This window comes from Thamnophis elegans, chromosome 4 (assembly GCF_009769535.1).
Source record: "Thamnophis elegans isolate rThaEle1 chromosome 4, rThaEle1.pri, whole genome shotgun sequence".
NCBI lineage: Eukaryota > Metazoa > Chordata > Lepidosauria > Squamata > Colubridae > Thamnophis > Thamnophis elegans.
In genome coordinates, this window is record NC_045544.1 from 74784181 (window position 1) to 75046279 (window position 262099).

General features: G+C 37.8%; 8 protein-coding genes across 15 annotated transcripts; 3 read left to right on the forward strand and 5 right to left on the reverse strand.

The window, feature by feature from the left end:
• The first annotated feature begins 1665 nt into the window (after window positions 1-1665).
• VIT (vitrin) lies at window positions 1666-34048 on the forward strand. Its single transcript, XM_032216047.1, has 15 exons — window positions 1666-1699; window positions 1996-2061; window positions 4102-4258; window positions 5514-5647; window positions 9831-9905; window positions 14164-14385; window positions 17713-17769; window positions 18266-18304; window positions 19168-19215; window positions 22488-22550; window positions 27434-27581; window positions 28976-29079; window positions 29861-30087; window positions 32846-33359; window positions 33870-34048. The coding sequence occupies exons 1-15, from the start codon at window positions 1666-1668 to the stop codon at window positions 34046-34048; spliced, it is 2067 nt and encodes a 688-aa protein (XP_032071938.1).
• Window positions 34049-37168: 3120 nt separating this feature from the next.
• STRN (striatin) lies at window positions 37169-77686 on the reverse strand. Of its 3 annotated transcripts, none has more exons than XM_032215175.1 (19): window positions 77399-77686; window positions 70386-70489; window positions 67396-67469; window positions 66373-66451; window positions 65310-65477; window positions 60877-61012; window positions 60055-60190; window positions 55789-55899; window positions 52271-52357; window positions 51618-51761; window positions 49739-49872; window positions 47648-47823; window positions 46349-46396; window positions 45695-45816; window positions 45062-45229; window positions 43956-44096; window positions 42562-42669; window positions 41462-41548; window positions 37169-41379 (listed from the first exon to the last, which is right to left on the reverse strand). In XM_032215175.1, exons 1-19 carry the CDS (start codon window positions 77684-77686, stop codon window positions 41210-41212), a joined length of 2481 nt encoding a protein of 826 aa, XP_032071066.1. In that variant the 3' UTR covers window positions 37169-41209. The 3 variants fall into 3 exon arrangements, with proteins under 3 accessions (XP_032071066.1, XP_032071065.1, XP_032071067.1); XM_032215174.1 differs by having other exon boundaries at window positions 49739-49875; XM_032215176.1 differs by lacking the exon at window positions 52271-52357 and having other exon boundaries at window positions 49739-49875.
• Window positions 77687-81105: 3419 nt separating this feature from the next.
• Window positions 81106-130431, reverse strand: HEATR5B (HEAT repeat containing 5B). The gene is given in 61 exon segments (XM_032215097.1): window positions 81106-84366; window positions 85349-85534; window positions 85537-85561; window positions 86455-86474; window positions 86477-86567; window positions 86569-86606; window positions 87212-87436; window positions 88531-88723; window positions 88726-88794; window positions 89043-89047; window positions 89767-89923; window positions 90630-90757; window positions 91446-91474; window positions 91476-91603; window positions 91605-91651; window positions 91654-91695; window positions 93453-93624; window positions 93626-93694; window positions 97108-97287; window positions 97861-97929; window positions 99942-100123; window positions 101788-102039; window positions 103417-103644; window positions 103647-103655; window positions 104483-104627; window positions 105841-105934; window positions 105936-106008; window positions 108026-108215; window positions 109320-109458; window positions 109460-109477; window positions 111680-111851; window positions 111854-111869; window positions 112261-112346; window positions 112349-112365; window positions 113480-113564; window positions 113567-113599; window positions 113602-113650; window positions 115848-115876; window positions 115879-116010; window positions 116420-116529; window positions 116972-117071; window positions 117392-117393; window positions 117892-118042; window positions 118590-118701; window positions 119489-119583; window positions 119586-119701; window positions 119703-119736; window positions 120628-120783; window positions 121360-121464; window positions 121467-121608; window positions 122454-122602; window positions 122605-122610; window positions 122879-123050; window positions 123567-123589; window positions 123592-123715; window positions 124974-125064; window positions 125066-125080; window positions 125657-125849; window positions 125852-125867; window positions 127385-127551; window positions 130311-130431. Coding segments are annotated over 60 exon segments (6165 nt in total). The 5' UTR covers window positions 127511-127551; window positions 130311-130431; the 3' UTR covers window positions 81106-84061.
• A 2-nt stretch (window positions 130432-130433) lies between these two features.
• GPATCH11 (G-patch domain containing 11) lies at window positions 130434-143473 on the forward strand. Its single transcript, XM_032215096.1, is given in 10 exon segments — window positions 130434-130530; window positions 130920-131004; window positions 131870-132000; window positions 132003-132095; window positions 132837-132878; window positions 132962-133082; window positions 133501-133591; window positions 135156-135263; window positions 137539-137620; window positions 141463-143473. Coding segments are annotated over 9 exon segments (774 nt in total). The 5' UTR covers window positions 130434-130530; window positions 130920-130954; the 3' UTR covers window positions 141519-143473.
• Window positions 143474-144854: 1381 nt separating this feature from the next.
• Window positions 144855-173415, reverse strand: EIF2AK2 (eukaryotic translation initiation factor 2 alpha kinase 2). Its single transcript, XM_032216777.1, is given in 22 exon segments — window positions 144855-145855; window positions 145951-146013; window positions 147188-147249; window positions 147252-147285; window positions 147967-148101; window positions 149701-149795; window positions 149798-149835; window positions 149837-149878; window positions 150734-150859; window positions 152369-152488; window positions 155116-155186; window positions 155309-155347; window positions 157739-157838; window positions 159739-159800; window positions 159802-159825; window positions 161868-161885; window positions 161887-161995; window positions 162762-162786; window positions 162789-162945; window positions 168554-168674; window positions 169911-170031; window positions 173232-173415. Coding segments are annotated over 21 exon segments (1662 nt in total). The 5' UTR covers window positions 170024-170031; window positions 173232-173415; the 3' UTR covers window positions 144855-145747.
• A 776-nt stretch (window positions 173416-174191) lies between these two features.
• Window positions 174192-227681, forward strand: NANP (N-acetylneuraminic acid phosphatase). Of its 3 annotated transcripts, none has more exons than XM_032216776.1 (3): window positions 174192-174259; window positions 225275-225601; window positions 226927-227681. In XM_032216776.1, the coding sequence occupies exons 2-3, from the start codon at window positions 225449-225451 to the stop codon at window positions 227557-227559; spliced, it is 786 nt and encodes a 261-aa protein (XP_032072667.1). In that variant the 5' UTR covers window positions 174192-174259; window positions 225275-225448; the 3' UTR covers window positions 227560-227681. The 3 variants fall into 3 exon arrangements, with proteins under 3 accessions (XP_032072667.1, XP_032072665.1, XP_032072666.1); XM_032216774.1 differs by lacking the exon at window positions 174192-174259 and adding an exon at window positions 224680-224968; XM_032216775.1 differs by lacking the exon at window positions 174192-174259 and adding an exon at window positions 224975-225177.
• On the reverse strand, window positions 182689-194190 carry LOC116508230 (sulfotransferase 6B1-like). Its single transcript, XM_032216768.1, has 7 exons — window positions 193798-194190; window positions 190630-190748; window positions 190069-190158; window positions 187413-187539; window positions 185632-185726; window positions 183704-183860; window positions 182689-183122 (listed from the first exon to the last, which is right to left on the reverse strand). Exons 1-7 carry the CDS (start codon window positions 193997-193999, stop codon window positions 182992-182994), a joined length of 921 nt encoding a protein of 306 aa, XP_032072659.1. The 5' UTR covers window positions 194000-194190; the 3' UTR covers window positions 182689-182991.
• Window positions 204429-224626, reverse strand: LOC116508231 (probable E3 SUMO-protein ligase RNF212). 4 transcript variants are annotated; one of them, XM_032216771.1, is made up of 11 exons: window positions 224264-224330; window positions 222502-222552; window positions 221500-221561; window positions 219886-219960; window positions 215385-215441; window positions 215037-215104; window positions 213108-213153; window positions 211048-211111; window positions 209723-209792; window positions 209020-209225; window positions 204435-205214 (listed from the first exon to the last, which is right to left on the reverse strand). In XM_032216771.1, the coding sequence occupies exons 2-11, from the start codon at window positions 222506-222508 to the stop codon at window positions 205177-205179; spliced, it is 693 nt and encodes a 230-aa protein (XP_032072662.1). In that variant the 5' UTR covers window positions 222509-222552; window positions 224264-224330; the 3' UTR covers window positions 204435-205176. The 4 variants fall into 4 exon arrangements, with proteins under 4 accessions (XP_032072664.1, XP_032072662.1, XP_032072663.1 ...); XM_032216772.1 differs by lacking the exons at window positions 222502-222552; window positions 224264-224330 and adding an exon at window positions 224562-224626; XM_032216769.1 differs by lacking the exon at window positions 222502-222552 and having other exon boundaries at window positions 204439-205214; window positions 224264-224555.
• Window positions 227682-262099: the final 34418 nt, after the last annotated feature.

Sequence of the window (262099 nt, forward strand, 5' to 3'; positions counted from 1 at the left end):
CTCTCTTCATCCCATCATGGTATAACTAGTGGCTACGTTTGCATGTCACACAGTCATAATCTAGACTGCAAAAGTCAGGCAAATCACTAGTTGCTGAAAACACTCTTGGCCAACATCTTGTGATCCCCCAGGTTTCATTGGGTCATATACGGTAGCCGTAATCTAATCTGATTTGTTTGACTTTGGCTTGGTGTTTGTACACATCCCATCAGTTGTAACTTGTTCTGCTAATCCAGATGCTTTCTTTTCCAAATACCATCATCTGGCATGCATATCTGGTCCTTGGCATAAAGGAATGTCATGTTTTCAAAAGCAAAGTGGAAAATAAGAGCAAAGCCAACGAGATGGAGAGAAATTCTGTTCAAAGCAGGCATAGGATCTAGGTAGAGACCAGTTAGCTGATTAACATTCCAGACGTTTTTTCCCAGCCTATAAAATATTCAGCTGACTTTATTCTACACTCATATCTGTTTCTTCTTCCTGGCCTGATTTTTATTAAATCTCCCTCCCCCTTTTCTCTTCTATCTCTATTTTTTTCTCCTGCCTCTCTTTTTATCAGCTTTCCCCCAATTGTCTTCTTGTCCTTCCTTTATTTTCTGGTCTCTTAACCCACCTTTTTGGAAAACATAAACTTCAGAAAGAAGTTTCCACATCATTGTCTGGCTTTGGCCATTAAATATATGCTTTTTTCCTTGTCTTTCTCTCGCTTCTTACTTCTGTATCCTGCAGAGCACTGGGTAAGTACAGTCGGTTCCATTGAAAAGTATTCTGATCCAAAGGCTTGCTTGTAATACATAGACTAGCAAAAAGTAAATCTAAATGCTTGAAACTTGTCTACTTCATTGGATTATTGGGACCAATGGGTGACATGGTGTTTCCAAAATCTCATTGTGATAAGCAAGTACATGTGAACAAGTCTGGCTGAAAATGGTGTGGAAATGAGGTCCAATTAATTTAAATGACATTAGTTGGGTCAGGAAATTATAGGAATTAAAAGGCAAACTGCTTTTTTAAAAAGTATAATTATGAGGGTAGTGGACAAGGACCTCAAAGAGCCCATTCTTAGCCCTGTAAGCCACTGAGTAACTCCTCAGATCAATCAGTTGTTGAGGGAAATTGAAGGACAGAACATTGTGTACACTGGCTTGAGAACATAATATATATTGGCTTTGGTTGTACAGGAAAGGTGGGATAAAACTTGGCCAAAACTCCTGAGGACCCTGGCAATAGCAGGTTATCTAGACATGTTTCAGTCAAGGTTCAGACTGGGATTCACTATGGGATTAGTGGTTCTGGGTGCCGTCCATTAAGTAGTGTCATTTTACAGGATCTAGGAAGTATGTCTTCTTAATGATGGTTCATGTCTGTGGAATGATTTGAAGCGTTTCCATCCTTTCGACTTTTTACAAACTGCCTAAGATCTCATTAGTCTTCTAGGTTCTGAACCAGGCTGGGCATTGGCTGCGTGGCTTTGTTTTCTAATCAACTGCCTTCTTTTTCTCCTCAATATTTTGTCGAATCTGTAAACCCCTCCCCCCTGATGTGCTGTGCAATTGGGTAACTTCAAAACTGAAGCAAGCAAATAAATAAATAAAATTCTTTTTAAAATTGATTTCTGTTTTACAGTGAATTCTATTAGAATTCTAAGGCCCAGTTTCTCTCAGCATGAAGAGAATAACAGCAGTTGCAGTAGTCTTTGGTAAGTGCATCGTATTTTTTAATCTCGGCTTTATTTGTTACCCCATAATTTTAGGTAAAATTAAATCAGGCAGATAAATCAGAGAGTCTCTGAAAATTTGTAATTAAAGTAGTAACATCAGAAAATGTGAAAATCAAACATTAAAAAACCTGAGACAATGACAACATTACTAGAAAATCTTATTATTTCACTTAGAGAATTGAAAGAGAGCTATAAATAATCCCAGAATATCATTCAGCCCATGAATTTTTAATAGGTATTGTACATTTTTTTTATACTTATCTATTTTGTCTTAGTTTTGCTGCTGATTTGTGTGTATGCTACTAAGGAAACTACAAAGAGGAACAGGAAATCCAAACAATGTAAGTAAACAAAACGATGTAAATGTACTGTATAATCTCAGTTTAGACTCTCCATTATGTCTTTTGTGAAGATATTGGAACACTGTCTCCAAGAATACACATTCTGTAGAAATGATGTAGTTTCCAATATCTTCCATTAACAGTAATCATAATTCTCACTTAAGCTATTCCCACTTAAACTGTTTCCCACCCCAGTCCAGATTTTGATTTTGTTTCTAATGCATCATTTATTCTGAAACTCTTTTCGTGTGCCAGATGCTTCTTGTTGCTCCCTTCAGAGTAAATAATATTATTTTGCGTTCAGGAAAGATGTAATAATTATGAGCAAAATAAAGACAAATGACAGTATGAGGCTGGGCAAGGGATGGGAGAAGAAATTTTATCTTCAAATTTAAAGTACAACAGCACCATTCACTAAAGGTAATCTTCAACATATGATGACAATTGGGACCAGAATCTTGGTCACTAAGCAATTCAATTGTTAAATTAGTCATCATGTGACTGAACCCAATTTTACAACCAGTTGTTAAGCAAATGCTGTGGTCATTAAGTGAATCACATGGTTTTTAAACATATCCGACTTCCCTAATTGAGTTTGCTTGGAAAATGTATTGGAACCACAAAGGTTTTACTTACCATTGGTAGAATAAAGCCATTACTGATGCAGTGAATATTCAAGGGCCCATCTATTAACAATGATGCATATAGAAAATTTCAGTTTGTAATGAGAGTTGTACATGGCAAAAAGCATGAATTAATGTATAAAATGAAAGAAGACAAATGGCTGCTAAGAAAAGGAAGAAGGATGTAATATAAAGTGGCCTGATCTTGTGCATGGAGTCAATACACATATGCATAGAACTGGTGGTTTAATTATGAAGCAATGCTAGGCTGGAAGTAATGCCAAATGTAGGAAATGGAATGTTATTTCTGGCAACTCCTAAACTGTCAGCACATCTGAAAGAGGAAAGGGTAAAAATCATCTCAACTTTTCTTATCTATATAAGTATCAACATTAGAAAGACTATAAATCACATAGGCCCTAATCTATGTGCCAAACTAATTAGTCTACAGGCAGTTATTCAACATTATATTTGGAAAGATAAAAATAGAACATCTTCTGCATGTAGTGATGCAGTCATAATTTAATGGCAGAACATATGATTTGCATCTCAAAGATCTCATGTTCAATCTCAACATCCCTAGCTAGATTGGAAAAACCATTGCCAGAAATCATGGAACCAGGGTTTAACATTTTCAGGTGCTGAATTGTGCAGTGGTATAGGCTTAAAATCATCATCAGCAGCAACATTCCTGAACTCTGGCAAGTTTGCTAAATCTTTCAAAATTCCATCAATTGAGTATCTTTGCTAGAGAGGAGTTAGAGAAGTTACAGAGAACTGGTAAAGAGAAGTTGGGTTCCAACACCAATCCAAACACTTGGAAAACTAAACTGATCCAGCTTGGATCCTGAATATCTTCTGCCCATTAGTGTTTTCACTTGAAAATTTGAAAAATTGTTTATATGAAGACTTTGCTCATATTTCTGTAATAATCTAGAGCATAGAATCTTCCAGATATGCTTGGATGACAATTCTTTTGAATTTCTAAGCTAATAGCATGAAATTTTGGGAGTTGAAATCCCAATGTATCTGAAAAGCTAAAAGATCTGAATAATTTATACCAAATTGCTAGATTACAGCAATTATATATGGAATTAAATGCATAATTCAAATATTATTGTTTTGATGTGAAATCAATAATATGGATATGATTATTACTTTATTCCAATGAATAGTAGGCAATTTGGAACTGGGGTGTGAAAGAGTAAACTCCTTGGAGATATCCAGCAGTTGGCAGTTTTATTTATTTATTTTTTCATTTTTAAAGATTAAGGATTCAGTGCTGAATATGTGAATATTTTAAAACTGGCATAAAAGCACATGAATAATAGACCCAATTGCTAGCACTTCTTTGTTTTCTGCAAAGCTTTTGTGTCAGATTATACTAAAGCATAACATTTAACTTTTATCTTCACAGCTGTTCCACAGATTGAGTGTGCCATCAAAGCTGCAAAGATCATCAACCCAGAATTTATTGCTAAGTGTCCCTTGGGATGTCAGGATGTTAAATATCGGGTTTATGGCACTGATATCTATGCCTCTTTTTCCAGTGTTTGTGCTGCTGCTATTCACAGGTTAGCAGAATTGATCTTTAATTCAAAATAGCATCCAAAATCAAAAAGAAAAATATCAGCATGCTCAACACTAGCAATAAATGTAAGAGTCAAAACAGGATGTGTTTCTTTTTTCCTCACCAAAAATTTTGTATAACTCCCAAAAGATAGGAAAAATAAGATTAGGAAATAAAAGGTAGCCTATAGTCAAATCTATAAAAACAATGATTGTGAGTAGGGTTCAGGTTTGTGTATCCTAATGTATATTTAGAAGATGGGAAATAGGTCTTCTTTAATTCAACTTAATGAGCAAAAGGGCAACTTTTGCAAAATGTTTTAAAGGGTATGGATTTATGAGGGAAATAATTGTAGATCTGAGAAAATTGCAGAGATAAGAATAGATCAATGATATTTCCCCATGTTTATACTGGGAAATGATAATAGACCCTTCCCTCTGGGATAGGATCAACCAGAACTTTTTGGAAATGCCAGGATAGAAGATATCTTTTAGAAAACCACAGAATCATCTTTTTATACATTAGGCTTAACTTATCTAAATGTCTACTAATACGTAGAACAGAGAGTTTCATTTTGATATATTCTGACTGTAGAATTATTCTTAGGCTTAGAATTATCAAGTACTTTGTCATATGGATTCAGGTTTGAACAATGGAGTTAATAAGCAATTCGGTGCACTTGAAAGAAGGACAAACCCAGTTCAAAAAAAACAATCTTAGAATCATGTGGAGGCTGTCTGAAAAATCATATGTGCCATAGCAATCTAGAACACCATGATGTCACTCCCTGATTTCAATGAAGACCTACAGAAGCTTTTGAAGATGATGTAATAATGTTCCACACAGTGGTGAGTTCCTACCGGTTTGGACCAGTTCGGCCGAACCAGTAAAAGTTTGGCGGCCTGGGTTGCTGAAACTGACAGCAACCCAGGCCTGCTACGCTCCCAAACCAATTCTCCCAGTGGCACTTATGATGCCGCCATCTTGTTTTTGCTTCTGCGCATGCGCAGAGCAATTTTTATTGTACTGCGCATGCGTACACAGCGTACATGAAGCACGTGTGTCCGCACGGCACTTCCCTGAATGAACCGGCAGTAGTGGCTGCCAGAACCCACAACTGGTTCCACATAAAGGAAAGGGCTGGAAACAGGTCTTCCAAGTGGACTGAATTTATATGTATTGAGCTTGTAATTCAATGATCACTTTGAGCTCTGGTAAGTTAACAATGTACTCATGTCATTAATATGTTATTTTGACAGTGGAATTATTGACAACTCTGGAGGAAAAGTCTTAGTTCAAAAAGTTGCTGGTCAATCTGGGTACAAGGGTAGTTTTTCCAATGGAATCCGTTCACTTTCATTACCACGATGGAGGGAATCTTTCATACTTTCAGGTAAATTTCTTCCTTCCTTTCCCCTTCCTCTTTCTATATGTCATTTCTCAATATTTAAAAAACATAAGAAACTCTGAGAAACTCTGATGTGAAAGGTAGCAATTAAATGCTACACAGTAATCACTCAAGAATGAATGTAATTGTTTTTCCCTTTTATGACATTTTAGAAAGATTAGGGCCATGAGATTCATTTTTAAACCTCTTTTCAATTCACCTCTAACCACTACTAACAACAGGATAGGGTATTCTTGTTTTAAGGATTGCAGTATATCTGTATTCATATCCCTAATCAAATGTTTCCAGCAAAGAGATGGAGTGCTGAAGTTGGGAAGGTGGAGAAGACAGAGAATATTCTTTTTTTCACTGTGGAGAAAGGGAATAGTTATGTAGATATCTCAGGGATGCCTGCTTGGTTCTCATTATAATTTATAGTTATAAATTATAGTTATAATAGTAAAAGCAAATACAAAGTGGAAAAATATAGAATAAAAAGAAATAGCAGAAGGTGCAGAAAAGAGGAAAAAAGAAAAAAGAGAAAAGAAAGGAAATAGCAATATAGTAAAGAATCTATATATGATTTTTCAACTTTTTCACACAAATATAAATAATTTTAGTAACTTATCATCTTTTCTTAAACTAGAATAAACAATTTTTTCTTTTATTATTCCATCTCTTATCTATAAACAAATCTACAAATCACCATTATTTCAGTCCAAAAGCCCATTAAGGGTTATCAGAGGGTTACCAAAGATAACAAAATATCTATTTTAACCTTGATAAAATAAACCAACTTTATATTCATTCCCTTTGTTTCTAATCTTCATTCAAATAATTTCATAGAACATAATTTCTTTTTCTTTTTTCTTATTCCTTCTAATCAGAGTCTGAAAAATTTTAACAACCCTCTTTGTAAATCCATTGTGGAAAAAAAACCCAAGGTTGTTCTCTTGGCTTGTTTTTAACTAATTAATTAATTGACTCTTTTAATTATTAAAGTATTAGCTGGTTTCTTTGCTTCATTTGTATAACATCTTTTTCCATGCCATTTAAAAATCCACTTTCAATTCAGTCCCAATCTTATCAGGTAGCACTTGTTCTTCTTCCATAACAACTTTTGAACATAGTCTATTTATAGAGGCAGACACTATTATAACTAACTTCTGAGTATATTATTCAAAACACCCTTCAATATGTCCAACGTTAGAATATTTTGTTTCATAATTGTAAATCTAGTTTAAATATACTTCTCCTTTAATTGAAATCTTTAGTTTCTTCTAACACCAATAGTGTCCAATTTTTAAAATCTGTTTTTTTTAAATCAAAACAAAAGCATTTTCCCACAGAAAAATAATCTTTGTAATTAATTCCAAAATCTTATTTCTAATTTATCTAGATCCTAGTTCATTTTTATCTTTCTAAAATCAGACTTTTAGTCACACTTTTACTTGAGCGATTTTCCTTTTATTTGGAAAAAAGATAAATTTGTAGTAGAAATGTGTTCCACTAAGGATTGAAGGAAATACCTATTTAGGTTTATGTTAGACCCTGGATTTGGGTTTGAATATGCCAGATCATAGTAAAGATAAAATAACTTATAATAAGCTATGATGATAAATCATAGCATTGGCATAGCATATCATCCACATCAAATCTGTGGCTGAGCTTTCTTAAACACACAAATTGGGAGTTAAATTAAGACTGTCTGAGCTCAGTATTCAAGACAAAACATTTCCAAATATTAAGCCTAACTTTGGAGATGATGAGTGCCTTCCAGATGAGTTTAGAAAATTGAAACAAGCATGTGACTATTTTTAGTTTCCATATTAAAAAAAAGCAAAACAAAAAAAATATAGTGCAGTGGGCACACTTTTCTTAGCAGCTTCTTTAGTAAACTGTCTCCAGCAAATTGACTTTTATTTTTGGCTCTCTCGTGATAATAACAGATGGCTAAAAGAATATAAAAACATTACGTAACCACCACTTTAGAAAATGAGAAAGTCAATAAAACAGCTTCCATTCAAATATACCGATAGGATCTCGTCAAGAGGTAGGGGGCAGCAAATCAGTGTGGTTGATGAATATTTAGTAGGTCCATAGATCTATATTATCTATGATGATGATGAAGATATATGATGATTATGTTATCCAATGTGTGTGTGTGTCTGTTTCTGTGTCTGTGTGTCTGTGTCTATGTGTAGACATACAGTAGATATAGACCACATTTAATTAATATCTATCAAGATCTATAGCTATACATAATATATATGATCAAAATGAGAGAATTGAAGAAAATAATGCAAAGAAACCAATTGAAACAGCTGAAAAAGTAGGATGTTAAAGCCTTTGCTTTTAGTCATTAAATTCCGTAAAGCTACATTTATTGAGGGAGAACCAGAAAACCAAATGAAAATGCACAAGAAAAGTCACATTAATATTCCTAAAATAGTTCCCCCATTGTTATTTAAGTTAATAGAAAGTTATTAATATAAAGTTATTAATTTGTGGAAATATGGGAGATCCAAGGGACCATGTGTTTTTATAGAGGTTTTATTCTGATTGGGGGAGGGGTTAATATTTTGTGGGAACCCCAGGTTTGTGTTAGAATTAGGACTGCTTTGTAGGTCTTTTAAAATAAATAAATAAAAATATATAATTCAATAACAAATATCACAATATGGGACCGATTGAGAATTTTCATTTTGTGATTTTTTTAAAAGGCACTTGAAAACAAATTCAGTGACTAAAAGCTTTCCATTCTAAATACTCTAACTTTGCAACTTTAAGCCTGGAGGACTTCAACTTCTAGAATTCCCCAGCCAGCAAAGCTGGCAAAGCCAGGTTTTGATACCCTTCTGGAAGGCCAAAAAGGAGGGGAAATTTCTCACCTCCAGTGGTAGAATGTTCCACAGGAATGGGGCCACAGTAGAAAAAGCTCTTCTCCTTGACCTTGCTTACTTCAATTCCTTAGGGCTATGATCTCAGGAATCATGGTGTCCATGAGGAAAGTCAGGTGGAATAACTGCCCCCTTGTGTAAATGGTGCCTGTGGTGTAATTGGTGTCAACCAGACTGTAAGTCCATAATTATAGCAATAGCCCATTATAGCAATAGCACTTAGACTTATACCGTATATACTCGAGTATAGGCCGACCCGAATATAAGCCGAGGCACCTAATTTTACCACAAAAAACTGGAAAAGTTATTGACTCGAGTATAAGCCTAGGGTGGGAAATGCAGCAGCTACCGGTAAATTTCAAAAATAAAAATAGATACCAATAATGTTTTTGAATATTTATTTCAAAGAAAAACAGTAAACTAGCGGTGTATTCAATGAAATACTTCACTCACCTCATGATGCTGATGTCCCGCTGTGATGATGATGTCCCGTGCAGCCGCGGGAGCGATGTCCCGCCTCCTATGACACACGGCACAGTGATTCCTATTATTGGATCACTGTACCAGAGGAGGTGGGACATCGCTATGTGGCTGCTTGCCATAACAAGGAGGAGGTGGGACATCGTTGCAGAGCGGCAGGAGGGGGAGGAAGGGGAATCGTAAGACAGCCCTGCATTATATTAGAACGTGAGGAGGGGGGATGGTGCGGTGTGCGCTGCGCGGCAAACTGACACAGAGGGAGGGGAAACTCACGGGCGCCGGGCCATTCACGAGCGTCACCCAGCGGCATGGCCCCGCCCCTTTTTCTCCTCCATTTCGGGCAAATTTTTCACTGACTCGAGTATAAGCCGAGGCGGCTTTTTTCAGCCCAAAAAGTGGGCTGAAAAACTCGGCTTATACTTGAGTATATACGGTATACCGTTTTACAACCTCCCTAAGTGGTTTTCAGAGTCAGCATGTTGCCCCAACAATTTGGGTCCTCATTTTACCCACCTCAGAAGGATGGAAGGCTGAGTCAACCTTAAGCCTGGTAAGATTTGAACTGCCAAATTGAGGGCAGGCAGCAGGCAGCAGAAGTAGCCTGCAGTACTGCACTCTAACCATATCGCTACCGTGGCTATGACATAATCATATGTGACATCATTGAATACAAGTGTCCAGTCCTTGATATACCATGCATAGGTGATGCAGCCCTCAATTTCCTACCTGCTGGCTTAAAATTGTAGGTGCTTTTATGATCATATGATAAATTATTCATTGACTGAAGCTTTCGGATTTTTTTTTTTTAGAAGGCAAACCCAAAAGAGGTGTGCAGTACCCATCAACTCTGACCTATTCGTCTTCTGAAAGCACAGTCACTAAAGGCAAGTGATGGATTTTCTGCTAGAGGTTGTATTATTGTTTTTGAGCAGGATCAATTTGTAACCATGCTAATTTATACAACTATAATATTATGTTTCTTTAATGCCCTTTTCTGTATTCATCACTTAACATGGCTTAAGAAAGTTTTTTTTAAAAAAAAAATTGTGCAATGAATAACTGATTAGAATTTATGCCCTGAGAAATAAAATTCAAGGATTTATGTTGCTCTGCCTCTCCTCATACCTTACAACTGCAAATGTAGGGTCAGCATCTTACTCTCAACATCAAGGCCTGGACCCTACTCATGTGGCAAAGATACAAGATCTCGTTTCTAGGAATGTGCTTTTAATAATTTTGTGGCTTCAAGGATACCCTATGTCAATGATGATTAACCTTTTTGTCATCATGTGCGCTACCTGCCTGTGTGCCCCCCCATGCATGTATGACCCCCATGCTTCCCGGCACCCCACGCATGCATTCTGCCTGCCCCTCTCCCATTTTTGGCTTCCAGGTTGGGGCAGGAGACTTTCCAGACCCCAAACAAGATGCAAGACCCCAAAATGCAATGTGAGGGCTCCCCCATGCATGTGTCCCATCCCCCACACATGCACACATGTTTATCTTGCACGTGTCATGCCCCCTGCGCACGCACGGCACAGATCTGAAGACCAGCTGGCCAGCGGGAGGCATGCACACTGGAGCTGGGCTGGGGCAACAGCTGCCATGACCTCAGAGAGGACTCTGTGTGCCACCAGTGGCACGTGTGCCATAGGTTCGCCATCAAAGCCTTATGTTAACCTTTTGGATTTATTTTTTTCGTTATCAAATATAATGCAATCCATTTTGCATTTGGAATCTTCTGCTAGCATATCTGTATGTTCCAACTATTTGTGATCAGTATTTTGTACATGTCATTTTGTGGTTCTTGATCTTTGGATGTTGGAATGCTAGAGACCAGGGATTTGTTATATCATTTTAGCTTTGGAGCTAATACTGTTAAATTATTGTTTGGATCCTTTCCAATGGCTTCTGCTTTTAAGGTGAGTTTTCTATGATGCTTTGAAGTAAAATTTAATGCATGGTCTTCAGGCACCAACAATCTTCATTGTGATGATACTATTCTCATTTATATCTGCAGTGCAAGTGTTTGAGATACTGTATTTTTGACACTGTTATACAACTTTTCTGGGCTGCCTTTTTTCATCCAAGTGAATTTTTTTTCAAAAGACCTTTTTTGACAATTTATCCAACTAATGTCTATGACATCAATTGGATAAAGATCAAGGCTTCTTATAAATAAAAACTGAAGCATTTTAAATTTTGTATTAAAAACCTACATTTCAGCACTTTTTTGAAACCCCACCAAGCTTGGCCAATAATTCCAGAATTCACATTTATTAAAAGTAATGACAAGCTCCTAATAACTGCACTGGGGAAATGTGCCCCTTCTGACATTATTATGATTAGTTGTCAGCCAGACATTTAGACTGGATTTGGCATGTTTAGCCACATGTATATCCACTATGGAGTTTTCCCAAGGACCTGAAATAGACAAACATACTTTTTTTTTATTGTGTTAAGGGTATCAATGATATAAGTTGTTCTAAGTAAAACCGTTTCTTGCAATTGACTGGTAGTGATTTTGTCAATGCCAATTGTATTCAAATGATGCTCCAGATGTTTTGGAATTGCAACTAAGGTGCCTACTACTATTGATACCATATTTGCTTTCTTTTGCCATAGTCATTCTAGTTCTTGCGATGATGATGATGATGATGATGATGATGATGATGATTATGTTCTAATTCCTACTTCAGTCCGCCATATAATAAACTTAAAGCTTCTTTCACATAATAACTGCATTGAATGACTGCACCTTTGTGAAACCGCAAGATTCTATTTTTAAGTAATATGTGCTGCTAATCAAAAATTGATTTTATCACTGCTCTGAGATTTTCAGTTCAGTTCAGAGTGTCTGCCCTTTTGCGGTACTGTAGAATAATGTTACTCCATTTCTAATTCTTTTTTTGCCAGAGGCTGACACACAATTCGTTCAATGTCATAACAACTTTTAAATGAAGGGTTTGGGTATAAAATAAAAGATACTTTTCCAGCCTATTTTAAAAGAAATAAGTACATTTTTGTCAGAGATAGAGAACCAGTTTAAGAAAGTGATAAGGTATCAGGGTAGAAACCAGGAGACTGTAAGTTTTATTCCCACTCTAGGTGCAACGCCAACTGGGTGACCTTGAGCCTGTCACATTATCTCAGCCCTAGGAAACAGGCAATGGCAAATCACTTCTGAAAAACTTGCTGTGAAAACTGCAGGGACTTGTCCAGGCAATCTCTGAGAATTGAATATTTTTCAATTTTTCAAAGGAATTTTAAAAACTCAGATGCATCTAGTATTTTAACTAACTCAGATATTGTACATTTGCCTGGATTAATATGATTTTTTCTACCCTGTTTCCTCCAAAATAAGACCTCCCTGGATAATAAGCCCAATCGGGCTTTGGAGTGCATGTGCTAAAATAAGCCCTCCCCCCAAAAAATAAGCCTACCTGGAATATATTACAACACAGCAGCAGCCATGAGGTGACCACGCTCACCTCCTCCTGCACCTCAAAAATAATAAGACCTCCCCGAAAATAAGGCCAAGTGCTTATTTCATGGGTCAAAAGAAAATAAGACCCTGTCTTATTTTGGGGAAAACACAGTAGTACAAGTGGATCCCTGTAAGCCTGCTACATCAGATTCCTCAAATGTTCTCCCCAGCTGCACTGATGATCAAGAGGTGTTTGGGGAAGAATATCAGTGGTTGAAATGGGGATCTACGTATCTAACTCACATTAGTATTATTTCTTTAATCAAACAGCTTGAAATATTCCATATTCCACTAAGGATCTACTTGTCATGTAGAGTAGGCAAATTTTGGCTTTTCTTGGGTCTTTCTGGTTTTGATGCTGCATTTCATGAACATTTATTTGGAGGAGATATGACAAGACAAGTGACCTACCAACCTAAATACTAGAAATACATAAAGTTACCTTTGCTATAGTGGCGAATATCTGTAGCTCAGGGTAGGATGAGGGTAAAGGTTTGTTCTCCGAGCTTGTGGGTTGGAGCGAAAGTGGTGCAGTGGTTAGAGTGCAGTACTGCAGGCTACTACAGCTGACTGCTAGCTGCAGTTCAACAGTTCAAATCTCACTGGCTCAAGGTTGACTCTGCCTTCCATCTTTCCGAGGTGGATAAAATGAGGACCCAGATTGTTGAGGGCAATATGCCGACTCTGTAAACCCCTTAGAGGGGGCTGTGAAGGCACTATGAAGTGGTATATATGTCTAAGTGCTATTGCTATTTCCAAACATTTCATAACCGGCTAGGTAATATCTCAGCAGAGTTTAGAGCAGGAGTCTCCAACCTTAGCAACTTGAAGCCTGGCAGACTTCAACTCTCAGAAATCCCCAACCAGCTGGCTGAGAAATTCTGGGAGTTGAAGCTTTCTAGGCTTCAAGTTGCCAAGGTTGGAGATCCCTGGTTTAGAGGATGTCAATGGCAGTGTTCTGTTTATAAGGGCTTAGATGTGGGTTTGTCAATTGAGGGTCTTGTGACAAGTCTTGTGATGAGTCATCTGTGAATCATCTCTGAGTCTCGTGACTCATGGCATGTCACAAGACCCTCACTTGACACACCCACACCTAAGCTCTTATAAACAGAATACTGACACTCCCTAAACTCCACTGAAGATGTTACCTAGCCTGGTAATGAAATGTTCAGAAATCAACCCACAAGCTTGGAGAATGCACCTTTACTCTCAAAATTATCTTCATTACATTAATTTATTTCTAAATTATTTCTAAATTATTTTACATTTTACTTATTTCTATTCGGGGCCCAATTTGACTATATATACACAAATCTATATACATATAGTCAGTACTTTTGTTCATTGTATTGTTTTCACTAAAAAGGGCAAATACTTTGAAAGCAAAACTATTTGTTGCAAATGAAGGTGCTGGTTCACTGCTGGACTGCTGAGCACAACATCTTTCTCATGAGTTTGGCAGGGCTTATGAGGAATTGCTGACCTTCTCTTAATTCTAGCTGTTTTTATGTAGATCACATTGTATCTTCATCTACTGCCATCCCCAAACTATAACGGAAATTCAACCTAATTATGTTAGCTGGCACATATGGAGGGCAAAACTATTAAAGGAAGTGCTTTTTTCAGTGAGTTGCTATATTTCAACCTTAATATAGGAAATTCATTACGGAAAGGATCTCAGACATCTTCTGCTCCATTACCAGCCACACATGGTGCCGCTCACACATTCAAATCCTTTACCACCGCAACCGAATTTGTCAGCACAACTCCAAAGACAACCACCACTTCAACCACCATTGCACCAACGACCTTCACCAAAGTGACAACGGTTACAGTGGCAAAGCCTCTCATTGCAGTGCACAGAGTCAGGGATTTGGGTGAGTGGAATGAGAAGAGCTTCACAATCTAGCTTTTAATTCGATGGAGACATGATGGCGAACTTATGGCATGAGTGTCAGAGGTGGTATGTAGATCCCTCTTTGAGAGCATGCATGCCATCGCCAGCTGGTCTTCACAGGTTCTGGAGCACTGAAAAACAGCCTAAAAGCGCCCCCACGAATGCCCCAAAAACACTCATGCGCACACCATGCAGCTGGTCTTCGGGTTTTAAATGCTCTGACACCCGTGAAGACCAGCTGCATGCCGGAAACTCAAAGAACATCTGGCCAGCATGCACATGCACTCTGGCCAGCTGGTCTTTGAGTTTCCGGCACTCTGGCGCGCATTCACACGCATTCTGGTTTGGGCAGTTGTTGCCAAAAAGGTTCGCCGTCACTACGATAAGGCAATGGAACAAATTTTCTAGATCTGCCTTCTCACCACCATGCTTATCTCATCTCATCTCATCTCAAATGTAAAGTGGTGGTCTTCTGATGACTCCACAGAAGATTGTTCAGAATCATGCAAGCCTGATGGTGCTGCACCTCCTCCTACTTCTTATAGTTCAGTGAAGTAGAGAAATGCCTGAGTCTCTTCCAAATGTTACCTCACTGTGGATTTAAAAAAATGTTTCAACCCTACACAATTCTTCTCATTCAGAAATACTCATAGCTCTCTGTGCATGCACTGCATGTTTCAGACCTCCAAACAGAAACTGTGAAGGGCATACCGAAACTTTTATCCTTCTTTTATATAGATACAGCCACTTCTTTCCCCATTGTTTGCTCATTTTCTAAACTTTGGGACACACTGAAATATGCTATTTGATCAGAGGGCTTAAACATTTTAGATTCAACTGTACTTCCAGTTCATTATTAGGATGTCTAATAATCTTTATCTTCTTTAGATTCAGTCTCAGCTCCTTCATTCATATGCACTCTTCTGCACTTTGCCCAAAAATCTTTTCATAATCTAGGCCAGTGTTTCTCAACCTTGGTGACTTTAAGTCCTGTGGACTTCAACTCCCAGAATCCCCCAGCCAGCATAGCTGGCTGGGGAATCCTGGGAGTTGAAGTCCACAGGTCTTAAAGTCACCAAGGTTGAGAAACACCGATCTAGGCTCTACATGTTTTATCTGAAAAATCTCTTCCAGGGATGTGAATAGTTTGAATCTACTCCTGGTTTATTATATGTAGCCATAAGCCAAGTTCAAACAAAACAAGGTATAAAGCAATCAAGTTAATTTTCATAGAATTGATAACACTTTTTTCTTTATAAATTCTGTTTTAATTTATTTTTTTATATTCCATTTATTCTAGTGAAACAATATTAATGAGAAGTACAGTGTAGCCTTTCTTATGGCACAACTACAGGTAGTCCTCAACTTACAAAAGTCACTTAGTGACCATTGAAATTACAACAGCACTGAAAAAAGTGACTTAAGGCCATTTTTCGCACTTACAGAGTTACAGTATCCCCATAGTTACATCAAAATTCAGATGCTTGGTAACTGACTCATATTTACAATGGTTGCAGTACCCTTGAATTACATGATCACCTTCTGTAACCTTCTGGCAAGAAAAGACAATTGTGGTTAGAATGGTTGTAAAGTTCACTTTACAACTGTCTTGCTTAGCAACAGAAATTTTGGGCTCAATTGTGATTGTAAGTCGAGGACTACCTATACAGCAACTGAGACTTTCATGAATGTGGTGGTAGGTCTTCCAGAGACAGTCATTTAGACTTTTTCATAAATCTTTCTCTTACTAGCAAAACAATGCTTTCTACAGCCCAGCCTTTTCCCCCATATCAGCCTCATAAAATAGTCCTTTTAATTTTTCATAAATATGAATTAACAGTTTTTCCTAAGAATTGGCAATGTGTGACCTTTCAGATGTTAAATGAAGATTTTAATCATCATGACCACAATCCTGTAACATCTAAACAGCCATATGTTGTCCATCTGTTTTAAAAGTTTTTGAAAGAGAGGCTAATATTCTTAATGATTCGCATTCAATATAGACAGAGTTGGTTTCACAAAATAAAATTCAGCATGTACTTTTGCTCTCAGCTTTTTACCTGAATACCTCAGAATGTTCTGTCTCTGCTTTGGAAAAAGATTTTTTCAGAGGCAGAACTTTCTGAGGTAGGACATCTCCCTCTTCCTCCTTCTGAGAACAGGGCTGAAAAAAGTTCTGGCACAGCTTCCTGTGAGAGTAGGTCAATCTTTTCCCAGCTGTGACCTTGCCCTCTGCTGGAGAACATGCAGGCTCTGTCAATGATCTGAGACCAGACTTATTCAGTCTCAATCTTCTATTTCCAAATTATTTTCCTTCTTTTTTTTTCCACCTCTCTTACTTAGTTTTCATTTGGAATTTCACATGGATGCCATTGGCATCAAGCTCACTCCCAAACAATGTGCTCTCCATGGACTCTCAAACAACAACCCCAAGAGCAAGAGTTGAGTGGAGATCTCCCTTAGCAAAACAATGTCTTATTTCACTTCGCCATTTCTTTCCCCATAGGGAGCAACCATCCCAGGGGTGGGTTCCTGCCAGTTCTAACCTCTTCTAGGTTCCACAAATCTACAGGGCCGTTTAGAACCGGTTCCAGCTTCCTCCCACCACCCGACCGCACATCGTCAAGATGAAGAGCGAGAGGAAGAATTCTGGGAGTTGAAGTCCACAAGTCTTAAAGCTGTCAAGTTTGAACACCCCTGGGGTTTTTTTCTAAAGGGTTGGGGTGCAAGGGTCTTGTAACTTGACAGCTTTAAGACTTGCACACTTCAATGGCAGAGTTCCTGAGCCAACATGACTGGAGGAGGAATTCTGGGAGTTAAAGTCCACAAGTCTTAAAGCTGTCAATTTTAAACACCTCTGGGGGTTTTTTCTAAAGGGTTAGGGGTGCACGTGTCTTGTAACTTGACAGTTTTAAGACTTGTGTGCTTCAAATGCCAGAGTTTCTGAGCCAACATTTTGGTTGCTAAGCAAGAGCATTGTTAAGTGAGTTTCATCACACTTTACAAGTAAGCCACGTCCACCCAGTCACATGGCTGGCAACCCACTCCCACCCAGTCATATGGCCAACAAGCCACTCCCACAAAGCAGGTCACACCTACAGAAAAGGTTCTAAAAATTTTGAAACCCACCACTGAACCATCCCTTCTGTATTGTTGCTAAATAAAATTGCAATGATTGAGTTCATGAAGTCACCAAGAAGTGAAAAATATATCCAAGACTAAAACATCTAGGCTGATTTTTATGCTTTAACTATTTCCCCTCCCCCATCAGCTTGTTTCATACAGATATTTTCTTATTCATTCTTAGGCTCTAGCAATGTCCATCCAGTTTATTCAGCAGTGGCGGCGGCAGCAGCAGCATCAAGTACGTACCAGGACAGGGTATAGCTTTATTGAAACCACATCCCTCTCAGATGTTCCTGAAAGCAAATATCAATAAACCAATTACTTACTTTAAATCAATTTCATTCAGTAGAGAAGACAGTACTGAAATTTCAATTATATCAATAATGTATCAATTGCACTTATATACTGCTTCATAGTGCTTTATAGCCCTCTCTAAGTGGCTTACAGAGTCAACTCATTTTCCACAACAATTTGGGTCCTCATTTTACCGACCTCGGAAGGATGCAAAGCTGAGTCAATCTTGAACGAGTCAGGATTGAACTCCTGGCAGTTGGCAGAATTAGCCTGCAATATTGCATTCTAACCACTGTGCCATCACAGCTTTAGTTTAAAGGATTAACACAATCATTTTCAACTTTCAAAGTACTAAAATCAATCCTTTTTAAAAAAAATAAAACTTTTTATAAAGTTTGCAAAATTTCAAATAAAATATTCTATTTCAATTCCCATTTTAGGACAAGTTCAAGCTGCACAAGGAAGAACTCAGAATCAAGGTATGTCCTAATTCAATGGATTTTCTAATTAAGAGAATGCTAAAGTTTATTAATTAACTGATCAATAAAATATTTTAAGACTTGCCACTGCACACGTAACAGAACTATTATTCATCCTGAAATAGATAACGCTTTTATTATTTTAATTTTTTTCTTAGAAAAAACTCATATTCCTAAAAAGTAAATCTATCTCAATATAATTGCTTTTGAATAAGTTCCTTGCTATTACCTTGTAGTAAATTTTCAAAATTGTTTAATATGATTGAACCAAAATTTAATAGCTTTATCTTAGTTGCTCTATATTAATATAGACTATTAAGTACCCTCCGAAGTAATAATTGAAAACCTTATACTAATTAAACCTTAGTTTGGTTTGAACAGGAACCTGTAATCAATTATATCAACCATAATAGATTGATAAGCCAGAAAATCAACTCCATAGGAAAGCAAAAATGTGAATGAAGACAAAACCACAAAATTTAGCAAACAAGCACTGAAAAGAAATAAGACATCCCTCTGTTTCTCTCTACAATTTTAATCTACTGCTTCAAATTTTCCAAAGGTTTGGGGGCAAATATCTCTAAAATTTGATACTTACAAAAGAGAAGAAGACCCTCTACTACAGGAAAGCCACAAACTGTCTCTCCAAGTTTATGTTAACAACTCCAAGGATTTTTGTGACAACCAGAAATGCCTCTCAAAATAAACTTAAAGCAGGGTTTGTTTTAGTGGTACATGCTCTGCTATTTTCATTATTTCAACAGTTGATCTCATGTATTTCTTAAGATATAATATTTTTCCATTAGCTTAAGATTAAATAGTGAACTTGAATAATAATTATGTTTGTCTTTTGTCCATAACAGCTACTGAAACAGATGTGTGGAGGTCTGGATCAAGCCTTTTGGACCCAGGTAAAAATCTTTCCACAAAGTTTATTAAGCAGCAACAATGTACAAGTGTGCATATATCATGTTTGCAGGAAACTCAAGCATTTTTGTTTTGTTTTGGTAAAGCTCCTTACCTAGGATGATGAGATAAGATTTTTTTGAGTCTTGTGTCCCACTCAGTTCATAAAAATATATGCAAATTAAGGCACATAAGCAAATATGTCAGATAACGTGAAATAGTAAATTGAAGTGCTTTAAGTTAGATTTATATTACACACTCTTGATCAGCTGATCAGTTTTCATTTAGGGATCCCCACTGAAAAAGAACTTTCAGGGTTCATGTGCACTCAGGCTGACTTCATCCAGTGCATAAGATCAAATGAAATCATTCTAGGTTTTCAGAGGTAGTTTCACATTACAAATTACTGCCTAGTGTTGGAAATACACGTAGGGAATATGCAAGCAAACAAAATTCTTGAATTTGTGTTTGTGGTTTTTTGTTGGTTTTGTTTCTTTATTTTGGCCAAAACATCCATTGATGTTCAGACCATTTTAGAAGATTGCCAGTGTTAGATTAATAAATTGTACAAGCTGACAGATAGTTCATGATGGATAGAAAGTGATTCATTGCAAAAGAATTTCCATCAGATAGAGGGAGCTACCAAGATGGAGGATTTCCAAGAGGCCAGAATGCAATACAAAGTTGGCCCAGTGATTGTTTGAGGCGTGCCAATTATCATTTCAAAGAGAATTATTTTTAGTTGGTATGAGACAACTGTTGCCTGAATAGAGATTTAATGAGCCCAGACAGCTGTGACGATCTGGTGGTGAAAAAGCTTAATTAGCTTGCCGCAAAGTTCCACGTCAATGAGCTGAGATTCTCAGGACCTGACAATGCCATTTTAAAGCAAGCCTGGGAACTTGCAGGCCTCCCTGGAAACAGAAACCCTTTCAATCCGCTCTGAGAAATGCACGTTGGATGGCCTTCCTGTTCTGAGGTTGCTGGTGACATAGCCGGCTTTCAAGGCCACATTGGAAGCCCTGTCCGTGATTTCGTGAAGATGATAGAAGTTGCTGAGATGGCCAGATTGACCTTTTGATTAGAGAAAAGACAATAGCTGTGTTTAGTGCTGACTTGTGGAGTTGTTTTCCCCCAATAAAACAGGAAAAATAAACTAATGGTTTTGACAATTAGACACGATAGATTATAGAAAGAAGAAAGTCATGTTATAGCTTTAAAGAAAGGGTGGATCTGTCATTTTAGTCATAACTGCTGTAAAGAAGATAAGAAGCCATTTCTTTATATGTTTTTCCTTTCTTTTCTATTTTTCGTCTACTTTTTTTCTTTCCTTTTTTTGCACTTTAGTTTTCTCTTTTATTTTCTCCCCCCTCCTCCTTCTCACTCTATTTTAGTTTGAATGGATTTCCATAAAATTACACTTTAAAAAAGAGAGCGGTGTTTAAGTAACCTGCATCTCCAAGATGTGCTGTGTTATCTGGGATTTAAAAAAAAAGAATTGAGTATCCCAACTTGCAATAGCAAAGTGTATGTCCCCCTCCTCCATGATAGTCTTTCAAGCTCTGGGGGTCTTCAGGCTTTTAGGGGTAAAGACAGCACTGTAAAGGGAACTCAAGCAAACAGGCAGGCAAGTGGTGCAGCATTTAAGGATTGGTATTGCGAGATACCCTCAGGCTGACCCACTTGGTGGGGTTCTATGTCCACTTGTGTTGCCAGTGTGTCTCTGCCTAATTCAGCAGGTGAAGAATCGAGAACTCCTCATTTGGCCCTGCACATTCAGCAATGCCTGTATTGTAGGGCTGATTCTCAGCTAGGGGGTAAACATGCCAGAGGTGCCTTCTAGAAGCAGTGTGCTCAGGTTACATCTGACATCGTTGAAATTTTAGCTTAAGTTTCTAACATTTCACTTGTATGTAAAAATGTAATGCGGCTAGCCCACGACTTGTGATTTAGTTGTGTAACAGCAGTTCAAAGTTGCAACACCGTCAGAAAAAGTGATGTACGACCTATCCTCAAAGTTACAACCATTGCATCATCCCCATGTGACTGCATTTTACGATGGTTCTGGTGACTTATGGTCATGTGATCCTAATTTTTAACCTGCCCAGCTGGCTTTCAATAAGCAAAGTCAATGGTGGAAGCTGGAGTCCATTACCAACCACATGATTCACTTAAGAACTGCAGCAGAGGTGGGTTGCCAATTTTTTTACTACCAGTTCAGGTGCGCTCCCGCACATGCGTAACACTTCTGTGCATGCAGAGAACCAACCAGGCTGGTGGGCACAGCCTGCCACCGCCACTACTATCGATTCACCCGGTCCAGACCAAATTGGGAGCAACCCATCTCTGAACTGTAGGTAATCACTTAATCGTGGCATGACAAAACCGCGGTCCACTAAAGCGCGCCCGATTAAAGCGCGTACCTGACGTCATCAGCAGCGCGACAAATACGACCGTGGAGAAAAAAGGGCACTTTAAAAAGCGCTTTTAAAGCAAGCTGATTCACATAAAGGTAAGGGTTAGGTTTAGGGTTAGGGTTAGGGTTAGGTTAAGGGTTAGGTTTAGGTTTAGGGTTACATTAAGCGTTAGGGTTAGGTTTAGGGTTAGGTTAAGGGTTAGCGTTAGGTTTAGGGTTAGGTTAAGGGTTAGGTTTAGGGTTAGGTTTAGGGTTAGGTTAAGGGTTAGGTTTAGGGTTAGGTTTGGGGGGGTTAGAGTAAGGTTTTTGCGTTAATTTTAACTTTACCGCTCACAGCGTGATGTTTTCGTCGTGCTGTGATGACGTCAGGTACGTGCTTTCGTCGAGCGCGCTTTAGTCTACTGCAGTTTTGTGGTGGAACCCACTTAATAACTATGGTAAAATGGTTGTAAAATTGGGTCCAATCATATGATAATTCACTTAACATCCCCATTGCTTAGCAACTGAAAGTCCAATCCAAATTGTGATTGTAAGGCAAGGACTACCTCCACAGATGACTTCTTGTTTCTATCTTGTTGAAGCCCAGTTTCTTTGAAAGTGAATGATGGGACTGAATATAAAATAGGTTGAAAACACTGGACTGTAAAGCTTTCTGAGCTCTCCAAGGGAGTTGTACCACCACACAACTGGACCTATGCTTTACAATCCAATTCTTACAACTTATTTGGATACTGATAGGAGTTCACTCTTATCTAAACTATTTTCCCTTTCTGTGCTGAATCTAGCAGACTGATATTTGATGTGAATGTCTCCTCTTTCCTGATCTTCAAATTTAATAATATATAACACTGATCATTCTAGGTTTCAGCTCCAAGGAAGACATAGTCCCAAAGCCTTTGAAGCCAGTTTCCCAGGGAAATCCAAGTATGTGAATCAGAAATGTATTTGGGTCCTTTCATGATCATCTATTTTTAGTAGACAAAGAGAAGAACATTTTATTGGCTTGGCATTTCATGAATGAAATCTGCTTCTTGGTGGGGGGCAATGGGGTCATAGAAAAATCTAGCAGAACTACTAACGGGGACAAATTAATTTCCATTCAGGTTTATTCAAATGTTGAATGTTTATTAATACATGCAGTTTTTTCTCACTAGCTTGCAATGATAACAACAAATGATAAAGTTACTATCTGATAATAATCAATTTGGTTACTGTAAAAAGAGAGAAAAAGGAACAATGTTTTTTATCGAGTTATATTACCCAATATAATAAGATGAGGGTAAATACATGTATTTAAGATTTATTTATTTATTTATTTATTTATTTATTTATTTATTTATTTATTTATTTATTTATTGTTCAAGTGGCAAGTTGTGACCCATGGACCATAGCACACCAGTCCCAGCCCCTGTCTTCCACTGTCTCCCAGAGTTTGCCCCATTTGTTTTCATTGCATCAGTGACACTATCTAACCATCTCATCCTCTGACGTCCCCTTCTCCTTTTGCCTTCAACCTTTCCCACCATCAGGGTATTTTCCAATGAGTCCTCTCTTCTCATATTTCATACTTCTTCACTTCCATCTCTCTTAAAGAAAGGCTTTGGGTGATGTATGCAGCAATAAAACTGTTTTACACAGCTAAGCTAAATGGGCTAAACTTCATTCTGTTCCTGGGTGATCTGAATGGCATGAACAAATAATCTCCATCATTAGAAAGTGAGAAGAAAGTAAGAAAAAAATGATAGCATTCTTCCTATTGTGATAAATTAGTAGATGTAAAGCATAGAGAGTTTAAAATCTCACCCACAGTCTATGTGACTGGATGCAGATTAAATTGTCCAATGAATAGAAAAAAACTTACTTTGTAGAAGGAGCTTGATCCAACAAAGGCAATATTGATCAGTTTCTCCTTTCCCCTGCAATCTTTGTTCTACTTCCCATGTTATCTGAAAATTCAGAAGAACCTTCAGAGTCCATATGGGACCAAGAACGAAGAAATTAGCTTCCCCTTTTTTCCCCCTCTTCTTCTTAATCTTTTATATTTTATTCAATTTTCAATTTTCACATTCCATTTGCAATCATTTATACACAGGGTATTTACTATAAGAAAAGAAGAAAAAAAAAAAGGGAAAAAAGGAATAAAACGAACAGATAAAAAGGAAACACAACTCATCATTCCCAACCCCACCTAACCCTTGCATCCTCCATACACCCCATCTACCCCCTCCAACTTTCCTTTCTCCCTCTAACACTCCCCTCCTACTTCCCTTTCCCCTCAAACCTTCCTTCTCCCCTTACTCCCCAGACACCCTCCTTACATACTCCTTACATTCCCCTTACTCCTTCCTTACTCCTCCCTCTTCCTTCCCTCTACCTCCCTCCTTGGTGTATGCCTTTATTCGAGTGTTGTTTGATCTAATAAATGTAAAATGAACCAAGGAAAAAAAAAAGAAGATAATAATAATAATAAAAAAAAAAGGAACCACCGTATATAAATACATTCTTGTTCTTATTAAGATTATGTTAACCCCCCCCCACCCCACCCCCCACAATCCCCATCCCTAATCCTCCCGGCTTCCCAGGGCCCACACCTGGCACTACCTTCTATCTAAAATATATGGATTAAAAAATAAAAGTAATATATAAAAAAGAAAAAAAAAACCACTCTTTGTGTTGATCTCAGCCCCCCATCTTTATCTATGCTTAAATAGTATAAATCATTCTATCTATATTTTATTCTCGTCTCTTACTTCTTTGCTATTTACCCCGATCTTCTGTAGACTCTCCCGTTCCCTTCCTAAACCTCATGATCCCTTCCAATAAGATTTAGGCAGCATAGTTCCTGCCATATATTCAAATATAACTTTACAGACAAGTAATCAAACTTTCCCTTCTAGTAAAATTTAAACAACGTGAATGATCTTTCTTTACCCCTTTTTCAAACCGTAATTCAAAATAATCTAACCAGATTTCCCCTTCTTAGTAAAGTTAAGCAACATAGATCAGATATTACTTTACACAGGAATCAATTTCTATCTTAAGATAATTCCAACCGACTTCCCCTTCTAGTAGAATTTAAATAACTTAGTTCATTCCACATGCATTTTACTCTCATCCCCCACTTGTCTGATATTTACCACTATCAAATTTATGCTAACATTTGTTTAAAATATAGCTCAGAGCGATTTGTAGCATGAATCATTCCACATATTCCAGTAATACTTTCAACAAGAGTCAGTTAACCTTCTATTTTAAGGTAGTCGCTTCTAACAAAGTTTAAACAACATAAATCATTCCGCATTCTTTTTACAGTTATCTTAAGATAATCCCAAGCGGCTTCCTGTTCTAATAAGCTTTAAACAACGTAAATTTTGCCCTCTTCCCTTGCTTGTCTGGTATTTACCACAAATAACATAATTCATTCCACATACATTTTACCCTCATCTCTTGCTTGTCTAATATTTACCACTATCAAATTTATACTAGCGTTTATTTAAAAAGTAACTATAACAACCAACTTTCCCTTCAAATAAAAGTTAAATAGCATGGATCATTTTCAAATAATACTTTCAGCAAGAGTCAGTTAACCTTCTATTTTAAAATAGTCCCATCTAACAAAGTTTAAACAACATAAATCATTCCGCATTCTTTTAACCACTATCAAATTTGTGCTAACGTTACTTTAGAATCTAGCTCAAAGTAGTTTCATCCAGCTTTCCCTTCTGATAAAAATTAGTCCACTTTTTCTACCGGAGAGAGGTCTCAAACCCCCATTCAGTCCTCAACTTTAGGAAGTCTTTTGAAGTATCTAAATTCTCGATCTGCGTTCTTCTGCTTCTCCGAGAGAGGAGGGGCTACCCCCTCCATCTTGCAGCCGCATGGCCAGCCGTTTGCTTTCTCCTTCCGCTTGTCTCTCCTCTCTTCCGAGCGCGTCAGGAAGTCCCGCCTTCAGAATCCTACAATAGAAATCTTGAGCCTCCGAAATAGAGTTAAGACGAAATCTTTGATTCTCAAATGTAACCGTGATGCCGGCAGGGGCCTCCCATCTGTATCGAATCTGTTGACTCCTAAGCTCTTTAGTTAAAAAGGCGTAGTCCCTTCTTGCTCTCAATATCTGGAAAGGAATCTCTTTGAAGACAATCAGGTCCTGGTCATCAATTCGGAGCCTATTATTATAAAAATTTTGCACAATCGCGTTTCTAGATTCTTTTGTAGAGAAATATATAATTATGTCCCTCGGGAGCTGTCGCTGTTCCGCTATCAATGAGTTCTGGCGATAGATTTTCCGAATCTGCCAATCAAAGTTAAGTCCCGGGCTTCCCAGCGCGTGGCTGAAGGCTTCAGCAAAGGTCTGTTTTAAATTCTCTTGCTTCTTTTCACGGAATCCTCTGACTCTAATTGCAAATGCCTTCCTATTAAAATTTAGTATCATAAGCTGTTCTTCGTTATTTCTAATTTTTTCTTGTAAAATTTGAATATTGGTAGTCAAATTAAAATTAGCCTTCTCCAGACTTTCCAATTTGTTTTCTATTTCAGCAGAGTAATCTGACAGGGCAGACACAGCTGCAAAAGTATTCGCCTTCATTTGATTAACTTTAGATTGTAAATCATCAAATAATTCCAATACAAATTCCCTGATTTCTTTCTTAAAAGCGTTAAGCATTTTAAGGAGATATTCCTGTGTTAAAAGTTCCTCAACAGAAGACATAGGAGACAAAGGCTGTGTTTCCAATGAAAATTCTTTAAATTCTTTTGTAGCAAGACGCTTCTTTGATTTGGATGGCATAATAAATAAGCAAGTAAGCAGAGCTTCGCTCCCCTCTATTTCCAAAAAAGAAAAATTTATTTTCTTAAGGAGCAGTCTGCAGGAAGATAACACCGGCTAAGTATATCAATCATCCACGGAGAGAAATCGCCATTTTGAGGTCTAATTAGACAAAGAAGTCTCTAAGACGAATGGTGCTGGTATTTACGATAGTACTAAAAACATAAATCTCACAGGGGTGGGACCCGCCCGTATCAATTCTAGCTTGAAAAAAAAACTTTGTCTTGTCCTGGGGGGGGGCTAGCCTGTCTGGGGCTGCCAAAAAAAAGGCAGCTGAGAAGAAATGGCTGGAGATAAGAGCTCCGCTTCGGCCGGAACTAATCTCTTTCCACAGCCAAAAAAAGAAAAAAGGCTGTGGTTTACGATTAGATCCTAACCTACGGGGCTATTCTCCCTGCCCCTTTCTTAGCCAGAAAGGGGTGCTATCTATGATCTTATTTAGATATACAGACCAGATCTCTGAGGAGCTCGGTGGAGCCCTCCTCGGCAACAGGCCACGCCCCCCGGAAGTCTTTTCCCCCTCTTCTTCAAGAGACTGGATCCAACACTCAATCATTTGTTTCTGAATAAGCATTGATTACTTAAATGCCTGTGACTACTCCTAGTGTCCTCAAAAGATCTAGAACTCACCTGAAGCTTTTGTATGCACCTACAATTTGGCTGTTGGTTAAAAAAAAAAACCACCAGGGTGCTGCAGATTAGAACAAATGCTGTGAAAAAATTATTTGGATGGCTGTTTATTGCTCTAATGTATCCTATGATATTATGGACTGCAAGTGCTACTTTGCGCAATCTTGGTTACCCTGCACCTTCTGCTTTCTGTGAACACTTGCAAACATGATTATAACCACCATTATAATGATTGGCGGAGTATTTGAGAGACAAATGAGGTGTTATGATCTTAACATAGAATATACAATAGAAGCAGCCACAAACTCTTCTAATATATTTGTAATGCATTTAATTTAATTTATTTTCCTAGATTGCAAAGTTGATTTAGCCTTCTTGATAGATGGGAGCTGGAGCATTGGCAGGCGGCGTTTTCAGATCCAGAAACAATTCCTCAAAGATGTATCTCAAGCTTTGGATGTTGGCCCAATAGGGCCTCTCATGGGCATTGTTCAGTATGGGTAATAGTGCATTGTTTTTATAAAATCCATGTATTTAAGAAGATAATATAGATTTTAGAATGTGTATCATACACACACACACATACAAACAACCGTACAGACATTTACATATACACACAAGCACCTACAAAAAATATCAATAAACTCGAAAGATATGTTAACTCCTTTTCTAACTCCTATTTCATGAATTTTTATGGATTTAGGAGAGTATCTGACTTTAGATTTGCTAACAGATCATAACAGAGCATTGGTCAATAATCGAATGAGGTGGGCACTCATTTCCTCTATTGTGTATTAAATATTGTACTCTAAAAGTAGATGTAACGCTTTGGGAAGGCCAAAGTAAAAAAAAGTTTCATAAATTAATGTTCTGCCTTTGGCAGTAACCAAATATATCCTAGTAGAATGCCATGAAAGATATAGCAGAAAGGGCAAATTATACATACTCAGTATTTTTTTTTCTTTGAATATTGCTGATTTGGGATAGCTTATTTTCAATTTGCTCATTTTATTTATATTTAATTTTATTTATATTACGAGCGTATTGCAATAATAAATGTGAATCATGTGAGGAGGGGGGAGGGCGTATGTATGTATACCACCCAGTTTTAAAATAGCTGCGGTATCAGAATAGATTTTAAAAAATAGATATAAAATTAAAAAGATCAGTCCCCAATTCTAGCTATTCAAAATTTAACTTCCATTTGATCTTTATATAGTATTATATTTTCCTGGATACATTTCAGAGATATAAGAGTTCTAAGCTGTGGGGAAGAGAGAAGGGAAGCACATCTGTGCACTCAGACACACCAATCTCTTAGGGACGAAATATGGGATAGGCCATGTTTTTGTCTCAGGTGATAATGGGCTCATAAAGTTTAATTAGATGCCTTGAGGAAGGGCTGTCTCAAGTTCCAACATGAAAAACAAAACAAAACAATAGACTACTAATAAACTTATGCAAAATTAAGTAGGTATGCCTTTATTAAACCAAAGGAGCTGATCTCCTGTTATTTGAAAGGCTGAACAAGATGGAATTAACAGATGGAAGCAAATAGTAAATTAATAATTCAATATGAATTATTAAACAATTTGAACAATTGGCTATTAATAATTTACCATCGCTATTAATTATTACTATTAATAATTCATAGCAAATTATTTCTGCTTTTAAAAAATCATCTCTACAAATTACCCATGAAAATCTAATTGTTTACAAGTAACATTTGTGACAAATAAAAGCATAAACTTCAGCATTCAGGAACTATTTGTGCATATAATTCTTTGCTTGGAGAAAATTACGGTACCTGAAAATTGACTTTATTTACTTTCATTAATGGGCTGCTGTTAATACTGGGTTTTACATGTTTTTCTTCTCTTTGTTTTACAATCAGCGATAACCCTTCTACTGAATTTAACTTGAAGGCCTATGCAAATAGCAAGGACTTAAAAAATGCCATTGAGAAAATATCACAAAAAGGAGGCTTATCAAATGTTGGTAGGTAGCTGATATGTCATACCAAATTTGCTTAAGAATCAGATGCCAAGATTTGAAGTTATTGTTTCATCACCTGCTTCATTTATTCTAGACTGTCTTTTCTGATTTTGGGAGAAGAAATCCCCCAATCAACAGTGTTGAATTCTGAAATATGGAGTCAATGTAAAGTTACATTCTATTCCATTGTATGTTTTGGCATCACCATTTGTTGCCCTAGGATTTCAAACAATAAGATGCTAGAATTGTACTACTATTTTCCAGCTTCTAAAATTTATCATGCAGATACTTTATCATCTTGCCACAAATCCAAATAGTTTCTGTAGGAACAGAACGGATTAAGATTATTAGATATGTATGTGAAGTTGATTTACATCTGCAGCCTCAGACACATTTGGTTGAGAAAGTTATTTGCATCATATGTTTTTAATGGCTATGAATATTTCCATCATAATGTAGGCAGAAGGTTTATTTCAGCTGTTGTTTCAGGATGAATGCTATTTCTATTCACATTTCAACAGGAGCATGTATTCCTATTCCTATTCCTAAAACCACAGTGCAGATAATTGCTTTACATCTAATTGAGCCTGACAATAAGAAGCTTCCTACTGATCTGCTGCACCTTGATATTGGCTTTGGGTTTTTATTTATTAGGGTTTGCTTCTGTCTTTTATCATTTTTAGTCTTAATAACATGCAATACCAAATAAATAAATAGAAACTAGCTTTTTAAAGATTTATTAAACAACGAACAACTCTTTTCCCTCTATTACCCACTCACATAGGAAAAGCTTTGTCTTTTGTTAACAAAAACTACTTTGAAGATGCCAATGGCAACCGAGGAGGTGCCCCCAATGTGGCTGTAGTGTTGGTGGATGGATGGCCCACTGATAAGATAGAAGAAGCCTCCAGGCTGGCACGGGAGTCTGGCATTAACATTTTCTTTGTCACCATTGAAGGACCCGATGAAAATGAAAAGAAAAATGTCATTGAGACAAACTTTGTGGACAAGGTAAGAAGAAAGTGGCAGATTTTGCAGTGCGTGTGTATTATTCTGGGAAAATACAAAGTCTGATCTCTTTACCACATATGGCATAATCAGACAAGAACAGATCATAGTTGTTTTTTCCAAAGTAATTACTTCACAGTCCTGGACTCAGTTCTGCCAAGCATGGTGATATAATGCAATGTACATTAAGTTACCATACTTTTTTAAATTTAAAAACAAAGCTGATGAAAACTCTTCTTGGACAGTGGGTAAAGATAGTCCTTGACTTGCAACTGCAATTGGCCTCAAAATTTCTATTGCTAAGCAAGACAACTGTTAAATGATTCCCCCCCCCCATTTTAGACCCTTTCTTGCCACAGCTGTTAAGTGTATCACTGCAGTTGTTAGTAACAAGATTGTTATGTGAATCTGGCTTCCCCATTGACTTTGCTTGTGGAAAAAAATGATCACATGACAGCAGAGCACTGCAAACATCATAAATACATGCCAGTTCCCAAACAGCTACATTTTAATCATGTGACCAGGGAATGCTGTAACAGTCGTAAGTGTGACAAATGGTTATAAGTAACTTTTTTCAGTGTCATTGTAATGGTCATTAATGAATGCTTGTAAGTCGGGAACTATCTGTATTTAAAAGGAAGTTAATTAAAAATTGGACAACCCAACAATGTGAAGGGGCTTTTATCCTTTGCCTCTGCAACAGTTCTAACTGGATTCACTATCACCATACTATATATCAGTGTTTCTCAACCTTGGCAACTTGAAGATGTCTGGACTTCAACTCCCAGAATTCCCCAGCCAGCATTTGCTGGCTGGGGAATTCTGGGAGTTGGAGTCCAGACATCTTCAAGTTGCCAAGGTTGAGAAACACTGCTATATGTAGCCATTATTCACAACATAGGAAAGTTTCCATTGGAATCAGAATTTTTTTCCTCTCTTATTGCAAAACAAACAAAACTAGATATGGTGAAGTTCTGGTATTGTGCTCATTTTGACTGTCAACTTGGGTATAACGAAATGAAGAATGCAACAGTCCAGAGAGCAAAAGAGGGAAATTGTACAATTCCAGCAGCAACACACACTTTGCAATTGAAAACCCGGAGTTTCAGATTTTGCTTTGTGGACACTTTGTGGACCATTTCCTCTAGGTGGATTTATTTATGAATTTATTGCAGTACACATGACAGTTCTGGAGGTACCTTAGTTAGAACTTGTCCTCATAAGCTCTAGAGTTCAGACTAGATGCATTTTACAGAATGCCTTTTCAATTAAGTAGCATTTTTATGAACTGGAATTCTTCCCGAAGGCTTGGCAAAGGAAGTCTCCTTCAGAAAGCAAAGTTGACATTGGGAAATGGCAAAAATAACTTTTTCTTTCTGATCATTTCATGCACTTTCCCTCATAGGTTTGCCATGAAACATTTATTCTGAACTTTGAAGTGCTTCATATCTTAAAGCTGGGCAGGCTCCAGCTGACTAATGACTAATTTTGATTTTATTTAAGTTTGGTAGGGCAGAGCTACAATGAGACCTTCTGAGACATGAATGCAGCACAAATTTGTATGCACTAATTTATGGTAGTTGCATTTTACAGAGTGAAGAACGGCATGGGTGTACAATCTATTCATATTATAGAACAAAGTTATATATCTATGTATTTATTTAATCAATTTATAAAGTCACCCACCTCAATGAATAACAACATTCTGATTTTGCAGTACTAAAACTGATCTTGTGTTTAAAAAAAAAAATCCAAAGACCTTCCGATGTATTGGACTTCAATCCTCATAATTTCCCACCCAATAAGTACACTAGTCATGCTGACTAGAAATTGTGTGAAAGAATTCCAAGAGAGTTCAAGAGAGTAGAAACAGCAGTAGCACTTACACTTATATACTGCTCTGTTGTATTTTACAGCACTTACATACTGTACCACTCCATAGTACTTTACAACATTTTTGAGATGCTTACAAATGTAGCATATTGCCCAGGGGTGAAATTCAGCAGGTTCTGACAGGTTCTGGAGAATCAATAGTGGAAATTTTGAGTAGTTCAGAGAACCAGCAAATACCACCTCTGGCTGGCCCCAGAGTGGGGAGGGAATGGGGATTTCACAGCATCTTTCCCCTGGAGTGGGGAGGGAATGGAGATTTTGCAGTATCCTTCCCGTGCCATGCCCACCAAACCTACAGAACCAGTAGTAAAAAAAAAAAAAAGAATTTCACCACTGATATTGCCCCCCAAATCTGGGTCCTCTTGCTTGCAGAAAGCTATTTTAAAACTGTAATGATAAGCTTTCAGATTCTAGAACACTGATGGAAAGCAGCTGCAAACAGGAATAACTCCAGATCAGTGCTATTACAAGATTAGACCTAAAAATGTATAAATGGATAAATTTATTTTCTGGCAAATATACTCATGAGCAAAACCATGTAAACAGAGGAAAATCAGGATGTCTACTACAGTAATTTTTGAAGATTTCATGTGACCTGATTACGGTATAAAGCCGATCTGGCTCTCCCAGCAGGCCTGGGGATAGGCTTCCAATTCACCCGCCCGAGTGTTTGATTGTTGAATGAAAGTTGTGTTTTACTATCTTTCTTTGTTCACATATTGTTTTGTTTTTGACCTTGCACCCCCCCTCCCTCCCCCCTGTGGTTGTAAGCCGCCCTGAGTCCCCTCAGGGAAAAGGGCGGCATATAAATCCCAATAAACTGAAACTGAAACTGAAACTGATATATATATATAATTCTATCATTTAGGCTGTATGCCGGACCAATGGATACTATTCTATTCATGTCACCAGTTGGTTTACCTTGTACAAAGTAGCGCAGCCTTTAGTGAAACGAGTCTGTGATGTTGACCGTCTGGCTTGCAGCAAAACCTGTCTAAATTCAGCCGACATTGGGTTTGTCATTGATGGATCTAGCAGCGTTGGCACAGGTAACTTCCGCACCATTCTGCAATTTGTAGCCAATATTAGCAAGGAGTTTGAGATTTCTGATACAGATACCCGGATCGGAGCTGTGCAGTACACTTATGAACAAAGGCTGGAATTTGACTTTAACAAGCACAGCACTAAGCAGGAGGTGCTGAACGCTATCAAAAGAATCAACTATTGGAGTGGAGGAACCAGCACTGGAGCGGCTATCAACTTCGCCTTTGAGCATCTCTTCAGCAAATCCAAACCCAACAAGCGGAAAATCATGATTTTGATTACGGATGGCAGATCGTACGATGATGTCAGGGGACCAGCTTTAGCAGCACACCAAAATGGTAATCACGTGCTGTTATATTTTTGTTTCAAAAAGGTTTAGCCAGATTTAGGGCTGTTGATCTGAAGATTAGGTCTCCCAGAAATCCAAGTCAAGTTTAGTATTCCCAATTCCCCTCAGACACAATTGACAGACCATTCTTGGATTGTATGAGGACCAAGTATAATTGAGTTAGGTAGAATTGTTGAAGACTTTGGTCCTTTAGGCCTGGAATATTTTGTGCTGTGTATAGTATATGTATTGTCACCTCCTTAAAGAAACTGCTGGCATAGTAGCTGCACAATCATAGGAGTGTCCTTTCACCGGTTTCTCAATTGGGGGGAAATTCAGCATGTGTTCCTGTGTACTTGAAAACCATTAAAAAAAAATTAATTGGGACCTACATTGCTCCTTTTGAACAGGCACAGGTCTTTTCTTTTTCATATTCTATCTGGATTATTATGAAGGTGTATATGAATGCAGCATCCATAAAAAAGCATTGATCCATTATGATCTATTTCTCCCCCTGCAGGTGTAATAGCCTACTCAATAGGCATCGCATGGGCTGCCCAAGATGAACTGGAAGCTGTGGCAACTGACCCTGATAAGGAACATTCATTCTTTGTGGATGAATTTGATAGACTGTATAGATTTGTTCCTAAGATTGTTCAGAATATTTGTACAGAATTTAATTCACAGCCACGGAACTGATTGCATCCAGCTACAAGGGTTGCATTGCTGAAATTGCATCCGATAAATCAGGCAATGCCAGATGAGAAATTTTACCTAAAGGATAATTTCAGATCTGCTCTCCAAGCATAACCATAGTGGAAGCTGTAGAATGATGCTTCTTGCACCGCCCCTTACTGGGTTCCAAACTGATCTAACAAATTGGCCAATAGCTTTTGATTTGTTTAAAATTATCAGTTGGAGTCAATGAATTTAACTTCTCAGTGTATCAGGCATGGAATATTTCTGAGGACTTCAAAGCCACATTTATGTTAATGATAGCATTTCTTTCCCAGGGTGGTGGTGAAGGCACGAAACAGGCTGACATATCACTTTCAAATATTGTAAAATAGTTTGGATTCTAACCTTTAATTAAACGTGTTGGCAGTTATGTAATGATGAGCAGCAAACAAAACATTGATTAAATATCAGTGTGATAAGTGCGATGAAAAAAAAACACGTATATGTGGCCTGCTAACCACATACTGGAGAAATAGTTTTCAGTACATTGTATTTTGCCTTTACTTACATTTCATGTGCTTCAACTGTATACCAGTCTGTAACAAGAGCCCAAATTGTGAGGCAGATAGATAGATATAAATAAGTTCACCACTGTTCTCCTTATTACATTCATGAAGACAGCATAGCCAGAATTTTCCACTTATTGTCATATAAGTAAGGAAAGCAGCTTGCTAACTAATCTTGACAACTGTTACAAACATGGTACATCCAATCGATCATAAGTCTCCTTGGGAATAATGTTTTCCTTGAAAAAATAAAAGCCCCAGTAAATGACTATTAGCATTTGAATTCTAAAACACAATAATATTTATAATAGATCTTTCACCCTTAGTAGACTAAATAGTAAAGGTTGAGCTCTAATAGCGGTTTCCTGTTGCTTATCTAGCATTTCCATATAAAGAAAGAAGTCTACAAAAGTAGCTTGAAAGTGAAAGTTCTCTACATACATAGAGCATTTCGGTTGAACCATTCTAATCCACGTTTCTTGACATTGCAAATAGTGAGACATACAAAACTACACTGATTCTGTTTCAGGACAGACTCTATATACTTATATTCATATATTTTTTTCCTATTTACAAAAAGACATTAGTTGTACTTTTATAAGTATTTCCTAAGAATTTTTTAAAAAGATAACTGGCTACTTTCTAGAACCGCATACAAAGAGGAATTACTATGCTAGGTTAGTTTTGGTGGGAAAAACAACAATTTCATAAGTGTACAATGGAGGGTCATTTGAGCACTTCTTAATATTTAATGGTCAGTAATTGTTATGTCAGCTTTCATTACTTCATTTGTCTTCTAAAATGTTGTTTTAGCCTATTATCTTTGCTTTACTTCTCTTAGTGAAGGCAGGTGCAAAGAATACGTTCAGCTGAGTATTGAAGAAACTTTGTACTGAATTTGTGAATCTCAATTCCATGCCTTCCCCCTATACACTTGTATATCCAAAAGGGTGCAAAGCTCTATCTTCTGTCTTATAGTAGCTTTTTGTAAGCTGTGGTACTTTTTCCAATAAAAATTACACAAATAGTGTTACTTTTTTTTCTTAATGAAAAAGCAAAATTCTTAAGGTTTAATATGTAAGAAACTTCAGGAGTATTCAGAAGAGGCTGTCATATGCATACTCTGCCTTGTTCATTTTCCCCAAGAGGAGACAAACAAAAAAAATGTTTCCTTGCATGCTTGAACACAGGCTTCTTATGAAATACACTTATATTGCATGAGATTATTAGTCCATGAGGTTTTCAGTATGGAAACCATATGAATTATGCATGCCCTATAGATGAACATTTTACTGGCTAATTCTTAAATGGGTATCACTATTGTTCTGATGAATTCTGAATAATCAGAATTCTGTTTTAGGCTAACAAGCCAAATGTGGGATGAGATTAGTAATAAATCAAATAAATACTGCACTGTATGACAACTGCATATTCTCAAGAATGCTACAATTCAATTGCAGCATATTTTTATGATTATCCTTTTAAGTATAACAGGTGAATATTATAACATCTCAAACATATCTAAAGTGGCTCTAACCAGTCATTATCAAATTATATCATGTATAGGTCTACCACACAACAGATTAGAAGAAATGCTTCTACATCAAAGGGAGAAGAAATGCTTCTACATCAAAGGGTTTGTTTTAAAAGGCTTCGCCAATCAGAAGTCGTCAGGTCCTAATCAAGCTCTGCTCAGTTGCCTATGCCCTGTGTAGAAGTCCAAAATGTATTTTAAAATGAATGCCAAGCCATAGCTGTTGGTGAAAAGTCAGGAAATCTGTTGCGGTCACTAAACCCTGAAACTCAACATGCCAAGCACATATCTTCCATGAAAATCTACATCAGTATATTATTGAATTCAATTGAATTGAGCTGAACAAAACTTTATTTGGCCAAATTTATTTTGACACACAGGGAATTTGTCACCAGTACAGAAGCGCTCAGTGTACATGTGCATTGATCATCATGTTGCTTTTCCTAGATTTCATGTACTATGTATTCTTGAAATTATAGACTCCAGCTAACTTGGACGTACATCACTGAAGACAGAAGCTTAGCATTTCTGTATAGGAACTCAAGAGTTTTCATCAGTATGGGCCATTGGCTATATATTACACATAGAAATACTATGCAGGAGCTAATAGGTCAGTCATTCCCAGTCCATGATTGGAAAACTCAAAAATATCTATATAACAATCTACACTGGACCAGAGTGGCAGTGTACCATTTTTCAACCTCAGCAAGTTTAAGATGTGTGGATTTCAGCTCCCAGAATTGGCTGGGCTTAAAACATATATCTATCTTTCCAATCCTTGTTTTGCTTAATAATAATCTAACATAATAAATTTGGGAGATAGTTTAATTCTTTCAAACACTGACCCCTATTGAGTTTTTTTTTTTAATTCAGTAGCAGCAATCAAAGATTATTATAAGCAAAATACACTGTATTTCTATGGAGCAAAAACCAGTTTATAAAGAATCTTTTTATCTTTCTAAGCCTCACATTCAGTGGTTTCTCCAACCTGTAACAACCATACATGCGTGTATCTGTGTCAAATGCAAAGATACGAAGGTGTTGAAAAATAGTATTTATTAGCACCCAATTTACATAAATATATATTACAAAGGACATTTATTTGTTGCTGCAATGTTTAGTAAAGCTGTTCTGTATAGTGTTACTACAGAAAGGTCCATAAGATTTTATTCAACAGAGAATGCAAGTACTGTACAAAACATTCACACTTTATTAGCAACTACCCAGAGTTACTACCTTCATTACCACATCACTTTTACCTCATATTTAATTGCAATAACAGAAGATTACAAGAAAATTTTCTTGGTAGACAGAATTACTCAAGATGCTTCACAAAGTTTGTGCCATTTGCTTTTTAAAAATTTATTTTTAAAATTGCTATACTAATTCTCAATTGGCATGTTCCACTTTTTGCATCTTTAGCTAATGTTAACCAAATGACAAACTATATTGAAAACTTTAAAGTGCATATTTATAACAGTTATGAATAACTCCTGGACTAAAACTGACAGATATTGAGTAATATTCAGTGAAGAATTCATTGTTATAAATATCCCTAAAATCTAGCATCATCACCGTTTTCTTTGTTGATGCAAAATCTGCATCAATATGATGAAACTGAAACCTAAATGGTTTTAATCAAAATTTAGGCAAACTGGTATTACAAAGCACTATTAAAACTATTTCCAGTATAATAAAAATATTGTAAATTCTATGTATGTTTCCCTGGGAGTAAATCCTGTTGATCATAGAGGATCTACTTCTAAGTAAACATATATAAGAAAATAGAGGGAATTATAAAAGCTATTTTTGCAAAGAAAAAACAAACGTCAAATGTCAAAGAGTAGTTTGAGAGGTTCATGATCATTATTGCCCATACTTCATTACTTCTATTAATCCAAGCCAATATTACAGTTTGTATCCATGATAAATACAGTGATCACATGAACTATGTAGATCCTTGTACATATTTATTGAAGCAGTCTATGGCAGTTACTGTTACCATGCTAAATGCAGGAGGATTTCTACTCTTTTTCGGGAATTTCATTTATATTTTGGGGAGGGATTTCATTTCAGTTTAGCTGTAGTATAAAACATAAGAAACGAACCACAGTTTTCTAATGAAGAATGAAAATCACTTCTAGTACTACCAAGATTATTTACCAGTTATCTCAAAGTAAGAGATTTAAATCCAAATACTCAAAGAATTCAAATTAACCATAATATTAAGAGATTTCTCTAGATTCTCTGAAATAAAATATGGCAAAAAGAACCTAAGCTTTGGCCTTCTGTTAATGCTTAACAAAAAGTCACGTACTAAAATATAACTTTATGTATGCACAAAAATTGTTCTGTACATGCACAATCCAAATCTGTCTATTGTCCAGGAGGGCAGTTAGTGAAATGCCAAGTAATATACTAGAAGAAATAAAATATATTCATCCAACTACAACCAAGCTGCATTTTGTACTTTTCAAGCACTTTAAATGATTGGTTTAATAAGACAACCAACAGGATAAATATATACTGGCACCTGTAAATCACATATATTACTATGAAACATGGTTACCACTGTGTGTTTTCAGTTTGTTGATTTACAGTACAGGGTTTCAGCATGCAGTTAAGGTATCTTTTTTTTTTTTTTGCTTCAAACAACAAATGGAGGTTTAAATTTTCTCCCTCTGGTTTGAAAAGGAAAGATAACTAGGGGAAAAGAATGTGCTCTTGAAATAAATTATGGAGGATCTAAGGGCAGCACTAGTTCACACATTTCTTCCTGTTCTTCACGAATCAATAGCTACAGTTTCAGATGTCAAGCATATGCTCAGCATTTTCTCCCTGGTTAGCTGCATGAGCAAAACATTTAAATAATTAGACATAATTTCAACTACAGTATGTTAAGTGAAGGCAGTTGATGTGATGAACTTAATTTGAATAGCATAAAGAAAAGACACACTCTGAATATTAATCAAACTAATTAAAAATGAGTATGAATTCATAGCAAAAGTGCAATCCAAGATTGCAAGATAAATGAAACCGCTTATTAATTTAAAAGAATATTTTTCAACTGCAATAGAATATATCTGTATTTAGTACAATGCAGATTGTAATATGCAATCTAAAAGACAAACACAAAATCTGCAACAGAGCAGATGCTCAATGGCACCTCAAAATTCTGGCTATTCACCTGCTTTAAAAGTCATTCTCTTGGATCAAAAATTCACTAAGCAGGATGGCACATCCTTTTATCAATATTTGAACAGGAACATTTGTTACATTCATAATTGAATCAAACATGCTGATTTATTAGTGATATGTACAGCAATTTAAACATCAGCAATTTTGTATTATGTTGTTTTAAGCAAAAAGCACAATACTATTTATGTTTTATCTTTGTATTAAGCCTCAAGAACTTTCATTACTAAAACATTGAAATTATCCATAGAATCTTCCCTTACTTATAATATATAATTACAATCTCTGTCATATATTTATATATATATATATATAAAGATATATATATATATATACACACACACACACACATACACAAAATATACACAGCTTAACATCTGTAATATCCTTTAAAAAATAAGGATATCAAGCTAGTAAAGGGAAATACACAACAGTCACACATAGATTAATGTGTTTTGTGCAGTTAGATTTTCTATTTTGACACAAAATCACAAAAATAATGAATGTGTAACAGTGTTTCTTATTTAATCAGTTTTTGTAACAAAGGAAACAACTATAACAGGTTTGGGTTTTTTGTAGCAAACCTACAAAAAATAACTGTTAATGGTACCATAACATAATAGCCAAAGATGGCCAATCTTTTTAAGTTTCAAGTACTTTCAAAAACCAAATCCAGTCACATATTCCCAACACTTCAAGGCCTGCTATATAAAACCATGACAATTGTGGGCAGCAGGCAAGGGGAGAGAATAATGCATATAGAAGACCACCATCTACCTTTGGACACTTGCAGCTTGCATTGGCATAAACCCTCCCAGTTTCGGCAAACATTATGGAATCACTGGAAGGGGGCAGGAGAGCATTGTTATTTCATATGGGTTTTGTCCATGGTAAATAGAAGTCAATCACTTCACATATCCCAAACAGTACTGCTCTTGTGTGATTTATTAGGCTCCGATGCAGTATAGTTTAGAATGCAGGAGAACAGCATACATATGTTTTCCAAACCAATAAGCACCCCAGTGAGAAAATTTAGAAATTGCATTTGTTGGGTAGTTGGAAAGATACGTAATATTCCTTAGCTCTACAATGAATAGTCATTAGCATCTGAAACTAATCAGATCCTTATTGTAAACATATGCCCCATCATCTTAGAAGAAGTTACATTAAGGGCTATACTGTGGTTCCAGCCACCCGTTAACATTCATTTCCAACAGTTTCAATAGAATTTACATTTATAAGCCTTTTACATATCTTCTTTTAACATCATTTTAGAAAATGTTATCGCATTCATATTTTTAAATAGTCAATACTTTGAATCCAACCTGTCTATTGTAAGATTCTATAGGCTGAGATTCTGTGACTCATTTAACCATTCAGTGCTAGAAAAGGAGACAACGAATTAACTGTCTCAAGGATATGAATTGCATGAATTTCCAATAGGGGGAACATTCTAACTTAAGATCTGTTTGCTACGTCCTCCAACTTGTTGTCCTGTAAAAATGCTGGCTGGAAGCTCTTAAGAGTTGCAGCCTTAACACTTTTGCAGCACACCAGGTTGGGAGAAGCTTATCCATTAATACCCAAGCAAGATGTTAGCCTTTGTGTTGCATAAATTGATGCAGCATCTCATTTTGCCCAAGGCCAGCCTAGACAAAAAAGGACACTTTCAAAATTAAAATGGTTCTTCCATAGATTGCTTGAAATAGGGAGTTTCCAAGCTGTCAGGACTGAGATCATATAATCAGAAGCAATTTCTAACATTCATGGAATTGAAGGTTACAAGAAGATTCTTGCTCTTATCTTTTGTACAGCTTATTTTATAGATATAGACATATATATTTATAGATATGTACAAGGCAGCTACTAGGACAGGGAAGTGTTGCATCATACAAAGACTTTGGCAAGTGCGTCTGCTCCTGCACTGGCAATGTAACATTTGGTGGGATGGAATGCCACGTCATGAATGGATTCATCGTGCTTTTTGCGATGAGCCGTAAATTCCTGGATGCAGGTTTTGCTTTCAAGGTTCCATAAGCGTATAGAACAATCGTGGCCTAAAGAATAAGAAAAAAATCTTACTTTTGTGACCAATCCTGTTGTTAGCAAGACACTTTTAAAAACACAAAATGTACTTACTGCCGGACATCAAATACAAGCCATTTGGATCGACAGCTAAACTTGTGACTGCATCCAAGTGGGCTACCATAGAGTGGATCAGTTTCCCTTTGCAGTTGAACATAGAAATATATTAGAACTTGTAATAAGTTTAAGATATTAAAGAAAGTTAGGAATGTAAAATGACATGTACTCATACTGAACATCTATACTCTGTCATGTATTAGCACAAAGCAGAATATCTTATTCTTAACGTACTCTAGTCTCTTTGCTGAATAATCACCTAATTATGTACTTTTCTTGTCAGTGTCACCTTCACTGTATAATATGCTTCTCTAAACTGATACTTGGGTCACTGCATCTTTATTAGTACCCAAAGGAAGAGCTATGCATCACCTTTACAGTTCTCCCCTGCACTTCTCAAAAGTAGAAGATGTAACTTCACAAAGCCTGAACTCTTACATAGCTTTGAAGGAAGAACTGTAAACACATTTGCAATATGTTGCTCTGTTGCTTGCCCAAACTCTTAATCAGCTTCTTTGCCAAGCTAAACGGTTAATTCTTCAACAGAAATGTATTCAGTAAAACTGAGTCCTGATTGCACTACATGTTTCTTCCTTTGAGCATATACCATAAGAATTATAAACAAGCATTTTAAGGAATATAATTTACAAATTTACTTTCATTATGTTATGAGCAAAACAGGTTATAAGCAAAAACAGTCCAAAAATCTTTTCTGGAAGAGTTTCACAAGTTTATACAAAGAACAAAAATCCTCCACAGATTTTAACAGCAATCTCATTTTGCACTATGTAGAAAACACATTAATATAATTTTTTTTCTCCAGGTCTCTTTTTTAAAACTATGAACAGATCATACCAGCGACAAGTATCAGAGATTTCTACCATAAAGACAATGCATTACCCACTTAATTCTATAGGCTGCATTGCTCAGCCAACAAGCCTTTATTCTAACAATAGTTTTTGTTTTGTTTGTTTGTGGTTATAATTGGATACTGATTTGGAAATATTTACCATTTAATAAAGTTATTTTCAAATTGTAGGTGATCCCATATTATTTTGGGTTTTTTGATATGTTACATAGAGGAACAGGCTACTTACCTGTGTTATTGTCATAGAATTTAATGTGCCTGTCCTCATGGGCTGTTATGCTTATTGGAAGAGTTGGGTGGCTGATTACTTTGTTTATTTGGCAAGAAGTGTTAACTGCTGTTGACAGAAAGCACACATGCAAACAAAATCAACTACAAAAAATTTTCAAGTCATATAAAATTCTGAAACAGACTCATCTAGTAGGCCATTATGATGAAAGAACATTGTCAGGACCCAAACAATTATATTCTCATTATTTAAACCAGCTTTATGTTATTAGGCTCTCTAAACATAGTGGATTCCTATATAAAGCACACAAAAGAAGAACAAATGAAATACCGTATGATTAAATGGACTAGGAACTTTGGACATAATATAATGATGGAACAATAGGAACTTATGTGGTGAAAAATATTCAAATTTACACTATGTTATAACATAAAAGACAAAATTTGATAAAATTATGTAGCGTTGATATTTGACTATAGAAAAATTGTCAAGAATATATAAAGACACTTCAAATTTATATTGAAAATGTGGACAACGTAAAGGGTCATTTTATCATTTCTGGTGGACTTGTAAAAAAGCTAGAAATTTCTGAGTTCAAAAGCATACAAACAATTTTAAATATCAACATTCATCTGAAACCAGAAATTTTCTTGCTGGAATTAATGGGCAGTCAAGTAGCAAAGAGCTATGGAAGATTTTTTTAATATATAGTTACTGCTGTGAGACTATTATTTGCATAAAAATGGAAAGTTTCTAAAATATCCACAACAGAGGAATGGTTAATGAAAATGACAGAACTAGCAAAGATAGCAAAATTAACTTATTTGATTAGAGAATGATCAACAAGTACATTTGTCAGTAACTGGAAACCCTTTATGGAATTTTTGCTGAAAAATTAGAAAATTTTTCTAACGTGCTTTATGGATTTGAAGATTAGAAAGCGTTGCTTGTAGAAAGAAGGAATTTATGGTGTAATCTTAGACAGAAAGGATAAAATATAAATACATTTATAATTGCTGTCAAAAAAGATCAGAAGCTGCTTCTTTATTAATTTTCTTTCTGTTTCTTTCTTCTTCTTTTTTTGGTGGCAATTTTTGTTAAGGACTCTTTAAGAAGTTCCCTTTAAACGGTTTTTGGAAAGCTTAATCAATTTCACAGGCCTTCCTTCTGTGCCTCCAAAGCAAAAGAAATTATCTTCTTAATTCATTCAATTTGGTTTTTAACACTTCACTACCATTTTCTCCATTATGCTTAGATAATTAGACAGACCTATAGACACACTACATCAATCTTTTTGGAAGATTTTTCAACAAATTAAAATATCCTAAAATAATGATACTGATCCTACAAATATCCTGTCCCCACCAACTCTTGTTGCAGTATTTAATACATACTAGTATCTATATTGGAATCCAAGGTAAGAATGTGTTGATTTGTTTCCATGTTAAAAATGCTTGTATATCCAGTGTTAAATGATGCTACCATAAGGTTTGGGTCACTGCTCACTAGATCCACAGATGATGGAATTCCCATTTCTACAAAAAGAATGTCCAGAGTACAAAACAAGTTTAAAAGTTACTTTGAAGTTATAACCTAAAATGCCTATATTTATGTTAGCATGAGTATTCAAGTAACAATAATGTAAACATTACTTGAGAAGATGACATACACAAGAGATATGTTTTTTTAATTACATAATAAACAATTTTTGAAGTGTTGGGATAGGAGACAACTATCTCAACCGTGAAATCACCAAAATTTTAAATAAACATATATCTACCTACTGTATCATTTATTCAAGATTTACCCAACCAGAGTAACATCAGAACAAAAAAGCATAAAAAACACTCAGTGAAACATTAGGTGGAATCAGCATACAAATAAATCTAGCTATGCCACTCTTTCTACAAGAAGAATCCCACCAACAGCTAAAATGAAAACACAGTTATAGGAAGATGTTTTATGTTATAGGAAGATATTTTATGTTGCACAAAATTGGATAAAAATATACTATTGGAAAATTTGGAATAACCAGAGCAATATTTCTTTAAAATGAATAAACACTACTATTTGATATGAAGATTCCAATGATGAAGCCATCTATGAGATTCTCAAATTATAATATTTATTCCACAGAATGATAGAACTATCTTTAGGCAAGCATTTGAATAAAGCTCATTAAAGTATCAATAATTTCTTTTTCCAGCAATGACTACATTACTTTGCCATACAACACAGTGTTTCTCCAGTTTGGAGTTTTATTCCATATTTGATAGGAATATATTATCATCAAATACAAGGTTTCCTCTTGTTTTCCTGTGATCAAACCTGTGTAGAAAGTTTCTTTTTCTTTCTTCACAATGTCCTTTATACTTAACAAGTATAAAGAAGAAATGAAATACAATAAAACTATACTATATACTATAATACTATGTATGTATGTATGTATGTATGTAAAGCAAATACAATGCATTCTAAGACACAGAAGATTGTACAGTACCTTGATTATCATTAATTATATTTAAAGCAGGAGAGATCTCCAAAGCCTTCCATAAACGTATGGTGCCATCTGCTGAACAGGAGAGCAAACGCTGGTGTGTTCCACTATAAACCAAATCCCAGACTGCATCTGAGTGGCCTACAAATGCACCTCTTAAGATGGAAGGATCTGAGAACAAAAACATATATTTCAAAATGATAGTTCTTAGAGTTTGGAGGCTTTATTACACTAAAATATCCCTGCCTTTTTAAAAGAAGTACCTTATTTTTTATAACACCAATTGGTCTTTCTAATCAAGAGATTATGGGTTTATTCTAAATCTTCAAATTTATATAGCATTATTTTATAACTAATTGAGGGTTGCTCCTGAGATGTCCTCTACCTCACAACCCATTTCCTAGATTTTCATATCATCGGGTTCTTATAAATACATAAGATTAATTAATTAATATATTAATATTAAGCTACTTCTATACAGTGTGTGTGTATACACACACACGTTTTATTTATATATAAAATGTAACACTATATATAAAATAGAGTATTTTTTCTTGATTTCATGTTGAAATCTAGTGAATGGAATATGTTTCATAATATGCAAAAATAAAAGGCAACAAAAGAAGAATCACTAACCATATGAATCATAAGGATCAATATTCGGATTTGTAATATTCCAACTCTGGATGAGGCCATCAGTGCCACCACTGTAACACTGCTCACCATTGTTGCTCATCACTACACAAAGCACTGGACTGCTGTAAGGGAATGACACCACTGATTAGAGATTTTTTTCCTTAATGACAGATAGTCATCCAATACTAATATGTCTAATTTACAGTAGAAATAATAGATGTCCAGATATTTTTTGTCTTGGAAATGAAGAGCTAATGTGCAGCATTCCACATTAAACACAAATAAATCTCCTAAGTGTGCTCCCCAAATCAATTTCTGTATCACTTGTGGGAGAAAGCTTTAAAACCTAAGAATTACCTCTGTATTCTGCATAGTCCACAGAGATAACAGCAATAGCAGCAAGAGAAACCAATGCAATAATTCAGCCAACTGTACCACCAGTACACTGTAAGAATTTCTTAGTTACCACAAGCATACAAGGTATGTTTAGAAACATTCAATGTGTGGTGAGTTCAGCTTCAACCACAAAATGAAGCAAATGCTCACCACTAATTCATGGTTTACATAATCCCTCAGTTTTCTTTTAAGAGAAGCTGCAGGGTTACATCTGCAGCAACCAAATCACATTCTATCTTTTTGTCCACATTTACTTACTTATGTGCCCTGAAAGTATATATAGGTTCAACATCAAGTGAAGTGCTCCTAAACAAAAAGGAAAAGTAAGTTATCATTTAAGTTATTGCAAAAACAATCTTGCAGAATCAGGTCAACAACCCGCTGCGCCTGGCATTTTGTTTCTCACAATAACCAACCTGATGCAACTGGAATGTTTGCAAGCAAGAGGCAGAGAGATGCTCCTCCCCCACGATTGTTTTTGAGCTATTGGCATTCAAAGATATAATGAGTTTTTAAGAACAGTAACCCTTAAGATACTGTTCTCCATGAGTTCATCCAATTCCTTTTTAAAGCCACTCAAGTTAATAGCTAACATCGTTTTATGAAGTAATAATTCTTCAATTATTAAAAATGTGCTGCCTGGAATGGTTTGACATTTACATTTTCATTGGATGGCCCTTACTTTCACCAAGAGATAAAACTATTTATGTGTCCATTTTTTCATATTATGCAGATTTATACATCTTGATAATGCCTCCAATTGGTTCCCTTTCTCCAGGCTATAGTCCCAAATATTCGAGCCTTTTCTCATAGAGAAAGCATTTGAGCATCTTCATTTTAGTTTCTTTCTTCTGAACTTATTTTAGTTCTATTATATCCTTTTATAAATGCAAAAACTAGGACTGTGTACAGCACTTCAGATGTAGACATATCATAAAGTTATAATGTTGGCATTTTCATTTTTAGTTCTTCTCCTAGTGATTTGCATAGCATAGAATCTGCATTCTTCTTTTGCTGCAAAAATGAATTTTTGTCTTCACTAGGCCCAGATTTTTTATTTCTGGTTAGTCATGGTCAGACCCATCAGTATATAAATGAACCTAGTATTTTTTGCCCAAATGAGCTTGATTGTACACTAATTTAAATGTATATAATACAGCCACTGCAAAGATGGCTGCAAGAGAAACTGTAAAATAGTACTATTCTATCCTCTTTCTCCAATAGTAAACTTTCTCTATTTCCCAGTTATTTTTGTGAATGCGAGGAGCCATCTATTTGCACACAAACAACATTGCAAATGTCTATGGAGATTCTCAGTCATCCAGGTCATGGGTGTCCCCAAAGCTGAAGAAGCTTCTTGGATGAGAAGTGAAACACCTTCAAAGAAAAACAAGAAAGTCCAGTTTCCTCTTGAAAAAGCACCTTTGGGACAAACAGCATTGTACCTAACATCATCTAAATTACTCTCACGGAAGATAAATCGGATATAAAACATCATTTTTGCAATTATATTTTTTCAACCCTACAGGACTGTATGTATTTCAACCATCAACTTACTTTTTTGCTGGAGAGGTTTTTTGCAAATTCCACATTTTTAATGTATGGTCTTCTGAAGCAGTAATTAACACTGGTTCAATTGGATGGAAAGCCAGGCTTCTTATTCCATCAAAATGGCTCCTTAAAGTAAACTTGGGATTCCAAGTCTTCCTCAGAGCATCTTTATTGTTTGCTATCTATTGTAACAAGAACAAAAACTAGGCAAGCCAATGGGAATATACTAATTCAAATTATATTAATCACTTGACAGAGGATGTACTTTACTATAATGTTATCTCAGTAAAGACTAGCAAAATGTTAGAAGTTAAAATGTTACTGTTTTTTCAACTTAGGTATGAATCTCTGTATTAAAGTTACACATTAAACACATTTCAATAGCCAATCAGAAATGTATACTGTAATCTACAAAACAGCACTGATATAACCTGCAAAGAAATGTTTCCTCTCTTTCTTTCTCTCTCTCTCACTCTAATTCTCATCTTTTCATTGACTCTTCCTTCACAGCCATTTCTTGGTTTTAAATTCACGTACTGAATTCTCACACTACGGCAGACCTTAAAATAAATGTTTTGGAAAATCAGAATTTATTACCACTATTGAGTAATACATCAAATGTTTGCAGACGATTTCAGCAGGTCTCAACAAACACAATGGGTTTTTAACACATGAGTACTGTTAACTGTTTGTAATCTGTCCCACATGCAATACAACACAATAGCAGTGTTGGAAGGGACCTTGGAGGTTCTTCTACTCCAACCCCCTGCCTAGGCAGGAAACCTTATACCGTTTCAGACAAATGGCTATCCAACATCTTCTTAAAGACTTCCAGTGTTGGGGCATTCACAACTTCTGGAGGCAAACTATTCCACTGATTCTAACTGTCTAACTGTCAGGAAATTTCTCCTCAGTTCTAAGTTGCTTCTCTCCTTGATTAGTTTCCACCCATTGCTTCTTGTTCTACCTCAGATGCCTTGGAGAATAGTTTGACTCCCTCTTCTTTGTGGCAACTCCTGAGATATTGCAACACTGCTATCATGTCTCCCCTAATCCTTCTTTCTATTAAACTAGACATACCCAGTTCCTGCAACCATTCTTCGTGTTTTAGTCCCCAGTCCCCTAATCATCTTTGTTGCTCTTCTCTGCACTCTTTCTAGAGTCTCCACATCCTTTCTACATCGTGGTGACCACAACTGAATGCAGTATTCCAAGTGTGGCCTTACCAAGGCATTATAAAGTGGTATTAACACTTCATGTGATCTTGATTCTATCCCTCTGTTTATGCAGCTTAGAACTGTGTTGGCTTTTTCGGCAGCTGCTGTACACTGCTGACTCATATTTAAATGGTTGTCCACTAAGACTCCAATATCCCTCTCACAGTTACTACTATTGAGCAAGGTACCACCTATATTGTACCAGTACATTTCGTTTTTCTTGCCTAAATGTAGAACCTTACTCTTTTCACCATTGAATTTCATTTTATTTGATAGTGCCCAATGTTCAAGTTTATCAAGATCCTTCAGTATCTTAAGCCTGTTTTCTGGAGTATTGCCTATTCCTGCCAGCTTGGTGTCATCTGCAAATTTGATGAGTTCCCCATTTATTCTCTCATCCAAATCATTGATGAAGATGTTGAAGAGTACTGGGCCTAAAACAGAGCCTTGGGGTATTCCACTGCATACTTCCCTCCATGTAGATGCAGTTCCATTGAGGACTACACGTCGAGTGCGGTTGGTCAGCCAGTTATGAATCCATCTGGTGGTGATGCTGTCTAACCCACATTCTTCTACTTCATCTAGTAGTAGGTTATGGTCTACCTTATCAAATGCCTTACTGAAGTCAGTAAGGCAACCTAAATCTGCATAAGCAATCTATTTTTCCCTTTTCTGTCTCACTCTAATTTAAAATCTATGTTGGTCTAGTCATTTATTCATCTGATGAATTGAGTTGCAGCTCAAGAAATATACCTTTTAATAACATTTGGAAACAGTGCAGCCATTCTTCTTTTCTAATTAAATGCTTCTCAGTGTCATTAAAGAGTTTTACCACTATTCAAAACCAAAATAACTGTAATATTAAGAGATTAACACTTACATCATATGTTAGTGAATCTGCTTCATTGGCTACTGTAAGGCCTGCCAATTCCCCAAGGCCAAGTTCACTCTCAAGGGCCTCATCTGTTCCCATAATGAAAGATTTCCCAGAAGAAGGAGGGAATGTTAAAGCTTCTACTGAAAGACAGAACACACATGAATCCATAACATGTAATGCATTGCATGAAGACAACTTCAATTATTAATACCATTTCAAAAACAAAAAAACTGTGACTTCTGAGGAAGAAATGGCAACCTGAAGACGGCTCTGCCACAGTGAAATAAAGAGCTGTTGAGCAGACCATCTTTTTGTAATTCCTCTCCAGACACAGAAAGGGTTGAGATAATCCACAAGTGCTCCCTATGGTTGTTCCTGCTGGAAAGTGCAAACCAATGATCTCCATCAGGTTTAGAACTCTGGAACACAAGGGAATAACCATCTTGCTCAAACTACAGTCACCAGCACTTTGAACTATATCTTTATGCTTTTTTTTACTTGATTCTTTCATTTACATTACCACAAGATTAACTGGCAAGATACAGTTCATTTCATAATTTTCTTAATTTCTCATTTGCTTAATTTTATCACAGTAATATTGGCCCAGAAAGTATTTAATGATATATTGATATCTAATAAATATAGTATTGGAGATGTTTGTTTTAATAATTCTTATCAAGCCATTTATGTTCAGTATTTTTCTAGCAACTCAGAATAGATTTCATAAATTATAAGCAGCTCTCATTAGCAAAAACTCTTCAAGAATCCAACATAACTATATGCAAATCTTCCTATTCAAAATATGCAATTGCTCAACTTTCCCTAATTCATTATTTTAGTCTAGTAACCATAGATTTTTAGATTCATAGAGGACACCAAAATGGCAAGGTTCATTAGCTGGCATTATTTTTATACTATCTTTTAATTGTTAGTTTGATGAGTTTTAGCATAATATTATCAATATACTGCTGCTTCAAAATATTTACAAAATTCCTGTTTGATTATTTTGCTTGTAGCTTTCAATTTGTTTGTAGTTTCCATTACAAATGCCCAGTTCAAATTTAAAAGCCATTTTGGTAATGACTGTTAATTGAAAAATGGGATAGAAAGTGCTACCAAATTAATGACTTGTTTTTGAAAACCCAGCTTTATTTTATTTATTTAAAATAGTTATATATCCACCCATCTTATATCAAACACTGGATGGGCACCAATCAATAATTAATATATATCTTATAAAACGATAAACATTGTAAAACCTAGCAGCAATTCTAGTTTCATTAAACTCGAGTCTAATTTAACAACTGACCTAATCAATTACCAGGAACTGCTAGAAAAATATTTTTTTAAATAATGCAATAGGTATCACAGGAACATTTTACTATGGAACTATGTTATGAGTTCCCCCCTAAAAATTAGTCATGTAAGGTAGATAGAAAACAAACAGATTAACAGAGTTGGAAGAGACTTTGTACTATATGTCATCTCATCTGACAAATGGCAATCCACTTGTAAAAGTACTATAAATGATATTAAAGTTTTTATAAACCTAGTTATAAATTTTGATCAATTACTTGGTTAGATTTTTTAAAAATGATCTAATTAACTAAAATTAATCTTTTGACTTGTTAATACTGAAATATATTAAAATAGGGGGGGACCCCCAAGCATATATTTATTTACTTCAATAAATAAAAATTGCAGGCTTATACTAAGGCCACTTTAAACAACTTTTATTACTTAATACAACATTAATTTTTAAAGCAATAGTTTTACCAAGATAAAACGTTAATACTTACAAATATTAAGACTGTCTTGGAAGTTAAACCTAATCTAAGCCTAGACCTATATTTTATGTATACTATATCCCCATACTTCTTACCTTCATCTGTTCGATTTATCTCTTGCTCAATAAGCCGCGAAGTACTGGGTCTCGTGGGTGGCACAACAGAAGGCTGTAACGCAGCGAGATCATCAACATCTCTCAAATTAGCAAGCATATCTTGCAGTTTTGACCTGTTGGGTCCTGGCCAAAAAAAGTGCAAAGGTTGGATTAGCATTAACATTGTCAAAGTTGTTCTGGCACTAATGGCAATGGGTGCTACCTTGGGCAAAGAAAAACATGAATGTGATTCAAATAGAGACGACTAGCTTCAGCAACAACTAAGATAAAAGCATGGAATGAGGTGCTGAGAAGAGATAATAATGAAAACAAAGGTGTGCATACGTACATTCACACTTTTATTCACTTTATGAACTTGCAAAATGTAAAATAAAACCAAGTGAAAGCAAATGATAAAACACAAAGTTTTCTGAACATTAAAATACTTGTGAATTGTATTTTTTTGCACAAGTTTTGAAAATTTTCCCCAAATGGGTAGGGTTGCAGCTTTATCAGTTGTGCCATAATCTTTAAAAAAGTGATTAGCTTTAAAAAAAAGAGGGAAAAACCAAACAAAATCAAGCAAGAATAACTTTTTTTGCTCTTCCTCAAACTACATGTGGTGAAGACCCCATGCCTTTCTCAACACTTACCTGTGTTTTGCTCCATCATTTTCCCACATCCCTGTTTTGATTGTTTTATAAAGGACTGAGGCTGAAACATATCTTCGGTAGTTTTTCCTGTTGTAAGTTTAATTAAGAATGGGAAAATATCTTACCCACAGTCCATAACTGTTTTTCCTATTCTAGTAAATACAGCTATTGTTAGTAGCTAAAAGCATTCCAACACAAATCTGAATGTACTGTTGCTCACAAGGCCTTGCTACAATAGCCTTGCCAATCTTGGAAATATTCTCATACCAGTAATTTGACCCATTCTTATTGATGAAACTCTTAAATGGTAACAGCACTATGAATATTTGCTTTGATTGTACATCAATGTAATTCAAGTTTAAAAACTGGAAATATATAGTATACAAAATTTGACAATTATCATTGACCAGATCAAAATTAGATCAAGTTTTATATTTGAACACTCAGATCCCTCCAACTCAGATTTCTACATTTAAATTTTCATTGGTCTGATAAAAGAACTTCATTAGTTTTAAGTTAATGTAGCTTATAAAAAATTAATTTCCTTTTCCGTAGCCTTTTGTCCTGAACAGATGCTGTACAATTTCTGTCATGGCAAAAAGCTACTTGACTTCACACCTTTTTTATCAGCCAAATTTTGTTTGGAAGAGATTGAGGGAGCCATCCATTTTGCCCATTGTTACCTCTAAAGTTTAAAAAGAGAGATGCTGTGAGTTTCATAAATGATTGGGTTCCACAGAGTTTACCAAATTTCTAATCAAATAATTTCTAGTCAAATCCCCCCAACTCTTCACCTCACACATGGACTACACATTATTAATCTGCATATTAATTTGCACACCAAATCTTTTTGTCAAGTGTGCCAAACAATAAAACCTGAAAAATACCTTCCTATTTATCAAACTTAACATGATTCATCTGCTAGGTGACAGAAGCTGCAATACTGGTGAGGTGACAGAGCATAAAACTAGATATCTGTATCTATGACTGAATAGCAGAAGCCAGCACAAAGAGCATGTTTATGTATTTGGGGATTCATTTTGTCAACTAAGATGCCTATCCTGCATTTCTAAGGGATATAACTCACACTGTTCAAGAAGTGTTCTTCAAAACTCTGATGAGAGAGTTTTCACAAAAATAAGGATGGGAAAAATATATAAGTTGCAAGTGCTGCCTTCCACTTGTGAAATCAGTATTGGCAATTAATCTTGAAAAGTAACATTTAGAAAGCTACAATATATGTTAACAATAACAAGATGAATTAACTAAGCCATATTATATTTGAAAACTGATGGAACTCCGGCAGTCTATGCTACTTGAAATATGATATTTAAAAGCCTGATACTCTCATTGTGTGTATTTTCAATTCACATTAATTATTCATCTTATTCCAATTCCCAAATTATGGAATACTGTACAAGAATAGGTAGACTCAAAGTGGCAAAAGTTCCAAAATCTAATATGAAGGAAGCTAGCAAACAATTTTCACTGTGAAATCCATTAACTTAGCTAACAATGGAATCAGAATTGACCACACATATTAAAGTAGGTACTATTTAGATTTTTAGTTGATTGGCTCAGACCAGTTGCTTTAAGCTTCCATAGTTAAATCAAAAAAGATATGAAAGTCTGAGAAGTTGGCCAGACTTCCAATTTCTGCTAATAATGTTGTGTACACAATGTTTTGACAGAATGACATGGTAGGGGATAGGACTGCTATAGATGCTACAAATTAGTTATGTGCAATCTCAAATTAGTGAGCTGGCCTTATTTATCGTTCCTGTTAAATTCAAATGGAGGAATATAAGGAATTGACTAGATGATGAGCATATTCTCTCATAAGTCTCTATGAAATACATGTTTCTCCTCTTAACAAATGCCTCCCAATGACTTCTGAGGCAAATATACACCACTTGCTATTCATCATATCTGAGAGACTTCATTCGTCCTTCATGAGTCACCTTATTCATTGGTTTGTGGATATGAATAAGTATGCACAGCAAACTACAAGTATTTTTCATAAAATTCCATTGTCCAGTGTGCCTTTTGTCATTATATTTGTTATTTTTAGTACCAAATATTTTTGCACTGCTTCACATTAAGAGTAATCTAATTAAAATATTGGCTATTCTTTTTAATTCCATGATAGTAAGAGAGATAACACTATAAACTACTTTAGAAAAAAATGCTAAAAATTAGCAATTAATACAAAATAATGTACCTAACAATTGGCAATAAGCTAATTCATTAAATCAGTGTTGCAAACATATCAATAATTTAAATTAACCATCTTGTAAATGTCAACCTCAATGGTACCCTTCAATTATTATCTAAGCTTTTGTATTATTCTATATTCATTTACAAATACAATATCTGTATATAGAATTTAAATCTATGACTTGTATATTTGGTAAATGTCTGCATGATGATTTTTATTTTGAAAAATGGAAAACATAATGATACACAGGGCTAGAAATTAAATTTTGAAAACTGATCCAATTGTTTGCCTGGTTTATGTCATTCAACTTAATTCAGTTATTATATCAACACTAATCTTAATAATTAATATATTTTTCCATTTCGAGCCCTGCATTCAAGTTATGAGAACAGCATGATCTACATGAAGCAAACATTAAAATATAAACAAGGGCAGAAATTAATTTATTAACTCTCATTCTTGTTAAGGATATGTCCAGACCAAAATTCTCTACTCTAATTCTTTATATACTGATTTTATTACTTAAATACTAAGTTCCTTTTCTCATTGCAATATTCCCAGCACTATAGAAGTTTCTGTTTTGAAACATGCCATTAAATTCAGACACTCTACACCCAACTATGTATACATACTTAAAATACTAGTATGCGTAAAAGGCAAGAAAAACAGGGAAAGCAAGAAATGTCTTTTTATAACATCCATTAAACTTATTGACTTTATGTAAAGAGAATTACCCCTAAGCTGTCATAAATACAATAAATCTGTGAAAAAAATCTGCACTTTCAACAGGCTGCCTTCAGGTTAATCAACAACCTGTGTATTAAAAACTGCTCTACAGAAAAATGTGAAGTCCAAGTCATCTGTAACACACAGAAATACAGAATGGCTCTTTGGGACTTGGTCGTAATATAGGCAAAAATAAATCAGGTGATATATATGGAGAAAAGATTAATTATTGCAGTATTATCTTTGACTTCAAAATCCCAGAAATGCAGGAGCATTTCACGATGCTATTTATACTACAAAAAGTTCTCTCACATAAATATTGCCTGGTTTGGACAAAACTTAGCAAGACGTACAACATACATTATGTTGTCAACGTACACAATATTAGTATTACCAACACATTTAGATTTTACGTGGCATTAATTTCCACCCCTGGTAACTGTAAATTGGAAAGCATTCAGGAGCAGCAAAGAAAAAGAGTAAGTAGTTTGAGGAAAACATTGAAATAAAGATAGCACTGGTGAAGTGAAAGAGGCAGGATTTGTGAATCTATGGTGCAATGTTTTCCACTTACTCTTCACCCCCTTTTTCCCCTTGCGCTCCTTTTTGTACTGTTCCTTCAGTTTGGTTATTACTCCCTGGTCCACATTCCAGGCTTCAGGCATGAGACACTGGTCTTCCTTTTCTAGACAAATTAAAACAAACGAAACATCCTTTTTGTGTTATTTGGTTTCTTACAAATGCTTTATTTGTGGAGTATTGGCAGCAGCTGGTGATCAGTGAAATTTTGATACCAATGATGTTGTATTTATCCGCTCAATTTATATGGCTGCTCATCTCAAATACATGACTCTGGGTGGCTAGTGGTACAAATCAATATTCTAAAAGTGTATAATAACCTTATAAACAACATGGATAGCAGCTGAGAAAAACAATAAAACAATCAACATAATTGCAATACAGGCTCAGCTACACGTCCAGAAGGCTAGGCTCAACGACAAAACCAAGTTTTAAGGCTTTAGGAAAGCTCAGCAGAGAGGATGAACCTGAGCTTGAAAGGAATGATGTTCCAGAGGGCAGGCACCACAACATAAACTCTCTTCTTGGATCCCCTCAGATGACACTGCATAACAGAACTTGGAACATTCTTCTCCTGCCAGTTCTTAGTGAGTGGTCAGAAAGAAATGACCTTGCAAGTGACCACTGGTCACAACCCATGTAGGACTTTAAAGGTATCTACCAGTACCTTCAATTTAAATCTGGAAGCATATAGGCAACCAATGCAACTCATGGACTAGAGACTTCACATATTTTTGAACAACAGGCATCCTTAATTGCCCATACCACTACATTTTGCACCAGCAGAAGTTTCCAAATTCAACTAAAGTATAGCCACATGTAGAGCACATTCCATCAGTTCAATTAGGAAGTAACCAAGGTATTGGTGACCATTAATAGGGCCTCACAATTCAGGAACAGGGCAACTGACACATAATATGCTGCCACTAAAGGTTAAATTAAATTTGATGGTCTTGTATTTCTTCTCATATTCAATCTTGTTCACCAAGAAAGTATTATAACTCAAACCCAGTCTGTCATCATCTCTTTGTTAATAATAGTTATAATATCATCTTTGATTTAATCCATATTATTCTAATTGTTAAGACATTTTTAGAACAACAAATATGTAGCTGGTGCTAATTTTTATTCAAGTCAGAATAGAAAATATTTAATTGTAATAATTTCAAGCATGTATTTTAAGTTCTGCTTGTGCATCTGAATATCTTGTCAAATTTCTCTTCTACTGTACAAATCTTCACAAAAGAAAGAAAGCTAAAATTTAAAGTGGAAAAAAGTGCACGGTTGCATCAACGATATTAACAGCAAATCTAAGCACTTTTTTCTTGAATCAATTAAGAAATATATTTCATATTTAGTTTACATGTTACAAGATATAACACAAGAAACATGCCACACAACTGCTTTCTGAAATTGCTCTGAATTATACATTAATGAGTCCTAAAGATGATTTTTTTCTTCCAATTTTTTCTATTTATTTATTTTAGTCCAAGATAAAATTATTGCATTATAATTTTCCATGGTATATGGTATACCTAAGCTTCAAGTTGTATGTAATAGAAATTTCTTTGAACAGCTACATTGCTAAAACAAATTGCCTGAAAGACCTTTAACTAAGAACTGTATTACATAGTGGTAAGAAATACATTTGAATACGTGAACTAAAGCCACAAGGCCTGGAGATTTGCTAAAATATGTTTCTGCAAACATATTTGCAAACGTATCCCAAGTGATACAGGCAATCCTCACTTAGTGACCAGAATAGGTCTGGTAACTTGGTTGTTAAGTGAAGTCATCACTACATGGGAAATGTGACCACAATAGTTCTTATGATCTTTCTTCAGTTTTCCTTTGTTTTACAGAGTTGTGAAGGTTGTAAATGCAGGTATTGGTCACAATGTTAATTTTTAACATTGTAGCAATGTTATTTTTTAATCACTGTCCTAACTGTAAACAGTTGCTATCTGAGGCAGTCGCTAGTGAAGGCTACTTGTAAAACAAGTTTCTTGAAACTGTTTTTCAACTTCAGTAGGGCTATTTGGCTATTTTGTGACATATGACCTGCTTATACAAGCTTGACCTAGAAACAAGGAAACCAGATTGAGGTGAATTACAGCTATCTTTACTCCTAGTGTGAAGGATTTTCTAATAAGAAAATGAAAATGATACAGATTTAAGGGGTTCTATATTCCTAAAACCAACAAGCTGATTAGGTATATCTGGTGAACAGTACTGCTACTACATTGGCAGATACTATGTATGGTTTACTTCCCAATGGCACTTTTTGGGAGAATCTGAATAAGACGTAAATTGCCAAACCTCCAAAGAAATTGGGGAAGGATAGTAGATGAAGGACGTGGTACTCTTGATTTGTGTTCTTAACTCATTTTCATCTTTGTACATCACATAGAGATATGAACTTAAACAACCTCTTGAAAAATAAACTTATTCTGTTTTAAAAGAAAACTGTTTTATGAAAAGAAGGTGCTCCATTAACCCATACCTGTAAGAACTCTTTCATTAGACAGTTATATATTTCTCTCTAATGTTTGTCCATTGTAATCTTACCTAATAGTCAAAGTGAATTTGGTGAGATTTACCTTAAAGAAAATATGTGTGTGATGGTTCTGTTAGTCACACCTTCAAACCATACTACTTAAATGACACACGGGAATAAAAACCATAGAGGGCAAATGGGAAATTTACCAAGATGATGGCAACAAATCCAAATGCAGAAAAATAGTAAAAGGTCAGAATTAGGAAGGGACAAGGTAGACAGATAAGCAAAAGTAGCTTTCTATGTAATAAAGCAAGAGAAACTACAAGAATTAACCAAGCCTGTCTATATAGCAACTTCAAGAAAATGGTCAATTTCTATTATATGTATGAAGGATACAGTGGAGAAATAGGCCAAAGAAAAGAGAGGCACGTGGAGAGCTATAAAATCTGCAGCAAATGACTTAGTAATGATGAACACTAGATATTAACAGGGTAGCCACATTTTTTTAAAATTCCATTTCAAATTTTCTCCCCTGAAAGAGCAAAAAGAAAAGCATAAAACATTGTAGAGGAGATCTTGTTTCAAGATAATGTACATTAAAGATTGGGTTCACATAACACATTAAAAACTGAATGTGGGTTAACATAATTGCTATGTTTTTATTATCACTCCCATGCAAGTAGTGTTGGTTAGATCAAGGGTGATGATATAATGGACCTTGTCAGATTTTTGAGTTGCCAACAAACCTCAGTTTGGAGAAGTAAATAGACAATAAATTCCACAACAAGCAAGATGTCTATGAACAAGAAGGAGATTGACCATTCACAATCTAAAGTCTCAATTATACTTTCCTGGAACATGCATTGGATTTCTTTTTCTGCCTACTGGTGGATATTGTTGGGATCTGAAATTATGGCATAGATTCTTAACTTATGATCACTGGCGAACCAAATTCAAACAATTCACCATTCCAGAAATGTTCTAAACTCAAATCAGCACTGAATATTGCACGGTAACCTCCCAACCACCAAAAACAGAATTAAGAACCAATTTTAGGGAATTATACAGTTTAATACAATCTAGTGCAGTTGTAATATAGATTTGCTTAAAGTACTATTAAGTGAAACACAGAAGAATTCAGAGCTCTCTATCAACAAGGGAAAGGAAAATAAACAGGAAGACTTCACAAAACTGGGTTTAGGCAGGGTGTCTGGCATGCTCAGTTTTAAAATCATAATCTCATCTGATTCCTTTGCTGTTATGCAGGCTAATCTTCAAAACTAATTTTCTCGATTTCTTCACTCAAAACTATGTACATGAAATTAAGAAATGGACTCTGCTGCAAAGGCTTTAAAGAAGGCTTTTAAGAAAAAGCAGGATTTGCCAATATACTTGTCTAATGAGATGAATAGATTTAGGGCTAGTCTCGGGGTCTAGAACAATGGGCTTGGAACCCCCCTTCCTGGAAATGATCAACTTAAAGGGGAAGTTTAAATTTGAAAAGGCAAAGTGGAAGGACTGTTAAAACTTGCCTGGACTTTGTTTACTTGTTTTGCTTGCATAAGCCCCATTGGCAATTGCCATACAATTGCAATGAATTCAAACTATAAAAAATAGGTAATAATAACTTCAATATTTTAGATATTTGTAAAATTAAGAAACAGTTCAAAAGTTGAATCTCCAGAATTAACATTTCCCCTACGATCTTTCTCCAGTTCCAGGTAAATGATTGCATTTAGGCTATTTTCTTTCTTTTCTTACCCCAATCTGTACCGTCTCCTGAACTTCTGGATTCCCCATCTCCTTCATCAGATGTGGCTAGGAAATCAAATTCCTTCAGGGCCTCTTCGGTATCTCTGTCTTCATTATTGTCAGGCAGGATTTTTTTTCTCACAATCTATAAGAGACATTTTTTTTCTGTCATTATGTGCTGTTTTTCTTATGTTTGTACCCTTTAGACCCATAATCTTATATATAAGCAGGAAGATAATGTATTTTGTTACCAGCTAGTAAAATTTAAAATTAATTAGACAATACTTGATCAAATGTTTATACCATACTTTGAATAGTTTCATCAATATTATAATATAATAAACTCGCCAGTGTTCCTTCTAACTGGTCATTTTACTAAATATCCATTTATTTATCAAATTTGGAGATGGGTCATCTCACTCAGATTTGGCGAGCAGTTAAGCCTCTCATAACAACTATTTTGTGTGAGTACACAAAACAGACCCTTAAAAAGAATTCTTTTGTTGAAACCCCTAATATAAATGTAGACCTCAAAACTTATAAAACCAGTTAGGTTTCTAACTCTCATATAAAATTCAATATAACTGCATATCTTTTCTTTTCTTTTCCCTCTTGGGATATTTCTCCACATATCTATCCCCCAAACACTCATTAAACAACCTATTTAGACTAGAAAGCCCATTATTGAAGGGATATTTGGACTGCTATATGCAAGCGTTTCACTTATCAGTTTCCAAATGTTTTACAATTAAAGTTTTTAATATGTGTGTTTTAAATGATCAAGTGCCCTTTTGTTACAATCTTCATTATACTAAATTGTTTTCAGCCCACCGTTGATGTATCTATGATTGTTCGCTCTCTTCCATCAATATCATCATCTTCCTCTTCATCGCTAAATTCTGCAGCAGCATTTTCAAGGAATTTAAATGTTTCTAGCAGAGAGGCAGAATCTGTCAAATCTGGTTTTCTGGATAAAAATTAAAACAGCAAGACAAATCAATCTACCTGAATGCTTCTTTTCATTAAGCTTTATAAAGTCGGACGACATACATCACAAGTTTCAATTTTATTAGATCTATATATTTGAAAGTAGAAAACATAGATCAAGATAATATTATATAAGTTTAGAACTTACTTTTGGTAACATCCAAATATTTTTTATTTTACAATTTCATTACCAAGTGAAACTAAAACCAAGGAAGGGAAGACTATTTTTGCTAATTTTCTCCTTTACCTTAAAATCCAGTACAAGCAGCCAAAAGGACTAGGAAAACCCATTATTATTTTCTTTCCTGTACCACCATTCATATTTAGATCCTTTTTTAAAACCGGTATTTATTTATTTTATAAAATTTATATGTCACCGATTTTGCCAAGAGGCAATTCTAGGCACATAATAATCAGATAAAAACAATAATCTGATAACAATTTTGAAACTGAAGAGAGCATGAAAAAGAAAATACACAGGTTGCTAATGACAGCACTTTTGAAAATGAACATATATGAAATTGTAACAGTGCTTCTATCACTAAACAGGAATCTCAAAATGTTTGTTTTTTTTAACTTTGTTTTGTATCTTTTTATCTTAAGATTAATCATAATAATTTTGATTGCTGTTTAAAGCTATAGATATTTCTAGACTATTTAAGATTGTTTAAAGATAGAAATAACTGTGCAACTTCTTTTGTTGACACAATGACAAGCAATTGCGGGTAAGAAGAAAATAACTAAAGCTATAACAACAATTGTCCCAATAATTAAATGTACAGAAAAATAAATTTCAATATTTGACACTGTTTAAAAAAAAATAAGAGAATAAATTTAAAACAATTACTAAAATAAATCTCTCCAAACATGCTTTATTTTCACACTTGGGTCCTATAACCTGTATGTCACAATTAGTTCTTCTTTAAAAAAAGCACATGCTACACAATTAATTGAAATAAGAGTTTTTAAAGAAGAGATTGGACAGCCATTTGTCTAAAATGGTATAATGTCTCCTGCTTGAGCAGGGGGTGGGAATATAAGGCCTCCAAGGTCCCTTCCAATTCTATTATTCTGTTACATCAAAGAAAAGTCATTTTGAAATACTTTTTAGAAACATAAGCAAATCTATCATTTCTAAACATTTTATGTTTGTAAATGATAATATCAAGATAATAACAAGACTTAAATACAGAACATGTTTACTCATAAGTAGGTCTCAGCAAATTCAGAGTAACTTACTCATAAGTAAATATTGTATATTATAAAATATATGGTTTATGTTAACACAGTTTCATAACACAGTTATAAAAATTGATTAAATGGTACCATGTTGTGCAAACATCAGGAAATGTAGGCCAATCCCACTTTTCCCAACCCGATTCCTTCCCAATGCCTCGAGACTACAGTTCTCAAAACACACAGTCATGATGAACAGATTCTAAATTATTTTATATAGTATAAGTAGCCCAGGAAAAAATTAAAAATATTTGCATAATTATCTTTAAACGCAGTTGCCAGCCAAAGTAATCATAAGTATAATATACACTGAATGAAGCAATAAAAAATCAATACAGTACAACAGAGGTTTCCAAACTTCCTTAATTGATGGCACTCATAACATATCTGTAATTTTTTAATGGCACCCCCTAGCACAAGTTGTGATCTACCGTACCTTGGGTACTTTCACAATGTCTGAGAGACATAAAGAACTGCTGTATTTCCCTCCAAAATTTAAAATATCCTGTGCCCTCCCTGTGAATTCACTTGGAGCATCAAGTTTGGGGACCACAGCAGAAAATATCAAATTTAAAATAAATAACCATATAATACACATATTTTGTGAAAAATAACTACTTATATCTTTCACAAAACAAAGATTTATTGCCTATTTTCAGTAGAGCTTTTGTGAATTAATTTCAGGTAAAAGTTACATTTCAATTCTATGATAATTACGATATCTATTCTCTATGAATCATTGGTTGTATCAAGTTTTGAAGATGGAAGAAAGACAAGAAGCAAAAGAACCTAATCCTAAATTAACCTTTCTCTACTAAACCTTTCCAGATGTGTTAAATGGTTCTTCTCATACTTGAACCAACCTTGATTTTATGATGACTGCTCTATACTTTTAGGAAATGCAAAAAGGAGGAAATATTTAAAATTAAATATTTTTGTTTACCACAATGAAAATCAATTATTTTGTTACAGCTAGTACTTCAGTATAAATGCTTATAACATATAACATATTCCTATAGATTTCTAGTTTGAGGTTTTAAAAAAATTTCTTATACATTTAAACTGTATTGAATCAATTTTAGGGCATTTGTTTCAATGGTGTAACATGTTTTAGCATATTTCTGAAACTGCTTTCATGATGCTATCAAATGTGTTGTCATAAAAGGCCAATAGCCTGAGGCAAAGAATGGCGGAAATTATAACCCCAGGAACAAGATATATTGGAAATATGGAAGAAGGATTTGAATTTTAAGAACACTAAATAGTGTTTTCATTGCAGAAAGTGCATTTCCACTTTCTCCTTCCTGTAAAGCTTCTGTATCTGTTTCTGAGCATGAAGAGATCTTTTATAACATTTGATGCAATGCAGAAGGCTGAAGATGTAGGCAGATGATCAGTGAAAATCCAAGTCTCTTCTTTGGATTAGTGCAAATTTATTCTGTTCAGGCAAGCCACAGGCTGCGAACAGTAAGAAGTAACAAGAAAGAAGACATGTTGGGATGAACTGGTCTGTTATTCAGAAGCAAAGTTCCATTTAGCATAGCAAATGCAAGTTTTAAAAAATGTTTCTAAGTTCTTCCCAAGTCTTTATATCAGCTCATCTGTACATGAAAACATTTGTAGCGATATAAATTATGAACCTATTAATATTTTACAATATAAGACATATTTCTATTTTTCAATTTTAACTAAATAAAAAGATATTAAATGAAAGTAAATTTTAGGTCAATATTGCCTAACAAAAAACAGATATACAATGATACCCCTTATTAGTCAATCTTAAAAATCAAAATGTTTGACAAGTTTTGGATTTTATTATATATTATATATCCAGTATTAAAATAATGCATACTAAATATTGGTTACTCAATTTGCAAAAATAAAAACCATCCAACAAGATTAAAATAAAGAAGCAGAGATTAAATGAAAACTATCTGGTATACCATGCAAGGCTATACCAAAAAATATGGCATTTTACTGATTTGTTCTTTTATCAAAAAATGTTAATGTCAAGATGCACCCTTCATATTCACAGCAATCACTGGAATGCTAGATATTAATATCAGTTAATTGTTTAGTATTCCTGTGGGCTTCATGCTGACATATAGTACTTATCTTTCATAAAAGTAGTCTGCTGATCTGAAGAAGTGCAACATTTGTTTCATTAAACATTATGAAACATGTGTGAGTAGTATTATATCTGTCAAACTATCAAAATAATGCTTCCATGGATGGGCTTGAAATCTTCCAGGTTGCATTTGAATTCATACGATGCTCTTGAGTGTATAAGTTTCACTGGGATCTGTACATTAGCAAATATATTGGCTTGCATAAAAATACCATGGAGAGAATAATTATTTTTTCCTTAAGGAAGCACTAGGTCAACTTTAAATTACTTTGAGGAATAGTAAATACAAAATTTGCTCTTAAAAGAGATTTCCTTGTCCTGAGTCTGCTTCATTTACCGATTTATAACTATTCTGGTAACAATAAAAAAGTACATTCCCACCAATTTCATTTCCTAGAGAAGTAAAGACCTCAAAAAATGCACAGTCCACGAATGAAGTCTTTCTACAAACAATTTATATTTCATTTTCATCCAATTTCCATCCATGGCAAGTTCTAAATTATTCAACAGAAGCTAATTACACCTTACACTATACCAATATGCTAAATTACTGAAATGCCATAGGGAAAGTAAACAGTGATGATCACTGGGTCTTTTGATTTTTCTCTCACAAGAGACTATGCTAGTGTTGAGAATATGACATACCATAGTATGTCTTTCAAGACTAGCGCAGTATTAGAGAAAGAAGTAAAAAAATGCAGTGGGCTTTTTGTTCCATTCAATATAATAACTACGTAGCTTACAAAAAGAGAAATGGAGAGAAAGAGAAAAATTGCTGCTTTAAAAACAGCATATACATTCTACTACACATACAGTTTATACATAAATATATACATGTAACAAATAATACTTCATTTTTAACACAGAGATTTTTAAAGTACAATTTCTACCATTTCTTATTAACAATACTTACCCAATCATCACTTTCTGTTTAATCTCAACATCAGTGCCGTTCACCATTGATTCTTGGTTTTTGTCAGTTTCCCTCTCTGGACCATCACCTGAGAGACCCAGCAACGTTCGTACTCGTTTGGACTTCACATCCAGGATTGTATCAGTATATCCCACCTCTTGCAGGTATCTGTATGGACAATTACATGGCAGTTATGCATTGAACATTTGATACCCTCTACCCAGAACTGATCAACAATTTAAGTAGTAAGAGGAATAATGTGGCTTTGCCTGACACAGCAGGCTTACAAATCAACTTGTACCAGCTGCAGAGGGGATGTCTCCTGCAGTACCAGCCTCTACAACTCCCATGAAAAGTAGAGAGCTTTTCTATCCATCCATACACAATTATTCATTATGTTAGTCAAGAAGAAAAATCCTCACACATCTTCAGCTATATTCTTTTATAAAGGGGAGTTGGCTCCTCTTTTCATCTTTCCCCCAGTAAAAACTTGGGAGGAGTTACTGAATCCAAAGCAGTGAGTTTTATAATCCAAACATTACAAGAAATAAAATCAAAGTAAGTTATAAAAACTGTCAATTTTACCACAGTGAAATAGCTTTTGCAAGTTAAGGAAAAGATGAACTAATGGCACCAGAGGTGGTATTCAGCAGGATCTCACCAGTTCTGGAGAACTGGTAGCGGAAATCTTGAGTAGTTTGGAGAACCAGTAAATACCACCTCTGACTGGTCCCACTCCCATCTATTCTCTGCCTCCCAAATCCCAGCTGATCGGGAAGAAATGGGGATTTTGCAGTAACCTTCCCCTGGAGTGGGGAGGGAATGGAGATTTTACAGTATCCTTCCCCTGCCACGCCCACCAACAAGCCATGCCCACCAAGCCACGCCACACCCACCAAGCCACACTACAGAGCTGGTAGTAAAAAAATTTGAATCCCACTCTGCACCCCATTACTTTTAATCATCATAGCTACCAAGGCTGGAAAAAAGAGATACTAATAATTTGCTTATTCCCACCATATTATGAAGTCATTACTCTGATTATTATTCTTAGACAACTTACTGTCTGAGTAACTGTCGCCCTTGTTTCCATATTAATTGACTATTGGGTTGTGACTGAACTTCCGTTTCATTTCCTTCATCTGAAAAACAAAGACTAAAATTAGTATAACAACAATGTTAGAAGAAGAGTCATTTTTATGCAAATTTATCTTCTAGCACTGATTAAATATTCCCACCCTATTTAAAAAAACAGTGCAACAAAATAAAAAAGATATCGTATGAAATTTTAAATAACTATAATATACATTGGATATTATTCTATGGTTACTCCCAAAAATATATTTCTGCAGAAATATACACTATACAGCATGTTTAAAGGCAATGAAAAAAATTACACCAACCTAATTATGTACATAGAATATACACTGAATTCCTAGAGCTTCAAACAGAAAATAACACTGAAAAGACAATGTATTATTATCATTACCTACAATGGTTTTCTATTCTAAAATAACTTTATAAGAAGTAAAGTCAGTGTCAATTTGAGTTTGAACCCAAGAAATCCATACATTTCAATTATCAATCACCAATACAGTTAATGTGAATCCCATATTGTTTATATTGCTTTTAATATCTGCTTTCTCAGTTATTAAATGTTAATTAGCCAAAATGTATTGTACAAATTCTATGTAAAAGGTTCATGCATAGGTTTTTGTCTAGTTGTTAATTGTAACTGTTATTTTTCTGACTAACCACAACAAAAAGTGAAAAGATGCCTATGAAGTAATTTAACCATATGATCACTCATTATTATTGTAATGCTGTAAAATACAGGCACGCTGGAGATAAATTGGTATCAAAGTTTGAAAACTTAACTTATAGGACTGTCTGTGTGGCAGATTAAGCTTCACTTTAAACAAGCATAGGAGGAAGAACCACACATGAAAAAGGAACAGCCATTGTTCTCTTATGAGCCCTAAACACTGTTTCATGCTAAACTATTCCAGACCCTCATTCTTTACAAAATGACAGCTTTGTCTTTTCTTCAGTCTTAACTGTCTTCTTCTGTAAAATTAATTCTTACCAGAATCATAATTTGGTGGCTTCATATCTCCCTGGTTCAGCTCTGTACCATATTTTAATTTGTGATATTTAGCTCTATAAAGGAAAGAGGAATCAATTAGGGTAGAAAATTGTCACTGTCCCCTTTCTCTTTCATATCTACATATTCCCACAAGCATAGATGCATTCAGAATGTTCTCTATTTTTTAAAAAAATATCAATGCTTTATGCATAAAAATATATAAATTACAAATGTGGGTAAATTAATTTCATGCATTTTTTATTATTGGTTTGACAAGTTACAATCACAAATCCAATTCAGCTATGCTTAACAAATCACAAATATTTTTGTTCAGAAAAACTAAGAATTGTTGTTAAACTGAGAGACATAAACATAAAGCTGCTAAGAAAAATATCACAACACAATCTACAAGAAAACTCTAATCTTAAAATAACCACATTAGAATCTCTTCAAGGTTTGAGTTTAACTTTTGCTGATGTTATGGATAATAAAACAGATTATAAGTCAAAATAATTTCATATAAATAAAAACAATGGAATCTTGAGGTATGTTAAACATCAGAAATTTATTATCATGTACTGTACCTTTTGTGGAAATCAAGGGTTTAATTGAAAAAAACTTATATAAATCATATTGCTTAGGATCATGTTTAAAAGATAGAAGAATGTCAATTAAGTTTATTAGGATACTTTTATTTCTTAGGAAAAAACTCCTTGATATTAGCATAAAAAGAAAACATGCAGTTTGATGGATTTTAAAATAAATTTAGAACCAACTACTTTAAGATTTTTATTCAAACATTCTTGTCTTGGCTTTTTTCTATATGTGATCTGATTTATTTATAACACTAAATTAGAACACATTTAAAAAAAATATTTTTGGGTTTTATTTAGCATTATTAACGTATACAATTAACAAAGCAATCTTTGAACAATGGCAAACAAACAAAAATGCAACTAAGAAGGAAAAGGAAAAAAAAATCTATTGTATATTTTATACTTATCAATAGTCATTGGTTTATTAATAAATATATAACTGTAATATTATGAGCACAAAATATTATTGTAAAGATCTCTGCCATAGTAACAGATATTGCTGCACCCCTTGATTGATAGAAAATATTGCCTTTTCCAAAACAGATAGATCAAACAAATCCAACAACCTTTGTTTAATATTTGGAATAATATCATATTTCCAATTTCTCAATAATGTCTATTCTACGAATATTGTTTGGGATCAGGGGTGGGTTCTAGCAGGCACTACTGCCAGTTCGCTCGTTTACGTGCTGCATGCGCGTACATGCACAGTACAATTAAAATTATTCTGCGTATGCAAAGAAGTGAAAAACAAGATGGTGCTGCCGATGGTGCTGACTGGGGAACCAGTTCAGGGGTGTGGTAAGCCTGGGTCGGTGTTGGTTCCAGCAATCCAGGCCGCCAAACCACTGTTTCGGCTGAACCAGTCGAACCGGTAGGAACCCACCACTGTTTGGCACAGAAAATGAGATCTTTGCAAGGTTCCCACTGGTACTTTATTTTCATTTGCACTCTGTATTTATAAATGGACTGCTCATCTGTTTTATCTCAAAATCTCTTATCTCACTTGATCAGTTTTCGGAATGCAATAAATTATCACCAAGCTTATCTCAAATTAAGAAAACTAGTAAATCAAACTGAAACAATTCTGTTTTGACAACTGATGCACCATTTAAACAGTAGCAAAAGGATATATCTTTTGTGTGACAAGTTGTGTGATAAGATGTCACAGGATGCAAAGAAAAGAGGAGGATTGAGTTTACTTGATTTGAAAGTGTATATTGCTGCTTAAGGTTTGGTTTGAATGAAAGAATGGGTATTGCTAAGTGAAGGCTTTTAGGACTTGAGATTTGGGTGGCATGTTAGGCTGCTTAAGGTTTGGTTTGAATGAAAGAATGGGTATTGCTAAGTGAAGGCTTTTAGGACTTGAGATTTGGGTGGCATGTTAGGCTGCTTAAGGTTTGGTTTGAATGAAAGAATGGGTATTGCTAAGTGAAGGCTTTTAGGACTTGAGATTTGGGTGGCATGTTAGGCATGCCATACTGAGACTATGGAATAGACACAAATTGCACCCCAAAACACCTTTGTAGCTCTCAGCACAAGGAACATTTTACAGACAATAAATAATAGGCAAACAAAAATGGTTAACTTATCATGAGATATTAGAATTATGTCAAGGAAAACACAAAATAAAATCAAGAGAAAAACTAATGATATAGTTGCCAAAGTTTTCTTATTTACAATTATTAGAAAAATTTGAACAAAAGAGTTTATAGTTTTGAACACTCTCAGGATTAGTTTGAAATGAAATTATGTACAAATGATAAACATTTAATTGCTAAACATAAATCAGTTGAAATTTGAAACAGAAGGGAAAAAAACAAAAGAATATGATAAAGTGAGCTAAAAATTTTGATTATAATATACAGAAGGAACAGTGGGAAAACATACGTTTGAAATTATTTAAATGTATATTGTTATAATCTTAGAGAATTTTATAAAATGATGTAGCATTGGTATATGACATCAAAGACATTGTTTAGAATATATAAAGGCACTTGAAATTCATATTGGAAATGTGAACATCAAGAAGGAACATTTTATTATGCTTGGTGGACATATAAGAAATTCAAATTTCTTACATGTTCCCCTTTAGCTCTCTTTCCTTTTTCTTTATAGTAGTTTGTGTTAGTTTTAAACCTTACTTTTTAAATTTTTAATAAAATTATAAAAAAACATGATCAAGAGTGGCTAGGGTTTTTTTACAAACAGTTTCTATTATACGTAGATTACTAGGTATAATAGGGGTAGTTATAAATTATTTCATGACATTTTATTTTGTACTGGAAAGAATAGGGAAAAGACAGTCAATATTGACTTTGATATAAAATAGTAAAGAGGTCTTGCGTTTAACAGTTAACAGCTCATAAGATATCTACAACTTAAGCACCATACCGTTCTTGTTTAAGAGCATATTCTAACATTTTTATTCTTCGCACTAAATCCTTCTTCAAATTCTCTTGACCTTTTCTTTCTCCTTGAAGGAAGGCAATTTGAGCCTAAAATAAATAATTTCAAATAGAAAGATTAATAGAAAACCAAGCTGTTTTCTTACAATTGTTCCATGACAAAGTATTTGAAAAGTATTATTCTTAATAACTAAATCCCCAGGCAAAAATTTTTGAGGCAAAGTATTGCTGAAATATACAGTATATGATTATTCAATATCCTGGTCTGTTCATTTAATAACAGTATTAATCAAATAACAGTACTCTGACAAAAATCACAATAATTGATTTGTCCATCTGACTGTAGCATACACCTACTCATGCTAATAGGAGATTCTCTAAACACATCATTATATCATGGTATATTAGGGAGTTATCATTACATCAAGGTATATTAGGAAAGGGATATGCTTGGGCCACCAGAAGTTGTTAACTTGCAATTTCAAACATCCTATGGGATGTCAGCTTGAGCAGCCTGGCATTGAATATCAGCAATAAATGTGAAAGGAGCAGTAGGGAGGGCACATATTATCCACTTTGTAGGAACAGGAAAATATTGTAAAGAGAAGATTAATACCTCTGACATAGTAGGATCTATTATTTTAATAAATAAGAAATGAACTGCTATTCAATGAGACAATAAGAATAATAATATTAATATACATACATGAATGCATGTTTTCTAATCTTTTAATACATTAATAAAGAGCAACAAATCTAAGCAGATATTGTAGATTTATTTATCACAAAGACAATAATATAATACTCAGCAATATAACAAAAGTAATCTAATAAAAAAGATATTGTTTAGCTATAAAACAACAAATGCAACTGTGATCATTTCAATGCTTCAAAGAATTTCAAAAAGGGAAAAGATTACAGCTAGAGGAACTGTAGAGAATATGCTTTTGTGTTTGATAAAAGCACATTCTCTACAGTTCCTCTAGCCCAATTGAATTCAAAAGTCCCAAAAAACAAAATCCACCTCACCGATACTAGTTGCATTTTTGTTGTTTTCTGCACTCGATTTCAGCATCTTTTGTGGCTCTTTTGAGTGAGTCCCTCAAAATACTGAGGAGCCTCTATAGGATAGTAAAGCGGATATAACTGGAAGAAATTGATGACTTCGGAATCTTTGCTGAATTTCACTTTGTTCCACATGCAAAAAAAAAGTCTGACATCTGTAGAACAGCAAGCCAGTACTTGCATTTATTTCAGTTTATTTTTATCATGCCATAATAAACAGACTCTCAGGATCTTCAAGTAAACACAACAGAATAATGATAAAAAATCTATGTTGAACCTATTAACATAAATGGCAATAAATGTAACAGAATGAAATAAAAAGTAGTGCAATAAATTAAGAAAATTGCAACAATGCTCTACAGAGTAATAGATTCAAATAGCTTTTTAAAGGCTGGTGGAGGAGGAGGCTGATCTCCAATAGGAACCTTGGATTCCCTCACATTCCGAAAATGTGGAATCACTAGCAATTGTTCCTTTCAAATTCTATTAGGTTGAGCTAACGTAATTGGGAGAAAGTGATCTTGTAACCAAATGATTGCGAGAATGGAACCAGCTCTCATGGTGTTCAGAAACCCCATTCTCCAAATCATGCAATTGTGAGAATGGGATCCCCTCACATTCCAAAAATGTGGAATCACTAGCAATTGTTCCTTTCAAATTCTATTAGGCTGAGCTAATGTAATTGGGAGAAAGTGATCTTGTAACCAAATGATTGCGAGAATGGAACCAGCCCTCGTGGTGTTCAGAAACCTCATTCTCCAAATCATGCAATTGTGAGAATGGTGCTTACTTGGAAAATGGTGACAGGCAGATTTAGTAAGCTGAGTATGCCCGTCAGTAGCTGCAGAAAAACCCTAAAGATAAGTATTATGCACATGCTGGTAGGCTCTATAATCAGATGAGGCTTCCTGGGCCTTATGGGATGGGTGGTAAGTTGATGTCTCCCAAGTCTAATTGGGCAGTGAATAGGCTGAAGTGTCCTGGGCCACAGCAGCTTTGAACATGCTGGTGGGCCAGATGGACAGCTGAGGTGAGATGAGAGGCAGGTAGGGATAGTTGCAATACCCCTGCAGTTATAAATGCGAGCCAAGCACTTGAATTTTCATTATGAGATCACAGGAGTGCCGAAGCAAACATAACTTCAGGCACGGATTGCAAGCCCCTTTGCTCAGCACTGTCATAATTTCCAATGGTCACTGAAAACATGGTTAGTGAGGAGTCCATGTACACCTACTTTGTTGGTTTCATACCCATGTTAATAGATCCATGCCAGGCCAGATTGCAAAGCTATGTTCTCAGGCCCTTCCAGAAGGCGACCAAGATCAGGGCCAATCTGACCTCAGGGGGAATGATGTTCTAAAAGGCAAGTGCCACTGAAGAAAAAGATATCCTCCTAAGTCCCATCAGATGCAACATCCTCTCTACTGCTCCATCTCACTGTACATAGATGCAATTAGGAAGAAGTGGTCACTCAAATAACCACTTTCAAGCATGTGTGGCTTTACAGCACTTTGAAATGAACTTGGAAGCAAACTTGAACTTAGTAGTGTGGAACAGAAATCTATGGTAGATCCACTATAGCTATTATTCCAACATCTTTTTTCATAAGTACTGTTATCATGGAAGTTAATCTCCCATTTTTACATGTATTTTTAATTGTTTCCAAAGAACAATTTTGTACTTGTGTCTTTAAAATTTCACTGTATTATTTTCAGCCCATTTTTCTAAAATAGAAGACAGCAAAATGATGTAAAAATAAGACATTAGCTATCCCACCCAAATTTCTAGCATCTGGAAATCTGATAAGCATTTCCACTACTACAGCCAATTAATTCATGAAAATAATGAAAACCTGATAAATGTTTAATTTGTAGCATCTCACTTGAAACCTGTAACTTATGAAGAAGTACTTCTGATAATACTTTTCATTTTAGTGCAGACCAACTACGCACCTATTGTCATGTCATCCAGACCATACTCAGAGTGCTTGCTAATCTGTACATTATAAAGGTAAGGCATGTTGCCAAATGCTTTGTTGAAGCCTGATATCAATTAAATAAGTTGCCTAATCAAAAAGTGAGATAAGAGGGAGGATTTGTTCTTGATGAATGCACACCTGATAAATTATCCTAGCAATTACATTGTTTTCAAAATGCCTACAAATCAATTATCTGCTCTAGAATCTTTCCAGGTATTAATATCAAATGAGTGGTTTGCAGTTCATAAAAACTTCATTCTTTTCCTTTTTGAAGATAGACATTTGCTCTGCTCTAGTCATCTGATAGTTCTCTTACATGCCTCAAATACAACGCATAGATATGGCAAGATTCTTATGTGTTTTACTATCCATAGATATAATTCATCACCTCCTAGATATAGAATTCAAAGTAATGAAGCACTTACTGACTATATTCTTATCAAACTCAAGCTTCAACCCTACCTTTTCACATAGCTTTCCACAATTTCTTAATATAACACACAAAGGTTGCTTTTTAAGAAGACTGCCCAAAGCCATTGGTTGAGAGATCTGCTTTTCTGTATCTGTTACCAGTTTTGTCTCCTTCTTTGAGCAGCTCTATGCTGCTGCTATTTTCTTTGTACTGTGAGCCTAATTACTGAAACCAGTTTTGTTCTCATCTTAATGCTCTGTGCTTTCACTTTCCTGACACCAGCTCTACACTTCAAAGTTATATGCCGGTACTCTTCCTTTGTTACCTGGCCCTCTTTCTATTCCTTTTATGCATCCTTCTGTTTTTTCAAATATTCACTAGGTTTTTTTGTATAGACATTTATTTTGCTGTTTTTCTCATTTGCAACTATACTATTATTTTTGCCTTCTATAGGGAATCTTGTCCATCTTAAGCTCCTTTCCCAATTAGCTTCTCCTGAAGTGAAAAAGTAATTCATCATTACTTTAATAATGGCATTTAAATCTCTTGTTGACAGAGAATAGACGAATACCAGCCGCCCTTTAAATATAATCTTTCAATATGCAAAGATAATTAGTGGCACTGGAAGCCCCCTCACAATTATGGTGCTTCACTGGAAAAATATTTTCCTGACACTGGTTTTTTTAATGTTACAATTTTTTTGAGTTACAACTAATTTTTAGACTTAAGCCACACCTCAACAATATTTCAAGCATAATTTGGCATTATGTTTATTATTCATAAGTTATCACTGAATTGTTTATTTGAGGACTGGTGTATAATTCCTTGCACAGGTTAGTCTCTGTTCTCTGGAATAAATAATGATTACTTGATTCAACATAGGAATATCCTAAAGAGGAATACATTTTGCTCTACAAATGAGCTTCTGTGGCACAAATTGGACTAACATTCATTCTCCAAGAACTGAAAAAGATCAGTTATTAAGAATCTGGAAAAGTGAGGCTAGACAAAAATTGCTATTTATTTGTGGCCAGACTGTCAAACCTGTTCGAATTTTCAATTACTTTTATCACATTTCCCACTCCTGCAGACAATGGGACAAGAGGTTTTTTTGCATTAGTACACCATCTGCCTACTTCCACAGTTTGCCTAACTCCTGAGAAACATAACCCACAGTATGCAATCAGCATTGAAGAAGTCTTTCTTTTGTGTGCCGGACATATAGTCCTTGGAAACTGAAAATATCTTTAACAGGAGCCTTTCTGCTGATGTTTCAGTATGGAAAAGTTTATATTAAGAAAAACCCTGGGTCTCTTAGAGAAATACCTAAGGCCCTTTAATGAAATACCTCCCATTCTTCTGGGTAGAAAATAAAATATTAAAAATGGCAGAGTGACAGAATCTAGGCAAATGAAAATAACCAGCTGTTAAAAAAAGTGAAGGGTATCCAAACTTGTATCCAGAATTTCAGAATGTGTGAATCAATATTTCAATATTGATAGTGAATACCACTTTAATACCACCTAAGAAGAGTTTTATTTCCTACTCAAACATTCTTCAAAATATTTGTGCACTAGCAAAGGAAAAAATCCTAACTGCTATTAGATATATACATCTAAAGGCAAGTGATGTATACATCTAAAGGCAAGTGATATATACATCTAAAGGCAAGTGAGTGATCTTTGTGTATCTAGCATGTTAGCAGCTAGTCACCACTGCATGTTCATTGAAATGTTCTTTACATCTAAGTCCTAAACATTTTCAAAATTCCGGATCTTATCACAATAATTAATATTTCTACTTTTTTGCTTGTATGGTAAATTATAGAGTGGTAACTATAAAATATGGAATTAATGCCAGACATTTCATGTATTTAATTCCAATATAATTATATTAATTAGTATTTTTGTAAGCTGCAACTTATGAAAATTGAATAAAATGCCAAGGAATATATTTTCCACTATTATTACTTGTCTATACCATCTTAGCAAAGTCTTCTTAGAAGTTCTGGCTTACTCCAAAGTAAATTCACAGCAAATTTATATTCAAAAATCAAATGGCACAGGCTATATAACAAACCCTTACAAGAGACAATATTCAATTAACATTATTTAAACTTCCCCAATCCATGTAATTCCAGGCAGTAAATAAGCCACCACTATACAAATCTTTAGCCATGAAATAATCAACAACACAAAGTGAGAATAACAATAAAACTAGAAAAGATTATGTTTACATCAATAAAATGCTCTTCACTTAGAAGCCTACTGAAATAAAAATGTTTTGACAATTTTGTTCTGAAATGTCAGCAGATGGGAACTATTTGGGAGTAGCATGTTCCATATGCCAGGAGTCACTATCAAGTAGGCCCTGTCCCTTGTCTTCCAATTAGGGAGAAATATGGAACAGGCTCTTTTCCATGTTATAATTGGGCAGGCTTAGTTATATTAGGGAAAACATATAGGGCTTTACATAGAACCCTGTAATCAGCACTGAGACACATTGAAGCTAACATTTTTTTTACTATTGATTTTTTAATATATTTCACTATTAATGGACATCTGTGTTCCTTCTAGCCAAAGTTAATGGAGAAATGGCCATTCTTTCATGGATTCTCTCGTGGAAGAAAAGGAAAGACCATCCCACAAGATTATTTTATTTCTATCCTGCTTTTATTATTTTTACAACTAACTCAGGACAGCAAATATATTGAACATACTTTCCTACTCCTATTTTCCCCACAACATCAACCCTGTGAGGTGGGGCGGCACTGACAGTGAGCGATTGACCCAAGGTCAGCCAATCAGCTTTCATGACTAAGGTGGGAATAGAATTCACAGTCTCAAAAGCTTTCCAGTCTGATCTCTTGACCACCAGACCAAATTGCAGGGATTCCCTTAACCAACTGTGTCAAGTCCTTCTCACTTAGCGACATAAATTCTGGGTTCAATTGCGGTGATAAGTCGAGAACTACCTGTACAGGTTATCTGATCCCAGGCTCATTTATCCTGCAGCAAGAAACGGTAGCAATCTTTGCCATTTAACCTCCGGGCCACCGAAATGATTAACTACAGGTTTTTGCGGAAAGGAGGGCAAAAGGGCTGGATTTAAGGCGAAGCAGACCTCGGAGACAACATCTGGGTGCCCGCACTCAACTTTCGCAGCTGATGTCCACCGCAGGACCGGGCGGAGGAGGGAGGAAGAGAAAGAACGGGGGAAGAAGGGTTGCAAGGTAGAGGCGCCCGACAACCATCATCCCAAGTCCCGAGCGCGAGGAAAAGATTGGCGAGGGAAAGGCACCCGGGGCTCCCCCGCGCCCACTCCCCAAACTCCGGAATGCCACCGAGTCAATCGCCGCCTTCACCGCCGCTCCACGTCCAGCAGTTGGGAAGGGACGGCGGGGGCGGACAACAGAGCCTCCTTGACAGGTGCGGGGGGGGGGGAGAAGAGCACGGCAGGTGAGGAGGAGGTGGAGGAGGCCCTTGAGCTAACAAACCTGCCGGGAGCAGAAAAAAAAGAAGGCAATGGGAATTGGGAAAGCTACCTGCAGTTCCGCTCGCTCCGCCTCCCACTCGGCTCTCTCGGCCTCGAAGCGGCCCCACTCGTGCTGCAGGAAATGCAGGATGCCGGGGACGCTGTACTGAGCCCGCGCTGCAGAGATCGGAGCCGGCCCTGCCGAAGCGCTGCCAGCGGCTGCCGCCGCTGCAGCCGCCGCCACCGCCGCTTCTCCGGACTCCAACCCCGGCCCGGCCCCGCCCGGAGGTGGCGGCAAGAGCAGCGCGTTGTTGTTGTTGTTGTTGAAGAAGACGCCGGGGCCAGCCTGCTCGTCCATGGCTGGAGCCGTCGTCGCGGGCGGGAGGGACCTTCCGTTCTTCCTCCGCACTTCGCCCGAGCGGTCGTTACAGTCGCTGCCGACGTCCGACGTCCGCCACCGCCGCTTCCCTCGTCCGTCTCGATCCCTGGAAGCAGTAACAAACTGGGCGCGTCCGCTCCGCCGTCAGCGCCCTGACAGCCACCCCCGCCGGCGGCTACCGGGCCTCGCTGGAGTCAATTGCAAAACCGCGTTCAGCGCTTTGAGGACCTGAGGCATCTTGGGAAATGCAGTTCCCTATCGGAAAGAATGGAGTAGCTGCGAATTTGTAACAACAACAGAAGATAATAACTTGGTGCTTCGCAGGTTACGAAAATGTCAAGTTTGATTTGCACACTGTTTTTTTAAAGTTAGATAAAGAAATTATGCTGTGAAATCTACTAGAATTTAGGACCTTTGAGTGAATTTTATGGTTGAGTCGATTGATTAAAGTGACGTACATTGGTGTCAAAAAGCCCAACAAATTAATGAGATCGCAAGTGGCGGTAACCAACGAGGGGAAAAAAAATCTTGGAATAATGATAAACAGTTCAATGATGGTGTTGACACAATGTGCCTATAATATTTTTAAAAGGCCAAAAGTATATTAGAATAAGAAATAGAAATAACAACAAAGGTAATATCATAATCCCTTTATATAAACCAAGAATGTCACTGCATCTCCAAAAGGTATAGTGAAACTAGAAAAGTGTTCAGAGAAGGGAAAATAAGATGATCAAAGGGCTGGAGTAATGTTGCCAAAACACACTTTATGCAACAGAAACAGATATTATCCTTAGAAATCATGAGATAAACAACACTGGACTTACTGGCTATACAACTATTTCTAGATTGCTTTTTTTGGTGATCAGTTAATCATTGATCTCGGATTATGGCTCTCAATTTAAATCAGGGTTATAGAAAGCCTTGTAATTACTGGGCAGTTATACTTATCTTTCATTGGCACATTTCCCAGATTTGAAGAGGCAGAAAGGAAAAAGAAATGTAGTGACAGAACCATATTTGCATTGCTATCAATTGGCCTGACTTATTGCTATCTAAAGAATTTGAATATAACAATGTATGTTTTTATTGGCTTGTCTCTCTTCAAGCAAATTAAGGTATCAACTGGGGCTATTTGCACCATACAATTCTAGCCTCTATGGTTTCTCAAACCTCTCATTTGCTTCAAGGGAAACAAGTGGCACAGCTGATCCTAGTAAGATTTGAGTAAGGCTATATTAATGAGTAGTTGATGCCCAAAGGCAGAACAGTGCCAGAATTGTTGTGGGCATTTGATATAGCTTTTTGTTTTCTACCTTCCTTCTATCCAAGAAACTGTTCTCAATATTTAAATTTTGCGCAATGTATGTGACTTGTCTGTCTTCTGTGTACTTCAATATGAAAAGCAACGGGTGGTCCTGCCACAAGCCTTTTCCCACAAGGCTTGGAGGGGGGAAAGCTCCTTTGCTGTTTTCCATCCATTTTTGCCATTAGAGTCCTTTATGTATAAATATAAACTAGAACATGGTAGCTTTCCCCCTTCTCTCTCTCCATTGGATGTTTCACTGAGCCAAGGTGGCGCGGTGGTTAAATGCAGCACTGCAGGCTGACTGCTAGATCAGCAGTTCAGCGGTTCAAATCTCACCGGCTCAGGGTTGACTCAGCCTTCCATCCTTCCGAGGTGGGTAAAATGAGGACCCGGATTGTTGTTGGGGGCAATATGCTGACTCTGTAAACCGCTTAGAGAGGGCTGAAAGCCCTATGAAGCGGTATATAAGTCTACTGTTATTATTGCTATTGCTACTGGCTCTTTCCCTGTGACAATTTAGATCAGCCCTTTTATTTTCAATTGCCCACTGCTGTGAAAGTACACCCAATGTTTTACAACACTCTTTATGAGGAAGGGGCCTCACTGTCTTTTGTTTTCTGCAGCTTCTGCCATCTGAAATTTCTATATGAGCCATATCCTCCTGAACTGCCTAGTGTTCTACCAGCAATTTATTTTACTACCAGTTCGCTTGTGTGTGCAATCCTGCAACGCTTCCGAGCAAGCGCAGAAGCATCTGGGCGGGTGGGCAGAGCCTCCTGCGGCCGCCATAACCGGTTCGCCCGATTCAGGGCGAACCGACAGCAACCCACCACTGCCTACCAGACTTTAATCGCCAAAGAGGGCAGTGTTCTCTTTCACACCTGCCTTGTAAGCTGCTATTTTAGACTTACTTTGAATAATATATTCCACCCTTTTTGGGTTCTTCCAGCTTTCAAGATTAGGAATTCAACACCATGTAGAGCAGTACTGTACTACTTTTATTGTAAAGTTATAATTACAACCTTGCAAGTCTAAATGCTCTTCCGTCCCTCCCTCCCTTTACCTTTGTGAGAACTAGGAAGGAGTTTGTCTGAGATGTTTAGTAGGGTAACTTACTAAAAGCCTTTTATTTCACAATTGACTTGGTAGTAGCTTTTCCTCCTGTCCCTCAAGGCCTTTCTCTCTTCACTCTGTAATTTCATACTTGTCAGATGACTCTGAGAATAGGCCTAGTCCATCTTTGGCAGTGTTTGTTGTCATTGCTGCCACTCCATTCCTTGACGATGGGGAGAGTGAGTCTAAAGGGGGAGATAGTGTGACTACCAGACTTCAAGAACGTAGGGGGGCAACAAGACAATTAGGAAGCAGGGCTGTTACAGAAGAGATTTCTGAGTCCAGGTGATGGGGAGCGTGCCAGAAAAAAAAAGAACCCCACCTTAACACTAAATGTAAGTTATGCCTGAGTATTACTTTGATAGGCTTTAAAACTCCTGTTACATTTCTCTATTAAGCATAAAGATCTTTCCATAAGTCCAAGTGATCCTTGTTTCCTAACTTTGCCAGCCTCATAGGGCTTGACATAAAATTCTAAAAAAAAGTATGAGTGCAATTGTGGGAATAGCTACTGTAGTTAGAAGCCAATGTGCCTACTCCCTGTCCTGCCCTCTAACAGGTGGGCATATTTGTTAGGCTACGTATACCCAGTTTTCAAAAAATGATTAAGTGGCCTCACTGCATTCTTGAGAATAATGTCATAGCATCCATAAAGGCTTTGCAGCATAAAAATCCTATTTATTATAGTTAGAAGAATCTGAAAAAAATCAAATGAGACATAGAAGTTGGCAGACAACAAAGAAGCTAACCACAATAATTAGTTTGCTTATTTTTAGCAAATACTGCAATTCTTATTAGTGAGAAAAGGTAAAAAAAAATATGTGTCCTATTAAAAAAAATAGGATTCCCGGTTTTAACCACTTTTGCTTTACATGAAATTTGAAAAATGATGTCTATACAGTATTATATCTTTTCTATGTTGCTTTCCCCAATTAATTCCCTTCAGGCATTTTGATTCCCAAATTCAGCAAAAATATGAAAATAAAACTGATCATGTTTATTACAAAATGTTATAGGTTTACAGCTTACAAAGAATTGAAGCATTTATGAGTTTTCTCATTGTTCTCCATGCCTTAGCCTCTCTTTCTGAGTTTTTTTTCTTCCAGGAACACTTCATATTAAAGTTCGGCAAAGAAAAGAAGGCAAAATAAATAAAACCTTGCACATTCATCTTTTTTCTTTTACAATTGGGTCATTCCAGCTTCATATATTGTTGCAACAAACTTGCCACTGTCGTGAATTTGGATTCTAAAACTAATTGAACAGTATGCAGATACCTATTTTGCATACTGAAGCTCAATCAGGGTAACCTTGGGCAGCCTATAAATCTAATAAACTGAATTGAATTGAATTGAACCTCAACTAACTTTTTGTATCAATAAAGACAGACTTTAAGGTTCTACAGTTGCAGGAATTAACTATGCAATGCTGGCAGGAAAGGAAAATAGGGATTTTAGAATGGCTATCACAATCCTTAGATTTTGAATATAATAGAAAATCTGGGGAAATCTCAAGTGTGTAGGACCTAAAAAGAAAAGTAGGGGAAAAATAGCCACACAAGACTAGAAAGATGTGGTTGACTACACACAAAAAGAATGGTAACTATTATTATTTCTCCCAAAGGAGACATTACAAAATAGTGATAGAAAGGGAAGTCAACCTTTTGAGCCTACTGTATTCATTGTCGTCTTATTTTGAAAATATAAATAGTAGGACTTGAATGTTAAACATGCCTTCAAATTTACAGAAAGATTGTTTCAGTTTCTTCTGAAACTTATAGATTGATCAAGAGCGTCTAAATTTTGCATACAGTTGCATTATGTAACAGTTTATTGTAATAAATAAAAAATTGAATGAATAATTACAGTGTTTCATTTATTACAACTCACATTCCTTAAAATGTAATAAGTAGTTATCAATATTAATTTCTAGCGGTTGAAAAATTCATAGTGACCATAAATATATACCTATTCTACTGCTTCCTTTTAGAGTAAGCGAAGTTGTATAAGCACCAAAAAATTAAGAAATATTAAATAAAAAATGTAAGGTATAACAGGAAAAATGGCAATTTTTTTCATTAAGTAGCCACTGTTTTCTTTTACAGACAAAACCAATTTTGTAATTTTTAAATATATGTTTTCTGTTGCAATTTGAATCTTACAATAGGTGGAAAGGAATTAGAGTGGGATATTCATATATGTCATGAAAATTGCTTTAAGGAACTTAATGATATGATCAAAAAGTATTAGATCAGCAGCCGTAGATCTACTCCAATCCCTGTTATGAATTACTCTCTTATTCTAGGAGTAGACACATAATATATATTATTTGCTGGTGCTTATATGCCATTCCAATTCAGCAACCTGTGAAATGAACTGTAACTATATTTTAGGGGGAGAATGGCTACTGTTAAACATAATTCTAGACCTACAGCCTTCCCGTCTTCCGTGATTTTTAGATATGTTGGTTTATACTTCATATACATTTTAGCAAGTTTAACCAACCTCCTGTTTGTACTCACCTTGTTAGTCTTTCCACTGTAAGTCACATAATGTTTTAGGGAGTTCAGCTTTGAGTTGACTTTTGCCATAAAAATAAAATTAAATAAAATCCTGGTCAGCCAGGTTTTCTCATGAAAATCATTCTGAGAATGCAAACACCATTTTTTTCAAACAGATAGCAATCTGTGAGAAGAGAACAATCCTGCCCTTCAGAAAAACGTGTCACTTAGAGGCCTGACCTCAAATAGCAGAGCTTCACAAACCAGACTGTTCTTAACCCCTGCATGAAAAGTCTGTTAAGGAGCAAATTAAATTGCAGAATGTTCAGACTATGAGCATTGTGTTGATAAAGACTGAATATATACATTCTTTAACTTAAAGACCATGCTCTAATATCAGAGTAAAATGAATCATCAGATCATGCTCCCCAATGAAGGCATTGATATCTGCTGAATTGTTTTTTAGACATAGAAATACGGTTCACAGTCCAAGGGCATTTACAAAATAAGTAGAGTAAATATCTTCTTTATCATTCAGTGCAGACTATTTTGTTATGCCTATACGTGGCAAAAAAACATTCACAAGTATCTGTTGGTTTATTACAAAATAGTACCCACTCCATACTTTATGAAGAAGATACAATTCAAAAGAAATTGAATGGCATTCTGTTATAACAGAAATTTTAATCGAGGGGGCGGGGGAGCGAATGAGAAAGATCTAACCATAATTTTATGGCTCTGCCTACAAATTATTCCTAATGCCGAGAGAAAATGTTTGTACACTAGGAGAACTAGATTGTCTCCTCTTCTCCAAATGTAAGCAATGGTTTAGTAAATGATCCTGTACTTTGGAGATCTTTATCTTTAATAACTAGATGCACTAAGGGAGTACATTCAGGTGCTTCATGTATAGTTGGATAAGAGCTAGTAGAAGCTACTGGAGAACCATATGCAAGACTGAAGTTTTTGCCATTTGTAATTTCATCTCAAATTGCTTTCACTGAAACATCCGATATACTGCAATGTGATCACAGCTATTGCTCCTTTTTAAAATGCTGGATAGGGAAGCAGTGTAGTTCACAAGATTCCACAGATAGTACCTATGGAAAATATATACCCAACTTTCATAATTAACAAGAACTCAATATTCTAAAAGAAAGACCAAAACTACATAAAACACATTGTTAAAGGAGATAGTTTAACACAACTTCAGATGGTCAATTTACTCCATTTCATAAAAAATCTATATACATCCAGATATCTTCTTTCTTGAAATGCGCAGATTTCAAACCATAATACAATAATTCCCTAGAAACATACATTGCTAATGCAGAGCCTATTGACAAACAATGAAAAATAGAGAATGAGATACAGCAGCACAGAAGGAATGATGTCTTCTTTGATGAGTGTTTTATGATTGTTCCAACAAGAATCAGAAAAAGCTAGTTTTAAGTTTAATTGTTGGCGTGGAATGTACTGTGGGTGGTGGTTGCCTGGCAGCTGCCTTTGCTTTGCTTGCCTGATTTGCTCGTACTGCAGTTTCCAGTCGTGCTTTCAGTTCAGGAGCTGCTCCCATTACTGTCTTAAATGCAAGAGGATAAAGGGGTCCAATGCGGGTGAGATCCTGGAGAGCAAATTCATGAAGTTCTTTTGATACCAGGGATGCAGAAGAGAATGCACTTTCATTCAGTAAATAAGATATGAGTGTAGGGACAAGAAGAGCAAGCAATTGTACTCCTGAGGGGGAAAAAAGAAATCAGTTAAAATAATTAAAATTCAAGAGGGACAATGTAGGATATCTTCAGCATGTGTAAGTTTTGATATATTACTGTTAGAAAATAAACACCACCAAAATAATGACAATACATTTGATAATATTTAAAAATTCCCAGCAGTAGAGAATAGAACAACTATTTTTAGGGCCTTCACATCATTCAGCAATGTACTCAGTTCTAGGCTAGAAAATATTCTCTAAAGTGCTTGGTTACTATGGGGACAGCTATAGAATAAAACTACATTTAGCAATATACTGAAGAGGAGGTGACTTTTATAGATATGCTATTTGAATCTATCACATGGGTAAGAATTAGAATATCATAATCTCATATCTCAGACTAGTTGCCACAGATAGATGCTTTCTCTGTGGAGAAGCTCTGTCTATGCATGTTGCCTTATTCCTTTTAATAAAAATATATATGCCTCGTTGTCTCATGCATTTGAAGACAAATATACCTATTTAAGTGAAAAGGTATATCTACCCATCTAACTATATGTCCATAGAAGGATGTTAATTTGTAAACATGATAACTTTTACATAGAAATTATTTATTAGAAATTCTAGGTTATAGGGCAGTAAACTGCAAACTAGAACATATCTTTTGCTGATTAAACTAATAGCATCTTAAAATCCAAAGGACATTTTTTTCCTCAAATAGCTCACAGAGCAGATGTTAGACATTAGAATGATCTAGCTCCAGTTAACTTTGTTTCCCAGAATTTTAATTGCTCTAGATGGCTCCAGTCAGAATATTGCACAATATCCTTGGAATATGACTGCCTTGAATTTAGAAAAGAGAGGTTAAGTGCTGTACTTAACCCAAATGTGTGATACAATGTGAAATATATTTAATCCATTGTTTTTCAAGAACACTTCAGCTTTTACTGCATGCTAATGTGCTCCAACAAGACAAGTATGGTAATTCTCAATCAAGGTACTTACTATTCTGCTCCTCACCAAGAGCAACCAGTGTTTCAAGTACTTTAATTCCCTCCTGGATTGCTAAGAGTTCTGTTTTGTTGTTTGGACGGTTTTTCTCCACACCTTTCAGTTTCTCAACCATTATTGGTGCCAGGGAATGTATATATGGGGTAGAGAGAGCACGGTTTGTGTGTTGAAATATAGAAGTAGAAGATGGTAACATTTGGCTTGAACCTAAGCGCAATATACAAATGTAGCTGGGTTAGTAAGAATTTGCCATTAAAATATCACATTCAGATAATGTTAAAAGAAAAAAGGCAAATAAAATTGTAACAATGGAGTCATATTTATTATCTAACTTGCAAACCTTTCCATTATAAAGGTTTTTTCTTTAGCTTATCTTCTAAGGGTCAAAAATTACATACTTCATTCATAACACATACAAGTCTAATCTCATTGGATTCAATCAAATCAAATACTTCTTTTTAAAACCCTAACTAATAGTAAAAAGAATTTTTGGAGAGATGATATAATATTCTGCCTATAAATACAGTCTATAAATAATACAAATACATATTCTCATCTAAAATATTCTATCCAATCCTTTTTCAACAACATGAATATTAATGCCTCAATGGAAGCAGAATGTTTATCAGATAAACCCTGGCTTGTTTTTTTTTTTTAAATACTAATCTGTCCTCTGGCATCTAATTTTATTAAACTATAAAAAATAAAATTCAGTTTTAATTTTTAAGGTAAGTATGTCAAGTTAACAAGCATCCACCAAATCTTATTTTTTTTAGTTTGCTTTGTTTTATTGTTTCATTTTATTTTATTCTAAATAAAATCATTCTAGGGCAGCAGCTAAGTTCTCATCACAACCGTGCACCAGAGCTTCAAAACAAATATGGGTTTCCTTCTGGAACAACAGGGTCCAAAATAGCATCTATTAGAACCTGTTAGTTCCAGAAGAAACCTGTATTTGTTTTTGAAGACGGATCAAATCCTGTAGGTCCTTTGGGAAGCAGCTGCAAAGAACTCAAGGCCAACAGAGAACAATCTGATCATGATATGGTCTGACACAAACATATATGTAAAATAATATGGATAAAAGCTAAATGACTTACCCAAGGATCAGATGAATTCATGCTGTTTTAAATCTGTTAATGCAGCCATTTTGCAATGCTTGCACTCCAATTATTTCAGTGCTTGCAGACCAAAGGAACAGTGTGATGGCAGTAAAGCATACTTATTTCATCTAAAGTAGGCTTGGAGGCTTCTGGGGGTGGGGTGGGGACCAAAGATGCAGAAAAACGTATACCAAATAGAGTTTGGGACAGGGAAATATAACTGCTATTTTCAAGAATGAAGATGCTGATAAATATGCAATGTTCCTGATTTCAAAAATAATATAATCTTTTAAGGATTCTATCCTTAAAAATCTATCCAAATATATTTTTGTGATTAAATAATAATCGTATAATGGAAATGAAAGCAGTCCTAAGACAGAACATATTTTGTTAACTTTGTGAAAAATCAACTTTGAATGAACTGAACTATGTGCACTTTTAAAAGAGACATTCTACAATACTTGCTGAATTTGATTCATTTGTCCAATTAATTACTCTTGCCTAATAAAAAGCAGAATTTCACATACTTGTGAATTCCTTCAGCATGTACAGAAAAATGAAACACTGTAGGCATTAAGGAAGATTCTGAACTCTGTTCCACCAAAAATGTGAATACAATGCTGTTTGATTTCCATACCTTTTTCTATAAATCTAAAACATGTGGCATAGTGACATAATTATACCAGATTCATTTCCTAATGCAAACCAGCTATCTTTGCTTCTTTTTACAAAAGAGTGATTGCATGAAAATTACCTGGCTGAGAGTATTCCAAGATGGAGGCTAGGGTGCTGCGGATAAGATTTGTCCACTGTTTATGAATATTCTCACTCATGGTCATTGGAAGGGTTACTATGTTTTTCAGTCCTTGAAGCGCTGCACCGACTGGTGGTAGGACCTGATTTCCCACAGTTTTTACAGCAGTATCTTTCAACACTTGTATAATTATAAAGAGGATAGTGGGCAATATAGTCATAGATCCTAAAACATAAACATAAATCAGATACTTTCAGAATGCACAAGAGGCATGATCAATGCCAGAAGCAAAGTATTCATTAATAACTACCTATCCTGGGCTCTTTGGTAAAAAATTCATCATTCATTCATTCATTCATTCATCATTCATTCATTTCATTCATTCATTCATTCGATTTGCTGATTACCCATCTCATCTAAGTGACTCTGGGCAGATCACAACAAGTAATCAACAATCCACTGACTTCCAAATGCTCTTCAAGGGCAGCCCCCTGTAAAGTGTATTACAGTATTTATTCAAGAATGTACCAGGGCATGAGTGACCTGTAAAGGTCCAGGAATAGGCGCAACTGGCATACAATGGAATGCTATAATGGCTCTGGCCATAGGTACCATCTGCTCTCTCAGCAGGAGGTATGAGTCAGGAAAACCTACATACAGTGCACTGAGTCTGTTTGAGGCGTGCCATCCTATGCAGTCTGATTTCAATGGGCATTGATGCACTTGCCAACAACTCCTTAACTAACTATGTATTTTGTCTGAGATTATTCAGGAATGCTGGATGTGTTTGATTTAGGGAAGAGTGCTAACCTAATGTGGTTATGCAGGCACTTATACAGACCAATGAGATGATTAGTCCTGTTAAATATTAACCAATGAAGAAATACAGGAAAGCACACACGACAAAAAATGCACATAAAAATATGCCATGGAGAAGTAGTTGTAGGAGGTGAATGTGATAATGCCTTTTTAAAGGGTAACAAAGATTGTTCTAAAAAAGGAAATGTCAGAAACAGAAATTTAGGGACTCTTAAAAAGAGAAGAAAAACTTAAGCCTATTCAAATGTCTCAAAGGCTCATAACAAAGAATAAACACATCTTAATTTTTTTTTAGATTTTTATGCTTGTTTTTGTCACTCTATCACCAAGCAACGTTCTGTCCATTATTAAGTGTCACTTCTTGAACTTCTGCTGCCTCTTTAAATACTCTCCATGCACTTTCTTTTGTTTAAATTTGGGTTTTATAAAAAAAAATCCACTGAGAATTAACATTTTGTGGAACCCACTGATTAAATTTTGAGAAAGATCTATTATACTACCAGCTGGGGAACAAAGAGTGGGTAGATCAGACAGGATGGCAACGGTGGCAGCCACGAGACGAGCACTTTCTTCTGAGAGCTGGATTCTGTTGAAGGAATGACTTGGAGAATCTGACATTTTTGTGCTCAGATGTGGCATGTGTCGCACAAGGATAAACATTAGCAGTTCCATAGCAGCAAATACAAGAGATTTTTCCCTGGCACAAGACCACCGCTGTCTCCTCCTTCGCCCAGCCCACCATTACTGTCTTTTGCATCTTCTTCCTCTACAAAGACAAAAAAAAATGGAAGTAATAATATGAAATTCATGGCAGACATTTTAGAAAATGCCACCAACTGTAATGTTAAAACCTTAAGTTTAAATGAAGCAATCAACTGAAACTCATTAGTAGTCAAAAGGTTTATAGATTGCAGTTGTTTTCTATTTTTTTATAGGAACTAATGAAAACAGGATGAGATATCACAGAAGATATGCTACTATTGAAATTTAAAAAATGAGATGGTATGAATACATTCCCTTTTAAATCAGCAAGAGATAAACACTATGCGACCAGACATTTTTTCTTTGCTTCTATCATAAATGCAATCAGTGCATATCAAATTATTCCATTAAGAAAAGCTTTTTATTCTTATTTCTCTACAAATTAAAAACAAGCACACTAACTAAAAAATACACACAAACCTGCACACACAAAGTTAAATGTGACAGATTGATTTTATTTTCTGACAAAAGGACAATAAAATTGTTTCAACATTTGAAACTGTTTTTTCTTATAGTTTGCATGGTAATTCACCTCATACCAACGAAGTTAAAAACATATAGGATACAAAAATCATGAGAGGACATCAGGCTTATAACTTGGCACTGATCTGTTTTTTTTCTAACTTTCTTTTTGCTCTTTGTTTCAATTTATTTTACATTTGAACTTATGTATAGCTGCCTATTTAAAATCTATATTTTAATTAGCTGTGATACGCAAGTCCAAATAATTTTAAAAGGTCATACATAAAGTATATTGCAGCTGTTCAGGGCAAAAAGTATTTTATTAAAGATATTTCTTTTTTAACCTGCTAATATACCTGGACCTATTGTAACTATTTTGTAAATTCAAAAATGAACATCCAGGACCAGGGCAGACATTGGTCAGTTAAGCCAATTCATAAGTCAAGAAGACGTTTTACATAGCTTGTCTCATTATTTCTCTAATCTGGACATCTGTAGCATGAAAAACAAACAAGTATTTCTTACTCAATGTATTTCTTTTTCTTGTAAATGATCCTGAGCGGCTCTTATGATCTGTTGCACAACTTCTGTAACTAAGAGTTGAACTGATGGAGGATTGCAGGTCAACAAGAGTCGATGGAGCACGCTCAAAAGTTCGACACCAAGTAGCTTAAAAAATTAATTGTAAGCATAGTTTCAAAAAATGACATTTGCAATATTCTATCCCATTTTTAAAAAATACATTTTTATTAGTTTATCAAAGTATAAAATATGAGAATTTTTAAAAAGTAATAGAAAACTCAGTCGGGGGAGTGGGAAAAGAAATATGGAGTAAAGAGTGGAGGGGAGGGAATAAAAAGGCACCGACTTCCAACTCTCTTTAAACACAGTAGACGTTAACAACATTACAACCTGAACTTTTCACTTTTATACAATAATATATCTAATCAGCAAAAACAAAATCAAAGTTTCATTTTTTTCCCATTGTAAGCACAAAATCCAGATGCAATTTCCAAACAGAAACAAAAATTAAATATATTCTCTTCTTTAAATAAAAGAATCAATTGAACCATCTCTGCTTCTCCTTGCTGTGGGGATATGTATATAATTCAGTTTACTCTTTTATCTTTAGCCATTACTTTTCATTGTTTTTTTTTAAGGTCTTGGTTAGCATTTTATTGTTAAAGGTCCAAAATAATGACTTGTTATTTGACTACATTTCTTTCTTAATAGCTATTAATAAGAACAATAAGGAAAGACATCTACCTAAACAATTCCGGCCCATGATAATTCATTTTCCTTTAATTTCATTTTCAAATAATCTGTTTCAATTTTCTGCATACTTAATGGACTATATCATTTATCTGCAACATACCTGATCTTCTGCAATATGGGTTCTAGCACAAGAGGAATCAAGTAAAGTGTGCACTGCTTGCAAACAGGACATAACATGTTCGACAGGCTCTTCTGGTCGAGGAGAACATAGAAACTGTATGCTAACACCTGGGGAGCAAATATACTTTAAGTTTATAAGTAGTCAAGTAGTATTTTGCAGAGTTTAAGAGCTAGATGAAGTATGGGTCCTAATAGTTTTACATGCAGAAGCTGTATACTAATTCTTGAGTTTTTAGTTTCAGCAAGTGTTTCACACACCACAAAGAGATCTGGGTATTCTTGAAACTAGTATGGTTCTGCCATATACCATATACTGGTATATACTGCCATATACCTAAAAATAATCTGTTATTTGGTAATGTGTGATAAAACATGGATACAACAGGTAGTCCTCAACTTACAACAGTTCACTCAGTGACTGTTCAATGATACAACAACAATGAAAAAGTGATTTATGATTACTGTTCACATTTATGACCGTTGCAGCATCCCCATGGTCACATGATTTACCTTTGGATGCTTGACAACTGACTCACATTGATGACAGCTGTAGCGTCCCGGGGTCATGGGGTTGCACTTTTTGCAACCTTCTGACAAGTAAAGTCAATGGGGAAATCAGATCACTTAACTGTGTTATTAATCAACAACTGCAGTGATTCACTTAACAAATGTGGCAAGGGTAAGTCATAAAATGGCGGTAAACCTCACTTACAAATTTTTCACTAGCAACACTAAATTTTGGGCTCAATTGTGATGTGTAAGTTGTACATATTTTGTATAGACTGCAAAGCATTACCTAAAATCAAATGCATTCTCTCTTTATTATTCTTGCAAAGTTTTGGTGGAAGGTGAAGTTTTCTGACGCTGGATTTAACCTAATGGGTGTTGGCATGCTTTTGTGGAGGTGTTGCTGCTGAGGCATCTCTGTTGTTCACAGGCATTAAACCCTGTACCTGTTGAGCCATAGTGCAACTGCATGTAAAATTGGGGTCCATGAATTCGATAATGCAGTCTAGCTGTATCAATAGCTCAGGACGTGTAAAATGCTCACATGTAAAGGAATCATAATGCATTTTTAAAGGGATAGAGACAATAACAATTATAGATCATTTTAATACATGTTGTAATATATCCATCAAGACACAGAGACACCTGATCTCTCTTGTCTGGATTTAGAAGACAAACAGAACTGGACCCTCCCTGTTTCTTGGATGGGAGATATTTATGAATATCAAGCTTATAAGTACCACGAGCTATCAAAAAATACCCTGGAAGGCAGCAGTGGGAAATCACTACATATCACACTATTCTCAAGAAATCTACACAGTTTCTTTTTTTTTATTATATTATAAATTTTTATTAACCATTTCCATAAGATATACTCACATGTAAATTATTACCTAGACAATATCATGTTATAAGAGAGGACAAATACATGTGCAATCATCTTGCTTTAAAATCAAGCCTAGTATTACTTCCCCTCCCACCCTCCCCCCCGAGCCCCCACAACCTACTACCCCCCCGACTTCCCAGAACCCGTACACGGCATAGATATTTACAACCACAGTCTAAGATATATTGATAAAAATAAAGTAAGAAGTTAATAACATTCTTTACATTGAACTTAGCTCATCCTTGCTAAACTAACTTTAGACAATTTAAATCATTCTAATCTTAAGCATAGGCTATGAGAAATCTACACAGTTCTGTGACTCATGCCAAAATCAAGGGGATTTTTACAGGTGGGTTCCCCCTTCCCTGTGTGGTTCCCACACCCACTTTAGATAATCAGAGATTTCAGCATATATGTAAATATTTTCTCTGAGTCACTCCAGTCACCAAAGTCTCCAACTAGCTTTTGTGTGGCAGCTTTCTCCTCAAAAGTATCTTGCTTGGTTGGTAACAGAGTGACTTCCCTTTTCACACCACCTGGCTTATGCTGGTTTGTGTAGCTCTGTCACAATCTCAATCCAATTATTGGAAGCTGGCTCTCCAGTTTCGTCAAGATGCGAACGAGGACAGCACGAGTCCAAACAGTGTTAACTGTGAGCCATCTACAAACTGCACCAGCATCCAGTGGAGCATGGATTGTGCCAATGGCTTGCAACTGTTGCCTGCAGGTGATGGCGCCAAATTCTCAATTGCAACAGTGGATAGTTGTTTACAGACCTCTCAAGCTTGCTCTGATGCTAAGTGGTTTGCCAGCAACCAGCAGACAACTCAAGCAGTCCCTTTACTGAGATGTGAGAGACCGATTTGGAATGAAGAAGCGGAGATGGCCATGAGGCACAAATGAGGGCGAATGAGCAGTTTCCAAAGAAAAGGCCTACGGATCACCAACAAAAAAGCCAGACGAAGCCCCACAACCTAGCAAGTTTTCACTGTGACTAAGTAAGACAAATACAAGTACATTACAAAAAAAAACGCTACGAGAAGAAGTCTTGTGGCAAGAAGTGGATGATCAAAGGCTCTAATTAAGTGGTGGCTTGATGTCCAGTTATCCATCCTTTACATTGGAACAGCTTTCTAAATGTAAGCATTTTTGGATGGCTACTAATACATCTTTGGCAAATAACACAGTAGTGATATAACACACATATCTCTAGCTTATATAAAGACAGAATTCATGGCAATAGCTGCTTAATATGATTCCAGTACATAATAACCAATTGTTCAAAATTATCAGAAATGTTGAAATATTGGTATCACTATGTTTCCCAAACCTGCTTCATGCATGAGGACTTGATGATTAAGGGACGACTAAAATGAATTTCAACGGATTCTGAATAAAATTTATGCTTACCGTCTGGAGGAAGCTGACTTGCAAATTCAGCTGGTAATGTCAAAAGGGCATAGTCTTTGAGGGCAGCTAACCAGAGACGGCTAAGAGTGGGCAACTCTGGTTGAACAAGGGTTATCAGGACTATTGGTGGCAGCACATCTACTGAGCCATAATCGTCATCGTCATCATCTCCCTCCATTTTTTGCTGCTTTCTTTGGTTTGGTCTCTGCTTCTTTTTTAATCTTCATAGCTACAACATATACCTTTAGGTAAAGCACATACAACATATCACTAAGTGTGTAGAGAATATAAAATATGACTTACATATCATTAATAGAGTACATGCTGAATTCTGTTTACTTTAAAAAGAGAATTTAGGTGGTGATCTGAATTGGTTTAACTGGTACCATTATATACACTCACTGTAAAGAAAGTATTTAAATATAATTGAATAACAGGAAAATTTTAGTAATCACATTTTTCAGACAAATTACAAATCCTCTGATATTCATTCTCACCACAATCCAGGAAAATAGCTCATTATTTTGACTGTTTTGCATTCAGAGAAGAGGCTGAGAGAAGAATGTCACCTAAGATCAGCCAGCAAGTCTGTACCTGCAATGCATTTCATTTTAAAACTTTGCATACCATGTCATGCTAGCTCCCAATTATTGTGTTTTATATATGCATTATGGAAGTATTTTTCAATTTAATTTAAAGGCTTGGCAACCATAAAGTTAAAAAAAAAACCTTTCAAAATAGCTGTATTAGACATTTTAAATGAAAATGTATAAAAGAAAATTCTAAAAGAGCTTAGGATTTTGATAGGATCTCTACATTATACCATAACATACTTTATAGAAAAGCAGGAGTCTCCCCTGCCACTGCTGTATTTTTTCTTAATTATCAAGTTCTCCAGCGGGGGATCAAATTTTAAAGGATCAGCATGAAGATAAATTAAATTCAAACCTAAGTGTAGAGGACAACAGACTGGAAGTTTACAGAACCAGAATTAACTGAAAAAATCAGTAACCAATTCTTCATTGCAATCTCTATAACACATAGAGTACAGGTGATTAGCATGTTAATATAATCTGGGGAAGTGAAGTGAAATACAGGACCCAGGCTAGCTTTCAGAAGCTGTGTATCCAATGGATAGTGCCTGATAACATGGGTGATTTCAATTAAAAGGGGAAAGGTAGATATCAGGCAACATTATACTTTTCCAAAACCATTTAAGATCAACAGCAGAATAGGATATTAGCTAGATCATAATGAAGTCTGGCAATGGATGTGAGTCATTTAACAAAATGTTAGAAATAAAATGAAATACTTTTCCTGCAACTAAATTATCAAAGTGACCACCTTATAGAGGCTATAAATTCTAAGAAACACAAGATGCCATATAAGTATAATCTTTATTGTCATTGTATTTAAATACAATGAAATTGGTTATATAGTCCATTCAGGATCAAAAATCTGGGAAGGACATCTCAATAGGCTTTGAAAAAACAGGGCACAAATTCAGACTTGTCTTTGAATCCCCCAAAAAATCTTTGCATAAACAACAATCTTGTCCTTATGAGAAAAAAAAAGCAAATAGGGCCCATCTGAATGAAGGACATAGAAAAAATGTTATGCTAAGCTCTGTCATGCAGTGTCAGAAAATGAAAAGGCATATTCTGGAGTTTAACAAGCAATACCAACATGGATAACACTGGATAGTTTTAAGCAGAGGAATAGAAGGAGAAACTATGGAGAAACAAGTTTGATAAAACGTTTTCAAAACTGTTTTATAATTGATTGAAGAAAAAACAGTAAAGCTATCCATTAGGGCTATTGAAATCGCCAGAGAATTGATCCTTAGCTGAAAGACCAAAACTCAATTCATAAATTTGAAAGTGGTCACATCTAAATGGTCAATCAAATTGTGGTATTCAGATCTGGTCTAGTTGAGACACAAATATTTTATTCAGATTTATTTATTTGTATCCAACCTTTATTATTTTTACATATAACTCAAGGAGGCGAACGTATCCAGCACCCTTCCTCCTCCCTTTTCCCCCACAACAACAACCCTGTGAGGTGAGTTGGTCTAAGAGAGAGTGACTGACCCAAGGTCACTCGCTGGCTTTCATGGTTAAGATGGACTAGAATTTACGGTTCCCTGTTTTCTAGCCTGGTGCCTTAACCACTAGACCAAACTGGCAATAGAAAAAGTTGATGGCACCCTGATTAAGATGATCTTGCAGCATCTATAGGATAGCATGAGATTTGCCATGAATGATTCTGGGAACATCCACAGAATCCATAAAAACAGAGCAAATAAATACATGAAACTTTGGAGACACTGGAACTAGAACTTATTTTCTAAAGATTAATAACCAAAGCCACTTCTGCTGAAGCAGGGGAGAATAATTGTTGACGTAGATGGTGCAGAGCTTATTATTGATTATGTACTATTATGTGCCATATTATTAGGGTACTCCAGTAAGAGAAGCAGATGGCTAGGACAAACAATGACGGTTCCATTTGTGTATTGCCACTGCCTCAAGAAGCCAACCAGTATATTGCCTTATTTTACCATAAAAGTGTGCACAGCTGCTATAAAAGAAGGCACAAAATGACATATAGTCCCTAGGTTCTAGGAAACTGCACCAACATGCAAGTTATCACTTAGAGTGATCTTACTGTTGTCTGGATGAGACCTATCTGTAGTGCCTATCAAAATTCCAGTAATGGGAGCAAACTCTGCATGAATGATGGTATCTTGAGAAAAGACTGAGCTATTTCAAAATATCTGCTGTTCCTGGAAGCACATGCCAGATAGCTAGAAGGCTCAAACCTACCCTGGTCGAGATAAACAAGCTGAAAAGTAAGAGCCATATCAATTCTAACAGTGTGAAACATGTTGACGTTATAGTAGCTTGTTTTGCTCTGTCAACATAACAGTTTATGCAGTTTAAATCTGAAAGTTATTTTCACCATATTTCCTACATTTTAATGGTGTTTTTGGCCTTGCGGTTTTGAGCTGTGTAGTAGGCTGCTTGTTGATCGTTGACATAATTGACATTTCTGCCTTAAGAAATATTGACTCCTAATGTAAAGTCACATTGGAGACTAATCATTGACCAGCTGGGCATCTGGAGAAATAGAAGATGAAGCTGGTACCTCTTGTTGAAGCAAATTAGAAGAGAAGCAGGAACTTTTAAATTGAGGGAGCTAATACAGAACCTATGTGTGAATCACAACAGCCACAACTATAAGCAATAATTGTTCTTTCTCTGCCATCTCAAATACCACTATCACTATTTCAGAGTGTTACACAACTCTATGGAACAGGCTCAGAACTGGAATTGAGTACTGCTAGGAAGAAGAGAACTGATGGTGATTTCTGCCTCTCCCATTCTGCCAGTGGAAGTACTCAGCTAGGCTGAATATCTTCCAAGTAACACTCAAGTAATTGTTTTAAGCTTAAAACCTAAAAAAAAAGATGTTGCTTATAATAGGAGCAAGCAAGTGTGATTTTGTTAATTAGCTAATTTTGGCTGCATTTCTAGGCTATGAAATTGAGAGAGGTACAGCAGGAAACTACAGAGTATTGCACTGAATCATCCTTCATTCCACAGGAAAGCTAGAATAACGAATTGCTAGATGGTAATTGCTAAACATTTACCTCTGCCCAGGCTTTGAGGACTGCCAGTTTTTCCATCGTAGTGGCACTCTCCCTATACAGCTGGCTGGAAGACCCTTTTCCGGTTTGTACTTTGTCCAAAGAAGAGACAAGAAGGTTGTGAACACGACGGAGGTCATTAAGGTCACTTACTACGCCACTTCCAATCCAAGCACTGCATACCTAAAAATCAATGAAAGCATGGATCCAATACATATCAGTTCAAGTCCCATCTCAGCAAAAGACAGGCTGAAATAAAAGAAAGGAGGATAAATTTTCTAGGAGAGATTAATACAAATAATTATCCCCTGCCTTTTAAAAAATCAAAAGAATACCCCGCACACCAAAATGGGAAAATCCCTATGTACATATTTGAAAAACCTTCAAGATAGTTAAATAGCATGATGATGCAGACCAGTGGTGTGTTGCCAATTTTTTTACTACCGGTTTGGGTGTACTCCCGCGCTCACTTTCATGACACTTCTGCGTGTATGCAGAATTGTCTGGGCAGATGTGTGGAGCCTCCCGCAGCCGCTACTACTTGTTCATCCAATTTGGGCCAAATGAGGAACAACCCACCTCTGATGCAGATGATCAGAAAATTTAAAGAGAAGAGTTTCTTTCTTAGTATAACATTCTAAGAAAACACTGAAACAATATACTATATTTTTAGAGTTACATGTCAAATTTGCAGTTCATATCTCTCTCATTTCCATATATTGTGTTTTGAATTTTTGAAATTGCATTAATACTTACCTGGCAAGCTTTTGCAGTTATATCTGAAGGGGTATCCTGGGAGAAAGCCGGTCTTAAAGCAGCCCCAACCTAAAGAAGAATGAAAGCAAAATATCTCATATCTCAGCAACTGAAATTGGAATTCCTATATGTCTAGGTCAATTGTTTCATCTATTAGAGTCACTTTCATGGAGGAACAACATCAATTTTAGAAGCACACAGATCCATAAAGTACTGTTATTTTTTGAGTATGCTTTATGTCAACATTTCTGTAATAAGCAATGGTGTTAATGGTGTTAGTCAAAAAGGAAGTGAGCACTTCATGTGATTTGAATGGATTCTAATCAGGTTTAGTAACATCTTAGGTCAGGGGTGTCAAAATCGTGGCCCGCAGGCCAGATGGGTTCTGCCCCCCCGGTTTAGCGAAGGGGGGGAAGTCCCAATACTTCACATGACACAACTGTGACGATGTGAATTTGACACTCCTGTCTTAGGTGATTAAAGAAAGAGCTACTGTTAGGTCAGGATGGAGAGAGAAAGATCACTATTTTAGGTTCTTTTAATTTCAAAAAAGTATTCACAGAAAAAAATGAATGAATAATCCACACTATATATTTTAAAATGTAATTTTCTTAAATTTGTAGGACTCTAGAGCATTAACTCGCAACCTTCATATGAAGTACTACTTCGTTACTGAAAGCTTCTGTTACAATGGAAAGCAGGAATCACTATATGCCTCTTGAAGGTATTAATGGACCTTTGCAATACAACTAATTACATTAGTTTTGAATACGTTTCATATTATAATGCAATATAATATAACAACTCTTAATATGGTCAAAATGTCATAAAATTGCCAATTTCATAGAATTTTTCAGTTTTAACTGAAAACATCATGAGATTTTTATATTTTCTTCAAATGAATGAATGAATTAATTAATGGTGTTTTTCTGAGACACACAATATAGTCCACATGCAGTACCCTCACAGAGCAAAACAAGACAAGCAAAATCACATTCATTTTAACTGACGAATTTAAGAGAAATTAGGAAATACTTTTTCTTGGAATAATCCAAACTTTTATGAAAAGTAAGTAAGTAAGAGCCTGGAAGATGATGGTCATTTATTGGCTTAAAATGCATTTCTTTCCAGAGGGACTGTCCGCACTAGTGTTGACTGACAATTTCCCTTCCCCCTGGAAACAAGCAATTGATCACAAGCTAGGCTCTTATGGGCTTTCATCATTATTATTGTCCCTAGGCTTTGAGCAAGGAAAGCAAGTAGCAATCAATAGAATGAGGGACATGGAGTTCCAAGAAAAATTAAATAGGTTGCCTCTCCACAGTAGGGACAGAATAAAACAGGGTGTGTGGGAATCGGCAAGATATCTGAATGACCTGATCTCTCCAAAACAAAGAATAGCTTTCTTCAGAGCCAGATTTAACATTCTTCCCTCAGCACTCCTCCAGGGCAGGTATAAAAGAACACCTATATCCGAACACGTTTGTATATGTGGTAAAGGAGAAGTGGAAGATAATTCATATGTACTATTACACTGCGAGCTATACAGAGCTTGTAGGTCTGCATATATTCTCTCCTTATTAGAGAGATTGCCAGGAGGGCAGACAATGTTTATCTAGGCTACCACATATGCAGTGGCAAAGTTCTGTGCTGCTGCAATGTCCATAAGAAAAAAATTGGCTACAGTATAGTACCATCTTGTACCAATTATCTGGACATACCTTTAACAATCTTTGGACCATAATGTTATTATCCACTTTTAATGTAAATACTTTTAATTATATTTTAATGTAAGTATTTTTAATATAGTGTAAAGACAAATGTATATGGCTGGTCTTTGACCGTAATAAAGATCTTACTTTATGAAAAAATGCCTGGTCTTAATTTTAGAGACAATCCTCATAAAATGAGATCAAGAGTAAAGCTCTGACTGAACTCCGTGTATGTACATAGACTATTGACCATTGTCAAAAGCATCAATGTATGCAGTTCAAAACTCCAACATAAGCAGTACTGGAATGAGATAACATAGCTCTCCCCATATGATTTTAAACTGGCATAAAACCCAAAGATTATCTTACATTAGCTTGATACTGTTCTAGAATTACATGGCCTGGAAACTCTGGTTCAGGAACTGCTGCAAATTTCTTGATAATGTCTTCAAGTGTTTGGAGACCAGCCATTCGCAGCTGGTTGCTGTGGTCAGTTGCAGCCATAAATGCCATACGAATAAGATCTGAGAGATGAAGCACTAGAAGGTCATCTGAAATAAAAACAAAAAAAAAGACTTATCTCAAAAGTCACTCACAATTGGCCAGCTTTGATTCAGAAAAATATAAGTTGTGTGTTTACTCCAGTTTCAGCAAAATAACCCCCCCTAAAATCTGAGCAAAAATATTGTTTCAAATGCCAGACCCTCTCTTCTATGCACTGTTCTTCTCAAGACAAGAATTTTTAAAAATAATGACACAGAGTTCATCTCATGTTCTGCAAAAATCTAAACTATAGTTAGCAAGCTCTTAGTACCTATTATTCACAGAAGAGCATGTGATCATTTCTAAGATTCAAGCCATTGGTTAATTTGGTTAAAGGAACAATGCACAGTATTTTTGAAACAAAAGCTTAGTTCAGACTATAAAACAGATCTATTCAAAGTGTGCAAAGATGAGAAACAGTCTACAATCGTGGCTTTCATTGCATTTAGCATCTTTTAAAATTTTATCTTATTTCAATATTAAATTGCAATAAGTGGTATGAGATTAAATGCAATTTTATTGAGATTCAAAAGACGAAATCCATATACAGAATGATGATGATTTATTTTTTGGAAAATTGCTTCCCTGGGGCAGTTTTCTGATGAGATACAGAAAATATAGGGAACATCAGAAAAAACTATATGGCATGAGCTATGAAAACATAAGGTGTCTTCTGTTAAGAAAAAAATCACTACCGGATATAATAACTTGCCCCATTTAACACCCTCTAAAATCTCTAACAAAAATGACATTCAGTGTCTTGTTTTTTAAGATACAATATATCACGGAAATATCTGCAAATTTTAAGTATGGTGTCCGAACTTTTAAGCAAATCATTCAGAAAAGCTCACAATGATAATCTGCAGAAAATGATTTGTTCCATCTTCATACAACCACTTTCATCTTCCTTACATTTAGATTTCCCAGTTGAATTAACTATATTTTGTGTTATACCCGACTGAGGAAACTATGATGAACAGCTTTACAATAAACCACGATCTGGGATATATTTAAAATGTGAACGAAAGCAGTAAGCATTGATATAAAACAGTATTCAAAAGTGAACATGTGAAAATTAAGGAGTAAAGCATAATTTAAAATATCCAAATCTCAGTTGTAGAAAAACAAATCTAAATAGGCAGCACATAGAGGTAGTCCTCAACTTGCAACCACAATCGAGCCCAAAGTATATGTTGTTAAGTGAGAAATTTGTTAAGTGAGTTTTGCCCCGTTTTACGAATTTACATTTGTTAAGTGAATCATTGCAGTTGTTAAATTAGTAATACGGTTGTTAAATGAATCTGAATTGCTTTTCAGAAGGTCGCATAACTCTGGGACACTGCAACCATCATAAATATGAGTCAGTTGTCAAGCATCTGAATTTTATTCATGTGGCCATGGGGATGCTGCAACATCCATAAGTGCGAAAAATGTTCACTTTTTTCAGTGCCGTTATAACTTTGAATGGTCACTAAATGATAATATTATAAGTAATAGAATAATATTACTATATTATTATGATAAACCATGTAAGATATTTTAAAGTATAATATGGCTACAGCAATCCATCTTTCATCAAGGTAAATAATACTGATTACTCATTCAAGTTACTTTACAGTGGCTAATAAACAAATTCAAGAAAAAAGAACAGAAAACACACACTACTCCTTACTTTTAGGGTCTCTAAGTTTGGCGGAGCGGGCCAGAGCTAGATCAAAGTGGGCTTTATTTGCATGTTCACAGAGCATGATAATTCGACACAGACAATCTGCGGCAAATACTCGAGTGGCCCACCGAGGAGCCACAGAGGGCTTTGATTTGTCTTCTTCACCCAGTGTAGTAAACATTGTATCATCATCCATTTCATCCTTCTTCTCCAAATCTTCGTCTTTTTCACCTCCTAGTGGAGCTGCAGTTGTCATGTCTGTATATATAATAAGAGATTTATTATTTATACAAAATATTGAGGACTGAGGCTTGAATAAAACATCCAAGATTAGTTATTAAAATCATATCCTATAAAAGGGTGGAAGAACAGCATTGCTTTCATATGGTGAAAAGACAAGAGAAGACAGCTTTCGCAATTGGAATGCTATCACAAAGGCAGTTTTATTTCCGATCATTACCCAATGGTCACAAATGAAACTAATAGCTCATAGGAATCTTCATGTGAAATGCAAGTAATTTCAGGTATTGCAATTTCAAAATTGCAGTTTTGCCTTTAAATAGCCTGGTTTCTCTGAAAACCATGATAAAGTTGTCAAGAATGTAGGCAACATGTTAACATTTCTACCAAGAAAACAATGACACAAAAAGGAGAAAAAAAGAAAATTGAATTTCATTTCCCAGATATTGTCATTTTAAAAGCCTGCCTTATCTTTTGATCCATTTAAGCCATCTGAACTATTCAAACATTACATTTGCAGTGCTGTACACAATGTATAAAAAGAAAATTCGTGTACCTTTATCTCATGAAAGCAATTCAGAACAAAATAACATTTTTAAAAACCAGGAAATTCGTTTTTAAGGGAAAGAAATTAAAGAAAAGAAAGTATACGGCAAATTTGTTAAACTATTAGCTTTTTAATTCAACAAAGATAATGAAGCATGTTAATGTTTTACAAATCTTAGCTACTTGTATTATGTTGCAATGACATGTTTTAAAATATGCCTAAAGCACTGAAATTATGAGTTCTGTTGTCCATTTATGGAAAAAAATTAACATTTAATACTTTTCATAGATGTACCATTAAAAGTCAGGGAAATATATGAATCAATGACTTATTGAACTCACTTGCTTACAACTAATTTTAGACATAAATTTCAAATAATACAGTTTTTAACATTTAGGCAGTTTTTACCCAAAGGTTAAGAATCACAGAACTTTTAGAGGCCATCTCTCCAAATACTCTTCTCCTTCATCTCATTCAAAACATTAATTTTAAAAAATTCTTTTAAAAAGCCATATTTATGAAGATATTTATTAAGTCCCGGTGTACAAGCCAAAGCACAAAAGCTATTCAGAGCTTTTCCACTGCTGCATCTGTTGTCTGAGGCAATTAGGAATTATTTATCAGCTGTCCAGAATCCATGGAATTAGGGGTTCATAAATTCAAATTAAAAAAAAAAGATATTGGTTTATCATAGATGACCTTTTAATAATTTATAAAACAATTTGCCGAAACACAACAGATTGTAAATTGCACAGTTCTTTTGCAGTAAACAAAGAACCTCTATTGAAAGAGGAGGCAACAAATAATATTTTCCTCACTCATTTATTAAGTCATTTTCAGATTCTTACCGCTGGATGCTGCGAGGACATCCTTACATAACATTAGCCAGTGCGAGAGCTTTTCCACCGCCAGAGATGAAAGCATATGGCCCAAAGTATCATGAATATCAGAACACAATTTCCGATCAGTCTCACGATCTAACATTCCAAAAAGAACTCCTTCCAATCCTGTCTCTGTTATATTAATTCCTCGATGTCTGCCATGACTATCTCTTCGAGAGCCAAGTCCTAGGGTAAAGGATTAATATCTGCAAAACATATATTTGGTAGTACAACATCTGAGATTTTTCTACTGAATTATTTAACTTCATGTGCAATCGTAATAGTAAATACAATGGCTACAATCAGTGGTGGGTTGCAGGCGGTACGCCCCGGTACAGGCTTATCAGAGTCAGCCCGGAGCACCGGATACCGTTCCGGTACAGTGCTCCGGAGAGCCCACCCACCCGCCCATGCTCCTTACCTGTCTTTTTAAGGCTTCCGTGCTTCTATGCACGCGCATGGCGCGTACAGCACCTGTGCGACACTCCGCAGAATAGCTGGAGCATCGCAGAGGCTCATGGAGATGCTAAGACGCATGCACGTGCCATGCGCACGTTCATGTGGACGCCACCAGGCCCGTTCCAATCATACTGGTTGGAACGGGATACGGAACCCACCACTGGCTACAATCCACTAAAGAAACAAGAATAATTGTTACATTCCACTACCATAGATATTCAAATGTGAACAAAACCTGTTAAATTACAGCAAGATTTCATCTAGATTTGCACAGACTTGAATTGATAAGATCTCTTCGATTCATCTTTCCATATCTTAGGAAGCATCCTTCCATGTTACACAAAACTGTTAATTAAAAATGCAGATGATAAAACTGCTATTCATCTCTGCAGGCCTAGGCTCAACAAATGCCTTTTCCCATCCAATCAAGAGAAAACTACTAATAATCTAGCAACCTGTGAAAGGAGAGAATGTTCATATTATTTGCAGAATTTTGAGAAAGAAAAATGTAGCTGAAAACAAAAAACAACAGAAAATACATTTAAGAAGTTCCACTGTTTAGTCCGATACTTACTTGTCCCATTATTTTCTTTATCTCCAGTATTTTTTGCTAAGCTCATGGCATATTCACATACTTCTGCTGCTTCTCTTTGGGCAAGCTGCCTCAGGCATGCTACTGCAGCCCTACGTAGAAGCAAGTGGGAGCTGCATAGGTGAACCTATAACCATCAAAAAGCAGCCAAAAAGGACTTGGTTACTTCAAAATGCTAGTAGCTTCTACAGATTGATGGCAATCGCTTACAGCCTACATATTATGTAAGACCATTTCAATCTGTGTTTCTCAACCTTGGCAATTTTAAGATGTATGGATTTCAACTCAGTTTATGAAAAAGCCAAACACAATTTTTAAACTGATTTGTTAAATATTTTCTTCCAGGAAAATACATTTATTTCTTCTACTTTTACATAACATAGCAACCTCTTTATTCACAGAAAGAAACAATATGCAGAGTGTCTAATTATTCTGCAATAGCAATAGCAATAGCAATAGCAATAGCAGTAGACTTATATACCGCTTCATAGGCCTTTCAGGCCTCTCTAAGCGGTTTACAGAGAGTCAGCATATTGCCCCCAACAATCTGGGTCCTCATTTTACCCACCTCGGAAGGATGGAAGGCTGAGTCAACCCTGAGCCGGTGAGATTTGAACCGGTGAGATTTGAACCGCTGACCTGCTGATCTAGCAGTAGCCTGCAGTGCTGCATTTAACCACTGCGCCACCTTGGCTCTGCAAGGAACACTTTTTGAACCATTATTAATTTATTAACAATTATAACCAAAACTCTTTGTGTTTTTTTCCATTTAGTAATGTAACAAAAGAATTAGTTTAATGAAAGGTTCATAAGTATACACACTATGTCTCATCTTCATTCAGAGGATAAAAGCATTTTAAGAATTTGAAAAATCTAAATGCCAACCTCAGACTTTTTTTAATGCACTCCAAAACTTATAGATTAACAGAAAGTTCTATATGCAATATAATTTGTTACAAAGATAGTAAGTACATTTTATACATGCTTGCGACAAGCAGCAACCTGACAATGTTGGTGTCATCATGAGCATTTGTGGGACACTATTTTGGGATATAAGAGCTGTGTGGTGAAGTGGTTAGAATGCAATATTGCAGCCTAATTCTGCTGACTGCCAGTTCCCAGCAGTTCGGCAGTTCAATTCTCACCAGCTCAAGGCTGACTCAGCTTTCTATCCTTCTGAGCTGGGTAAAATGACAACATGAGAATGTTGGGGGCAATATGCTGACTCTGTAACCACTTAGAGAGGGCTGGAAAGCACTGTGAAGTATATACAGTATATACGGTAAGTCTAAGTGCTATTGCTATTGCTGTTGCTACATATAAAGGACAAAATATACTTCACAAAGACTGGGAACAAGACTAGAAAGGTTAACATGTCGTGGCGCAAACATGTGAAGTTGCTGGAGACAGGAAATGGCAGCTGCTTGAACAAGAGTCGGAATGATCTTGTGTAATTGCACATCCCACCAGACATGAGGAACGGATGGTAGAAATAGTAGCTCCATTACCTATTAAATTAAGATTTTTAAATCAACCTTTATAAATTGTGAAAATGAAAGACAGCCAAATGAGTATCTTTCAATTTAATACCCAAGAAAAGTACAATCCTTTAAGGAAATATAAAGACTCAATTTAGGATATTCACCACATATTAAATAATACATTTTAAATATTTTCTCCAATCATCAGTTATCTATTATCACATGTTTAAGTTCCTGTAATGTTAAAGATCTATCTATTCTTTGGGGGTTTTCTCTGTATTTATGGATAGGTTTTATTTTGTTCCTTTTCCTGCCAACCTCTCTGCTTTTTTAATGAATAATAGAGAGCTTGTGACCTTTTGGATTATTACTTCAGAAATATTTGATTACCTAAAGAGAAAGAGAATGACCATAGGAAGGGAGGAAAAGCAGTGAGAGTGGGAGCAACTTCTGACTTTTTGCCGGGTTCCCTGTTGACTTTCCTTGTAGGAAGCTGGCAGGAGCATTGGAAATCACAATCAAGTGACTTGGCTGACCATGGTGATAAATCACCATAACAGCTTTTAATGACGCAGCCTCAAATTTGTCAAATTTTCAATCTCATGAGAGTCATGGTCCTGGATTTTGGATCTATTCTGTCAGTTATCCCATCTGAGGTAAGTTAATTCAAATATTATTGCCCTATGAGGCATCATTTCACCCAACAGAAGGTTACACTCTCAAACAGATGAGGTTTAGATTGTATAAATATGTTTACACAGTTTTACTTCCAATGTAATGTTTTAATCATTTCATTGTACACCATATTAAGATGCAGCTTATGCAAAATCGTATAAAACTATCTTAAATAATAAATTGAGCTGTGAAATAAAGGAACTGAACTCTATAGTATAATTTTGAGGTGTATTCTCCTTAAGACACATTTTAGATGGTAACAAACCTTAAAGAAAAATATCTGATAAGAATTATTGAAAGATCATGATGAATTCTAAGAATTTTGCTTAGAAAATGACCAGGACCCCAGCAGTTCAAGAATCACTAGTATGGTATGTCACAAAAGCAGCCTAGAAACAACTGGAACTACATACAATTACAGTTAGATAATCTGGATTGAAGAGCCAGTTTGGTATAGTGGTTAATCAGGAGACAGTGAGTTATAGTCCCACCATAGGCACAAACCAGCTGGGTGATCTTGGGCTAGGCACTTTCCCCAGCCCTAAGAAAAAGGCAATATCAAACCACTTCTGAAAAACCTGGCCAAGAAAACTTCAGAGACTTGTCCAGACGGTCTCTGAGTATCAGACATAATTTAATAGAAGAAAGAAAATCACCTCAACTGAACTTTGGTTTATAATTCAGTTTATTACAATGTGGTTAAGTATAATCCATACATTTTACAAGTCAGGCATCTGTGCCCAAGAAGAACCATCAATTTTCTCTAGCCAATAAAATCTTGACTAGAGAAGTGAGTTACATAATTATAAGCAAATGTTCTTAGATATACCGTAATGTAAAGAATATAGTACACATAACACAGAAGAAGACTAGAGTTGCATCTGAAAAGTAAAAAGAATAAAAATAGTAAACTTGCATCTCACTAAAACCTAGGGATGTGCAGCACTTTGGATTTCAAGTCAAAAAGGTGTGTTAGAACAAATATTTGTTGGCACCTCCTTAATGAAAACAATGTCACTCCCGGAATCACAATAACCACCTGGGGTCAAAAAAGTACATGTTGGGAGTTTAAGAAGGTACCAACAGTGTGGAAACATAAGTTTGGGAATGGTTGTAGGTGCACTATCAGTACCTTTTTAACTTAAAACACCTATTTTTCCAGGGATCATGCTTCTACTTGCAATCTCAGGAAAAGTAGTAGCATTGTTAAGGATGTGCCAAGAAGACCAGCATGCATGCTCATGTCTGTTCTGAAGAACCTTTCTATCTTTGGTTCCAAAGCATTGAACATTTGTATTAGATTACATGCAATGTAATATGCATAGAACTGTAGGGAAAGTTCCAAAGCTTTCATTGTTGTCATACTAACCTTGCAGCTCAGGACCAACAGTTGTTATTATAGCTCCCAGACACCGACCCAAACATTGATGAACTTCTGTATGGGATGGGGGCACTGTCAGAAGTAAAGTAAGAACCAAGGATAGGGTGGGCTCCACATATCCACGATACATTGGTCCGCTGGAATCCACTATTAGAGCAAGTGAGTGGAGAGACCATGTCTAGAAGAATGAATAATTTAATCATGTGCTTTCATCTTAATTAGGATCCTTAAAAGGTTACAACGATAGGTACTTCTCTACTTACTGCCACTCTGTTTAGTGACCATTCAAAGTTACAACAGCACTGAAAAAAGCGACTTACACCTTTTTTCTCACTCATGACCACTGCAGCATCCCCATGGTCACCTGATCAAAATCCAGGCACTTGGCAACTGGTATGTATTTATGATGGTTGCACTGTCCTGGGGTCATGTGATCACCATTTGCAATCTTCCCAGCTGGCTCCTGACAAGCAAAGTCAATGGGGGAAGCCAGATTTGCTTATCGACTACATGATTCACTCAATAACTGCAGGGGTTTGCTTAACAACTGTGACAAAAAGGTTGTAAAATGAGGCACAATTCATTTAACAAGAGCCTCACTTAGTAACAGAAATGTTGGGCTCAACTGTGGTCCTAAAATCGAGGATATGTATAACAAAATGGATTCTCAAATTATATACTGACATCATTAACATGTCTCTCTAGATTGGGAACTGTACAGGAACTATCTACTATAATGATAATTAAAGAAATGTAAATATTCCTGTGCCTCACAAAACAAAGAGAAAGCAGAGCCACCTAAACCAGTGGTCTCCAACCTTGGCAACTTTAAGACTTGTGAACTTCAACTCCCAGAGTTCTTTGCTGACTGAGAAACTCTGGGAGTTGAAGTCCCAAGTCTTAAAGTTGCCAAGGTTTGAGACCACTGACCTAGACAACAAACATAGTTTATGATTTCAAGACAACAGTTCCCTATATATACACATAATAGCTTTTTTTAATTCAGCTGTTTAAAAAAGGATAAATAAAGTTTTTAAAGCAAGAAGTTTGCCTTATTATGGTAACAATATTTTATCACAATAAGAGTCAACTAACTTTAATAAGTGGATTTCTTGAAGCAAGTTTTCAGGAAAACTAAAAAAAGTCACGCTTCTTAAATGAATAACAGAGAGATTATATACTTGTGCATACTCCAAAGCATATCGAATATTTTTCAAAGCATGAATATTATATTCCTATAACATATGTTCAGATAATGTATATGAATGTATATTAATTTTACCTGAACTTCAGGAGAAGTTCCATCTTGTGCTAGTGCTAACAGAATGCTGACACTGGTTTTCAAATGCTGCCCAGAACCTATTCCACCAACATAGCGATGTAGACATCCAAGAGCCAAAGAGTGGCCAGTCCTTGATACCATCTCTAGCAGATTTCAACCTGCCAGTATTTGTTTAAAAAGTCATTAAATCCACAATCAAGATAGTAAAACACTAGCATATTTTTTTAATTGACAGTGCTGTGCAACTCCATAAGTTCATAGACATTTTGGAATTACCCAAAGCATAATTGTGGATATTTCTAAAATGAACAGAGCTGTCTAAATATGATTTCAAATTTATTTTAAACAAAATTTTATAATTAAATTGTTAAAACCTGCCTATACTTCAAAATAGCACAATTTCCCCATTAAAAGCACACTTTTTAATTCCAATGATGATAGAAAATTAAAGCAAGATAGTAACTATTGGTTAGTTTTGTCTTTAGGAGACAGGATTTTCTTCATGATATTTGTAATACAAAGCATTATAAATAATTCACTAAGTAAATGAACCTGAGACAAAAACTGAATCAGAAAAATGTTCTAAATTTTCCCTCCCTTCTTGCTCTTATTCTTCCCTCAGTTTTTCACATATATAAAAATATTCCATCTTGTATTAAACCTAACAAATGTTATAAACATTCAATAATTTGTACAAATTTGTTATTTTTCTACAATCATGAACTGATATAAATAAATACATGCAATTCAAAGAATCGTAACTCTGGAACTATAAACCCTCTCTTTCAAATGAATTGATTTTCTTCCTTTGATTTCACACTATTCCGAACCTTTACAATACTGAAAATTCAAAGCCAATCAAGTTATCTTGACACTAAAATTAGCCAAGCATCTTCATTCACGCCCTTTCAGGCAGAAAACAAATGAAATAAACTTGCATTTTTGCATTATTTTTGAAAGTGAGAGCCTCTGAATTCAAAAATATTATATTTTCCGAATTTGTTTTGCGTTATGTGGCAATATTCTTGGAAAAAAAGTAGCAGCAGAGTTTACCACAGAATGTATTTGTCCAAGGTGTTCAAGTTGTGTTAAAATCTCTCTTGAACCAAAGCACTTGCCCTGCCTACTGCCAAAAGGGCTGTAACCACCTCATCAGATGTTTCATTGAATAATGTCTGCTTTCAACCATGCACCACTGCTTGACATGCCACATCTGCATTTGAGATCACAATTCAAGCAACAAGGGCTTTTAGCCAAGCAGTTAGGTAGAGGCTGTAATGGGAGGAGGGCTGGATCTCATTTACTATTCTCTCCTAATCCACTTCTGAGCAGTCACTCGGCCTCTACTACCTCAGGATCCAGAACCACAGCCTTACCGCATGCCACTCATCTCCAGAAGTCTATCCCTAAATGATAGTATTGAGTGAGAGAAGGGGGAACAAAAACTGCATAGCATCATAGCAAGCGTCCATAGGCACAAAGGCCATACTTCTTTTTAACTAACAAACTAAGGAAGTAATACTGATCAACTTCATTTATGTGCATTCTTACAGCTGAATATCTTCAGTTATACTTTATGTAGCCAAAATTATTGGGCTATTACTGTTACACACAGTTCATGTATTGGCAGTTTTGAATATTCACAACTGTTACCTCTAGATAACATTTGGGTATACAAATAAAAGAGCTTCACATATTCATTTTGGCTTCCATTTCATTTCATTTATGCTTATACAAAATGCAGATGGGCTTTTACACATCTGTAAAGCATGTCAGAATAGTATTGTCTGCATAGTATATTGGCTACTTTTTCTCACTTGGTTATAAAGGATCTTGTTGGATCATCCTGGCTGCAAGGGGCTATCCTATGGTACCTGACTGCTTTCTTTTCTGGAGCAGATTAGTTGGCTGGGGATGAAGGATGTGACCTTTTTCATTCCAAATGTCTCATGGTAGCTCCTCCACTCTACATGACTTTCACCATGATAAGAACCTCTTAACTGGACTTAATATGGCAGCTGGAAAGTGTCGTGGCTCGGTCCAATGTAGTTGGGCTGAGGTAGTCTTCTTTTCTTTGAAGACTTAGAATAAGGTACTAATGATAGAAACTGGTACTGCTCTTGCAAGCTTGAAGGAAACAGCCTCTCTTGGCTGAAGAAAATGAGCCCAGGCTCCAGAATCTAACTACTGATTATTCATGGTTTCACTGTGATTTTTATGTTGGAACAGAACCACTACAAATACCAAGAGCTACTTGTATAATTTATATATTTTTCATATGCTGTACAAAAGAAAACAAGTTAAACAATAAACAAACATAGCACAGTTCTTGTTTTACTTCAAGTAAAATTACAACATACTTATCAAAACTGTACTGAGCCATCCTGGCAATGAAAGTGGCTTCTCCAACCACCTGGGCCATTCTTCCCAGAGCTTCTCCCGCAGCGCATCTCAAAATAGGATTAGGATTGTCAAGTGCTCCCATTACAAGAGTCAAAGCAGACTTGCGGACTTCTTCTGGTCCTAAGGTACTTTGTTCTCAGCCAAGCCCTTTTACAACAGACAATACTTTAAAACATGATCTATAACGTTTAAAGCCATCATAGATTACTTTAAGAAAATACTTTATGAATGTGTCCCTATATACTTGCTTTTCAGCCTCTGGCAAATCATTGCATTTTAATTACAAAATTATATTATGTGTTCACTTTATAATCCACCTTCTACCCAAAGGGCACTCAAGGAAAGTAATAATAAAAATAAAACCACTGTTTAAAGTGTGATAAAAAAAATCAAAAACCATTGTTTGCTAATTAAACTATAAAAGCCTAGCTGAAGCAGCAAGCCTCTTGCTAAAAACCAGAGAGCAGGCAAAGCTCCTAAGGGTGCATTCCATCGCTTGAGAGCAACATTACAGTTTCATCTTTTGAAGCAGATTTACCTTTAGTGCACTGAGAACAGCAGTAAAAATATTAAGCTGCACTGCTTGTTGACGAACACCTTTTGCCTGCTTGATACATTCTGCAAATGATCCAACATTTGTAACCTGGAAATGTAAATATAATGAGGAAGTTAGCATTCAAATAGCAAACACTGACATTCCAATAATAATGGCTGCTGGATATCTTGACCCAGTAAAAGCAGCTTTGTCAGATATGAATTAATGTAATTAGAATTAACTCTGAAGTCCATTTTACTTTTAAAAATCTAGCCTTGTGCTGCCAAGATTCACTGCAGCTATGATGTTTTATTTAATCCAAAGTGGCGCAATCACTTTTAAGTTTCTTGGAAATAAATGAATATACTTAAACCTATTCTTGAATAACTTAAAGTAGTTTTTGCACTGAAATTATCATTTAATTAATTCTTTTCCCTGTAGCATGGAATTTTAAGTGTGTGGGTGGTGGTGGGAATATTTTGTCTTTCATTTATTCAGAGCAACTTTATGAGTCACTAAAAGCGTATCCATTGTACAAGGATAGGAAAAAAGTTGTTTCTCCTTAGTTTTATCAGTAAATGTATCCTGAGTGCTTCATTATACAATCAGCCTCATAAAGGATACCAGTGTTTCTCATCTTTAACTATACTAGTGATATTTTTTTCTTCTAAGTTTAGCACACCTCACCCACCTCCATCACCATCCTCTCCAGTTCCCCAAATTCTCTTAGATTTCTAGTTGCCTTCCATATTTAGAAGTATCCAAATAATCTTCATCAGTATGATCTTTAAGTCATGCTGGCTAGCAGTTCTGGATATTACAGTCTTAATACTGGAGGGCATCAGGTTGGGAAAAAGTGTTTTAGCTGTTTTTGAAGAACTAGGCACACTGATAACATGTTGGAAACAACAGCTGCATTAGGTAACATCAGAGAACTTCTAGTAAAAAGTACCTTTGAATGTCAGATATGATCCTACTCCTGCTAACTATAGCCATTTTATCACATTTAAATAGTTAACTAGTATGCTAATCGAAAGTCTTGAAAATAATGTTCACAGAGCTAGTTTTTCCCTAAAGATAAGGTGTAACATTTGAAAAATTACAAAAATGAAAAAAGGATAAATTCTTTATATATGGTCCTCATTTTGTTATTGCTGCATGAAATAACGGCTTAATGAGGTGTAGAAGTGTTAGCTGTGTAAGTGTTAGAAGTGTAACCAACCTGTGTTTGTAGGACACATGAGGGAAAACAACTCCAAAGAGAGCCACTGAAGCATCGATGACTGATACTCCCAAAGGAAGAGGCCTGGCACTGCTTCTCCCGCTGGGATACGCAATAAATGGAGGGATCGTGTTCTAGAGCACCACTACCTGAGGCACTGTTGGGCTGGAGCTGTAAAAGCATCAGAATATTTGAAATCAGAGACATGTATCTTTTATCCCATAACATTTCATATCAGCTTAAAAATTGTTTTCCTGGTTAAAAAAGTACTCTATGGGGCCTATGCAATGTATCTTTAGTTTTTACAGAATAATTATATCCCCAAATAAGTCTATCTATATTCATGATCATTTTTCATTATCAAAAAATCTAAGTGTTGATAGGGGCCTTGGAGTTCTTTTAGTTCAATTCCCTACCCAATACAGGAATCTTGATATCAATTCTGGACAAATAGATGTCTAGCCTTTTCTTGAAAACCTCCAGTGATGGAGCACTCATAACTTCAGGAGTCAGGCTGTTCCACTGTTTAATAGCTCTTAGTCAGGGAATTCCTTCTTAGTTCAAGTTTAGATATCTCATTGTAAAGCTTCTATCCACCAGTTCTTGCCTTATGTTTAGGTAATGGGAAGAATAAATCTACTGCCTCTTCCCTGTGACATCCCTTCATGTATTAGAAGACTGATATCCTGTCTCACATTATCCTTCTCTTCTTTAAGATAAACAGACCAAGTTTCTTCATAGGATTTAGCCTACAAGATCCTTACCATCTTTGTTGTTCTTCTCTGCACTCTTTCCAATTCCTCAGCATTCTTTTTGTACTGTGGTGACCAGAATAGGGCAGAGAATGTCAGATGTTGTCTGATCAGTGCACCATAGAGCAGTACTATAAATTCCCATGACAACATTATGGCTCTGTTGATACAGCCCTAAACTGCATTGTCTATTTTGGCAGCTGTAGCACATTCTTGTCTCACCCTTAATCTATGGCTTGCCAAGAAAGACTCCACCTCTCTCTTACAAAGTACTATTGCTCAGCCAAGTACCTTTTATCTTGTACATGTGCATCTGGTTTTCCTTCCATGTAATAGAGAAAGTCTATGTTATTGGCAGGCTCTTCAGCTCAAGCAAAGTGAAGACCTTTTTATAAGCTGCATTATTCAGTGAAATGGATTCAAATCACATGGATTCAAATCAATATTGCACGAAATTCCTGAGTTACTATGAAATAGATAACTACATAACATACATTTTCATCCAAAGTTTCTATCTGGAATATTTATTTGTTTGTTTGTTTGTTTGTTGTGTGTATCTTGCCTTGATATTTTTACAAATAATTCAAGGTAGTGAACATATCCAACCCACCATTCTCCTATTTTCCTCTCAACAACACACCTGTGAATGGGTTGGGCTGAGAGAGTGACTGGCCCAAGATCACTCAGCTGGCTTTCATGCCTAAAATGGGATTAGAGCTCAGGGTCTTCCGCTTTCTAGCCTGGTGTCTTAACTGCTAGGCCAAACTAACTTTCAAAAATATGAAAACGAAGTATACATCACAATGCAAAAACTAGAGAAGCACAGCATCTAATAACTATAGAATACAATTTTGTATTCTTACTAGAACCTTTTTCACTTCTGTCCAATAAATAATATGCATTAGGGTCAGACAAATATTCCTATACATTCAAAGATAACTTGCTAGAAATAATTTCCAATTTCTTATATGTTGCACTAACAGATTGCAAACCAAGTATTGTACTGTATTTCAGCTCCTATTAAAAGTACTGTGGTTAGGAACCTGAAGCAGGAGATATTGAGAATTTCTGCCTCTCTAAGGATCTCCTCAATAGCAATCTCTACGCTTTATAAGAAGGTATTTTTGCAGGCAGCCAAGAAGAATGAGGAGCTGCCATCACTTCAAAAGCATGGATTTTTCTCAACATTATTGATAATATGGACATCCTCTAATACATTAGTCCTTATTACCCAAAGCAGAAGTGAAAGCTGCATGGTGAAATAAATGAGAAACCCAAGATTTAGGGAAGTTGTATATCTGCTATGAAACTATTAATTACATTAATTGGGGTAAATATTAATATCAGCCACGGGGGACTATGGCTCCCCAAATATTGCTTTATTGCATATTCCCATATTAGCCACAGCTATGGAGAACTGTGCTCAGTAGCATCAGGGGTCTCAAAAGATTTTTTCATTTCTTTCATATTCTTAGCTATACTGATGGGGCAAGTCTGGAAGGATCGAATGCAGAACCCATTTATTTTTATTTTTGCCAAAATGTAATTTATTTGTTTACACACATAATTAAAGAACAATTGACACTTGGGAAGAACTGGAAAACTAGACTGGATACCTGATCTTCAATTGATTTATGGTCTGTTTTTGCAGCCAGGAGCCAAGAAGGACACTGTCATCATAGTGGCAAAGTGATCTTAGCAGGGAGGTCGTTGTATTAGCAGAATTGTCTGTCAGAGTAAATTCTGCCACCAGCTCCCGAAGAAGTGGATTAAAAGAACCTAGAGCAAAACAATAAATACAGTTTTTTACATAGGCCATTAAACAATAAGCATCATATGATTCAGCCTAGTTTTAAAAAAAGGAAAACCAGAGCTAATAATATTCTGATCGTGTTAAATCCCATGGCAAAATACTGTATTACAGAAGCTTTGTATAATGAGCAATTTCCCCATAATATTTATATGATTACAAGGTCATTATTTAAACAGAGCTCCTGGATATTTGCAGGAAATGTTATTTAATGGCAGGGCTGTTATGTATGAAAGTGAGCATATGTGAGCACAGAGTTTTGCTGAGCTTTCTGTCATTCAAAAAATACAGAAATAAAATGTTTACAAAGTTTCTGCTTCCTATTAAAGTGGTATTTTTTTAAGAATAGGAGAAATAGTGAAAAGAAGTGAATTTTACCTTCATATGTTTTTGGTGGTAACAAAGCCAAAATGTCATAAAGCCTTAATCGAACCATTGCTGCGCTTGCCTTCAGATGTGCTCCATGGGTTTTAATTACAGAAGGAATGCTATTATGTTAAAAACAACCATGAAAGTTATTATATTAAAAAGCAATTTAATTTATTCTGTAGATACAGAATACCTTTTCCCCTAAAATTTTGGAAGATGCATGCCAAAAGGGAAACATGTTATTTTGCTCTTTGAAATTACAGAGGAAGGGAAAGTTGGAGAGAGAACACAGGGTATTAATGAATTTACTCTAAGTTCATCACTCATACACATCTGAACTCTCTTTCACATGAATTTATTACAATTTAGCCATACACCACAGCCATCCACATGTACATATCCATCTGGGGAGGGAAAATATAAAAAGATTAACAGAGGAGGATAGAGGTTGTTTAGCAGTTGCAATAAGTACACAGATCACAGATTGTGTTCCATTAGTGATTAGGCAGACAAACCAATTTTAAAAGAAAATTCATTTCAATTACTAAGAAACATACTTACTGAGACATCATTGTCATAGCACATTCAATAGGTGTCATCAATTTTCGAATAACATCTTCTGTTAGAAGTTCAGGACAGTGGGCAACAAAACTCCTCATAGCTAGCAACAAAGTTCAGGACAGTGTAAAAAATAGTAGAAATTCTAGCTTTAAAAAATCAGTATAATTTAAGTATCTATCAAATACATAACATAATTAACAGTTGAATTAATGTATGTTCAAAATAAATTACTGAGGACAAGAAAGGACATATGGAGCCATAGTAGAGCAGTGGTTAGAATGCAATGTTGCAGGCTAACTCTGCATTCCACTGTGAGGAGTTCTATTCTGACCAGCTCAATGTTGACTCAAGCCTTCTATCCTTCCAAAGTGACTAAAACGAGGACCTAGATTGTTGGGGTAATATGCTGATTCTGTAAACCACTTAGAGAGAGCAGTAAATAAATATAAAGCAGTATAAGCGCTATTGCTATGCCATTCCCCTCCCTCCCTCCCTCTCCCCCCTCTCTCTCAGAAATAGGGGTCTCTGCTCAAACTACAGCTTTCCATTAAAAAAGATAAACTGGTTATCTACAAACACACATACATAAAGTGATCTAACAAATACAATGTTCAATCAAGATTGCAATCCTGTTAAAAAAAATTAAGAACATCCTCCTAAGACTATCCATCCATACTCATAGACTAACCAACTACCGATGGAAGATGAATACATCGGCTGCATGTTTCCAAACTCTATTCTTAAATAGGGCATTTCAAGCTCAAGCAGAGGTACCATGTTTTCCTCCACTTTGTCACAAGAACCAACATCAAAGATTATTCAAATGAGACTTCCTTGATGCTAGCCGATTACTTTCAGAAAATATGATAGGCTTGGCTGAAATAGTATTGGACAAGATTACTGTATGTTGAGATTCATACCACAGAGAGCTCCTCCGTCCGTCCAGTGTTACTTGCCATGTAAAGGAATCTCCACGAGCTTTTTCAGCTTCTAATTCCTTTAGCGAACGAGGAAACACATTTCGCCATAGTAACAACATTTTAGGAAGATGGTAACGGACAACTGAAGGACCTACCAGGAACACAAATTATACTGGAGCTTAATAGGTCTTCATGAAATATAAAGCCAAAGAATTCTAAACAGGCGTCAATGCTATCCGTAGATGATATTTTCAAAAACTGGCTTTATATTTTATATGCCACTTGAAATTTTTTTAGTTAAAATAGAATTATACATTAAAATAAATAACTTGCAATGTAAGGTTAGGAATCTTATTGCAATTATAACTGATTGTAAGTTTAAGAAATATTTGTCCTTTATAAATATACTTACATATTATAACATTAAAAGATTCAAATCAACTAAAGCTAACTTTCATATTCTGTTACTATTCAATGTACTAATTACAATGTAATATTCCTAACTTGATCAGAGTACATTTCTACCTAGATTGTTTACTTTATAACAAAAGTATTCTGATAAGACAATTGCACTTTCAAATAATCTCCATTTTGGTAGCAAAAGCAGAACATGATAAGGTCTAGTATTAGGGAGATATCCACAAACTTGCTGCTAAATGCAAGTCAGATTTCTAAAAGTAAGAAATGTGTATACACACCTAAAGTCATTAGAGCCCCCAGCAAAAGCCACCCAGCCTGGGTTCGCTGTAAGGACAGCCTGCTATTTTGTGCAGCAGTCCGCAAGAGATCCTCAGCAATGCTAACAACCATCTAAAATAAAGGGGGAAATTAACTTAGAAGTGAATTAGAAAGCATCTTAATAAAACTCATAACTTAACATTAACACAGGATAGAAAATAAAAACTTTATTTAATATTATGTTCATTGTTGTCCAAGTTGTTTTTCCTTTAAACAGTAAAATGAAAAAGTCAAACAAAAGAAGGGGTTGAAAGACTCAATAGGGAATAGTTGAGACTCAGGGTAGGCAAACAAAGAGTACTAAAGAAAACAAACCAAGATATGGAATGTGGCAATAAGAGAACCACCTTGAAAAGAAGCAAAAAGGAGGAAGTGCTCCACCATAAAATGAAATTTGCTTTGATTGTTGTGACGATAAACATATTCACCCAGGAATAAGCACTATTATGTAATAAAAATGAGCATAGTATAAAACACTACAGCAATTTAGGAGGTCAGATTAAAAAGAAGCATTTTAGTATCTTATAAATAGGAAGGAACAATCATAATTTCAAAACTGATGCTTCCTAGTTTAGGAGCATAACAGTGTTTACAAAAAGGCATTTCCTTTTTGGCATGGCTAATGTATCTCAGAGAGGTTCACAGAGAGGTACATGTTCCTTGGTATTTATAGCTTGAGCTTTTCAGACTTTAAACCTTGAATATTACTGGGAATCTTAACATTCAGCAATGCAGATCTTTGAATGCAGCTTTTTTTTTAAATATACCATGAAATAGTTCATGTTATTTTGTGACAGCCTCCTTCTGTACCCCAGCATAAATAAAACATTGCCAGAAATGCAAGTATTAATAATCTCACCTTTCCTTTGGCATGAGGGATGCCTAAAGAACATTGATGAACGCCACCTAACAAAGCAGCCATTGCAAAACTGTATCCACTAACAGCTTCTGGGAAGTCTTCAGGTTGTTAAGCCTTTCTGCACACCGGTCCAATAACGGAGTCAACTGGAAAGGCAAAGCGACAGCCACACAGCGCAAACACCATGCAGCAGCAAGTCGAGCAGCCATACTAGTGGAGAAGAACCGAAGTAACCGTCTCAAGCAATCCTGAAAACAAACCAGAGAAGGAAATATTTTGAGGAAACCACCAAAACATTTATTTTTGGTAGATTTGGTCAAAGAAAGAAGTTGAAATGACGTAACTCTTTCAGATTGAGTAGCAAAAGATCCAAGGCCATCTATTTTTGATGTTTTAATTTTTTTAAGTCTTAAAAACATCAAGAAGCATTCCTAACACAAAGCACTCCTTAGAAGCCAAATTCAGAGCCATTGGCTATAGTCTATTCTAAAAAAGGTTTATCTGCCTTGCTAATTCACTAGCATGTTAATTTTTCTTTTTCTGTAAGAAACAATTTTAACAAACCACATAGATTTCTAATCAATATATGCACTATGTATTATCTAGATTTCTATGGCTGCCCTTCACACCATAGCAACTCTGGACGTTGAATAATACTGAAAATAGAAAATACAATACTTTAAAAAAACAATTAAATGGCTGAGAGTAAAAAACATCAAAGCCACGTCAAGTCTCTGTTAGCTTTATATTTTTTATCTTTATGCTTTAGGTTATGCTTTTTGATTATGCTGATAAATAAAACAAATAGCATCAATAAAATCAATTGTAATATTTTGATTGCATATTACATTCTTAAATCGTATAATTATATCACTTTCACATTATTAATTGCCCTTAAAAAGGTCAACTGAACTTTAAGTAAACAAAACAATCAAAATACTTTCTATCCATTTAATCAACTAAACTTCCAATCACTGGGATGAAAACTAAAGAAGCCATAAACACCTCATTTTTCACTGGTACTTAAGTTTATATTTTACAACAGTATTGCATTACACACATAATTAAACAGTAGAAATAAATAAATAGCTTTACTAATTATTCTTAGTGTGCCTAGCATGGCAATCTGAATGATTTACCTATAGAAGGTTCCTGTATAAGTGGTGATGCAGTGGCATTCAGGCTTTGAACTAAACTTCCTAGCTCTTGAAGAGCACAAACCATTACATGTTGACTTGCGGCAACTTCTGCTGCTCCTGATTTGTTTTCAATATTAGCATCATTCACAACTGTTTCTGTCAAAGTAAATTGGAAAATGGTGAATAATCCAGTATTCTGTTACACTTAAAACATACTGCTTTGGAGGAGTTTCCAAAACATATTTCAGAGTGCATGAGAAAGAAGCCCAGTAATTGGATGGTCTATCCTCCTTTCCTAACCCAAGTGCCAGAGATCTTCAAAACGTAAGTATGAGATGGATGAGGGTGAGGAAGGGGATGTGGAGCACAGTGGTGTAGGATGGAGAAGACATAGGCAGTGGAGTGCTACAACGTCCTTGCAATCAATTGTAAGGGCGAACAATCATGGGGATGCTGTAATGGCTTTAACGTTGACTTAAGTCATAAGTAGCTTTCGGAGGGTTCCCCTGTAATTGTTATCGAGGCCTACCTGTACTGCTTATATATTTCACACTCATTATTCTTCAGGCATACAAAAGATCTCATTTATATCATATCCACATAATTCAGTGTCCTACGGACGTACTATAGCTGAATAAATTTGAAAACTAGCACCTCCTTATCCTAGAATTGAAAAGATTGGACAGCGATAATAAAAACAATACAGGCATACACTAATTTTTTTTCTCTTACCTACTGCCTTCATTTGTTTATCAATAGCCTGACAAATATCTTTAGCAGCCGCAATCTGTGCCTTCTCTCCCAATAGACTTCCTACTGTCGCTCTGAGGATAAAAAGACACATCTCCGAGAGTAGACAGCTTCTACATGAGTTTGAGTTGCACGAGGATGAGAAACCAAATCCAGCACGTGTGACAGGAAAATTGCAAAATTTCGTTCTAGCCACTGACCTCCTAGGGTTGTGACAAAGACAACGTAGGCCTGAAAAATTCAAAATTATTAAATTGCTTGAGGTATCTGAGATTTGTACTCTGAATTTAAAATTCTATTTACACCTTTAACCTTCAATTCTCCAATGTCCCCTATCCCACCCCTTAAAACTATATGTTTTGTTTCTGAAGTGAAAATACCAGATTAGGCATCTATTATTACAATCACATAGGTTTATCAAGCTCAGTAACATCTCATCTATAATGAAAACTGGTTACAGTCTCTATAACTAGTTCTCGTCATAGTTATAGCTCTTTAATCATAATAATGATAATATTGTGATGCTATATATGACATAATATATTGCCTCCACGTTGTTGGAAGCATTCAAAAGTGCTTCACCTTCTTGAAGAAGACTGTCAAGAGTTTGAGCACACTTTTCTCTTAGCAATTTAACAAGCATCTTCACTTATCTACCTAATTTAATCTATCCGTTGTATAACATATTATAATTAGGACCTGAAAGATGAGGTTATTCTTGCCTATGCCTGCAGCATTCCATATAGGATTTTTGTCTTTAGCATAAACAAATAAGTAAATAAGTTTTATTCACTGACACTTGCTACTGCTGTTGAAAAGGCTCCACATTTCAAAAGAATTCTATCTTGACTTTCAAAAAGCAGCCAAATGGCCATTGGGCATACCTGCTCACTTCTTTGAATCTCATTATATTTATTTGTCTGAAACTGTAAGAATACAATTGAAAAATAATGAAAAGCATCATCATATGCTCATTAGTATATACAGAACTAGTTTCTAACTAGTTCTATGAAAGTGGGGTTTTTTTTTTTTCCTGATTATGAAAATACTTTAAATCATTTTTTAAAAAAACATACCTGAGTAACCCCAACTCTCACTTCTCGATTAACAGATCCTCCTACTTTTAACATCTCTCCACCACTTTTTAAAAACCCAGATCCTCCTCGCAAAAAACCAGTGGCCATGAGTTCTAAAACCTCTTCTAATGTTGCTTTCTTCATTCTGGGCGCATCACTTAAAGAAATAAAGAGAAAATATTATTCAACTGAATATTTCAATCCGTTCTCATTGTACTTTTGAGATTTTGGTAAATACTGTGTCATGTTAAAGATACCAATGTCTTTACAGACATGAAATTAATACAAATTACACAAAATTAAAAACTATGAATATACATGATTTTTATCATTGTTTACAGTTAATAGTAAACACATTAAGCTTATCCATGTGTCTATTACTGAAAAACAAATAATAATGATATGAATAACTCAATGGATTATACCTGCTGCTTGCTTTGGTATCAGTGCTGTAGCCATAACTGTCCCCAGAAGTTTGGATACTGCAACTCGTACACCATAATTTGAGTTCTCCAGTGCTTTAAAACATAGAGTTGCTACATTTTCTAATTCTGTTGTCCACATAAACACAGCTTCATTTTGAAGTTCTAGTAGACTCTGCCAGGGGGAAAAATCCCAAAACTATTAATACTTTTTGAAAGTTTGTCCATTCATACTTCGAATTCAGCCATCCCAATGACTATCCTTTTTCCTTTTAAAAAACAAATTGTAGCTGCTGAAGAAGCTTCCTGAATGAGAAGTCAAATGTCTTCAAAGAAAAACAAGAAAGTCCAGTTGCCTTTTGAAAAAGCACTTTTGGAATATTTGATTTGCATCTCAACTTTAACACCTAATGTCAGAAATAAGACTGTGAATGTGAATATTGCTCTGCAGCAAGCTGCACACCTACAGAAAGTGATAAAAACTAAACTCCAAGCATATCACTGTATCTTTCCAGAAGAATCTATAACAGTGGTTATAGGAGAGAAAAAAAGCTGTATAAGTATAGGGGTAGTGCCTCTTTCTACAACAAGCTATACAACACAGAAAGCATACTTAGAACACTAGATAACCTAGAAGTGCTATGAATGATGCAGTAATGTTTCTACCATTTAAACAATTAAGCAAGCTTACCTTTGCTACTGCACAGCGCACAGCATAGCTCTGTCTGTCAGGAGCGACCGGGCATTCTTATAAATATCACGATGACAAGAAGCTGCTGCACCACCCAAGCCACTTAAGACTTTTTGCAAACTCATTAATATTTCACTCCGTCCCTGTGACTGCAAATCACCAGAAGACATAAACATATTGTATTTTACCAAAACCATGCTTCTCATTTATATGTTTAACAGTTATCTCATTTAAAGGTATATGTTCTAATGAAAAAATATCCTTCTTCTATTTGTAAAACTGAACTCCTCATCATAATAGTAAATATCATCTTTAATATAGTATGATCATAATCCTTATTCCTAAATATGATGCTGAAAAACTCTGTTCCAAAATCACAATTTAGGGAACTCATATAAATCACACTTATTCTTTTTTAAACATAATTACAATCTTCTATTTTATTTTACAAATCGCTGCCACATTTTATGCATACTTAAAAAGTAAGATTATCATTCCTTCAGCCATTCTTTTTTAAAAAATAAATAAGAAATTGCTTCTAATTTTCTTTTCAAAATCAAACTAGGAAAACCATAAGGGGTGATTGATAGAGGAGGTAATCAGTGCTGGGATTCAAATTTTTTTACTACCGGTTCTGTAGGAGTAGCTTGGTGGGCATGGCATGGCTTGGTGGGCGTGGCAGGGGAAGGTTATTGCAAAATCCCCTTTCCTCTCGATCAGCTGGGACTTGGGGGGCAGAGAATAGATGGGGGAAGAGCCAATCAGAAGTGGTATTTACCGGTTCTCCAAACTAATCAAAATTTCTGCTACCGGTTCTCCAGAAATTGTGAGAACCTGCTGAATACCACCTCTGGAAGTAATCCCTATTCACTTCACAAATTTAAGATCTGATGGAAATACAACTTCTCCAACATATATGAGAACCATTCCTTTCCTGTAGTAGTAGAGTATAATTATTTGGTATAGTATATTGTATGGATAACACATGAATCTAGCCAAACGGTGCTTCAGCTCAACTGCAGGTTTAGTTGGTTGCCTTTTAATAATGTGAATTAGCTTTACGTGAAAATGCATTAGTTGAATATGCAATACAAAAAGCACTAAGATTCAATGCAACATTTATTCAAGCAATAACTATGTTAATTATAAGTCACATCTCTCTTTTTACCTCACTACAACCCTGATAAGTACAAAGATTTTAGTAACATCTTAACATCAGGCTAATTTATTGTGCCATAAGCTTTCATGAACCATAACCCATTGAAGCCCACAAAAATCTATGACATAAGAATTTTGTTTTCATCTAGATGATCCAAAACTTTTTTTGTTATAGATCAGGATTATCAGATTAATTAAATGAATACAGTGCAAAAATACAAATATTCTGTGAACGTTTCTTTTACTTACTTCAGCACTTTTCAAAGATTTTAAGAGATTGTTAACTGTTTCAGGAAAGGAACTGCCCAGCATTCTTCCCATTTTCTCATAAAATGCTCCAACATGCCACTGCAGTACTACAAAAATCAAGATAATTTGATCAGATAATTTCTAATTACTAATAGATTCTGTCAAAAAACTCTATGGTGAGACCGTGGAAGGGAGGCCAATGGGAAATCCCAAGCCTTCAGAATAAACTTTGAAATAATAAAAAATAATTTGAAGATGATGATAACAAACCATTTCTCCACTGTTGCTTAAAATGTGTCCATTTAATCACAGGAGTCAAACTCAGCTCAAAACTATCTCTTTTAAAAAGGAGCATCAAGCGATATACTTTCCAGCAAAGATGCAAACTTTAAAATTCAAATAATCTGAATTATAATCTGGATACTGCAGTGATTGTACAGATGAACAGATTAGCAGTGAGGTAACAAGGAAACAGATATAAAGTTTCCTAACTTTGACCTTGTGGTTTCAAACAACTTTTCCTTCAAATAAAATGCTTCTACCAACAATTTGGCATATTTAAAGTATTTTATGGATGTTCAAAATAATCAAATGAAATAGTCTCATCTGACTTTAAATATTGGATATATTCGCTAATATATTTCTGAGATTGTGGATTTTTTCTGGTAGTGACATTTACTTACAGTTTGGTTGATAAATAGGCAGAAGTGTCATCTTTACTCCTGATGATATCATTACACTTATCAAGTGTTTGGAAGACAGTAAAAGTATCCCCAATGCTGTACAGAGCAGCAAGATTTTTAGCAAGTAATTTCCTTGTTGGTGGACCAGGAGAACTGCTAATAAGACCTGTTAGCTGTTCAACAAGCTTTTTTTGTTTTCTTTTACATCTGTCTGTTTGAAACAAATGCAAATCTTGTTCAGTATTTATGAAATTAATGAAGTTCATTATAAGCTTGTTATGTCATATCAAAATTTATTTCAGATGTTTTCTGGAAGTTTATTTTTAATGTCTGAATATGAACATAAAATCGATGGCCATGTATTAGACTAGAGGATTCATTAACTAAAGCTAAAAATACTTGCTTCATTTTCCATAAATGCCTTTGCGTTTTTCAAAACACTGATGCCATTCAGTTAGAAAGGAAATTGTAATGCATAATTTAAGAAGCCTTTCATTGCAATTTAATGGTTTAATTTAAACTAAAACTTGAATTATCAGGTTATGTTAAGAACTTCATATCAATCACAGCTTTCTTTCAAAGGAAAGATCATAGACCAATAATAGCTATAGCACTTAGATTTAATATACTGCTTCACAGTGCTTTATAAACCACTCTAAGTGGTTTACAGAATCAGCAATAATCTGACCCCCAATAATCTGGGTCCTCATTTTACCAATCTCAGAAGAATGGAAGGCTGAGTCAACCTTAATGTTCTGACCCAGCCTTAGCAGAAGCAAGAAACAGGCTCCTTGTCACAAAAAAACCCCTCTTTATTTACCTCTTGTGAATTAATGGCATTCACCCACCGAAAAGTCCAGGTAAGAGTCCTGCAAGTAGTTAAATGCAGGAACAGACCTTATCAGTTCCCTGTGATAATTGCAAGAATGTAAGCTCCTAGCCGAAAGGCTGGAAATTAAGTTCTGGCAAGCAGAACTTAAAACACAATTTTGTATGCACAAAATACAATGAGCAAAAGCTTCAGAAATACAAACTGTTGTCTCCTATGACAACCACTTCCCTTTCCTTCTATTTATTCCCCAGTGAGGGAAGAGATATTCAACCTCCATTTGCTTCCCGAGTCGACTCCTTCTCCTCCATTGTTCTCCTCTCCTAACTGCTCTGCGCATAAATGTATCTGGAACAGGCCCCAGCTGTTCTTCCTCCTCAGTCATCTCAGCCTCCAAAGACAGCTGCCTCTCCAATGGCTGGGAAATGTCAGATGGTCCTGGCTCTATCTGTGCATCTGACACAGAGCATCATCAGAGCCTTCTGCAGACTCTAAAACTGGCCCAAGTTCCTCCCCAACCTTATCGTCCAATATGTCTGTCTGTCTGTCTGTCTGTCTATCTGTCTATCTATCTATCTATCGATCTATCTCTATTTTTAGATATAGATATAGATGGTATAATAATCCCATAACATAATAATATCAGAACAGAAAATGGAGTTTCTGTGTAAATATGCATTATCAAAATCATAAAGAACAAAACAGCCCGATAATTTATAGGATAGACTCAAATATTTAGGCAATTCAAAGTATTTCAGGCATGTAACTTTGGTCATATTACAGAAGAGTCATTAATAATCTTATACAGAAATAAGGGCTGAAAAAATATATTCTCAAAGATCAAGTCAAATCCTGAGATAGGTAGCGAATAAATTTAATAATAAAAATTAAAATTATACCTTGTTAGCAGCTACAAGCACCTTCTCAAGAAACCGTAGCCACTCAAAGATAAAAACTGGCCGCTTTGCTTCAGTGATTTGAGCCAAAGCCTCTTCATTTAATAACAAACTATGAGCAAGTTCCATAGCTGGTGAAATTCTTTTTGTACAGTAACTACCCTTGTTTCCTGTTATATAAATAAATAGAAAAACAAAAAACAGTAGATTTAAAATATCCCACCTAAAACAGTCTTATAATGCATTTGAACTGGTTTAACTATTATTTTTATAGAACATCTTTTATCAGTCACCTACATATCTGCTACAAGGAACAGATTTTTAAAAATCTCCATCGAAGAGTGTGGATAAACAATGATAATGTGACTGATATGTGTGCATGCACTCATGTGTGCTGGTGTACACATATATGGTAACCAAATTATTGTATAAATTATTGTATAAATAATTTGGTTACCATATAAATATCATTAAATCAGTTAAAATTTTAGAAATATTTATTTCATTAAATTTTGGTACTGTTCGACTCCAAAATGATTTTGAGGATGTTTGTATGATTTACAACCAAGTGACAACTTAGTTAAGGTTTTGTGGGTTAGATGTTGTGTGAATTCATTCCATTTAGCTCATTCACGATTCCTTGTATTGGGCAATCCTTGCCCCAAAAGGGATAATTCAATAACTGCATCAAATACGCACTATGATTGCAACTAATTGTTTGAGGCAGAAGAGCATGGACAGAAGTGTAAAATCTACTGTATTTTTCGGACTATAAGATGCACTGGAGTATAAGAAGCACCTAGATTACGAAGAGGAAAATATGGCCTCCCGAACCCCCCAGACGTACCGTTTTTGTTCTCCCCAGCCCCCAGGAGTACTCTTCAGGCTCCCAAAACCTTCACGTGTCCTGTTTTTACCAAAACAGATTCATTTTTGGTGAAAACAGGCCATTGTGGGGGGGGGGGCTCCAGAAGGCCAAAAACAGCCATATTTGGTCTATAAGATGCACCAACATTTTCACCCAATTTTTTGGGGGGTGGGGGGCATTTTATAATCCGAAAAATACAGTAATTTGAAATGTTTTCACTTAGGCCTATCTATGAATTTTAGAAATCTATAGAATTTTATTTAATTACAAAAATGCATATTGTTTAAAGATTCAGATCCTACAAATGAGTATATTCTTAAAAAATAATCTCTCAAATATTACAATTTCAAGTGTAAACTAACAAGAAAAAATCAATGTTAAATAAACAGAAAAAACAATTTTCTAACAAGGAAGTGTATTTTAAAGAAAGAACTCATTTATTTGATATAGAATATTTCTTTTAAGTTTTAATAGGCAAATGAGAATAGAGGTACTCATGGTTGAATCATAAAATATGCTTTGATTGCCAGGGTTCAGCTCCTTAATATATTATTCAGGAAAAGAATACCTTTCCTTTGAATCTATAGGGTCTGTTCAGACAACTTTTTATTTAAAACTTTGCACTGAAAACTGTAAATTCAGATATAATTATTTTATTTCATTATATTTATACTGCCCAGTCTCACCTTAGAGAGGAGATGGATGGCATAAAAATTTAATAAATATACATACAGCCATCCATCTCACAAAATGTGACTCTGGGAAGCATACAACTGAAGTCCAGATAATTTGCTTCACCCAGAGTCCTCTGAAACTGTTGCACAGTCAGCTTGTCAATACCAATGATAAAAGCCGGGATTTTCTCTGGCTTTTTATTGGCAGTAGAGGCACCTCACAAACCCAGGTTTGATGTTACATAATGTATGAAACAGTTCCCATATTGGAGTCCCTTTACCCACATAGTGGCTCAGCTGATGTGACATATTGAAACACCAAGCAGCCAGATGCCATTCTATCTAACCACAAAATAGTTTATGGTTCAGTGCATCATGCACCTCCCAGAAAAAAATGCAGCCATGATGTATATAGATGGGTAAGCATATTATGCAAACATGGCTTATTATAAAAGGGATCCCACCCTGGGCGCAATTATGTAATACAGGTATTCCTTGATTTATGACCACAATTGAGCCCAAAATTTATGTTGCTAAGTGAGAAATTGGTTAAATGAATTTTATCCCATAAAAATTATTTTTATGACTTTTCTTGCCACATTTGTTAAATGAGTCGCTGCAATTTTCAAATTAGTAATACCGCTGTTAAGTCAATCTGGGTTCCCCACTGACTTTGTTTGTCAGAAGGTCACAAAAGGTAATCACATGACCCTGGGGACCCTGCAACTTGTGGTTAATATGAACCAGCTGTTAAGCATCCGAAAGTAAATCAGGTGACCATGGGGATGCTGCAATGGTTGTAAGTGTGAAAAATGGTCATAAGTCACATTTTTCAGTGCCATTGTAACTTCGAGTGGTCCCTAAACCAACGGTTGTAAGTCGATATATTATATCCTTTGCATCCTAGGGTCACCTGCTCGTACTGGCAAAACCTGAAAGGCAGTAAAGAGACACACAGGAAAACTGCACCTCTTGTCTGCCATTTAGTGGTCTCCGGAGCTTTGCAACCCAGATCGGAGACTATCCCGTGACGACGGTCCAAAGTGTAATTACTGGAAAGGGACCTTTAAGGAGCCGCTGTCAGTTGGACAGAGCAGGTCCCGGGCCATTGTCACACCTGCCTACCATCCATCCATCCATCCATCCATCCACCCATCCATCCAGAGAAAAGCCAGCCACAGGGACGACGGATGCCACCCCAGCGGGCGATGCCACAATGGGGAGTCCGAGGTGGCGCTACTCCCACCCGGAGAAGCTGCCATCGTCTTGCGCTCCCGCTTCCTTCTTGCGGTCTTTTCAGCCCTCCCACTCCTTTCCCCACCGAGCTCTTCCCCACCGAGTGCAAGCCCCGCGTCTCCCTGCCCAACCTTTCCACTGATCGTCCCACCTGAGGCAGCGGCGGCCACCGACTCAGCGGAGCCCCGAAGGTCGCCGAAGCTTACGCCCCGATCCGGCCCTTCCCCACGACCAGCTGAAGCAGCACCGGCTCCTGCGCATGCGCTCTCGAGACCCAGGAAGTGAGGCCACTACCACGGCGCATGCGCAACGGCGCAACGATTTAGGAATTCAGGAATGAAGGATTTCGGCGCGCTGCGTTTTTGTTATCGGTAAGGAATAGCACCTAGAGGAGAAAATGTTGAGTATTGCTGCCGGGGGTTGGGTAATGGTTAGATCAGTCCTAGATCACATCAGTCATACCATAGCAATCTAGATAGGTAAGTTGAATTAAGTAATCTCACCCAGTCAGCTTCTACGAATGAGTATGACCTGAATTTGGAGTTTACAGAGCAAAAGACCAACAACCTATCATTGCCCTGCTTTGGTTTTCTCTAATGAGCTAATGATGATGCTCTGGCTATATAAGAAATCAGGGTTTTGGGGAACAATCATACACAGAAATTAAATTTGGGGTTCACCTTATCATAAGTATGGAATTTTCCTCTAGAAAGAAAAGTTGTGTTTGATGCTTTTTAAATTAATTATAAACTATTTATAGGTAGCACGGTTGGAGGTGGAAGATTGATATGAATCATGGATGACACAGAAGATGATTATATGTCTGATTCCTTCATTAATATTAAGTAAGTGGATGTTTTTGTAAGTATATCCTGCTTGCCTGTGCTAGTAAGGATGCTGAAGCTTAAATGGCTCTATGAAATTTCAAATATCCAATACCCAAATAAAAGTGGATACAATTTTGCAAGTATAGATTTTGCTTTAAAATTCTGCCCACATAGGAACAGCTTTGAGGAATGTAATTTACAGAGTTAAATTAGCACTAAAATACAGGTGAGCAAGTAATTTTCTATGGCATATTTATATTTATTGTTTTCCAAAAGAAAAAGGAAGAAGGAAAAATCAGTAAAGCTATTAATCACTATTAATATAATTCATTATTCAGCATGTATGTAAACTAAATATCCTTAAAGTATGTTAATATATTATACAGTATGAACAAGTACAAAAATTAGAGATTTCCAAAATAAAATAGACTACATAATTGTAAATCCAGGGAAGCTCTTATATCACTGTATGAACTCTGTACTCCATTTGAAGTCTCCAAGCCATTAGCTGAATACTTCAGCTTCTCCCCCCCCCTTTAAATGGGATATAGATGTCCAATGAAGAATGGCTAAGGTATTAAAGGGTATTCCTTCATTATAGCCTAATGAAGAGAAGGCTTAGAAGGTGACATGATAGCCATCTTCCAATATTTGAAGAGGAACTGATCAATTTTAAAATGAATGGTCCAGAATGGAATAAGGATTCCTGCCGTGGGCGGGGATTGAACTAAGGTCTTTCCACCCCTATGTAATCCTAACCCTAACCCCTCCCCCCCAAAAAAAATTTGTTTTTAAAAAATAACTATAAACATATTAAAAGCAGGATAATGATTTTTCGACAGTATCTTGTATTTAGGTAACTTTTTAAATTTGTTTTGTTCAGCCAGGACATCAGGCCAGGAATGCCGATTTTGAGACGTGTAAAGGAAACTTTTAAAAAAGAGGAAAAAGCAAAAGAAGCTAACCAGAAAAGTAGGCAAAAGAGCATCAAAGAACAAGAAAAAGAGCAACGTGAAATGGTTTAAATGTTGCTTTGGGGAATGAAAATAAAGGCTTTGCTATGCTCCAGAAGATGGGGTACAAAAGTGGCCAGCCTCTTGGCAAAAGTGGTGAGTTTTTCCATATCCAGTTTTTGTACTGTGACTGTGCTAAGCAATCAGGTTTTACTGCCCATAAATAGTTGTGCTGGTACAAAATCCTCTGCTGGCACAATAATGGAAAAGGGAGCCAGAGACATTTAGCAATTTATTTGTTACATTTATATTCTGCATTTCCTTAACACAACACAGTTCTTCTTTCTCTTCACTCCCAATTTTACTTTGTCAATAGCTCAATGAAACTAATTAGACTACTCCAGAAGTTGCTTAGTTAACTTTTGTCTCAGTTGGGATTTGAGCCTTGAGTTTTGCCAACTCTAAGGCAACCTTGCAGATCTCTGCCATTGTCTTTTGAACCATTGGAGAGAAAAATAGAATTCACAAAAGTGACTGACTTGGGAATATTACAAAGAGTGGAATGTCTGTCTGAGTTCCTTAAGATCAGAGGACCAGTATGGCCTTGCAGGCTAACCTGCTTCAATTGAACAGATTGTTGACCTTGTAGAAGAACAAAACAGGGTATAAATCTAAGAAATTAAAAAATATATACAGATAGGAGGGAATACAGTAAATACTATTATTATTAATATTTAAACTTGTATACCAGCTAGTTCTCAATGACTATGCAGTTCAGAGCAATCATACAAAGATATTACAATAAAATCAAAAAGGTAAAAAGATAAATGATAGCAAGCACAATGAGCTTGTTATTTGTTATTTTACTAATAGCAAATACATTTTTGCCTTCCGCAGGAAAGGGGATTGTTGAGCCCATTCCTCTGAATATTACCACAGGTTTGTGAAATGTCTGACCTTTTTTCCTTCATTTAAACATGGTGTTGCTCAATCCTTCAAACAACTGCTTGTATTTGGCATAGGAAGAAGTGGGCTTGGCCATGAAGAATTACAAAACGAAGAAGCTGAAGAAAAGCTGGAAAACTACAGGAAAAAAATGCATGTGAAAAAACAAGTGGAAAAGCAGACAACTGACCTCTTCAAGTAGTGTTCTCCATTTATGTTATTCCTCTCACAGTTTCTCTTAACTGTTAATACCATAATTAAGCAAGAGTGTATTTTAACCTGGGCAGCATATATTTTGTGTGTTGAAGGTTTCTGGTGTAATCCTGGCACTATGAGATTAAAGCTGGAAAAATCTCTGCTGGAATTTTACAGAATTAATGCTGATTGCTGTATACCTAATTCACCACTCAGCAGCTCCACCTAATGTGATAAGTGTGGAAAGAAGCTATTCCTGGAGGATCTCAGATTCTTTCCTGTCTAAAACACAATATTAGGATGAAGCTACTCTGTTTAGCTCATACATTGAGTTTATTAATATCCCGAAAAGGAAAAAATGTTTTGATAAAAATACAGCTTCTATTAAATTTACTGGTTGTTTTGTCATTGTCTTATTAAGAATGAGATTGAAGACCAAGCAGGAGCAACTGCAAGTAAAACGGGACCTCGAGAAAAGTCAGAAAGCCTGCCAACAATTAGATACCCAGAAAGTAAGTTAACTAAAATCTTTATTTATGATTTTGGCCTGTAGAGGCTTAGGAAATCAGAGTTTATGCTCTGCCTTGATCTACCTATTTAGCCTTCCAAATAGACAGTGAGTTCAACAAACTCAGGGAAACATTTTACAACAACCTTGTATCAGTGGAGATTCTTTGGTACATCCATCAGTTGTTGTTTTTTATTTAAAAAAGTCTTAGTTTTATATAAATGATTGGCTGGAATCATAGGTCAACAAGCAGGAAGCTGTTCACAGGATTGCTACCACAAGACCAACTTTTTGAAAGATTTTTTTTTTAGTACTGCAATGTCATATGTTTAAAATATCAAAACTATGATCTGTGCTATAGGTGCCTTGGGCTGCATTTATTTCTTTTCTTTATTACTATTAATTGAGCATATATACAACCCTTTCTATAAAAAATAATGAAGCAGTTTGTAGAATGAGAATCCAATTAGAAATAATACTGTACAACAGCATGCCATTCCAATGTCTAGATGAAAAGCAAACATTAGGGAGTTCCATAGGAAAGACATCGTAACCCAAATACTCAAGCTCAAATTAACCACCATGCTGAAGGTATGGCTCTGCAAGCAAGATGTGTAGTCCTGGCTACTGCATATATGAAATAATTTTCCAGAAAATATTTGGGTGTCAAGTAATCTCTTTGAAGTATAAGTAGTAACTGGCAGCTTGTATAGATTGAAGAACTGAATGCAACGTGCCTCCAGCCTTACACATTACTTATGGAGAAACGACAACTTGCAGCAAATGAAGGTTGTAGAACAGCCTTCATTGGAATTGCAGGTAGTCATCAACTTGCCATCTTAATTGGGATTGGAACTTTTGTAGGTAAGCGAGGTGGTCTTTAATGAGATACAGCTGATTTTATGACTTTTTTTGCCATGGCCATTAAGTGAATCACACAGTCCTTAAGCAAATCCAATTTCCCCCATTGACTTGGCTGTGCAGAAGCCAGCTGGAAAGGTTGCAAATGGCTTTCAATGAGCTGAGGACACTGCAACTGTTGTAATACCTGCCGATTTCCAGAAATTGAATTTTGATCAATGACCACGGAGATGCTGCAACAGTTATAAATGTAAGTCATTTTCTTCAGTGCCCAAACTTTGAATAATTACTAATAAATGACTGTATAGTAAATCTAAAATTGAAATTGAGATATGAAGATGTAAGGTTAGGTTTGCCCAGATCTCTGAATTACTTTATCCAGCAGTTTCATATATATGTGAAAAAGCATTGTGAGATGGAATTCTACATCCCTACAGTTAAACACTGCAGGGCTATGTAGACCTGCCACAGTAATACTATGAAACCAGAACTCACTCATCACAAAAAAAAAATCCATTTTAAAAGGATAATCTGATTGATAATATAAAATAAGTCACAAGGTCTAAGAAATCAAGAGCTTTATTAATATGCAGTGTCTCCTAAAATTAGCTTTGTGTTTAATATATTTTTGCCACTTGGGCAAAGGTTACAACAGCTAAAAAATCTAATAGTGTAGAGTATGAGTTATTGCCATGTTTTTATTCAAGGGCCTTGAAGTCCCCAAAGAGGTTTGGTACTGGTTAAATTTAAAGACTGAAGAAGACAAAGATGAAGAAGAAGAGGAGGAGGAGGAGGAGGAGGAGGATGGACTCAATGTAAGTACATGTTCAGATATTGCTTTAGCAATTGTTTTGGGTGGACTGGCTGGTAATTTTTTATATTATGATGCTCCCATAGTGATCCCAAACTAGGTGAACATAAATTTAAATATTTACTGCCAGTAAATATAAATATTGAACAAAATGAATGCATTTTCATCACTCTTGATCGATTTTGGTTTAGCTTGAGTGCATCCATGTATATACAATATACATTGATTGATCTATGATGTGCCATGAAGCACGTTTCTGCTCTTAGAGACCTATAGATATATTTTCTTCATAATGTCTGACCCTGGAGTCAACCTGAAGTTCTCCAGCTGGACAAACATTGGGGATGTGAATTCTGAAGAGTCTCACATGAACCCCTGTCTGACAAAACTGCCTCTGAGATCCGTTTTTGGATCAGAATCCCCCTGTGGGGGAGTGTGAAGAAGGGGCAGTGTCTCATCAGACCCAGAGGAAGTGCAAAAGGTCCCTCGTAGGTCAGAGATTTGTCCTCTGAATTGGAGCCGGTGTGTCAGCAGGCCAAAGCAGCTAAACAGGAGCATGTAGAGACAAGATGAAAGCCTGGTAAGATCTATTAACCCAGAGTTATAAATCAGAATTTGGAAAAGGCAAAGAACCTTGATAGCATAAATAATATTGATGGACAGATCGGAATTTTGCGAAAAGGAAGAATGGAAAAATGGAGGGTTCAATCACTGGCCCCAAAGAGAGCCATTTGCTTGAAATAATTTGGACAGACGGAGAAAGAAGAGAGTGACAAACCCACTTAAACACAAACTCTAATTTGGTTTTGGACTTGAAAAATTGTGTTTTTAATGGATTCTAGGAGCGTGAAACTAACATATCTTAAGCAACTCCAACTAATGAGAGCTGGAATGCAACAAGGGAGAAAGATCAAGAAAAAAGCATCTCCTTACTGACAACTGTAACCTAATCTTGCCTGTTTGGGGAATTTTTAATTAAACAACTGCCATAGATCAGAACTTGGAAAAGCAGAAGGGAAGAGAAATATACTCAATTTGGCTGTGTATGCAAGTTTGTTCCAATTAATATATTTGAGCAATTATAACAATGAGAAGCGGAAAGTATCAAGGAAAAAATAATAGCAAAATCAAGAACTGGGGAAATACGAAGTCTTTTTGTTTCTTTTTTGTCTGCAAAAGATCAAGATGGCTCCAGCTTCTCTTCCGTTTTCACAGTAGTTGAATTAACTAAATTTAAGGTGGACCAGAATCTCGAAATAAGATTGGTATAATTAACTGCAATTTTGGAACTGGACATTAAGAAAGAACAAAAGACCAAGATGGCTCCCGTCGCTCTTCCCCACAGCAAGCTGAAGTAGATAAATTTAAGGTGGACCAGAACTCTGAATAAGAATTGTATAACTAACTGTAACTTTGGGGCTGGACATTATGAAAAGATAGGAATTTGAAGAACTACATGAATTATAAAAAAAATATGCATAAATCATTAAAATCGAGCCTAAATATAATTCTGAATTCAGAGAAGCAGGTATTTGAAGAAGAAGAGAGGAAGTAGGGGGGAGGGACAATGAAGGGGTAGAAACGGTGGGAAATAAAAGCAGACAAAAAACTTCATAGGGCTTGGCAGTGGTATAGGGAAAATTGTAAAGGGGAGATCTGTCCCAACAAAAGGGAGTAAAAGCAGACAAAAGATGTTTTGGAGGTTGACAGTGGCATAAGGAAAATTACAATAGTCACGCCCTAACAAAAGGAAATTTAAAAAAATCTTTTGACGGAAGCTTGGGGAAAATTGAAGAGGGTACACATGTTAAAACAAAGAAAAGGGAAACGGCAGGAACAGAGACAAAAGACTTACTAGGAAAAATCAGACGAGAAATTGTTATATGGGAAAATATAAAGCTAAGATAAGGGGTTTATTCTAAATATGGCAATAAATGGAGTTGCTAACTGACTGAATATGATAATGGAAAGATGATTAAATAAAGGTTAAAAAATATGGAATATGGACAAATATTTTTCATATTCCTGAAACTGATATATGGAGATTGTGAAGCAGAGGTTTGTGATTCACTTTTATACATGATAATTAAATGAGTTGCTAGTTGATTGAATATGACAATAGAAGGACAATTAAGCATGGGTTAAAATATATGAAACATGGACATATATAGAACTTTTAAGATGTTGAACAAAGTGAGATGTGTACTGCTTGTTATTCTATATAGTAGATTAAGGGAATTGTAATGAATTCAAAGGTATATTTATTGGTGCTTTTTCAGGAATCAGAAAAGTTAATCAGTTTAACAACTTATTTAAGAGAGGAATATCTCTATTGCATCTGGTGCGGAACTGCCTACCAAGGTAAACGTAAACTGTTTTTTTTTTTAATTCAATAATAAATAAATGGAATTTGCTTCTTTGTTCATAATCTATTTTGATTGTGTTGCTTTTTTATTACTTATTTTCTAGGGTTTTGCTTGAAAATTTTGATGTTTCAGGATGTTTTACTTTAGTCATGGATCTTTTATGTTAAAAAGCTTTTAATGGCCTGGTCTGGCTGTGTTTGTGATGATGTAAGTCAGGAAAATGAAAATGGAGAGGAAATCCAATTGTACCTTTGAAGTGCAGATATATTGATCAAAGCGCTGATGAGCTGATCTTGCTGCTAGCAAAGAGCATTGTGGGTTACAGCTAAGCAGCATTCCCATTAGCCAAGCCTTGTATATAGGCATTGTTGGGAGACATGCTGCTGATGTAACTCAAAATTGTAGAGTGACAAAGAGATAAAAGAAACGGGGAGAAACAACTACAAGGACTCCTATAGAAGGAAGTGGCTTGAAAGAAAAATTGGAGAGTAAAGCTGCAAACACTGCACAGATCAGTGGTTGGTTCCCAGGTGAGGAAGAACAAAAGTCAACTATTGGTTTCCCTGGAGGAAGAGAAGTAAAGTCCCAGAGAAGATGATATGTTATCTAAGTACCAAACAGGAAAGAAAGAGATTGGATAAAAGTTGGGATCTTACTCTAATAAGTTTGCTGTAAATTGTAAAGCAGGATAAAAGCTTTCACTCACCATCTCAATTTTTCTATGTTTTTGATTTATTTGATTTGATTTGTTTATTTATAGGCCGCCCTTTTCCCTGAGGGGACTCAGGGCGGCTTACAATCAAAAAAGGAAGGGGAGTGTGGGACAATACGAAAAAAAGAAATGTGCACAAAGTAAATTAGACAATAAAAACTCACATTCACTCAGCATTCGGGAGGGGCGAAATAAGAGTATCCCCAGGCCTGACGGGTTAGCCAGTTCTTGAGGGCTGTGCGGAAGGCCTGGACGGTGGTGAGGGTACGAATCTCCACGGGGAGATTGGTCCATAGTGTCGGAGCCGCAACAGAGAAGGCTCTCCTCCGAGTAGTCGCCAGTCGGCACTGACTGGCGGATGGAATACGGAGGAGGCCAACTCTATGCGATCTTATGGGACGCAGGGAAGGTAATTGGCAGAAGGCGGTCTCTCAAATAGCCAGATCCACTACCATGGAGCGCTTTATAGGTGGTGAGTAGGACCTTGAAGTGCACCCGGAGACCACAGGTAGCCAGTGCAGCTCACGGAGATCGGTGTTATGTGGGCGAACCGTGGTGCGCCCACGATCACTCGCGCGGCCGCATTCTGGACTAGCTGTAGTCTTCGGATGCTCTTCAAGGGCAGCCCCATGTAGAGCACATACAGTATTCCAGCCTAGAGATCACAAGGGCTCGAGTGACTGTTGTGAGGGCCTCCCGATTCAGGTAGGGCCGCAAACTGGCGCACCAGGCGAACCTGGGCAAATGCCCCCCTGGTCACAGCTGAGAGATGGTGGTCAAAAGTTAGCTGTGAATCCAGGAGGACTCCCAAGTTGCGGGCCCTTTCTGAGGGGTTTAAAATTTTGTCCCCCCAGCCTGAGTGATGGTATGGTGGTCAAATTTTTGGGAGGGAACACAACAGCCACTCGGTCTTGTCTGGGTTGAGTATCAGCTTGTTTGCTCTCATCCAGTCTTTAACGGCTTCCAGTCCCCGGTTCATCACGTCCACCGCTTCATTGAGTTGGCACGGGGCGGACAGATACAACTGTGTATCGTCCGCATATTGGTGATATTTATCCCGTGCCTTCGGATGATCTCGCCCAGCGGTTTCATGTAAATGTTAAATAGTAGGGGGGATAGGACCGACCCCTGCGGCACCCCATAAGTTAGGGGCCTCAGGGACGATCTCTGCCCCCCCACTAACACCGACTGCGACCTGTCCGAGAGATAGGAGGAGAACCACTGCAAGACAGTGCCGCCCACCCCTATCTCCCGCAGTCGTCGCCAGAAGGATACCATGGTCGATGGTATCGAAAGCCGCTGAGAGGTCCAGGAGAACTAGGATGGAAGCATGGCCTCCATCCCTAGCTCTCCAGAGATCATCAGTCAAAGCGACCAAAGCGGTTTCTGTGCTGTAACCGGGTCTGAAGCCAGACTGGAAGGGGTCAAGATAGTTAGCTTCCTCCAAGGTACGCTGAAGCTGGAGAGCCACCACCTTCTCAACAACCTTCCCTACAAAGGGGAGGTTGGAGACTGGACGATAGTTATTAAGAACAGCTGGATCCAGAGACGGCTTCTCAGGAGGGGTCTTACCACCGCTGTCTTAAGCGCGGTGGGAAAGTACCCCTCCCGAAGAGATGCGGTAACAACCGCCTGGATCCAGCCTCGTGTCACCTCACTGCTGTGGCAACCAGCCAGGAGGGACACGGTCCAGTATGCAGGTGGAGGCACTCAAAGCTCGCATAGTAGCCTGTCCACATCCCAGAGGCAACTTCCTGAAACTCAACCCAGAGATGGTTTGCCAAGTTTTCTCCTGTGTCTCGGCTGGATCTACTGGGGTGGAGTCTAGGTCCGCTCGAAACCGGGCAACTTTGTCCGCCAAGAACTGGACATACTCCTCAGCCTACCCTGTAAGGAGTCCCCCGTCTCCCTCCTATTTAGGAGGGAGCGGGTTATCCTAAACAGGGCGGCTGGGCGGGACTCGGCGGACGCTACCAAGGAGGGCAATGTATGTTCTTTTTGTTGTTCTTAAGGTCCCGAATATACTCCTTGGTGCATGCTGTCAAAAGTGCCCGTTTCGACTCGGACCTATCGGACCTCCACGAGTGCTCTAGGCGTCTCCTCCGGCGCTTTACCTCCCGGAGCTCCTCAAGTAAACCAAGGAGGCCTCCGGGGCCGCTGACCCGGAGGGGCCGTAGCGGCGCAATCCGGTCTAGAGACTCCGAAGCTGCCGAGTGCCAGGCAGCGACGAGGGTCTCCGCCGAACTGTGGGCGAGGGTATCAGGAATAACCCCAAGCTCCGTCTGGAACCTAACAGGATCCATCCGTCGCTTGGGGCGGAACCAGCTGGTCGGTTCCTCCTCCCTACGGTGGGGGTTTGGCCTCCGGAAGTCTAGCCTCAGTAGGTAGTGGTCTGACCACGACAGGGGTATGATCTCATTACCCCTCAGACCAAGATCGTAACTCCACTGCTCCGAGAGGAATACGAGGTCAAGCGTGTGACCCGCTGAGTGAGTTGGGCCTCGAATTACTGAGTCAAGCCCATGGCTGTCATGGAAGCCATGAACTCCCTGCGCTCCATCAGAGTGTTCACCGAGCGAAGGCAAGTAAAAGTCCCCCAGAACTATAAGTCTAGGGAACTCAACCGCTAGCTCGGCTACTGACTCGAGGAGCGTGGGGAGGGCTGCTGCAACGTAGTTGGGAGGCAGGTACGTAAGCAGCAAACCCACTTGACCCTTGAGGTCCAGCTTCACTAGCAGGGACTCACACCCGACAAGCTCCGGAGCAGGGATCCTACGAGGTACTAATGTTGATTGCCTCCCTTGAAAACCTAATATTCCAATTCTAAGAGCCCAGTAGCACCGTGACAATCTCCTAAGAGTTTTGTTCTGAGGTCAGAATAACCTAGGTGTCCTGTTTTGACCTTGGAATAAAACTTGACAACTTAAAAGGGGAAACAAGCTTGGAACTGCCCATTTAGAGTGTTCAGTGCTTGAAATAAAATTCAGAATACAGTCAACCCAGAACATTTTAGATGTGCTAGTTGCTTGAGTTTGAAACAAATACATTTCCCAGTTCTAATCTAGTACTGGAATCATGTGTGCTTGTAAATTCTGCAAATTTGTGTTTTTTATTTTATTTTGCAGATCAAGAAGATCTATCTTCAAATTGCCCTGGGAGCACATATACAGATCATGAATAAATCTATAAAAATTCAAAACAATAGCAACATTCTGTAATTTCAATGAAGAGCAGAGCTGTGAACTTTGTTGTTCTATATTTTTCATTGAGCAAATTAGTTGTTTGTCAATGTTCTATGTTTGGGTATAAAATGGGCTTTCTGCTCTATTTAAAAATTCTTTGGAGTAGGAACTAATTTGTTATTTTTCCAAGTTATTATTATTTTTAAATCCTGTTTACTTCTGAAAAAACAAAATTAAAAATCTATCATAATAGATTAGATGCTGCAAATTGGATAAATGCATGGTTTGATTTCAGCAAAGTAAAAATTTCAAGAAACCCTAAAACGATAATAAATTTAGCTGTTTGAAGGTCGTTCTGTTTAAGTTCACAAGAAAACTTGGAACATAGAATTTGATAAGGGGATCATGGAAAATAATCCATTCTTCAAGACACACAAACCTCATTGTGCTTTTCTTCTCCTCTTTATTAAGTTCTTAGCTTTTTAGCCAAAGTTATTAGGCAAAATTGAAGTAATGCATAGACATGCAGCTGTGATTTGGTGTATGCATCACCATTGCTGAGTTAATCATTGGTTTGAGTTTATTTTGAGCTTCTGGCAATCTGAATAACTTTTCTACAAACTCTTCCTTAGAGTTAACCAAAAGTCGGAACAACGTAGGTGACTGACAGCATGATGCTATCTTCAGACTTAGCCCTGGGGTTTCCTCTGTACCAATCAACATGTCCCGTGTTGTGTTTTAGCCATATATCTTATTTTTTTAATTTTCCAGAGATTCTTCAAGAGTCTTATCACAAGTTGTATAGAACAAAATGATCTTTAGAAGCCAGCAAAACTCAAGTACTCAAGCTTTACCTACTTCCTATCATTTAATATGGCTACAAGTTTACATTGGAATTCTTCCCAGTTACTAGCTTCCCAACCAAGAGATTTTTGTAAAAGGAGATGGAAAATCTGAGATTCAGGAGACTACCAGAAATAATTGTACAGCTTCATTTGTTAATATTTATTGAAGTCTAGTTCATCCTTTCTCTTTTTTTTTTTTTACTTTGGAAAACCCTTGAAATAATTTCCAGGTCTTAGGGAACTCCTGCATACAAATTCCCATGGTTTAGTATAAACCATCCTTATTATATCTACAGGTCATAAATTCATTGGCAGGTTCATAAGATATACATATAATACTACTAATAATTGTCAATGTTTTTGAGCCGGGAATAATTTTTGTGAATCTACCAATTTGACCAACATATTAGCCTTTCCTTTTGGTTTGATTCCTTCTTATAGAATATCGTCTCTAATGTAAGTCAGTAGATGCAGGTAGAAAAAACTTCAAATTTCCTGTTCTTAAAAATAAAACTGATAGCTTATCTTTCTTAAAATTAATATTTCATTTGCTTTCATACGTTTTAAAAACTCAAAGCAACATAGTTTCTATTAAAAAACCAAGCTTGAAACAAAATTTTCAAAAAACTTTTTATTTTTTCAAAGATCCTCTAACCCACCTCTTGTAGAATCGGGGGTTGAGTTCAGAAATGCTGCTCTAATTTTTTTCTTTTTCCAAAGAATTTGTGCACGCTAGATAAATTACACAATTTATACTGGGCAGAAAACAATACTGAAGAAGTGAATTCAGGAGATATATTGTTAATTTTTAACATTTCTTTATATTGTAGAAATGAGAAAACAAAAGCAATATATGGTCTAGATGACATGAAAGGACAGACAGTTATATATCTGGATTAATGTCTCCTTTTTAAAAATGTTCTTCGTTTTATCATTATAGATATTTTTTCAACCTTTGACTGTATCCTAATTGTTGTGTTATATATTGGTTTGTTTAATTGACTAATACATTAATAGTTTAGAACATGGGTACCAATCTTTTGGCTTGCCTGAAACTATACTGAGTGAAGAGAAATTGTCTTGGGCTGTATATAAAAATATAATCAATGTATACAAATAGCAAATGTTCCTTTTTAATATGTATGTATGTGTGTGTGTATGTATGTATGTGTGTGTGTATGTGTGTGTGTGTGTGTGTGTATATATATATGTGTGTGTGTGTGTGTTTTTCTAAGGCAACAGTAAAAATATTGGGTTTCTGTCATGATGGACTCTTGTGACGAGCCGATTGACAGATGTTGGAAGCAGTTAGCTTCCTCCCATAATGGGGCTTACCAGGGGTTGTGACACTAATATATATATATATATATATATATATATATATATATATATATATATATATATATATATATATATATATATATATATATATATATATATGTTATATTTATGCTGATAATAAATAAAGGGAGACTAGTATAGATCTATTTCAAGCTATTTAGCTCTCATCAGCTAGCCATACCCAAGTTTTTGGGAATCGAACCTGTGCTCTATTGCCTCCCAGGCAGGGAGTTAACCATTTGAGCTACAGAGAACGACTCCTTTATCAGCCAGCCAGGGTGGGAGGTATATACTTAAAGTCACAACCCCTGGTATGCCCAAGTATGGGAGGAAGGTCACACTTCCACTCTCTGTCATTAGGCTCGTCACAAGAGACCATCCAGACAGAAACCCAATATTTTTTACTGTTGCCTTTTTTGTTACATTTGTTATATTTATCAGCATAAATATAACAAATGTAACAAAAAAGGCAACAGTAAAAAATATTGGGTTTCTGTCTGGATGGTCTCTTGTGACGAGCCTAATGACAGAGAGTGGAAGTGTGACCTTCCTCCCATACTTGGGCATACCAGGGATTGTGACTTTAAGTATATATATATACTTAAATATAATATATATATATATATATATATATATATATATATATATATATATATATATATATATATATATATATATATATATTTAAAGTCACAACCCCTGGTATGCCCAAATATGGGAGGAAGGTCACACTTCCACTCTCTGTCTTCGGCTCGTCACAAGAGACCATCCAGACAGAAACCCAATATTTTTTACTGTTGCCTTTTTTTGTTATATTTGTTATATTTATGCTGATAAAGTCTCCCTTTATTTATTTATCAGCATAAATATAACATATATACATACATACATACATACATACATACATACATACATACATACATAATTATCTTGTGGGATTACAGTACTAGCTACCCGGGTCTACATGCTCCTGCATGTTGGATATACCTGGCTTAGTAGCAATGACACTTAGACTTATATACCGCTTCACAGTGCTTTACAGCCCTCTTTAAGCAGTTTACAGAGTCGGCATATTGCCCCCAACAATTTGGGTCCTCATTTTATCCACCTCTGAAGGTTGGAAGGCTGAGTCAAGCTTGAGTTGTTGAGAATCGAACTGCTGGCAACTGGCAGTCAGCAGAAGTAGTCTGCAATATTGCATTCTAACCACTGCACCACCGCAGCTCTTAAACTATCAAAACACAAATGGAAGATAGCATATTAGATTGTATTCTATAAATCTGTTTTAGAAACAACATAATTATAAGCACTGTTACATGCATTACTCTTGTAATGCTGGTGTTCTTGATTTTAAGGTAAATGAAAGCTAAGTGTAATTAAATGCATTCTTGTACTTCCAAAACAGTTGCCCAAATATGCATTGCACGTTAAAAGGTTGATTTATGGATGTACATCTACAGTTCTGCAAAAGAAACCAAACCATATCATCTATAAATCAGTACTGTAGTATCTATTTGAAGCTTCAATAGCATTCATTTACAAAGATTCAAAAAAAAATCTGAAAGGAAGTAAATACTCTGTCATAAAACTGTAGATTAATCGCATAGTACTATCTTTCACAAAGCAAAAGATAGCAACTAACACTTGATTACAATTAGTTCCATGAGTTAGAAGAAGAGTATTAAGTTCCCTAGGCAATATTAAACTTAACAGTATATTGAAAGTATTGGAATGGCACATTAAAACTCTTTGTAAAAAAAAAATCCAGATACATCAGATTGCCATTATGTGTTGGGACACAGGATGAGATCTCGCAAAGTTCACAAAAGGCACTCTTTCCATTTCCATTAGATCTTTCCATTTCACTGAAGTTCTTTGCATTCTTTGACTTCTCGGGAGAGCCCAAATATAGCAAGGCATAAGGAGCAAACCTAATCCTTCACATCTAAATGCGTCTCGTAGTATTTGTATTCACATTGATTTCAGGCATCAGGAAAAGCAAAAGAAACATGAACCAAAAACCTGCGCTTTTGACAAATTCGCTAATAAGTATGTAGTTTACAAGGTTGGTTTTTTAGGATTTTCAAAATAACAGCTGCTGATGGTCTTTGATTTCGCTCTTTGGAAAGCAGTTTCTTAATTAGAGAAGCCTATAAGTGAAGAGGATTTTAATATAAAAAATAAATGAGCATGGAATTAAGGAAAATAGATTAAAGGTTTTAAAAGATGTTTTACAGCAATATACCTCTCTTGAAAACGCCTCGGTGAATTCTTCTGGAAGATTGCCTTCTTTAATTTGGGGCCATTCCTGAAAAATCAGAGTATATTTAAATTAAAGTATACAACTTTCCTTTAAAGGGTTTGTGTGCTGAATTTCAGAAATCTAGCCAGCTCCCCCAAAAGTAGCTTACCAATCTAGCAACATAAAAATTCCACATTAAAACAATATCTAAAAGTATTTGCTTTGGAAAGATGCTTTCTAGAACACGGGTCCCCAACCACCGGTCCACAGCATGCCAGAATCCAGATTGTACAAACAACCAAAGCCCCATCTGTGGGATGCAGTCAACAAAACCACGCCGCCGCTACCACCCCGGTTCAGGGTAAAACCTCTTCACAGAACTGGTTCCTAGTGCCCAAAAGGTTAGCTCACTATTCTAGAAGTTACAATAGGTCAAGAATATATTCGGTGATAAGAATACACATAAGGGAATATTTCCACCATTTTTGCTGTCTGCCCAAAGTGGTATTTTTTATCATATTTGTACATCTTTATTACAACAGATATCAACAAATTTCCATACACGAGCTTTGCCCGTTACCAGTAAAAGTAAGAGTAAAATGTGTGCATGAAGGAAGACTATTTGATGTTGTAGCATAGGAATGCACACTTATGCTTATATTCATAAGCATATAAAACAGTAATATGTGTATTACAAATATTATTACAAATAATATAAATATATATGAAATAGGCCTAGTTCCAATCCAGACCAATAGACACTTCTAGGCCTGTAAAAGTTACAAAGTCTTCATCGATATGTAAATTAACAGTCACCTGTGTTGTCAGATATGCACAATGTTTGCCTAGTTTTGTAAGAAAATGTTTATAACCCAAAAGCCTACTACTTCAGAACTCTATATAATACGTATTAGTAGCCAATAGTAGTAGCCAATCCCTATGGCCTTTAATCCGCAGATGAAAGAAAAGTTGAGATCTAGATCATTCTTCTTTCAAAAATAATCTTCCTCCCCATATATATCTGCTGTGAGTCTTATACCAAAGCATTCCATTGGTGAATATAATGAACAGATAGCTTTTCTCCTTTTGCTCAGCTTGTTAATGTATGCCTTTCTTAAGTTAAATATTTTAATTTATTTTTTTCTAACATTACATTAAATAAGTTAGTCTGAAAAGCAGCTTGAACACCTTTATTGAGAAATACATGCAGGCAGTTGTAAGAAAAAAAATGATTATTTACCTTATCTTTCTGATGGCAACTTGAAAATGGAAAAAGCATTTCATAAAAAATCAATCCTAATGAAAGAGATCTACTTCATTGCCATAATTGCACCCTCCCTAATGGAAAGCATAACACAAGCATGTTAGGTACTTCAAATGTAAAAACAAAATACAGAGTGAATCAGTGAATTTTGTTTCAGAGATGTGTGCAACTTTCATTCACCTTCATAAGAGTCTCTGGAGGCAAAATTGTATACAATGCTGTTGAGGAAAAATGTATGCGAATAAAGAACGCCAAAAAAGTTAATTTTCAGCATAGGGTCATTATTTAGAAAAGTTCCAGGTGATGGAACAATTTAGTGCTTTGGGGGAGTGGGGGAGAGATGTAGATGGTTCTTGTAGTTTTTAATATTTTATCTTTGATTTTTTTTTATAAAAAACATTAAAAGAATAATTCAGGCACTTGTCAATTGGCATATATTTATTATGGTTGCACTGTCCTGGGATCATGTGATCACCATTAGTAACCTTCTGAGTCAACTACTGACAAGCAAAGTCTATGGAGGAAGCCACATTTATTTAATAACTACATGATTCACTTAAATGCAGTGCTTAATTAACAACCATGGCAAAAAGGTCATAAAATGGGGCAAAATTCATTTAATAACACCTTCTTAGAAACAAATTTTGGGCTCAGTGTGTCATAAATCAAAGACTACTTGATTGCTTATTTCCAATAAGCAAATGCCTTTCAAAAGGATTTCAGTGCATACACACAGAATTATTAACAATAATTACCTGCTCAGGTGCCATGTAACTCCTAGTTCCCTTGTTCATTGTCCGTTCTACTGAAACATCATTTACACCTGATGTTACCAATCCAAAATCACCTATTTTTATGTGATTTTCACTATCAAAAAATATATTTAGAGGCTGTAAAAAATATAATGAGAAAGCACTTTATATTTAGGCATATAAGGAACAAATATTTTTTTCTGGGACAGCAAAGGTCAATTCACGTACTGATTCTAGGATTACTAATACATTTTTGGGAATAGATGAATTTTCAAATATGGAACCTGCAAATAATCAGGACTGCCTTTACCTGATGGGAAAGGAAAAAGCTGACAAAGTCAGAAGCAAAGAGCAAGTGGCCAAATTTATTTTGCTAAGAACATACATGTAAAAAACCTATTTTGAGAAATGGAAGGTCTCCTAAAACAGAAGAGAAAGAAACAGGCACAGGATTCGAGCCTTGGGAGTGCTATATATATAAGGACTAAATTTTTCAAGCACCAATCTTGGTAACTTTAAGACCTGTGGACTCCAGAATTCAAAACATAAAGTTACCAAAGATAGTTCCCCTGCTCTACGGCTTTCAGTATCTTATTTGTTTGTTTAACTTCCATGCTACCCAGCTTGCTGAGGTTTCTTTAGCGGACTTATTCATTCAATAAAAAAACACCAAATAAAATAAATAAATAAATTCATAAATTTAGCTGGTTGCCTTCCTCATTAAGTATTCTTCAATATCTGCAAAAATTGTCTATATGAACTCTGAAGCTCTGCTCTGAGCCTTCTAGTTCAAGTATTAGTATATAGCATTTTTTCCTATTTTGTCCCCACAACTACCCTTGAAGTAGTTGTGGGGACAAATAGGAAAAATGATATACCCTTGAAGTAGATTGGCTGAAAAGAGTGTCTGGCCCTGTGATGATTTGGCATAAAATAATGGCAGACAGTAAGGAGCTATGAACTAGAGGCTTGTCTTTATTCAGCGGCAGCCATCTTAAAAACTACCTTCTGTCCCAGATGACGTCATTAAAAGTTAACTGTTTTCTAACCTTCTTAAAGAGCTGGGCATAACAATTGAACTTGGAATATAGCATAAAACATACACATCATTACATGGCCCAAGGTAATTTTTGTGAGGTAGTGTAGATTCTCCCTAGGTCACATTGCACTTTAAAATAATTACATTATACCGGCTCTCACTAAAATCTAAAAACTAAATCAAGGGCTTGATTTCTAAAAGTTGCATCACTGAGATTTTCTACATACCTGACTTAGTTCCTCTCTGCAATGAAGCACATGATCTAGAACAGGGGTCCCCAACTTGGCACTTTAAGACTTGTGGACTTCAACTCCCAGAATTCTCCAGCCAGCAGACCAGAGCTGGCTGGAGAATTCTGGGAGTTGAAGTCCACAAACCTCTGATCTTCAGGTTGAGTCCTGAGGTTTGAGTCCTGAGGTTTCTGCTGTTATCTAGGCCTGAATGTAGGGCTGAATTTCAGGAAGAATACTGTACTTTATGGCCAGATAGGAACCAAGTCACATTTCATTCTGGGTGATGAGTGTTTCACAGAAAACAAGGAGCTTATATAATTCTGTCAGAATTCTTAATATTGTATACCTAGTTGTATTTCTGTAATACGCACTGTAATATTTTACAAAAAGGGTTTTCAAAAAATTCCCATAAGAATATTGTTCAGATGGCACGATCTGATATTTTGAATTGTTGACAATACGCACCTTGAGGTCTCTATGAATTAAATCCTTAGAATGAATATATTTCACTCCTTCCACTATTTGTTGAAATAGAAATATAGATTCATCTTTACAAGAATTTCCCGTTTTTGATATAACCAATCTGATAGATTTCCCTTTCACAAATTCCATACTAATGAAGAAGCAGTCATATTGCTTTTCGCTGTTAAGAATTTAAGACAAAAAAAGACAATAATATTAAAACTATCTACCTCCCAATTGGTTTACTGACATCAGTCGTAGGTCCAACCGTTTGTATAGATCCAACCATTTTGTTTATTTATGGGATTCAAGTACAGCTGAGAACTCCATGATATAACTAACCATGTTTCAAGTAAAGCTCTGAGCTATCAGGAAAACCCATTTGTACATTAATGCCAAAGGATGACAGAAAGCCCAATTTAATTTAGATAAAAATTTAGTGCCTCACATACAGAAAATATACAATAACATTATTTGCTCTTAAAGGCTAAATAAACGCAGGCACTCTTGATGGGGATTTCCCTTCCTCTTCTGTAGCCTCACCTCCAAGGCCAAAATGGCTCCTATTCTTGCAGCCTTCCATAACTTTGGCAAAGTCCTAGGATGTCCTAGGAGATGTAATAATTTGATGCCAGAATATGAGGATTTAGTCCAATAAATGGTTATTGTTTGATTGTATTAATTCTCTAAAGTATTATTACTCTATTGTTATAAGAATAACCATCACGTACAAGCTTGTTGGGTGAACTGCTTTAACATACACCCTGATACGGAAATGTTAACGATTTGGCTCTGTGATACTGCTCCCTGACAACTTTCCTTTTTTATTTTAGCTTGCTTTGTAATAAAAGGAAAGACACTTTCTGCCTGTTTATGTTCAATATAAGTTGTACACATTTAAGATCGCAAGATGTAAGTTTGAATAGAATAATCGAGTGGAATTTGCCCAGTAATTGCAAAGCTAACTAAGCACAAACAAAAGAGATACTCAAACGTTTTCTTTTTAAAAATACACATTATGTAATGATGAAATTACCTGGTTTCACTAGTATCAGGAAATTGGAAAATGTCTTTTCCAATCCAACAATAATAATATTTAACAATGTATAGGTGATCCAGCGCTGCCAATGCTTTTACTTCTCTTTCTCCTTCATCTTCTTTGCTGTTATGATTGGGCCAAAACAACAATCATAATAATAGTAACAATAAAAACTGTTTGTTGCTAACCATTGGTCCAAAAGCCTACAATGCAGAATTATTTCCAGAAGTAGCTGTTTACAAGATTATTCAACATAAAAGTTTTTCTATAAAAAGGAACAGGAATCCAATTGGAATTCTGCAAACATGTGCCAGAAGTTATACTTCAGATAATGAAATCATAAAAAAGGAAAATCTTAAAAATTAAGTTTTACTATTAACATAAGAATGTTCTAATGTAAAAATTAGACTTAACAAAATAGCATAGAGAAATTCATATAATAGACAAAGAAGACATCCCTAATCTATTCTTTTTTATTTATTTTTTATTTTATACACATAAGCACATCAACAGAACACATAAACACATTAACAAAAATAACCACATAACTTAAAAAACAACATAGGAACAATAGGTTCCATCGTATATCATACCACAGTTCTGAATCGGTTTCTTTGCAGTTAGTGTTTTCCTTTCTATACATTTCTATCTTGCGTTCGTAATCTCGTACTCATTATCCATTTTTATATACATTTCTTTATTTATTTATACTTAGCTACTTATGATCAAGTATTATTTACCTATATTGTGCTTTATATTTTTACTGTCATCTATTCTCTTACATGCAGTTATAGGTATACATTCACATAGTTATTCTTTTTCTTGCCATTCTTATATTATTATTATTCCATTTAAAAGGGTATAAGGTATAATTTGGAATGTATTATTTACCATCCTTCACACCTGCTATGACACCATTTTCTCTTTCTTTTCTTTTCTCCTTTCCTTCCTTCTCTACTTTCCTTCCTTCCTTCCTCCTCTCCTTCCCCTTCTTCCTTCCCTTACTACTCCCCTACTACTCCCCTCTGTCTTCTCCTTCCTACCCTCTCTCCTTCTCTTTTTTCTCTCTCCTCCCTCCTCTCCTTCTCTTTCTCTATTCTTGTCTGCTTTTCCTAGTTCAGATACAAAATCAAGTCACACAGAATTTCCCTGTAACCCTACTTTTTATCTTTGTAAGTGATGTCCCTCATAAACAAAGCACAAGAAATAAAAATAAAATATGTCTGTTACCATTTTGAAACTTTATTGGTGGCATATGCAGTTTTTCACTATCTGTAGACAGACAGGTGATGATTTAGAAACCTAAGTATTTTCAAAGCACAGCAAAATGATATAGGACTAATATCTATCCTTATTGTACAATGATTTTCAATAAAATATTAACTCAGTCTTCTACGCATAAAATCTGAAAGTCTCTCGAATAAATGATTTGAGAGACTTACTTATTCAAAATGCATGCTATATAAGTCATTAAGATTCCACCAAAATTGTTTCAAAACCTATTAGAACTTCTCTGTTCAGGAGCAGTCCTGCATGTGTGATGAAGCTCAGGTATGGCATATACATTGCAATCCCAGCACCTGACTACCAGCTTGCACTTATAAAAATAAAAGGAAGCAAAGCATAACTTACCCAGAAAGTCGGATGCGTTTGATTGCACATAATCTATTATCAATGGTATTCTTTCCCTTGAAAACATTTCCAAAACCACCAGAACCAATTTTCTCTATATCATCAAAGTCTTTAAGAAATCTGTTTAAAAACAATTAAATGCCATATAGCAAAATGTTTGAAAATACTTATACCAAAGCATTAACATATAAACATTTTATAATATAAATATATGCAATCCTTTTCTCATATAATATTCATATATCCCTGCCTTTCCGTCTTAAAAGTGCATAACAATATGACTATTCCAGAATTCAATTTTGAGGAATGTATTAAAAAAGAGTACAAATAACTATGCAATGGGAAAGGAGCTTTGCAAAGCATAATGGGTTGACCAAAATACCCTTCTTTGAAGCATTAAAACATCAATACCCTCTGGAAGGCTCATCATGACCATTTCAAAGGGTTTCTCCATGCAGGGGCCTAGACAAAGAACACCTCTGGTGGGTTTGTATGCAAAAAGCCTGTGCCTAAACAGGCATGCAATGACAATGATGACAACAACAAAACTCTTTCAAATTGCCATGGCTTTGGTTATATCCGTGATGGCGAACCTATGGCACATGTGCCAGAGGTGGCATGCAGAGTCCTCTCTGTGGGCACATGCACCATTGTCCAGCTGCTCTTCTGGTTTCTAGTGCGCACATGTGGGCCGGCCAACTGGTCCAGTGAGCACTGGAGCACCTGAAAACGGCCCAAAATCAACCTAAAATGGCCAAAACACATGCGCATGTGTGCGCCAGTCAGCTGATCTTTGGGTGTCCAGTGCTCTGGCATGCACGCATGCATTCACATTCTGGCTTGAGTACTCAGTGCTGAAAAGGTTCACCATCACTGGGCTTTGTCATTTTAGAACAATGTCAGCATTTAAAAAAAATATGCAAATGAAATAACTTGCATCTTCTGGATACTTTTCACAGGGAATCTAATCTATTAGTATTGTGGTAGTTCCGTCTGCACTTAAGTAACACAGTAAGCCTACATTCAGGATTTAGTGGCGCCTACTCCTAAAGATGTAAGTATAGGATAATCACCCAATGCACAATGATGGATAGTTTCCTGAATTGATACAGCTATGGAAGTAGCCTAACCAGATTAAATTTATGTTGTCCACTAACATTGTTTATTGTCAAAATGTATTCCAATCAAACAGCAGCTCTGAATTTATCTTAAGAATTAAGGGAAACAGAAAGTCTATTTGATGTAGAATATCAAATGGAGGATGCTGAACAGTTCATTATTAAAAAGTATTTGTCTGGATGAGATTCTGATGAGCAGATATTTTATTGTGTAACAGAGTATCTAGAGGATCTGCTGTTGTTGACCAGGTACCTCACATTTGCGGGGTCCTTGGTGCTATTGAGCTTGGCTGTTTTCCTACAGATGTTTCATTACCAAATTAGGTAACATCATCAGTGCCAGCAGGGAATGCGGTTTGCCCTCATTTTATATTCTGTGGCTTGCCCTGTCAATGCTGGTGGGAGTAAACTTGGTGGTCCTTGATTGGGCGTTGTTTACTGTTCTCTGGCTGACCTAAAAATATTCCTTTCTGTCAGTACCTCACATCTTCTCATCGTTTATATTTTGCCTGATCATTTTCATAATGGAAGTTGGAAATTGTGTGCTTGCATGCATATAATGAACTCAAGCAATTATATTCCAATAAAGAAAAATCTTGATTTGATAGAAGTCCCTTTCTCAAATTTCTGACTATAAAAAGATTTCAGATTTGATGGGTATGTAGCATCCAAACTGTGGTAGCATAGGTCTTTGCATGATCACCTCTATCAAGCATGCATTACCATAGACTAGTATGAGGGTGTCTTGCAAACAAAAGATTTATGAAAGGAACAGCAGTCCTCTAACATCACTGTCCAAGACTACAGTGGAACCTCAGATCACAAACACTTCTGACCACAACCAAATCGGATGCCGACCTGAAAATCCACTAAATGTTTCACTCTGTTCATGACGCATCCTCGGGTGGCGATCAATCACAGCCGCAGCAATGTTCCCTGCCAGTGATTTCCCCTTCCGCACGTGGTGTGTGTGTGTGTGTGTGTGTTGTGTGTGTGTGCATGTGCACGCACACATGCATAGTGAGTCTTGCCTCCAGTCAAAACCAAATCGGGTGCTGACCAAAGTCCTGGACTGAATTACGGTCGTGACCAGAGGTTCCACTGTACCTGAGAATCAGTAGGTATGTAAAGCAATCCCACCATAGGAAAATAATCCAGGATACCATAGTTAGTTGTATTAAATCTTTTGGCAATTCTAAAAGAACAAATAACCAACCTCTTTATTTCCAAATACCTCAAAACTAAAATAGTTTACTCATTCCAAATAAGTCAAGAAGCCAAATTAAAAAGATTTCTTGTGATCATTATCCCCAACAGTATTCTAACAAAACATGCAGGAAAAGGATAAGCAAATGTTTTAGGTAAGGACTCAAGAAAGGAAAGGGCAAATTTATTTTTCAAAACACCAGACAAAAACTATTTTGTGCCGTACAAAGCAAGAGATAGTTTATCACTAATTTTCTTACCACCTGGATCCAGTTCTTCTTATTCAGTACTGTGGCTATTTGATAAATAGCTTTTCAAAGAAACCTGAATCAGATATCAATCTATATCCAATTATTATATTTCCTATTAACCCACATCATATTAGAAAGATATTCTTATTCCAAGAATTGAAGTAGCTTGTACCTTTCATTTTTGGTGAATTTATTTGTTCTTGTACACAGCTTTGAAAATCTTGCAGCCAAGGGTGTTTCTTTCTTAGAAAAAATATTGAAATGAAATACATTGACATACATAAATGGTACAAACAATTGTATATAAATACTATTGATTTAATACATTAATTGTACAGCTATAATTCCATTTCAAAAGATGGCACATACCTTTTAGGTTTCATAGATTGACTGAGTGGACTGACCTAAAGCAAAATGGGGGGAAAAGAAACAAGTATTATATAACGTATTTTTCAGAGTATATAAGATATGCTCCGAAGTATAAGACGCACCTAGCTTTTGGGGAGGAAACAAGGGGGAAAAAATCTGCCTCTGCCTCCCAGCAATTTGCTCCTTGCAACAAACAGCACAACACTATACACTGTTTGTAGTGTTACATTTCAGACTATACTTGTACAGATGACTGTTTAAAATTGATATGCTTCTGGAAGTATAGTTATTCTCTGCTATTTAAAAGAAGATACAATAGCACTGGGCCTCTTCAGATCAAGCATTTATTCTAAAAATCTTCTTCATTTTGTTAAACTGTCTAGACCAATGATAAAGCAGTCTTAAAAATAAGTCTAATAATTTGAACATTCTTTAGGCATTTACAGTTATTGACTTACTTTCTTGCAGCAAACAGCAAACAGCCTGATTAGCACAAGAAAAAGAATCTGCTTCTGCCTCCCAGCAATTTGCCTCATGGAGCAAACAGTAAGTTTCACTTTGGTTTAAGCCTCCCGATCATCAGCTGTTTTCAGGCTGCAGGGATTGCTATAGCCTATTGCAGCCTCCCAAGCCCCATTTTCCCCATTTGCGGCAAGGAGGTAAATTGCTGGGAGGCAGAGGCCAAAGGATGGGTGGGGCTACATTCAGTGTATAAGACGCACTCAAATTTCACTCTCTTTTAGGAAGGGGAAAAGTGTGTCTTATACTCCGAAAAAGATGGTAATTATTCTATCTTGAAGCTAAATGTTGAAGTTGACCAAAATTACAATAGAAGGAAAGACCACTGAGTAGGTTAAAACTAGTGCTCTGCAAGCAATTCCCCATTTCTGAATCAGGAACTTGAATCTGAATCTGATTGGCTATATTTAAACTAACCAATCAATACATTGGCTAATTTAAAAAAGTTCCTCCTACTTGAGTGCCTCAATCACCAATACAGAAAGAGGAGATGAGAAGGATAAGAAAGACACTTCCAAGACTTTCCATATTTTCCTCCCTAGAACTCATCAATATGGGCAAGAACTAAACATCCCAACTGTATTTCCAGTTACTTTTAGCTGCTTCCGTTCTGTGTGACCAGCTGAGTTTGACAGTGACGTGCCCTAGAAAGTGGATGCTAAGGTATACCAAACACATTAAATAATGAATTAAGGTAGTTGCTTCTGTTTATTCATGATTCTAACCAACATAACCTTATAGCCAAATCAACATGTCCAAACTTCATAACAATATACACTGCTTATTAAACACAAAGTAAAGATAAATTTAAAACTACTCTTTAGAGATTTGTATATTGCCTATACTGTATATGAACCTCCATACAAATGTTTTCTCTTCGATAGAAAGAATGTCAGTGGACTTCAAATTACTACTTATATAATAAAAAATAATATTTGGAAGTTATTTGGACTCCATTACATATGCATAAAGAAGAACTGTAAATAACATCATTTTATTGGAGATATAATAAAGATATAGATAATGGTAGTTACGACAATTCCTTTAACAACTGTTTAAAGTTATGACAACACTACAAACGTGACTTATGACTGGTCCTTGCACTTACAACCCATCACTCCGTCCTTGTAGTCATGTGATCACAATCAAAATGCTTGGCAACTGGCTTCCATTTACAATGGCTGCAGCATCCCGGGTCACATGATTGAAATTTGTGACCTTCCAGCCAACTTCCAACAAGTAAAGTCAACGGGGAAGCCAGCTGCAACTCATGATCATTATCAGATGATAAGATTCTTTGAGCTAAATGCCTAATGTTTGGAATTTGATAAAATGTAATAATGATAAAAGATAATGTAAATGAATTGTCTATGCCCTTTTTATATCTAAAAGATTGATACTGCAGCATTAGAAAGATAAATGTACAGCTCTTTTCATTCAATACATTGAGGGTCTGATTAATTTGGCACTTATAAATGGATAGCCTATAGACGTAGACTTATATAGACAAATATAATGAAATATGGGATTCATTTAAAAGAATACAACAGATTAAAAATGATAGTTATATAAATGCATTAAAATGAATATGTACTTGAATAATAATTGAATTAAATAACTATATATAGAACTGTAACTATTTACTGCCAAAATTATATATATATATATATATATATATATATATATATATATATATATATATATATATATTATATATATATATATATTTATATTTCTTTTCCTTTGTTGTATCTTTTCTTTTCTTTTTTTAAAAGCACTTTTTATATTTTTTTTCCCCAATGTATGACAATGTATGCATTTTTAGTTTTGTGGAATCTTTCCCATTTGGGCCATTATTTTAAAAGCAATAAAAGAATAAACTGAAAAATATTTAAATTTCTATTTACAAGGTTATGAAAAGGTGAAATTTCATTTAGCTGAATGTCATCGGCATCTTCAGTAAATGTGTCAGATGTCTTCTTCAGTTCTGAATCCAAATCGGTACTGCTACAGAATTTTAAAAAAAAAAAAAACCAGGATAATTAGAATCTGTCTTAACAACTATCTACATAACACTAAAACAATCTTCACAGGTTATCATGATTGCATTTTTATTGCCATTAAATTAGCCTCATATATGCTTTTTTACATCTACACTTTGATGAAACTCAAGCAAACAACTCAAGTGACATCTGTTCTTGAGCTGAATCTTTGTATCACTACTAAAGTATGCATAAAATAAAAACAAGGTCCATTCATGGTTCTTGGAAATTTAATTGAACAATTCTACCCTGTTTTATGATCTATCTAGGCTGTTCCAGATCGTCGTCATTCATTCATTCATTCATTCATTCATTCATTCATTCATTCATTCATTTTGTTTGTGCCTTCAAATCAATGTTGATTCCTGGAATTGACTTTAAGGGCTGAGAGTAATGTTGGTGTTCCTTGCCCCATCTTCTTCTTGCCCCATCTTCTTCTAGATGAGAGGTTCAGGGTAAAATAAATGAAAACTTCTCTAGAGCCATTTGAATGTATCTATTTTAATTGCTGATGAAATATTGCTTACTTTGCATTATTGGCTGCAATGCTGAAAAATCGCACTCTGATTTATTGATATCATATCCACTGATACTGATATTCATTGATTTATAACTGAAAGATAATTTTATACACTGAAGCTTTAGATTATGCTACATTTTTAGCCAGAATTTACTATCAAGGAATTGACTCATTGGGGAGTAGGCAGTGTCTTTTTTTTTTTCTGGTTGGGACTAAATAGACTATATAGAAGGTAACCCCTGTGGAATTCTCCTCTATTTCCTTGGAGAATAACACTGCATTGCTTATGGTCTTGGCTCTGCATTCCTAGATATTGCACTGAATATTGCTTCAGTGTTCAGTTGTGCTAACAGAGTTAGACCACGATTGGACATTCATTCTATCATCACCTTAAATGACCCTTTCATTTATGTGAATTTTATTAAAAAGATAAGTAGTATTGTGTTTTTTCAATGCATTCATTCTATATTTTGATTCTAGTTTCTCCATTTGTCTTAGAAGCCTAGTTAAGAAAGAACTTCTGATCAGCCAGGGCATGCAAGTGGTCACTTAAAATTGCTTCTTCTAACCTGTATGGGTTGATTCCAAAATATTGACTCAGGTAGTCAAAGTTGCAATGGCATTGAAAAACCTGACTTATGACCCTTTCCACACTTATGATCACTGCAGCATCCCCATGATCACGTGATCAAAACTCAGATCCTTGGCAACTGACATTTATTTATAATGGTTGCAGTGTCCTGGAAGGTCAAGTGATCACATTTTGCTACCTTCTGATAAGCAAAATCAATGGGGAAGCCAGGTTCGCTTAACAACCCCGTCACTAACTTAACAACTGCAGTGATTCACATAACAACTTTGTCAGGAAAATGGGACAAAACTCACTTAACAATTGTCTTTCTTAGGAATGGAAATTTTGGGCTCAGTTGTAGTTGTAAGTCGAGGACTACCCATAATTAAAGTTGGGTGAGGGGGTTCCCCACCTTAATTCTTTAAATTTTCTCACAGATAATATAAAGAAAAAGAAAAAAATAGAACAGCTAGAAGGGGAAGAAGATGCTGTCAAGATTCCCTTAACTCCAACCCAAAAGGGGCATCATGGAAGCAAAAATGAATGAAAGCAGCATGTCACAAGCTCTACCCCTTTTGGACACACATCATCATGCCACAAGAATTACAAAAGGGTGAAGGTATAAACCAGACAGAGACAATCAGAATAAATTATGAAAAGGCCTTTCATACTGATTATCATACCTCTCCTAATTGGTGTTCATTTTGTGTTCTATTGTTTACATCAATTTATTTAAACAGTATTTTTTTAAAAAGTAATTCAGTATAATCTTACCTCCCAGATGCTTCACTCCACAGTCCTTGACTACTACTAGATGTCATATCTGAAGAATCACCTGAGCGAGTTAGCATGTTCTTCTGCCTAGAAAAATAGTAATTCCAAAACAAAAGATTTATTCAACAAAAGTTAACAATGAAAGAAAATCATTTATTTTACACCTAGGAGTGTTTAAACATATACAGGTAACTCTTGGCTTATGACTGGTTGCTTAACAGCCCCCCCCCCCAGCTACCTATGGCCCAATTTGACCACATATGCCCACACCCATGATCACACACCATGGCTATTTGCCATGTCCCATGGTCACAATACAATTGTCATCCGTTTTTATCATTCCCTTCCTTCCTTCCTTCCTTCCTTCCTACCTACCTACCTACCTACCTACCTACCTACCTACCTACCTACCTACCTATCTATTTAATTTATTTGCCACCCATGTAGCAGTTCAGGCAACTCTGAGCAATATCATCATGATAAAACAACATATAACTATTATAAAATATATTAAAATCACAAAAAATAAAACAAATTCAAAAACAAGGGCTTGGAGAAAAAAAGTGGATTGTCTTCTCTGTTAGTCTACCAACCACCTCCAGTAAGCAGCAGCTTCTTTAGAAGAAGAGCCATGGTGGCACAGAGATTAGACTGTAGTACTGCAGACTACTTTTGCTGCTTGTCGGCTGCAGTTTGGCAGTTCAAATCTCACCAGGTTCAAGGTTGACTCAGACTTCCATCCTTCTAAGGTGAGTAAAATGAGGACCCAATTGTTGTGGACAATATGCTGACTCTGTAAACCACTTAGAGAGGGCTATCAAGCACTGTAAAGTGGTATATAAGTCTAAGTGCTATTGCTATTGCTATTAGGACCCCCATGCCAGCCAGCATAGCCAATTTTAAGAACTTTCCTGAAGGCTAAAAGAAAGGGAAGATCTACCTCCTATGGCAAGATGTTCCAAAGGACAGGAGTCCCGGTAGAAAAGGCTCTTGGGTAAATGGATTGCTTGACAATTTAACAACTACTAAAAAAGTGTCAAAAACTTGGGTTCCAGTAACATGATGCTTTGATTTATGATTGCAACAACTTATGATCATAATGCTGTGCTCAATTATGATTTTAAGCAGGGGACTATTTATAGTAGCATGCAGTATGATGTAGTAAGAAAAAAAATTACAAGATCACAGCTATAACTATGTAATAACTGTTAATAAGCAGTCTACATTCATCCAGATTTGCACTTATGAACATCAAATGAGGGGGGGTGGGATTTAATAGGAAACAATGAAAAACTGTATTCCATCCACCCTCAAGCAGTAATCAGGCTGTAAAGCTATTCATATTTGTTGAGAGCGAGCACAATCAAAAAAAATGAGACTGAATTCCAAGTAGAGACAGAATTGCAGTATTGAAAATGGTGCCCTGATCTCATGATTGTGAATCAGAACAAGTGAAACATCTGATAAATCATTATGAACAAGTACTGCATATAGTTTTCCAATCAACCTGTGTTAATGTTCTGTCCAGATGTTATTCAGGCATAAGTAATTATGATCAGACAAACTCTATTTTGGAGAAATTACAATGATGCAACAATAATAAGTTGCCTAGATCAAAGGTCTCCACCTCTGGGTCGTGGCCCACTACCAGGCCGTTGCCTATTTGCAAACAGGCTGTGTGCGTAACTCAACTTGCATGAACAGTGGGCTGGCACGCATACACACAAATGCACACAGCTCAACTTGCCACAAGTTGAGCTGTGTGCACATGCACCCCAGCCTGCGCTTACATGAGTCAGACTACACAGGTACTAGCACACCACTCACGCGTCCCAGTTCCCCTCCCCCCAGCCTGGACCGCCAAGCTGCAAGCTTGGGGGCTCTTGGCCTAAATAGGAAATTGTTGTTCCTATTTAAGTTGTTTCTTCACAATCCCTGTATCACCCTTTTATAATGAAAATAATAAGTCAAACCTTTTGAAAGGTTTTCTTTCTGTATATCAAAAGACTGTACCATAATGCAACCTGTTAACAATTCCATTCCATAGAACTAGAAAACCAATTTTGAGGCACCTGATTTCTTTTATCCAAACATAACAGGGACTATATGGTATATTTCAGCTTACATACTCTGAAAGTTGATGAGCTAGTCCAATTTTTCATATGCTAGTTTGGCTGCTTCAAGTCTGGCTACTTGAACTTTATTTCCTCTTCCAACATCAAATTCTTTATCACCAATCTGACATGTATAAGAAAAGCTAGAAGATATAAAAGAAGAAAAAAGACATTCAGTTTTATAAAAGAAGGTTGCTGACCAGATCCTATTTACCTTAAAACCAAAACTTTATACTTATTCTGTATTTACTAGACTGCATCAGCTGTAAGTAAGACAGGGGGAAATTGTTCAAAATTGTTACAGAGGAAATAATCCATTTGATTTATAAAAATAGATTTCAGTTGGACATCAAGAAAGGTTTCCTTCCAAGAATATATTGTTTCAGGAGGCAGTGAACTCTCTTTGACAGGCAATATTAAACAGAGTATGGATTGTCCTCTATGCCCTATCAGTGGATCCCCATGCCAGGCAGGAATTGGACCTAAATCTCTTCCAACCGTTACATTCTATGATGGTATGATTCTGCTTATCTTCTAAGCCTAAACAAGGCTTAATACAATGTATTATATATGACAAATCTGATTATTAGAGCTACATTCCTGTTGTTGCAGTCTAAACTTGCATTTGTTTGTTTGCACCAACATCATGTGTTGGTTCACACATTCTCTATGCGAAAAGGTTTAATTTGGGTTTAATGTGATATGTAAATACAGCTACTGTGATTTATAAACCATGATTATGATTAAGCATGGTGCATAAACCCAACCATTATTCCAAGAAACCACTGCTCATTGCAATGTGTGAAACAGTCTCCTGTGAATAAATTCAATAACACCTACATATCTCAAGATATTTTTTTAAAAAAATGCAACCCTATTCCCCAAGATAAAATACTATCAGTAACTCACACTGGTTTATGTTCCAATCCAGTTTAGATATCAGGTTATACTGAACACCCACTTTGTTCTTTAATGCATACTCATTAAGCCAAGAAACATAGTTAATTGAATTTGACGATGTAAATTCAGGAAAACTTGGAGAAAGCGGGGATAACGTTGACTCCTTGTGCTGCTCACATGAAGCCAGTTCTCCCTACAAAAAAATAAGCATAAATTATGTAAAATATATATGGGTTGAAGAATCATGCAAATTGTAGAAAGCTTTGGACTCAGGGGTGGGGGAGATAATTGCAGGGATATCCCTAGACCTAAGGTGGAAACAGAATTTTGATCAAGTTAGCTTTAGCTTATGGCATAATAATCTGTTAGTTTGAAGGAACTCAAGATGTTTTTGTGAAACCTTGAAAAATCTTGCTTTACATAGAAAAAAAAACTTGCTGAGAGAGTTTCCATAGAAAGTCATGTGCCCCTGACAGTACCACCTAGCAGAAGTTGAAAAACCCCTCACATTGCAAAAAGAGGCAAGGTTTACAGGGGAAATATACCGTGGTGGGTTAGTTTACTACCAGTCACTGAGAGGGTGCTGAAGGACTCACTTGGTTCATGCACATGTCCGCCGCACATTGCCTGCCCATGCAGAGTTGACTGAAAACTGTTCTGCGCATGCACAAAAACATGCCTGAGACAGCAGAAGAGACTGGGGAATCGTTTTGCAAGTGTGACATGCCTGAGTCGCTGCCAGTTCCAGTGACCCAGGCCGCCATACCACTACAGGTTCGGCCAAACCGGTCCATATTAACATATTTAAAAAGTTCACCATGTAGATACATAATGATGTCTGTTTAAATTAAAGTTTGTATATTTTTTCTGAGTTGGAGAGATTTTTTACAATGTAGACACCTTATCCTAATCAATTCCAGTTTGAAAATCTAAACCCTTTAAAGCTAACCTATGAGGTTAGTTGGAGAATTTAGACTAGATTTGAAAACATAATGGAGTATAGAGAGTGAGGAAGAGGACCTTGATAGGGATGTGTGCGAGAAATGTTAACAAAAGCAAAATGTGTTGAAATATTAAGTCTACAAAAATGAAATAACATTTAAGAGTGACTTGGACAGGTGACCTCATGATTCACTGGAGTATAAAGGGGAGGGGATTGAGATTCAGTATAATTTTCCTTGCAATTTTCCATTATTATAGCTAATATCAATAAGGTAGTTTTAGCCTTCCCAAGGAGTTATTTTCTGGTCTGGTCTACTTAATGAAGTTGACATGAAAGGGGTGGTGGCACTTTGGACAACTTGGTCCCACAGAGTAGAAATGTACAAATAATACATCTGCCTATCTCAACTCCAGTCTAAACATCTGGCTGAGGGTGCAAACAACTGTAACAATATTTTATTGTTATATTATATGCTGCAAGAAGATCACATAGACTGACTACAAATAATGACATGATAAAGTAGGAACAATGTTGCCTCTGAAGATCTACAAGAAATATCATTCGCGGACTTCCTGGGGGCGTGGCCTGTTGCCGAGGAGGGCTCCATCGAGCTCCTCAGAGATCTGGTCTGTATATCTAAATAAGATCATAGATAGCACCCCTTTTGGCTAAGAAAGGGGCAGGAGGATAGTTCCGTAGGCTAGGGTCTATTCGTAAACCACAGCCTTTTTCTTTTTTGGGGCTGTGGAAAGAGATTAGATCCAGCCGGAGCGGAGCTTTTATCTCCAGCCAGTTCTTCTCAGCTGCCTTTTTTTTTTGGCAGCCCCAGACAGGCTAGCCCCCCCCAGGACAAAACAAAGTTTTTTCAAGCTAGAATTGATACGGGCGGGTCCCACCCCTGTGAGATTTATGCTTTTATTACTATCTTAAATACCAGCACCATTTGTCTTAGAGACTTCTTTGTCTAAATGGACTCCAAAATGGCGATTTCTCTCCGTGGATGATTGATAGTGGATGTACTTAGCCGGTTTTATCTTCCTGCAGAACGCTCCTTAACAAAATAAACTCTTCTTCTTTGGAAATAGAGGGGAGCGAAGCGCTGCTTACTTGTTTATTTATTATGGCAACCCAGGTCAAAGAAGCGTCTTGCTACAAATGTGTCTAAAGAATTTAAAGAATTTTTACTGGAACCACAGCCTTGTCTCCTATGCCCTCTACTGGAGAATTTTAACACAGGAATATCTCTTTAAAATGTTTAATGCCTTAAACAAGAATTAAGGAATTTGTATTGGAACTATATGATGATTTAAAGTCTAAAGTTAATCAAATGAAGGCGAATACGTTTGCAGCCGTGTCTGCCCTGTCAGATTACTCTGCTGAAATAGAGAACAAAGTGGAAAGTCTGGAGAAGGCTAATTTTAATTTGACTACCAATATTCAAATTTTACAACAAAAAATTAGAGACAATGAAGAACAGCTTATGATGATAAATTTTAATAGGAAGGCATTTGCAATAAGAGTCAGAGGATTCCGTGAAAAGGAGCAAGAGAATTTGAAACAGACCTTTGCTGAAGCCTTCAGCCATGCGCTGGGAAGCCCGGGACTTAACTTTGATTGGCAGATTCGGAAAATCTATCGCCAGAAACTCATTGATAGCGGAACAGCAACAGCTCCCGAGGGACATAATTATACATTTCTCTACAAAAGAATCTAGAAATGCGATTGTACAAAAGTTTCATAATAACAGTCTCCGAGTTGATGGCCAGGACCTGATTGTTTTCAAAGATATTCCTTTTCAGATGCTGAAAGCAAGAAGGGACTACACCTTTTTAACTAAGGAGCTTAGGAGTCACAGATTCGATACAGATGGAGGCCCCTGCCGGTATCACGGTTACATTTGAGAATCAAAGATTTCGTCTTAACTCTGTTTCGGAGGCTCAAGATTTCTATTGCAGGACTCTGAAGGCGGGACTTCCTGACTCGCTTGGAAGAGAGGAGAGACAAGCGGAAGGAGAAGGCAAACGGCAGGCCATGTGGTTGCAAGATGGAGGGGGTAGCCCCTCCTCCCTCGGAGAAGCAGAAAAACGGAGATCGAGAATTTAGACATTTCAAAATGCTTGCTAAAGTGAGGGCTGAATGGGGGTTTGAGACCTCTCTCCGGTAGAAAAAGCGGACTAATTTTATCAGAAGGGAAAGCTGGGTGAAACTACTTTGAGCTAGATTTTAAATTAACGTTAGCATAAATTTGATAGTGGTAAACATCAGACAAGCAAGGGATGAGGGTAAAATTTACGTTGTTTAAAGCTTATTAGAACAGAAAGCCGGTTGGGATTATCTTAAGATAAGTGTAAAAAGAATGCGGAATGATTTATGTTGTTTAAACTTTGTTAGAAGGGACTACTTTAAAATAGAAGGTTAACTGACTCTTGCTGAAAGTATTATTTGAATATGAGGAATGATCCATGCTATTTAACTTTTATTTGAAGGGAAAGTTGGTTGAAATCGCTCTGAGCTACATTTTAAACAAATGCTAGTATAAATTTGATAGTGGTAAATATCAGACAAGTAAGGGATGAGGGTAAAATGCATGTGGAATGAACTACGTTACTTAAATCCTATTAGAAGAGGAAGTCGGTTGGAATTATCTTAAGATAGAAATTGATTCCTGTGTAAAGTAATATTTGATCTACGCTGCTTAATTTTACTAAGAAGGGGAAGCTTGGCTAGATTATTTTGAATTACTGTTTGAAAAGGGGGTTAAGAAAGATCATTTACGCTGTTTAAATTTTACTAGAAGGGAAAGTTTGATTACTCGTCTGTAAGTTATATCTGAATATATGGCATGAACCACGTTGCTTAAATTTATCGGAAGGGATCACGAGGTTTAGGAAGAGGAACGGGAGAATCTACAGAAGGTTGGGTAAATAGCAAGAAGTAAGAGACGAGAATAAAATATAGATAGAATGATTTATACTATTTAAGCATAGATAAAGATGGGGGGCTGAGATCAACACAAAGAGTGGTTTCTTTTTTTTTTCTTTTCTCTTTTCTTTTCTCTCTTCTTTTTTTTCTGTTTTTCTTTCTTTTGATATATTACTTTTATTTTTTTAATCCATATGTATACAAGATATTTTAGACAGAAGGTAGTGCCAGGTGTGGGCCCTGGGGAAGTCGGGAGGATTAGGGATGGGGATTTGTGGGGGGTGGGGGTGGGGGGGTGTTAACATAGTCTTAATAAGAACAAGAATGTATTTATATACGGCGGTTCTTTTTTTTTATTATTTTTATTTTTTTTCCTTGGTTCATTTTATCAGATCAAACAACATTCGAATAAAGGCATACACCAAGGAGGGAGGTAGAGGGAAAGAAGAGGGAGGAGTAAGGAAGGAGTAAGGGGAATGTAAGGAGGGTGTCCGGGGAGTAAGGGGAGAAGGAAGGTTTGAGGGGAAAGGGAAGTAGGAGGGGAGTGTTAGAGGGAGAAAGGAAAGTTGGAGGGGGTAGATGGGGTGTATGGAGGATGGAAGGGTTAGGTGGGGTTGTGAATGATGAGTTGTGTTTCCTTTTTATTTGTTCGTTTTATTCCCTTTTTCTTTTTTTTTCTTTTCTTATAGTAATACCCTGTATATAAGTGATTGCAAATGGAATGTGAAAATGAATAAAATATATTTAAGAGAAGAAATATCATTCGCCTGCAAGCAAGAACTGGTGGGACCCTAAAATAGAGAAAATCATAGAAAATGAAGAAACTAAATCGCTCTGGGACTTTAGAATTCAAACAGAAAGGTACCTGCCACATAACACCCCAGACTTAACAACTGTTGACAACAAAGACAAAAAAGTCTGGTCAGTGGACATGGCAGCACCTGGCTATAGCAGAATAGAGGAAAAAGAACTGGAGAAGATAACAATACAAAGACCAGAAAATAGAAATAGAATGACTGTGGCAAAAGCAAGTAAAGGTAGTGTCAACAGTAACAGGCACCTGTTACTGCACCTGGGTGCAATCCCAAAACAACTGGAGCATCACTTAAACACCATCAGCACTAACAAATTCACCATCGATCAACTGCAAAAGGCAGCTTTACTTGGAACAGCTGACATTCTGTGATGACATCTGTAACATCATCAAACATCCTTAGTTGACTATCCCAGGTCCTTTGAAAGGACTCAATAGGAAGACAAAATGTCAAATCCAGTCTGAACATCTGGATGACTGTGCGATGAACCATAATAATATTTTATTAAATTTATATGCTACCTGACCTCCAGCAACTCTGGACTGTTAGGAAAGGAAGTAACTAATGATTTTGTTATTGTTGCTGCTGCTGGAGCTTTTTTTATATTTTTATGTTGCAAACATCATGTGACATGATACTGGCATAATTTTTCATTTATTTAACAAACATTTTACTGCATGGCTTATGACCAGTCAAGTTTTGGAAAAGCTATTTGTTAAGTGCAGAATGCTGCCATAACAATGCTATGCTTGCTTCCTCTTCCCTGACAAACAGAAATGTATGCAGAGGGCAGATTAGAACACAAGTTGATCGTGCTCTCTACTAAGAGGAACCCCAAACTATCCTTTCCTAGTGAAAATATGAGCCTGGTTGCTCAAACCTGCTGTCTAGATCAGGACCCCCCCAAGCTGTGAGCCGCGGCCCACTAGTGGGCCATGAGGGGTTTGCAATTTGGCTGTGGAAATGGCTGGCAAGCACATGTGCCTGCACCTCACTTGCACACACAGTGGTTGAGTATGTGTGCATATGCTCCATTTATACAAGCAGCAGGTGCGTGTGCATGTCATAAATGTTGGGGAACTTTGGTTTAGATCTTGGTTTGTAGGCACTTCTCCACTTACCTTTTTTTGCTCTTGTATGGTATTCCAGGCTAATACAGCTGCCAAAGCTCTTGCTTCTTTCTTGGTTTTAGCACTGGCAGATTTATATTGGACCTTGCCAATGACAACTGCTATAGTGAATCTACAGTGAAGAAAGTAATTTATAAAATATTGTGAAGCAGGAGGAGAGATGCATCGTCTGCAAATATATATGGCACCCAATTCACTTAGTAACCATTTAGCTTAATGACAAAGTTGATGGAACAGATTGCAGCCAGTAAACAAGGGCAGGGTATACAAGATCTGTAACAGTGGTTTCTAAACTGACACAATTATTCCTTTTCTCAGTCTCAATAATGCCATTATCCCCACATAACAAACCCAGACTGCTCTATTATCCCAGGATATACCCAAATTATTCCTTAGCTAGCTCCCTCAGTTTAAGAACAACTAATCTATATGCCAATGAATATCTTTTTAAATGTAGAACCCGGCATCAGTAGACAATAAATAAAGCTATACAGAACATGTATCATCACCTCTGTTCTGACCTAGGCTTCCCAAGAGCATGAAGCAAACACCTTGTCCCAACAAAAAAAAAAAACCCTTTTTAATTTACTGTGAATTCTTCTCATTCACATCCAACAAAGTCTTTCAAGGGAGGATTTACAGTCACAGACCTTATCTGCCTTGGAGAGCTGCCAGGCTGATATCTGCAAAACTTGGCAAGGAGTCTCGGAGAGTCACGAACCAATTAAGTGACCTAATTGTCTCCTGCAAACTCCACTCCACTTTCGCTCCTCTTTTATTTCCTCTTGGAGGGATCATTCATCTCCACCTGTGGCCTTACTCCCAAGTCAACCCCTGTTCTTTAGCTGTTCCCTTCATCTGGCAACTCTACGCATGCGCATCCTGGGATCAGGCTCCAGCGTTGTCTGCCTCACTGATGTCTGACTCTGAAGGCAGCTGATAACTGGCATACAGCTCTGGCCACCTCTCTGCCTCTGACACAGAGCTCTCATCAGAGCCATCCCCACACTCCAGGACTGGCCATGTTCCTCTCCAACCTCCTCACTGTCTGAATCTGCTGTCAGCTCCGCTGGCCACTGGCGGGCTACAACAACCTCTTATCCAAAGTAGTTACATGATTTGGGAAGTAAAACAAAAGTGTAGAGAAGAAATTTTGACCAGTCCAGGAAGAAGTTGTATGAATTCAGAAATGTTTTACATAGCAGAATTATTAAATAGTGGTTGGGATAAACAGCCAGGGAGATGCACAGTTCTTACTATTATGAAAAACATTCTGCTCCACAGCACACATATATAGGGAGGGGGGTACTGCCTTTTTATGATCTCTGGATATTCTTCATCAACTTACACACGATCATGAGGTGGGCCTGTGATATCAATATCTTTGTACTCCAATTTTAAAAGGTTCTTCTGACAATGTTCATTAAGTTTTGCCATGCATGTACGTGAGTCAAGAGACATATTACAATCTAGAAGAAAAAAATCACAATAAGAATATTTACTAGCAGCTCCATAAACATAGCAATGGACTAATGTTTTAATATTTTCACTTGCAGATTCTGAATACTCTTTAAGAGTGGCCCCATGTATATTATGTTGCATATGTGACAATGAATAGGATTTCCCAATACTGTAAATTGATGACCGGCAAACCCACATTCACTCACTTTCACTAGGGTTAATTCAGAGCCTGTTCTTCCCAATCCAGATGCCTAAAGCCTTCCAATCTAGAGACAGATCAGGCAAGTATTGAGATAATGCAACTAAATATCAAATATCAAGTTCTGATATCTGAACTCATACTGATAGATGACCCTGGCTAGTAGCCTCACACAGAAGTTTAGGGCGAACTGGCTACAAATTTGGTTGGCTTCAAAAGTGTTGAACCAATTCAGGGAATTTATGGCAATCAGTGGCTACCTTGATTGCCGTGTGATTGTTTCTGAAGGCCATCTTCAAGAAGACTATGGAATTCCTTGTGCAGGTTGTGAGAACAGACTAGACTAGATGAGCAAGGAATCTGATCCACCATAGCATGGCTTTTATTATGTTCATTGAAATCTCAAGAACATCACAAGAAAAGGTGATTTAATCTCTTCCCCTATTACCAAGACCAATTGAAACCTTCCTCAAAGAAAGGAAACCACTGAAATACTGTCTTTTCCCCATTTCCAAACACAGCTCAGAAGGGTTCCATGACCAGCAATATCAACGGTTGCTAAGATGTAATGCAGGACCAGATTATTTCTACTACCCATATCTGCCAGAGATTGTCTACAAGAACAATCAATGAGAGACTAAGAAACAGGAAATATTATTTAGTTGATGTGAGAAGAAGCACCACAGCCCAGATATGGAAACCAGGAAAAAGAAATATTTTAAAGAGATTCTATCTTAATTGGTTTGTTATAAGGCTGCCTTGGGATTCATTTTCACAGTTTTCAAGACATGTTTTACTCTGACTAGCATTAAAGATGTTTCTTAAATTCTGAGATGTTTCACTTCTTGAATCTGTCAGCTAAGTGCAACCTAAGTGCAGCCTTGTCCATAATATACTAGGGTCTAAAGTCTAACTGAAGAGACAATCTACTTCATTCAGGGTTGCAGACTAGTCAAAAATGTTCCAACACTTCTAGATGTAGTTATGGCTTCCTGAAGACATGGAATTATCTGTCTTCCTGCCTAAGTAATTGCCTTCATTATTTTTCCCTAAAAGGGCACAGATAATCTAAAGAGGAGCACCAGTGGGCAATTGTGGGCACAATATATTTAGCCACTCTTCTTGCCTATTTCACTACTCTAAGACAAAGGTCCCAAAATCCTGGGGGCCCATTGAAAATCTGGCCACACAAGCAGCGGGGCAAACAGGCAAAACTATTTACACAAGCAGCGGGCATGCTTACTTGTGCATGAAGTTCCATTTTACAGGTGGCCAGTGTGGATGCCTGTTGCTTGTGGAAATGGAGCTTCGTGTGTGATGGTGAACACCTGCTGCTTGTGCAGAACCATCCCTCCACCCAACAGACGGCTTCACAGAGCAAAAGGACTGGAAGTCACTGCTCCAAGTGATGGAGAACCTGTGACCTTCCGATTGTTGCAAAGTTACATTTTCCATGTTTCCGTGATAGCCAAAAATAAGGGTTGTTGGGAGTAGGACACAAGTTTTTCACTCCCATTTTAACCATTGTTGTTATTGTTGTTGTTGTTAGAATATATTTCAATTGTGTAACTATATCAAACTTTCTATCTTTATCCAGATACAGCTTTCAAAATAACTGTTTACAACAATAACTAATGTAAGCTGCTAGAAATTGTTTTTCTCTACTCTTACTCTATGAAGGCTAAAGACATATACTGAAAATCCGTATTTTGACATTCAAATTCAGGTTGCAATAAATTCAGTAAAATGATATCAAAACATGCACAGAATTGCAGCATTATGTACTTTGATTTGTCATGTCAAATTAAGATAGAGGACCACACAGCAGAGTTGGGATGTCCAGGGACAACAGGAACATCTCTACCCTCTGTGCACAATACAATAAGGTGTTAGATATTAGATCTAACTACAGTGGTTTCCACCAAGGTCCTCTGTTCCACCGGGAGGTTTAATCCTATTGGTCGAAGGGTCTGACAGCTCTCTATAAAAGGGCTGCTATCAGACTCAACCTTCGCTGAATTGTTCTCACTTGTTGTACTCAATAAAGAGCTATTGTTACCATTGAGCCTGTGTGTGCCTATCCATTACCAATCTAACATAAACAGTAAAGTAAAAAACAGTAAAGTAAAATAAACAGTAAAGTTAAAAAATTACGTTAAATTTTGTTTGTTAGTGTGCCACTTTTATTCACCATCATCCTGGTTTCTATCTGCAATTTACCATATCATCATATTGTTCAGACCCAAAATGAAGGGCATCTTCAAAATCCAATCAGACTTTGCACTCAAGGTTTGCTATAAACCTTGGTTTCTAATCACAACTGTATTTGGATATAGGCAAAAAAAAAAAACCCTGCAAAATTCACTTACACAATTATGTGCCATTTATAAAGGAAACTAACTAGGCAATATGAGCTTATAAGTTGTAAAGTAACACTGACAAACCTAGAATTGAAATCAGCATCGACCAACCCTCTATACCAGGGGTGTCCACACTTGGGAACTTGTGGACTTCAACTCCCTCTGCTTTATATACACACCGCCTCGTTTTTCAACATTGACAACTTTTAGATGTGTGGACTTCAATTCCCAGATTCCCTTGGGCTGCTGTGAGTCGAAGTCCATACCAGGTGGAGGATCGCCGCTCTACGGGATGCGGGGATCCAAATTATCCTGCCGTACCTCTAACCCGATGGTTTTCCACTCTTTGCTTGAACGCTCCGGGAAGAAACCGGGAATTTCACAGGGAAACCTATTGGGTGGGTGGGAAATGCTTCCTTAAGGACGCTTGAACCGAACCTCGACTGAGCCTATTTAATTTAGTAAACCGATTTAATTTAGAAAAAGGCTTAATTAATGTCAATGGGTCCTTCGCTTCCCCCTATTCTTCATATACAACAGAGGCAAAGAGGTTCTTTGGTACTGCTGAATCTGAGGAGTCCTACCGGCCCCAGCAATGGCCTATTCCCCCTCGGTCTCCACTTCCGTCTCCCGCCGCTTGAATACTCACCGAAGCAGCAGAAGCTCTGGAATCAACAGTTTCTCCCCGGGAAGAAGCCGTGACAACCTTCTCCTCCAGCTGAGCGCAGCCGACGGGAAGCACTATCACTTTCCACTTTCGTTTCCCCGAGGCTCGCGCGGCTACGGCTGCCCCCAGCCGAAATCTCGGCGAAATCAGCCCAACCCGCCGAGAGAATCGAAAGTCAAATTGTGCTCGGCGGGGAAACGCAACGCCCAGCTCGTAGCTTTCAGCTACGGTCAAGGCTCTCCCTGCTGCCGGCTCCCTGGGCAGGAAGAGGTAGGAAAAGGCGCGTCTGAAAGGCCAAGGTTTCGCGCTTTTCGCGGGAATGAGGCGGGGCAACCTGCAAACGGAGCTTCGACCACGAGAAAGGCTCTGCTTGGGAGACACGGCGGTGGGTCCGACCCCCCAGATGCCGGGAAAGCTTGCTGGTTTTGATAAGATGACTACGGACGATTTCACCCATAGATGGTTGTGAGAGCGCAGGAAGGGAAGCTGTGGTCCCGAGATAAGATAAAGGATGTGCTTGGACTTAAGCAGAAGAAAGAAAAAGACTCCTCTGCTTCCTAAGTTTGGATGAAATTTAGCGAGATGGGTAACCCGAATGACAACGTGGGCAGCAGCGTTAGCCTCTGGCCTCAAATTACAAAAAACGAGGACAAGAGAAGTTAGAATAACTTTATTGTCACTTTGATTGTACGTTAATTGGCATACTTTAAAATGACAGTTCATTGCATACAGCTCTCAAAGGGTCACCATCTCCAATATACACTACATAAACATGACTAAATAAACAAACAAATAAATAAGTAAATGTAAAATTATGCATATACCCACAAGTATATATGACATAGAGAAACAACATAGAAAAATACATTCTCTCCAAGCCAAGGAGGAATTCCTACAATAGCAGCTCCGTGGCGGCGTCTTGCTGGGAGAGATCCTGGAGAAGGCCAGCATCTGCAAATCCCTGTTAAGCAAAGACTAGAAGAATCCATTCACACATCTGGATCACAGAGGTACGCTGTTAATTATTTCTGTCTTGAAAAGAAACAATTTGATGGAAAATGCCCATTTTGAGATCATCTCCATTCCTCTTGATCCAGTTGAAAACAGCCCTGAAAAGGATCTATTTTCAGTTCTATTCTGACATCAGGACTCTAGAACATAAGTATGGGGATATGTTTTTAGGTCTACAGGTCACAGAAAACAGCCCACCTGTGCTCATTGGTGAAAGAATTACCTGAATGCTTTATTTGTCCCCACCTCCACCTTTCCACTCAGTTGAGTGTTTAACAGCCACCCCATCTCACTAAGTGAGTTTGAGTTAGTGAGTTTATTTCATTTGTATGCCGCCCTTTTCCCTGAAGGGACTCAGGGCGGCTCACAACTCAAGGGAAGGGGGATACAGACAGTTAACAACAACACAAAAACAATACATAGTTAAAACGCAACAATCATACCATTCGAGATAGGGGCAACGATTCTTTAGCCCCAGGCCTGTCGGAACAGCCAGGTTTTAAGGGCTATGCGGAAGGCCTGGAGGGTGGTGAGGGTGCGAATCTCCATGGGGAGTTCGTTCCAGAGGGTTGGAGCAGCCACAGAGAAGGCTCTCCTCCGGGTAGTCGCCAGTCGACACTGGCCGGCGGATGGAATTCGGAGGAGGCCTGCTCTGTGCGATCTAATCGGTCTGGTGGAGGTAATTGGCAGCAGGCGGTCTCTCAAGTACCCAGGTCCAATACCATGAAGGGCTTTACAAGTGACGACTAGCGCCTTGAAGCGTATCCGGAGACCAATAGGCAGCCAGTGCAGCTCGCGGAGGATAGGTGTTACGTGGGTGAACCAAGGTGCACCCACAATCGCTCGCGCGGCTGCATTCTGGACAAGCTGAAGTTGCCGAATACTCTTCAAGGGCTGCCCCATGTAGAGCACGTTGCAGTAATCCAGTCTGGAGGTCACAAGGGCGCGAGTGACTGTTGTGAGAGCCTCCCGGTTCAGATAGGGATGCAACTGGTGCACCAGGCGAACCTGGGCAAATGCCCCCCTGGTTACAGCTGACAAGTGGTGTTCAAAAGTCAGCTGTGGGTCCAGGAGGACTCCCAAATTGCGAACCCTGTCTGAGGGGCGTACTGTTTGACCCCCTAGCCTGAGAGATGGAACACTTGGCCAATTAGTAGGAGGGAAGCACAGCAGCCACTCGGTCTTATCTGGATTGAGTACAAGCTTGTTAACCCCCATCCAGTCCCTAACAGCCTCCAGGCCCTGGCACATCACGTCAATCGCTTCATTGAGTTGGCACGGGGCGGACAGATACAGCTGCGTATCGTCCGCATACTGGTGGTATTTTATCCCATGCCGCCGAATGATCTCACCCAGCGGTTTCATGTAGATATTAAATAGGAGGGGGGACAGGACCGACCCTGCGGAACCCCACACGTCAGGGGCCTAGGGGTCGATCTCTGCCCTCCGACCAACTCCGACTGCGACCTGTCCGAGAGGTAAGAGGAGAACCACCGTAGAACAGTGCCTCCCACCCCCACCTCCCGCAGTCGTCGCAGAAGGATACCATGGTCGATGGTATCAAAAGCCGCTGAGAGGTCAAGGAGCAGTAGGACGGAGGCATGACCTCCATCCCTGGCTCTCCAGAGATCATCGATCAATGCAACCAAAGCGGTTTCCGTGCTGTAGCCAGGCCTAATCCCGACTGGAAGGGATCCAGATAATCGGTTTCCTCCAAGGACCGCTGGAGCTGAAAGGCTACCACCTTCTCAACAACCTTCCCCACGAAGGGGAGGTTGGAGACTGGACGATAGTTGTTTAGGACGGCTGGATCCAAAGATGGCTTCTTCAGAAGGGGTCTCACCACCGCTGTCTTAAGCGCGGGGGGAAAGATCCCCTCCCGAAGAGAGGCGGCAACAACCGCCTGGATCCAGCCCCATGTCACCTCCCTGCTGTTAGCAACCAGCCAGGAGGGGCACGGGTCCAGTACACATGTGGAGGTACTTACAGCTCCCATGGCCTTGTCCACGACCTCAGGGGTAACAGCTTGAAAGTCAATCCAGTGATGTCCTGCCAGATTATCCCCTGGTGCCTCAGCTGGTTCTGCGCAATTGGAGTCCAGGTCCGCCCGAAGCCGAGCAACTTTATCCGCGAGGAATTGGACGTAGTCCTCAGCTCTGCCTTGTAAAGGATCGCTCGTATCCCTCCTATTTAGGAGGGAACGGGTTATCCTGAACAAGGCGGCTGGGTGCGACTCAGCGGAAGCAATCAGAGAGGCAATGTATATTCTTTTAGTCGTCCTAATTGCCCGGATGTAAGCTCTGATGCTGGATGTTAGAAGTGCTCGGTCTGACCCGGACTTACTGGATCTCCATCGTTGCTCTAGGCGTCTCTTTCGGCGCTTCATCTCCCGGAGTTCCTCAGTAAACCAAGGGGCCCTCCTGGATCCACTGCCTCGGATCGGCCGTAAAGGCGCAATCCGGTTAAGAGCCTCTGTCGCTGCTGAGTTCCAGGCAGCAACCAGAGTCTCCGCCGGACTGCGGACGAGGGTATCAGGAATAACCCCAAGCTCCGTCTGAAAGCCCAAAGGGTCCATAAGTCGCCTGGGGTGGAACCACCTAATCGGTTCCTCCTCCCTACAGTGGGGGTTTGGTCTCCGAAAGTCAAGCCTCAGTAGGTAGCGGTCCGACCATGACAGGGGTAAGATCTCGCTACCCCTCAAACCAAGATCACAACTCCACTGCTCCGAGAGAAATACGAGGTCAAGCATGTGACCTGCCGAGTGAGTTGGGCCCCAAATTACTTGGGTCAAGCCCATGGCTGTCATGGAAGCCATGAACTCCTGCGCTCCATCAGAGTGTTCACCGAGCGAAGGCAAGTTGAAATCCCCCAGAACCATAAGCCTGGGAAACTCAATTGCCAGCTTGGCTACCGACTCGAGGAGCGAGGGGAGGGCTGCTGCAACGCTGTTGGGAGGCAGGTACGTTAACAGCAGACCCACTTGACCCTTGAGGTCCAACTTCACCAGCAGGGACTCACACCCGACAAGCTCCGGAGCAGGGATCCTACGAGGTACTAGAGACTCAATCCAGTGATGTCCTGCCTAACAATATAGAAGACTAAAGTACTTGTACCTGAAAGATCAGGTTAGGGATAGATCATCACGGAGAAAATCTATTTGGTCGCTAAGAGTTGACATTGATTTGATGACACATAATCAGACAGGGATGCGTGGCTCAGTGGCTAAGGCTGCCAACCTAGCAGTTCAAAAGCATGTAAAAATGCAAGTAGAAAAATAGGGGCCATCTTTGTGAGAAGGTAACAGCGTTCCGTGTGCCCTTGGCATTTAGTCATGCTAGCCAGATGACCACAGAGACATCTTTGGACAGTGCTGGCTCTTCGGCTTTGAAATGGAGATGAGCACCACCCCCTAGAGTTGGGAACCACTAGCACATAGCTGATTTTAAGGAATGGTACCTTTAATCAGACAACGCAAAGCTGTATATTGTTACCCCGTTTATTTAACTTACTGTATGTGCAGAATGCATCATACAAAATACCATGATGGATGACTCACAAGCCAGAATTAAGATTTCTGGGAGAAATATTAACCTCAGCTATGCAGATGATACCACTCTGTGGCAGAAAGTGAGGCGGAACTAAAGAGCCTCTTAATGAGGGTGGAAAAGGAAAGTGCAAAAGTTCACCTGAATCTCACCATTAAAAAAAGCTAAGTTCATGGTGTCTGGTCTCATCACTTCCTGCCAAATAGAAGAGATGGAAATGAAAACTGTGATAATTTTATTGGGCTACAAGGACATTGTGGATGGTGACTGTAGCCATGGAATTAAAAGACATTTGCTCCTTGAGTGCAAAGCTACGGCAAGCCTAGACAGCATATTAGAAAGCAAAGACATCACCTTTCCATCAAAGGTCCGTATAGTCGAAACTATGGTTTTCCCAGTAGTAACGTATGGCTGTGAGACTTGGATGCTAAGGAAAGCTGAGTGCTGAAAAATTGGTGCTTTCGAATTGTGTAGTTGGAGAAGACTCTTGAGAGTCTCTTATATTACAAGGAGATCAATTCAGCCAATCCTAAAGGAAATCAACCCTGACTGTTCTTTTAAAAGACAGGCACTAAAGCTGAAGCTCAAATATTTTGACCACCTAATGAGAAGAGATAATTCATTGTAAAAGACCCTGATGCTGGGAAAGATTGAAGACAAAAGGATAAGGGGATTGTATAGAACAAGATGGTTAGACAGTGTCTTTGACACAGCAAACATGAGTTTGGGCAAACTCCAGGAGACAGTGGAAGAGGGGACGGGAATGCAATGGTCAGTGGTGGGTTCTGGGTCCCGTTCCAATGCGCACATGCATCTTAGCACCTCTGCGCTGCTCCAACTGCTCCGCAGAGCGTCGCACAGGTGCTGTACACGCCATGTGCATGCACAGAAGCACGGAAGCTTTAAAAGACAGGTAAGGAGGTCGTGCGGGTGGGTGGGCCCTCCAGAGCACCGTACCGGAACGGTATCATGTGCTCCAGGCAGGCTCCAGTACGCCCTTAGCGGGGCGTACCACCTGCAACCTACAATGGTCCATGGGTCACAAAGAGTCAGACATGAATTAGTGATTGAATAACAATAATAAAAGACAATCTGCTCTGAAGACAAAGATCAATGGATAATTCTTTGTCACTTGTTATATTGGAAAACCTGATGGAGGTATAGTGAGAGGTGAGGTATAAAAGACTCCATGCTTCATGTCCTATGGTTATCAAGGCCAAGTATGGTTATCAACACTTTCTTTTTCAGTATTTGATCTTCCATCCATGTATGTTTCTTGAGTTCCTTTCATATCTGTTGCTGCTCCCTATTTTTTTAACTCATTATTGTGTTTTCAATGAGGTACAGGAGAGCAGAATTCTATATTTTATCTATACTTATTCAGTACCAAATGCATTCCTGCTTTTTCATTGAAACATCATGAAAATAATTATACCTGTTGACCTTGGCACAACTGATTCTCTACTTCCCTGTATCAATTTAGGACACTTTCTTCCTGAAGTAATGAACAAAGTGTCAAGGTTGCTAATCATGTTAGGTAAGCTCCCCGTTGGGAGAGCGAGTACACACAAACCAGCATACAGAGACACTGTAGTTTAATTAGGCTTTTACTTTCGTGGAAATAGAGGTATCAGAATCCATCAAACAGTCCAAGTCATACACGGATAAGACAGTCAGTCATCAATGTCTTTCAGTTAAGTGATAATCCAAATAACATAGTCCAGTATCATATAATCAGTCCGCTACACAAAGTTTTCTAACAGTTGCAAAACTTACAATAGCTCACGGCACTCAGATCAGATCAGCCCAGCATCTAATGAACAGAGAGCTAACAGTCATTCTGGCTCCCTCTTATGGCTGATTGAGGAAAACAACAACCAATCACATTTTATAGTATGATTTAAAGAAACAGGTATAGCATTGTTACATGATTTATATATTGCCAACCCAACCGTTAGATTATATTCCTAACAAATTTCAATCATTTTCAATCATCCATCCATATAAGAGCTACTGTAGGTAGTTCCACAGTCATGGTAGTCTACTTCTGCTCTCATTTTATGTGTATCCTGTTATAATTACCCAAATTAGAAAAGGAAGTGTTGGTACTGCTTAGCTGAATTTAGCAAATTTTTAACATCTTTCCATATATTTCATCATTTTACTTTATTTTAAAACTTTAGAATTTGTTTTTGTTTTTGTGAGATGTGCACATGGCATGTGGGACAAAAGTGTAGGCTATCTTCCTAGAGTGTTCCTAGTGAAATTTCCAAATTGATAGAGTTGTATAACAACGTTAGGAATGACCCCATATGCACTGTTTGACCTCAATTATATATGTGGATGTGCTTTATTTGTATTTGTATTATTTGTAGTTATTTGGTTTGTATGCCGCCCAATCTCGGAAGACTCAGGGCGACTTACAGATAAAAAAGGGAAGGGGGAGGCATACAAGAAATATAGACAACATTAAAATTCGACAACATTCATAACTTAAGATGGGGCTGGATAAATCAACAGCCCCAGGCCTGCCGGAACAGCCAGGTCTTGGTCGCTTTGCGGAAGGCCGGAAGGGTTGTAAGGGTCTGGATCTCAACGGGGAGATCATTCCATAGGGCCGGAGCAGCCACAGAGAAGGCCCTCCCCTGGGGAGTCGCCAGCCGACATTGACCAGCAGATGGAATTGGAGGAGGTCTAATCTGTGGGATCTAATAGGTCTCTGGGAGGTAACTGGCAGGAGACGGTCTCTCAGGTAGCCAGGTCCGATACCATGAAGGGCTTTAAAAGTAACGACTAGCAGCTTGAAGCGTGTCCGGAGACCAATGGGAAGCCAGTGCAGTTCGGAGAATGGGTGTAACGTGGGTGTACCTAGGTACACCCACAATAGCTCGCGCGGCTGCATTCTTTGCATCAGTTGGTGATATGCTGAAGGGAGTTGGCATTAATGCCATCAGAGATTACCTAAAACTAATATATCTGAAATCAGGTTAACATGACTTAGCTTGGAATCTAAAAAGAAGGGAAAGAGATTGGTGATGGGAAGCCAATATTAAGTTGACATTGCTTTATTCTGATAAGATGGCTGTGTAGTGCTTAAATCACTGATTAAAAAGTGGCCTATGACTCTACCCATTACTATGAATGAACTTCTCATTCAATTTTCTGATAATGAATGAGCGGTTTGGGACTGATAACTGTCTTAGTGAAAAGAGATGTTATAATTATTGTTTCAAGCATACAAAATGTGCTGCAGATATTACCCAGAAATCTTTGCAGAAATCTTAAATGGATAGCCAGTATTATTAGTATATTACACATTTGCTAGGGGAAGTTCAAAAAACTTGGTGGTTGTGAACATATTTATATCTTTTCAGCAGAAGCAAAAATAATGAATAGTCTTTATTTAGTGTGTGTGTGAGAGAGAGAGTTTGATGTGTGGTGTGGTGTGGTACAGTGAGGTGATTAAGGTGCCGGCCTAGAAACCAGGAGACTGAGTTCCTAGTTATGAAAAAACAGCTGGGTGACTTGGGGACAGTCACTCACTCTCTCTCTCAGTCCACAGGGTTGTTGTTCTGGGGAAAATAGGTGAAAGAGGAAAAAATTGCTGCTTTGAACTGTATATGAAAAAAGGTAGGATAAAATCTTTTAAAAAAAAACAAATATAGCCATCCATCTCCAATATGTGTCTCTTCAGTAAAAGTAAAAAAGACAAAATTACCAAAAACATAACCAGAAAAGCCATTACAAATTAAAAACAATTAAAATCATGAAACATTTTTGTAATTTAGTCACCTGTATTTAAATATAATCATCTGAATGTTAAATTAGTACCCTTCCTCTCTGATCAATTGGGCATGCTTATTTTATTATGGCCATCTATCCCTTCAATATTTCCATAGCGTAGCTTTTTCTGTCCTTCCTAGATCCTTTTTCCATTAAAGATTAAATCCAGTGTATCCTCCAACAGAGTTCATTAGAATCTTCTCTTCTGAATTCTTATATGCAATGTTGACTCTTCTAAGCTGTTTCTCTTTTGGATATAATGAATTCAAGGATACTATGAATACTTCTTCAACCAATCGCTCTCTCTTGGTAAGGATTCGATCTAGAATAGCAGAATACTTTCTACTTTATTCTACAATATTTTCTGCCAAAGGAAGATATCAGCAAAAGAAGAGGTTGAAACTCTGGCTTTTGGCAGGATTATATATGACAAAGTGTTTGTGAATTGCAATGTTGTTTCAAAAGGGATAGAATTGTTGTCTCTTTGAAGTATGATGGTTATTACAATACAATAGCAGAATTGGGAGGGACCTTGGGGATCTTTTAGTCCAACCCCCTGCCTAGGCAGGAAACCCTATACCGTTTCAGACAAATGGCTATCCAACATCTTCTTAAAGACTTCCAGTGTTGGGGCATTTACTGATTAATTGTTCTAACTGTCAGGAAATTTCTCCTCAGTTCTAAGTTGCTTCTCTCCTTGATTAGTTTCCACCCATTGCTTCTTGTTCTGGTGCTTTGGAGAATAGTTTGACTCCCTCTTCTTTGTGACAACCCCTGAGATATTGGAGCACTGCTATCATGTCTCCCCTAGTCCTTCTTTTTATTAAACTAGACATACCCAGTTCCTGCAACCGTTCTTCATATGTTTTAGTCTCCAGTCCCCTAATCATCTTTGTTGCTCTTCTCTGCACTCTTTCTAGAGTCTCCACATTTTTTTAACATTGTGGTGACCAAAACTGAATGTAGTATTCCAAGTGTGGCCTTACCAAGGTATTATAAAGTGATCTTGATTCTATCCCTCTGTTTATGTAGCCTAGAACTGTGTTGGCTTTTTTGGCAGTTGCTGCACACTGCTGGCTCATATCTAAATGGTTGTCCACTAGGACTCCACTAGGTTGTCCACTAGGACTCTTTTAAAAATATAAAAGACAATTTCATAATAACACTTCCACAGCATTTACATGTTAATTTACTAAATCTTGTCTGAAAGATAAAATTAGATTGAATAAACATAAAGAAAAACCAAACAGTAAAACCTCTTAATATATATATATATATATATATATATATATATATATATATATATATATATATATATATATATATATATATATTAGTTTATTAATTTAATTTCTCATTTAGAAAAGGTATGTCTAAATGACTTCATTTCAAAAGTACACATCTTAAAATTTACAATATTTATCATATTTTAGTTTTGCACCCAGTTTAGTCCCAGCTAAACATGCTTCAAATTTTGCATCCATTTCTTTGCTCTGAGCTTCAGTGAACAAAGTTCTCCAATCGCCCACTTCACCTGTACAGGATTAATGAAAAAAGAATTATTTATGTCTTCATCTATAACAGTTTCAACAGTTTGAAACATCTTTGGAATGTGGAATCGCGGATCATTTATATGCTTTGTAATACATTCATATGCAATTCTACAGTACTCAGAAACCTGTTGAACTTCATGGGTATTCCGGATAATAAAGCTTTATAGGCTAAGACACTTGAGCATAAACCAAATGAGGTGATGGGGTAATTAAAGTCCAAAACATTTGGAGGGTGTTAGGTTGCTTCTGTTAGGTAGCAGGATTCATGGCTATATTTGTTTATTTAAAGAATGAAATACACATATTAGATCAGGTTTATGTTTTACATATGATGATAAAAGTAAAAAGACATTCCAGTGTCTTTTAAAGGATTTCCGTTTCTATTCTGCAATGCAGCAGCAAGATAAAACTTTGAAATAGGCCCTCAAACTACTGATACTATAGCAAATCATAAACCTTAGTAGTTGCTCTTAATATTAATTATCTCCACTAGAGGACATGTGTGTACTTTGAAGAAATAGTTTCTTAACACAGCAATCTTGAGACAAGAGGGAAATAATACCTTTTCTGAAAATAACAGAAGCAAATTGACCAAGAACTTCCGGAAGTTTGCTGCTCATTGCTTGAAAGGTAGCCTTATCTGCAATAGACTTAATCATCTCTTCAGATAGGGGGAGTTCATAAAAGTCAGCAATTCGTTTGACTCCTTCCAGAAGGTTCTGCAAAATAGTACAATCAATTATTTCACCTCTAGAAGCATTTAAAATAATACAGGTAGTCTTCATTTCACAGCAACAATTGGGACCAGCAACTCAGTTTGCTAAGCAATATGGCTGTTGAGGGAGACATCACATGATCGTGATTTGGGATTTTACTGTCGGTTTCTTCATTGACTCTGCTTGTTGAAAGACAGCCATGAAGCATATAAAAAGTGATAATGTGACCATGGGACTTGGTGAAGGTTGTAAATACCCTGCAATTGCAAAGCGCCTAAATCTCAACCACGTGATCATGGAGATGCTGTGATGGTTGTAAGTAAGAGGATGAGTTATAAAGTTACATTTTCAACCCTGTATTCACGAATAGTTACTAAACGTGATAGTTGTTGAGTGAGGATTACCTGTACATTGTACACTGCTTTGACACACAAGAATGGGTGAAAATGAGCCTCTAAGTTATATTTTCATTTTTAAATATTTAGCCCAGATAACCTGGATATCAAGTAGATTAAATAATGAAAATACACTCTATATTAATTATCAAGCTTTGCAACACAGAAAAGTCAAAGCATAGCATTGAGACCAAACACTAAAGAACAAGGGTAGATTTTTTACACTGCACTAAAAGTATATTTATTTGTAGTTTAGGTGTTGAATAATTCTAGCCATTGTGATTCATAAAGCATAGTTTATGGATTATCATACTAACAAAGAAACCATGCTTAAGCGAACAGTGACAAAGAACAATGTGTCAATGCAACCTAGCTCATTTCCTAGACATCCTACGACACACAGGATAGAAGAATAAAAGTCTTTCCCACTTGTGCCCTGCACTCTGTTAGGCTCATACCATTGACCTCATTTTGTCTCTGACCATACCTGAAGCAGCTTAAAGTTGTCGTCACTGTTCCCTTAAGCAGTCAACAAGTTGTGCAGTTCTCTGTATAGACTCTGACATGCTTCTATTAATGTTACAGGATCAGCCTAGAATCCCAAGTGGTGGGATTCAAAATTATTTACTACCGGTTCTGTGGGTGTAGCTTGGTGGGCATGGCTTGGTAGACGTGGCAGAAGGATACTATAAAATCTCCATTCCCACCCCACTCCAGAGGAAGGTTACTGCAAAATCCCCATTCCCTTCCGATCAGCTGGGACTCGGGAGGCAGAGAATAGATGAGGGCAGGGACAGTCAGAGGTGGTATTTACTGGTTCTCCGAAATACTCAAAATTTCCACTACCGTTTCTCCAGAACTGGTCAGAACCTGCTGAATACCACCTCTGCTAGCAACCAATTGACTCCTTCTGGCTGGAGATATCCTCCAGGGAAATTCTATTTGGGAAAGCAGGAACTTTGCATTTTTTTATCTGGGTTCCCCCATTTATTTATCAGATCTCCAAGCCAATTTCAGTTCATAAATCTGGATCAGCCTGAACAACAATCTTGGGACCTAAAGCAGGAATGTTCACCACTTCTCATGATGGTGATGAAAAAATGGTCATGCATGAATGATGATGTCATTGCACAAACTCCAAGTTTTTTTGCTTTTTTTGCTTTGCCTGGTACTGGACACAAGTCATAGGATTTGCATCAAAATATTATAATTCACTTTTTTGTCACCAGTATCTTTATTGCCCCTTCCCACAGATGCCTATCTGCACATATAGAAATTGCTTGTATTGGGGGATGCTGGAGAAGATTTCCTCCATAGCTATAGGCTACAGCAAAATGAATGTGTAATACAAATATTATTTTAATTTCTAAAAGACTTACTTCTTTCAGTTCTTCATAGGTAATTATCATTACATTTTCTTCATCCATATGTTTGTCCCAAGCCAGAGCATGGTCAAAGTAGGAACTCCACCCAACTGAAATGAAATGTACACAATCGCTATATCACCAGCTATTTAAGTTTTCTACACAAAACAAGGAAAATGTAACACTCTCAATCATATCAACTGGATTGGAACCAGGTTTATCATGGCTATTTTAATCTTATTTCATTGAGTCTATTGTAAGTATGAGATATCTGGGTACAATTCAACGTGATATTGGCTTCAGGCTGACCTGCATAGGGTACATTTTTATAATATGCAAATAAAATAAGCAAACCAGCTGGATTACATGATGAAATTTGTCTAAGTTTGTTCTAATTCAGTTAGTGATAAATTATTATAATCTGAATCATAGTTTGTTAGGAGAAGTCTGATACTACCAGTACTTGCAGGGATATCATTCTAGAATTCCTTTGTTGGATCAGTTTTGTGCTATGTGAGAATTCTTTTATCACAAGGGGGGGGGGGGATTTCTGATCCTCCAAAAAGTTCTGAAACACTGTGATAATTTTACAACGTTCAATTGATATCACATTTTAGCTAAAAATTAATCTGAAGATTACTCTTAGTAATTCCCTTCAAGTTGCTTGAAACATATGGGAAATATCTGTATTTTATTTTAAATTTCATATATTACTTCAATTTGTATGCAATTCCATTTCTAAACTCTGGGCTGCATATAAATTGAAATAATAAATAAATTACACTCATTTTTAAGATGAGGGCTTCTTTGACTGTTCTTATTCAGATCACTGAGTATTGCCTTCTGATCACAGAAAGAATGAGAAGGGAACCCCAAAATTTAGAATCACCTCTTTTGCTTTCACCATCTTGCGGGGAAAAAAGAGGATGTATTATATATCATAAGCTGTGCCATGATGTGATTTTTACAATATTATTTATAAACAAATTATATTTTGAATGTTTTCCAAAGTAGTAAAAGTATACCTCTTGCAAATATACTCATCCATAGTTTAATTTATGTAACCGGGAATGCTACAGCAAACAGCTTCTGATATACTTTATGAATTAAATAAATAACCATTTTAAACTTGCTGATGCATGTTAGTTTTTACTACTGGTATTAAAAATGTACAGGAAGAACTAGATTGAAATAAGAAATATGCTAAAAACATAAATAATAGACAGGTTTTTGAAGTTCAAGTCCCAATTAAATACTTCCTTTGTATGCCAATACGCCAATCCCCTGCATTTATTTTTCTTTGATATTTCTTCATTGAATGAGTTAAAGAAAAAAAAGTTATGCTTCTATGCAATCACTTAGATAGGACCAGATTCCAATTTAACAAGAAACCTTTTTTTAGGATAAGCAGAATTGTAAATGGGAGGATTTGAGAAGATTAAAAGGAATATATATTGAGGTTGTGGGGATGTGAGGTTGGTCCTAATCTTCCTATCCTTTTATAAGGGCCTAAAGACCTGACTCTGCCAGTTGGCTTGGGACTCCAATGGGGGAATGGGCCCCAGTGGAGGTGGTTGATCGAATAACAATGTATCCCATCTCCGCCCCACTCAGCTCCCGCCCTCCCGACTTGTCCTTATATTTTAATCTTTGATTTTAATTTATTTATGTTTACATTTATATTTAATGTAATTTTTTTTTTTTACTGTAAGCCGCCCAGAATTATCTTACGGTAAGATGGCAGCCAATAAATTTTATAAACGAACAAACATACAAAGTAAGATAACATAACATACCTTCACCACTCATAAACTTTTGAAAGAAGTCATCCCAGGAACTAGTATTAGGAAGCAAAGGATTTTTGTTGTAAAAATGATAATAGGATGTAGCTGCATCTTTGGGATTTCGAAATACCACTAGCATCTGTTTAAACAGATAGATGATCATTAAATGTGACTTAAAAGGATTATAAACCACCAGTAGATGTTCGCAGTGTTGATATAAGAAGGTAAAGGTAAAGGATCCCCTCGCACATATGTGCTAGTTGTTTCCGACTACGTGGAAAGTGCTCATCTCTGTTTCAAAGCCGAAGAACCAGCGCTGTCCGAAGACATCTCTGTGATCATGTGGCCAGCATGACTAAACATCAAAGGCGCTGTTACCTTCCCACCAAAGGTGGTCCCTATTTTTTCTACTTGCATTTTTTACATGCTTTCCAACTGCTAGGTTGGCAGAAACTGGGACAAGTAACAGGAGCTCACTCCATTACGCGGCACTAGGGATTTGAACTGCCGAACAATCGACCTTTCTCATCATGTCTTAGCCACTGAGCCACCACTTCTTTGTTTATATAAGAAACTAAGATATAAATCAGGGTTGTGGTTTTTATGCCAAAATTTGCATTTCACCTTTGAACAGTGGCACACTGAGAATCACACCCTAAAAAGTTATAATATGAGGTCAAGACAAAAAGATTTTATTTGCTATCAATTGTAAATATAGCTACATGTAAATGTAATCAAATGTTTTAGCTTTGGCATCAATTATTTTATTAAACTTCACAATTTTGTAGCAACATTTTAAGATCTTAGAGCAACAGAGCCTTGGGGCCTCAGGATAGGCATTTTGATATAAATGCAAATTCAGTAGGTGATTGTTATAATATGCAAAATTTCCTTTCTTTTACTCTCAGTAATATTTGAAAGGTATTTCTGTATTGCAAGGAAGACAGCTACATCAAGTTGCCTTAACTGGAAGATGGATAGCATATGAAATGAATGAATTAAAGAATAAATGAGAATGAATGAATGAATGAATGAATGATGAAAAAGAGAGAGAGAGAAAGATGGGGAGAGAGAGAAAGAGAAAATGGGAACAGTAATATGTGAGACATATGTTGAATACATTCTCAATAACATTCTTAGTTGGAGAGTTAGTTGGATAAATCTTCAGAATTTCAATTACTTTGGATAAATATTGAAGAAAAAGATATTATTATACAATTGTATCACAGCAGCCAGTTGTTTCGCCAGATTTGGAATTGGTTGCTAGTCGGGCCCCACCCATGGGCCTAGGACGTGGTAACGTATTTTCGTAATATTCGTGCATATCCAAGCAGTGCAGCTTTTTGCATTTGACTGATGGTGATTTTGTCAATTTTCAACTGTTTTAAATGTAATTCCAGTGCTTTTGGAATAGCACCCAGTGTGCCAATTACCACTGGAATTACCACTGCTGGTTTGTGCCATAGTCATTGAATTTCGACTTTTAAGTCCTGGTATTTTGTGATTTTTTCATATTCCTTCTCGTCGACCCTGCTATCACCTGGTATTGTGATGTCTATGATTGTAACGCTGATGTCTGGAGTATTATGTGCCAGTATTTTGTCCGTTTGTATATGAAAATCCCATAAGATCTTAACCATCTGATTTTCAGTGACTTTTTCAGGCTTCTGTTCCCACCAGTTTGTTGATGTTTTAATATTATAATTTTTGCACAAATTCCAATGGATCATTTGTTCTACTGAATTGTGCCGCAATTTATAATCAGTCTGCATGATTTTTTTACAGCAGTTGAGTATGTGATCAACATGGGGCTGCCCTTGAAGAGCATTCGGCGACTCCAGCTAGTCCAGAACGCGGCCGCGCGAGCGATAGTGGGTGCACCTCGGTTCACCCACGTAACATCTATCCTCCGCGAGCTGCGCTGGCTACCTGTTGATCTCCGGGTGCGCTTCAAGGTGCTACTTATCACCTATAAAGCCCTTCATGGTAGTGGGCCTGGGTACTTGAGAGACCGCCTACTGCCAATTACCTCCACCAGACCGATTCGATCGCATCGATTAGGCCTCCTCCGAATCCCATCTTCTAGCCAGTGCAAACTGGCAACTACCCGGAGGAGGGCCTTCTCGGTGGCTGCTCCGTCCCTTTGGAACGAACTCCCCGTGGAGATTCGGACCCTCACCACCCTCCAATCCTTCCGCGCTGCTGTAAAGATCTGGCTGTCCCGGCTGGCCTGGGGCTAAGATTATAGCCCCACTCGAATTGTGTGATTGTTGCGTTTTTCTCTTTTAATATGCTGTATTGTTTATTGTTTGTTGTTTCCTCCTCCCTTTTGAATTGTGAGCCGCCCTGAGTCCCCTTAGGGAAAAGGGCGGCACACAAATAAAGGCAAAAGCAAAGCAAAGCAAAAGTTTCATCAGCTTCTTTGCAAAGTCTGCATTTGGCATCATCAGAGGATTTTATTGTTATTGTTGTTGTTGTTATTATTAATAATAATATATACCATGATTTAATTCATAGATCAAAACAGAAACTTTGCTTGTAACTATGTTGAAGATATAGGGAATTTTCTGTGATCTTCAGAAATATATAATATTCAGTATCTACATACTGAGATGCAACCAGGTAATTCTGTAGGACAATTGTACTTACAGTGAAATTGATTCCTTACCTTCACTTTCTTCTCCAGAAAGGATTTTGGAATGTTATCGTAATGGAGATGAGTTATATAATAACGGGGAGATCGTTGTTCTTTCATTTTCTGAAATCAAACCAAAAGATGTTAAAATTCTGCTGATGAATTTTGGCCTCAATTGTGGTCATAATTGAGGATTACCTGTTCAGTTTGCTGCAATATCTCAATATCTGTTTCTTTGATCCCCCTCTAGAACAGGCTAATAAAATCAAAGTTTCTAATGCTATCAAAACAATGCAATAATATATAAGAGCTGTAAGTATTGTAGATTGTAAAATAAAAATAAAATCTTCAAGTCTGACTTTACTTCCTGATGACTTACATGAATGCATACATGCAGCTTTTTCTGACCTACAACAGTGTGGTATTACCTTATACCAGAATATATTTTCAAATATATTTTCAAATACAATCCAGAACTCTAGGGCCCAATCAGTTAAACTCAGCTCTGGTGCTGCCATATGCTGAAGCAGGGTAAATTACCCAGCGTATTTAACCGCTTATATTATTCTAGGCAAAGGCTGAATTCATACTGACCAGAAATTTTTCTGGGCCTCCAAATTCAAGCATTAAGAGGTGCCTTGGAAGTGGTAACTCCTTATTACTTGAAATTGCAGCTACCATTTCAGTTAGAATTTGAAATACCCAGTTGGTACCTACAAGAGAAAACAGGTAAGCTACATTTAGATTACAGATTGCATTAACTTTATAACTATGAGCATGAACAAAAAAGTGTTTTCTTGAACCAAGGAAAATTTCAGCATGCCAAGCACCACTAGACCATGAATGAAAAAAAAATCTAGAAAAATTAGGCTTTAGCTTGTACATTTTGTGATGTATTGACACTGGTTGGACATAATACCAATCTATGATCACTAGAAAGTGAATAAGTAGAAAGTGAATCTCAGGTTTGCTGTTTCACCTAATCTATGAAGAGTACCTTTTCTCTGTAAGATTCAGGTGACAAGTAGGCAGTGATCCTGAGCCCATTCTACCTAAGGTTCAACCAGCAGCACTACTAGAGGCTGAGTCAGGTGCTCTCTCGGGCAGTGGTGGGATTCAAATAATTTAATAACTGGTTCGCCCAGGGTCAGGTTGGCTGTCGTGGGAGGCGTGGCCCATGCCTGTCCTCCAGCTCCACCACACATATGGCACATGAGCCACCCACTATGAAAGTGGATCTTGAGCGCTGTGCTGCAATGGGGAAATGGACAACAGAGTGGCCAGCACAAGGGAGGAAGAAGCAACAAGAAGAAAAAAGAAGGAAAGCATCATTCTCCTTCCCTTGCCTGTCTGCTTTCTCCGCAGCACAGCACTCAGGATCCACTTTGATAGCAGGGTGGGAGGGTAATTTAACAACCAGTTCACATGAACCGGTGCAAACTGGCTCAATCCCATCTCTGCTCTTGGGGATTGTAGGCATCTGTGTTCTTGGTCTGGTCACACAGCCATTTTGCTGCTATTCTATCTTCTCATTGAGAGTTGGGCTGCATACAAGTTTAATAAAATTATTATTAAATACTTTATTCATTAAACATGAAACTCAGCCAACTGAACGTTCAAAAACTGCGATAAAATGTTCAAACAGCCTCAGGGCCAGATTGCAATAGATTTGCAGAGCATATTAAAAGATGTGTCAAAGGAGGTTATCTATAATAGCCTCACCACACCATTTCTTCCACTTCCCAGTCCATCAGTAACAATAGCAGCCTGAAGACAATCCACAACCATCCTTAAATCTGCCAACTTTAAAATGCTGAGAACAAAAGCAAAGAACCATTGCTTTAACTTGAGCTGCCACAAGTCTGCAGTAATAAAAATCCTTCCCATTTCATGCAAAAGAAAAATTGAATTGTTTGCATGCAGGCCTCTTGTTTCAGGCCTCTGTATTAATCTTTATTTATATTGTGTGGATCTGTATGGTTTTATCTAACAGGATTTAAAAAAATCAATTGAGGGACAACTGAGAAATATATCAAAGTGCCACCTTTTCTCTTCAAAGAAGTTCAGGAGCCATAGGCATGGAAAGGCAAAAATTCCTATAAATGCCATAATATTTCCTTGAGTTCTGGATGTTATATAGTAACTACATTTTGCCATTTTGGAAGTTGTTTATCATTCACGGAGGCAGTTCCACCTTGTTGGACTGTGGCCAATGACCAAAGTCTGAATTACTTTGGCCAGGCTGTCCCTGTTTTGCACTGCTCATAGTGACAGGAACAACTAAGAATGCTTTGGCTTCCCAGGGTGCCAGTGGCAACGAGCAATTAAGGAGTACTCTCAGTATGAATTCCTATCTTTTTAAGGCACATGTATTTCAACTCAACATAATTCATTCATCCAATTCTAGGAGTTAGGGCCAGTGGCGAGATTCAGCCAGTTCACACCACTTTGGGAGAACCGGTTGTTAAGCTTCTGAGCAGTTTGATGAACTGGTTGTTGGAAGAAATCATTAAGGCAGAGAACCAGTTGTTAAATTATTTGAATCCTACCACTGGTTAGAGACCAACATGTACAAGCCTGTGTTATTTTTCCTTTATTTTCTACACTGTCTTCTTGCATATGACTCTTGGATCATCATCTAGCCAACCAGGTCTTCATTACAGTGACCAACCAACATAAAAATGTCCTTTCTTGATATAACGAGGCTAGGAATATTTGTTCAATTATTTCCTGATAATCTTTTTCTAAAAATTAAATTTTGCATTCAGTTAGGTGTAGTTAAAATGTCTAGCTTCAAATCAACAATATTTTTAAAAGGGTTGGGGTTGAAGACATGCTTTTAAAAAAATCTGTGTACACATAGTCCTAACAATTACAACTTAGTCCAGAATTTCTGTTGCCAAACAAGGTGATTGTTAACAGAATAACAGAGTTGGAAGGGACCTTGGAGGTCTTCTAGACCAACCATTTTAAGTGAGGTATGTGATTTTACCACCATTTTTTCCAGAGTTGCTAAGTGAATTACTGTAGTTAAAATATACAACATAGTTGATAAGGGAATGTGGCTTCCCCCATTGAATTTGCATGTCACAAATTGCAATCACATGATCCCAGAACGCTGCAATTGTAAATACATGCATATTGCCAAGCATCTGAACTTTGATAACGTGACAGGGAGAATGCTGCAAAGATCAAACGTATGAGGACCAGTTTTAAGTCACTATTTTCTGTGCTGTTATAATTGCAAACAGTTAATGAATGTTTGCCAATCAAGGACTGCCTCTATTCTTAGCCCCCTAAAATAAAATGATCAGCTAACAGGGTAAGACATATCATCATAGGATCTAAATCTTTAAATGCTGCCCTCAAGCCTAATTGCATTACTTTTGAGGGGTGGATACAAAAATTAAAGAATGTTGTTTTAAACAGAATATAACAGGCAGTTTATGATCATAGAAAGCTGAGCACTTTCACTTGGTACCAATCCATTGCCCAGCCTTCCCCAAACACATTCCTTCTAGATTGTTTTTGGAATTGACAAATGCTACCCTCCCACCATATAGCTGAGGGTGATGACAATGGAAACTCAAGATATTTTCAGGAAGTCATGTTGGGGGAGTCTATTGTAATATATTGTAGATTAATTTGAGATTATCGCAGAAGCAGCAAAATGGGGAATAAACTTGATAAAGGTGAAGAAAAAGCGACAGTATAATGTTCCTCTTTCCTTTGCAAAAGAAAGGAACAAGAGCAAATACTCACCACACTTGGGATAAGCAATTACTAGCATATCATCCTCTCTTGCTTCAAAAGTTTCCAGTGCTTCAAAGGTTTCTGCACTACAAAGGCGATTAGGATACAAAACTCCTTTGAAAGTAAAAAAAAGCTCTTCATTCTTGTTGTCTTTATTCTCCTCAAATATCTTATTCATTTGTTTCACCAAACTGTCATTTTCTTCAGCCATTCTTTTCTCTTGCTGGCAGTCTCTGCCTTGTCATGAATCCTTTCAAAAAGCAGCTCTTGTTTTATGCAGTCAGATTCTTACATGCCTCCTTCCTCTTGCTCAATAAAGAAAAAAAGTGCTGAGAACACATTCGTGAATCACTAGTCTTCGCACGCTACATCCTGGTTGTGTGTTGATTACATAACAGCTTTGGGAGTACAAAGGGGGTTTGTGTGTAGTGGAGTTTGTAGCACCAACCTATACATGTTTATTTGATCGTAAATCAAGTGTTCAGTGAACCTTGTGCCCTATAATTTGGTATATTTCCCTGAAAATATATGAGTTTATGTGTGGGACCAAGCTTAATTATGTTGAATTGAAGGCAAAGGTATACTGTAATGGGTGGGTGAAGGTTCATTCGTTGAGCTTGTGGATTGTTTTCTGAACATTTCTTCACCAGACTACAGTAGGTAACAGAGTTTAGGGAAGTGAACTGAAAATGTTACCTAGCCTGGTGACAAAGCGTGGAGAATGAACTTTTACCCTCATCCTACACCAGAGCTAGGGATATTTGCCACTAATACTGTAATATCCCTGAAATATTTTTTTAAAAACCACATTATTTATAATTACAGCTATATTACCCAGCCATATAATCTTTTTTTTAAAAAAAAAACAACTATATTGTCTCAGAATTTGCATCTATGAAAGAGAATTAGAGCTATAGTTGCACAGCCAGGGTGTCTGCGCCTTAAAAACTGCTCACTTAGCAAACTTATTCAAAGTTACAGAGGATCCCCCCAAATCTACTTAATGACCTGGTTCTAAAATTACAGCCGCTGCAGCAGTCCCATGGTCATTTGTCCTTTCCAGCCACAAGGATACTGCCAGACTCCCCTCCCATCTCTATCCCATCACCCCCACCAGATCCCCACCAGCTTCAGACCTGCTTCCCACCCCACCAGGCCCCCTTCTCCTCACTTATCTTTCAAAGATCTCCAGAGCTCAGGTTAGGGAAGCAAAATAGATTGCTTTGTGGTGCAGCTGCGTGGTGTAATTCTGGAAGCAGCCACCCCCCGCCATATTTGAATTGTTGTCACTTGGGAAATGACCACTACTTCTGGAATCACACTACATGGCCAACCAAATAAGCAATCCATTCTGCTTCCCTAAAGTGGCCCGAACAATGCTACGGAAAGTTCTGGAGATCTTCAAAAGATAAGCGTATAATGGGTGATGTAGAGTGGGGAGGAAGCCCAATCCCTGTGGGTAACCAGTGGGGGAGAAAAGGGGCCCAAAACTGTGGAGTTTCTTGAAGTAGAGCATGGGTGTCTTAAGGGGTGGGGGACACCTTAGAAGGCCTGGGGCAGGCAGGCCTGGCACTGCGCTAGGTCTTCCAGGGCTTCCTGCCCTCATGTAGCACTCCGTGCTCTGCTTAATGAGGCATGTAATTGTTCCTTGACCACACAGCAGCTCAGTGGGGCTTCTTTCCAGGTAATTTGTTTTTAAAAAGTGGTAGCAATTGTTACATATTCAGTAGTTAATTAAATATGCATTAATACTAGCCAGCAACAGCCTCTCAGCGCGTCCTAGCCAATCAGGTCGCGAGAGGCTGTTGCCGGCCCAAGTTACTTTCCGATTGGCTGTTGGACTGACGTCAGCGGTTGCTGCGCAGTCCTCGGCCACCGATTGGTTAAACTGTTCATATATATACCTTGGCGCGCGGTTCGTCCCTTTGAATCGCTGTCACCTCAGTTTGTGTTAATAAAAGACTTGCTGTTGTTTCAACCCTGGCTGTCGCGTCCTCCTTCCGTCCAGAATACAAAACTGGCGACGAGGGTGGGATGTTGCGATTCCGCATAGCCTAGGGTGAAGAGAGAGTGAGGGATCAGCCAGCTGCCACAAGCCGCGGTCCGCACCGGCAACGAACGCTGACGGAAATTCCGTTCTCCTGCCTCACTCTCCTCTGCGTGCCTTCTTCCCTAACTCTCCGCCAAAATGAATTCAGCCTTGCCTCCGTTCGCTCCCTACGGCTCGGCCGGAGAATCCTGGGAGGGATTCATGGAACGATTCGAGACGTATCTCATCGCATCAAAAAACCGGGCACAAACAGATGAAGAAAAATGTAGCTTTTTCCTCTCCTGCTGCGAACCGTCAATGTTCGCCTCCGCCAGGGCTCTGGCTGTTCCCAGGCCAGTGTACACACTTGGCTGGGACAACTTAATGGCGAGGCTGAAGGGACACTATGCCCCGACTCCTTCAAAAATTGCCCGCCGGTTCGCATTCCGCCGCCGGGTGCAGAAGCCAGGGGAATCAATAAGCCAATTCCTGGAGTCCCTGCGCACCACGGCCGCTCAGTGCGACTTCTCCAACTTGGAGGAAAACCTGGTGGAACAATTTGTGTGCGGAGTGCGAGATGTCCACCTAAGAAGCCGCATGTTCCGAAATCACGATATCACGCTACTGCAAGCGGTAGAGACTGCCAGAGCAGCCGAGCTCTCTGAGCAGTCTACCGCCGACCTGGAACGGCTGCAGCTGGCGTCTCAAGCACCAGGAAGCGTTCCGCACGCTCCACCAGCCTCCCAAATCTGTGAGGTGGACGAGCTACCAGCTCCCGAAGACCCATCCTCCGAAGTTGTAGGGCAGTTACGGGCACAACCGCGGCGAAGACCCCCACCAGCAGCGGCACCTTCTGCCACTGGGTCCGCCTGCCTCAGTTGTGGCGGCTGCCACGCAGGCTCAGCCTGCCGATTTCAAAATACTATCTGCCGCCGTTGCCAGAAGATTGGCCACATTGCCCAGGTCTGCCGGGCATCCTTGCCTGCCCCCGCCTTCTTCCCGGCCAACGCGCAATCTCAACCGCAGCAGCGCCGCCAGCCACCGCGGCCAACTCGCCGAGAAGAAGACTGCCACAAGGTTTCCCTGCCGCCAGCTGCTGAGGGCTCGGTCAGCCAGGCCTCCGCCGGAGCCCGGAAGATCGCAGCCACCGTCCAGCTTGAAGGTCAGCCCTGCAAGATGGAGGTGGACTCCGGATCGTCCTGCTCCCTCTTGTCCTGGGCAACTTTCTCCCGCCTCTGTCCCAAAGTCTCTAGATCCCAATTACTTCCAGCCAAAACGACCCTGCGGGATTACCAAGGGAACCTAATTCCCACCCTGGGGTCTTTTCCAGTTTTAGTACAGTATGGAAAGTTCCGGGGAAAGCTGCCAGTCCTTGTGGTTAAGAAGGCCCTGCCTGCCCTACTGGGCCTGGACTGGTTCCCTCCCTTGGGGTTGTCAATTGGGGGGGTGAACCGGGTTTCCTCCTCCTCCTTAGAAGACGTCCTAAGGGAATTTGCTGACGTTTTTGACGGGCAGCTCGGTTGCTATAAGGGCACCCCCATCTCTCTTAGCCTCGACCCCCAGGTTGCTCCGATTAGGTTGAAAGCCCGCAGGGTGCCTTTTGCCTTAAGGGCCAAGGTTGACGCCGAGCTTGATAAGCTCTTGGCGCAGGGAGTCATCGAGCCCGTGGACCATGCTCGCTGGGAGACCCCTATCGTCCTCCCAGTCAAGCCGGACGGGTTGGTGAGGATCTGCGCCGACTACAAGTCGACGATCAACCTGGCCCTTCAGGCAAACCCCTATCCAGTCCCTGTAGTGCAACACCTGCTCCATTCCTTGGGGCAGGGTTGCACATTCGCCAAACTGGATATGGCGCAGGCCTATCAACAGCTCCCGGTGGATGACGATGCGGCGGCTGCCCAGACCATCGTCACCCATCGTGGGGCTTTTCGTTGTCGCCGCCTTCAATTCGGCGTTTCCGTAGCCCCGGGGATCTTCCAGAGCCTCATGGAACGGTTGCTCCATGGGCTCCCGGGCGTAGTACCGTACTTCGATGATGTTCTGATCGCTGCTTCCAGCTGCTCAGAACTCACCGAGGTGCTACGGAAGGTCCTCAGTCGTTTCAGGGGCGCAGGCCTAAAACTTAAGAAAAGCAAATGCTCATTTGCTGTTCCTAGGGTGGAATTCTTGGGCTTCATGATTGACGCCCAAGGAATCCACCCCACGCCTTCCAAGGTTGCTGCCATTAGGAACGCCCCTGCACCCACCTCCAAGGCGGAGCTGCAGGCGTTCCTAGGCCTACTGAACTTCTACGCCCCATTCATCCCTCATAAGGCGTCACTAGCCGAGCCGCTGCATCGGTTGCTCGACCGATCCGCGGCCTGGCGCTGGGGAAGCCGCGAAGCGCATGCGTTCGCGGCTGTCAAAGAGACGCTGACGTCATCGGCAGTCCTGATTCAATACAATGACAGGATGCCTCTGACGCTAGCGTGTGATGCCTCCCCTTATGGTATAGGGGCGGTCCTGAGCCATGTCCTCCCAAATGGCTCGGAGGCCCCGGTGGCCTTTTATTCCCGGACACTCTCCTCGGCGGAGCGCAATTACAGCCAGATCGACAAGGAGGCTCTGGCTGCAGTGTCCGGGATTAAGAGGTTCCACGACTACCTCTATGGTCGGGCCTTTACTCTTGTTACCGACCATAAGCCACTCCTTGGGCTTTTGGCTGATGACAAGCCGACCCCCCCATCCTCTCCCCACGCATTACACGCTGGACGGAATTCCTTGCAGCGTACTCTTATACGCTGCAGTACCGTCCGGGCAAGCAGCTCGGGCACGCTGATGCCCTGAGCCGCTGCCCGTTGCCGGAGACCGACACTGCCCCCGTGCAGGCCCTATCTGTCCTTTCCATCGCGTCTTCCGGCCTACCTATGACAGCCGCGGATGTCGCGGCCTACACAAAGGCCGATCCGATCCTCTCCCAGGTTGCTTCCTGGGTCCTGAGGGGATGGCCTGCAGACAAAGTGGCAGAGGGCTTCCGGCCCTTCAAAGCACGACAGGCAGAACTCTCACTCCACGGGGGGTGTCTTATCTGGGGGGATCGGGTAGTGATCCCCACGGCACTGCGGCCACTAGTTCTGCCTCTGCTCCACAAGGACCATCCAGGCATAGCACGAATGAAGGCGTTAGCCCGCAGCTATGTCTGGTGGCCCTTGTTGGACTCGGAGATCGCGGCTTATGTAGGCCGCTGCACCACATGTCAGGCTTCTAGGCCCAACCCTCCTGCCGGGCCTACTCGCGAGTGGGAGGCTCCGAGAGGCCCGTGGTCACGCCTCCACATAGATTTCGCTGGTCCCTTCCATGGCCAGAGTTTCCTAATAGTGGTGGATGCCTACTCCCGGTGGGTGGAACTGGTACTAATGACCTCCACCACAGCCGAGAGTACGGTCCAGGCTCTTCGCAGAATTTTTGCAACCCATGGGTTGCCGGACATAATTGTATCAGATAACGGGCCCCAGTTCTCATCCACCACCTTTCAAGGTTTTCTGGCCGAGCAAGGGATCCGGCATGCGCCTACAGCCCCGTATCACCCGGCCAGCAATGGCCGGGCTGAGCGGGCGGTCCGCTCAGCGAAGGAGGCCCTGGGCCGCATGGACCGTGGCGACTGGCAGGCGAGGGTGGCGGCTTACTTGCTAAGCCAACATTCCACCCCCTGCCCGACTACCAACAAAAGCCCCGCGGAGCTCTTGATGGGCCGGCGCCTGCGGACTCCCCTGGATAGACTCCATCCGCTCTATTTGGGGGATCAACCGAGCAATCTGGGGGTTCTCCCTCCCCATTCTTTTAAGCTAGGGGATTTGGTTTGGGCCCGTTCCTTCTTCGGGGAGCCCCGGTGGGTCCCTGCTATTGTAACCGCCCTGACAGGCCCCTGTTCTTTCAGGGTCCGACTGGTTGATGGATCCCAATGGAGGCGCCACCTGGATCAACTAAGGAGGCGCCTCCCATCAGAGGCGGGCAACCCGGACTGCTCGCAAGACAACACTGCACAACCGGGGTTGCCAAATGAGGCCTTCGCAAATCCAGGCCTCGCCTATCCACAGCCAGACTTCACTCAAGCCGAGCAAACGCAATTACGGGCCTTCGCCACACCAGGCCCAGCCTACCCAAGCGCCCCCTATCGGGAAGCGGGACTGTCGCCTCAACCCGCAAGCAAAGAGTCGCAAGCCTATGTTCCTACCCCCATAGACTCTCCTCCCTTGTCTCCGCCTAATCCTAGGGTCGTGCCACCCCGGCCCGGCCTACCTCTGCTGTTGAGCCCGCCTTCTGGGCCGTCCCAAGATGGCGTCCCTCAGAGCTGCACTCCCTTCGGGGAGGAGCTACTACGAGAAGGTCCTCCTCCGCCGACGACTTCTCTGGAACTGAGAAGATCTGGGCGGGTCCGGCACCGCCCAGCGTATCTTCAAGACTACGCATGCTCCAATTCCGGACATGCGCAAACTGGGGGGAAGGGGTGTTACATATTCAGTTAATTAAATATGCATTAATACTAGCCAGCAACAGCCTCTCAGCGCGTCCTAGCCAATCAGGTCGCGAGAGGCTGTTGCCGGCCCAAGTTACTTTCCGATTGGCTGTTGGACTGACGTCAGCGGTTGCTGCGCAGTCCTCGGCCACCGATTGGTTAAACTGTTCATATATATACCTTGGCGCGCGGTTCGTCCCTTTGAATCGCTGTCACCTCAGTTTGTGTTGATAAAAGACTTGCTGTTGTTTCAACCCTGGCTGTCGCGTCCTCCTTCCGTCCAGAATACAAAAGCAATATAAAACTAGAATAAAATGTATCTCCAACAATAGTTGCAAACTAATATCAGTGCTTGTCTTATAGTTGATTTGGATTGTATTTCCCATTTTCATATTGCATCATTCAGATTAACAGTAAATGTCGTAGAGATTCAATCTTAGTCCTGATAAAAGTTGCACTCAGCCTAAGGCAGGTGAAAGAAACACTTTAATCACTGCCTAATCTTCCTCAAGCAGCTGTTTAGAAATATGTACTGACTGTAAAGTTACAGCATGATTACATCATCATGAAATAACAATTTCTCCACTGTTACAAATTGAAGTATATAAGAAATATTTGGAGTAACTATGTTATAAGTATTTTATCATTTTCTGTTACCTTCTTTTTATAGCTATGAAAGTAAATGAATTATTTAGCCAGACAGCAAAATCAAAACACTTATTGCTGCTGTTTTGACAGTGTCACTCATATACATTGATGCTGATGAAGGCCTCCATTTCAATTTTGTTGAATCTTGTCAATTGTATTGAAAAGGGCTGAGTAAAATGATAGCTTACATATGATTTTTAAGACAATGAAAATACTGTGATAACAAGAGTTTCATCTTTATCCCACCTCTGTGACTTTCTTCTAAATTACAGTAAACCTCACTGGCCTCAAGGAACTTTATTCCTAAGGAGGAACTAATCATTTTACATATAAACTTTTGCTGCTCAAAGAAATTAAAATATACTGTATGTCACTCTTAACAAGAGGGGAACTATACCCCTCCCCTCAATCTGTTCTAAAGGTTGGTGAAGCTTGTTTGAACTAATAATCTTTTATCATTAAATCACACATATTTTCAGTTCTGTTTAGGACTGTAGAGTACAGAAAAAACCTTTAATGAAGGAATGCAAGCCTTTTTCATGAAAAATAAATTACTATAATGGAAATGGCAAGAATAGGAGAAAGAGACTCAAGATAGCTTTGCCTTGATTCTGTTTGGGGAAACAGAGGAAATTAAGAAAATTAGGGCATTAAGACAACTTGGCAGTAACATGTTTGTAACACAAGTCAAAGCCTAACATTCAATTTTTCCTAAAATAGTATAAGATGAAGTAATATGTTTTAATATTAAGTAGATGTTTGTGTCAGTAGGTTCATTTCTTTCTAAATACTGTATTCTGTATTCTGTCATATATGAAAAGAAAATTCACCCAAAAGAACCCACTGAACTAAGACAGAGAATATCATATCCCTGTCCATCTCCAGCCAGGGAAACTCATGAAGTGATGTAGGATCAGTTGTTTTCTCACAATCCACACAACCTACCCCAGTTGTGATAATATCAAAAGAGCCATCTCAAGCTCCCTGAGAAAAAGTGGAATATAAATTATTATTCGTCATCAAAAAATTATGATATTACTACAATATGAACTGTGGCTGACCATCCAAAAAATAAATACACCCTATAAAATACATAACTAGTAAAAAAACCAATTGGACTTGATGTGATTTACATTCAGTAACAATGTACAGTATTGTGTTGCGAAATTACAGAATTCTATTAAAATAATAAGACTCTTTTGGGTGTTAATTAATCAGGGCAAAGAAATGCATATCAAGCTAGTAAAACATCTTGTAACTTCCAGAAAAAAATGTTTTAATTTTCAGCAGTCATTCTCAAACTGCCAAGGAGCCTTCAAATCATATAGAAATTATAGTAGATTGTGGAAATAACTTTGAGGAAGTTAGGCAATATTTACATCAGCTGAGCTCAGGAAATTATGGGAATGACCAAGCAACTTCACTTTGCCCCACTCTAGTGTAAGAAGGGGGGAAAGAAAAACTTTGCCAGGCTTTCAAGACTCTTATTTTGAAATTATTATAACCATAAATTATGGTTATTTATCTGAAATCATAGTGTTTCACTCATTCTCACAGGGTCTATTTACCACAGGGTCTACCTTAAAAGGTTGACAAGACAAATGAACATCAGGTTACAAAAAGATTCCTTAAAAAGTCAATATTCCTCTAAAACTGTTAAGATTATCCCTTTCATCCAGCTTATTTTTTATGATAAATCTATTTTAGTATTTATTTACATAACTTTCTTGTCTTTTAATATTTTGTTAGTTCTCAAGTGGAAGATCAACAAAAAGCACATGTTTTTATTTTTATTTTAATTATCGTATAGGACTACAGGCTTGTCCAATTCAAAGGAACTGAATGAAGTACAATTCCCACTGGGATAAAAGGAAAAGACAATATACAGTCGTGCAAACAAATCAGTAAATTTGCCTATATAAAACCTAGGCGTTAAAATATCATCAAAAACAAATATCTTCCAATCATTTGAAGGGGGGAAAACAATCATTCAGACCTCAGGGTCTGTTTAAATAACGAGGTTTTAATTGACTTCCTAAATGCTAAAAGGACGAGTGCATTGAACATTGGGGAATGGTATTCCAGAGAAAAGGGGCAGTGATAAAAAGGCATTTTTACTGTCCCTTCTTAATCAAGGGGACATAAAGAAAGTTCATTTCCGTGATCTATGGGCAGATATTCAGGGAAAGTGGTTCCAAAGTTATTCAGACGCTGAACCATGAAGGGCTTTAAAACGGACAAGCAGCACATTGAACTGCACCCAGAAGCCAGTGCAGCTACTGTGTAAACACTTCTCCTCCTTTCTGCTCTTGCAGAGAAAGCAAGATTGAAGATAAGGTAACTTTACAACACTGTGTTCTTTTCCATTTCCATTGCACATTTATACCACTTAACAGTGAATAAGCAAACAGATTGGTTTTGTTCCTGCATATCTACAGAAGAGCATGTGCACGTTTTGACCTTAACAAACATTCTTTGGGCAGTGAATTTATATCCTGTCACACCCTCAGAGCAGGTGAGAGCGTCCTGCATAGTTCATTAATATAGAGAGATGCACGTTTGCAATGGAGAGTCATTTCGGTGTGGTAGTTAAGGCACCAGGCTAGAACCAGGAGACCATGAATTTAGCTCTGCATTAGGCATGAAGCCAGCTCAGTGAACTTGGATCACTCATTCTCTCAGTTTAGGAAGAAGACAAGAGCAAACTAGTCTGAGCATTTGGCAAGAGAAAGTCTTGCCAAATACTCATACTAGTCTAGGCAGTCATCAAGTCAAAAGTGTGTATACACACACAGACACACACACTTGTAATGAATGTTTTAACTGCATGACTGATCTGCCTGATGCAATGCTTTCCAATATTATTCATTTTACAAGCAAGATTTAAGTGAAAACTGAAATTCAAGAACATAAAACACTCTGGAATAAAAATGACAAATTCTGTCTCTTCCATGGAGAGGACAAGGTAGATTTGAGCACAATGGCTTCTACCATCTACAAACCTTTCCACTACCCAGGCAATACCCACCTCCTTTATATAATCAGGAAGTCATTTTACATTTAACTGAAAAACAGTCCCTGACGTTTTTCTTGAAAAGAAAAAAACCCTCACAAATAAAATATGAAATACATGAACCTGACAATGCTTACTTGATGTGGCTTAGTTTTATATGGTTTTATTCTAATAATTCATAATCAATTGATAATTCTGTGACGTAAATGGTAAATGTTAATGAATATAGTATAATTCAGCCAGTGAACAAGGAGTAAGTGAACTGCAGTCTAAATATAATTCCATTACATTTCAGACTTGAAGTCCTGATTTTACTTTTGCTTGCAACTAAACCTGCAAACTCCTTTGACCAATTGCACAACTCAGTACAAAACTTTTATGGACTTTGGCCTTTTTCATGATACTCTTTGAGACTAAACAAACTGCATCCCTCTGTTAATGAATTGCATTTCTTTTAAATGATAAACAAATTGCATTTCTCTGTTCTAATGGGTGGGTGGAGCTGCTTTACTACAATGGTGAAGAGGTGAAATTTTACAAAGGTTCACTGAACGCATCTGTGAAAAAAGTAGAATTCAAGAGCAGATGTGTCAAAGAGTAGAATTTAAAATAGAATGTCTTTTTCACCTTCCCAATACTGGTAAATTAGCACATTTTGCAGTGTTTCCTAGATATTTATTATCTGTCCCAAAAGGGCAGAATTCAAAAGTTGGATCTCTGAAGTTGGATAGCACCAAATTGTAGGCCTATTGAGGCAGCATGGATTTGCCTCAGCAAGATGCTTGCATTATGAAAAAATGCAATTAGTTTCAGAAAGTATATCAGGTTGCCTCAAATCCTTCAAAGACAGTTGACTCAGGCTTAAATAGAAGCCAGATATACTGGACAGTAGAAAACAATTCAAACATGCAAAATGAATCAATATAATCACTTAGTGACTTGTATAAGTGAGAGTGCCATATTGCTTCACAAAGCAGTTCTGTATGAGTTGTTGATCAAGATGAAGTCACAAAGAACTCATAGTTATGGAGAGGGAAGATTACCCAGGGAAAAAAGTATAATAAATAGAAACAACAAAAAAGATTTATCTCGAATAGTGTTTAATCAAACCAGATCAAGTATTAGAATCCTAATGTACATTTCTATAAAAATAAAATATAGAATAGATGAATTCTTCAGGTCAAATGGAGCTTGCAGGTAATTTCATTTTTGTAATGAGCGTCCAGGAAGATTAGTAGATCCTATAAAAGGAAAATTCAAACTAGAATCTTTATCTCTCAAATGAAATATTGAATTGTTATACAATACAATACAATACAATACAATACAATACAATAGAAGAGTTGGAAGGGACCTTGGAGGTCTTCTAGTCCAACCCCCTGCTTAGGCAGGAAACCCTATACCGTTTCAGACAAATGGCTATCCAACAACTTCTTAAAGACTTCCAGCATTGAGGCATTCACAACTTCTGGAGGCAAGCTGTTCCACTGATTAATTGTTCTAACTGTCAGGAAATTTCTCCTCAGTTCTAAGTTGCTTCTCTCCTTGATTAGTTTCCACCCATTGCTTCTTGTTCTGGTGCTTTGGAGAATAGTTTGACTCCCTCTTCTTTGTGACAACCCCTGAGATATTGGAACACTGCTATCATGTCTCCCCTACTCCTTCTTTTCATTAAACTAGACATACCCAGTTCCTTCAACCGTTCTTCATATGTTTTAGTCTCCACTCCCCTAATCATCTTTGTTGTTCTTCTCTGCACTCTTTCTAGAGTCTCCACATCTTTTCTACATCGTGGCAACCAAAACTGAATGCAGTATTCCAAGTGTGGCCTTACCAAGGCATTATAAAGTGGTATTAACCCTTCACGTTATTCACTTGATCCTATCCCACTTTTTTATGCAGCCTAGAACTGTGTTGGCTTTTTTGGCAGTGCTGCATACTGCTGGCTCATATTTAAATGGTTGTCCACTAGGATTCCAAGATCCCTCTCATAGTTAATTGTAATCAAACTGCCTTGATACAGTAATGAGAAAAAGCAAATAAAATTGGCAGGCATTTAACTGCAAATGCTTAAAGAACCACATTTATCACAAAATCATTTAATTTATAAAGATAGGCAAAGTATTAGAGCAGGAGCATAGTTTAGCTATCATAAAACATTTGTTAACATTTCATTTCATTTTCATTTTCATTTATTTCATTTATTAAGATTTATAGGCCGCCCTTTTCCCCGAGGGGACTCAGGGCGGCTTACAATCACGGGGAAGGGGGTGCAATATCAAAAAACAAACAAAATGTGAACAAAAGAAAAATAATAAAACACAACTTTCATTCAACAGTCAACACTCGGGCGGGTAAATTGGGAACCTATCCCCAGGCCTGATGGGAGAGCCAGGTCTTGAGGGCTGCGCGAAAGGTCTGGATGGTGGTGAGGGTGCGGATCTCGACGGGGAGATCGTTCCACAGGGTCGGAGCTGCAACAGAAAAGGCTCTCCTCCGTGTAGTCGCCAGTCGACATTGACTGGCGGATGGGATTCGGAGGAGGCCCAGTCTGTGCGATCTAATCAGTCGGAGGGAGGTAATCGGCAGAAGGCGGTCTCTCAAGTACCCAGATCCACTACCATGGAGTGCTTTAAAGGTGGTCATCAGTACCCTGAAGCGCACCCGGAGACCGACAGGTAGCCAGTGCAGCTCGCGGAGGATAGGTGTAACGTGGGCGAACCGCGGTGCGCCCACTATCACTCGCGCGGCTGCATTCTGGACTAACTGCAGTCGCCGGATGCACTTCAAGGGCAACCCCATGTAGAGCCCATTGCAGTATTCCAGCCTAGAGATCACAAGGGCTCGAGTGACTGTTGTGAGAGCCTCCCGGTTTAGGTAGGGCCGCAACTGGCGGACCAGGCGAACCTGGGCAAATGCCCCCCTGGTCACAGCTGACAACTGGTGGTCAAGAGTCAGCTGTGGATCCAGGAGGACTCCTAAGTTGCGGACCCTATCTGAGGGGTATAAAATTTGATCCCCCAGCCTAAGTGTTGGGACATTAGCCAAATTGTTGGGAGGGAAACACAACAGCCACTCGGTCTTGTCCGGGTTGAGTACCAGTTTGTTAGCGCTCATCCAGTTCTTAACGGCCTCAAGACCCCGGTTCATCACGTCCACCGCTTCATTGAGTTGGCACGGGGCGGACAGATACAGTTGCGTATCGTCCGCATATTGGTGGTATTTTATCCCGTGCCTCCGAATGATCTCGCCCAGCGGTTTCATGTATATGTTAAATAGTAGGGGGGATAAGACCGAACCCTGCGGCACCCCACATGTTAGGGGCCTCAGGGACGATCTCTGCCCCCCGACCAACACCGACTGCGACCTGTCCGAGAGGTAGGAGGAGAACCACTGCAAAACAGTGCCTCCCACCCCCACCTCCCGCAGTCGCCGCAGAAGGATACCATGGTCGATGGTATCGAAAGCCGCTGAGAGGTCAAGGAGAACCAGGATGGACGCATAGCCTCCATCTCTGGCCCTCCAGAGATCATCGGTCAATGCGACCAGAGCGGTTTCTGTGCTGTAACCAGGTCTGAAGCCGGACTGGAAGGGGTCAAGATAACTAGCTTCCTCCAAGGCCCATTGAAGCTGGAAGGCCACCACCTTCTCCACAACCTTCCCAATGAAGGGGAGGTTGGAGGCAGGACGAAAGTTGTTTAAAATGGCTGGATCCAAGGATGGTTTCTTCAGGAGGGGTCTCACCACCGCCGTTTTGAGTACGGCGGGGAAGTGCCCCTCCCGAAGGGAGGCGGTCACGACCGCCTGGATCCAGCCATGTGTCACCTCCCTGCTGTTGGCAACCAGCCAGGAGGGACACGGGTCCAGACACGGGTCCACTTCTTACAACCCATCAAAAGTTATATATATCAGTCAAGTTCAAAATAATTTGTGTATTTCTGTGAACCAGAATCTATGACAACCATATACTTCCAAGATCTTACATGATGTAATTATTTCTGCTTATATGAATAACTGATTTATAAAACAATCATAACTGTTGAATGAAGACAAATATATGTGTCCCAGGATAATGTTGCAGGATGCAGAGGTTATACAAAGGTTATGTACAGACATGCGCAGCAAACTGCCATATCTTAGTAACCAATTACCTCAACTGTCTATGAGCTCACCTAATTAGTAGAGTCAGGCACTACCAGGAACTGTTGTGTTACGTGAGATTCTACCCTGGCTGGGATGGTCTTAGAGATTGACAAGGAGAATGTACCAATAAGATGCTGTTGCTACCTATGGTCTTGCTTTGCTTGTTGAAAATGTATAAAAGCCAAATAAACTCTGCGTAAGGCAGACAGACATTTTGGACACCTGCTGGATTTCTGAGACCTACAACAGGATCTAATCTAGTCAGTCACCGGAATCAGAGGTTTGTTTTTCCAAACTTTCAGACTCATGCTGGAACCCATCCTCAGGGAATTTCTCAATCTCCAGGAACAAACCTCTGGTATGGTGACCACCTCAGATTGGATCCTGCAATTTTATAGTTGTAAATCTTTATTATGTGGCAGCTTTGGTTCTTTTTTTTTTAAACTTGGGTACATAACAATAACTATTACTTAGCATCTTAGTTAGTAAAGCAAAGCCATAAATATAAGTTAGCTGCAGAAGCAGCAGATGACTGCATTGAAGTTTGCATCTACAGTAAGGAGAACAAACAAACATCATTGGCAGAACAGTTATTCCCCCATGTCCCCTCCTCCCAATCTGTTCCAAAAGATTAGGACACCTTTCAAAGCAGATTTGGAGGAAGTGTAATGGTTGCAGAATGGGGAGGAAAAGAGGAAAAGAATATTTCGCTGGACAAACAAGGGCCATACATATAATATGATGCTGCTGAAGCCCAGATAAATATCCAGTATTTTTAATCAAAGATACCATCATTTGTCAATATCAGAAAGCATTACTATTGTCCCAAAGATTATATTTTACACAAAGCAGCTAGTTAATGTTGGCTAGGATTATTTCTACTTCTTCATGGAATTCACCTACCTAAATGCTGCCTCTGTAAAAGGTTAACAAGAGTGATTGGGTGTTTTATCCCAGATGAGAGCGAAGATGCAGATGTGGACTGATAATGCTGAGTAGATTTCTGTCCAAATGTATTTGGGATATGATTTCTACTGTTTTGTGATGATACAAATGGCGATGGTGATATGTAAGAATTCCCACTGTTGAGCATTTTTAATGGAGATGATCTAGTAATAAAATGACCAAGAACATTGTATAACAGTGAAAGTAGAATACACATTTTGACTACAGTAGCAGTGGACTTTTTCCATTATTTCAAACTGAGTAACTGAGAAATGTTATTATTCAGGAAATGATAATATAGATACAATGGGAAGAGTCCTGTTAGAAGATATAGTGATTCTAAGACATTGTCTCTTCTATGCAGCGGACTTACTGCTATAAATTCAAATAAGCCAAAAGAAAGATGCTAATAGTTGAAGAAAATATTCTATTTAATTCAGCAATTGTATTTAATTCAGTAATTATAAAAGAAAAAATATAGGTTGAACTTGTTTTAATAAAACTTATTGCCTAAAATTTCCCACTATACTAGTTCTGTCAAGAAATCTTAATAAACCAAAGCCAATTAAACCATCTGCTCTGGGTAGCAGAAATAAGCCTTAAACACCAAAATGAGAAAAAAAATAACCTTTTTTGAATCCCACTGCAAAGTTTTTTTTACCTTATAGATCCTGCTGGGTTTCTTTGAAATGTCATTCCAGATAATTGAGAACTTCTGCATGTAACACTACCTATAAATAATATTCCAGATTCAATTATATTATAATTTATATACTGTAATCCATTTTCTGAAAATACATTTCTAGAAAAAAACTGCAAACTTCAAAAAATATTTAGAATATGTGCCTTAGATCTCTTGTTAGCACAGCCCTCTCCATATGCTGACTCTGTAAACCGCTTAGAGAGGGCTGAAAGCCCTATGAAGCAGTATATAAGTCTAACTGCTATTGCTATTGCTAATCATTAAAGGATCCCATTCTTTCTTGAGCTTCTATGTTTTATGGACTCCAATAATGGCTTTTCAGTACCAAGATGTGATCTTCCAGGACATAGGGTCATAAAGTGCATGTACTATATTCATTTAATAGATCTATACTGCCGGCCAACTCAAATAGTGTTATTTTGTGCAGCATACAATAGACAAACAAACAGTAAATCAAAACTCCTAATATTAAAACGTACCTAATATATAAAATATAAAATGGTGACCAAACACAATAATGATAGCAATTTGAATTGGAATTGTCATGGCAAAGTGACATGGCCATAAAGTGCAATATCACAAACCATATTGCTTAGAGTCAGCAGTTCCAATAGTCCCAAATGCCATTGTTAAATAAGGACTACACAGATTATTAAGCAAGGACCTCACTGAACCACAATTTCCAATTTTCTGCTAATTTCGCTATTAGCTTATGGGAACCAGGAAGAGAATATCAGAAACTGCAATATGCAAACTGCAAATACAGAAATCAACTTATATCTGCTCTTTAACTCCTCTATCAAAATTAAGTTTCCTTTTTACGGCCAGATTTAATAACCTGGCCATGGGACTCCTATATGGGAACTTAAATGAAGTTCCCATGGCTATTAAGATTTAGGTTTATATAGTCAAATTATTTTATTGTAACTTGAATATTTGCTTCCCTCTTTAGACTGGAACACAAATTTTATGAAACAATTTGGATAAATAATAGTGTGCACTGTTATATCATTTATATCATTCTATTTACTCACTGTTATATCATTTTTCATTCTATTTTCATTCTATTTATCGTATTTCTACACTTGGTCTTAGCTGTAAATTTTCTCTTTTTTTTAACCCTGATCATTAAAAAAAATTAGTAATATCCATCCATCCTTCCTTCCTTCACCAAATTACATGGAGCAGACAGAATATGCAATATATAGAAAACAACAATTGTTATGAAATGCTAAACCCAAACATAAGGTATATATTAACAAATAAACAATATTTACTCTTACCCATATATCCATTTTGCGGTGGATTTATCAGTGATATTCTGGTTGGGCCAGTTACTGTTTCAGTCTATGTATAATTCAATACAATACATTATATTGTATGTTTACAATATAATAAACAAAAAACATAGTATAAGTAATTATTTCATTTTATTAAGTATTTTTGCTTCCCTGCTACTGAACTTAGGACTTTTAAGGCACTGCTTTTTTAAGAAGAATTATTACTAGGTTCTATTACTTAAAAGAAATTTTGGTTCAGCCTATGATAAATCACAAGAACAGAGCTGGGTTTTTAATGGGCTCAACAATAAATTATTTTCTCCCTCTGTTATAAATATCTTCTAGCAAGAATCTGAAACAGTCAGTCTAAACATTTTGTATGCTGCATGTCTCCTCCTTGGTGGACTGCAGGCAACAAAATATAGGTTTGCAAGGTACTTTCTCTATACTGCTAAAACCTAAAACTGTATGTGAAAGCCTCAACTGACTAAAGCCTTGATAGTTGGAAGAATTAGTATCATTGGCTCCATCTGATGGTGTCCTTGACATATGGAAGATTACAAATTAGAAAGTAAGAGGAGGGGGGGAGGGGAGAAAGTCAGTGCATGTGCGCTTTTGTATACAAGTAGTCCTTGACTTATGACCACAATTGAGCCCAAAATTTGCTAAGTGAGACAGTTGTTAAATGAATTTTGCCTCATTTTACTACCTTTCTCCCCACAGCCCTTCAATGAACCTTAATAGCTGTAACTGAATCTGGCTTCCCCATTGACTTTGCTTGTCAGAAAGTTGTAAAGGGGGATCACCCGACTGTCATAAATACGAATCAGTTGCCAAGTGTCTGAAGTTTGATCACCATGGGGATGCCGCAATGGTGATAAGTGTGAAAAACGGTCATAGGTCTCTTTTTTCAGTGCTTCTGTAACTTTGAATGGTCACTAAATGATCTGTTGTAAGACAAGGACTACCTGAACACTGCAACATTTGCAAACACTGAAAAAATCATGATCAGTAGGAGTAAATGAGAGCCTCAAAAACAGGTAAAATAAATTTAATAGCCTCATCTGAACTATTTTGGATGCCCATCATTCCAGAGATATCCAGCAAAAGCTGGATCCTTTGAATTCAGTCTGCTAAACAAGGATCAGTTAAATAAACTTTAATTACACTTTTTCTCCTTCTTGAGCCTCTGTTTTTTTGGCTTACCCTTACAACTTTTCCGTATTTTGTGCAATACCGTTTACCCCCAAACAAAATAGCATGATATGTATACATATCATGACTTTGACATACATATGTCAAAGGCTATCAGCTGAAACTTTGCCAGTTTGCAGATAAAAATAGGAAACCATTACTTGCAAGCTTCTTTCCTTGAAATCATTTAATGTAGGCAATTTTTTAAATTAAATATGAGGGAACAGATCAGAATGAACCATACACTCCAGTGGTGGGCTGCAGGCGATACGCCCCGGTACACGCGTACCGGAGCCAGCCCAAAGCACTGGATACCGTTCTGGTATGGTGCTCCGGAGGGCCCACCCGCCTGCCCAAGCTCCTTACCAGAGTTTAAAGGCTTTTGCCCTTCCGTGCAGGCACATTGTGTGTACAACGCCTGCGCGATGCTCCGCGGAGCAGCTAGAGCATCACAGAGACACTTGAACACATGCATGCACTGCGCGCATCCATGAGGATGCTGCCGGCCCCGTTCCAACCGTACGGGGTTGGAATGGGATTTGCAACCCACCACTGATACACTCACTTCAATTGCAGCAGTTGCCAAATACTAGTTTTTTAGTTAAATTCAAGCAACAGATTATAGACAAAAATAAAATGCAATAGCTGTCAATTTTATAGTCTCATCTTATACTTCATATGTAATTTGAGCATCATTGCTTTTCAAACAATTAGTGATCACCTCAGCATGTGTGCCTTTAAGAAGTAAAGATAAGAAGTATCCTAAATAACAGAGAATGTTTTCCACAAAGCTCATCTAACATTTAACAGTAGAATGATAACTGGAACTATTTGTATCTTGGTATATAAAGAAGAAAGAAAAAACTTACTTTCCTTACTGAAGGTGGCACTTCTACCTCCTTTGATGAATTCCGACTGATAAAATATGTTGAATATTTAAATAATTGAATAAGGTAAAAATATTAAGCTTGGGTCAAATATTTAAGTTTTTTTTAAAGTTTATATGTTATAAATATTATATACACAAATACATACATACATACCAATTTTAAATTTCAAATAATGGAATAATTGATTCCCTCCTGAAGAAACCATCTTTGGATCCAGCCGTTCTTAACAATTATCGTCCAGTCTCCAACCTCCCCTTTGTGGGGAAGGTTGTTGAGAAGGTGGTGGCCTTTCAGCTCCAGCGGTCCTTGGAGGAAGCTAGCTATCTTGACCCATTCCAGTCTGGCTTCAGGCCTGGCTACAGCACAGAAACCGCTTTGGTCGCATTGACCGATGACCTCTGGAGAGCCAGGGACGGAGGCTACGCCTCCATCCTGGTTCTCCTTGACCTCTCAGCGGCTTTCGATACCATCGACCATGGTATCCTTCTGCGACGACTGCGGGAGGTGGGGGTGGGAGGCACTGTTTTGCGGTGGTTCTCCTCTTACCTCTCGGACAGGTCGCAGTCGGTGTTAGTTGGAGAGCAGAGATCGACCCCTAGGCCCCTAACATATGGGGTGCCGCAGGGTTCGGTCCTGTCCCCCCTACTTTTCAACATCTACATGAAACCGCTGGGCGAGATCATTCGGCGGCACGGGATAAAATACCACCAGTATGCGGACGATACCCAGTTGTATCTGTCCGCCCCGTGCCAACTCAATGAAGCGGTGGAAGTGATGAACCAGGGACTTGAAGCTGTTAGTGACTGGATGAGGGCTAACAAACTCGTGCTCAACCCAGATAAGACCGAGTGGCTGTTGTGTTTCCCTCCCACCAATTTGGCTAGTATCCCATCTCTCAGGCTGGGGGGTCAAACAGTACGCCCCTCAGACAGGGTCCGCAACTTGGGAGTCCTCCTGGACCCACAGCTGACTTTCGAACATCACTTGTCAGCTGTGACCAGGGGGGCATTTGCCCAGGTTGGCCTGGTCCACCAGTTGCGCCCCTACCTGAACCGGGAGGCTCTCACAACAGTCACTCGTGCCCTTGTGACCTCTAGGCTGGAATACTGCAATGTGCTCTACATGGGGCTGCCCTTGAAGAGTATTCGGCGACTTCAGCTAGTCCAGAATGCGGCCGCGCGAGCGATTGTGGGTGCACCTCGTTTCACCCACATAACACCTATCCTCCGCGAGCTGCACTGGCTACCTGTCGATCTCCGGGTACGCTTCAAGGTGCTACTTGCCACCCATAAAGCCCTCCATGGTAGTGGATCTGGATACTTGAGAGACCGCCTACTGCCAATTACCTCCACACGACCTATTAGATCTCACCGGTTAGGCCTCCTCCGAGTCCCATCTGCCGGTCAATGTCGACTGGCAACTACGCGGAGGAGAGCCTTCTCGGTGGCAGCTCCGACCCTGTGGAATGATCTCCCCGTGGAAATTCGTACCCTCACCACCCTCCAGACCTTCCGCACAGCCCTCAGAACCTGGCTATCCCGTCAGGCCTGGGGTTAAGACTACAACCCGCCCGAATAGTATGAATGTTGTGTTTTAATTATGTATTTGTCTTATATGTTAAAAGTTTGTCTCACCCCCTTTTAAGTTGTAAGCCGCCCTGAGTCCCCCCAGGGAAAAGGGCGGCATATAAATAAACTTTAAATCTAAAATCTAAATCTAAATCTAAAATATAAGACAACATGCTATTTTTCTTAATCATGATTTTTCCTAATGTCCAGGTGTATGTTTTCAAGTAAAAGTTACTATTCATGGAAAATAAATTATTATAATGGATTATTCTTATTTAAAAATACAAAATGTCTTTGAAACTATTCAAAATTCAATAATATTAATAATTAAAATACTCACTGTTGCAATTGTTGTATATGCTGGATTTGTTGTGATGCTCTCTTAAGATATGCTTCCAGTTTTGCAATCTGAATGGAATAATCTATTTCAGTAATTTAAATTCTGTATTATTTCTTGTCATTTATAAAACTCGGTTGTTTAATGGTCAACAGTTGTTTAATGGAAATATTCCAGACTAAGGAATCAGTACTCAGGCAAAATATTTTAACTGCTAGATAAGGTACCAAAAAACTTAGTACAGTACATTACTTGATCCAGTATATTTTTTTTATACATATCACACCAGGAATGTGACTTCATCAAGATTCAGTATACTACAGTATTCAATTCAACATGAATCCAAAGTACCTTTTCTTTGTAATGTGTTAATAAATGTCTTCTGTGTTTTTCCTGAAACTGGGCAATCTAACAATTAAGAAAACACAGGAACAATTATTGATATTGTTAAACAGTGTTAAAATATTTATAAGAAGGCAATACAAATCTAACAGAAATTAAATATCTAAGTCTATATTTAACTCCTAAGCACCATATTGATGTGGGAGTGCAGCAAACATTAAAGATTACTTTTTCTTTCAAACTTTCAGAAATGTTTCATCCTAAACTGCATACCATGTACAAACATAATACTTTACCAATATGAATGTAAAGAACTGATCACCTGTAGACAAAATGGATACTCAAAGTACACATTATGCTAAGCTATTCTGACACCCCCCACCAACCTGCAAATCACCACCATGATGTCAGACGCGTCCGCCTCCACCACAAATGAACGATGGGGATCAGGGTGCTTCAGGATCGGCTCCTTCATGAAGGCGTGCTTCAGGGCCTCGAACGCATGTTGTTCCGTGGGCCCCCAGCGAAATGGCACTTTCTTCTGCAGGAGCCAAGTGAGGGGCATGGTCAGGAAAGCGAAGCTGGGGATGAAGGTCCGGTAGTAGTTGGCAAATCCGAGGAGTCGCTGGATATCTTTCACTCACCAAGGAGGTTGCCAAATGCGCAACGTCTCTACCTTGCCCAGCTCCATCACAATTCCTTCAGGGGAGATACAGTGCCCCAGGAACTCAATGGTAGTCTGCCAGAACTGAAACTTCTCCAACTTTGTAAACAAACGATGCTCCTGGAATCGTTGCAGGACCAGGCGTAGGTGCTGATGATGATCCTTCTGAGAAGTCGAGTAAATCAAAATGTTGTCCAGATAAATTACGACAAACTGATCCAAGAGGTCCCAGAAGATATCATTCATAAAGTGCTGGAAGACTACCGGGGCATTGGTCCACAGCATGACTGTGTACTCAAAATGTCCGTACTGGGTGCCGAAGGCCATCTTCCATTCATCCCCCGCCCAGACTCGGACCAGGTTATAAGCGCCATGCAAGTCTAGTTTCGTGAACACCGTCGCCTCCCGGAGCCGCTCCAACAACTCAGGAATCAGGGGCAGCAGGTAACGGTTGCGCACCATAATGGCATTCAAGCGACGATAATCGCAACAGAGTCCCAGATCCCCAGTCTTCTTTTTGACGAACAAGGCAGGGGCAGACAGTGGCGAAGATGAGGGCTGGATAAAACCCCAGGCAAGGTTCTTGTCCAGAAAGTCCCGCAATGCGGCCAACTTCAGGTCAGACATGGAGTACAGGGGACCCACGGGGAGCTTCGCATCCGGTACCAAGTCAATGAGGCAGTCATAAGGCCAGTGCGGCGGCATTTGGTCCACCTCCTGCTCGCTGAAGACGTCCGCGAACTCCGCTAAGTCTGGCAGCAAGGACACCCGGGGCGAACTGAGCACCTGCCTGCACAGATGTGACGGGTATGGTCGACACACTGCAGGGACGGGAACGTGACCAGGTTCTGGAACCAATAAATCTGAGGGTCGTGCGCCCGCAGCCAAGCCAAGCCGAGGACCACAGGGAAATGCAGGCCCAAAGCAATGTAAAACTGGATGGCCTCCTTGTGATCCCCGAGGACCAGGTGCAAGGGCTGCATGGCGGCCTTGATAGGCCCAGACAGGAGCACCCGGCCATCAATGGTCTCGACCAGCATCGGTGGGTCCACCGGACACAGAGGGACGGCATACTTGGTCGCAAACGCCTTGTCCATGAAGTTCGTGGTAGCCCTGGAATCGACCAGGGCGTGGGCTGGAATCCCCGGCGGACTATCAGACAGGAGAATGCGTGCTGCCAAGATCATGTGCTGGGGAGGGCCGTCAATCTCTATTTCAGTGTGCGCCCGACCTAAGGTCTCCCTCAGATCAGGCTCTGCCTGTTTCCTGACAAGTTGTTCTGGAGCTGAGGGGTAGGCTCCAGACTTTGCAGGCCCCCTACTCTTCTTGGGGCAAACTGTGGCCAGGTGTCCAAGATCCCCACAATAAAAACACAACCCCCCCTGTCCATCTCAGTTCGTGACAAGCAGGGTTTAACGGCACCCAAATCCATGGGCTCCTTCCGTGGAGCTGGGGTCTCCTGCGGGATTGGCACCCCACTGGTCTCCTGGGACGTGTAGCGAAGCCCCCGCCTCTGCAACCAGCGTCTATTCGCAAGCACAGGTGGATCAGCGTGTTGAACATTGGTGGCCTGTCCACCTGCACCAGCTCATCCTGCAGGTCGTCCGACATCTTGAAAGCTGTCAATGAGGGCTGCCTCATTCCAAGCCAAATCTTGGCTAAGGAGTCGGAATTCACTGACAATAGTCCTGCAAGGAGCTCCAGCCCTGCTGCAGCGTCTTGAGCAGTCTGGTGGCTGTTTCCTCCTTAATGGGGTCCTCATACATGAGTCTGAGATGATCGCAAAACCCCCGAAATCATCCAGCAAAGGGCTAGCCTGGGACAACAAAGGAGGAGCCCAACGAGCTGCGGAGCCTGAGAGCAAGCTGATAATGAATCCCACCTTAGCCCGGTCAGTGGGAAAGTCCTCCACTCTCAGACTGATAAAAAGCTGGCATTGTCCTAAAAAACCTGGAAACATGGCTTGGGTGCCGTCAAACTTGTCAGGCATGGCAACCGGACATTTCCTCTGAGGCTGGGGGGGGGGGGGGAATAACAGGCCCTTGAAGCTGAGCTATCTGGCCAGCCAGCAAAGCCAGCTGCTGTGCCAGTGGAGCATTGTCATCACGGAGCTGTTCCATGGTGGCTCAATGTAGCTTTTGTTTTGTATGGGGCAGGACACAAAACTGTTCTGACCCCCCTCCGACCTGCGAATCACCCAGACACAGGCTTGGCTGTTTGCCACTCTTTAATCACGGAGTTATCGACTCCTTTGGCTGAAGGCTCAGACAAGACTCACATGCAAGAATAGTTGGCAGCAACCCAAAATCCAACAAGCACAGATACAAGACAGACAGAGTTTTCCAATACTGTTTCAAACTGTTGTGTCCTGCAAATGTCCCCTCCCAACTTCTCCACTTATATACTCTCTTGGGAGGGGCCAAGCCACAACCACCTGGGCTTAATTATCGTATCTGAGTCTGCCTCCGGAGCTGCTGCTTCCGTTTCTCCGCCCTTCTTAATCTTGCATCAAGGACAAACTGCCTTTGATCCTCCCACTGCTCCATGCCTCAGGCGCCTCCTGATGGCCAACCAGCCTCTCTGATCCCTGCTCTGAGTCTGAACCCTGTCCAGGGTCCTCCACATCTTCCCTGGCAAACTCATATGGTTCCTCGCTATCCAAGTCCATCAGCAGCTCAACCGGATCCTGCTGGGCCACAACATTAAGCTATTGTATTATTGCATGAACCATATTTCTAATTCATATATGCTAAGCCATAATATTCTGAACAATTTACATGTTAAGTTAAAACCACATTAAGTCTTAGTATAAAATGTGAGTTTAGCCAGAATGCAAACATTCCTAAAAACAGGAAATGCCATAAAAGTTTGGTGTAAGTGCTTTATTTTTCATGAAAAAAAGAAAAAAACGCTCAAGGCTCCTTAAGTAATTTCTGAAGGAATGTGGCTCTACACCATTTCTTCCCTCCACTCCCTTTGATGGGAACTTCTTAATCTGTAGACACATTTCAGCATGAATAATAAATGATGAATCCTGTTTTTTATTACTACAATATAATCCTTATATGCAAATGATGTTGTTTTAGCAAGGGACTTATCTTATTTTTTTAAGTCTTTCTTCTTTTTAAGGCCATAGCACTACTTGCAAGCATGGAAAATAATGTTCAACTAATTTTCTTTACCACTGGTCACAGCTAAACTATATTTCAGCTTGGATCACCTAATTCCCTGATTTTCTGAAAACCTTTACTTGTGGCACTATCCAATTTTTGCTTAAGGAATTCTGACTACTAAGGGTGACTGCAGCCAGGAAATTCTTACTATGTATGTTATAATTTCATATTTTGCAAGATATTGTATATTTAATAATACAATTTTATAGTTTTATTACATTTAAACATTACACAGAATGGATAAAACGTGCCTAGATTTTCATTTATATTCAATACTACATATCAAAATTATATTTTATCTTCTATTAGTGTTACATGAAAGGTCATAACTATTTGATGCAACTTAATCTTATTACAAACCAATACTAAATCCAATTTTTTGCTGGTAGTCAGTTTGGTGATAAAGATTATAATGGTACTGAAACCATGCAAACTCATAGTGAACTCACAGAGAATCACAGAATATTTTAAATGTTTTAGGGAAACACGCAACCGTCAGACATACATTAACCTCTGCGAGTTCATTGGGGTATCCCAGCTTAGGAACCACAAGGTATTGTGGAAAAATTTATTGAGAAATTAAGGACACCATGAACCAGCAAAGTTTGGGAAATTCTGATTTAGCATACAGTATTCATAATGAAAAATATTCAGAATAATTCAGATAACTCACTTGTGTGATTTCTTTGGTATATTTTCTGCATAACCCATCTAATCCCATAAAGAGTGACTGGATATCTGAATTCACCTGTACCAAATAAATACATAAAACTCAAGTATTTAAATAAGCAACTCTGCTCAGTAATACAAATACTAACTTCTTTAGAGATATATTTATGAAATTACCGAAAGGTTATTTATAAGTCTAGTGTGCATCACGCAAAAAAAAAAAAACATTCCAAGTCACGGTGCTAAAGGAGACTACCAAAAATATCGCTATATTTACATATTTGGCTACAGGTCCATGATCAGAATACACTTATTTAAAATGCTGTACCATTGTCATCAACACTTAGTCTGTTTTCCTTCTAGGAATTCAAAGCCATGTGCATAGCATTCCTTCTCCAAATAGATAAAGATTAAAACTATTAATGTAATGTAATGAAATGTTATATTAGGTTACATTACATTACGTTACATTATAATAGAAACCTGCAAGTCTGATGGTATTTTTCTTCCCTTCCCTCTTGTAGCCCAATTGGACAGGGAGGAGGTCAACCTGATTCTCTTCTTAATACTTCTTCCCAGCATTTAAGGAATGCTTCTGTCTTTTTGTTTACATGAAGATTTCTGGATACCTCTCTGGCTAGCTACTCCATGTAAAGCAGTTTGGTCTGAGGGAGAGTGACAGGATCCAAATCATTCAACAAAAGCTTCTATAATTAAAAGTGGTCTTGAAATGGTTCCTATCTAGTACAACACCTTAATCATTATTGCATATTACATGGTAGGTATTTCTGTAATGTATATGAAAATATACATTATCTATTAGATTTTTACAACCCCTGGTAAGCCCCAATTATGGGAGGAAGCTAACTGCTTCCATCATCTGTCATTCGGCTCGTCACAAGAGTCCATCACGACAGAAACCCAATATTTTTTACTGTTGCCTTTGTTATATTTGTGTTTTTTTTATTTGTGCTGATAAATAAATAAAGGGAGACTAGTATAGATCTATTTCAAGCTATTTAGCTCTCATCAGCTAGCCATACCCTTACTGGGATTTGAACCTGGGCTATATTGCATACTAGGCATACAAGGCAGAGATCTTAGCCATTAGGCCACAGGCTCTTTATCCGTTATCAGTGAAGCCAGGGTGAAAGGTATCTATTAGATTTTTACAACCCCTGGTAAGCCCCAATTATGGGAGGAAGCTAACTGCTTCCATCATCTGTCATTCGGCTCGTCACATTCGGCTCTCTTGTGACGAGCCGAATGACAGATGATGGAAGCAGTTAGCTTCCTCCCATAATTGGGGCTTACCAGGGGTTGTAAAAATCTAATAGATACCTTTCACCCTGGCTTCGCTGATAACGGATAAAGAGCCTTGGCCTAATGGCTAAGATCTCTGCCTTGTATGCCTAGTATGCAATATAGCCCAGGTTCAAATCCCAGTAAGGGTATGGCTAGCTGATGAGAGCTAAATAGCTTGAAATAGATCTATACTAGTCTCCCTTTATTTATTTATCAGCACAAATAAAAAATATACATTACTTTATACATTATAATACTTACATCATTTTGCAATTACTGAATAAAAGGTAGTTATTTGTCACTTTTTCTGTACCTTTTTTGAAAGAAGTATTGTACGACATGGAACTCTGCAAATCATGCAATCACCTTTTTTACCTATAAAATCAACATAAATGCATGCTGTACTATATATTAGTTTACTGACAAATTGTAACATCTAATAAATTGCATTCTGTATTGTGTCATTCATAATTATAACTTGGAATTATATTAGCTTTTTTTTTTTAAAAAAAGCAGCATATTCATCATGCTTTTTTAAAACATAATTGCAATACAGATGTTTAGACAAGGCCTTAATAATTATATGAAAATTTCTTAAACAAAATATTCAGATTTGACCAGAAATGGGCCTTTCCCAGTAATGCAAGGACTACTTCAACTGTGTCATTAGAAGGTGTGTACCTCAAGGTTGAACTGTAGACTTTCTGGTGCTTTCTGAGCTAGCTGTTTGTTTCCAGATTTTTGATTACCCAACTAGGTAACATCAATGTGAATTGCATTGATGAGGCAATCTAGTTGGGTAATAAAACATCTGCAAACAAACAAGCTCAGACAGCAATTAAGAATTCCATGTTTTAATTAGCTTTTCTAAACTAATTTTTGCCCAGTTTCTACCCATCCAGTAAAAATGAACAATATGCTCCAGATCTCATATTTAAACCAGTGTCATCTTATGAGACCGAAGTACTCTGTCGCAATAGATCCAGTACATTATGGAAAAACTTAGCCTTGGCAAACTGAGTTGACCTAGTCCCGCTGATCTTCAAGTCTGTAAAAACCTAGCTCATTCCCCAGGTATTGGGTTAGAAAACACATTTGTGAATGTTTTATTAATATGTTGGATGATTTAAAAAGAAACGTGACCAAATGTGAAGCTGCTGGCTTTTATTTATGGGACTTTATATCACTTCAGTCACAATGAATTCTTAAGGTTACAGTTGAAAAATAGCCAAGATAAAAATCAGTAATATAAAAACAAAGCAACAGTCATTTCATTATATCATTATTACAATAAGATAATGTCAGCCTCATTCACCATTCATTCACAGCACTCTATCACTTCTTAATGGTATAGCTTTGGACGGACCTTGAGAAAAACACAGGTTAGCAAGATTCTGGAATATTGAAAGAGCAAAGATCACTGTTGCCTCCCGGGACAAACTATTCTATAGGGTGAATATTCCATGAAATGCCCCTTTTTGTCAGATCTTTCTGTATGTGGGAAGCCTCAGCAGGCCCCTTGTTTATCTGCACCAAATAGACCAATTCACTTGGAACTGCCTTGAAAATATCTGGATCTCAACCCACTTTTATATTTATATATAAAAACATTTGAGTTTATTCTGTACATTATTATTCTTGGTGCCAACTATTAACAGGTAAGGTAGTAGCTGGAGCATTATCAGAGAATTTTAAATTAAAATATGAACCTGGTATCTGGTGAAAACATTTTTAAAGAGAAAAAAGACAGGAAGTTTCCTTTCATTGCACTAAAGTATGGAGTAGAGATTTATTTCCCAAGGTAAATGGATGGCCGCTTCTCACTAGCAGCATCATTATTTTTAAGATGATGAAAAAGACAAAATTCTAAACAATAAACACCAAAATAGGAAATCTGGAACCCCTTCCATTAGCAGATGAACAAAAGCACAAAATTGATGTAGACTTGGCAGCAGTGTTTTTTCAAGCATCTATCTGCCCCAGAATTTCTGGTTTGCCAGGATTTTGTTTAGGCTGAAATTGGGGGGTTTTAGTCCTTTTTTGCCTCTGTGTATCAATATTATTTATTCAAACATGAGAAGTCTATGATTTGGATGAGAGGATTCAACTTTCATTTTATAGAAACACTGGGGTAAAATTAGCACATTCCCAATTTTAAAATTTCAGGACCATGTCCTTCGGTAATTTACACTATTGAGAAGATCTGAATAAGGGTAAGAGAACATCCTAAGTCAGTGATGGCGAGCCTTTTTGGCACTGAGTGCCAAAAAGGGAGCGAGCAGCGCACATGCCTGTATATTAGGATACCCTTATTAGGGCGGCAATCCGGAAGAGGAGCGGCCTAGGGGGCATGTACACCCCGGGAAATGAACTTCCAGTTTCCAGTCGTTCATGAACACCAGCTGGTCTTCGTTTCTGGCACTACCAAACACACAAAGTTCAGCTGATCATCATGCATGCATGCGTGCCAGAAATCTAAAAGAGGAGCAGGCGATGCCACATGTGCCAGGCAACATGGCTCCACATGCCACTTCAGGCATGCGTGCCATATGTTCGCTACCACTGTCCTAAGTGCTAACTAATCTCCTGTCTCTTATAAATTACTATTCTTGATTTTGAAGTAGTTACCAGGAATCAATATCAACCCTAGATGTAAGCTAACTTTTTCAAAATTGATATGCACCTAACCTTATATATCCTAATATACATGTGTCCCTGTCCTTCTTATAGCCAACTCTGAGGGCTCCAGATCAAAAATCAAAACTATCATTAACAAAATTTAAAAAATCATATTAAAGCTATAAATGTTTGAATAGTAATTTGAAGAGTGCCACCCGAGTTATAGTCAGAAATGCCCTCAAGACAATTTAATGACTTGATTCACCTATTGCGATACGTAGCTTAATACAGCAGTTTAATAAACCGCAGTTAACCAGGTTCAACACAAGCAATCATAGTACCATGGCTTAACGCCTTAACCCAATGTGTGAACCCAGCCAATGGGAAGAGCAAGCTCCAGTGAATATCACTTGGCTATCAACAGGCTACCAGGTCCTGCCACCCCTCGGGCAGGTTACCTTTCTGGAGACACTGCCCACAGATGACATGACCGCAGTTGGTCAGGTTGAAATTTAGAGCGGCTCCTCGGGGCTTCTGGAAACATACATTGCAGAATATCAGACAAGGCATTATCAGACCAAGATATATATTAAATATATATTTCTCTTCTTCTCTTGCTCTAGCTACAATCAGGCACTTGGGCCCCAGGAATACACTTATGCTACCGCCCCGTCGGACTCAAGTGACCACCAGCCACTGATCTGCAGCTCAAAAGACAGAACGCTGCCCCCCGCGAGGGCGACCGAGAGAGGGAACCTGAGGGAGGCGGAGGCCGCGTTCGTCAGTGCCGCGCACGCGCTCTTCTCCTCCACCAAGAGAGGGGGGAGAATGGGCGGGGAGAATGCCAATTCCAATTCACGTTCTGTTTAGCCCCTCCCCCTCCCGGTCTCTAGCGAGAAAAGGCTACGCGTACACTACGTAAAAACCGGAGCGTGGCAAACTCTTTTGCTCGCCTTTTCGGTTCCGGGATGAGGATTTTACAACGTTGAACGCGATATAGGGTGGCCGCTATCCGTTGAAACGAATGGGAAAGATGTAAGGCTTTGATTGTCTTAACGGAAGGGTGTTCAATGCAGCCCAGATGAGCTCGGTGATTCCGCAGACGTATTCATTTACTTTTCTAGACAGTAGTTTCGAAGGACGCGGCTGGCCGATGTTTTCTGGTGAGATTTTTTTTTTCCAGCTCCCCATTTTAATCATTAATCCTGGTGGTCTTCCATTAATTGTTCAGTGACAATTAATATAGGAGGTTCGTATCGGCAAAAAAAAACACTCTTGGGCCCCTTTGCCTTGCATGAGCGAACGACTGAAAACTCCAAGCATCGACATGTTCATGTGAAATCAGAACTCAAAAAAGGAGCAAGTCTTGAATGTATGTATGAATGAATGAAGTGTGGGGGAAAGTGACACCAGAAAGCGATGTGTCAAAGGCAAAACTAACTACGAGCTTTCTCTATTGGTTTTCACAGGCGTCCCCAAATTAGCGGGAAGAGGGGGGAAAAAACAACCTGACATACATAAGTGAGCGCGGACGAATGAGTATGCAAATCTAATGCACGGCGGAACACGCCACGGCGACAGCCACGGAGGTCCGGTTGAACTCGGATGTCGGTCTCTCGTTTCTACGCCAACCAAGCGAGCAAATGAGCCAATCAGCCTCGGAGCTTACAGATCGGGATCTGGCGGGCGCCGGGCAAAACCGCCGCTATGGGCTGCATGGGATCAAAGCTCTTTTCTTTGACTTGGACAACACCTTGATCGACACTGTGTCTGCAAGCAGGGCAGCCATTGCAGAGGTATTTGCCATTCGCCCGTCTTCCTTCCTCCCGTGCACGAGGAAGGGAAACACATAAGTAGAGGTTGCAAGAGGCTGATTAGCAGAGGGGGGGGGGTCACCCTAAAATGTTTATTTTAGCTCTTGAAAGCCTTTTGAATTTAAATCACGGCTCCCCATCTCATTCTGGTGCATCAGCAGAACGAATGTGTTCCACATGCTTTGCTATCTTTTGAAAATGGGACATGCTGTAGTTCAAGCTGCACATTGATTATGGTCTTTTCATCATCAAGTTAATTTCCCATGCAGGGAAAATTGAACATTTTCAATAGCACCAGCTAAAAAAACCCACTTGACATGTGTGAGCTTCACCATTAAAGAAAAAACCTTTTCTGTTGCTACAGGTGTCTACAGTGGGAGGGAAGCTCTTTGCAATATAGCAGGCCTCCAAGTTAATACTGTACCTGACTGGGAGACTTAGATTAATTTAATCCTGCTGCTTTATGGAACTCACACACATACTTACAGCTGGTAACATTTTTGAAACATATATTCCACATTTCCACAATATGTGGTTTTTTTTATGTAACTTTAGCACTCTCTTGGAGGAAGAACCTTAAAGCAGAGCCGTCTGTGCCCCCTCTCCCCCTTCCTTACTCCCTCTCATAAGCAGTTTTCTACACATGGGGTATATTTTTGGGAAACTCATTTATGATCTATGGGAGAAAATACAATTAGAATTCTAATTGTTTATTAACTTTACTGACATTTTTATAAAATACGTTTGTACAAGTATTCTTCTGTATAGAAATATTGTACATTGTTTAAAATTTATATTTGTATTTTTAGTTTGTCAAACATGTACAAGATAGCAGGTATAAATATAAACATGGATATGAACAAAAGAAACGAATACAAATAGTTGGGGACAGAAGGACAGGGATGTTTGGCACGCTTGTACATTCATACAAATACACAAAACCACAACATTTTATTTTCCTCTCTTTTTTCTGCAATTTATTCATCACTCTATAATAAAAACAATTCATTGCTAAACAATCTGTCAAAGAGAAAATGGTGAACACTGACATTTGACTCTACAGCAATGCCTCCCAACCTTAGCAACTTCTAGCTGGGAAATCTATAAACCGAACTCCACATGTGTAAGAAACAGTCAAGCCTCGGGAACACTGCTCTAACTTTATTAAATTACAGTTTCCAAACTTCCTATCCAGTATGCATGTATGTTGGCTAGGAATTCTGGAAGTTAGATTCCAGCACTTCTGGAAGGCATCAGAAGGAAACTTCAGCCAATCTTACATTGTTTTTATTTCTCTGTTTTCATAGGTAATCAGAATTTTACAATATGAGTATCACTACACTGAAAGAGAAGCTGACATGGTGTGTGAAAGATTCCAAGCCAAGCTGTCCAAAGAATGCTTTGATCCATCTAAAATATCCATTACTAATCTAAGGATCCAACATTGGGAAGGAGCTATACAAGAAGTAAAGGGAGGAACAGCCAATCAGAAGCTGGCTAGAGAATGTTATTTTCTTTGGAAGACTACCCGCCTGGAGCACTTGACTTTGACAAAGGAAACACGCAAGATCCTCAGGGACCTCAAAAAAGTTGCCCCTTTGCTTCTGCTAACAAATGGAGACACTGAGACACAAAGAGAAAAGATCGAAGCCTGTGCCTGTCAGGAATTTTTTGATGCAATTGTTGTAGGAGGAGAGCAGAAAGAAGAGAAACCATCGCCATCCATTTTCCTTCACTGTTGTGAACTTCTAGGAGTCCAGGCTGAGGACTGTGTGATGATTGGAGACTCTTTAGACACGGACATCCAAGGAGGGTTGAATGCAGGTTTAAAGGCAACCGTTTGGATAAATAAAACTGGAATAGTTCCCAAGGAAACATCTCCTATTCCTCACTATACTATTTCTTCTCTTCTTGACCTCCCTGGACTTTTAGTACAATAGCATTTTGAAATGAATCGGGTGGTAGATAATGTACATAACAGTCTCCCCAAGTAATTTACGAGTTTAGCCTCTTTGGTTTTCAGTTAAAGGGCATTTCTATCTATAAAGTTTACATTGACTTACTTAAAGTGCTCTGTTCTATCTTTAAAAAAAAATCATTCTTGTCTTTTATATGCTGTTCATGTTATGCCAAAGTGGAGGACTGTACCAGAGGACTGTAAAGAAGAGGCCGTTTTTTGCTGCTTCAAACCAGAATCTTGCAAACTCACAAATTTCTCACAGGAGTCCAGCAATGTCATTTCATTTGTTATGGGAGGGGATCAGGATATCTAAGACAAGAAATTAGAAACTGAAACTAAGTTGTAGTTTCTGTCTTAAAATAACACCCACTCAACTAATTATATCAAAAATAAATATATTTCTTGGTTACTGCTATTCAAAGAAAGCAAATAATCTGACAATTCATCATTGCATCCCCCCCCCCCCCCTTTAATGGTAAGCAACACAAAAGCACAGTTAAGCTGTGAGTCTCAAAACTGTTGTACAGTGTTTCTCAATCTTGGCAATTTTCATATGCATGAAACTCCCAGAATTCCTCAGTTAGCAAGATAATCCAGGGTGATATCTGAAAGGATGAGAAACACTGCTATAGGATGAAACCAATCATGTAGTGCCTCCTGGTGGTCAGTATAACATTAAATTATGTTGTAAATGTGAAAAATATTTAAAGACTATTGTAAAGTATATTCAGTTCAAAAAAATCAGCGTAACTGGCTCAAAGTTCAGTCTGTACATTTTTTTCCTGAAAGTATAGGACATTACTGTAATTTTAGACATTGTTTGTAGCTTCTTTAGAATCAGAGCAGAATTAAAAGCTACACGGCAAATGGGTCTTTTCAGCTTTGTTCTTGCAATGTTATTGCATGGATTAGTATTTGCAGATGAGAATCAATTGAGATTATGGGAAAACACTTAAATCTCATTCTTAATGTTTTCATCCTTGTTAAAGTCTTCCAGTTCTTTTATCTTACCTGACAAATACTCCCCTCAAAGGACAAAAAATATCAATGCTGTTTAGATTGTTAAACTTCAATGAAGCCTACAGATTATTAGATTCTTTTGAGCGAGAGAAATTTAGACACGAAACAGAAGTTTAGAGTATGCTGTTGAAGAATCAAATTTATTTTTTAAAAAAATCTGAACATACAGAATTGATACCTTAGCATCTAAATTCTTGTAATTCTAAAATCTTATAAACATATATCAGTACTGATTTTAATGCCAGTATTTTACCACTGCATAGCACTGATATCTTTAAGCATAATTTGCCAAAGGTTTTTCATATTCTTCTTTGAATATCCGGTCATTCTAAATTATTGTAATAGCTATGGAGTTGCTACTGTGGCCATTTTCACTTAGCATTTTATATACCTATGACTGTCTAGCTGGTAAACCTGCACATCACCAATATCAGTCAACAAATACACAAATGACACATACAAATATTTCAAACCGAAACATATTGGTTACAAAGACTTACATTAAGAAGCCTTCGCCCAACCTGGCCATTACTTACCTTACTGCAGAGTTAGGCAACAGAATTGGGTCCAGCAGGGCCAGTCACTTGCTTTTCTGCAGAGTCACTGTTTGTGGAACAGAACTGTGTAAGCAATTTGTGGTTCCCTCAAGCAGGCAGAGATCCTCATCAGGAAAATTCTGAGACTCAAAATCTAAAAGGCACCCCAGCAAAATGTTAGAAAAACATAAAGCAACCCAATGTAGCCTTTTAACAATGTCCAAATACCTCATTTACCCAATCAAACGGTGAAGGACCTGTCCCTTGTGCAGAAAACCCAGAAGAACAGCAGAGGGCTTCTTTTATTACATAGGCGCATAACCCAACCCCATATTTCTGCCATAGGTGCTACTGGTTTCATAGGCAGCTAGGAGATCAATGAGTAGACTTGTGGAGAATGGTGGCGTTCTCCAATTCTGATCCCACAGGCTAATGGGTTTATTTATTTATTTATTTATTTATTTATTTATTTATTTATTTATTTATTTATTTATTTATTTATTTAAAAGAAAGTTTAATGCTATTTTCAAAACTAAAAACTGAAAGCAGATTACAATTAAGCAATTGGAAGCAATAAGAAAGCTTCAGATTATTCTGTTCCAAAAAGCCTTTGGTAGAGTTGTTGCATCAAAAAAGTCCAAGGAATCAGGCACAATACAACCACTCCTCGCTTAACAATTACCTTGGATGGTGACCATTTACAAATACAGTGATTTAAAAACTCATTTTTAGGCCAAGGTGTGTGCATTTAGGACCAATTTTTGTGTGCCTGACTACAAAAGCCTTCAGCGTGAAACTGATTAAAGTCTGGTCAGTTTCAGACAGCAGCAGGAACCAGCTGGAGGTTCTAATCAACTAATATAAGTCATAAGGATGAGCTTGTTAACTTGCACATTTTTAGGGACATTCTATGAGAAAAAACAGCTCAGGAAGAGATTACTTGTATAAACAACCTCTCTGCCCTGTGAGGGGGCAAAAAGGAAAACATGGGTCAGGCTTAGTGTACTATATAACTTGACTTGAATTAGATGGTATAACCAGTGATGTTGACTTAGTGAACATTTTGATGGAACCAATCGCAGTCACTAAACAAGGAGAGGCTTGAATTCTACATACCTCTTCCTGTGAGTAGATGTAGTTTTTTCCCCCCAACCTACTGCTCTTTCTTTGCCTGTGCCTACTTTTAACAGTGGCATTACCTTTATGCTTAGCAAAAAATGCATTTTCTTAACTCCCTCAGCATTGCTCCCAAGAAAGTATTAAGGCTGCAGTTCAGCATGAATTCTATTGACTTTTGCTGGCAACATAATGTAATTCTGCCCAACTGTTCTGTTAGATTTCCTGTGATAAAGCTGATGAAATGTGGTTGCCTCTAGCCTGAAAAATATCTAGGGATCTGTATGCATGGAAAGCTGTTATGTCTCTGTGCGTAGGTTGGCTTAACTTCAAAGTTATTCATCATCTAGCATGATATAGCAGATGGTAGAACCAAGGGGCCCCAAGGCAGTAGTAGCTATGCTAATATTTAAAATACTAAATTTTAAAACTAACAATTTATTTTTATAGCTGAGATCCTGAGCCATAGTAATTTTAGAGAAATAATTTTAATAATTTTTTTTAAAAAAATACAAATAATCAGCATAGAGATGGAAGGGACTTTGGAGGTCTTCTAGTCCAATCCCCTGCTCAAGCAAGAGACCCTATACCATTTCAGAAAGTGGTTGTCCAGGCTCTTCTTAAAAACCTCTTCCACTGGTTATTTGTTCTCACGTTAGGATGTTTGTCCTTAATTCCAGGTTGCTTCTCTCCTAGATTAGTTTCCATCCATTGTTTCTTGTCCTGCCTCTGGTGCTTTGGAAAATAAGTTGACCTTTCTATAATAACAAGTTGGCTCTTCTTTGTGGCATCTCCTCAAATACTGGAATACTCCTATTATGTAACCCCTAGTCCTGGATGCAGTATTCCAGGTGTAATATTACTAAGGTTTTCTTAATTGGTACTAATATACTTCATGCAATTTTGATTCTAGGTCTCTGTTTATACAACCAAAGATTGAATTAGCTGTTTTGACTGCTGCCACCACTGTATATTGACCACTAGGGCAAGGGTCCCCAACTCCTGGGCTGAGTCCTGGTACCAGTCTGAGCAAGGATGGATGAGTGCACACAGCTCCATGTCTAGTGAAGAGAAGGACCAGGGGAGATATGATAGCAGTGTTCCAATATTTGAGGGGCTGCCACAGGGGAAGGGAGTCAAGCTATTTTCCAAGGTAACGGAAGGCCAGACAAGCAATAATGGATGGAAACTGATCAAGGAGAGATTCAAGCTACCGGGTCTTATTTTCTTTTGAAATAAGCACTTGGCCTTATTTTCGGGAAGGTCTTATTATTTTTGAGCTGCAGGAGGTGGTGAACGTGGTCACTTCATCACTGCTGCTGTGTTGCGCTGCTGCAGTAGTGAGGCGCATCACTGGGCCTGCCGCTCGTTTTGTGGCAGCCATTAGTGTAACAGAAGGGGCACGGTGACTAGAATTGCAGGAGCGGCTGTTAGATAAGGGCATGTGGGGTGTGTGGGGCATGTCCCCCCTCCCTCTCACAACCCCTCCAGCCTTGTCTCCTCACTTTGAGGAAACCAGAGGAAATGACGGGGACAGCTGCGCATGCACTTAAATATTTCCAGGGAGGGCTTATTTTTGGAAAAGGGTTTATTTTAGCGCCTGTGCTCAAAAGCCCAATTGGGCTTATTATCCGTGGAGGTCTTATTTTAGGAGAAGCAGGGTAGAAATAAGGAGACATTTTCTGACAGTGAGAACGATCAATTAATGGAACAGCTTGCCTTCAGAAGTTGTGAGAGCTTCATCACTGGAGGCTTTGAAGAAGAGATTAGACTGCCATTTGGGCAAGGGGTTGGACTAGATGACTTACAAGGTATCTTTCAACTCTGTTAATTTGTAATGTGTTAATGTGTGTGAGTGGCAGGTGTTCATGCTTGCACAAGGAGCTCCATTAATGCGAGCACCTGGCACGCGCATGTGCCACTTGCCTAAATGGAGCTGTGTGGGTGCGTGTGCCCACTGCTTTCATTGAACTATCCCCCCCCCCCCAACCAGCCGATTTGCAAAGCCGATTGGAGACTCTTGCACTAGAGGATATCAGGATGTTTTTTTTAACTTGCTCATTTAACTATAATTGCCTGCAGTAGGACTATGTGATGAAATATGCACTGGCCCATTGCAAAACTAAATCTAGATCTTACATATCTGTATGCAATGTCACAACTCAAGTACAGTAGAATAGAGCTTGCACTGTGACAAAGCATATTTAGAACCAGATTCCTGCAGGTTTAGACTATTGCCCTGATATTCTCTGAGAGTCCCCATCCAAAATTAACAAAACCCAACCTCACTTAGCTTCCTAGCCTGAAAGTCATGCCCTTTAACAGTGCTTAAAATATACTAAAAGGAATACTACTATGTTTGTGTTCTTCATTGTTTTTGGCTAAGGAATCAAAACTAAAACTAAAAGCAACTTGCCTAGTAAATTGGATCTCTAATTCAATTTCTGTATATCCTCAGAATGTGTCCAATACATCTGTCCTTACCCTCGAGACGAGAAACACCTAATCCCAAGAACAGGAATCTTATAGCCTCCTTAAAAGTATTTATCAGAAGGAAGTTTACAGCTAGAGCACAAGAATTCCAGCAAATACTCTGCTTTTCAATGAGAAGCATATAGATATGGTGGCAAAACTGTCCATTTGCTAAGTATGTGGGGGTGCCTGTTTTGTGATGTTGTAGCTGTCCTCGTCTGTTAATTGTTTTGATAAATTACTGTTCTTTTTATCCATATGAGAAATTAGACTAGGCAAGATATAAACTATTGCAAGGGAGGGAAAGGTGCAGAAAATGACTAACTAGGAACTTGAAAATAAACATGTCCGTTATTCCTAATACATAGAAAAATCATCCCAATATTCTCAAATTATTACTTTTTCATTGGTAATTAATCAGGCATCTAGCCATGAAGCCAATTATGTATATTGCAATGGACATAATATACAGCAGATGGCGTGGATACATTTCCCTATACTACTTGTGCTTAATTCCAATGGAAAAGCAGTTGTGGGTTATGTATTCAGGAGCTGTAAGGAAGTATGATTGGAAGCAATAAACAGGAGACAAACTGTAAGGCATAGACTTGCCTTTGTAGAAATGACATGTTATTATTTCATAGTCACTTGCATTCATTCCAGTTCCTTTACTTTGATTACAAACTTGTCCTACAAAGCTTCATCCTATTACCACTGCTTGGTTGAGTTTTGAATTGTGGCCTAGGACAGGCCCCATTCTTCTAATTTGTTCTGAATTTTTGCCCAACGTATGTCCAGTATCTTGGCAGGAAATGAGTTTATTAGGATTCTGGTTAATATCTCTTGTACAATAAGATTGTTCCAATGACCACAAAATAAATAAGTCCAATTTCTCTTGGACTTGATCATCTGCTCAGATAGCTCCTTCGTTATGCTGGCAGACAATTATAGAAGACTTGTTATTTTCCCAGGATCTCAGAAGTTCTTCATACCATGAGCCTCAGGAATTCTTTGACTTTCCAGCTGGGCTTTAGGACAATGAATTAAGTAAATCTTTTCTCATCTCATAAGAATAGTATTTTCAAATGCTACTAGATACTTTTTGCTTTTTACTTGCTCTCTGTTGAGAAAGGTGGTACAAGGGTTTGGAGTTCTTGCCTTAAGAGAGATTGATGTCATCCTGTTACACTTCTCCTTAGCTTCAAGTTCAACCCCCAGAAATGTATTATTTGCAGAGGGGAAGCAAAAGCACCCAAGTCTTGTATCTTAAACACTATCTCAAGTTTATGGAATAGGTCTTCCTGCATTACAGTCCATTTAACCAAATGCACAGAGTATTATTCCAAGAAAGTCAAATACGTGTGAATCTTCATAGATACACACTACATTCCCCAAATTATGCTATCATTCCCACAAATTATCAATAAAGGAGAATATTTATAGTTCAGGGTTGAAATGAGGGATCCTTGGTGCTCTCTGAGCTTGCTTGTTTTCTTGCAGACATTTCATTATCCAAACTAGGTAACATCATCAGTGCTAGTAAGGAATGCTGTTTGCTGTCAGTTTATATTCTGGTGGCTTGCCTGTCAGTGTTGGTGGGTGTGATCTTAGAACTTTCTTTGGGGCCCATGGCCGGAAGCATAGCCAGCCATTGCTGCAGGGATCGGGTGCCGCTGGGTCCCTGCGGCAGCAGCAGCAGCAGTTCCCAGTTGGGGCCGGGCGCCCTTAGCGTAGCAACCCCGCATTGCTCATAATCTTGCAGCTCCACACGAAAGGGCCGAATGTGGAGGAAAGGAAGGCACGTCGGGCATCCAGATTGCAGCAAGGAGGAGGAGGAGGAAGGGGAGGAAAAAGGTGAGGGTGGAGGGAAAGCAGCCGGGCAGCCTCCATTGGGCGGCAAGGCGAGCTGCGTGCAAGGCCGCTCAGTCGGCCTGCCCTGTGACTCCTGCTAGTGCTCAGCAGCGCGCAGCCGCCACACAGCCTCCAGCCCTGCAGGCCACCCTCCCGGCGCACAGCCACTAGTCTATAGACAAAGATAGACCTGGAAAAATGAGTGAAAATGTTTGCAAGAGGAAGCCATGTGGTGGAGTGAAAAAAGGGGCGGGGCACTCTTTCTACAAAAATCGGGACTTTTTAAAAATGCCCCGGGACGTGGGACAAATTATTAAAAATTGTGACTGTCCCGCCAAAAGCGGGATGTCTGGTCACCTTAATCAATGATCAAGTAAGCAATACTCTAATCAGAAAATGGCCGAAGAGCCAACAGTAAACAGTACAACCAAAGAATCTCTAAGACCACCCCCACCAACATTGACAGGCAAGTCGTCAGAAAATAAAATGACAAGAAAAAGCACTTCTTACTAGCACTGATGATGTTATCTAGTTTAGGTAATGAAATGTCTGCAATAAAACAAGCAAGTTCAGAGAGTACCAAGGACCCCTCTTCCTACAAATTACGTTATTGGAATAAAATGAGGACAGATCTTCAATAACTCACACTGAGATATCAGAGAAAAATTGAATATAAATGCAATATTAGCATTAGTGCATCAATAGGATTCATAACCTGATTTCAAACAATCAACTCAGTTTAACTAAAATGTGTGCTTCTAAAGCTTATTTGTCCTTAATTTTAATTTGTAATTTCCTAATTAATACCATTAGTAGTATTCAACTACCCTCACTTCAAGTTCCCTCACTGCATATTGTAAGACTTCATACAAACCATGAGAAACTTTTTGTCATCTTCACACTGCATATTTAATTAAAGAAAATGAAGAGGCTGAAACGCTCCTTTTTCTCTGCATGGAGTTTGAAGATCTGTGTGGTTTAACTTTGGCAACCCTTCTTAAAGTCACCAAGTTTGAGAATTTGGTAGCACTTTTTAAAATTGATAGATGATAGATAGATAGATAGATAGATAGATAGATAGATAGATAGATAGATAGATAGATAGATAGATAGATAGATAGATGATAGATGATAGATGATAGATGATAGATAGATAGATAGATAGATAGATAGATAGATAGATAGATAGATAGATAGATAGATAGATAGATAGATAGATAGATAGAGATATAGATAGATGGATGGATGGATGGATGGATGGATATAGATATAGATATAGATATAGATATAGATATAGATATAGATATAGATATAGATATAGATATAGATATAGATATAGATATAGATATAGATATAGATATAGATATAGATATAGATATAGATATAGATATAGATATAGATATAGATATAGATATAGATGGATGGATGGACGGACAGACAGACAGTTTTGTTTTGTTTGACACTGTGTCACAATGTCCTTTAATCTTTCATTCTCTAGAATAATCACACCTATTTTGTTTTCATTTTGAAAACAAAATGAATACTATGTTACTAAGGGTATTTTATTTCTGGGCTATCAAATGAAGGATGTAGTTAACATACTTTTAATTTTACAGGTAAGAGGTGAGATTCCCAAATGCCAATGGATTTTAAAGTCTACTTATTTTACATTTTCTATTTTATTTAGACAAGATAAAAGTTTGACTCTTTCCATTTATATTAGTCATCCATACTGACACTTAGTTTCTCTTTCTGGGTGCTTTCTGATGTATGCAACTAATATTTTTGTTTGTTTTTAAAATGGGCATAATAAGCATAAACTAGAGCAGTGTTTCTTAGCAACATTGAGATGCTGGCTGTGGAATTTTGGGAATTGAAGTCCACACATGTTAAAGTTGCCATGTTTGAAAAACACTGAACTTGAACCTTCCAAAAAATTATTCTGTGTTTTTTTCTATTAGTTCTCATACAGCCAATTTGAATTTGAAACATATTTTAAAGAAGAGAATTTCAGTACAATCCTCCTAATTCCTCCTTCGTTTATTTAGTTTATGAGCTGGGTTTAGGGTGCATTTGGGAACGCATGTCTTTCATCAATCCCCATGGTTTGTAGTCTTCTCGGCTTCACACATGTCCATGGGGTTCCTGGAAAGAAATTTGTCCATAGTCCCATTTCAGACAGAATTCAGAATTGTGGACAGCTTAGGATGCTTTAGGTGATAGAAAAATGTGCAAGAGAAAACATGTCTGCCCTTCGCCAGCACAGCCATCTCAAAGAATAATTTCAAAAACATCTGAAGAATTTGTGAAGCATCCTGAGGCTGGTAAAGAACAAACAACATCCAACAACACCCAACAACACCTCTTCTACTGGGGAAGAAAACATTTTGCAAAAATTACAAGGCGAATTTTGGCAGAACAACAACAATAAACTAATAGAAAAATGTTCATGACTTGCAGGCTGGGTGAATATTGAAAAAAGATAGCTGGCTTGAAAAACCTCTCTGGGTGTGGTTCTCTTCTGTTGTGCTGTTTGGCTTTGTTGGCTTGTTATTTTATTGATTTCACAGGTTTTGAAATCAATGCAAATGCTAGCCAGAAACATCTAAAGTTAATCAAATGCAGCACTTTCTCAAAAAATAGTGCTGGGAAAGCACTTGAGCAGTAGAAAGTATTTACTTGCTGTTGACAGAAGTGTCCTGTTTGTGTTGGGGGCCCAACTTTGCATGGCATAACATGACAACGTGACATTGCAAAAATGTCATAAAACATCATGGGACCGAAGGACACTTCAAACAACCGGGCTGGTCGTTTGCAGTATCCTTCGGTCTGGTTGCAGGCTGGTTGCCAAGCACCTGGCATGTAGTCATGTGCCCTGATGGGAATGATGAGCAATGTAATTTCAGCACTGGGTTGTAAGTATCCTTGGTCTATTGTAGCTTTGAACAGTCACTAAACAATCAGTTGTAAGCAGTGATGTGTGGTGAGTTTTATGGCTGGTGAGGCAGCAATTTTTTTAGACTTGTGGACTTCAACTCCCAGAATTCCACAGCCAGTTTTGATTTAAAGCAACAGCATTTGTTTTGCTAAATAAGTTTCCTTCTTTCTTTTTCTTTTTCTTCTCCCTTCCCCTCCTTCCTCCCCCTCTCCCTCCCTCCCTCCCCCTCTCTCAAACACACACAAAGTTGCACCAGGATTCAGAAAATTTAGGTTTTCCTCCTCAGCCCATGTTAGCAATACCACTAGCAGCATTTTGGCTGGCAGGTGTAAGTAGAAGTGGAAATTCATTCTACTGAAAACATTGTTTTTGCTTAATGATTGGATAATTAAAATTTCAGAAGACCCAACGGCATAGTATTAGAGTGTTACATAGTGCATAAATTAAAGAACTGCCTCAATATGCTCCCTCCCCCCTCTCTCAAACACACACACACATACACAAAGTTGCACCAGGAGGATGAAGTTTGAATTCCTCCCCCTCCCTCTGACCCACACGTAACTTTTCCAGCTGTTTCAGAGAGGATTTCAACTCTGCTCTTGCCTGCCATCATGAAAAGAAAAAAAATGTAAAAGGAAAAAGGCAAGAGCTGAGGTCAGGCTGAGCTAGTTGCTGCCAGAGTCATCTTGTGGATGACTCTGCTTAACTGTTAAAAAAGTCTCTAAAAAAACACCCTTTACAGGAGGCAGGAGAACGACGTGCCTCATCTACGCCAGGAATTTTTTGGCTTTTAACCCTTGCTTAGCTCTGCTTGAGTGATCCTAAAGTCAGACTAGATAAGGCACCTCGTTCTCCTGCCACCTCCTGTAGAGGGCACTTTTTTAGAGGCTTTTTTAAACAGTTAAGCACTAAGCAGTCATCCACTGTGACTCTGGTAGCAACTAGCTCAGCCTTTTTCCTTTTACATTTTCTTTTCTTTTCATGATGACAGTGGTGAGGCTTTGCCTCCCCTGCCTCCCCTGACTGCACATCCCTGGTTGTAAGTCAAAAACTACCTGTAAGAATTTCTCCTATATTTGCTTATTTCTTTACTCTCCAAGCCAGTTTGGGTAAAGGAGACTTGGATCTAGTCCTGCCTTAGGCACAAAGCCAGGTGGGAGTGGCTGACCTTGGACCAGTCACACGCTATCAGACCTGGAAAGGAGGCAAGAACAAAACACTTTTGAAAACCCTTGGCAAGAAAACCAATACTTTTATTGTAAAATTATAATAATAAAGAAAATTGTAGGGCTGAATACACTCCTTCCTCCTTTTTATCTTCATGAGAACTAGGGAGGGTCTTATCTAAGCCGTTTTCTCAGGTTACACTATTGCTTCAAAGTCATTGGAGGGGAAGGTAATGTTGGTAGCTGTAATTGCTTCTATCTCTCAAGGTCATTTCTTTTGCCTATTACAGAAGAACACCAGATAAAGTTGCAAGTGGGGATATGTTTGAATATTAGTAGCTCAGGTTGGTAGCTAGGCTGTTGGTTTGAGCCCCAAGCTTGGCAATTTGGTTGCAAATGTTTTGTCACCATTTGAGGAGACATAGTCAGTGCACTTTGAATTGTTGCAAGTGTCACTCTTTGCTGCCACCTAGCAGTCATGCATATTTTTGCTGTTCAGCTTTCCATCCAAACCAAGGCCCCCAGCTTCCATCTTGAAAAGAGATTGAGCCATCTCATCCTCAAGAATTGATGACATAGCTGCAGAGAGGTGGAGGAGTTGTAAACTGAAAGAGCGCCATGAGCATAGTAGAATACAAGAGAAGAATGGTCTATTTGGGAGTAGGTTATTGCTTTCAGCAGCTAGTTGTGTTCAACATCAGAGGCCAAGTCCCGCTGAATGGCCGGCCCGGAAGTCATGCCAGCACTTTAAAGTGCATGCCGCCTCGTCCCGTCATACAGCAAAACATGTCCTGGTTTGTGGCCGGGTGGCATGCACTTTAAAGTGCCAGCGTGCCGCCCAGCCACAAACCAGCACATGTTTCGCTGAATGGCAGGCCGAGGCGGCACGCACTTTAAAGTGCCGGCATGCCTTCCAGGCCGGCCATTCAGCGGAAATGGCCAGCCCAGAAGGCATGCCAGCACTTTAAAGTGTCAGCACGCCTGTCTGCCATAGAGCGGGCTTGTTCTCTGCTTTAAGGGGGCTTTCAGTGGGAAGAGGGGGCTCTGCTTGGCTTTCCCCCCTCTCCTCAGGTGCAGCTGGGGTGAGGGGGGTGGATGGCGTGTGCGCACACACTATTCCAGCTGGTGGGGGGGAGGCAAAATCCTGCCCGCTTGCCTCACCGGCGGTGAACCTCACCGCAGGTCACTGCATAAATATATGCCAATTTGCCAAGCGTCCATTCAAATTTTGATCACGTGACCATGGAGATACTGCAATGGTTGAAAGTGTAAAAAAATGGTTATGAGTCACTTTTTTGTGCTATTGTAACTTTGGTCAATAAACAAACAGTTGTAAATTGAGGATTACCTGTAGTAGCCCTGAATTGTTTTATTGTTCAGCAAATTCTACAAAGAAAGAGGGTCCCATGTTGTACAAAAGTCCCTCTAATGCAGGGGTAGTCGATCTTTTTATACCTACTGCCCACTTTTGTATCTCTGTTAGTAGTAAAATTTTCTAACCGCCCACCAGTTCCACAGTAATGGTGATTTATAAAGTAGGGAAGTAACTTTACTTTTTAAAATTTATAAAGCAGAGTTACAGCAAACCCCTATCGCCCACCATGAAAGCTGGAACGCCCACTAGTGGGCGGTAGTGACCAGGTTGACTACCACTGCTCTAATGTATGAAAGATACCAGAAAGGGAATCCAAAACTGAGGAAAAAGAGTGTTAGCAGAAGAGGACTTGTTAGAACTTGTGAACCAATTTAAAGCAAATAAATTATCAACTCTTCACAGAAGCAACTGGGACGTCTCCAAAAATACACATGTGAAATCCTTATTCTTTCAGCCGATATTTAGAATGCATGGCTAATATCAGTGTCAGAGAAATTTGTAGCACCTTCCTCAAACATTTAGGAAATTACAAACTTGGATTAAAAACAGAATGGGTAAATTAAATCAATTTAAAATATACCTTTCAGGTACAAAGCCATTAAATAACACTCTATAGTGGTTTGAAAGTTTCAGCCAGCATATGGCTAGAGTAGAATGCAGTAGGCAATCATTCCTGGTCTTTCATGGCATTTTTAACCAAGTTCAATGGTTTCCGGGGAGGATGGATAAGATAGCAAGGAGCACTGAATGATGAAATGCTTTAAAAAATTATGCATCATGATGCCATACATATACAGGTAGTCCTCAACTTATGACCCCAATTGAGCCCAAAGTTTATGTTGTTAAGTGAGAAATTTGTTAAGTGAGTTTTGCCCCCTTTTACAACTTTTTGTGCCACATTTGTTAAGTGAATCATTGAAGTTGTTAAATTAATAACACGGTTGTTAAGTAAATCTGGCTTCCCCATTGACTTTGCATGTCAGAAGGTCGCAAGAGGGGATCACATAACCCCGGGACACTGAAACCGTCATAGGTGTGAACCAGTTGTCAAGCACCCAAATGTAAATCACATGACCATGGTCTGCTACGGTCATAAGTGTGAAAAATTGTCATACATCACTTTTTTCAGTGCGTAAATGAACTGTTGTAAGTAGAGGACTACCTGTATACAAAAGAGGCAGTATAATGGCACAGTGTTGCTTTTGTGATTTTGTTGAATGCAGGAGGCTCCCTCTGGCCACTGGCATACCCATTAAGGGCTGCAGTGAAGGCCGTTCTATCCAAGATAAGGGCCCCTCTAATGGATTGATACCAGTGTTAACTGTGCTAGACCGGAAGGGTCAATGATCTGAGCACAGGGAAACTTTCTTCATTTCCCATATTCCTAGATCACTAATCATTTCAGATTTCCCAGAAACTGACAGCATGTTCAAAGCAAACAGTATGACAGAGACATGCTGTTGCTGGAATTATTTGCCAATATCCCATGCATGCAAGATCATAATAATAGGTTTTTGATCTACCAGTGCACTGTGTTGACACAAAGAAAGAAGGGAACAAAACAAGAAACCTACTTCCACTCTGCCAAACCACAAAACCTGGCAGTCTACAGCCCCAGAGATAACAAAAGTATATTTTAAAAAACTTGGCAGTTTTCCTGGCCTACTACACCTTGAGTTTATCAAATCAGTCACGCTATGTTGACTTTCTACCTAACATGGCATCATCTTTCAGAATATGGACCCCAAGTTTTGCCCTTTACATTGGAGTCTCTTAAAGTTGGTGATATAGAAACCACGAGATACATTCACAAGTGCAAAAGATGTTCGTGTCTATATATATTTTGCAATACTCTGACAAGATATATTAAACTTTCTGGATACTGTGTTGATCTGGGATCTCAAGCACAGAAAAGCATAGTCACATGTTGGTAACTTCCATTTCAGTTTCGTCCCTTGTACTCAACTTAAGTGTGATTTATGTCTAAATCTGTTCTAAAACTTCTAAGGTTTTTCTAGGCTTTCTAGTTATTCCATTTCAAGGTTATCACTGGGATTTATGTATGAATGTATCAGGGGTGGGTTACTGAACCAGGTAGTACCGGTTTGCTGCATGCATGCACCAGCCACACGTTGCTTGCCCATGCGCATTTGACTAAAAATTGCTCTGCGCATGCACAGAACCATGCCGCCAATGGCAGAAGACACCGGAGAACCGGTTCGGGTGCGTGTCAGGCCTGGATCACTGCCGGTTCTGCGACCCAGACCTGAATTCTACTATTGGTTCGGCGGAACCTGCCAAACACGGTCAAACACGGCCGAACCGGCAGCAACCCACTTTTGGTATGTATGTATGTATGTATGTATGTATGTATGTATGTATGTATGTATGTATGTATCAAAGGTGGGTTCCTACCAATTCACACCTATTCGGTAGAACCGGTTCGTCAAATCTACCCAAGTTAGAAGAGGTTCCACCAGTGGACTCAGAAAGCAGGCCATACCTACAGAAGAGGTTTCAAAATTTTTTGAAACCCACCACTGGTCCTTGGATATGATTATTCTACACTATCATGCTCATATTTATAAAACTCAGTGCCTCTGTGAAAGATAAGGATGACTACTTCATTTGTGGTGCATCAGAACATTGTGTGTGTTGAAGTTGTTTTAACGCAAACCAAAGATGCCTTTTAAAAAACAAGTTTACATCATATTTTTATGCATGCCAGTGCTGTGTGTGAGGTAATTTAAGGTGGTTCTGACAAGTGTCGTTGGCATCTTCATATCCACCAGTCACATGGGCAGCAAGCCACACCCACAAAGGAGGCCACACCCACAGAGTAGGTTCGAACAACTTTTGAAACCCACCACTGGTATGTATGTATGTATGTATGTATGTATATATATATGCATTTATTTACAAAGCACCTGCCTTCATTGACATTTATTTATTTATTTATTTATTTATTTATTTATTTATTTATTTATTTATTTATTTATTTATTTTATTTATTTATTTATTTATTTATCAATCATGCACCTGCCTTGAAATAGTAGATCCTCAGAAAGAGATTTTAAATTGAAGTTTCAAGAGAAAGAGGACAGAGAGTAACTGATGCCCTTGAATATTAGGAGGTGGGACAAGAAAGAGTGTAGCCATATCAAGTGTTTCAAAGGCTGGGGGTGGAGTAGGGAGTTTCTCTTGCAGTGGTTTCAACTAACAGGGTGAGGTGGCAAAAAAAATGGCCAAACAATTAAATGCTGCTGATGTTGTGGGATCACCAAGGCTTGGCGCTTTAAACTGACCCAGAATATCATTTACTGCCCCTGTCCTCCAAGATTCCAAGATGGAACACCACAGAATGAAAAATACAGCATCCTTGCATCTTGATTAAAATCCTCCAATCCAAGAGTTAAAAACAAAGCAGATAACAAAACAAGCAGATATAATGTAATCACCATAATCCTCACAGGATTATGTATCAAGGCAAGTAGGACTTGGAATGTTTCATGCGGAGCTCCAAGAAAGGAAACAGTTCTGGAAAGACAAAAAACAACTGAGATCTAGGACAGTCTTTTTGAATTGTGAAACAGTTGTGCACTGTCGAGCCAAATTTGTCCAGCAAGCTAAGCAAAAGGAGTTGGATCATTTAAAATGTAAGTGTAAGGAATGAAATCCTCTAAAGACTTTCTGGTTAATTGGTGTACTGGGAAGGAGAAATGATAACATTCATAACTATATACAGCCAGTAGCAACTGCCAGCTAAAAGTCTATGGAGATTCTTGGTCATCCAGGTCATGGTTGTCCCAAAGGTGCTTTTTCAGGAAGCAACTGGACTTTCTTGTTTTTTTCTTTTGAAGATGTTTCCAGGGGTGAGTGTCACATACTGTAACAATCAGTTCGCCCAGAACCAAAAATGTGAACGCGTGCAGCATCGAAAAAACTGTGATTATATAGGATGTGATAGCGCCAGGGTGAGTGGGCGGGCTGCCCACCACTGGACATTTCGCTTCTCATCCAAGAAACTTCTTCAGCTCTGACTGGATCAGTGTGGTTTCAAATTTTTTTAGAAACTATTCTATAGGTATAGCCTGTTTTGTGGGAGTGACTTGGTGGTCATGTGACCGGGTGGGCATGGCCAACTTGGAAAATGTGGTGAATCTCACTTAACAATGCTTTTGCTTAGCAACCAAAATTTTGAACTCAATTGTGGACGTAAGTTCTCTTTTTCTTTCTTTTTTTCTTTCTTTCCTTCCTTCCTTCCTTTCCTTCCTTCCTTTTGTCTCTCTCTTTTTTCTTTCTTTCTTTCATCTCTCTCCCACTTTATTTTTCTTCCTTTTTTCTTCCTTTCTTTCTCTTTCCTTCTTTCTCTTTCTTTCTGTTTCTCTTTCTTTCTCTTTCTCTTTCTATCTTTGTCTCTCTTGCTTTTTTATCTCACTCTCCCTTCATTCCTTCCTTTCTTTCTTGTGTGTATCTCTCCCACTTCCTTCCTTCCTTTCTCTCCTTTTCTCTCTCTCTCTTCCCACCCTCATACGCACACATCCCTTCCAATTATATTCATAGATATATTCTATGAACTAAAACCAGTGCCCAATAAATCATATGATGACGGCATTCTGTGTCCTACAAGTCAATTCACAGAGCTCCCAATTCAGCATCTTACTGCTCTGGGGGTAAACCAAATATGATTAGTCGTCCTGTTATCTTTTAGACTTGGTCCCCACCTTTTTAGCAGAACAGCAGAGAGGGCTAATTTCAAATGGCTTTTTTTCCTTTTGCTGAAGCCCAATTTCTCTGCCGCTCAGCGGGTGACCTGGTGGATGTCCAAAGGTGTTGGGCACACCACAGAAGACACGCACATCACACACACACACACACACACACACACACACACACACACACACACACACTGTGCTTGCCGCAATGCAAGGCACATGTGTAAAGGGGACTGGATCAGTTGAGAGACTGTCAAAAAAGAAGCCTCTCTTTCTCTGCTGCTGCAGCTTGCAAAAGAGGCAGGGATGATGGCCAGCACTCCTCACTCGCTGCTTTCCCGGCCAGCCACCCACCCAGTCAGGAAGGACTGCAGCCAGTGGGCTGCGGTAAATGAAGAGAGCACCGGCCAGCATTCCTGCCTCCTTCCTTTGTTTGTTGCCTCTGTTACCTCTGTTTCCTTTGTTGCCTCTGTTTTTCAGCTCGCAGCTCGCAAAGGAAGGAGGCAGGGATGCTGGCCAGCACTCTCTTCATTTACCATGGCCCTCCATCTGCACCACTGCCTGGCTGGGTGGCTGGCTGGGAAAGTGGTGGTGCTTGGTGTGTGTGTGTGTGTGTGTGTGTGTGTGTGTGTGTGTGACAGCTGCCTTGTTTCCAATGAAGGAGGTGGGGAATCCATGCGATTTCCTCCTTCTGCATGGATTCCCCAACTCCTTCATTGGAAACCAAGTGGCTTCAAAGAGAAGAGAGCAGTGCATGCCACATGGGCTTGTCCAATAGCCGAAGAAGGAACAGGAGGCAAGGATTCGGCTGTTGGACAAGCCCAAGTGGCGTGCGCTGCTCCCTTCTCTTTGACAGCCGCCACGTTTCCAATGAAAGGGGTGGGAAATCCATGCAGAGGGAGGAAATTGCATGGATTCCCCACTCCTTTCATTGGAAATGAGGTGGCTGTCAAAGAGAAGGAAGGGTGTGCCATGTGGACTTCTCCCAATCCTCCGCTCCAGCAAAGGAAGTGGGTGGGCGGGGCAAGCCTGGCGCGGACAGGAGGGGGCAGCGAGCGAGTGGCAATGGGATGGGCAGGGGAGCAAGTGGGGGGGGGCAGGCCAGGGGAGGGGGCGTTCTGGTATGGGGGTTCTGGAAGAACGGGTACGGGAAGGCACACTAAATTTCACCCACCGGTACGCCTGTACCTATCCGTACCGGTCCGTATTGGCTGAAACCCACCCCTGGACTAGATGATCCTTTCATTCCCCACCATCCAATCAGAGATGAAGAAGCTTCTTGGATGAGAAACTAAATGTCTTCAAAAGAAAAAACAGGAAGTCAAGTTGCCTCCTGCAAAAGCATTTTTGGGACAACTGCCAGATAAATTCGGCTTACCTTGAAAGCTAAGCACTAAGCACATGGGACTTGACTAATACTTGAAATAGTATACCTGAGCATTCCAAGCTGGCAGACTAACTGGGAAATTTCCCCTCACCCAAATCCGAGAATATAGCATAAATTTCTTCCTCATTTCTTCTGATGTGAAGGACATACTAACTACTTGAGAGACCGCTTGCTGCCAATTACCTCCCAAAGGCCCATTAGATCCCACAGATTAGGCCTCCTCCTGGTTCCTTCTACTGGCCAATGTCATCTGGCTACTACCCGGAGGAGGGCCTTCTCTGTGGCTGCTCCGGCCCTTTGGAACAAACTCCCTGCAGAGATTCAGACCCTCACCTCTCTCCAGGCTTTCCGCAAAGCCGTTAAAACCTGGCTGTGCCAGCAGGCCTGGGGTTGACGAGTTCCCTTCCCCCTTCGAATTGTGTGACTGTTGACTGTTTTTTAAATTCTCTTTGTACCTTGTTTGTTGTAATCCCTTCTTGTTTACCCCCCCCCCCTTTGGGTTTGTTAGCTGCCCTGAGTCTCTCAGGGAATAGGGCGGCATATAAATACAATAAACCTTAAACCTTAAACCTTAAACTATTTTATGTGGAGCAATCAAACCCCAGCTCAGGTATTCTGCAAAAGAAGCCCAATCTATACCTGAGATATTAATCTTAGGCTAAGACTCAAGCACAACTTTTTGCAGTGCAGCTGGGCCAATATAGATAATTTATTCCATTAGAAATTGCTCAACCCAAGTTACTGATGGTGATTTTCCAGTTGGGCCACCAATGAAATGTTGGCTTGGTCTATTTAAAATAGAAGCACCTGCCTCATGCTATTTTTTTTTCTTATTAGCTCAAGGTGTGTGTGTGTGTGTGTGTGTGTTTTCTTCAGTTGACTAGCTCTGCTAAAACTGACATATCTTGTTCTTATTTGGGGCTGCATGCTTCATAAGAAACTAAAATCTTTATGTTTCTCATTGGCTGTCATTCTGCCATGAGAACGAACATAGCACCCTTAAATGGCACACTTTGGATTTGGAGCATCAGAAGAATTGGTGACCCAAAACATTTTTCAGTAGTCTTTCTCTCCTTTCCAATCAGCATATCTCAATTAAATAATAAAATCAGGAGAGCTTTCTTTTTGGTTAGATTTAAGTCCGCCATATATAGTGATTTACCTCATCAATTCTAAATTGGATAATCGGGGGGTTCTCTAAAACTCATAACTCCAGTTTGAGGAGCAGGTGGCAGCCTTGGCCAGGAGGTTCCTCACATAATTACATCCTGTCCAAAAATTGTACATTCCTAGCTCAGGAAGTGTTATTCGTGCAATTGGATTACTGCAACATCCTTACATGGGGCTGCCCTTGAAGAACATTTAGAAGCTTTAGTTGGTTCAGAAAGCAGAAGCATCTGCAATATTGGGAGCACCATGATACAACCATATAATACTGCTTGGACTGTCTGTTATGTATTGAATGTCTATAGTTGTATTAACTATGCTAAAATGAAACTAACCTTTAGGTGACCCTAACTGTTAACTGTACTAAAGTGAAACTAACCTTTAGGTGACCCCCCCAATTGTTTTGGAGGGAAAATTAGAACATTTATATTTGGGTGGGCTTTTTCTAGTTCTATGATTGGTTAAGGCCCTGTGGGCCTACAGTATAAATCACAGGCACTTGCCTGCAGTTCCTCAGTTACATTTTGAGTCAATAAATGCTGTTGCAGCTATGCTGGTCTGGTTCTTGCCGACACAATACTGTCTTTGCCTCCAATAGGTTTCTGGGTGCAATTCAAGATGCTGGTTCACCTTTAAAGCTCTATACGGCATGAACCAGTTTTTTTGCAGGATTGCCTATCCTCAGTGGTTTCTGACAGAGTGGGCATATTCTGGTTCTCATTGGTAAAGCAGTATCACCTGGTGACCTCCAAGCAGTTTGCCTTCTCCAACATGATACATGTCTTGTGGAACAGCCTTGTCCTGAAAAAGCTGAGGAGACCTAGCTCCTTCCTCAGTATTGGGGCTGAAGGTTCTGATAGAGCTCTGATAGGGCATAAGTACTTATATTTAATAATCCTTAGAGACCTTGACCAGGAATATATGCACTTACCATGGTGGTTGGTAGCTTTCCAATCATTAATCATGTTGTTGAAAATCACGAGTGGACATCACTTCCCAGTAGTATTAATCTGAATTGAAAGGAGATCATTCTTTTTCAACTCTGGATACAATTAACTGAAATGGTAGCTCTACATTTACAGAGCAATACAAATATAGAAAATTCACCCTCTGTAGTTATTGAGCTGCATAGAATAGGATGAAAATGGCAAGTTAAATCTTCCAGTTAAACCAATCAAATGACTTAGTGAATTATATGAATATATTCTGATGCCACTAAAGTCAATAGGACAAGGCTTATAAGTCCTGATGCCAGCTCAACGTCATGACAAAAACCTGTGCCAGGGCATAGTTCCAATGTTAAAATATGTTCAGCAGCAATGAAACAAGCTAATATGAAAACCCACTGTTTACAAAATGGCTTGCCACTTGGCAGAAGGATGGAGCAAAGGAAATTTTGCTAAATCAACAACAACCTAAAATAGCATATAACCTTCAAAAGTTATGACAAATGTGTTTAGAACTGGGGTATAAACACACCGATACATCTGGCAGCCTCGAAGATAGTTAAAAAGAATTAGGTATAAACCAAAGATCAAGATAAAGTGTTAGCCACCTCATGTTACTGTGTGCATGCACAAACTTCTGACTTTGACAGCACTTATTTGAATTAATAATTTTCTGGAACTTGAAATGTTGTGATATTTCATGGTAATGTTTCCTACTTTGCACTGTTTTATTTCCTTTCCATTATATTTGAATGAGGATGTAGTCAGTACCACAAATAGTTTCTATGTACAACCTGTACATTAGCTCAGTGTTTCTCAACCTTGGTGACTTTAAGTCCTGTGGACATCAACTCCCAGAATCCCCCAGCCAGCATAGCTATGCTGGCTGGGGGATTCTGGGAGTTGATGTCCACAGGACTTAAAGTCACCAAGGTTGAGAAACACTGCATTAGCTAATGCAAAAAGTTTTTTGGTTAACCGGATCTCCTGTTTGCTGATAATGATAGTTAAATGCAAGTTGATTTTTTTACATCCTCTTTCACCTTAAGCTAAGGGGAGGGACAGCGACCACTACCCTTAAAGTTTACTTATATATTTATTCCTTTGTGCAATATTCATTTCCTTAGACTTCCTGTTAAAAGTAAATCTACCGCTGAGAATTTGAGAACTGCCGATCATCATTACCCAGAAAAAGACACAAAGGCAGCTGAACAAGGGAGCTCCTCAGCCTTGGATGTGGATGACTAGCCGAGAACGAAGAAAAGTCAAGCTCCAGTAATTTTTAATGACAGATCTTGTTAAGGTTAAAAAAACAGCACTGCCCTCATGCTGTGATTAAATACGAAGAAGAACTCATCATATCAAGCATTCCAGTTTCCAGCATTGTGAAAGGGCTTGTTTCTCTCTAAATTAATCATTCTGAGCTACTCAGCAACAGAGCCTGGGTACACAAAGCCACCAGAAACTTAAAACAAACTCAGTGCAGGCTGCCAAGCTGAAGCAGGAATGATTGAGACTTGGCTATTTTATTCTGCTTCCTGAATCTTGTCTGCTCTTTTTGTTCCAAAGAGCCAATCCAAATTGGGTCAAGCTAAGGAAGAATACCCACAAACTGGCAACAATACTGTAGGCCAAACCAAGTTCTCTCCCACATCAATTCAAATATTTAAAATGACTTGCTGTATACTAAGCTGGCATTCAGCCCAGGAGGCCTACGTTCACATCCAGGTTCACCCCAGAATTCACTAAATCACTGCATGGAAAGCACGCTCTCCCTCACTCTCAGACTCCAGCTTTAACACAGAAATAAGGATGGCCTCTTTTTTTTTTTTTTTACAAGGAAGCTATTGTAAGTAAAAATGTGCTGGGGCATTTTTGCACACAGAAGACTAATTCATCCTTTATCTCAGCAATATGTTAGCCATCGGAGAAGATGTGTTTGTGTGGCCAAGCATCCTATTTGCAAGAACTAAACATTTTTTGTCTGATTGCACGACACGGTCTGATTGAGATTCACTGCCATGGAAAACCCCCAGCCAGTCTGAGAGTGGAGCCAGACAGCCCCACTGAAACAGCTTCCTTTAGTCTGTGAACCAACAGAAAAGCATGCTAGCCTAAACTGTGCTGCGGTATTAATGCAGAACTACCGTAGTTAAGGAAAGGGATTGGTGGATTTTCCTGGATTGCTTTCATTGCCCATCAAATATCACCTGCCAGTGAGAAAAACATCTATTCTTGATTTGAGATGGGGATGGGGTGACAGAGGTGAGTAATAATCAATGACTAGATCAGCAGGTGTAGCCATCTATCAAACCATAAACCTGGTTTTATTTGCCCTTTTTAAATTGTATACACCGCTTTTATGCTTTTAATATTTTATTGTCTAGAATCCCCCTGTGAAGGAGATGGGTGATTCTTAAATATGATAAATAAGAAGTAAAATTTAAGAGGTTTGCTTTAGTGTATTGAAAGAGAGCCCAGTTAAGTTTATATCCCACAATCATATGAATAGAATAGAATAGAATAGAATAGAATAGAATAGCAGAATTGGAACGGACCTTGGAGGTCTTCTAGTCCAACCCCCTGCCTAGGCAGGAAACCCTACACCCTTCAGACAAATGATTTGCTATATTGATGGCAGTAAAGAGTTGGTCCCATCCTCTTTCCAAACTCGCAGAGCCAACTCATTATTTACCAGGTCTCCTCCCATGGACACATGGGAGCAATATATCCCCAAAATCATGATTGGAAGAACTTTGTTTTCTTTCCCTTCCCTTCATTTCCTGCAGAATCTACCCTGAAAAGATGAAATTCAAGGGTAACCTGGTCAATTTGAAGCTGCAAGCAATCTTCCTAAATTGGGGAGCTTGCCTTCACATCTGTGATATAATGGATCAAAATAACTTAACATTGAATATAATGAAGGATATTTTTTAAAAATGGACCCAGAAGTTACTGTATTTTTTGGATTTAGACTAAGGTGACCAGATTTTCAGATTGGTAAAGAGGGACAACTTTGACCCCGGGGGGGGGGGGGGGGGGGCTTGATTGAAAATTTTATACGGAGCAACAAAATTTTTCATACAACGCAAAAATAGTATTGTAATATTTTTTTTAATTTCAACATAACTACAATTTACAAATATAAATTGTAACCGTTGCCAAACATCAAAATTTTGATCACGTGACCATGAGGATGTTGCAACGGTCGCTAAGTGTGAAAATGGTCGCTAAGTGTGAAAAATGGTCATCAGTCACTTTTTTCAATGCCATTGTAACTTTGGTCACTAAGCCCATTATACCACCTTTCTTGCCACAGTTCTTAAGTGAATAACTGCAGCTGATAAGTTAGTAACATAAGTGAATCTGGTTTCCCCATTTGACTTTGTCAAAAGGTGATTATATGACCCCAGGACACTGAAACCATCATAAATACGAATCTGTTGCCAAACATCAAAATTTTGATCGCGTGACCATGAGGATTCTGCAACGGTCGCTAAGTGTGAAAATGGTCGCTAAGTGTGAAAAATGGTCATCAGTCACTTTTTTCAATGCCATTGTAACTTTGGTCACTAAGCCCATTATATCACCTTTCTTGCCACAGTTCTTAAGTGAATAACTGCAGCTGGTATTTTGTATTTTGGATAGAATCTTTTTTTAAATAGTCTAAGACAATTTAAAAAAAGAATCCACACAGAATAAATTGAAGTAAAACATTTCAAACTATTCTTTCTATGTACAATATATTGCAAAGTATTGTGCATAGAATTTTTAAAAATGGTTTCACTTCAATTTATTTTGGATAGAATCTTTTTATAAATAGTCTAAGACAATTTAAAAAAAGAATCCACACAGAATAAAACTATTTTAAAAAATCCTATGCACAATAAATAAAATATTATTTTAAAATACATTAAAAAAATAAAAGAAAAAAACCCAGCTCACTTACCAGCAGGCACAAGTGAGCACTCCAAGTCAATCCAGAATGATGTAGATGTTAATACAAAGAACTGAGCAAATTAAAATGGTGAAATTAGTCAGAGAAATATTTTTCAAAGAAACTTTGCCACCATTTTCCCCACACGAGCCGACCTCCAACCTCCGTGCCCCTCCGCTCCAGAGAATCCAGGAAGGAACACTTGCGGCTTCTCTAGCCAAGTATTTCCTGGAGCTCTATGGTACTTGGTCATTTTTTCTTATAAAATGAGGTAAAAGGGGCGCGGGGGGGTCCATTTTCTTGCTTTAACGTTTTAATATCTTCAGTGAAAATACTGAGACAGAGAGAGAGGTTAGGACAGAGTGTCTTTTGTCTTGCCCCGGTTAGGATTTCTTAAGCAAATCCACTGGGCTTTCAACATGAAGCCAGAAAATCGGGAGTTTTTTTAAAACGCCCCGGGACACAAGACAAATTGTTATAAATTGTGACTGTCCCGCCATAATCGGGACATCTGGTCACCTTAATTTAGACGCACCTTTTTCCTCAGAAAAGAGGCTGAAAATCTGGGTGCATCTTATACATCGAATACAGCATTTTTTGCCTCCTGAATCCCCACCCCCTTCACTAAAATGGCTGTGCATACCCTTAGGGAAGCTTTCAGAGAGTTCTTGGGGGCTGGGGAGGGCAGAAATGAGCAAAAAAAGGACTGTTTTTGCCCCCCAGCCCCCAGCAGCACTCTATAAGCCTCCATAAGGCTATGCATGCAATTCTTTTGATGTTTTTGTGAAAAATGGGCCAGTTTTTTCTCATTTTTGCCCCCCCCCCACTCCCCCGGAGCACTCTGCAAGGTTTCCCAAGGCTATTTATGCCTTTTTTAAAAAATGGGCCTGTTTTCACGAAAAACGGGCCATTTTTGGGAGGTTTGCAAAGTGCAAAAACTTTTTTTTCTTTTGGAAAGCTCTTTAACTGGTTGATGAAAATTACAATGATCAAGTACTGTGCCAGCAGAAACAAAGTCTTAGGTGCTGCAGATTGTCAGCGATTTCCTTCTCCAGCACATGGATAAATACACCTGGAAACATCTACCTACCTACCTACTCTCTCTCTCCCCCCCTATCTACTGTATTTCTCTCCCCCCTCTATCTACCTATGTACCTACCTACAGTCTTTCTCCCTATCTACTGTATTTCTCTCTCTATTTCTCTCTCTCTAGCCCTCTACCTACCAACCTACCTATTCTCTCTCTTTCTCCCTACCTATCTACTGTATTTCTCTCTTTCTCTCTTTCTTTTTCTCTCTGGCTATCCCTCTACCTACCTGCCTGCCTGCCTGCCTACCTACCTACCTACCTACCAGTGGTGGGATTCAAATAATTTAACAACCAGTTCTCTGCCCTAATGAATTCTTCCAGTTGACCAAATTTCAACCAGTTGACCAAATTGCTCAGAAAATTAACAACCGATTCTCCCGAAGTGGTGTGAACTGGCTGAATCCCACTACTGTTACCTACCTACACACACTCTCTCTCTCCTCCACGTACCTACTGTATCTATCTATCTATCTATCTATCTATCTATCTATCTATCTATCTATCTATCTATCTCTATTTCTCTCTCTCTCTATCCCTTTATCTCCCTACCTACTGAACTAACTACTCTCGCTCTCTCTCTATCTACCTACTGTATTTCTATCTCTTTCTTCCCCTCTCTATCCCTCTATCTACCTACCTACTTTTTAAAAAAATTGCCTCTTCAAAACCTTGATGCGTCTTATACTCCAGTGAGTCTTATACTCCGAAAAATACGGTAGTTTTAGGAGTGTTTAGTTCTATAGATAAAGGGACGCAGTGGCTCAGTGGCTAAGATGCTGAGCTTGTCGATCGGAATAATCGGTAGATTGGTGGTTCGAATCCCTAGCGCCGTGTAACGGAGTGAGCTCCCATGACTTGTCCCAGGTTCTGTCAACCTAGCAGTTCGAAAGCATGTAAAAATGCAAGTAGAAAAATAGGAACCACCTTTGGTGGAAAGGTAACAGTGTTCCATGTCCCTTCAGCATTTAGTCATGCTGGACACATGATACGTCTTTGATAATGCTAGCTCTTCAGCTTTGAAACTGAGATGAGCACTGCCCCCTAGAGTCGGGAACAGCTACCACATATGTGCAAGGGGAACCATTACCCTTACCTAGTTCTATAGATATAATAAGATGTAATAAATAAATAAATTATTTATTTATTTATAAAAAGATGTAGTAAAAGATCTGTGATATAAATGGGAAGGGGGGGAAGAGCAATGGGGAGGAGAAATACCCCCTTTGGGGTATTTGTTGTTTGGAGTAGGATTTCCCCATCTTAGCAAATCCTTCCCAACATAAATATGCATACTCTCTATTTCCTTAATATATTTTTTTTTGTTTGAAACCAAATAGGTATAAGTGCTATTTTAAATCCAGTATTGTTCTTATCACTTCATGGAGTAAAGTGCAAGTGATTTGATGCGAAGGGGTAAGCCTACATCATCTTAATGGACCAATAGGACCTGAGCAGATTCCAATCTCTGAATCAGCAACATTGTCAACGAAGCATCAGAAGCAAAGAACATTTTTAAAAGAAGAGGGGAAACAGTAATTGGAACAATTAAATTTTACTTTCCATGATGGGTTGAAAATGAGATGTTGGCAACATCACATCTTTTAAGGAGGGTCTAATTTTTGGATTTCCAAGGAAGAAATGGCCAACTAAGAATGGCTCTGCTAAAAGACTACAGCAGAATGGCAAATAGACAGTTCTTTATCATTCATTTCCAGACAAGGGGAGGATTTGAGATCATCCACAAGTATCCCATGCAGTTGTTCCTTATGAGGAAACTGCAGGACAATGAGCAATGAGGAAAAACCATATTTTTGCTCAGATGATGATCAATGCCTTTCAAAATGATATTGGGTTTGTATACTTCCATTTTTAATTAGTTTTGGAAATTGTTAATTACTTTTCAGCTATTAGTAAATAGCTAAAAAAAATTGTTTTACAGTTTTACAGAACCAGGTAAGTTTCTTTCAATCCTTCGCTCCCCAAAAGTTTAAATATCAGTTTAGGGAGTTAAAAAAGAATTATTTTGTAATAAAGAGCAAAAAGGTGATTAGGACTTTGATTTTAGAAAGTTACAAATGCACTAAGAGTGCAGGTGGATTTGAAATAAGATTTTGGAATTAATTATAAAGAAACCTTCCTGTTTCAATATACTTTCATTTTGAAATTTTGTAAAAAATATAAGATTTTAAAAATTGGACACTAGAGGGAACTAAAGATTATATTTAAAGGGGGTGAATAATAATATTTGCTTAACACATACAGAAGGTATCTTAACATTGGATATATTGAAGGATATTTTTGAAGAATGGACCCAGAAGATAATTTTAAGAGTGTTACTTCTATAGATAGACTATGTTTAAAAGATGTAAAGAAAGAGAAAAAAAATGAAAAATAGAAGTTTTATTGCATAAGATTGAGAGCAATCTGAAAATGGATTTAAAAATGATAGGGTGCAAAATTGATATGGAAAAAAAATGCTATACTCGATATATAAATGAAACCAGCTGATATCTTAATAATTAAGATGGATATACCAATAACAAACTGAAATAATAACTTGGCTAATTTTCCTATATTGGTTTTACAAAATGACTTGTTAAATCTTTGAAGAATTTTGTGAAAAGAGACCCACCCCAAAAAATCAAATTCTAGGACATTATTTGAAGAGATTAAAGGTAAAGATTAAAATTGTTAGAGGTAAAATGGAGGAATATACAGTTGGTTTATTTGATTAAGATTAAAATAAATGTTATTATTTCTGGTAGCTTTTCGTAGACTTTATTGGTAGGACTGAGCAATGCGGTTTTAAGGATTTGTCTGTAAATAAGAAATGGGATAAGAGAAAATGACCATCTCTTGTATTTTAGGAGAAGGTGATAAGTTATTAAAATTATTTTAATTTTTATTTGCGATGAAGGATATATATATTTTCTTTTTCTTTACTTTATTTTTATTTTTTCCAGCACTGTCTGTTTTTCCTTTTTTATTTTTTATTTTAATTATTTTAGTTTGTATTAGTTTCCATTTTTAATAGAAACTAATTATTTTTAATGTTTAAATAAAATTACAATTAAAAAAGAAAAAGGGTCTAAATTTTATGCCAAAGTTATAGAAACATGAGGATAAGCCTTAAAGTCCAACAAATTGTTTTTTTCTTACAAGCTTCAGAATAATGTTCATATGGAAAAGAACATAGACTTATTATACTTGAATTGTATTTTAATGAGTTATGTCAAATCCCACTCCAGTGGCTACTCTTTTGTTACTTATTGTTTTAATGGCTTAATTATTCTTTCATGGAAGCCATATATATAAAGTACTTGGGCTCCGAAGTTGGCTAGCTACCAGCGCACTGAAGCAGATAATCACATAGGTAGCAGCTGTACACTCAGTTTTGATGAAGTAATCACAATTGACTGCCTTGCTTGCACGATCACACAAACATATCTGCAAACACCCCCACCCCTGGTTGAGTGTGTAGATTATAGATTTCTTGAGATAGGCTGAGGCTAGGTTGAAAAGCATAGAGACACCTTCACGGACTGTTGCCTACGCCTCAGCACAGCTTTGTAAGAGTTGGCTAGACAGAAAGGGAGCCTGATGCAGATACCTTAATAAGCATCCTATCTGGGAGGTCTCGGGAATATTTCAAAAAACTTTCAGTTCTCATTAGTTTAGAAATGCCCACAACTGGGTCCTTATCTTTTGTAACTTCTGCAGCTCAACTACATGGGAAAGTCTCTGAACCGGGTGACACTTCCACTCATAGGTCATTCTTCCCTCCCTCCCTCCCTCCCTTCCTCCCCATGTAAATCTCATTATTTCTCATTAATAGACTGCAATTCAAGTCTAGAGGCTAGTAAATGTAATGCTTAAAACCTATTTTAAAACAGATGTCACTTTTTTCGTTACAGAATGAAACACATATTTCATAGGGCATAATGATTTTAATCTCTTTAAATCCTTTAAAAAATACTTCCTTTAATTAAGCAATTTGTTTGGATTTTTTTTCAACAATGTGGATCAGGTTGCACTGAACAATGATAGATAGATAGATAGATAGATAGATAGATAGATAGATAGATAGATAGATAGATAGATAGATAGATATGGATGGATGGATGGATGGATGGATGGATGGATGGATGGATGGATGAAGTAAACTTAATAGAACTGCATTACTGTACTGCATTAAGCAAAAGAAATTAGTTAAAGTGAAATCTTATTTAAAGGAGCCCCAAAGCAACTTATAAATATATTTATCAGAACATATTTCATCAAACATATGTCCCATTCCATTCAGTGGTACTGATGGTATTTCCAATTAAAATGTTATGAATAGTAATAATAACTTGACATTTGAAAAAACAGAGAAAGTGAGTACACAGTAAGAGCAAAGTATAAAAAGAATACCTTTTGTATTTTTCTATTGGATAAATACATCTCAAAATATTTTCTCACAACCAGATGAATTAGAATATTCAGCAGCCTTGCTCATCTCTGTTATTAAGGAGTATATCTGTTCCCTATTTACTTTTTAGTGTAGAAATGAACCAATGATTCATATAGGCTAAATCCCAAACCCACTACTTTACAAAATCCCATGTAACACAACAGTATCTAGATTCATCTCTCATATTAAGCAATAGTTAGCATTCAGCATTTACAGAATAAGCAAAGTAGCAGGTTTACACATAGTGCTAAACTACTCCTCCTGCTTTTAGGGAAAAAAAGTCCTAAAATTATGCCTTTTCGATGTAAACTAGTTGATTGTAAATTATTTTAATGTTTTTTAAATATTTTTTTAAATTTTAATACTTGTCTTAAACAAGTATTGAAATAATGATCATCAACATTGATACCGGTAGTCTGAAAGCTACAATTGCTAGCTTCAACCATTGTACTAATATAGAATTTCTTTTCTTCGTTTTGGCTCAGGGCAATGTGTGAATCTTGCCTATTGATAGACTTCTGACAAAATGTGCATAGAATTGCAATATACATGATTCTTCCCATAAATGAAAAAAAAATTGTAATTTTAAAATTTGGTCAGGAAATGAAAGAGGAGAAAGCAAAAAGCTAAACAGGAATGGAAAGATAAGATGTATCTCCACATAAATTGGGAAGAATGGAAAACATGAGCGAGCTGCTCTTCCTATCTAGAAAAGTTCCAAGCTTTTGCTTTTAAATTTTAAAAATTTGCAAGATGTAATGATTCATACATTAAATGAATAAATAGTATAAAATCTACATGGAAGAGATTCTGTTCTACCACAATCACCACCATCCTGCTGCTTCTGTTCAGCCAGAGAGGGCTCCTACAAAATATAACTCTATTACTCACATTATGCTAATTCATGAAGAAGCAGAAAGTATAGATAGTAGCAAATCTCCCAACATTTTCATATTGGTACTACTGCTTTTATTTCAAAGATAATTAAGGAAAGGTTTTATCTATTAGTATTATAATTTTGATAATTCATGCTTTATTTTACATCTATTACACATAAAAAAATAATGTAACCAATTACATAAAATTACTTTGTATTTTCTGCCAGAACCTCTTGCCATTGGTCAGACTGTTAAATTCAAATTACATTGAATTGAATCCATTAAGTTAACTAGATTTCATTCACAATGTCCACATCGCCCTTTCTTAATGATCTTTTAAGGAAATTCTACAGTATAGGAAGCAGAATGATTAAGCATTCTTTGTATGACACTGTGTACAAGACATATATGGCATAAATACAAATGTGTAATTGTAAACAACATTTTATTTCTTCAACTGCTCTGAAAAGAGATGTAAGTTTAGAACACTTTAGGCTAGGGTATCCCAAAGCTGAGGATATTCTCAATGAAGTTAAATATTCTAGGCTGAGACTGTGTGATAGCGAGGTATAATATTGAGGTGTTCATATAAAAAATGAAATAATCTAAACTAATTAATCTATTCTGAATCCAGAAGGATGCAATTCTTAACTCAATCAAAACACATATTTACTGGTAGGGTTATAAAAGAAAGAATGCAAAATCTCTCTTCTACTTTTGCCTATTTTGAAAAATTTCCATTCAGCAACAATAAAAAGACCTCCCTTACATGTCCTTCATTCATTTAGCATGAATTTAAAATGCTGTCTGAATTCTTTGTGAACTTCTTGTATTACATCTATTTTTAACTATGCTTTAACTGCAAAATAAATTCCAGGATTTTATTTTCCATCTATGGTATCCCTCTCAAAGAAAGTAATTTCAGAGCAAACACAAGAATTGTGTGTCCTTTTAATGAATTCTTCAGAAACAAAAACCTTTTGGGGAAAAAAGATAAAACAAAATGTCTATAAATAAAAAGATAATTCTTTCTCCAATAATGTTTAAATTAACTTTTATAAATCATCTTAATTTATTAATATATTTCCTAATAATAATGTATACTAAAATATTAGTGTAAATGTTGTAATATTTATGTTTATGGGGTCAAGTTGTAATTATTCACAATATAGCAAAAAGTTATTTATTTTATTACATGCCATATTTTCCACTGTAAGACAATTGTATTGGTGCAAGGACTCAGTTGTCAACAAAGTTAACAGTTTAAAAGTAAATTTGCATAATTTGTGTTTTTTGCTCTAATATTTTCCTGTAGAATCAGAAAGCCAAGAAATCAGAGATTTTGGGTGAATATCCTGTAAAAGTGAAAAAGGCTGCTCAGTTTTGGGAGCAATTATAAATAGCCAAAAGTAGAGTTGACCCATTTTAATATTAAACTGTTTCTCTGGAAACTCACATGCATGTTGCACTATTCCTAATACTTCCTAAGAATTCTATTCATAAGAATGTGTAGGTTATTCACTTGCTGTCAGTATCTCACTTTAAAAAATGGTACAAGTTGAATAATATATTTTTCAATTAAAGATTATTTGGGGCTTTTTTCTGGGTCAATACAGGTATTACTGTTTTTATGTTGATGTGCCTTTGACTAATAATGGTTCCTTTGTTTGATATCTAAACTGAATTGTAAAAAAAAAAGATATTTAAGCCATAAAATCCAGCTGAAAAGTCCAGCTGTTAAAATGGTTAAGATGGGCTCCTAATAATGTAGTTTTCTTGATTTGGCTTACCTGTGATGTATGAATCAAACAGTAGTAATTTTTAAACTGTGGTTTAATAAATCCATGCAGAAATACTGTATTTTTTGAATTCAGAATAAAAATTGAAAGTGAGCAGTAAACTCCATAATTTCACTATAAAGTTTTCTAGTGTTGGTGAGTAAGTTTTGTGTGTCAGCTTAATGGATCTTAAGCGGGATACTGCAGTTGTGAACATGTTGATTTTGAAGACAGTAAAGAAGAGCCTGAGCTGAATGGAATGTTTACTTTAATACTTTCCTTCCATTATTTAAACAGGATAAATGGATTTGAATTCTGCCAAATATTTTACACTGTATAAATCTCTCTAAGCCACGGAAGGTTGTGCTGAAAAATTAATTTCTGCATGACAACACTTGTCAGCACTTTTCCATTGAATTTAAAAAATGGTACATAAAGGCAGCCCTGGTAGAATAGGATTATGGTCCTGTTTATGAGATAAAGAGAATCTAAACTTCCTACCCACTTGGAATAACTTAATTGGTGGTTAAGAGAGAGCTGCATTTCTTTTTCAAGTTCAGTATCTGATTATAAAGTTTGGGATTGTTTGGGACAGTTAGCATTGGGTTTTTTTGTTTTTTTTTTAAATGGGTTTTGTAGGATTGGATATTGGGGGTGGGACTGATTCTGTGAAACCTAACCTAATTCACTTTTCATTTTCTTGTTTCCATGCCTCAAGGGTTGAAGGCAGTAGCGAGATCAATGGTAAAGTTAAACACTTCTCTAATCCTGGAATCAGTTACCTACCTTGTAAATAGTAATAAGATTGTTGCTATCTCTACACCTTAAATCTGCATTTTCAAGAAGATACATATAATGCACACTCAAAAATCCCCTACACAAATTTCCTCATGAAAATTAGTGTACAGCTGAGGGCAGAATAATTATCAGTAGCAATCAGTTATAATATGCAAAGGTAGTGAATACCCAAATGCATAAAGCAATAGTTAAGAGGAAAGACAAAGATACTGTGGACTAGAATTCCCAACCAGGTATCATTCAGATGTGTAGGCTTTACTCTAGAGTTTTCAGCAGTGGCCATGCTCTCTGGGAATTCTGGGGACCTAAGTCCTCACATCTGAAGGATGTCTCAATTGGAAAAGATCAACTACTAGATAATATGAGGAAGACTCTCAATGCAGAGTTATGTTGGTATCTGAGCATGGGAAGGCGATTTGGCAGCTAAGAAAGGCCAAGGGCTATCCTGGAGTTAATAGAAATAAGTATCAGCCTAAAATTTGCTATTCCTCTTGCCAATCCCTGACCTACTTGTTGTAAATGATTGCCAGCCACCTGGCTTCCCTTCACAAAGTCACAAAGGCTTACAGATATTTTTCCACAGTCGGACTGTCATTGGATAATGTGGTCATAAAGGGGAATATACCACTTAGATATTGGTAGAGGTAGTTGGGATGTGACAAAAGCAGCATCATTGGGAGAAAAAAAATATTGCCAGGGTGTAATTGGGCCATGAATTGGCATGAAATGGTTTGAGGGACAAACTCTTAGGGCAGAGTTGAAGGTCTACAAGAGGTTTCCAACCTTGGCAACTTTAAGACTTGTGGACTTCAACTCTCAGAATTCCCCAGTCAGCAAGGGGGAAGTCCATTAGTGTTAAACTTAACAAGCTTGGTCTAAAAGAAGGAAAAGCTGGG

Excerpts from the sequence above, each read along its gene's own strand:
- VIT (XM_032216047.1), top strand. The coding sequence starts at position 1,666 with ATGAAGAGAATAACAGCAGTTGCAGTAGTCTTTG. Across the intron at positions 1,700-1,995 it reads AGCAGTTGCAGTAGTCTTTG|TTTTGCTGCTGATTTGTGTG; the intron begins GTAAGTGCATCG and ends ATTTTGTCTTAG. Across the intron at positions 9,906-14,163 it reads TGAAAGCACAGTCACTAAAG|GAAATTCATTACGGAAAGGA; the intron begins GCAAGTGATGGA and ends ACCTTAATATAG.
- STRN (XM_032215174.1), bottom strand. The coding sequence starts at position 77,686 with ATGGACGAGCAGGCTGGCCCCGGCGTCTTCTTCAACAACAACAACAAC. Across the intron at positions 47,824-49,738 it reads CAGATTCACTAACATATGAT|ATAGCAAACAATAAAGATGC; the intron begins GTAAGTGTTAAT and ends TTGTTACAATAG. Across the intron at positions 45,230-45,694 it reads TGATCCTTATGATTCATATG|ATCCTTCCATCTTAAGAGGT; the intron begins GTTAGTGATTCT and ends TTTTGTTCTCAG.
- LOC116508230 (XM_032216768.1), bottom strand. The coding sequence starts at position 193,999 with ATGGCTGAAGAAAATGACAGTTTGGTGAAACAAATGAATAAGATATTT. Across the intron at positions 187,540-190,068 it reads TTCTGGAGAAGAAAGTGAAG|ATGCTAGTGGTATTTCGAAA; the intron begins GTAAGGAATCAA and ends CTGTTTAAACAG. Across the intron at positions 183,123-183,703 it reads TTCTGTTATTTTCAGAAAAG|GTGAAGTGGGCGATTGGAGA; the intron begins GTATTATTTCCC and ends AATCCTGTACAG.
- LOC116508231 (XM_032216769.1), bottom strand. The coding sequence starts at position 224,375 with ATGCCTTGTCTGATATTCTGCAATGTATGTTTCCAGAAGCCCCGAGGA. Across the intron at positions 219,961-221,499 it reads CAATACTTCTTTCAAAAAAG|GTGAATTCAGATATCCAGTC; the intron begins GTACAGAAAAAG and ends TATTTGGTACAG. Across the intron at positions 205,215-209,019 it reads TTTACAGAGGCAGCATTTAG|GATCTACTAATCTTCCTGGA; the intron begins GTAGGTGAATTC and ends TTCCTTTTATAG.
- NANP (XM_032216776.1), top strand. The coding sequence starts at position 225,449 with ATGAGCCAATCAGCCTCGGAGCTTACAGATCGGGATCTGGCGGGCGCC. Across the intron at positions 225,602-226,926 it reads GCAGGGCAGCCATTGCAGAG|GTAATCAGAATTTTACAATA; the intron begins GTATTTGCCATT and ends CTGTTTTCATAG.